Consider the following 288358-nt stretch of genomic DNA (forward strand, 5'->3'; position numbering starts at 1 on the left):
TGGCCGGAGGCATTACGTTTTCGGGTCGTCCGTACGTCCGTCCCGTTTTGTTTTGTCGAAATCTCAAGAACCGTGGAGTGGTTTTACATCAAACTTGGTATGAGGGTATATCCTGGGGGGATAATACTTTGTTTTGATTTTATGGTCACGGGTGAAAGGTCACAGAGGTCGTTATATACCTTAAAATGTCCTGTTCTTGTGATAACTTAACCATTGGAGCTAATAACTTCAAACTTGGTACATTCTTTATATACATACTAGAGGGAGAATGATCTGATTGGATTTTGGGGTCACATGGTCAAAGGTCACAGAGGTCAGTATGCCTTAATATATCTTGTTCTTGTGTAACTAAAGGAATGTTAGAGGAAGTAACTCCAAACTTGGTACATATATGCTTGATATAGGGGGGGGGGGTAATTTGGGGGGGTTGCAGGGCCAAGTTCAAAGGTCATAAAGGTCATATACCTACAACTTTTTTATCCATTTAGTAATTTTCTTGTGTTTTATGAATACTAAAAATTATTTTCATATATCAAGTTTGATTGTAGGTCAGTGTATGCATGAAATTGTTCTTGTGATAAACCAAAGACTTCGATAGATCAATTTCAAATATGGACAATGCAACCATTATGACATTGACTTGAGAAGTTCAAAGGTCTAAGAGTTCATGTCTCTTGTCACAATTGCTTGTAGATTCAATATTAATGGTTCTTGGATGCATATATGAGAGTGATCAATATGATAATAGAAAATATCAATCAAGGTTTTCCGTTGGGTAGATTTAATTTTATTGAATAATTTTTGCCTTATCCAAATATAAGTGAACACCAAATGTTCAGGCCAGCTATGGTAGGAATCGAACTCACGATCTCCTGGTTACTAGACAGGCGTCATACAACTAGACCACCAGGAATTAAGCCCGATGGCTATTGGCTGCTATTATGTGATATATCAACACAGTACTGTACCTGCTGCTATTATGTGAATCAAACCAGCTACCAGCCATCGGGCTTCTCGGTGGTCAAGTGGTATGATGCCTGCTGATAACCAGAAGGTCGTGGGTTCGATTCCTACCCGAGCCGGCCTGTAAAATTTTTTCTTAGCAGCTCAAACATGCACTGAACATTCAGTGTTTATTTATGTTGGGATAAGGCATAAATTATTTAATATAAAAAGAATAGAACAAATTTGAAGATTTATGGGAAATTACCTGTGCAACATATTTCTGATCTAGTGGCAATGGCGGAGGCATACATTTCGACTGTGTGCAGTCGAGAATCCATCTAGTTATTTTCTTTTGTTTTTTGTATAAAGTCTTTCTAACATGTCTTCTTGGCCAAATCAGTTATATGAAATCAGCAGTAATAAAACAGTTTTCAGGAGTACATGTATACATTCATTACTTAGTTTAGCTTGCCATATCTGTGCTAACTGTTTGTGTGAAAAGTACAAAATTTATAAAGAATGTATTAAAATTTATGTGGGTTCTTTTATAGATATGTATTCAAACCTGCCATGTATAAAGACTTGCCTCTTTTGTCAGCTAACTTGGGTAATGTTTCCAGAGATGTACATGTAGTACTGTATTAGATGTGTTTGACTTTATTTTTATTAAAAGTTTTCATTGCGTTGTTCTTAACACTGATTTGCATTTTGTCCCTTTTTAGGTCATTGTGTGATCACTCACTGATTGATACAATAAGTGGCGATGTGTAGTGTGGAATATGACCTCTGTCATATTATCTGTCTGACTGACCTACAATTTTAAATGTAATTTCTTATTATACCATCACCAATGTGGCTCTTTGATGATGTAGCCGAATGTGTACATTGTAACTGTATTTTAATTGACTCTTTTCTTTCGCTGATACACTAGAAACTCAATACCCAGAAGGAAAAACCAGTAAGACCAGTAAATTTTTTTACTGGTTTCTAGTAGAATTTTACTGGTTTCCAGTATATTTTTACTGGGCCAGTTGATTTTTAACTGGACCAGTAAATATCAACTGGAGACCAGTTCCAACAATTGCATTCCAGTTGAAGCAATTAGTAATACCAGTTAAATTGTTTTTCATCAAACTGGTGTTTCTGGTCCAATAAATGGTTTCCAGTAGATTTTTACTGGTTTCCATTTTATGTTTACTGGACCAGTTGATTTTTAACTGGACCAGTAAAAATTAACTGGAAACCAGTTCAAACAATTGCATTCCAGTTGAAGCAAAGTAGTAATACCAGTTAAATTGTTTTTCATCAAACTGGTGTTACTGGTCCAATAAATAATGACTTTATTTCAAGTCAGATCATTTGACGAATTATGGAAAATGAATCTTGCAATTTAGAGAAAGTTATTATCGTTATCATTGTTATCATCATTCTTCTTATAATTATCATAATTATTATTATTATGATTATTATGATCATTGTTGTTATTACTGTTATCATTGTTATTGATATTGTAATTATTATTATTAATATCATAATTATCAAGTATTAACATTATCATTAAAATAATTATTTCCTTTATGATTAAGATCAAAGCAAGATATATTCCTCTGATATAGTCAACTGGTCTAAAGTAATTCATTGTTTGAAATTGAACTGGTCAAGACCAGTAATACCAGTAATTCTGATCATGTGGTTTACCTCATTAGCATAATACCTATTTTAAAAAGAAAAATCAGGATTTAGAATGGAATATCCTTGCAATGGCACTCATTGTTGTTTAAAAACTTTCCAAATAAGTGTGTGAACTAATTCACAATGAAAATATGTAATTTCATATATTACATTTAAAATAACAGCAGAAAGATTAATTTACTAACCATCTTTTCCATCACATTTCACTGACCATGGTATATAACAAACCACATGCATGTAATAAATTGATCCAGTAAGACCCGTACGAGGACCAGTTCGAGGACCAGTCAGACCAGTAGAAAATACCAATAAAGACCAGCTTGAATTGGATACCAGTATGAAGACCAGTGAGACCAGTAACAACCACCAGAAACAAGACCAGTATAAAATTCCAGTAATTCAAGACCAGTAAAATTTAACTGGACCAGTTAGACCAGTAAACCGATGTTCCAATTTCCAGAGTTACCAGTTAGTCTAACTGGTCCAGTGGAACTGGTTTTTCCTTCTGGGTATACAGAGATTCCCAATATAACAGTCAAATTTGCTGGTCCAAGGTCCTTTTGTTATCGCTGTTTCTGTTTTTAAATCATTGTTTCACCTTTTCTTAACCATAGTAAAGACACTTTGAAACGATGGATTTACCACAATAAAAACAAGGTTGTAACCACGGTTAAACCATGGTAGCCATGGTTTATCTACAATGAAACCATCGATTAACTGTGGCACATAATGGTTAAACCGTGGTATACAATGGTTAAACCATGGTTAGACAGTACTTTGACATGGTTTAACCATCATCATACAATATTGCACTAATGGTTAAAAGGTGGTTTTACCATATGATTGATCATGGTTTTACCGTGATTTGGGTTGTAATTATGTGGTTTGGCTGCTGTAAAACAATGGTTTCACCGTTTTCTAACCATGGTTTCACCTTCGCTTTACCATGGTTTTACCTACCCTTTACCATGGTTTTATACTTTCTTAACCATAGTTTCACCTTTTCTTAACCGTGGTTATAGTACGGTAAAAACACAGTTGTGACCATGGTTATGCCATGGTAATGTCATGGTAAGTGCGTTCCAATTTAACACCTTTTAACCATGGTTACCATGGTTTACCCATGCTAAACCTATAGTTTAACCGTGGTACACCATAGTTAAACCATGGCTAGACAGTACTTTGACATGGTTCAACCATCATCATACAATATTGCACTATGGTTAAAAGGTGGGTTTACCATACAATTTATTATGGTTTTACCGTGATTTGGGTTGTAATTATATGTGGTTTGGCAGCTGTAAAACAATGGTTTCACCTTTTTCTAACCATGGTTTCACCTTCTCTTTACCATGGTTTTATACTTTCTTAACCATGGTTAAACTATGGTAAAAACATAATTGTGACCATGGTTATGCCATAGTAATGTCATGGTAAGTGCGTTCCAATTTAACACCTTTTAACCATGGTTACCATGGTTTACCCATGCTAAACCTATAGTTTAACCGTGGTAAACCATGGTTAAACCATGGCTAGACAGTACTTTGACATGGTTTAACCATCATCATACAATATTGCACTATGGTCAAAAGGTGGGTCTACCATACAATTGATTATGGTTTTACCGTGATTCGGGTTGTAATTATGTGGTTTGGCAGCTGTAAAACAATGGTTTCACCTTTTTCTAACCATGGTTTCACCTTCTCTTTACCATGGTTTTATACTTTCTTAACCATTGTTAAAATATGGTAAAAACACAGTTGTGACCATGGTTATGCCATAGTAATGTCATGGTAAGTGCGTTCCAATTTAACACCATTTAACCATGGTTACCATGGTTTACCCATGCTAATATGAGGCGCCGAATGTACCAATATTATATAGAACAATTATTTGTTATATAATCATTATTTATTAAATAATAACTATTATTTATATATAATTTACATTTTATTTGTAAATAACTACTATTATATAAAATATCATTTCTAATTATTTATATATAATTCCAAGTAATACTTCATTATTTGTAAATAATAATAGTTCGACATTCCATTATTTATAAATAATGATTATTTGTTTTTCATTATTTATAAATAATGATTATTTGTTTTTCATTATTTACAAATAATGATTATTTGTTTTTCATTATTTATAAATAATGATTATTTGTTTTTCATTATTTACAAATAATGATTATTTGTTTTTCATTATTTATAAATAATGATTATTTGTTTTTCATTATTTATAAATAATGATTATTTGTTTTTCATTATTTATAAATAATTTGTTGAGTTTTCCATTATTTATAAATAATGATTATTTGTTAAATAATGAAAACGTCTACTTCATTATTTATAAATAATCATTACTTATATACAAATAACCATTATTTATTAAATAATGCCATTATTTATTATATAATGCCATTATTTATTATATAATGCCATTATTTATTATATAATGCCATTATTTATTAAATAATGGAAAACTCGCTATAACATGCAAATGTGGGACCGCCCATGATATGAATATTCATGATGCGATTTCCTTTTTCGTGATTTTTCTTCACAAATTTTTGTCCATTTCCTCTTCATAATGACATTTCTTGAAGCAATTTTCTAGGGATATGGTCTGATTGTAATATTCTTTATTTTCTATATAACTTCGTCTTCGTAGAAATATCAAAAAGTGTAATTTTATACGATTTTTCCTACAGTTCACAATCCCCATAGGCGCGCGTGTATCGTAGGGACAACCGGTGAATCGACGGAGTGCTCTTCATCGAAATACTACGTTGGTTGGTCCCCGGCAGTGGCGGGCGGAATTTAGCCTGAATCCTCGATGGAAGTCGATCAAGTGCATATGAGCTGAGAGAGTGAAATATCAGTGTACTTGTACAGGCCCTTCTACTTTTTATAAATATTTCTTGTTGCTTTTTTTGTTAAGTTAATTTTTCCTGGTGTAGAGATAAGTTTCAGTTCTAATAATGCACTTCAAATACATTTTGGAGTGTCTGATTGAGGCGTTTGGGGCGATTTCACCCTGGCCCCAAAATGCTCGCAACGACAATACGGGGGCATGATGACCCCTAAATTTTTTAAAACTTATTTTTCTATTGAAAATTATCACAAAATTCACCAAAAGTGTGCACGAAAGCCTTCGTATTTCACTTTTAAAACTCCAAAAAGTGCCCAAATGACAAGCTTGGTCGCTTCGCTGTGTCGCTTTCAAAGAACGTTTACGCGTCTGCTTCCCCCCCCCCCCCCTCCTCCGAAAGAAATTCTGTATACGGCCATGCTCTAAAGAGCCTGGCACATTGATTTATGTATACTTTCATTTTCATTATTTTTATCTCATTATCAACATGGCCTTACGCAGAATTTTTTCCGGGGGGGGGGGGGGGTGGGGGGAGCAGGACGCGCGTAAACTTTCTCATAAAAATCTTGAAAAAGCGAAGCGACCAAGCTTATCATTTGAGCTTGGTCGCGTCGCTGTTTCGCTTTCAAGATTTTTTTGAGAAACTTTACGCGCGTCCTAGCTGCTCCCCCCCCCCCCCCGGTAAAAATTCTGTGTAAGGCCATGATGATAATGTGATAAAAATAATGAAAATGAAAAGTACATATAAATCAATGTGCCATATATGCTCTTTTGAGCATGGCCGTTCACAGAATTTCTTTCGGGGGGTGGGCCGGGCAGACGCGCGTAAACGTTCTCAAGTTGAAAGCGAGACAGCGAAGCGACCAAGCTTGTCATTTGGGCTTGGTCCCGTGGCTGTCTCGCTTTCAAGATTTTTTTGAGAAAGTTTACGCGCGTCATGCTCCGGCCCCGGCCCCCCTGGAAAAAATTCTGCGTAAGGCCATGTTGATAATGAGATAAAAATAATGAAAATGAAAGTATACATAAATCAATGTGCCAGGCTCTTTAGAGCATGGCCGTATACAGAATTTCTTTCGGAGGAGGGGGGGGGGGGGGGAAGCAGACGCGTAAACGTTCTCAAGTTGAAAGCGACACAGCGAAGCGACCAAGCTTGTCATTTGGGCACTTTTTTGAGTTTTAAAAGTGAAATACGAAGGCTTTCGTGCACACTTTTGGTGAATTTTGTGATAATTTTCAATAGAAAAATAAGTTTTAAAAAATTTAGGGGTCATCATGCCCCCGTATTGTCGTTGCGAGCATTTTGGGGCCAGGGTGAAATCGCCCCAAACGCCTCAAACAGACACTCCAAAATGTATTTGAAGTGCATTATTAGAACTGAAACTTATCTCTACACCAGGAAAAATTAACTTAACAAAAAAAGCAACAAGAAATATTTATAAAAAGTAGAAGGGCCTGTACAAGTACACTGATATTTCACTCTCTCAGCTCATATGCACTTGATCGACTTCCATCGAGGATTCAGGCTAAATTCCGCCCGCCACTGCCGGGGACCAACCAACGTAGTATTTCGATGGAGAGCACTCCGTCGATTCACCGGTTGTCCCTACGATACACGCGCGCCTATGGGGATTGTGAACTGTAGGAAAAATCGTATAAAATTACACTTTTTGATATTTCTACGAAGACGAAGTTATATAGAAAATAAAGAATATTACAATCAGACCATATCCCTAGAAAATTGCTTCAAGAAATGTCATTATGAAGAGGAAATGGACAAAAATTTGTGAAGAAAAATCACGAAAAAGGAAATCGCATCATGAATATTCATATCATGGGCGGTCCCACATTTGCATGTTATAGCGAGTTTTCCATTATTTAATAAATAATGGCATTATATAATAAATAATGGCATTATATAATAAATAATGGCATTATATAATAAATAATGGCATTATTTAATAAATAATGGTTATTTGTATATAAGTAATGATTATTTATAAATAATGAAGTAGACGTTTTCATTATTTAACAAATAATCATTATTTATAAATAATGGAAAACTCAACAAATTATTTATAAATAATGAAAAACAAATAATCATTATTTATAAATAATGAAAAACAAATAATCATTATTTATAAATAATGAAAAACAAATAATCATTATTTGTAAATAATGAAAAACAAATAATCATTATTTATATATAATGAAAAACAAATAATCATTATTTATAAATAATGAAAAACAAATAATCATTATTTATAAATAATGAAAAACAAATAATCATTATTTATAAATAATGGAATGTCGAACTATTATTATTTAAAAATATGAAGTATTACTTGGAATTATATATAAATAATTAGAAATGATATTTTATATAATAGTAGTTATTTACAAATAAAATGTAAATTATATATAAATAATAGTTATTATTTAATAAATAATGATTATATAACAAATAATTGTTCTATATAATATTGGTACATTCGGCGCCTCATATGCTAAAGCTATAGTTTAACTATGGTTAAACACTAGTGCACCATGATTTCACCATAATTAAACCATATCTTACTATGGTTAAACTATGAAATTACTGTACGATGAATCCAATGCAAAACCATGGTTTTACCTTAACATCAAACCATGGTTTTTTTTTACAAGGGACCTCCTTCTGCGCCGTAGATCGGACATAAAAGTCACATAATCCATATACTATTTTAATCATCATCATCATCGTGCATCATTCATCATGGTGGATCCAGGGGGGGGGGGTGCACATCCGGCCCGTGCCGCCTCGAGATGCATAATCAAAATTTGTAATGTAAATTTCCGTTTTAATACAAGTGTGCCCCCTTTTGAAAACAAGAACTTTTTTTTTTGGGTCAAATTTGCCATGGACGAAATGACCATAAATTTTAGGTCAATTTTTCTGTCAACTTTTCCTCTGGAAAATGTGCTGGGCCCCCCTCGATCCTTTTGGAAACTCCTGCATCCGCCGGCCCCTGATGACCATCATTGTCATCACCCCACTGTATCATCATTCATCACCATAATCATCATCACCACGGGCACCATCATTATCATCATATCCACCACTAACGTACCCATGTACCAGGGAGCTCCCTGGGTTAATCCACCACCAGCGATACCAGCATCACCACCACAGTCATTATCATCATCTCCATATTAACCATCATCATCGTCGTCGTCGTCGTCATCGTCATCATCATCATCATCATCATCATCATCATCATCATCATCATCAAAACAGCACCACCATCACAAAGCCCATGGGCCGGGCGGGCCGCCGCATCGGCTTAATTTATTAAGCTTATTGAAATATTTGTAACGTTTGAAATCTGTGGCGGGAGATGGTGTCTGCCTAGATCGACTGAACGATAATTTGTTCTATTCGTTCTATTACAATCTTCGAAATTACAAATTTAAGGTAAGAAGAATCTCTTCCTTTATTATTATTATTACTATTATTATATTATTATTATTATTATTATTTTTTTTTTTTTTGGGGGGGGGGGGGGGGAGAGTGATCGAGTGGAACTCTCATCTTATTCTATCTGCCTGTCATGCCTGTGTGTGACTGTTTCTTATTTATGAAGTCTTTCAAAACAACACACAGTATTCTGTATGTGGGGACGCGAATACTGATTTAGTCTACTCTCTGTTCTTCAAATTCTTCTGAACTTGGTTCCACTACTGCTAGAGCCTAGACTCTAGAAGATTTTCAGAATTTTAAATGACCCCCAAAACACATACATTCCTGCCTAAATAAGTTGGATCTAATGCCAAATAATGACTACCATACATTAGGATGGGGGGTCGGGTGTCCGGACACTTTATATTTTTGAAGCCTTCTTTTTTGTCTTTGGATTACACTAAAAATATGAATTCAATAGTTGTAATCATCTCCCATTTTGTTCTCTATAATATTTCCTTACATTTTGTACTAAAAATTGATGAAACCTCGCTTGTAAATTTTTCCAAATGACTTTCTAAAATTGATCGTCCGGACACACAACCTGTCCGGACACACAACAACTGCATGGGTATACAGGGTCAGGGTGCTGCTCACGTCACCTGCTGCAGCTGCAGCGAGTGCAGGAGGTCAATGAAAATTTCTTCACAATATTGTAACAACATTTGTCGTTAGCCAAAAGCTTCGGTCTCTGTTAATGTTGGGTGTTCCGCTGAGCTCTGTTGGCTCCACTCAGCAATTACAGAGATCGAAGTTCTAACTTGATCTGTACAGGGACTCAATGGGCCATAAATTCGGATAAACCAGCATGACCAGGGAAGTGGTAGTTGCGCGACAGCCGAAGCATGGAAGTAAGTCGCTGTTTTTTTTTTTGTGCATTTCAGACCAAAAAGAATTTAACATTCTTTATTTTGCCATTTTTTGTCTAGTTCTTTTAAGATATTTTTTGAAATGACAAAAATCGATGAGCATCGTACCGTCGGGGAGGGGGGGGGGGATTTTGCATTGATAACCCCCTAATGGCGGCTGCACAAAGCATGCATACATACTAAAGCGTGTATTGTTGCATCGGGTGTCCCCCAGGGGACTGTCCTCGGCCCCACACTCTTTCCGCTGTATGTTAATGATCTTTTCCAACAAGTCTCATCTGCAACCCGGCTCTTTGCCGATGATTGCATGTTGTATCGAGAAATCTCAAGTAGTTCTGATGCTTGGATGTTACAGAAAGATCTTGATGCACTCTAGAAGTGCTAATGTCATTCAACCTTGTAAACTGCTTTTTTCTGAGGTTCTGCCCTTCTCGGTCTTCAGTGAACTACAGTTATGGCAAGTTCCCCCAAGTCTGCGCAGTCCCCCTTGTCTGCGCACATGCGTATCTGCGCGATTCTAGTAAAAGAAGATACGCAACAAGCACAAACTCTACACATGCAATACATAGACGGGTATTCATAAAAAAATTGAACTCAAAATGATGGAAAAATAATGAATTTAGGGCATTTCATGTGACGGCCTCAAAATGCAGCCTTTCTCATCAAAATCCCTGAATCGTGTGCAAAGTGAATGAGTGCGCAGACATGGGGTACCATTTTTTTTTCAATCTGAAAATGACAGTCTGAGGTTTTTTCAAGAAAATCCTATATTTTCTTTCATTTTTTTAATGAGAAATTTGGTACACTTACTAATAATAATATAAGGAGCATTATTAACTGAAAGATTTTGTGAAATAAGAAGAAATCCATGTTAAATCTTAACTTAAATTGTTAGGTGCGCAGACTTGGGGCCCACCATCATACTACATCCACAACACTGCTCTTCAATTTTGCAAGAGTGGAAAATATCTCGGAATTGCCCTATCCAACGACTTCAAATGGTCAACCCCCCGGGGGTCACTGTCCACATGACCTGCTATATGCACCCGCGTCCAGAAAAAGCGTCAAAAAGGGTCCCGTTTCAGGCACTCAGGCGGCGTCGACGTCTTTGGCAAAAAGGGTTGCATTTCAGGACCATTCGCTCGTAAATCGCCGTTTAGGGTAGCCTTTTCTCTCTCTATCACGCCATTTAGGGTTGCTAATTTGGTTATGAAGATTACACCATTGAGGGTTCTAAATATGAATAGATCTACGCCATTTAGGGTTGCAAATTTGAGAAGATTCGGGAGCAGACCTAAGCCATAAACACCATGAAGGGTGTGATTTTAAGGGATACAAAATAAACCTCGCACACACCGGCCAGCGCATCACTTATGAGAGAATATCCCTGTACAGTATAGTCTCTAGTCTTACACCCGGCTCTATACTAGGCAGCATGCCTAGGGTTTAGGCCTTTAGTCTATCATTTTGTTTGATTCATACCGGGGATTTTTATATTGATTGGTTTTTTTTTATCAATTAAAAAAAAGAACTACAGGTTTAATTAATGTATGTATTTTATAACACATTAACTGGTATGGATTTCATTTTTTCAAGTTTTGATGAAATTGGTGAAACGAATGGTAAGTGATGCATCAGTCAGTCAAGGCAAGCAACATCTTTCACTTGCATTTATTAATTTAGGCTAAAAGATATGGCTATTCAAAGTGGCTAAGAGAGGTGTCATTTAGCAAATTATGCTGGATTTACTTGCAATAACTTAAAAATAATGCCGGAAATTTATACCTGTTGTATGTAACATCAATTTAACATCAGAAATCAGTATGGTATCAAATTAATCGATTTCGATATGTTTACGCCACTTAGGGTATCGAATTAGGGGTTTTCCCCTGTTAACGCCACTTAGGATGGCTTTTCTCATGGGTTACGCCATTTAGGGTTGCAAATTTAGTTAATGTAGTTACGCCGTTTAGGGTGCATGTCTGAGGTTGTCGGACACAGGTGGGTAGCAGTCCATGTGGAGAGTGACCCCCCGGGTCAACCCATATATCTCACTGATCTGCAAGAAAGCTACCCAACAGCTACCTTGGGCGAAGTTTGGGCAGGCTCCACTGTGGAGCGTGGTGTAGCGGTAGTGAAGTGGAGCCTGCACGAACTTCGCCCGAGGTACCCAACAGCTATGCTTTGTTAGGCGTAATACAAGGTTTCTGCCCCAATCATTCAGAGAGGCAGCATACAAGTTCCTATATGCCCTCACTTAGAGTACTGCTGCAGTGTTTGGGATCCTCACTCTATCATGGATACACAGAATTTGGAAAGAATCCAAAGGCAAGCAGCTCGCTAAGTTTTAGCTGATTACCGTAGAACCAGCAGCGTAACCAGCATGCTCACCATGGGCAGAAATCCCAAGGGGGACGTGTCCCCCCTACTCAAAATTGTAGGGGGGACACAAAATCAAATGTCCCCCTACTAGTACTATTTTTGTCTTTGATGATGGTAAGAAATATATCACTCAAAATGGAAATAAAACATGCATTTTGGGACGAGATGACCTTTTTTTTGCTTGTCAAATTTATTTTCGTCGAAATGACCTTAAATTTGGGGTGATAAACTTTTTTTTTTTTTTTGCTTGTCAAATTTTCCACACCCTTGTCCCCCCTACCTTTTGGGAGAGATTTCCGCCCCTGATGCTCGCCAAGCTGAAGTGGCCTAGTTTGTCTTCTCGACGCACTGTAAGCAGACTACGCATGGTGTATAGGCTTGTGAATGACCTTGCTGCAATACCCCAAGACAAATTTTTTTCCTCAAGCACCACTGTCACTAGGAAAAATAACAAGAGTTTTCAGACATATCGTCCAAGAGGCAATATTGACAAATTTGCCTTTGCCCAACGATCTGTACCTGAATGGAATAAACTCCCTCTTCAAATAGTTAATGCAGTTTCGCTTGACAGCTTCCAAAAGCTTCTGCAAAATCACCTTGAAAATATCCCTCACACCTCTTCATAACGTGCGTCCAAGTTAAATTTCATCTTCGAGATAGGCTGCAGAGCCCTTTGAAGATTACAGCAGATGATGATGATGATGATGATGATGACAATAGCGAGCCGTCTGTGTACGAGGAGAATTTTTTTAAAAAATGTTTAAAAACTCCTCGAAACAGACAGCTGCCAGCTGTCTACATTAACGTTAGATTTATTATATATCAGGGGGCCGTTGCAGAAAAAGTTGCAATCAATTGCAACTCTAAAAATCATGCGCAACTTGATTTTCAACAGCGTGCATTTGGGACTTGCGATTGATTTTTTGACTTGCATTTAAACGCAACTCTTTCTGCAACAATCCCAAGATCTACTAGAGCTAATTGCATTTATTGCATAATTGGTCCTTTGAACCATCCAGCTCTAAATATTGGTCCAATAAAGCCAAACACAAAATATTAGGGTCTACCTGTCTTATAATTGTGGGGGGGGGGGGGGATGAGGGCATGCAGGTAGACTCTAACGTAACATAGAAACTATCCATGACCATTTGATGCCCCTCTAATTAGTGATGCCCCTCTAATTAGTGATACCCTGAATTAGATCTTAGATCTAGTCGAAGTTACCCCCATTAACTTATCTCATTTGATCTTTTTAAACCAGTGAAATATTTTTAGGATAAAAAAAACCCATATTCAATATCTCCATGGAATCCCCGGGGGGGGGGGGGGGGTGGTACTCAGTATGAATGTATGATACATATGTGCCATGGTTGAGACCACCTTTTTCAGCCTAAGTTTCTGTTCCAGATCATCACCAATTCAGGCAGCCATAGAGCCCTATCGTGTCCATTATGCCATGCCTTTAAATCAGATTCTTTAATTCTTGAGCATACTATGCTTTATCTCTCTCCAAATAACAAAGTTCTTCAAACAATTTCCGCGCTACAAAACCGTAACTGCCACTAAGGCTCAAATAACAATATTCTTCCAACAATTTCCACACTGCATAACCGTATAACTGCCACTAAGGCTCTGCACAAAACAGATCCTGTATTGACCTGATCATGACCTTTCTAAATCTACTCCTAATCAAATACCAACACATTTACTTAATATCCAAATACCTTTAACATTATTAAACATCATTCTGAACCATTTCCTTATGTGCTAAAGTAGACGCACTCGCTCTATGATAATTAACTGAAAATATGCGCCTATAATTGTTCTCAAAATCCAATCACGTTCATTGTCTCAATTCCTTACGTCACCAGTCTTTGATGAATAGTTCATACTCCGAAGAAGAATCAATGCTTTAAATCGACAAAGTCGAAGTCCTACTGTCGCCCACCTCGCCAAACAGCACCCCATCAGCGTCTCAGTCATGTACGTCGAAGTTAAGGATGGGAAGGGTGTGCATCCTGCCCCAGACTACGTGCCATCTAAAATTAAACAACGGCCAGAAAAACACTACTATACGGTTCAAATTCTATGAATAGTTATTCATATAAAAATTTAAAGCATTAAAGCACCTTACTAGATATTTAATAGATAATTCAGCATCTATTACATCCTTCCATATACAGGGGCCGTGGAACCGGGGGGGCTGGGGGGGCTTCAGCCCCCCCCCACCACTTTTTTCCAAAACCGTGTACAAAAACGTAAAAATGACCATATGATTGTGATTTTTAGCATGGTCAGCCCCCCCACTTTTGGCTCAGCCCACCCACTTTGAAAACCGTTCCGCGGCCCCTGATATATACTTCATATTTATAGGGAAGTCCAACGACTTCCCCACCACCAATGTCACAAAAAGCATTCTCTATTTTACCTCTCTCTTAATCTGTATCATTTTAAGATACGCACAAGTAAATGCAATTCTAAATCCACTGTGACAACGGTTGATACAGGACGCATGACAAAATGTTGAAATACTGGACGTCTTGTAACCCTGCCTCAACCCCTTTAGGTTCCTCGCCTGCAATAGAAAAGGATAAATTTTGCTTGTTGAATACTTGCAGAAACATGTGTGGTTAGTATTTTATAGTATGTTTCTTGGATTGGAAGCCATATATGTGTGAAAAAAGGGATATTTGAAAAGTTAATCAAATTTGAAATTGGATGACAATGCAGTCTAGTATAAGCTTTTCATTGAGGATAGGGGGTGCATTTTCAAAAAGTTAGTTCTCATTGACAAAATATGTTTGACTGATCTTTGAGATTGAATGCCTGGATTTCAAAAAAAATGTCAGGGGGGGGGGAGGGTATACCCTTGGTTATAGCCCTGCAAAATCATGAAGGATTCACTCTGAAAAAATAACATATTACTACAAAAATGTGTTGTCAGTTTTTGGTTAAAAAGTAATACAGTTTGGATAGCCAACATACTTTTGATGTTATAGACTAAACTTGCTAATTGTAAACATTAGAAATTATTGTATTAATAAGAAATCACTGGTTCTGAATGAAGTTCTTCTTTAACACCACAGCTATTTTTGTTTTTATTTATAGGTGAAAAGAGTTCAAAACTACAAGCATGGAAAAGTATGCTACATGTCTCCAAAAATTGTTGAAGACGCAATCCGGCTTCAGAGGTCAGAATTGCATTTCTGTCAGCACCTTGCTTCGACCCGTCATCCCTAGAAGTCATCAGCAGATCCATTCAGGAAGGATGCTCTCTCCAAGCTTACTGCATTGTAGGTCATGTTGCACAGTGACTAAATTCCAAAGAGGAAGGATCAGATCTCAATCTTTCAGAAAAACGTCCACCTCCTCATCATTATATTCTACGTCTGCTGATCCATCTTTGGCACCATCAATAGTAACACAGGCGTCAAAGGTCTCCAGACCTGGAAGTCGTCAAAAGCTTGTCATACTAGGCACTGGATGGGGTAGCTACAGTGTCTTGAAGAACATTGACAAGTCGCTATATGATGTAGTGGTTGTTAGTCCCAGGAACCACTTTCTCTTTACCCCTCTTTTAGCGAGCACAACAGTTGGAACCTTAGAATTCAGGTTTGTGTTACTCTGCTTCAGTGCATCATTGATGCCTACTGTTCCCTTTCTGCAGTATTTCATCCTTTTTTATAAAGATACTGAATGTTTTATGAAAGATACTCTTTTTACCAAAATCGCATTTATATAATACCCCTGCCTATTGGAGAAAGTTGAAAATTCTCTTTTTAGACCTTTAAATTTTCATCACTAAAATTAGCACAACACTTTTTAGGGTTTTAGCACCCTGGTGTTTTCTTATTTTTCAAAAGATGATGCACACCTCTATCCCTTTCCCTCTATCCCTTTGCTCCTGCTTCAGCTCTACATGAGTAATGACATTCCTCTCTCTCATCAAGGAGGTAAAATACTTTCTTGATCTCATCCTTCTTCAAAATCTTCTGTTGGGTGTCCCAGAAAAAAACCAAAATGTATATTTAATAGGGTCTTACAATATTGTTGAATTTGGATGAAGTAATTTTTTTTTTCAGCAACTAACAGTTCTTCAAATTGACCATCCTGCCTTTTATTTGGGACACCTGATAATCTTTTTTTTTTTTGGGGGGGCCTTTCATCCTCTTCCAAGTGCCCTCTCAAAATTCATAATTTCCTACTCTTTCTTCGTTACTCACCTACTTCTCTTATTCATCCTTTTGCTAGAGCTCCTCTCGTCCCTCCTTTCTCTGTTAATACATCCCATAGTATCATTGTACTCTCCTTCCTTTGCCGCCTCAAATTTCTCCTAAATCATCATCAATCTCTGCCTGCCACTACCCTGAGCTTCCACCTTTCATTTCTTCTCTCCAGCTCCCTTTTCTCCTTATTTTCAACTCTTTCCCCTTTTCCTCTCCCCCACTTCATGTCATCCTTTCCCTCTCTTCTTCCTCCTGTTTTGCACCTCTTCCTACCCATTCCGTCCTTTTCCCCTTCCTCCTCTTCTCCCTCCTCCCCTTCCCTTTTCTATTTCCTCTTTTCCCTCTTCCTTTTTTGGCTTTTTCCCTTCTCTTTCCTCTCCTCCTCTTTCTCCTCTCCCTGTCTCTTCTTTCTCTACCGCATCTTATTCTTTCTATTCTTCTGTCTCTTCCTATTCCTCTCCTCCCTTCTCAATGTCATCCTCATATTTTCTATTCTTGGACAACTTAGACTTGTTTGTATTAAAAGTAAACATTTAATAGTCTAATTGTAATTGAATTTATATATATTTTCTTTGTTGGTGTTTTAAGCTTCGAAATAGAACTAAAATTGTAAGATTTCCTTTGTGCTTTATTTCTAAAGGAGTATCATTGAGCCAGTAAGGAACACAGGATTTCGTCAGAGTGACCATTTTCATCTTGCGGAGGCTGTTAAATTGGATACAACGAAGAAGGTACTGTAGTTTCAGTCAGTGGCGTAAATCCATGACGTCGTACTATTCAAGAGGAGGGAATGACAAAATAGTTCATCCCCCCTGTACAATAAGTTCACTTCTTGGATTTACGCCAATGGTTTCAGTCATATTTCATTGGAAGGGGAGGGATTTATTTTATCAATTATTTGAATCAGGTTTTGGGGAGAGCTCACAGCCACAGTGAGCCTTCGACGCGCGATACCCTCCAAATGGCATCGCTCTCAATCAAAATCCGAACTTTAGGGGCGACGTGGGCACCACATCGAGATAGTTGGAGGGGGCCTTAATTTCTGCAACCCAGGTGTTCTGCACCAGGCTACCTTGACAGGGTGTTCAGAGAGCTACCTAAAGGATATGCTGTGGCCGTGGGTATCCACCCAAAACAGGTTTGGCTAAAGATATAATTTTGAGGCATTGCTATTAGCTCTTGCTAACGTGAGGGTCAGGGGCATATCGGAGGAATGCCTTGACTTGTCAATGGATGATTCTAAGGGGGAGGGGGAGCTCTTTCAGCAATTCTTTGGGCTCTCCACAAAAAGACTCCTGGTCCTCTGAGTGGTCAGTGGCTCTCGACCAGGCAACGAGCGGTCTGTCCATAAAGCCCAGCGCACACTGATAATTACGATTGCACTAGGATCCGATTGCCACAAGTTATCAAATTCCCTCTCAGTGCAATCATATCGCAGGCCAGTGCACACATTGCAACAGCCCTGCAGCGAGCAGCTGCATTTCATGGCGCCTTTTCTTTTGCACATATGTTGTCTGCACTGTAGAAATGCAGCAAATTGGCCATGACATCATCTAGGACAAATCTAATTGGCTGAAATTAGCAAAATCGCAGAAAACTTGCAGAAAGATTTGACAAGTAAAATGTCTTGAGATTTGGTCTGCAATCCTACTACAACAAAGCGGGTCGCAGTTGCAGCGCGCTGTAGTTTGGTGCACTTTGTTGCAATCTGATCTTGGTGCAGTCGCATCGCATAGTGTGCGCTGGGATGCCATCTGTTGGCAATGTCCAGTCACCCAGCGGTGATTGTTTTATGGGCTTGCCGGACATTGTCGACAAGTGGACGTCCGCATTTCTTCATGTATATTTTAGAATTACCGGCAACGCCTATATTATTGTGGAGTGGGTGCTCAGCGGAAGAGCCTGGGCAACCATTCCATACTAGACAGACGCCCCTTTGTAATTTCTTTCTAATGGAGTATCATTGAATCAGTAAGGAACCCAGGCTTTTGTTGCTTTCACTTTCTGTCTGCTGTCTTTAATGGGTAATTCATTTTTCAATACATGTTTATTCATATTTCTTTCAACGTTTGAATATTCACCCAAATTATTTGTATCTTTAGTGTTTATTTATAAACTATATTATTGTGTATGTACTGCCAGTGGAGTACTAATTTCTACGTTTATAATATGGAACAATAAAATAAATCTGAAACTGCAATCTTGGTATTTTTATGACATTGATATCATAAATGTTTATTTTTATGTGTAAATGATAATGATGATTCACATTATCTCTATAGCACTATTTTCCCTTTTGATACGAGTTCTTGTTGTTATAATGAACAAACATTTGAATGAGAGATAACAAGATAATTCAATTCACTTGGTAATAACAAAGAGTGAGAGGGGGCATTTGAGGTTTAATTGAGGAATTTGCGATGATTAACACATCCATTCTTGGCATGTCATGGAGGACACAATAACTCCTTACAATCTAAGATCCCACCATTTATTATTATTTTGTTTTGTAATTTGCATTGCATTTAGTGAAGTAAGCAAGGCATAAACAAAAGCATTCCAGTCTATTGTTTAACATGCAGTTTGCTGTTTTAACTTGCAAAATGAAGACGAGAGCACAGGTCAAATTCATTTTTTTTTCTTGGAAATGACTTGGAACTACCTGTACAACAGGCTCTAGATGAAAGGGACTTAATATTGAAAATTCATTACATCTATAAACCCAAATGGATTTTATGACGAATTATTTTTTTAAAGTGAATCTAGACATTTGTCTTCAGTATATGGCTCCATGTGTAGTTTGTGCTCCTGGTTTGAATGCTTATCACTTTCCACCACACTGATGAAATGCTGCAAACCTTCCTTCAGCTTCTATTGATTGATTTATGTCTGTCTCCAAGGCAACAGGCATATCACCATCCCCTATGTGTAAAAAAAAAGCAAAAGGGGTAAAAATTGAGTGTCTAATTATATAATGTTTCATATGACAGTTGCATATTTCATATGGTTTTATTGATGTCGATTTAAATAAATAGGTGCACACATTGGTAGCAACAGCATTTCATTTGATCATTTGATGTATGATAAATAGAACCTTGTAGGTGAGATGCCTTGCTCACAGGCATAAAATGCCTTGCTAGGATAGCACTTCAGACTTTCATTTACTAGTGAAGTCAGGCACCCTAGTCCACATTGCCATGGCATGCATGGCAGACACTAATGGTGATCATGGTAATTCAGCTCCTAACAACCGCGTAGCCAGGATTCCATTTTGGAGGGGGCGGTAAATGCACCCGAAGCGTGCCAACACTTACAGAGTGCGCGAAGCGCGCTCCCAAGGGGCTTGGTGCAGGGAGGGGGAGTTTCCCCCTCCCGCGCGAAGCGCGAAGCTTTCGGTGTTTCTTAAATTAAAATGAAAAAGGAGCCGTGTCTCTAGTACCTATATCAGCTCCAATTCAGTTGACTATATTGTGATTTTGAACCTTGTTTTTAAGAGTGATTGTGAATGCACAAAAAGGGATAAAATGGAGGAAATTAAGATAATATTTTCCCCGCGGAAGCTAAAGCGTTTTATCAAGTTTTTTCTAAAGAAAAGGGTCCCGAGATAAGGGTATTCCCGAAGTTATACTGAATGCTTCCCTTGGAAAGATCAGATTTGATAACAAACAATTTTGCGACAGTGCATACCTTTAATTCGCAAAACAATTAAGGATATATGCCGGGAGGAAGATATTTCTCCCCGTGCAGAGCAATGAAACTCTGAAATTTCAAAGGGTGGACGTTTTATCAAATGCAGATATCTCTACCCCATCAGCTCTAATTCAATTGATTTTCTAAGGTTATTGAACTTCATTACAAGGAAAATGGTGCGCAAAAAGTTGAAACTTCTGTGATTTATTAAAATTATATAAAAAAGGATGATGTATAATTTCTTTGATTTATCCTGAAGCGCTTAATTTTGAATGATAAAGAAACTTAGGTGTCATTCAAAATTTCTAACTGAGGGCGCAAAACAAGACAGGAGGTGAATGTGCAGGAAAATTTTAATAGAATTTGATTTATAAAATATTGTACTTTTTTTATTCAATACGACACAAATTTTATACCTTCCTCTTTTTAAATAAGGAACCCGTTTGCCCCCAAATTATGGTTGTTTAGTAATGAGCTGAAAAGCGGGAGAAGTTGCCTATATGGAGGTGACGGTAGAAATTGATGTAAAGATTTTACCCGCCCGGAGTCGACCCGACCAGAAGTTGCGCGATCAATTTGAAAAAAAAGATAACTTCATATACTTCGGCCTATTACTCTTATTCCATGCCCTAATGTATGCAGTAAACTTTAACTGGCAAGAAACACATAGCTGACGTGGAAAAACAGGGTTAGAGAAAGGGTTAGGAAAACAAAGGAGAACTGCAATATTGTCATTTAACCGCGCGCAGCGCGGCAGCAAAATTCATATATATAAATTCAGAGCAATTAAGAGTGAAGGAGTTTCTCTTTTGAGAAAAAAATAAAGAATAAAAAGAGCTACCTTTCTTCCCTTTCCTTCCTTCGCTTTTCCTTTTCTCCTTTCTTTTTTCTCTTCTTCTTTTTTTCTTTTTGGGGACGTTTTTTTTTTTTTTTTTTTTTGGGGGGGGGGCGACCGCCCCCACCGCCCCCCTGGCTACGCGCCTTGCTCCTAATTGTTTGATCTTAACATGAAAAGACACGTTTTCTTTCATATTGTGGTTGGACAGTCTGACTTAAAATGGAGTTAACACTGACATTATGTTGGTTATAATAGAAAAATGAGAGAAGTATCATCAATTTGTGAAGCAAAAAAATATCAAATATCCATCAGAATTCAGAATAATTCCACAAAGTGCTTTTTTTTCTCTTAAGAATTCCATATTATATGTACCCGTATTTTCGTTGTATTACCATATCTCATACATTTATGCTTCTATGCCAGCAAGTACAGTGAACCACCATAGCCCCAACAAGGGGCAATTAATGATATTAATTGAGGATTTTTGTTCTCATTATTTTATGTGATGTCAGAAAATTGCTACTTTTAAAAGTTCTGCCTCTGTTCTTGTTTTCCAACAATTTCCATTAGTATGTTTGTCTAATTCGAGAAAAGAAACAACTTGGCATCAGAATGAAATTTTCTTTCATTCTTTTGTCTCTGACTTACCTGTGGGCGTATCACAGTTGAGTGAGTTCTTGCGCTCAGTCACGCCACGACGACGGGCCTTATATATACGATGGTGGGAGCCAGGGAAAGTTGACTCTTGAAATAGAGAATGAAATATATACCATTTTGGGGCCATTTCTATATAAAAACTGGTTTTATGATCTTGTACGAAGCCTACAGATTACTGAATTCATTTATAAATTTAGTAAGACCTACAAAAATAATTTTCATTTAGCTTAAGAGAAGGAAAAAGGGCAGAACTACAGTAATAATGATTTTTTCCTTATCAAGATAACAGATCGAACAGATAAGGGAAGAAAAAAATTAGGTTGGACATACGTCATCCACATATTGTGACCCAGCATGGATAGGGCAGATATATTGTATGGTATACATGTTCGTGTATATGCTATGCTTATTTAGGAAATAGACCCAACATATGGCTTGAATCACAAGTCTTTTCCTAATTTCTAAGCAATAACAAAATTTCTTCCGAAACGCTTTGGCAAAAAAAAATATATATATTTATGCAAACAGAAATTTAGGTGGTCATTGACTTATTTTATTGGATTCTGTGCGAACTCATTTTGAAATCGTTACCATAACTGGCATTTCATTTTAAGATGATTCTTATTTTGTTTTTAAATTGCATCTCACCCTCTATAAATCAATCATTCAAAAAAAAACTTGAAAACTCATGTGTCTCCTAATGTCGTGGTCTAGTGGTTACAACTCTCATCTTTCAATCAGAGGGACGTGGGTTCGAATCCCAGCTATGGCATGTTTTCCTTCAGCAGGGAATTTACCCACATTGTGCTGCACTTGTCCCAGGTGAGGTGAATGGGTACCCAATATAATTTATTCCTTGAATGCTTTAGCACTTTACGGCGGCTCAGCTACAGCCAGGGTAATAATATACCAAGTATCAAGCGCAGTAGAGTATAGTAGCTGCACTATACAAATGGAACATACAGGGGAACATATCATATTATTGTACGCTAGTAACTCCTTATCTCTATGAATTGCAGTGTAATTTTCTTTATGTATGATTACATTTGTTGTACCATACTGTTCACTATGTTGAATTGTTAGGCACATTGAGTATTCCTTGAAGTGGATATTATTATTTGAGGTGGTGTTTATGACTAGATTCTGATTATTCAAAACTTCAATCAGTCATGCAGACCTATCTTTGTGACATATGTTATGTTAATTGGTAAAAATCAAGAATCAATATTTGGAATGTGTTCTATGTACAAAGTGGGAATGACTTCAGTCTATGGAAGACGTGTAGCAAGATGTAGTCAGCTCAAACAGAGCCAGAAACTTTTAGTCTGTTTAAAGCATGATGATACTAGCGTGCATATTTGATGATTTTGATAGGAAAAGACTACTAGCGCCCTCTTTGTTATTAGGTGGTCTGTCAACGACAGATCACCTATTGATTTCGCCAGAATTTGTATTTCTTCCGTACACTTTTTTGTACACACGTTCACTCGAAATCGACATGGTCAATTTCCTTCAAATTTCTGTCAGTCATCAAGCCCTATGATTTCAAGTAAAATCAACTTTTTCAAGGTCATCAGGTCATGATGACGTCATCCAGGCGCCATTTTGTAAAATCACATTGTCGATCATATCTCCATTATCAATTATCAAAAATCAATCAAATTAACATCACATCAACTTCAGGTCAAGGGTCAACAGGTCATGTCATCAAATGTCACCTGGAGGTCACGACGCGCGCGTACGCGCTCGTCAAAATTTTAAAATGCTCAAAATCACTTTTTGACCAAAGTAAAGTACGTTTCAGGTCATTTTAAGCATTTCAAAAATTTGCGCACGCACAGGTATGCGCGCGCGTTTCCGCGCGTAACGCCTTCAACGCAACGCAGAAACGCCGTTTTTTTATATCATTGCATTGATAATATAATTCTGAGCAATTTGATACCTTGATCAACCTTCTACGACCATTAATAACGAAATTAACACCCGTTAAAGTTTGCAGCACGTGTGCGCGCGAGCTCTTACTATAGGCCATATATGGGCAAAAACATGCCTATTAAAAATTCACTGTAGTTCTTTAAATAGTCCGTTGACCCCCAATTTTTTTTTATATATCGATAGAGTATGAGTTGTAGATTTGATTTCATGTCACCATTGTCCCTCAATTTGATCATGACATCATCAAAATGGCGTCGGAAGTTAAAATATCCATTTTCCTTGTTATGACGTCATAACAATTATGCAAATTAGGCTCTAACTCCGTGAATATTGGTCAATTTTCGCCCATTTTTCGATATGTTGTAGCTTAAGTCTTACTCTTTCTGAATAATTGCCTTTAATTTTCATTTTAATAAACGGATCATCCTCAAAAATTGCAAATAATAAAGACATGTCATTTTTCCTCATTTTGCGTGCAATCTCTATGGGACATGACTTTTTCTCAAAACTAGATTCGACATTCCTCTATTTCGTGAGCCATATCTGCATTTGTTCTTGTCAGTTTTTCCTGAGCTTTTAGTATGTTGTAGCTGAGATTCTAAGCTTTCGAAAATGTCAACCTATCTTTTCGATCAGATGCCGGGATCATGCCCGTATTTCACTTGCAAAATTGGATTGGATATTCTCGTATTTTCCTTACGTGTAAAGTCTATGGGAAATACTCTAGCTCAATTCTTTCTTCTTTATTAGGTGGTCTGTCAACGACAGATCACCTATTGATTTCGCCAGAATTTGTATTTCTTCCGTACACTTTTTTGTACACACGTTCACTCGAAATCGACATGGTCAATTTCCTTCAAATTTCTGTCAGTCATCAAGCCCTATGATTTCAAGTAAAATCAACTTTTTCAAGGTCATCAGGTCATGATGACGTCATCCAGGCGCCATTTTGTAAAATCACATTGTCGATCATATCTCCATTATCAATTATCAAAAATCAATCAAATTAACATCACATCAACTTCAGGTCAAGGGTCAACAGGTCATGTCATCAAAGGTCACCTGGAGGTCACGACGCGCGCGTACGCGCTCGTCAAAATTTTAAAATGCTCAAAATCACTTTTTGACCAAAGTAAAGTACGTTTTAGGTCATTTTAAGCATTTCAAAAATTTGCGCACGCACAGGTATGCGCGCGCGTTTCCGCGCGTAACGCCTTCAACGCAACGCAGAAACGCCGTTTTTTTATATCATTGCATTGATAATATAATTCTGAGCAATTTGATACCTTGATCAACCTTCTACGACCATTAATAACGAAATTAACACCCGTTAAAGTTTGCAGCACGTGTGCGCGCGAGCTCTTACTATAGGCCATATATGGGCAAAAACATGCCTATTAAAAATTCACTGTAGTTCTTTAAATAGTCCGTTGACCCCCAATTTTTTTTTTATATATCGATAGAGTATGAGTTGTAGATTTGATTTCATGTCACCATTGTCCCTCAATTTGATCATGACATCATCAAAATGGCGTCGGAAGTTAAAATATCCATTTTCCTTGTTATGACGTCATAACAATTATGCAAATTAGGCTCTAACTCCGTGAATATTGGTCAATTTTCGCCCATTTTTCGATATGTTGTAGCTTAAGTCTTACTCTTTCTGAATAATTGCCTTTAATTTTCATTTTAATAAACGGATCATCCTCAAAAATTGCAAATAATAAAGACATGTCATTTTTCCTCATTTTGCGTGCAATCTCTATGGGACATGACTTTTTCTCAAAACTAGATTCGACATTCCTCTATTTCGTGAGCCATATCTGCATTTGTTCTTGTCAGTTTTTCCTGAGCTTTTAGTATGTTGTAGCTGAGATTCTAAGCTTTCGAAAATGTCAACCTATCTTTTCGATCAGATGCCGGGATCATGCCCGTATTTCACTTGCAAAATTGGATTGGATATTCTCGTATTTTCCTTACGTGTAAAGTCTATGGGAAATACTCTAGCTCAATTCTTTCTTCTTTATTAGGTGGTCTGTCAACGACAGATCACCTATTGATTTCGCCAGAATTTGTATTTCTTCCGTACACTTTTTTGTACACACGTTCACTCGAAATCGACATGGTCAATTTCCTTCAAATTTCTGTCAGTCATCAAGCCCTATGATTTCAAGTAAAATCAACTTTTTCAAGGTCATCAGGTCATGATGACGTCATCCAGGCGCCATTTTGTAAAATCACATTGTCGATCATATCTCCATTATCAATTATCAAAAATCAATCAAATTAACATCACATCAACTTCAGGTCAAGGGTCAACAGGTCATGTCATCAAAGGTCACCTGGAGGTCACGACGCGCGCGTACGCGCTCGTCAAAATTTTAAAATGCTCAAAATCACTTTTTGACCAAAGTAAAGTACGTTTCAGGTCATTTTAAGCATTTCAAAAATTTGCGCACGCACAGGTATGCGCGCGCGTTTCCGCGCGTAACGCCTTCAACGCAACGCAGAAACGCCGTTTTTTTATATCATTGCATTGATAATATAATTCTGAGCAATTTGATACCTTGATCAACCTTCTACGACCATTAATAACGAAATTAACACCCGTTAAAGTTTGCAGCACGTGTGCGCGCGAGCTCTTACTATAGGCCATATATGGGCAAAAACATGCCTATTAAAAATTCACTGTAGTTCTTTAAATAGTCTGTTGACCCCCAATTTTTTTTTATATATCGATAGAGTATGAGTTGTAGATTTGATTTCATGTCACCATTGTCCCTCAATTTGATCATGACATCATCAAAATGGCGTCGGAAGTTAAAATATCCATTTTCCTTGTTATGACGTCATAACAATTATGCAAATTAGGCTCTAACTCCGTGAATATTGGTCAATTTTCGCCCATTTTTCGATATGTTGTAGCTTAAGTCTTACTCTTTCTGAATAATTGCCTTTAATTTTCATTTTAATAAACGGATCATCCTCAAAAATTGCAAATAATAAAGACATGTCATTTTTCCTCATTTTGCGTGCAATCTCTATGGGACATGACTTTTTCTCAAAACTAGATTCGACATTCCTCTATTTCGTGAGCCATATCTGCATTTGTTCTTGTCAGTTTTTCCTGAGCTTTTAGTATGTTGTAGCTGAGATTCTAAGCTTTCGAAAATGTCAACCTATCTTTTCGATCAGATGCCGGGATCATGCCCGTATTTCACTTGCAAAATTGGATTGGATATTCTCGTATTTTCCTTACGTGTAAAGTCTATGGGAAATACTCTAGCTCAATTCTTTCTTCTTTATTAGGTGGTCTGTCAACGACAGATCACCTATTGATTTCGCCAGAATTTGTATTTCTTCCGTACACTTTTTTGTACACACGTTCACTCGAAATCGACATGGTCAATTTCCTTCAAATTTCTGTCAGTCATCAAGCCCTATGATTTCAAGTAAAATCAACTTTTTCAAGGTCATCAGGTCATGATGACGTCATCCAGGCGCCATTTTGTAAAATCACATTGTCGATCATATCTCCATTATCAATTATCAAAAATCAATCAAATTAACATCACATCAACTTCAGGTCAAGGGTCAACAGGTCATGTCATCAAAGGTCACCTGGAGGTCACGACGCGCGCGTAAGCGCTCGTCAAAATTTTAAAATGCTCAAAATCACTTTTTGACCAAAGTAAAGTACGTTTCAGGTCATTTTAAGCATTTCAAAAATTTGCGCACGCACAGGTATGCGCGCGCGTTTCCGCGCGTAACGCCTTCAACGCAACGCAGAAACGCCGTTTTTTTATATCATTGCATTGATAATATAATTCTGAGCAATTTGATACCTTGATCAACCTTCTACGACCATTAATAACGAAATTAACACCCGTTAAAGTTTGCAGCACGTGTGCGCGCGAGCTCTTACTATAGGCCATATATGGGCAAAAACATGCCTATTAAAAATTCACTGTAGTTCTTTAAATAGTCCGTTGACCCCCAATTTTTTTTTTATATATCGATAGAGTATGAGTTGTAGATTTGATTTCATGTCACCATTGTCCCTCAATTTGATCATGACATCATCAAAATGGCGTCGGAAGTTAAAATATCCATTTTCCTTGTTATGACGTCATAACAATTATGCAAATTAGGCTCTAACTCCGTGAATATTGGTCAATTTTCGCCCATTTTTCGATATGTTGTAGCTTAAGTCTTACTCTTTCTGAATAATTGCCTTTAATTTTCATTTTAATAAACGGATCATCCTCAAAAATTGCAAATAATAAAGACATGTCATTTTTCCTCATTTTGCGTGCAATCTCTATGGGACATGACTTTTTCTCAAAACTAGATTCGACATTCCTCTATTTCGTGAGCCATATCTGCATTTGTTCTTGTCAGTTTTTCCTGAGCTTTTAGTATGTTGTAGCTGAGATTCTAAGCTTTCGAAAATGTCAACCTATCTTTTCGATCAGATGCCGGGATCATGCCCGTATTTCACTTGCAAAATTGGATTGGATATTCTCGTATTTTCCTTACGTGTAAAGTCTATGGGAAATACTCTAGCTCAATTCTTTCTTCTTTATTAGGTGGTCTGTCAACGACAGATCACCTATTGATTTCGCCAGAATTTGTATTTCTTCCGTACACTTTTTTGTACACACGTTCACTCGAAATCGACATGGTCAATTTCCTTCAAATTTCTGTCAGTCATCAAGCCCTATGATTTCAAGTAAAATCAACTTTTTCAAGGTCATCAGGTCATGATGACGTCATCCAGGCGCCATTTTGTAAAATCACATTGTCGATCATATCTCCATTATCAATTATCAAAAATCAATCAAATTAACATCACATCAACTTCAGGTCAAGGGTCAACAGGTCATGTCATCAAAGGTCACCTGGAGGTCACGACGCGCGCGTACGCGCTCGTCAAAATTTTAAAATGCTCAAAATCACTTTTTGACCAAAGTAAAGTACGTTTCAGGTCATTTTAAGCATTTCAAAAATTTGCGCACGCACAGGTATGCGCGCGCGTTTCCGCGCGTAACGCCTTCAACGCAACGCAGAAACGCCGTTTTTTTATATCGTTGCATTGATAATATAATTCTGAGCAATTTGATACCTTGATCAACCTTCTACGACCATTAATAACGAAATTAACACCCGTTAAAGTTTGCAGCACGTGTGCGCGCGAGCTCTTACTACAGGCCATATATGGGCAAAAACATGCCTATTAAAAATTCACTGTAGCTCTTTAAATAGTCCGTTGACCCCCAATTTTTTTTCATATATCGATAGAGTATGAGTTGTTAATTTGATTTCATGTCACCATTGTCCCTCAATTTGATCATGACGTCATCAAAATTGCGCCTAAACTGAAAATTTCATTTTTTCAAAAATGACGTCATCAAATTTATGCAAATTTGATCATAACTCCGTGAATATTGATCATTTGTCGCCCAGATTTCGATATGTTGTAGTTTAGAATGTACTCTTTCTCGTCAGTAACCATAAATTTTCATTTTGAAAAACGCATCATGGTGTAAAATTGCGATGAAAAGAGGCATGTCATTTTTCCTCATTTTACGTGTAATCTCTATAGGACATGACTTTTTCTCAAAACTAGATTCTACATTCCTCTATTTCGTGAGCTATATCTCCCTTTTTTCTTGTTGGTTATCCCTGAGCTTTTGATATGATGTAGCTGAGATTCTAAGCTTTCGGAAATGTGCCCTCCATTTTTCGATCAGATGCCAGGATCATGCCCGTTTTTCGCTTGCAAAATTGGATTTGCAATTCTCAAATTTGCTTACGTGTAATCTCTATGGGGAATATCGTGGCTCAATGGATAACGCACTTGACTTGAGTTCTCGGGGGCGCAGGTTCGAGTCCTGGGGGTGAACAAGATGATTTTTTTTTTCATTTTTTTTTCTTTTTACCACCTCGTACATGATCCTTTATGATAATTAAAAGGTATGAAAGTTAAAATTTAGCAAGATTAAACAGATTATAATTACTTTTTTCATATCACATGTATTTTCATATATCAAAGAGACCCTTTTCACAGTTCTTTATCATCTCCCGTCTTTCACAAGTATTCCATCCATAATGAACATTCCGTTGTCGTCATGAAGATCATATTGATCTGCATGAACATGGTATTAGTGATCATGATGGCGAGAATAAGGACAGACCACCTAATTCGTCTGCATGACGAATTAAAATCTAGTTATAATTACTATTTCCCCAGGGTTTCATGAGCCTGATTACAACAGGAAGGCTAAAGATATTCTTCGTTCGACCCAAACCATTCGAATCTTTTTTCAATTTGATATTGCTGATTGACAAAAGTGTATGAATATAATTGAAAATCTAACACCGATTCTAGAAATGGTAACTACTGAACTTCCTTTGCCCAAATTGAGAAGATATCAATGACTTTGGAACTATTTTTTGACTGGCGGAAGAATTAGGGCTATTTTAATGTTTCAATTGATAAATTTGATCCCATCATAGCTATCTTCATAAATGGCGATTTATTTTTAAAATGAGCTGGCTACGATACCCTTCTCTGGTCAGATATGGAATGTCAGATATATATCCTATCCAATGGTAGTAAACATTCGACCCTCTAATTTCACGTTTATTATTTAGGAATTAAAAAAAAAGTGCAATTTTAACACACAAGTCTGTGGGGGAATGTTTTATGCGCGTGACACCCCAAGAATCCAAAGTCATTTTTTTACGGTAATTATTGATTTTGCAATCACAAACATAATCACAAATTCACAATATTTATATATGATTGGTATAATGAAAAAAAAAAAACAAGGTAATAACAGCAGTAGTAATGACAAGCATGAAAACAAAATAAAAAAGGAAGTGACAAGAAGAACATATATTTCGAGCCAAAGAAAGGAAAAGGATCAGCCAGACACCGCAGATTATCTAGCAGAGAAACAAAATCCTCCTTAAAGGACAAGTCCACCCCAATGAATTGTTGATATGAATTAAAAGAGAAAAATCCAACAAGCATAAAACTGAAAATTTCATCAAAATCAGATGTAACATAAGAAAGTTATAACATCTTAAAATTTTGCTTAATGTCACAAACAGTTATGTGCACATCCTGGTCGATATGCAAATGAGGAGACTGATGACGTAATCAACTCGCCATTTCTTTTGTTTTTCCTCATTATCAAGTGAACAACAATTCCTCCCTGAACACGTGGAATTAGCATCGTTTGATATTATATGGTTTAGTCAAGTTGGTCCTTATGGTCTAATATGAAAAAAAAATGTATAATTCAAACAATAAAAAACAAAAGAAATAGTGAGTGAAGGACATTATCGACTGTCTCATTTGCATATTTTCCTGAATTGTGCATATCACTGTTTTGTGAGAAAGAAGTGAAACTTTAAAATGTCATAACTTTCCTATTTTACATCCGATTTGATGAATTTTTCAGCGTTATGCTCATTTGATTTTTCGCTTTGTATTCAAATCAACATTTTTCTGGGGTGGACTTTACCTTTAAGATTTAAACACCAAACACTGGCGCCATCCTGCAATCAATCAAGACCCTAGACTTTAAATTTGTTCAAAGTTGATGTAAAGACCAGCTTCATTACAATCACGGTGAATTAAAGGCAGACAATTGACGAATTTGTCAAGGTTCCTTCCTTTTGAAAAATGTCTACTTTGTGCGTCCAAAGATTGAATAATGTCAATAAATCTTTGAAAGGAAGATCGGCGAACTGAAACCAAATAACCTGTAGCACAACAATGAATGGTAATCTGGTGGCAGTTTCATAAAGCTGTTCTCAAAGTTAAATACGCTTGACTTTGAGCAGGGAGTTGTAGGCGAGCGGCGAGAGGTCAAAATTTGGGACTTTAATCCCCCCGACTGGATCAAAGCAAAAACATGCATCATTTTAAAGGAAATTTTCTGAATTTTTCAGAACTGAAAATTAAAAGTGTCGCAAAGTGTAGCTTCACCATGGAAACCAGCCTTGAATAGGCCACGCCCATTTTTGTGATAAATGCAAAGCAGTAACTTACTATTTATATTTGTTAATCAATTACACTAATTTATATATAAATATAGACTTTACAAGGATAAAATCACTATAGATTGAATGATATGATAACGCCTAGCAACCAAATATATATTTCATACATATTTGATTTAAAAACTGTTGCATAGCAACATTATTTTCCCTAGCAACCATATTCACTTTTCAATATTCTCTCTTTTTTTACCAGATTAATTCATTTTATATAATTTTTTTTAATTTGTAAAAACTAATAAAGAAGGTGAATTTTGATGAAAAATGAATAAAAGAGGAAGACTAGGATGTATAATGCATTTATGATCATGAAAAATTACATTATTGCCATGTTTGATTAACCCCTGCATGTAACGGATATCACTATTTTTGTGTGTATTTAGGACTATACGCATCAGCATGGTCTATTATCATTGAATGTGTTTTATAATATTGTTATAAATCATTCTTAGATACCCTGCTGTGTCATGTTATCTGTTCAAATCTAAATAATTGAGTATTAATATATTTTTCTGTTACCTATGGAAACCATTATGTTGCCTAGCAACAGCATTTTCCCTAGCAACCATATTTTGTTTGGCGATATTTCAAGCCTGTACCTCCCCAAAATTCCCTTTTTTTGGTCCTCAAAATGCATCTTATACTATTCTAAGCATTTATCGTGGTGATGGCAATTAATTTCAGCCATCTGGCCAGGCAGTCGGCATATTGAGAGATGGCATGGCTGTATGCACAAAATTTTTCCTTGGGGTGGCAAGACGACTAAAAAATCTCCATGAAACAAAGCGAGGGAGCGAAGCGACTGAGTTTGACAAGGGGCACTTTTTCATAGTAAATTGAAGGATATCATGTACACCTTTGGTGAATTTTGTGAAAATTTTCAGTTTAACAATTGTAATTTTTTGCTGCGTACGGAAATGGGAGAGGAAATTGGTGTTTTTAACAATATCATTTAGTTTTTTATTTGGAACATTTTATCATATAACATTTTAGGAAGGTTAATACATATCTAAGACCAACCAATATTAGTCTTTAAGTGTCTGCAATGGGAAACGAATATGGCAAATATAATTCCTAAACTGTAGTGATCATGTGAACTCAAAAGCTAATTACTGAATGGGGTACCTACTAAAATATGAAAATCACAATGAAAATCACAATTCTGGAAATTTTACTGTGTTATTGCAAGTTTTTTTTTTAAATTATTATACCAATGCATGGGCAATGGGGCCGTTAACACAATAATCTACTTGCAGACCTTCAAGCAGAATTGCTGGTTTATCTGGACAACTTGGTGAAAAATGCTTTTTAATGATCATCTGCCGTGATTTAAACACAAATCAAGAGATCCACAGTATATGTCGTACATAATCAAGTAGACAACAAAAATTACTATAATCTGAGCCTGTTGCTCACTAAAACCGGTTAGTCCCTGTACATTCTATATTATTGATTCCAGCAGTTAATTAGCAGGTCAAATATCTGTTTAAGAAGAATTTATTAGGAGTATAGGCCCTAATATTGTCTCATCAAGCTAAAGGGCAAAGTACTAACCATTGAACTTATGAGCATTTCTTTAATTTCTTTCTATAAACCTTCTAACCAATCTTTCTCCCTTCCTCGAGAAGCCCCCTTCGATCGAGGAAATGTAATTATTGGGGATTTCAATAGTCACAGCATTATCTGGGGGTATGAAGAAACCAACGAGATGGAGAACTTGTGGAGAGCTGGTCAGATGCAAATCAGATTGCATCAACCAACAAACGGTGAGAAGGTTGTGCTTGACCCTTGACCCGCCCACTCAACATCGACCTATTGGGCTGAAGGTGAATGCAACCATCACTCCACGCACAGTTCCCTTTCACAGACGTTTCACCCTGAAGAAAACAACCTGGGAGCAGTTTGTTATAGATCTGGATACCTATCCACAGGATCCTCCAGCACTCCCTACTCATTTGGAAAGCTGTTGAAGAAATCATCACAGAAGAATATTCCAAGAGGATGCCGTACAAACTATGTCCGGGCTTGACGGATGACGAAGCTGCTGTACAATAAATATTTCAGGAGCTTTGAGAATTACCCATTTGGTGCCGATACACTTGAATGTGGGAGAAAATTGACAACTGCCATTCTGGATAGTAAAAAGAAAGTGACAGTAAATTTAATAAATCAATGGATATGACTCAAAACAGCAGAAAAGACGGGGAAAGCAATTCGGATCCTTGAAAACGACTATGCGAGTCTCAAACTACACCCCTAGTGACCACCGACCAAGTGGCCCACTATATCTTCTTGTGTACAGTAAAGGTAACCCTTACTATTGCCCGCGAAGGGCAAACCTCCCTAAAAGTGCAGAGACAGCCTCCCAACTGAGAGTCATTTGAATACACATGACCATTCACCATGAACGTCTTGTCTGTTTTGCTATGCTCTCAAAGAAAATAATGAAGAGCAACAAGGCACCTGGATTAGATATGAGGTCCTCTGTGAGCAGATCACACTTCTTGGACCTGTTGTAGCCCAAGGGCTGCTGACATGTTAAGGGTTGGGGGTAGTTGCCTAACTCGAGCCAGGCAAAGACCCAATCAGCCCAAAGAGTAACAGAACAATCTCTCTACTCTGTCACACATACAAGCCCTTTGAAAGGCTCCTGCTTAACCGCAATGAGTTTCTCATTCCAGTAGGCAAGATTCAAGCCAGGAAAGTCCTTTACTTATCAAGTACTCAATCTGACTCAGTACATCAGATGGTTTGAGGAAGGTCTGAAAACTGGAGCAGCCTTTGTTGACTTCTCTGCAGCTTATGAAACATTTAATCATAGGGCATGCCTATTTACGAGGAAAGTCATTGTGATGACAAAGGACGTCAAGTTGACAAGGCTAATTCAGAACATGCCCTCAAACCGGTTGTTTGTGAATCTCAGTGGTTCCAGCAGCAAATGGTGGAGGCAGAAAAATGGTCTCCCACAAATAAGTGTCCTTGCCCAACTCCTATTTAACATCTACACAAACGACCAACTAATCCACCCAAACACCAAGAGCTACCTCTGCTGACGAACTGTGCATTGCCTCACAGAAGCAGTCATTTGAAGAGGTGGGAAAATATTCAGCGATGCTCTGGCATATCTGGCTCTTTACTATCCAGAGGAAACCCAACTTAGCGTCTTCCACCTTAACAATAGAGATGTAGACCGGAAACTGATGGTCAGATGGTGTTGAAAGTGAATGAAGCACACCAGCAAGCCTCTGCCATATTTACCTCTGCCATTTTTACCTGGCACCGTGTGGCACAGTCCCCCATACATAGAGGTATCAGCCCGGGTGGAAAAACAAGCAAAACCCTTTAATTATGAACCTGCTAAAAAGAGACTCGAATCAAGACAGTTTCCTACACTTGACTGAATCCCTTGATGGCTATGCACACAGTCAAAGGATCCCCTAGGTCAGACCACCTCCAGTCTGTGACGCAAAAGCATTCCATGTGACCTAGCGAATCAAGCCCCCAGGTTCAAGAGACGAATGACCATCCTGGCTATGTCTTAATCGCCTATGGTCTGGAACAGGAAGATGCAAAGTCCTTAATATGCAGTTCGGGGCTACACTGAGCAGGGATGCAGACACTATCTACGACTGAGGGGAGGATCAGACAGTGCATCACCTTTTGGTCTGCCCCCCCTGTCTTGCCAGAGCCGTGCGCTGCCAAATATCTGGAGTCGTTCAACCCAAAAGTCAGATCTTGCTTGAACCCTCTACTACACAGGACATGTGTAGTGACCCGAGAAGATGGGCACAGAATAAATATTGCCCTTTAAAATAATTCACTATACTATGACCAAATTGGAGCCTAGGTGTGCAGGAGTTTGTCTCTCCAAAAGATGGCCTTTTAAGGGGGGGGGGTATGTAGATATGGGGTAAGATTGTTAGCATCAAATATCTTTGCTCTTCCACTGGCAAATTGTAATTGTCACCTTAAAACACTAACAATCAGAATATAGGCACCGTTTTCAGCAACGTTTTAACTTAACCGACATCCCCATTAGGGAACCAAGCCCCCTCCCCCATCCAACAACCCATTAGCAAATAATCATTTTTTCCCCCAAATGTCAGATTACCATAAATAGGTGACGTCTTCTACCAGTCAGATAATTAATGACAAACTTCTTCTTAGGTCATTAAAGATGTCGTGTCCTGTTAATGGTACAAAAGCTACATGTAGGTTTCCTGTGAAAAGACACTAGTGTAGTGGCAGTTCATAGCTCTGGTAGGAGGGGGCAGACACAAAAGTGTTGTATCCTATGATCATCCTTACAGTTGCAGGTAGTTTCTCCATTCCTATTGTAGACCTATAGGCGATTCAAACAAGATCAGGTAGGCCATTCTTCACTTGGACCTGGAGAGTGATGTACTAAGTCCATAGGTGAGATTGTGCATCACAGACTGGAGATTGTTAGACCAGAGGGGGGTGACGTTTTCATCCGTGCAGAGTCATCAAGGGATTCTGTTGAGCGGAGAAAACTGTATGTAGATTTGAGTCTCTTGGCAGGTTCATGGTTGACGAGTGGAATATTATATCTTCTTGATTGTTTTTCTTTCATCTGTGCTGATGACTTCTCTTCTGACGTATGGTGGGGCAATATTACAGAGTAGGTAAAGATTATTCGCTTCTGTTAGTCGCAAACAGCAAACAGCTCTGCAAGCTCCATTCAAGACTTGGGGGTCAATATAGCGCCAAGGGCTGCGTACTCAGCAGTGGAGAAGCATAGAGCAAGAGCTGTGGTACAGATAGATTTGGTATCTGTCAATTTCCCATCTGTTTCCCAGCTTCTTCAGAATGATGTTCCTTGCTCCAAATTTGCATTTGTTTTGGCAGCATGTTCTTTCTATGAAAGAGAACGGTCTAGAATGACGCCAATGTAGGTTGGCTTGTTACCATCTGACCCTCAGTTTTTGATCTGCTCTCTGTTTTTAAGGTGGAATACACTAACCTGGGGTCTTTCTGGATTGGCTCAGAGATGATTTATAGCACAGTAAGGAGTTACACTTGCCAGAGCATCACTGAGTCCGTTTTGGCACACTGAGGAGTGATTATTACTTAAGAGATTATTGCACAATTCAATGTTTTTCCACTCCATTCAAGCAGTGATACAAAATTATGCCTTTAGATGTTCCAGCCTTATTATTTGAACAAATCATCATTACAAATGCAGATTAGTATATTTTACCAATACTGTAGGGGTATCATCCCAATTACATCAGTTTTATATATTTTCTCAGACATATTATTTCTTATACCATGGATGTCTTTAAAGACTTACATTGATCTAAATCTCCATGGAACGAACAGTAGCGTTAGTGTACGCCCTACAATAGTGGCATGTGTACCTGTTTTCCGAAGCTTTACCTTTGTCAATGTCCTTTACATAATTATGTTTGCATGTTGAGAGGAATCCTTGTCTTTTCTTTCAGACATATTTTATTAAACTGAGTATTTAAGGCATCAGTTTTTAACGGCCGGAGTCACTGACACTATCGGTGTGGCAGAAAATACCTGAAGGACAACATCGGACAACTTAAGCTGATATGCCTCCTATCTATATTCTGGGACTTTTATCATGTTTATTGTATGCCCCGTCCTCCCTGGTTATCTATTCAGCAGATGTGTGCAAACCTCATGACATATTACATAATGACACTTAGACATAGACAACATCTCCCAATTTAATAAGCCTTACTATCACTGGCGTACCTATAGGATTTTCCAGAAGGGGGGCAATTTTTTGGAGGATATTTCGTCCGCGAAAAAATTTGACAAGCAAAAAAAAAAAGGTCTTCAACCAAAAAAAAAAGGATTTCTTACCACAAAAAATAATTGACAAGCAAAAAAAAAGGTCTTCAGGTTCAAAAGAGGGGGTCCCCTGTATCAGTTGTGACTCGTCAGGGGGCCGGGGGCAGGGATACGTCCCCTGCATGAGTTGTGACTCGTCAGGGGGGGCAGTCTGTCCCCCCTTAGGTACGCTAGTGCTTACTATCCTTAATGGTTTTCTTGTTCTTTTCTTAGCCTAATCAGGAATGATAGCTCAGTCGGTAGAGAGGGGGTTTCGGATTCCGGTGACCTGGATTTGATTCCCACTCGGTGCATTAGTGCTCATTTGTAAGGCGCATCCTCATTACCAGGTCCTCTGGTTGTTTGCTTCCAAGCATTCGTGCTTTCTTAGCAATCAGGTAAACAACAACCATATTAAGGCTTAAGATCCCAAGTTTGCATGCTTTCATCCTTCTGATTTCCTGACAGTTATCAGATTGAAAGTGAGATCATAAGTTCCCTGTGACAAAACTAATTCTGACATTTATTAATAGTATTAACGTCTCAACAGAAACATATCGAACTCACAGCTTTGGCATCTTTGGGCTACAGCCTCCACACAGACACAACCTTGGAAGTTGGACATGCATGGGTGATTAGGTATTTGACAAGACAGATCCATTTGTTAACTATTCCATATTCACTCGAGGAAAGTAATCTGAATATGCAGCCAAAAGCCTCTGCCAATGACTTAATTGAGTATAGGAGGTCCCTGAAATTGAAAAAAAAATTATCTGTACAAGCCTTAGGTAAAGACCCACTTTATGATCAAAATTTTAATCAGGGACTGTGCCTGAAAAGTAGTGTTGTTCATTCTATTATGTTATCAATACTACATCTAATGTAGCAAACTAAAAATAAAATGTTAACTACCCAGCTATGAATCCAAGCCATATTATTCTCTTTTTATCTGCAACATTTAAATTTCTCTTTTTCATATGATAAAGTTTAAATACCATGCTCATCGTACTGTTTAGAATTGGTAGACAAACAAAATGATTTTTTTTAAAGAAATAAAAGAAATGAAGTGTTGTCCTTTAATTTACCATTGCCAGTATGCATGTAGGAATATTATTGAACAAATGGCACTGTACACTTAAAAGTGGATTATTTTCCTCAAGATTTGTTAAGGGGAAAATATATCGTTGCTAAGGTAAATAATGTTGCTAGGAGATGGAATTGTGTCAGTAGATAATGGTACAACTCCGGAATGCTGTTTGCCTATTGATAACAAACTATCATATGTTAATTTTCTCAATAATTTTACTCTAAAGCACAACTTCCTCAGCACATTTGGCCGAGATGAAGAGTGCTAACATAGCCGTTGCTAGGGAATATTGTTTCTAGGCAACACATTTGTCTCCATGGAAGCTATAAAATAGTCAGTTTGTTGAATGATTTTTGAAAACGAGGTTGTATGCATCTATATGATAATTGTGTCAGTATTATTGCTCATAATGGACTATTTTCCACAGATTTGTCCAGGGAAGAGAGTGTTGACATAGTCGTTGCTATGGAAAATAGTCGTTGCTAGGCAACAAATTGGTATCCATGGGTAATATGAAATGGTAATTTTGTTGTTGTTCTATTGAGGACAAGATACTGCATGTTAATTGATCAGGTATTATTAACTCAATCAACTTTTTCACCACAAAATAGTATAAAGTATTTGACTTGTACGTACGTGTAGCAATGTAGTCAAAATTAACAATAATATGGCGATTTGTACGATGTGAAGGGCTATGTCAGGTAGAGCTTAGCAAATTTATTTGAGGATCGTAAGAGTTAAAATGGTGGTTTTCAGTTCTTTTTATTATTTTTCAATAATATTTTATATGATTTAATTGGTGTAATTTATTTGGTTTAATTTACCCTAGTTAAAACGTTAATAGTTAGGTTTGAAATGGAAAAATAAGTGGTTTACTTAAGGAGGTAAATGGTTGCTAAGGAAAGTTATGTTGCTAGGCAACAATTTCTGAGAAAATGTTCATAAAATTCATGCTAAGTTGTTTTTCAGTAATTCTTCTTACAATATATTGTGGATCTATCCTTTGAAAGTAAAAAAAAATACCTGATAATTTGAATTAATGAGTAAAAAATCAGAATTCACGATAAATATTGAGTAAGTTTTCAAAATGGGCGTGGCTTATTCAAGGCTGGTTTCCATGGTGATGCTACACATTACGGCCATTTTAATGACCAATTCTCAAAAATTCAGAAAATTTCCTTTAATTTGATGTATGATTTTGCTTTGATCCAGCCGGGGGGATTAAAGTCAAGAAATAAGGCACTTTTTGGCTTCTGGCCGCTCACCTATTGGGAGATGCTTTGAGCGCGTATACTGAAACATGTTCTTAGGTGGTAAGTCAGTTACATAGGGATAGATTTTACTTACAACAAGAAAGGATCACCAGTCGTAAATTACGAACATCTTTATGAAACACCCACCAGGTTTGTTTTTTGGAGGGGGGGGGGGATGCCTCATAATTATCTACAACAACTTGGTAATGTATCATGCATGCTATATCTAATAACACATCCTTCTGTCTTAAAGGGGTATTCGAGGCTGAAAATAATATGATTTGAATAGATTATGAAAAATCAGACAAACAAAACGCTGAAAATTTTATCAATATCGGACATGGAATAACAAAGTTATGACATTTTAAAGATTTGCATTATTCCGGTGAAACAGTTCTTGGCATATCTTCATGAATATTCAGTGAGCAAACTGATGTCATATCCCCACTTGTTCTTTTGTATTTTATTATATGAAATTAGGTTTATTCATTTTTTTGTCCTCAAGAATAACAAATATTGGAATAATTTATGATTAAGTGCATTAGATATTCATTGCGGCAAATTATTTCATTATAAGGGAGACATATCATTCACACATGCATGAGAAAATGAAATTATGATTTCATATAAATAACATAAGAAAAGGGAAAGTGGGGACGTAACATCTAATAAATATTCATGACGACGTGCATATAACTGTCAATAACTTCGCTAATATCAGATTTTGCCGAAATTAAATTGAAATCTCGTTTCCCTTTTCCGTCTCGAAATCACAAACAGGAACTATCTGATCGTACCGCCGTCAAGGTACGATTAGATAATTCCTTTTCCTTTGGCCAAACGGAATATTGAAGACCCGAAGCTTTTGCGAAAGGGGCGGAGCCAGAACTAACCACCTATGACTGGCCATGTTGATGTTAACAATTTTGTACTTTCCACATTGGTTTTAAACTATGGCTCGAAAAAAAAAAATCACAGTTGCAACTGACTTTCTGTACATAGGCTATATGCGGTACCAATTTGCACGTGTAGCACCAACTGAATATTTTAGACCCACCCCAGAGTACAATTGTTTGCATTATCATTCCATCATCCTAGGTAAAGGAGTGTGCGTTTATAAGGCATAAACCATTTTTGCAGAGCCATAATTTAAAATCAAGGTGGATAGTTATAGTATCAAGGTATGACATGGCCAGCCAGCCATAGTGCTTAGTTCTGGCTCCGCCCCTTTTGCAAAAGCTTCAGCAGTCTTCAATATTCCGTAAAGGAAAAGGAATGATCTAATTGTACCTTGACGGCGCGCCTCGGCGGTACGATAAGATAACTCGTGTTTCTGATTTCAAAACGGAAAAAGGAAACGAGATTTTTTGGTTTCGTGAACGCAAAACAGTAAAAGGAAACGGAGAGTTTCGCCCGGGAGTTTCGATTCAATTTTCTGTTTCGTGAACGCGAAACAGAAAAAGCAAACGAGAATTTCAATTTTGTGATTTTCAAAGGAAAAATTGAAATGTGTAAAAACGGAAAAATGAACCGTTTTCTGTTTTCACGTTTTTACATGTTTCATTCTTGAATCAAAATAATGAAAAGTGACGTTTTTCTGAATAGAATCAATTTTCACTCAATAGTTCGTTTTTGCTTTTTCCGTTTCGAAATCAGAAAAAGAATTATGAATGACGCGTTTAACAGAGATTGAGGCTCGACAGTTGAGTTGATATGTAAAATAATGCCAGCCACTCACAAAAATTTAGCAGGGGATAGGTTTGGATAGGAAGGTTTTGTAGAATAGAAATCGCAAGAATGAATTATGTATTTTTTTATATAGTTAACCTTTGAACTTCGGTTACCTTTTTAGAAACACTCTGTATACACATGATCACAGCCGAGGCAACTCATTATTATTATTATTCAATTCATTATATAAGAAAAAGGTTAACTAAATAACTATAACCCGAACGTCTTTTGTGACTTCACAAAATTTATATATCAATATACATACACACAAACAAACATCCACCTATACGAATAACTCTCACCTGTTTTAGTTGGATATTCGGCCATTAGAATAAATGCAACCAGAACAAGAACCAGAAGACCCTTCATTTTTCTTGAAGATTATGAGATAGATGCTGCAATGAAGTGAGTCTCTATATATAAAGAAATGCAAAGGTAATATTCAAGGGGCATGATGTGGGAAATGTCTCGACAAATATTTCTCAGATTTTTTTTTTCTCTTTGCAGCCCATCAATAGAAGCACTGGGGCTCATCGGGGCTCTTGCTGTGAGATTATTACATTTCATTTGAACTGATTATAATTATCTATGCAGATGAAAAGTTTGATGCAAGGACAGGTTTATCGCATTTCTACTATACGGCAATAAGACATTACGCAATTCAATGATTTGCTTGAAATGTGCGTATCACTATATAGGCTGATTTCGATTCATGTATTAGTGATTCTTTGTTCACGTTCTTCAATGAAAGCCTTTTTATTGTTCACTGCAACATTCCCACACTGTCCCTTCTGTACATACCTTAATCATGATAACTACAGAAGAGCCCATGAAGTCAAGTATTTTACTGCCCCCACCCTATTGTCATCCAAATTATCGGCATTTTATCCCTTATTTTAATCAAATTAACAGAAGCGTCAAATTGGAATTTATGAATTCATTGTTAAAATTCAAACCAAACATAATTAAGCGATTGGCGCAAATAAATAAGCAATTTTTGTTCTCCAATGAGCCATAACTCTCTTCAACAAGTTTTACATTGAGGGAGTTATCCATTTACGAATAACCTGCATTGAAAAAGAGACCTCTACCAATCTTTATTTTTATGTCGTACGACTACTCTCTTTACCGTATATTGTTCTGCGCTGTTTAACAGACTGGTTGAGGACCCTTTTTTCTCTCTCTTATTCTTTAAACAACAATACACTAGTTCGTAGTTCCACTCTGCACATGATCAGAAGATTCTGTTCATGATCAGAGGAAGGTTATTGGTACTAAAGTGACATGGTGGTTTTTTAATGAGACGAGCACCAACTTTGATGATTTGATTATTCATTTTCTTTTGAATTGTGTTTTTCATTTACATAAAAATAAAACAAAAACAGCAATGCGTCCACGAACGACTGGTATTTCACATGCAGTTTGCCAAGTACATTGTACAACTTGCATTTTGTGCATTCATAGTAGAAATGCACAAAATACCTCCATAGGGTGTTCATTAATGTGCTATTGTAGTCACCTGGTCTATTCAATTTCTTCACCCTGCTATATAAGGCATGCTTAGGTAATACCTTGCTTTGAAATCTGCCCATCATAATGAAATGAATGAAAGGTCGCTTGAAAAACTTTGTCCATGAAGTAAATACAATGATGGGTCTTGATCAGCCCTTTTCTTTTAAAAATGAATCAGCTACTTTTGTATGGAAAATTGCTTTAATTTTGTATATTGCCTTATTTACTGATTTTGTCTTGTTTTGATTATTATTGTTCTTATTTTGCCTTTGTTTTGAAACAATCTCGTAAAAATAAAGAGCTGCTATATATGATAATTAATTTTGTCAAAAGGTGAAAGAAATAATTATATTGCCTGTTTTGATCTTAAGATATTCTTAGATCTTTCTTCATTAATTTATTTGAAATAAACCACTTCATGTTTATTCATGAATGGTTTATTTTCATCTTATTTCGTAAAAAAAATATTTATCGGAATTTTCTGGAATCAGCCAGTCTAAATAAGTTTTTTTTTTTTTCCATTGTATCATTTGGGTGGTTCGAGCTGTGCTCTGCTGCCCATCCATCATTGACCAAGATAGATCTTCAGACATGCCAAGTTGCAAACCGTTTCCTTTTTAGAGTATTTGTTCCTTCTTTTTTGCTACGAATATGCCAATACCTTTTTTGTATGATTTGTTAATTATAAAAAAAAAAATCCGACATTGGAGTATGTGTAAAACAGCGCGCGACACCAGCATCGGTCCGACGGTCCCAGACCCTTATAAATCACTGTCGAGCCAGTAACTTGTTGCATGAAAAGAGCAAGTAAATTCTTGCCAAAGAGCACATGCATGTTTGAAATGGTGAATTATCAAGTTTTCAAGTAGAGTAATTTCACATGTTTTTTCACCAATCTCACTACGCTGGCGGTTGTTACGTTGAGACAATTTAAAAAAAATACTCTTTATTTTTGTTTTCCGTCTAAGAATACTTTTTGTTTGTTGTAGAAGGTTGGCAGGTCTGGGTCATATTGATTTTGTATTTGTATGTTATGTTAGAATAGACCAGTTCGGAGTAACCTCATGGGCATTTTGGTCAAATGACCTTTCATTTTTTTTCATTATGATAGGCAGACTTCAAAGCAAGATGATATGTAAGCATGCTTTACATAGCACGATGCAGCAATTGCATTGACCAGGTGACTAGAATAGCTCACCAATGAACACTCAATGAAGGTATTTGTTGCATTTCTACTTTGACTGTATTGTTATAACAATGTACTTGGTCAACTGTGAAAGACCAGTCGCTAGTGGGGACGCACTGGTGTTGTTTTGTGTGGATCTAATGAAAAATACAAGCGAAACATGGCTATATGCATAATTCTCCAGATAATTTACTATATATAGAATTATAAATAAGAGCAGACCGTAATTGGAGTAGGGGTGGCGGTGTTGCTTTATATATTTCACAAAATCTTACATTCGAAATTCGTAATGATATCAAACTATCACATGCAGAGTCTTAGTTGAAAGAGATTGAAAATTCTAGTTCCAAAAATGTCATAGGATTAATTTATCGACCACCTGACTCAAATACCGATTTTTTTCACGATGAAATAAGATTTTTTTTCTTAAAATAGTTAATGAAAACAATCAAATGTTTCCTTGCCCTCAACTGACAATAGCATTTCAACGAATTTCATGAAATTGCATGGTGTATTCATTTGGATTTGTTTGTTTCATTAATTAACAAACCCACCAGGATAGGCTTATGGTAATTTGACTGTCGAGGTTTGCCTATTTTCAACATGATACTCGGGATGCATAGCATGCGTTCAAGCTCATAATTTAAATAAACGAATTATATTATGACATGTGTCTTGATTATATTCATACTGTTAATTTACCCCCTCCCCCTTTTTCTTGTCTCGCCTGCATAGCAGAACAAGACTACAGGCGCCGCTTTTCCGACGGTGGCGGCGTCAACATCAAATCTTAACCCAAGGTTAAGTTTTACTATGACATCATAACTTAAAAAGTATATGGACCTAGTTCATAAAACTTGGACATAAGGATCATGAAGTAATACTGAACATGCTGCCTTGGTTTCAGGCCACATTACCAAGGTCAATGAACTTAGACCATGTCGGGGAATCAATATCGAAATCTTAACCTAAGGTTAGTTTTTGAAATGTCATCATAACTTAGAAAGTATATGGACCTATAGTTAATGAAACTCGCACATAAGGGTAATGAGGTATTACTGAACATCCTGCCCGAGTTTCAGGTCACATGACCAAGGTCAAATGTCATTTAGGGTCAATGAACTTTGGGCATGTTAGGGGTATTTGTTGAATTTCCATCGTAAATTTTATAAATATGGTTCATGAAACTTGGACATAAAAGTAATCAAGCATCAGTGAACATCCTGCATGAGTTTCAGGTCACATGAACAAGGTCAATGAACTTAGGCCTTGTTGAGGGTATTTTTTTAATTAAATTGCCATCATAACTGTGAATGTTTATGGATCTAGTTCATGAAATGTGGACATTGGCCGGTATTCTCAAAGGAGGTTTAGTTAGTCCATGGACTAAATCGGTGGTTTAAACCTCCGATTTAGTCCATGGACTAAATTTTGGTATTCTCAAAGGTTATTTAGTCGGGGGTTAAGTTAGTCCGTGGTCTAAACGCGTCGTTTTACGTCATCAATTTTAGTCAGCTGTCGTGGGTGGTTTAAAAAATTTAGTCCATGGACTAAATTTCGTGCGCATGCGTAGTTGCTTAATCGTCTGCAATTTTTTTTCACCCTTTTTTCCCGCTCAAAATTCATCGGAGACAGATCAGAGACCGATTTAGATTCGGGTTCACTGAACCAGTTTTTGGTAATTTTCGCCGAAAACGTAAGTATTTTGTTGCCTCTTTATTAAGGAGTGCGATTCTGTACTACAAATTACTATTCTATAGTATAAACGATGATTAACCAAGATGATGTTTCTCGCTATCGAATGTTTATTTTTATCGCACGAACAGTTCGCCTACAGTCCCATTCGAACGTTTACGTGTTGGAAGATTTCTGATAATGGGGGGGGGGGGGGGGGGGGGGGTTCGGCTAGCCTAGGCCCTGGCCGGCTTAGCAAAGTTATAGCTAAAGTACACTGGCGGATCCAGGGGGGCCCAAGGGCCAAGTAAGAAAAGAGCCTAAGTAAGACTAAGACTTGTCAAATTTTTTTTGGTATGAATGATAACTACGAAATATCCTTAATTTGTGGTTGAAAATTTTTTTTTTCGCATAGGGCCTAATTTGTCAAAAAATTTGAAAAATCTTGGATCTGCCCCTGCTTAGCCTTTATTAGCCAGGCCCAGCTAACCAATTTTCTTTGTCATGGAATCTGGATGCGAAGATCACATGTTCACATCACTTATGCAATTACAATTTGCAAGGACAAGGTTAATAAAACCTTGTCTTCGGTCACCCAAGGGTTCATTACCGTATGGGCACTAGTAGTATTCAACCCGGCAAAATTCAAAGATTTTGACATATTCCCCCAAATATTTAGAAATAGGGAATTTATCTTAATTTCATACCTTTGTTATTTCCAGGATAATCTGTTGTCGGTATTTTCTTTATCAATCTGTCGACTGTAAGCGCGGAGGATCGAATTGTGCGGCGATGGCCTTTTGCACTGAATGCCACTAGTATTCAACCTAGTGAGGATAGATAGCGAATCTCAAAAGGGTTTAGATTGCTGAATATTAGATCTAGATCTATGTAAGTCTTTGGCTTTGATTAATTCCCTGTTTGGTCTCATCTCAAATGGTCTAGTCCATAGTCGGATGGGACAAGGGCAGATTGAGTGACAGCTCGGGCCATCTTTCATCGCTATATAGGTTGAATACTAGTGCCGACGGATTGAATACTAGTGCCAAAAACCATCGCCGTATAATTCGATCCTCCGCGCTTACAGTCGACTGGTTGAAGAAAAAAATAAAGGAAAAAGAATAACCAGCATTTGCTCTTGGAAATAAGATGGGTGTAAAATTAAGGTAAATTCAATATTTCTATATATTTGAGGAAACTGTCCAAACAGGTTGAATACTATATAGTGCCCTTACGGTACATGCTGCCGCGCACAGAAAAATCAAGCCATGTATAAGTCGCGTGTTGTGGACACCAGCAGAAGTGGGATCCCAGCACGCGCAACCCACTAACGTTAGTTAGAAATCCACTGCCAAACGCGGTTCATGGTGTGACTGTGAGGACTGAGGTTAGTATATAACTAACCTCACAAGGTTAGTATACTAACCTCGCAATATGTGTGAGTGTCCTCAGTTATATTCCCCTGTGACACATGATCTAGATCTAGACTTCTATTCTAAATCAGGAAGATTGTCAACTGTATTAACAACACAACACTTAGATCCAGTTAGACGAGATCTAACAAAAAGTTTACTAACTTTAGATCTAACTTAGATAACTTTTATCTAACTTTAGATCCAATTTAGATCTAGACGAGTACTATTTAAGGTTAGGCCTACATGTAGATCTAGCTTAGGCTAGATTCTAGTGTAGATCTGGATCAAGATCTAGGCATTAGCGTACCTAGGGGGGGGGGTGTCCCTTAAGAGTCACAACCCATGAAAGGGACGTATCCCTGCCCCCCCCCCCCCCCCCTGATGAGCCGCTCCTTTGTACTTGCAGATTTTTTTTTTTTTTTTTTTTGCTTGTCAAATTTTTTTCTGGTACGAAATCCTTCATTTTTGGTTAAAGACCCTTTTTTTTCTTTAAAATAAGATTATCTTACAAATATCAGAATGCTACAGACAAAGATATCAATCCAGAAATTTTCAGCTCATTTCATTCTTTGAAATACTGTAGATTGTACCGGTATATTGCAGAGATTAAATAGTTTATATATTGTATTTTAATCAGGTACATAATGGAAAGTTTTTTAAGTATTTTTAAAGCAATAAATTTTGAATTTTTTGTAAAAAATAATAGCAAAGATTGAATAATGTTAGAAATATTGTAATGGATGAAACTGGATTTTAAACCCAGTTTGTAACTTTGTTGATGATAGATTTTTTTTTTAAATCACCATTTCAACTCTTGTTGCAATTAAAATTGCAAACCTTTAGGTCAGACAGGAATCACTTAAGCTTTATATTCAAATATCAAGATATTGATGATAAAAAGTTCATGTCTCAGTGTACCATAATACCATGAAAAATTCTTCTTGTTGGGTTGGCTTTTCTCTCTGTGTGTTTCAAGTTACTGCTCCAGTCCACACACAGGTTCTGCCTGCTTGGTGGTATCGGGCATGGCATACGGCAAACGTCTATTTGTTGCTTTGTTCTGGAGAGTTTTATTTCATCTAAAACTCCCATGTATTGTTGAATGTACTCTTGAAAAAGATATGCAATACCCTGTACCTCTTATTCTGTCAGAAGCGAATTTTCCTAATTTTGACAATGTTTATCCATCCTTTAAAGAGACCATATCACTAGTAATCATGAGTGCTGTGACATTTTCCTTTTCTCTTTTTTTTTCCTTAAGGAGTCACGACTAAGCTGGTTACCTTTTGTATCTTGGCCCTGACAGGGGCAGCATCCACCAGCGTTTTCCCTGCCATCAACATATATGCAATCACTTCTACAGTAGTGCAGGTTGTCTCCAACACAGCAGCTGTGCAAAAGACTACTTCCCCTTAAGCAGTAAGTTATTTATTGATAACTTCAAACAGAATTCACCAAAAATTGTCTCCAATAAGTCTCATGTTTTGTTGAATATACTCTATTATACTCTATATACCATTCTGTCAGTTAGCAAATTTGTCTAATTTCAACAATGTTTATCCATACTTTAACCCTAAATAGACTGGGCTATTTCGATGCCTAGGAAGACAAGGGGGATGGGGCTGATTAAGCCCCCCCCCCCCCTTATGATCTTTGTTGTTGATCATGCGATCACGACAAAAATTGGCGTGTGTGTTACCCATGGCATAATCTACAAGACTCTAAGGTCAAAATCTCATTGCTAATCAATTATGCTAATTTATGCATAAAATCAAAAGTTTGCTATAATTTACTAAATAATGCCTCTAAAATAATAATTTTGAGTGAGCCCCCCCCCCTCATCTTGTTAGGGTTAAAGGAGACCATATCACTAGTAATCATGAATGCTGTGACATTTTCCTTTTTTTCTGAAGGAGTCACGACTAAGCTGGTTACCTTTTGTATCTTGGCCCTGACAGGGGCAGCATCCACTGGCGTTTTCCCTGCCATCAACACAATCACTGCTACATTCATTTTTGGACTGAGAATATGGCAAATTTCTACCGCCTTCGTCAGCTTGACAGGGTCAGAGAGGTACGTTCTTAAGGTTTTTCTGTTTTAAGATTCAAAACAAGTTGTAACAATTTAAAAAAGAGTATGTTCAGAATCCAATAAATTGACAACCAAAGTGTCTGTATGAATGAAAATTATTTTCCAAAGAATTCTGGAAGAAATTTCAAATTTCTGAGAGATGAACAAAATAAGCACTGTATTCCAGCCAGATGTCATGTATTCTAGCAATATTAATTCACTGTCCCATGGCAATTTACAGTTGGATAGTGTTTCAGCTTAGATTTATAAAGTTAAGTTGATGGAGCTTGTCCTAGATCTAAATCTAAATGATATTGATCTTGGTACAGCCTTTCTTGAGAAATCAATGGTCACTCTAACTACAGTGTACTTTAATTTTTCTTCAAACTGGAAGTTGAGGAATTTGACAGTTACATGTATATCTATCATGAGATGTCATTATTATTCATTGACATGATACTGTGCAAGATTAGCTACACTGACAATTGCTAAATCGTCTTTCATATTTGATTTTTTTTCTCTCGTGTAATTATTGCTTGTACAGGCGGAAATGAGGCCAGAGAGGGGACTCACAGATCACAAGAATCCATTTGAATTGTATGACGATCGTGATTTCAAGATTCGATACAGATTTACAAAACACACAGCACTCTACCTCATCAACATGCTTGAAGGAGATCTCAGTAGGAACACAGATCGAAATAATCCACTACCTGTTGTGGTACAAGTCATGACTGCTCTGCGTTTTTATGCCGTAGGTTAGTATCACGTCTTTTTCCTAATTTTAAACAGAATCTTCCTCCTTAATCTATTTTAATTATTTGCTCAGATGTATGATATGGTAAACATTACTTCTACATTAAAGTTTACGTGCAAGGCTCTTATGACAAGTGTTATTCCATACCAGTCATTTCATAATGAAGTTTCGATACAATTCTGTTGCGTGCTCTCGCAAATCATAATATTTATGGTTATTTTCATAAGTGGGCTAGACACAAAATAGCTTTTGCCTTGTTCTCTTTGATTCGAATCAACTTTTTGTTCTGCTTGACTGCCCTTTAACATAATACAGGCCAAACATTCCAATTCTTTTGATGAATAAAAAAATACGTCTTCATTTGAAACAGTGTATTGAACATTTTTAGCCTTTTCTGATTTATATACAAGAATTAAACAAATAAGCATGCTATATTTAAAAAAATGACTCTTCGATTTCTACTATTCCATGTTTAATTGAAGGTTCATTCCAAATTATGCATGGTGATGAGGCATCAATATCTCAGCCATCTGTGAGCCGAGTCATCAAGAAGGTTTCAGAAGCTATTGCAAGAAGGAAACGGGAATTCATGAGATTTCCAACGAGAGACGAACTTGAAACAACGCAGCAGCAATTCTATGAGTACTGCGGCTTTCCCGGGGTCATCGGTGCTATAGATGGGACCCATGTCTACATCAGGAGTCCTGGTGGGGAACAAGCCCTGTTTTTCCTTAACAGGAAAAACAGGTATTCAGTTAATGTACAGGTTAGAATGATTGTATTTTTAACAGTTATCTCAAATTGTTTATCTAAAAAGCCATGTTTTTTTAGTCTTGGGATGGATTGATATGCTTATTTATTTCATTTTGGAAATGGGAAATTCTTCGACATAAGTAGTATTCATTTAGGAAAAATACTATATTCATTATTGTTAGATTGCAGATGACTTGCAATTTGATTTTTGTTACCCCCCCCACCCTTGACACCTTTCTCGATAAATCTCTAACACTAAAAGATTGCACAACTTTTAATACCAAATTTTCTAGGGTACGCAATTCCAAAGTTACGTACATGTGACCTGTTGTAAGTTCACAACTGACCATGAATTTGCTCAAACACAAAATTTTTGTACACATCCAATGCAAATTCTGTATGTAGCCAAACTTTGTAAGTTCCTAAAAACAATTTAATTCATGTTATTTATGACTGAATAGTATCACCAACAATTTCCATCGAAAAAATACTGAAAAAGCAAACTAAAAAAGATTAAAAATGCATATAGCTCTTTAAAAAATAAAATACATAAGGAAAAGTTTTTGATATTTTTTGTGTGTCTCACTTGCATAGCAAAGCGAGACTATTACAGGCGCCATTTTACTGATGGCAATGGTGTTGTCAACATTGAAATCTTAACCAAGGTTAAGTTTTTGAAAATGTCATTGGGTCAATTCACCCAAAGGGCTAAATTATACTGTCTCCAAATTTGCTCATATTCAGTTTATAGGGTAATTGATTTTCTAACAAAATGGGCGTGACCTCCCATTTTTCTAATGGCCCTTGCACGGTAACTGGCAGTCTGAATTTCATGCAAGTGGTATCATTTGAAACGGAATAAGATGAACTATCTAAATTACACATTATTTTTTTACATAGGAGCTAGTTTGAATACAATGACCTTTAAGCCCAGAGATCCGGGGGGGGGGGGGGGGGGGCTAAATATTGTTTATTCTTGACCATTCTATTTTGAACATTTTATTTCTCTTCGAATCATGAATAGGTTGTCTGTGATCATGCTGGGAAAATGACAAGTATCGTGGCAAGGTGGCCTGGCAGCACTCACGATTCAAGGATTTTCTCTGAGAGTTCGCTGAAACAACAGCTGGAGGCAAGGGCAGAAGGTACTGGGTGGCTACTTGGAGATAGTGGGTAAGGAGATTTTTTATGTGATTATATACATTTTATAAAGGCGTCAACATTGAAATCTTAATAGAGGTTAAGTTTTTGAAATCTCATCATAACTTAAGAAGTATGTGGACCTAGATCATGAAACATAGAAATGAGGGTAACCAAGTATCACTGATCAACCTGCATGAGTTTCAGGTCAGATTGTGAAGGTCAAAGTTAATTGGCTGAAAATGCTATTTATAAAAAGAAAAGGGAAATAAATTTAGAATCTAATATATTTTTTTGGTTCTTGGAATATCTCATGTATTTTTTTTAGATTTTTAGTATTTTTCATAAATGTAATGTCTAATAAAAATTGGTTGAAATATAACTGTTTTTCTTCATTTTTCAGGTACCCCTGCCTCCCGTTCCTGATGACCCCCATCCTACATCCTCATCCAGGGCCACAGATGCGCTACAATAATGCCCATAAAAGAGGACGGTGCGTTATTGAGCGCACCTTTGGCCGTTGGAAGAGGAGGTTCCCTTGCCTCAATGATCTGCGCGTGAAGGTGGACACTACCTTTACTATTATAGTGGCATGCTCGGTTCTTTGGAATATCTCTCTCACTCGTGGAGAGCAAGATATTCAAGAACTTGAGCCAATTGATGATGCAATGCCACCTGACCACCTTCCTCCTGGCCTCCGTGATGCTGTCGCTGGTAGGCTCAGGAGAGAACAGATTATTGAGGACCATTTTACCCACCCTTAGAATCTCCAGAGTAGCCACTCGGTACCATCTGCTCAGGCAACAGTTGTTCTTTCAGTTACTCCAGTGAAATTCCAAGAATTATGATGCTGTCAAGGTACTTGTTATATTTCCAGCTAGCAGGGTTTCACGCAGCTACATTTTATTATGTAATAGGGCTTCATAAATGAAAGTGGTTGCAGTTAACACTGATTTTTACGAGAAAGTCTGCAAACCAAACTTAATTGTCACTATAACATTGTGGATCTAGGTCTGGTACAGTTACATAAACTAAAGTTTGTGACACTCTGAATCTAAGCTGAAAAATGAAAAATCACACTCAAGATCAGCAACTCAGATAAGCACATGTGGGACAGTATTTATTATTGTTTTGAAAAATGCCCAACAATTGACCTGAATCCCGTGCTCGTTTTGCTAATTTCTTTGTAATTTCACAATTTCTTCCAGAATCCTTTGGCACATATTTTTATGCCCCCGCAGACGAAGTCCGCATTAAGCGTTGCCTCTATCCGTCCGTCCGACCCCTCACTTGGTTTTTGCGCAATAACTTGAAAAATATTTCATAGATTTTTAAAAATGTGGGTGTGCAGGTAGATGACACCAAAATACAGGCAAAGTTCGAATTTGAAGTCTGCAGGTCAAAGCTTATTAAATGAGCGAGTTGGTTTCACCATGATAACTTAAGAAATATTCAACAGATTTTTTATAAATTGTGGAGTGTAGGTAGACGACACCAAAATGCAGGCTAAGTTTGATTGCGGAGTCCGCAGGTCAAAGGTCATAGCTCATATATACAAGTTGGTTTTTGCGTAGTAACCTAGCGTTAAGTGGGGGCATCTGTGTCCTTTGGACACCTCAAATTTTTAGTTTATTCATACCAGCAGACACCATGGTGTTCATTTTATTTGATTCTGTAAAAAGTCATTTTGAGGTCGTTCCCACAGCTGGAATTTATCTTTAAATCTTATTTTGTTTTATCTCAATCTGTAAATATCAAATCTTTTACCCGATATTATTTCATAATCAACCAAGCAGGTAATAGTTAGTGGAATATGATCTTTATCTAGTTTTTCCTTTTGTCAGCTGCATCATGGTCATGATGAGCAAATATCCAGTAATCATACTCAAATTTACATGGAATGTGATAAGATAGTAGCTGCATGAAACCCTGCTCACGAACAGCTTATACATTAATTGGCATTTATTGTTTCCCACCATTCACTCCTGATGTAAACATATCTCATATGTACACCAAGCACACCTGGTTAGCCGTAGCATTCATAGAATTGTTGGTTTTTTCAGTCTTCTTTCAATGTTGTAAACTCTTGAATGTAACTTTCCTTTTTGCTTTAGTTTCAAAACCATCTTGAATGACTCGAGCAAACGGTGACCGATAATTTTGCCTTGTCACCATTGCATACAATTGCCTTTTTTTTATACTCCACGAGGCCTTTGACTAGTTTACGACAAGTAGTGGATCAATCTATTGTGTGTTTCTCCTGATTTCTTCAAGCATGTTGATGAAGTGTATTCCATAACATATGATTATTGCTCAAATTGAATTTTTTTCCAGAATAAAATATGCAAAAGATGTATTGTTTTCATCTTTTAAACATTTTTTACTATAAAAGAGATTTCTGGTCAAATTATTGAATTCAGCAGATTTATTTGTAGTCACCAATATATGAAATTTAAAGAATGGAAACGTAGTTTGCATAACTATGTGAACAAATTTGTTTATTTTGTCATATAGAATATAAATTTCATTCCTTCAATCTGATATATACATATATTTCATTCTTCCAATACGGTATATACAAATTCTATACAAATATAGATGAATATAGATTATTTCTGCTCATACTCTCATCTTCAAATTGCAAAGAGTAACTATGTGAACAAAAAGTGTATATCATATTCCATTCCTCCGATGTGCAAATTAAATGCACAAACATTTATCATTTGAAAAATGTAGATTATTTGTACTCATATTATAAACTTTTGAGTTCAATTGGAATGAGTAATTATGAACAAAGTAGTGTATTTTATTGTTGTATAGAATATACTATATTTCATTCTTCCAATGTGGAATATACAAATTCACTACAAATATTTATCATTCAATAAATATATATTATTTCTGCTCATACCCGATGTGATATATACAAATTTGATACACAAACAATTATCATTGAGAAATACAGATTATTCCTTCTCATATGATAAACTCTAGAGTTCAAATTGCAATGAGTAACTATGTATTTTATTGTTGTATAGAATATATTATATTTCATTCTTCCAATGCGGTATATACAAATTCACTACAAATATTTATCATTCAATAAAATATTATTTCTGCTCATACCCGATGTGATATATACAAATTTGATACACAAACAATTATTGAGAAATACAGATTATTCCTACGCATATGATAAACTCTAGAGTTCAAATTGCAATGAGTAAACTATGTATTTTATTGTATAGAATATATTATATTTCATTCTTCCAATGCGGTATATACAAATTCAATACAAATATTTATCATTCAATAAATATATATTATTCCTGCTCATACTTTTGTGTTCAAATTGCAAAGAATAACCATGTGAACAAAAAAAGTGTATATCATATTCTATTCCCTCAATGTGATATATACAAATTCAATACACAACCATCATTTGAGAATTATAGATTATTCCTACGCATATGATAAACTCTAGAGTTCAAATTGCAATGAGTAAACTATGTATTTTATTGTATAGAATATATTATATTTCATTCTTCCGATGTGGTATATACAAATTCAATACACAAACATTTGTCAATTGATAAATATAGATAAATGCTGCTCATACAATGTACTCTATTGAAATTGCAAAAAGTAGATAAGAACAACTATCATGTCATGGTTGCATTGCAATAGTGTATCATGAGAAGAGACCAGAGGCTCTCTGGAATCAGACACTTCCTCTACTCAATTCATTGTAGATGAGAAGGAAAAAATAATTATACTCTAGTTAACTTCAATCAAAGGGTTTTTTTTTACAAAGATTCAATGAACAGTAGTAGTAGTAGACAAGTAGATAAGCTAAGAATGTTATGGTATGCATAGTTAAATACACATTTATATTATTCCAAATTATTAATTTGTAATATATGAAATAGATAGTTTAAGGATCTGAATTCAAATTAGCATTGACCTTGTTAAGTGATCTACGAGCTTCCTCTTCCTTGTATTGTGCAGTTTGTATTTCTAGCTGAAGGATTTCAACTCTTAATTCATGCTCACGTTTGAGCCATGCATGCTCTTCTCTTGCCAATTCAATCATTACTTCTTGTGCTGGACTGAGACTTTTTTTCTTTGTGTTTGGTTCCAGCTGTTCTAGATAATGCAAGCTTCTCTTGGCAGATGGTCTGGTTCCTGTATTCCTATAATTTAATTAGAATAAAAACATTTAATGTGTTTTTCCTACAAGGTTTTGGGCTTTCAAGTTCTCATCCCAATATATCCTGGACTATTTAAATAATATGAAACCCAATATCTCTGTCTTTTGTGCTATGGAGCATGCATTTCAATCACAACCCAATTTTACAAAATTAGTTTCCCCATACTATTTCATTGTTGAATAAGGAAGATGCTTGCTTTTGAAGTACATTGGTGCATTGTTCAATTTCAAGTTACAGTTATATTTCATTTTATAAAGTATTTAATTATTTGTTTATTATATATATTTCATATTGTTTATTGTATTCATGTGTAATTCATTGTACGGTATCACAATTTTTCTTAGAACTGGGCTAATGATGAATTTCTTTATGTGTTTATAAATGTACATGTATTTTCCACTATCTAAATTGTCACATAAATTTTGTCATATATTTGCAAGAAGGCAAATTCACATGAAAAAGTTTTCAAAATCAATTCATTTATATGATGGACTTTAAAGTATTTGAATAAAATTACAATACCTTGAGGGGTTTGTTGGTTGCAGAGTAGATCCAGGTCCAGTAGGCTTGGTAATTTTTCTTGGAAGAATAGGTGGAATTGAAGTCCCCCTATTTGAATTAAGAGTGCAATATAAGTTGTTTAAAGAGTGAATAGGGTGAATTCAAGAATAGAATTCCTGCAATTTATTTTTATTTTGATGTAGATGAATTCAAGATAAATTAAAATAACATTAAATTATGCTTTTATGCATGTTAACATATTGTGGTCTACAACCATGGACCTGTTGACTGGTAACTACCATGGTAAAAACCTACAGCCAATCAAATTAAGGGATTCCAAGATACTATTGTTTGATGATTTTATTTACATACCAACTACTGTTTGAATTCTGGTCTGTAAATGTTGAATTCATATTAAAATTTCAGAATATTACAAGCTTTGTAGCAATTGTTTTTTTTTTAATAAATGTGACCTGAGTTTCATTCAACATTAAATTAAAATGTTTGTCATACTCTGGTAAACTATTGTTTGATCAACTTGGATTGGTTATGAAGATTGTGAGAGGATGTAATTTCATTTATTAACTATCCTTTATTCATATTTGCTTCAGGTAGTTAGCAGATGAAGAAGATGACAGTTGGTGAATGGTGTATGAGTCAGGCTTAGGAATCTCCATCCCTCCCCATTTACTTTGTTATGCTCAGTTATTGAAATAACCTGAAGTGATTAATTTAATTATTTTCAATTAACATTTTAATTCAAACTTCAGTTTATCTGATTGTTTGATTTTTCTGCTTTCAGACAAAGGTTAGATTTTCCTTTAATTGCCATCACAGCTCACTTGATATAATTAATAAAATATATGAAACAATGAATTTGAAATGAATAAATACCTTGTTCCAGAGGTTGACGGTGTTAAGTCAGTTAGGGAAGATGGGACATTATGTTGCTGGTTGCTGAGTAAGGAATAGTAATGTATGGCTGATAGTTATAAATTAATCATTTATTATCCTGTTATTTCTACATGCATTTATATATCTTTACGGAAAGAAGACAAATTAATACATTCATCATATCAATTTTCATACATATGTGTTCCAAAGTGTTGAAACTGATTCACATACCCCCCCCCCCCACACCATCAAGATAGAAAGAAAGAATGAGTAAATAAAATATTGAAATAAAATGAACAAATTTTAAGTAAGTGATATAAAAAGTTAATTTTCATCTCCACTTATTGAATATATTTAATAGATCAATGAATAGGAATCCTTAATCCTTTAGAAAAATACCTTGTTCCAGAAGTTGATGGTTGATGGTTGACGGTTAAGTCTTGGGAAGCCAAATTCGTAGATTGGACGGTCTGTTGGTGGTAGCTGAGTAAGGAATAGTAACGTATGGTTGGTTAGAAATAGAGCATTTATTAACATGTTATTTCTACATGCATTCCTATATTATTATCGAAAGAAAAAAAAAGATTCATCTGATTAATTCTAATGTTTTCATGCATAAAAATTGTTCCATAGTGTTGACATTGGTTCACATACCCACCCCCCCCCACACCATCAAGATAGAAAGAAAGAATGATTAAATCAAATATTGAAATAAAATGAACAAATTTTAAGTAAGTGATATAAAAAGTTAATTTTCATCTCTCAGTTAATTGAATATATTTAATGAATAGGAGTTCTTATTCCTTTTAAAAATACCTTGCTCCAGAGGTTGATGGTTGATGGTTGACGGTTAAGTCCAGCGATGCAAAATTTGCAGATTGGACATTCTTTTGCTGGTAGCTGAGTAGAGTAAAGAATAGTAATGTATGGGCTGGTAATTAGAAAAACAACATGCATATTTCAGAATGGAAAAATGTAATTAATTGAAACCCTAAGAAACCCTAACAAATATTTCCTCATAAATGTTCATGTTTATTAATGCCAGTCAATTTTTAATACTAAATTAGTACCAAGGACTCTCTTTTGGAAACATTCTAACAAGTTCCATGGACAAGTACTTTCATGACGAGCTGCTCTGCGGGCCGACCACCTATTTTTGAATACCTACCACATACCTTTCTGGTCAATTTTGGGTCCACTATATGTTCCGACTAAATCATGCTTAAGCCCATGATTATATGTACATATTCTGTATCCAATCCAACAGTTATTCCAATCGCATAAATTTCAGGATGGTATTGGAATAGCAAAATACTTTTAATTCTGAATACCAGTAGAGCATTCGAAACATTCAGTTTTCATGTTTCCATGAAAAGAGGATAGACATAGTTATCAAGAAATTCACGGAGATTGTTGATAATACATTTTTAAGTTACCTCAATTCACCATCCTCTAGATCTGTGGAGCAATCGACTTCCAGGGGCATGAGGGGAGTACATGATCGTTGTGGGGGTGTGCAGGACCTTGGTTTGAAAGGAAAAAGAATTCAAAATTTTTAAATTTTTAAATGCAATGATGAATTTTAATTAGCAAATGAAATGAAATTGAAAGCGCTGCCGTACAGATGCGACCGTGGACCAACCCAAAATTTTCAAGACCATGAAAAAAAATAAAAAGACTAAAAATATGATATGACTATCAAAAAATTTGTTTTTTTAATGTAAAATAAGGGACAGCATTTTTACTTGTTCGCCTTACTCGTTTGCAACTTTTTAGATTTTTTAAAAACCAATCCCCTCAAAATTTTGAATTTTGACACAACGCTTCTGATGAAAAGCCCATGTTTCAGTCATGAATCTGGGAGTGGAGGCTTTCAACCATTATTTTTACTTTTTGCCCGTTTCGACGAATGAGCCCCCTTTTCAACAGATGATCCTCTAATTTCTGACAGAGCTTATAAGGAAATCCAACAGGGAAATGCAGAGAAGCGTGTGATTTGTATGTTTTCTTCATAACTTTTTTTTAATTGTTATTTTTTAATGTTATTTTATTTATTATTTATTTTTTAAGGGGGGGGGGGGTTCAGATCAAAGAAGCAAAAATTCTCCCCATATGTACGAAACTGTCCATGTAGGCCTACCTGAGGGGATAATTGTGCTATATTTTACAGGCATATAGATTGCGGGGGGGGGGGGGGCAAAAAAGGGAGTAAGGGAAAAAGGAAAAGGGGGAAACAGAAAATTGGGTTGTCATAATAAAATGTTAACGCTTCCCCCCACCCACAACTTTTATTCAGTGGTGGCGCCAAGGGGGGCATTTGCCTCCCCAGTCAGGACCGTAGCCCCCTCCCCCTGAATAAAATATTAAAAAAAAATGTATGGTAAATACAAGCAAAAAAAAATGTATGCAAGGGGGGGGGGGGTACATTAACCGAAATTTAGACAACTTCCTGTTTTTACTGAAAATTTTCATAAATTCACAAAAAAGTGTGCACGATCGGATCCTTCGAACAGTTTCTCAAATGCAAAAGTGTCCCATGACTATAGCTTGGTTGCTTTGTTCCCTCGCTTTCGAGATTCTCCGAAATATTTACGCACGTATATTAACCCCGACCCCAGAAAAAAAATGCTTACGGTGCTTTCTGCCCCCCCCCCCAAAAAAAAAAAAATCTTTCGCACACCCCCCATTTAAAAAATCCTGGTGCTGCCACTGATTTTAAGAAATTTTTCTCGAAACCATGTTTGTTTCCCTCAAAATTTTGGGCTTATCATGCCTCGCGGCGCGGCCTATGCTACTTTTAATCAATAAAATCAAATCCACATCTGTAGTTTTTTCAAAGTTTCAGGAAGGGTATGAGAGGGAGTACCGTATATTGAGGGAGGGATGTAGATCTATGTTTAATCGAGTCAACTGAGTAAATCCAGTCATCCAGTTGGTTATACGCCGATAAAATTAATGGCAACAATTTATCATGAACAAACATCAAATAAATTGATCAATCATACCGGAAAATTAAGCATTTCATATCTAACGTAGATGTGGCATTTTCAGATTTTGTTTCCCCCTCACAATCCAATTTAACAATGTAGAAGACCAAATAAATGGGAAATTCTTTGTGAAAGAATATAAAGGAAAAGTCTTGACTTTTGTGCGCGGAGCTAGACAGTCTGATTGATGACTCTTGAACTCTCTCAATAAAAAATTAAAGCAGTCTGCGCCAGGTCATCGGTCATCCCATATATAGCGCCCATTTTGAACTCGATTTTAAACGAAATCGAATCAGATCTAGAGTCTACACCACTTGTTATTGACGGAAATTGAGTAAACGAAATCATTACTTCCTACGTGAATTGCTAAGGATCAATGCCACAAATTCGTGGGCTGAAATAAGATTGAGTTTGTACCAATTAAGGTAATGACAATTCTTAAACTTTGATGTAGATCTAGATTACCATTTTTGTCAAGTTCAACTAACTTCAAGTTTTGGCAACGTAATCGTCAGGACACAAGTTTGCTTGTACGGGACTATTCACTTCAGCGCTGCGGATCTGTTTGAACTTGGGAAACATGATTTTGGTTAAGACTTCTCAATGCTTCAGTGTTATGTACTGTCTATCCAGTGTGCTCTTTAATATTGGGTAGAGTTTTTTATAATTTTTTTTGGGGGGAGATTATTGTATCACCTTAATATGCTTCATAGATTTAAGGCAGGAAAAGTGACACTTTTCGGTTTCTAAAAGTGAACTTGAGTTGAGTACCGGTAAATGAGAAATTTAATTATCGATCGTCTGCTCACCCGCGATCACGACCGACGATGAACTCCAACGCCGATATCGCGTCATTGTCCTGATCGGCGTCGTCATCGAAGGGATTGAATAATTGCGTGAAATCATGTGGACAAATGTCCTTGATTAATTCAGTCATCTGGGAGGGGGTCTTTGGTGGAGGCCCACCCCCAGTTTTCCTCATATCTCTGGCGTATGCCCCATACTCCTTTTTCGCAGTAACCCTGCACCTTTTCCACTGATCTTTCATTTGAGTCATGCTCCACTTCTGTCCATACTTAGTAACAAATAGTTGATATATCTCTTTCCATGCATTTATTTTCCTTGAATTTGTTGTGTGATTTGTAGCCTTATTATTGATTATATGAATCCTATCTGCAATTAATTCAATCAAATAGTTCTTCTCACAATTCTGCCAATTTTGTTTCCTGTCCCTCTTATTAATTCCCGTATCCTCCATGATTATTTATTAATTAATTAATATGCAACAAAAGTTTGCACTGAGCATGCTCAGAAATCATCCTGTAACTGAGCATGCTCAGTGACCATGGTTTAAATTTTAGTCCATGGACTAAAATTTAAACCATGGTTTAGTTAGTCCACCGTTGGTGAATACCACCGAGGTTTAAACCATGGACTAAAATTTAGCCCGGGCTAATTAGTCCATGGTTTAAATTTTAACCCGGGCTAACTAAACCTCCTTTGAGAATACCGGCCATTAAGGGTAATCTATCACTGAACGTCTTGCACAAGTCTTTGGTCACACGATCAAGATCAAATGTCATTTAGGATCAGTGAACATAGTATTTTATCATCATGAATTTTGTTTTGTGTGTGTGAATGATTATTCTATAGTCGTTTTCAAAGTCAGCACTGCTACTATATTGAATCGCGTAATGCAGCCGAGACTGCCAGAGGCGCTCCACTTGTTTTTAATAGAAAAAGTCCCAGAACGCATTTGTTATTTCACTTATTTTTTTAGCACTATTTGAGGAAATGGATGAGGCCATTTTGCGGCATAACTTATACTGAAAGGCTGGAACTTAAAAGAAAGGAGGGTGTTTTTCATGAATTAAAAGCCATGAAAACCAAGGATCTTTGAAGTCAATAAACAAAATAATCCTGGTCGTACATCGAGTTTTCAATATTATATTTGATTTAAACATGTTCATGAATTTAAAAAATTGCTCAGTTAAAAAATTTCAGCTCGCATTATTTGGTTTTGGGAATTAAGTGCCTTTTCTCTTCATTGATTCTTACATAAAAATCCTGAAAATATCCTTTTTTAGATCTGATCATCAAAACAGATCAGCTCTCACTGCGCGCTCGCATCTTGGTTTGTGAGAGTATCCGCTTCATGAATATTCTTACAGTCATATAAAAAAAAACACTCTGTAACATGTACCATTTTCAGGTCAGTATAAAAATTTCAGCATGCGCTACGCGCTCGCATGAATATATTATAGATATCTTGTTCACGATTACAGAAAGTGCTTAGAGTGTTCCGTTGAGGTGTCAGTACATGAAATGTTTAACAAAATATGAGTTCGGCTTTCGCGCTCGAATTATTTATGCCGTATAAGATACAATTTTTTTAAAGTGGCCCAAACGTGGAGCAGCGTGTGTGCAGCGCTTTGTAACTGAAAGAAAAAGGCGCGCTATACATTATATATGAAATGACTATTTGATTGGATTGGATGGATTTGAATGAAGAGAGAAAAATCAAACAAGTTTACCACAAAATTTCATCAAAATTTATGTAAAATAAGAAAGCAATGATATTTAATGATATTTAAGGTTTTGCTTATTTGCAAAATAGTTACATGCACATGCTGGTCGTAATGCAAAATAGGTGACCCAGGGCTGATCCAGGATATTCCGAGGAGGGCACTGCCGGGATCCGCGACTGAGGGGACCTAACTGATGGAATCACTCACTACTTCTTTGGTATTTATGACATATGAAGTATTTGAATTCTCTCCTCATTTTCATGTGAAACAAAGTTTATTTCCATTGTTTTAACATTTTTAATGGTTCAATCAAGTTCCTTATTTTCAAATCGGCAAAAAATTCAGACAATAAAAAAGAAGAAATGGCGGCTGATTGACACCATCGATTCTCCCATTTGTATAATACCGAGTTGTGCAAAAATTTTAAATGTCATAACTTTCTTGTTTTACGTCCGATTTTTGATGAAAGTTTAAGCGTTATGCTCTTTTGATTTGTTTGTGTTATCGAAATAATACTGATCGGTCTGCTGGTCGTTTTGGTTGGTGTGATTGTTGTAGCATAGAGAAGAGTCATAATGAAGAGAATACTACGTGATTTGCTTTCTGAAAGTTTTATTTGTATTTACTATAGGTATATCATTTCTTTTCAGATGCTCGAGAATAGTGATAAAACACCACAAAGAATTTCGAAATGTCTTTTTTGTTTTACATTATGCTATGAAATACTAGTTAAAATGACATCAAAATAACTTCCTTACAAAAAAAAATTCAAAGCTAACAATATCACGATCACGATCATCCTGATTTACGAGGAAGATCTCAATTAAGCACATATTTGCATTTCCTGATAGGGAAATTATAATCCTGCATTATTATACGCTACTTCATCTAACAAACATTGACTTTGACGTTATTTACATGTGATTAAATGCAGCGTTGCCAATTGGAATTGATCTCCTTCAAATTTTCAGAGACCTTTTCTTCCTCGGTGATAATAACTTTAACGCAGAAAGTATGAAATATATATTTTTTCATGAACATTTTATCCCTGAGGAAGGGGATGTCCTTGAAAAATCTCAGGAACTATATTCCCTTCGACATGAATACATTGATGAATCAGTATTGCTTCAAATATGAATGTTTATTAATTTTTATGCAAATACATGCCAGATAGATTAAGTTTCATTCAGAACATGAATGAAAACAATTTTCAAATTAAAGAAAATATCATCATGCTGTAGTACAAGTGTGGAGCATTGTACAACTGATTTTTTAAAAAATATAATCGAAGTTCTGGTGGTTACATGGCATAGAAAAGTTGTTCGGTCCATCCAAGTGAAGTATTCAATCATTCATCTCAATACTGACAATCCTCTCCCCCATAGAAATATCTGGGAAATGTAAATAGAAATCGACACATATTTTATAATTAGGTAAATGTATGCTAGCTCTTCTTTTTTTTAACTACGTGTATATCCAATGCTGTCCAAAATAATCTTAATACAATATTATAATTACACAGAAGTGATATAGATACCTTATCTTTGTTATATTCGTTCGACCTAGTTGGATCAAAATTAAAATCGAAGAGGTATGTATATGAGGGGAAGTGCTTCTTACTAGTCAAAATTTTCTAACCTTTTGTTTATGTTTATTAACATTTTTGCTTTTTTGAGTGTATGATACTGACCCAAATAATTTTATAATCGGCCATAATATGCACATCACTTTTTTCTGACAAAATGTCAGACTTTAAATTGACCGTTTGTACATTTTCGGTGTTATACTTGTTTAACATGTTCTCTGTTCAATCGGTGCAACCCAATGACGGGGACATGTATCTTCATTTTGACGAAGGCGGAGGAGGATGAGCCAGATTACGATTTCTTAATGCACCTGCAGATTTCAGTGGGAATCATATAGAAATATATATATATGTCGTTCCTTAGATTTCTGAACAGATTGACAAAAATTCTCTTATTAGACCACTGGTCCCTATAAGGTTCAAAATTATTCATTTTCACACTAGTTTGATTAAGTAACAAAGGAAATAAAATAGAATACTGTTTAATCATGAGACTCATTATGACAGTGCAATATTTGAAATTATTTTTATTTTGAAATATAAATGCAATTAAGATGATCGATATCATAACATTAAAAACCATAAAAAAATGATATAACAGCGAAGAAGCTGAACTCCGGGGCTGAACTGCAGCCTCCGCCTATATTTTAGGCTATCTCCGACATAAATACCAATTGACACCCGTGAAAGTTGTTTCCTGTATCTAATCATCTCTCTGCCAATACTATTTTCGCCACTATTGCACCCATACAAAAAACAAAAACACAAACAATTGTTTTGCAGTATACCTCAGATTAGGGAAAAATAGATTTAGATTGAAGCCTTGTTGATTTAAATATAAATCTAAAAGATTTGAATTTAGATCTATTGATATTTAAAAGTTAATCCTTACGATGTAAAATAAATTAAAAAGTCGGCTGGTCACTATTCACAGCCGATCAATTTGAGATCCTTGGAATTTAGAGAGCGAGATATATTATGTATTGATTCCCTATAAATAGCGTGCCATATATTATATATATACACGCACACATAAAAAAAATAGATTTTAGCTTCGCGAAAATTTTACCTTTTTGTCGTGTGCGTGTGTGAACACTACAAGTTCAACAGTTACTCTTTATTGAACAACCTATATATTTATATGTTGTTACTTGTTACAAGGACTCGGCTGTCATGTCAACAAGATTCTAGTTCAGTTTATAACAATAACTTACCCCTCGAGCTTCTTTTATTTATAACATGTGCTGGAGGAGGCGCTACTTTATGATGTCCTGTATAGAATCACAGGGATCGTAATTTGAATGAGTATCATAGTAAGAAAGGAAGTATAAAGGATTAAAATCCATCAAATTTAGAAATATTAGTATAAGGTCTCTTATCAATCCCTGTAATGTTTTGGTAAATCCAAAGCTCATTCGTTTTCAAATTTTGAATTCAATGAAAGAGAAAGATAAATATACTCTAAAGCACAGATCTATGAACAGTACGATATTAATTAAATCCAATATAGTTTGGCTGAATTAACAATCGATTTGTCATTAAGTAATCACTCAAACACAGATATATGAAATGTACGATATTAAATCTAATATAGTTTGCTTGAATTTACAATCGATTTTTCATTAAATAAAAAACAAATATGTTGCCGTTAGTTGATTATATTTTTTGTCCTGCAAATTTGGAAGCATGAAATTAAATGAATGTCTCAGGATGCCATCCGATAATCAATTTTGTGAAATACATGTCGAATGGCCTTGAGAGGCTACTTAACCATATATGTTATCTTTCTAATTCAGTTTTCTTCTTATTCTTCTGCTTCTTCCTCCTCTTCTTCTTTTCCTTATTATTATTATCATTATTGTTATCATTTGACAAAATTATGTCAAATATACAATGTCTCAGTCAATAACACATTTATATAATGAACAAATAATTGTACGGAGGTAGTAGGAACATGGTTCCCATAGTGACGCCAAAATGATTCTAGTTCACTTTATAACAATAACTTACCCCTCGAGCTTCTTTTACTTATAACATGTGCTGGAGGAGGAGGGGCTTCATGACGATGTCCTGCAGAATCTAGGATCATAATTTGAATCAGTATCAGAGTATGAAAAGAAGTATAAAGGATTAAAATCCATCAAATTCAGAATTATTGATATTTAAAAAAAAAGGTCTCTTATCAGTCCCTGTAAATTTTCGGTAAATCCAAAGTTTATTCGTTTACAAATTTTGAATCAATGAAAGAGAAAGAAAAATATGCAAAAACACAGGTATGATTATTTACGATATTAAATCTAATATAGTAGTTTGGCTGAATTAACAATCGATTTGTCATTAAGAATCACTCTCAAACACAGTTATATGAAATGTACGATATTAAATCTAATATACTGTAGTTTGGTTGAATTTACAATAAATGTCGCCGGTAGTGGAATTTTTTTGTCGTGTAAAATAAATTTCAAACATGGAATCAAATGAATTTCTCGGGATCCCTTCTGATATTCAATAACTTTGTAAGATAAATGTTCAAATTGCCTTTATAGGTTGCTTAACGTTCAAATTCAATTTATTACTATTGTTATCATTTTGACGAATGTCATATACAATGTCCCAATTATTAAAAAATATTATATAAAAGTAACTATATATATGAAATCTTTTGAAGATGTTATTTCATGTTTGCAAGATCTGAATGTGATAGTGACCGACCATGCATTATATGCATTTTAAAAAATGTTTTAGAAATAAACCTTACAGTACAATTTAATGTTTAAGAACTAAACATTACAGTAATTCATTTAAATTTTCAATAACTAAACGTTACAGTTTATACAGGATTTTTTTTGGTCAAAGTTTTGATTTGTGTACCTTGTCATTAATGTTATTTTTTTGTGGTTGATATAATGTCCCCGTCTTATGTCAGAACATAGAATTTTGTATGTCTTACAGTACCTTTTGGAAGCTCACTGAAAACTAAAATTCTAGACATAGCTCTCGGTAATTCTGAAGTGATTTTTTGCTATCCAATTTGATATTTGAGGCGATTCCATGCTTTTGGTTTCTTCTCTCTTTTTTTCTGTTATTTTCTGATATTATTTTTCATTTTAATCTCTTTCCCCTACTGGTACTCCCTAAGGATCTCCATCAATCAAGAAAATATTTTTTTTTCATTTTTATGTAAAAAAAATATATGTTGTCAAATGTTCCGTATGACGCAGCATGGAATCGTTCTTTGGATGGATATGACTTTCATTGACCGTTTAGAAAATCAACTTACCTCTTGCACTTCTTATATGTGATGGTGGACGAGCTGCATGGCGATGTCTAGAAGAAGCAAGTTTAGCATCTAAGGATGACAATAAGAGTCAAATGTGAAGAAGATGATCTTGTATTTCTCAACAGAACTCTCATATCCAAGAACTAAAAGTGGGCCTATATACCCCTGTCCTGTTGTTATTGGTATTGTCTAGATCATAAATTTTTGGTTCCTATCATGCTTTATATCTCTTAAATCTGTGCCTTTCAGCTTGTCCAGTAAATCCATTGACATTTAACCCCTAAATTTAAAGTATTCAAATTAAATCCAGATCAGTTGTAAATAGTGTCGAATATTTGATTTATTTTTATTTTCCAAAAAAAAATTACATTTCAAAGCTTTATATTCAAAGGTCAAGTCCACCCCAGAAAAAAAGTTGATTTAAATAAATAGAGAAAAATCAATCATGAAAAATGCTGAAAACTTCATCAAAATCGGATGTGAAATAAGAAAGTTATGACAATTTAAAGTTTCGCTTATTTTTCACAAAACGGTTCTATGCTCAACTCAGTGATATGCAAATGAGAGTCGATGATGTCACTCACTCAATATTTTTTTTTTGAATTATACAATATTTCGATATTTACGAATTTGACCATTAGGGTCTCCTTGCTTGAACCACAAAATGTTAAAATAATGGAATTCCACGTGTTCAGGGAGAAATGAAACTTTGTTTCACATGACAATGACGAGAAAATCAAAATATTTCATATAATAAAATACAAAAGAAATAGTGAGTGGGTGGTGTCAACGGTCCCCTCATTTGCATACCGAACAGGTTGGCATATAACTGTTTTGTGAAATTAAGTGAAACTTTAAAATGTTATAACTTTCTTATTTTGCATCCGATTTTGAAGAAATTTTCAGTTATACTTGTTTGAATTTACTCTTTCTATTCAAATCAGCTTTTGTTGATGTGGACTTGTTCTTTGTTCTGAGTAAGTTTACATTCATTTTCAATTTGTTTGACCATTTCAGTTCTTCATCTATCAAAACTCCTAAGCATTTGGTGAATTGAACTCTATTTATCAAATCACCGTTTAACGAAATCGTGAAAGAATCTATTTTCCTGAGAACCTATTATCATGACACAAGTTTTTTTCAGTGTTGAGGACGAGCTGATTATCTTTAATCCATGCCATGACCTTGTTTAATGCAACAGTTAATTTTTCTTCCAAAACTGTCGCATCATTCGCACTGACGGTAAGTGTCGTGTCGTCAGCGTACATATCTATGATACCTTCATGAATATATTCAGGTAAACTATTATTAACATATATTGAAAATAAAAGGGGACCTAGAATAGACCCTTGTGGCATGCCTAATTTGACGATTGAAGGGTGCGATTTGGCTCCTTTGAATTGTGTCACTTGTTGTCGATCAAATAAATGTGATTTGAACCAAGTGACAGTCCAATTACTACAACCAATGCAAGCTAAATTCTTTAAAAGCAGCTCATGGTCCACGGTATCAAAGGCCTTCCGAAGATCTATGAACGCAACTCCAGAAATTAAATTGTTATCAATGTTTAACGACCACTGATTTACAAGTTTTGCAAGGGCAGTAGTTGTTGAATGCATAGGCCGAAAACCAGATTGATTTGGGTGTAATAAATCATTCACGTCCAAGAATTCACTTAGCTGTTGGTGTACAGCCCTTTCTAAAATTTTACTCACGATTGGTAATATAGAAATGGGGCGGTAATTATTCAACGAAGACATCACCAGATTTAAATATTGGTACTACCCGAGCCTTTTTCCATTCACGAGGAACAACTCCAGTAGAAAGGGATTTGTTAATAATATCACAAAGGGACTCTGCGATAACATTTTTTGTCATCTTTAAAAGTTTGCAGTTGACATGATCTTCCCCAGTTGATTATCTATACTCAGATTATCAATCTGTTTCAAAACAAAATCTCTAGTAATCAACTTTAGCTCAAATTGAGAGTGAATTGAACCAACATTTGTATCATCTTCTACTTGAACTCTCTGTTGAGACGTATCCCTTTGCAGGTCCTTAGTAATATTAGTAGCATTTGAAATGAAAAATTCATTAAATGCTTCAGCAATATTTGCATTGCCCAATACATCTGTTCCATCTACCTTTATGGTGTTGGGAGAAATAGGTAATGACTTGGGCACAAGTTCTTTCAAACATCTCCACATTTTCTTACTATTGTTATGATTTTGTGAAATCTGGTTTGCATTATATTCTTTTTTACTTTTTCTCACGAGATGAATAACTTTATTTTTCAGAAATTTGTATGTGTCCCAAATATTATTTTTGTTAGCTTTAGCTGTTTTTAGAACCTTATCTTAATACAGGGCCAGTATATTTTTTTCGACAGTTAAAACAAAACTTAAAGTCAGGAAACAATCATTGAAGTCCCTGAACCGCATTTGGGGCTATGATAGAAACATCCGAAGGAAAAGATTACCCTTAAATTTTCCTGTATGTTAAAAGCCTTCCCTAAATTATTGTATTCCACTTAAAATGCGAACGGCAATAAGGACCATTTTGATGTCCGCCTTCGAAGCCGCCACTTTCAATGAAGAAATCCGAGGGGTGAAATTTTACGAATATTCATTTGTATAAATTTTTCATGTTTCATATTAGTAAACAAACTGAAGTTTGAATGCATGACAAAACATCAATAACCAAGCACTATTACCACGAGATATTTGCCCATATTATATCAATTAACCCTTATTAGTGAAAAAAGAAAGAATTTGACCGTTATTGAAACCAGATTTTAACACTTTTCCGATCGTTTGCGGCGAATGAAAATTTCAAGTGTGGTCGGTGGAATATTGTTATTCATTACTGTGCCAGATGAGTGCCCGCACATGCCCAGTCGAGCACATTTGAGTCATATTTCAGGACATTTTGCATAGTTTATTTTCGCATGCCTCCGAATTATGTACTACACAATATAACCAGACCAAGATGCGGCGAAAAAGTAATTATCATCACAAAAGCATATTTCCCTTTATGTATGACCTATAGCTGCGGAGTCATGCGGGAATCATTTGTCTACACAATTGCAAGAGATGTTGAGCAAAGTGCATGCCTGACATACTTTCTGCTGGCGGTTCTTAACCTTGTTCAAAGAGATTTTATATGCTGTTATTCCATCTCATTTGAAACCTCCTTGCTTTGACCAATCAGAGGACAGGATTATTTGACATTCTTGAAAGAGATGTTAATAATCAATGCTAATGCCTGCTAGTATGCACCTTCAATCATGGTGCAGTTCGGGTAGGATCACAAACCCCCAAATTAGCCTGCTCGGCGACCGGGTGACGAGTTTTTTTTAGCCAATATCGCCCGGACACCGACCGGCGGTCGTCCGGGCAAAACTGGTTTTTTGGGGGGCATCGCTCAGTCGCCGCTCAAGATTTAGCGCAGAGTTAAAATTCCGGCGGCGCCTGCTCACTTTTCACTCGGTGCCCGGTTGGTCGCCGTCGACCGATTTAGGTAAAAAATTGGACTCGTTGGATCAAAGGCTGTCGAGCGGTCACCGGCCAGTTGCCGGCCGCTCAGAGATCGGTTGATGATCTTGCGGCGAATTCAAGATCTGCCGGGCGATTACTTAAAAATTGGCCGGTGGCTGATGGGAGACCGCCTTGGAATTGGTGGGGCGTCAGCCGATCACTGCTCGGACGCCAAACAGAAAAGTTCCCCGATTTGACCCAGATATCGACAAGGCACTGCTCGGCCACCGATAAGTCTACTGTCTTTTACAGCCCGCTCGACTTCTACAAGAATCGTTGGGCGATGCCTAAATTCCAACGGCTCTACTTATCGGTCGATCGCCGCTCTGAATTGTAACTGAAGCCTTAGCTTCCTAGATATAGCGATGAATCCAGCGATGAAGATGGAAAATGCATCTTTTTATGGTGAAAGTATTGACCGTACTGACAAAGTTATCATTCTTTTTTGGGGTTACACTTCGTAATTCCGAAGATTCGTAATTCCGAAGGTTCTTTATTCCGAAAGTGTTCTGGTGCAAACTTAAACTTTTTTTCTTCGTTTGTAATGTATGTCTTTTCTAGTATACGACCCTATAATTATAGTCTTATGCCTTTCTTAATAATAATATCCTAAATTTTAAAATCTTAAAGTAATGTGATTATAAATCATTGTTTTGTCTTGTCAGGTTTGATTGATCTTTAAAGGCATTAAATACTACATTGTGATTTTATACCAGCTTTATCACTTGTTTATAGTCGTGGGAAGTTTCTTGAATTAATAAATTATCATGTTCATCGCGAGTATGGATTTTAATCTTAATGTTTTTGAATAATTATGTAATAATTAAAAAATGTACTGATCATGAAACTAGCTAACATGCAAAAGAATACGAAATTAAATGCATGAGTAATTTTGAATTTGAGTATACCGTCATTTGCAAAAGTTTGAGATCACCTGAAAATGTTTGTGCATGGCACATGTATATGATTGTCATATACTGTAATGGTTTCATTGAAACTGCCTATATTTGCTAGAGTGTATTCCGTGTTTGATTTGAATGGTTTTTTAATTTGAATTTATTTATTACCAAATATCACTGTCAGGTACAATTACAAGGAATAGTACATCACATATAAACAAAACATTTGGTAATTGGAGCTTACATAATAGCAAGATGCTAATCGAGGTTAGCCCCAAGTAATGTCATTATCATAGTTTAAAACAATAATTTTAACAAAATCTCACTATTGTACATAAAATTCATTACTAATTCTACTTATTATTGTTGCAGAAAATTTCGATCATTTTTAGTGAACATATTTACACTATTTACAAGAAAAAAATATCTTAATTATTCACAAAACCTTTATATAATCTTTATAACATTTGGTTAAAGCCAAAGGTATTGTTTAAAGAAATTGTCCAATAGCTTGACTAATACTTTTGAAAACAAAAGGATTTGTCCAGCAATTTGACAATTTCATTGAACTATTCCTCTTTAACTATTCATACCAAACACAGAATCAACACCATCAAAAATTATAAAAGACCAGTTTATAATGAAACTTACATTAATTACAATTATTATACACAACAATAATGGTCTTAAACTTTTGCAAATCATTGTAAATCAAAGTTAGGTGAGTTTTTTTTTTGTCAAACACACAAACTGACATTCTTTGCTTACCACTGTGTATCTCATGTACTTCTGACCCCCCCCCCCTCTGTCTCTTTCTCTGTCTCTCTGTTTGAGAATCTTCGGTGCACGTTTATTTTTCGTACTCGTGTATGTAGAATTTCGTAGGTCAAATAGAGTACCGAAATGATGACGTCACAAAAACTTTTTATTTTTTAAATATTTTTTAAAAGCATTTCAGCGTGTTTGATACCATATTTTGGTAGAGCATGATGAAAAACCCCCACTACCAAAATTTGGTGGGAATCGGTGCATGGGGGCCTTATGCCTCATGAATACATAATTAGCCCCATTAAAGTCAGTGTATTATTGGCCTGGTTCTAAATGTTAGGAACCAGACCAATAATACATTGACATCAATCGGGCTGATTATCCATGAGGTCATATCTTGGGGCCCCATAGCCTCTTGTCGAGGCCCTGTCGGCTGCTTTCCGAGCGAACATGGCTAAGCAAGGGAGAGAGCGAAGCAGAGCGAAGCAGAGCGCCGCGAGACAGGGCCTCTTGACATCTGGGCCGAATTTCACCGACTTTCTTTTGTTTTTTTATTGTTTTTACCAATAATATTCCGACCAAGAACTGGTCGGTGAAAATCATCCAATGAGAGCGCGGGCCGCTATGACGTCATATTGAATATTCATGAGCTCATCTTGAATGGCGACCCGTGGATTCTTGGCGAAGAGTGACGACGAAATATCAAAAAGCATTGAATATGCCTCTAAACAAAATGCTGAATACTGAACGATTTAAGGATTTGCAAGTCGATGAAATTAAATCTGCACTGAAAGGACGAGATGTTTTTGTAAATCTACCCACAGGATATGGAAAAAATGTAATATTTCATGCGATTCCACTATGCGTCGATTATCGATCTCCGCTGTGCAGTGAGCAAATGCTGTAGTGAAGCTTCCCCTTGACTCGATTCTGACCAGCGGCTGACCAGTATCTCCCGGGAAGTTTCGGGGCGGTGATGGGTCTGCATGTTACGGCCAGTACTAGTAGTAGCAGAAGTAGTACCACTAATTGTAGCATTTTGCTGTTTATATCCCCTTTAGTGTCCCGCAATTAAATGAATCCCCTGCAGAATAGTGGACTACTATAGTATTCCGAACCCCGGACGAAACATCTTTGACATTTCATTGGTTTACTAGGTGACCGGTAATATCATGACTCATGTATATTCATTAGGAAGACGTTCCTCATCAATATATAATTCAGCTCAGATGTCAAGAGGCCTTGGCTCGCGCCAGGCCTAATTCGCTTCGCGAATTAGGAAATCCCTCGCTTCGCTCGGGGAGCAGCCGCCAGGGCCTCGACAAGAGGCTAGGGGCCCCATGGACCGAATCCCACCAATATTGGGTTGTTGGGGTTTTTCATCATGTTTTACCAAAATATTGTATCAAAAACGCTGATATGCAAAAAAAAGTGAAAATTGATGACGTCACACGTCGGTATACTCTATTAGCAGTGATATTGTCAGCCCGGTTCAGCAAAGAAGGTACAGAAATACTTGAAGCAGCACTGTATACACTCTTACACATGTTATATTTATCAAACACAGTTTAGTGAATCGAATAAATACAGACACTGCGCAGTATAGTCAGTAATAGTTCCCAATTCCAAAAGTTAAATTTATTATTACAGTTATGCATTTTCACGTCTTTAAATTTCCCAGCAGTTACAGAAATAAGTACATTATCCGTGCATGCGTTTATCAATAATTAGTGGAATAGTTTGATAATTATGATAGTAAGATATAGTTTAGAGAAGCGTGCAAATCACGTTTCTAAATATTTTTCTTTAAAATATTGATATTTAAATGCGTTAAAGGCTTCTATATCAGATCAGATGACACCAAGTTGACACATTTTTGTTCATAGTCATACTCCATACTTTCATCAAGTTGTAAAAAGTGACTTGCACCAAAAGGAAACAAATTGACGTAATGGAAGCAAGCAGTCTTTGGTCCTCAGAGCGCACTTGTGAGAACGTAAAAGATCAACTCTTGCTTTTCGTAACTTTGATTTTTTTTAAGTAGTAAAAAATGTGTTTCCTTGGTAGGCGTTATCTCTTTCAAACTTGTGGTTGAAAGGGATCACCTCGCATCAGTGAGCTTCTACATGGGAAACTCAAGAGGTGGGCATTTGTGTTAAACCGGTTATACATAAAGGCATAACATTAAACACTACTAATTCTCACTCTTCGAAGCAGAGCTACAAATTTGGTTCTAACTTAACACTGATCATCTTACTAATATTTGAAAGCATAGAGAGCCATAGCATTGTGTTACGAATATTACACCTCAGCACTTCAACTGGCCATTAAGAAAGCATTTCCTTTTTGTACCTCTGAGATACAATCGTAGCTAGTATTCCCTTGACTATAAACCTTAAAAGTTTCAGCCAGTGCATATCAAGTAATGATGATGAATAGTTTTGTCTCTATGGTCTTTGAAGTGGAGATATGTAATGTTCGCAACCTATTGAACTGCCCATTAACCATTGAAAAGGTGTTCTATGCCAACGTATTTCTTGAGTATGATTTATGAAGATGTTATTCCTCATGATAACGTCCATTCAGGCCATGGTAATTCTCCTCGATCTTGGCTCTGTTCTCATGGTTGACAGCCACAGCCTCCTGCACTATTGAATGAAATAGAGAGATAGTAGTATTAGGTTTGTTGCTTAGACGAATAAGAGAGGGTTTCTGTTGCCTTAATTAAACATTCTTCATTATCGGTACTGTAGAAATATGTTTAGAATAAAAGAGAATGAAAATTGAAATAAATAAACTTGGACAGAATAATGGAAAATATATGTGATAATGGGATTTTTTAATGATACTTAACAAATAATAATGAATAATGGAATAAATAATGTTGATCTTTAAGATGAAACAAAAATAATGCGTTGAATAAGTGCACATACGACACACGACACAGGATCTATCATGGCACTGGGATTGGCAATATTTCTCTAGAAGAGAAATGAATAGTGTTATTTTCTTACCAGGTCTGGTTAATGGGATAAAGTTAGAAAAGAATCGAAGAATCAATAAATCAATACTTTTTTATTATTATTGTTATTATTATTATAACAAGAGGAATGCTCCTGACGGTTTCGCCTGCGTAATGCAGTAGAAATAGTATTAACTTTGTGACATTGATATAAAATATTTTCTCTTTCTCATTACTCCTTTGAATGAAAGTAGATAATTATGATAATTTACTAATGAAAATGTGACAAAATATAGATTTTCATCCTTATAAACAAGCTTCATAATATGAAAACAATTTTGATAAATAATTTCTCAAAATTACAGAAGAAAATCATTTATTCGATAATAATACCGAAATTCAGACTCCAAGGACATTTGACATTGAAATGGACACATGCTATTCATTAAATATAATTCATCATATCAAATAACCACCCCACACAAGTTTAACTGCATTTTGTTTTTAATAGTAATGAATAACATATTTTGATCTGAAATGACCCTTGACATTGATCCAGTGACCTAAGCTCTCAGTATACTTATGTACATTATAATACGTGGTAGCCATTGATTCCAAGTTCAATATAAAAGAGACTCATATGATTTCGAAATCATTTGGAAATTTAATTTGTTTTTCGGTTTCTAGTGATTCTTTATGTTCTGCATGCATATAGGAGAGTGAGATTGCAGGCCCCTCTTTCCGCCGATGGCGCGGGGTTGTCAACATCGAAATCTGAATAGTGGTTCAGTTTTTGAAATGTCATCGAACCTATTCATGAAACTTTGACCTAATATCAGGTCACTAGATAAAGGTGATTTGGGTAAGGACTTTGATTTTAAGAAATAATTTGTAATTAACATCTTGTAAATTATTATGTAAACAAATAGTGATATAAATGAAAAACAAGTTTCTTAGTCAAGGTCAAAGGCCATTTAAGGTCAACATATTTAGGATATAATTATCAGTTGATGGGGTGGTTCTCATTAAAACGATCATTCATCTTACATAGTTGTTTACCAAGTCAGCACTGCTGCTATGTTATATAAGCATCCTATAGTAGCGTAATACAGGCGAGAGTGCCAGAGGCATTCCACAAGTAATCGATAGCAATATTTTGACCTCAAATGACCTTTGACCTCTGCCTAGTGGCCTTGAATTACAGCTATTCATTTGTCGATACTCGTTAACGGTCATGTAAGTTTCATGTAGTAAAGACTTATATTTTCAAAATTTATTATGAAAAATTTATCGTATTAACCTTGGTTTTATATATATATACGCAACAAAAAAAGTAAGTCCCCCTTAAACAAACATCAATAATTTCCGAACCAATGCGAGTTTATAACATATTTTTACATGAGCGTGTAGGTAATGGTATAAGCTACCCTCGGAGTAAATGTTATGGATGTATTTTACGTCATGCCTCAGTGAGCACCGCCAGAAGGCAAAAATGTCACTTTTCAAAAGTCACAAGCCAAATATCATGACTTTGATTCCACTTTATTGGAACGAATTCCACATTCTCATCATGAAAAATAGTCAGGAGGCTTGTAAAAGGTACTTTCTAAAAGACGATACAACTTGGCTAAATTTCACGGTTGAATAAACACAAGTCCAAATTTGCTATAAATGGAATTTTTACACATTTCTATCGATAAAAATGATCGAATATGATGACAATTATTTTTGGGAAGAGTATCTTCAACAATAGTCATCATTTCACGGTTCAATGAACATTTATTGAAAACAAAAATACGATTTTCAAATATCATAGGAAAGTTATTGTTTCATTTTGGTAACTGAAAATGATCTTTTCTCAATTTTTTCGTGATGTTCAGGACCAATTAACATGCTTCAACGATTCAACGCGTTTAATTAAATATTCACGCTTGAATGAATATGTGGAATGTGATTAGCTCTTTTTTACGTTATTGGAAAAAATGCAATGAATTGCTAACTATGGATATCTGTCACAAACCTCCTTGCATAGTTCACTTGATTTGATTTTTATTAAATTCCCGATGTCTAATGCATCAGTGAGCACACAATATTCGAAAATTATGCAAATGAGAAGAAAGTTCAAGGCCTTGGCCCCACTTTGTGCCGTATCGGATGGTTATTTTGGTGTGCGCGTCTTTTGGATAGTGTTACTCTGAAGCCATGTGCGAAGTTTCATGAAATAACTGTTGGCAGAAGTAACAAAAACCGTCCATGAAACAAACCCTCATTTCACCTTTGTTAAAATTTTGACTTCCTCTCTCATAGACATTGTGTACATTATGGGTGCATATGTTTAAGAATAAGGAACCCCTTAATCAATAAGGTGGAACTTTTTTTCAAGGCTGTCATTGGCAATGTCATTTGGCAGTAATGTTTATCAACCTATGGGCAGAATTCTGTGCAAAAATGAAATCGATTAGTTTATTTATGGACGAGTGAGCACGCATCAAAGTTGGAAAAGGGGTATTTTCAATGTCACAGACTCATTTTAAAGGGTAATAAAGTAAATATTGGGGGCAAATTCGGTTTCAAATGTGACTTAATTGCTGTTGTTTTTATCATCCATCGTTTCTATCACCACACACTTTCCGAACCTTTGACATTTTCATGGTTGAGCGAGCATATTCGAAAACTTGGGAATGAATACTCTTTATACTGCATAATGTATTATTTTCCTAACAATTTCTCAGGATCAGTTGACTTTATGGACAAATCAGTGGTGGATCGAGAATTTAAAATGGGGGAGGGTCTCTATAATCGGGGGAGCCACCAACATTTTCAAATTTTACCATGTTCTTACAAGTTGTAGAGGATACTACCATAAACCCCTATGATGATATGTCACAATACATTGTGCTCACTCAACCATAAACATACGATATCAAAATTGTGTGTGGAGTGGCTAAATGATGGATAGTAAAACAGCATTAACACCATAATTCACCTAAAAACAATTTTTGCACAACTTTGTATTTACATAATCTGACAAACGACTCTTTTGACTTAAAAAAAAAAAAATCGTCATTTTTAATTCAATCTTTAATTACTCATGCATGACTCAATCGATCAATCTCATTTTTGCCCAGGATTTGCCTAATGAGTGTAGAAAACCACCTACGAAATGTCATATCTCAAAATAATTCCGTTCAAAAGTTAAAGCAATTTGATTAAGGGGGGACTTACTTTTTTGTTATGTATATATACACATATAATATAATGATATTCCACCATGGTCAAAGTTCATTGACCCAAAATTACCTTTGAACTTGACCATGTGACCTGAAACTCATGTCAGATGATCAGTCACACTTGATTATCCTTACTTGTAAGTTTCATGAAATAATTCCATTTACTTCTTCAATCATGATGACATTTCAAAACAGGCGATTTGGAAATGGTCTGAATATATTTGTCAAAATAATAATCAGTAGTTCAAAGATATTAAGTTAAAGAGGAAAACCATCAAAATTATCCTATTTCGACAGGTTCACTTTCTTGAATGAAAAAGGAAATATAATTATTGATTGACCATCATTCGAGTTTGGGTAGTCAGGTACTGATTATTGAATATCAATTCAACCCAGTGCACAATACAGTTAACAAGGGTCCCATAATTACGTAAAGTATTATCACGTATTATAAAGTCATGTTTTTCCAAAATTTTGAAATATTCTAGAAAAACATGTCTTTATGATGCTGCCCATCATCGCATCTTATAGCTCAAACTTAACGTTTTATAATTATCCAAGTCTATTTTTTTCATGTAAAATATGATTAAGATTTACCGCTTTACATGGTTTTTTGCTCGCCTGAATAGCAGAGCGAGACTATAGGCATGATAGGCGCCGATATTCCGACGGCGGCTGCGTCGTCAACATTGACAAATATTTGAAATGTCATACTTGAAAAAGTGTATGGACCTATTTCATGAAACTTCGACATAAGGAAATCAAGTGCCACTGATCGTCTTGCACGAGTTTCAGCTCTCCATATTGAGGGTATCAACATTGAAATCCTTTTGTAATTCCTGAAACTTGTACATAAAGTGAAGCACACACCGGTGTTTTGGCTCAGTTGGTAGAGCGTCTGTCACTCTACCGGGAGGTCGGGAGTTCAAACCTCAGCCACATCAGACCAAAGACGTTAAAAGATAAGAGTTTCTGCTACCATGTTTGGCGCTCAATAATACAAGGGATACGACGTCGATCTGCGCCGCACAGTGGCAAAACTAATTTTCGGAGGATTTATGTTTCGAACAACAAAATATTGTTTCAAATACTTTCAATTTTATTTTTTTTCTATTTTTTCGGACAGTCAAGTATCACCGATTATTTTGCACGAGTTTCAGGTGGCATGATCAGGGTCAAATGTCATTTAGGTTCAATGTATTGCCAGAGGCGTTCCACTCGTTTTTTATTCAAAAGAAAATGTTTGATTTCATATGAATCTCATAATACAGAATATGCGACCGCCAGGGGTGTTCCAATTGATATTAAGCAGACTCCTGCACTGTTTTTCTGATACTATCAAAGAATGAGTAAAGTGACGAATAGGATATCTTACCAAACGCACTCCTTTTATTAACGTCCTTTACCACCGCATGTAAACTAGGATAATAACCACGACGACGGCGATTTCGCTGACCATCTGCAGATATCAATGTGAATCAGCATTAAAGTAGATAATCATTGTATTTCCAAAAGAAGAATAAATTATCATTAGTTTTCCATATTAGTCAGAATTGTAAAGAGCTATGAAAATTCGATTAAGTTTTTGGGTCTTGTCAAGAGATCAATTGTCCTAAAGTTTGAATCCACTGTTGGAACGGAAAATTATTTCATGACATTATTGAAAACTTACGGCTTTGATATATATTTCGCTATGTGTTTGATATCTTGTTTTGTGACGTAATAAAATAGGAATATTCTCAATTATCTATTTTCAACACAAACATGACGAATCACTTTTCAGTTTTCCCATGATTTTGCGGCATCACACGTCGCCATTAAAGGCTACAGTGCACATGTGTATTACTATTTTACTTCTTTCGAAAGGAGAAGCTCCATGAATCAATTTACTACCGTTCGTTTAGCTGTGACTCCATTCTTATCAACCTTTCTAAAGCGTGGACCCTTGACTACGAATGGACTGAGAGCTAGAGTGAATGAAGGCAGGCGACAGTACCCTCACCCTCACCTCACCAGGCTGAGTTCATGATGTGGCCCTCAGCTAGCATTTTGTCTTGTCATTAATGGCAGATCCATCCCAAGATTTGCACCGGACGAAAAATGCAAATAAAAAATTGTGTCGTTGCTCAGAGTCAAGAGTTCTTACTTTACACAAAGTTTCACTTCTTTTCCATGCTTCTATCAGTCTCAAAATTGATGATTTAGAGCCAACATGAAGTTCCTCACACGTTTAAATATTAATGCGCTGCCGACTTCAAAACATCGCATGCGGGAGGTACCGGGGGGGCGTTTCATGAAAGGACTTGTCGGACGTTTTATCCGACAAGTCCCATTTTATCCGACAGTTACCATAGTAACAGTACCTCTCAGCCAATCAACATCAGAGAAAGATGTCAGATCTGACAACTTGTCGGATGAAAATGTTGATGAAACACTCCCCTGGTCTGGTACGGTCCGAGCTCGGACCCTCGCGCGCATGCGATGTTCTGAAATCGGCAGCGAATTATTACGTGTGAGGAACTTCATGTTGGCTCTAAATCATCAATTTTTAGACTGATAGAAGCATGGAAAAGAAGTGAAACTTTGTGTAAAGTAAGAATATTAGTTGTACTTGTTTTTAAAGTTCGTGATGTTGCATGAATTTTGTATTTTCTTCCCATAAAATCCCACCTTTTGTCACTCGGAATATCCGATCGAGTTCATGGTCTCGAAGTTCGGGTTGGTGGAGCATAGTGTAGCGGTAGTGAAGTGGAGTGGAGCCTGCACGAACTTCGCTCGAGGTAACTCTACTCTAGACTGTCTAGAGTCTAGACTCTAGTCCTAGATCTAAAACAATAAGTTAAGAGGTCGACGTCTTTATTCTAACTTTAAGTAAGGGAATTATTTTTAACTTTTGAGAGTAGTCTTGGGTCTAACATTAGGCCTATAGTTAGATCTAGCCTAGGCCCAATTGTTTGGAGGAGAATTGAACATTGTTTTGACTGTTTTACTTTCCTGAAGGCTGAAGCAAAACGTGTCTACGACTACGATACGTACCAGTCTAGTGAGTTAGTGGAGCAACCGAGACTGAACTGAAGATACATATTGGTCTAGGCCTAGAACAACATTCAGGACTTAGGCTGACTTAGCTTAGGGACAGGGATAGATATAGATTATTATTCTAACCTTAGATATAAAAAAGTTAGTGGAATACGAATAGATCTGATTGTCTTAGACAAAAAGCTTTGAACAGTCTCTGGGTCTGGGTCTGGGACAGATATAGATTATTCTAACCTTAGATCTAGTGGAATAGATCTGATACTCTTAGACAAAAAGCTTTGAACAGTCTCTGTATTGGTTGCTCGCTGAACTATGACAGTCTATGTTGGCCTCTCTCACCAAGGCAATGTGATACGACAGTAAAATGTCTGAATTTTTAAAATAAATCCCCAGAAACAACGGTTATTCCTGTCTGCAGTGTTAGATCCGACTATCGCTGCATTGCTTGCTAAGTAACTAGGCCTGGCTAAATTTAGAATTAGTCCTAGACATCTATCTACTCCTGTTTTAGGTCCATATCTGTTTCTTTGAAGAGTTTTTTATTTAAACGTTTTTTTGGGGACTCGTTTAGGTTTCCAGATCCAGGACTAGAAAACAGGCCTAAACCTAGACCAACAGCTCATTCTTGACTAGACTAGGCCTGGCCTAGATTTATGTGAGAATTTAGATCTTGGCCTAACGTTTGTCTGTGCTATCTATTCTTTCTAGATTCTATTTCTAGCCTAGCCGGTAGCCCTAACATTAGGAATGGCTGATCTACTGTATGATCTAGAATGTCTAACGCTGGCCTAGATCTAGTTGACTAAATAACTTAGACTAAAAGTTAGACCCTATCTAGACCTAGAACTAGATCTATATCAGTCTAGGTCTACATGTAATAGGTCTAGATCTAGAGGTTTGTAGACTCTCAACATGCTCAATGTAGATTCTAAATAAAATAAAAAAAGTAAATGTAGGCTAGTCTACAGTAGATCTACTCATCTAACTTTAGGCCTTTAAAGGAAGTAGGCTACACTACAGATCTGTTGGATTATTTCTATTACTAGATCTAAAGGATCTAGATCTAGGCCTAGATCTAAAGCTAGGGACTGTAGTTCGAGATCTAGAGGTCTAGCACTCCCTTAAAATAGTACTAAGCCTACAGCTACATGTACTATGTAGTTCTCTGTGTAGCCAAACAACAGTTAGCATTGTCGTAATCTTATTTTGGTGTGTGTGGTTACCATACAAACACATATTTTGATGAATGAGAAAATGTGCCTTGCAGATTATTTTACCTCAAGTCAAAACCTAGTGTTCTAAATTTCATGAGCATAGGCCTATGTCACAAAATGAAGAAGTAGTTCAATCCATTAGATGTGATTACACATTTATTGATTTAATATGCTGTCACCATGGCAACACAGTTTCCAACACATGTATACAAATATATGTCTTGCAGATCTATACCTCAAAACCAATGTGTGAGCTAACTTTTATAAGAATTGGTTGAAAACTAATGAAGGAGTTCAGATTTTCACCTAATTTCTATATGTAATATGTTGTTACCATGGCAGTATGATTTCTGATACATACAAAAATATGTCTTGCACATCTTCAACTCAAGACTAATTTGTGTGCCAAATTTTATGAGCATTGGTTGAAAAAAGATGAAGGAGTTCGAACTACCAAATTTTCACCTCATTTTTGTTATTTAATATGCTGTGACCATGGCAACACGATTTCTGATACAGACAAAAATATATCTTAAACATCTTCACCTCAACATTAATGTCTGTGCCAAATTTTTAAGGGAATTGACCACTTGGAAACTGATTAAATAGGTCAAATCACTAGATTTTCATCTAACTTTGATATTTGATTTGTTACCACGGCAACATGATTTTTTTTATCTTCATTTAATCTTTATGCCTCCTGAACGTTAATGAAAAAAGAAGCTGATTTAACATTCAGCAAAAGCGCCCATATTACAGAAGGGGCGATATTAAGAGGACATTCTAAATAGACTAATAGAGTCAAAGAAAAGTGATGGGGCTACTTTGACAAGCAACGTAAATAGTAAAGGGTACAGGCTTCAATGTACCAGGACGTCTTTGTCTTTTTTTTCTTCAAAAGATCAGAGGAAATGATAGCGATAATTTCGAATAAAAATTATATAACTCTTAATATTGAGAAAGGGGTGGGGAGTACCTTCGAGAGGCTCTTAATGGGGTTAGGCTTTTGTTTCCAGAAAGTCATTGCATGTAACATGCATAGAATTTTTTTTATTTTTTTCCATAAATTGACAAAATAATGTTTCATTGATAATAATAATATAAATACAAAGTAGGAACTGAGCATAAACAAGAAAATGTTTGAAGTGCAGAGTTACTTAAATAACATCATATGTTAGTAACTCGTTTGACAAAAACATGGCTCAAAATAAGCATTCACAGAAACCTTTTCTGTCTTTCTCTAATTTTTCCAGGAGCAGAAGAGGTTTCATATTAAAATATAAAATTTGTTTTGCTAAATGTGGCATCGCAGCGTTTAGGAAACCCTTAAAGTTTCAGACTGTGAACTCTAAAAGTTTCTTTAACTGTGGGACCAACGTTTATAAATATAATCCCCTTGTATATGTTAGAAGAGAATCAATTTAGTTGATACAAGCAATTAAATAAAACACAGTCTTGAACTATATAATTATACCAATTGTAATTAGCATAATATTATTAATATATGTGTATTTACTTTTTTTTATTTATTAGATTTAGATCATTCAAAATCACACAAAAGCTTAATATAGTACTAATTTGCATCATTTATGCAAATTATGCACTAAAAATATCACAAACAAATGAATTTATTTCAAATATTGAATATTAAAAAGAAATCGTTTTCTCATGTACAGTTTCTTTTCCTTTGATCATGATTAGATTTTCCCGAGTAAGACATGTTTTACTATTAAGGCGGTTTTTCTAATGTTCAAAGCATTTTGCAGTTTTATGCATAAATTACGGTAATTTGGGATTATTTGCATATTTCAAAAAGTTTGTTGGTCCAATGTCTTTCCCAAACCCTAAGACACATTCCTACCATTTATTATTTACATACCACATTTATTGATAGTTTTATTGTCTCACCTGCATAGCAGAGTGAGACTATAGGCGCCGCTTTTCCGACGGCGGCGGCGGCGTCAACACCAAATCTTAACCGAAGGTTAAGTTTTTGAAATGACAGCATAACTTAGAAAGTATATGGTCCTAGTTCATGAAACTTGGCCATGAGGTTAATCAAGTATTACTGAACATCCTGCCTGAGTTTCATGTCACGTGACCAAGGTTAAAGGTCATTTAGGGTCAATGAACTTTTAGACCATGTTGGGGGAATCAACATCAAAATCTTAACCTAAGGTTAAGTTTTTGAAATGTCATCATAAGTAACTTAGAAAATATATGGACCTAGTTCATTAAACTTGGGCATAAGGTCAATCAAGTATTACTGAACATCCTGCATGAGTTTTACGTCACATGACCAAGGTCAAATGTCATTTAGGGTCAATGAACTTTGGCCAAATTGGGGGTATTTGTTGAATTACCATCATAACTTTGAAAGTATATTGGTCTAGTTCATAAAACGTGGACATAAGAGTAATCGAGTATCACTGAACATCCTGTGCACATTTCAGGTCACATGACCAAGGTCAAAGGTCAATGAACTTTGGCCATAATGGGGGTATCTGTTGAATTACCATCATAACTTTGAAAGTTTATGGATCTGACTCATGAATCTTGGTGGACATAAGAGTAATCGAATATCACTTAACTTAACATCCTGTGCGAGTTTCAGGTCACATGATCAAGGTCAAAGGTCATGTAAGGTCAATGAACTTTGACCATGTTGGGGGTATTTGTTGAATTACCATCATAATTATCTCTGTAAGTGTATTGGTCTAGTTCATAAAATGTGGACATAAGAGTAACCAAGTATCACTTAACATCTTGTGCAAGTTTCAGGTCACATGACCAAGGTCAAAGGTCATTGAACTTTGGCCATTTTAGAGGTAATTATTAGATTGCTGTCATAACTTTCAAAGTTTATCTACATAGTGTATAAAATGTGGATATAGGGGTAATCAAGTATCACTGACAAGTTTTAGGTCACATGATCAAGGTAAAATGTCAATGAACGTAGTAATGTATCATATGAATGGTGTTTTTTGTGAATAATTATTTTATAGTAGTTTTCAAAGTCAGCACTGCTGCTATATTGAATCACGTGATGCAGGTGAGACCGCCAGAGGCATTCCACTTGTTTAATTTAGATTATCCAAAATCATTTGAAAAAGGGACACTTTTCATTGAAAATGTGTATAATTTATGCAAATTAGGTAATGAAAAGTATGGTTACCGCATTCTTTTTTCATTAGTTTTTTATGCTACTTCCACAAACCCTTTGCATCAAATTTGACATTTCTATGAAGTCGCTTTACATTTTTACAAGTGTTTTTAGTAAATTACTCATTTTAGAGGCTAATTTCCATAATTTATGCTAATTAGGGTTAATTTGCATAGAAACAGAGTGTCTCTTTATTTCCAATGGGTTCAAGGAATATACATGCCAAGAGGCACATTTGTACTAAAAAATGCAGCGTTTACCCCTTTTTTTGCAGTTAACAAGTCTACTATGAAACAGAATAATGAAACTCGAATCGCAAGCAGAATAATTTGTGCACATATGAATTTCATGGTTCAGTTAAGCGATCACCCGTCAGCGCCGCCCAAACTCACAATTATCATAACGTTACGCCTATGGGAAAAATCGTGAATTAGTCGCTTACTATTGCGATAATATAATATCATGTATGAAAATCGCTTTGGCAGAACCAGATCTAAAATTCCCAACATTTTCTCATCCCCATAATATATTTTTTAATTAATTTTGAAATAACTAAATTTCGTTAATTTTCACATTTCTAAAGTAACATTTTGCTCTATTTCCCCCTTTTTTGTGCGTGATATTTTTTAAAAATTCGCTTGTTTTGAGTACCCGTCTAGTCTGGGCCGGGAGCACTTACGAAGTTACAGTGCGTGTGAAAGAATGTGAGGAATGTGAAAGAATGTATCTGGACTGTGACAGTGACACTCCATGCACTGGATTGTCCCGTACATAATCAGTAATGTTTACACACGGCAAAACACCCCCTTTTTGTTATATAATGGAAGCGTCTGCCCAACTCTTCGCCTTTGCTCGCCAACATTATTCGTTACGATGTCTGACAAACATATATCGGACAAGTTTTAGGTTCGTCTTTTTTATGGCAATCTATGTCCAACTCATCGCCGGGTCGAGACTAGTCCACGTCCTGGACGATTTTTATTGATTGGGCAATCCAAAGGGGCAAACCCTATCGGACCGTACCGATACCCCCGCGCGCACACATAAGGTCTCACGCGCGTAAAACATTCCCCATAGACTTGTGTGTTAAAATGGCACTTAAGAAAAATTCATAAAAAATAAATGTGAAATTAGAGGGTCGAATGTTTACTACCTTTGGATAGGATATATATCTGACATTCCATATCTGACCAGAGAAGGGTATCGTAGCCAGCTCATTTTAAAAATAAATCGCCATTTATAAAGATAACTATGATGGGATCAAATTCATCAACTGAAACAGTAAAATAGCACCAATTCTTCCGCCAGTCAGAAAATAGTTCCAAATCATTGATATATCTTCCCAATTTGGGCAAAGGAAGTTCAGTAGTTACCATTTCTAGAATCAGTGTTAGATTTTGAATCATATTCATACACTTTTGTCAATCAGCAATATCAAATTTAAAAAATTTGAATGGGTTGGGTCGAACGAATATCTTTAGCCCTCCTGATGTAATTAGGCTCATGGCACCTATATTATATGACCTATGAATTTTATTTTTTTTAATAGCTACTTTGCTATTCTTTTATATCTGTACACTCACACTAGCACAAAGAAATGCATTGAAAATGCCTATTTTCTAGGCAATGACCCATTTTAATGTGTTACTCATACATGTTATATTCACTATATGGATGTCTACATATCCTACCTGCATATAGCCCAATGAGTGAATGCAATGACAATATATATAGGCCCCTATTCTCCTTGTAATATAAAGGTGTATGTAAAAATATCAGGATACCAGAACTGCCCCAAACATAATTACCAGATATACATGAAATTGAATGAGGAAACAATAAAAGAATGAGAACATATTACTTTAGTACATTTGCACTTGACCTATTATATCAAAATCTTCCTAGGGCTATTGCCTATCAGATGTAAGAAGGAAGAGATACATAAATAGATAGAAAGAGAGAGAGAGAGAGAGAGGGAAAGAAAGAAAGAAAGATAATTGTATAGATGGCATGGCTTATAAAGAGGGGGGGGGGGCTAGACTAAGATTGGAGCACACATCCATCCCCCCCTCCCTCCTTAGTTGAGCACTATTAGATACCTTACCTTACTCTGTGCCTTTTTCTAAATACCTTCTTGAAGGTACCACTCTAGTTCTCTTCAGTAAAGTTCACAAAGTTCTATTTCCTCTCTACCCCATTCCAAAGAACAATTTTAACATGAGCAATTTGTAAAGGTCTTTCTAACATTAAGTAGGTGATCATACACTAGCACAAACCAATGATGAATCAAAACATAAAGAGGCCTAGACTCTCATTGACCAGTCTATATGCATTCCTAGGCTTACATACACATACCTACTAACTTTACCTGATACATAGCCTTGCTAAGCCATTAAATCCATTTTTTGCACCACTTGATGACTATACATATTGATATCAGTTAGAAATTGTTTGCTACTGAGGAGTTTGGGCAGGTATTCCATCCACTATAGCTTCGCCTGTACTACCTATATATAGGTCTCACGCGCGTAAAACATTCCCCATAGACTTGTGTGTTAAAATAGCACTTAAGAAAAATTCATAAAAAATAAATGTGAAATTAGAGGGTCGAATGTTTACTACCTTTGGATAGGATATATATCTGACATTCCATATCTGACCAGAGAAGGGTATCGTAGCCAGCTCATTTTAAAAATAAATCGCCATTTATGAAGATAACTATGATGGGATCAAATTCATCAACTGAAACAGTCAAATAGCCCCAATTCTTCCGCCAGTCAGAAAATAGTTCCAAATCATTGATATATCTTCCCAATTTGGGCAAAGGAAGTTCAGTAGTTACCATTTCTAGAATCAGTGTTAGATTTTGAATCATATTCATACACTTTTGTCAATCAGCAATATCAAATTTAAAAAATTCGAATGGGTTGGGTCGAACGAATATTTTTAGCCCTCCTGATGTAATTAGGCTCATGGCACCATAACCAACACACACACGCCCTCCACTGATTCACTTACCCCCAGTGATTCGCCTATTAAACCAAGGAGAACCCACTGATTCACTTTCCCCGAATGTGACTATTCAGGGGGTGTGTGTATGCGTGTTCTGGGGATGTAGTGTGTTATGTGTTTGGTAGTCGAATCGTACCAAATAACAACAGTCGGAGTCCAGGAGGTGGACTAGGTCGAGACCCCGACTGTCATTATTAGATAAAAAGTCATGCTCTTGCGTGCTCCCTCCATTTCTATTTAGTCCATTGCGAGGGTATTTTGGAAATAAAACGACAATGCTAATGGATAAAAGCAGACAATTTGGTGGTATTAAATAATATTTTTGAGTTTTAGGACATCTTTGCACGCCAAACACTTTTCCTGTAATACTGTGCTTTTCATGATAAAACTAATAGACCAAAATTATCTATTTCAGAACACAACTGCATATCGATTTATTATGATTTTAGTGATTTATCATTTTCCGTGCATTTATGAAACAAGAGTATATCTCAGTTTATTGACGGCTGACCTCTTGAGATCAAAGAAACATGCATGAAATGTAATTAAAAACGACATTTACAAAGCCATGTTAAATAAAATAAAAGGCGAATGTCCATCGATAAAAACAGGGAACTCCCTGCTTTTATATTTATTCTCACCTGTTTCACCCAGGAATTCAGCCAGGAGAATAAATGAAACAAGAGCAAACACCAAGAAACGCTTCATTTTGTTTCAATAGTAGATCAATGCAGTGAATAAAGAACTAAAGAACCAACGTTTGTCTATAACTCGTCTAACATCAGGCTCACAAGAACTAGTCGTCGATGATATTTTTCACCTGTTTATAAACATTTTTATATGATACGAATACTGCCATGCAGTCTATTCAGATTATTTAATAGAGCATTAATACCTCGGTCACGTTTGCTCTCCGGCGGCCGTATGCTGCGAATACAAAACGGCCGTTTTTATTTTTATTCAAACTACCTGTCAAAACGGCTGTTTTCGACTCGCCGTAGAGCAAATGTGACGGAGGTATTACCTTTTCAACATCATTGGTACCATTTACGTCACACATTCTTAAGATGTATTATTCCTATATTATTTTGGCACTGTCAATATTATGTACAATGAAACCATACAAATAATACAATAAATAAAGATATTTTATTGACCCTACTCACCCAACCAAGTAGCCTGAGTTCATATGTATGTAGGTGAACTTGCACTTCCCTCCCACACCCGATTGGATGAACAAAGATCTTTCGTTACGTACAATACAGATACAAAATTGAATAATATAAAAGTATTTAACAGGGAGGTAAAAAAAAATAGATGGTTAAAGGTCATGTCCACCCCATAAAAAAAATTGATTTTGATAATTAAAGAAAAATCAAACTAGCATTTTATCGAAATCGATTGTAAAATAAGAAAGTTTTGACATTTTATAGTTTCACTTAGTTTTCACAAAACAGTTATAATTATGCACAATTCAGTGACATGGAAATGAGTCAGTCGATGTCCTCCACTCACTATTTCTTTTGTTTGTTTATTGTTTGAATTATACAATATTTCACTTTTTTACATATTTGACAATAAGGACCAACTTGACTGAACCATATGTAACAATAATGCTAATAGCACATGTTTAGGGAGGACAATTAGTCGTTGTTTCACTTGACAATGAGGAGAAAATTAGAATATTTCACATTTTTATGTAATAAAATACAAAAAGAAATAGTGAGTGAATGACGTGTCTCTTTATTTGCGTACCGACCAGGTGCATATAACTGTTTTGTGAATTTAAGCAAAACTTGTCATAAAATATCATAACTTTCTAATTTTACATCCGATTTTGATGAAATGTTCAGTGTTATATGCTTGTTGGATTTTTCTCTTTTTATTCAATTGACCATAAAAAAACCGCATGAGATTAAAGATAACGAAATCGAAGAATTGGATATCAGTTATAGAAACACGAAAAATTGTTGTAAATCTATATTTCAGATTTTCGAATATATTTATCTACTTGTTGTAATGATATTTAGTCAAGATGTAAAAAAAGGACATGATGAATGTGCATGTGTACACACCCAAGTCGGATATTTCCATGTCATGACCTAAATTTTTGTGACACGTACCCCTGGCCCCATTTTTCCGACACCAATTATTACCATTAACGTTTGTACAGGCAGCAAAAATTCTCTCTTGTAAATATGTATTCTTATTTTTTTCGTTATGGGAGAGCCGCTGGGCCCACTATCAATTGGGAAAAATGAATTTTCGGAATATCTCTATTTCGAACAATAAAATATAGAATTTCATTTTTGTCTCGCCTGCGTAGCGGAGCGAGACACAGGTATCACTATTTCCGGCGTCGGCGTCGGTGTCGGCGTCGTCGTCGTCGTCAACAATTGTGTTGTACACCCAATAACTTTCTATAGCTTCGAGGTGGGATCACCAAATTCATACCAGAGGTCCATCTCCTGAAGGCACAGGTCAAGTTCGAATATGAGTCAAATTGGAATAAGGTCAAAGGTCAATGAACTTTCCATGACTGGCACTGTGCTGTGTTGTACACATAATAACTTTGTACACCCAATAACTTTCTATATCTTCGAGGTGGGATCACCAAATTCATACCAGAGGTCCATCTCCTGAAGGCACAGGTCAAGTTCGAATATGAGTCGAATTTGAATAAGGTCAAAGGTCAAAGGTCAATGAACTTTCCATGACTGGCACTGTGCTGTGTTGTACACATAATAACTTTCTATATCTTCGAGGTGGGATCACCAAATTCATACCAGAGGTCCATCTCCTGAAAGCACAGGTCAAGTTTGAATATGAGTCGAATTTGAATAAGGTCAAAGGTCAATGAACTTTCCATGACTGGCACTGTGCTGTGTTGTACACATAATAACTTTGTACACCCAATAACTTTCTATAGCTTCAAGGTGGGATCACCAAATTCATAACAGAGGTCCATCTCCTGAAGGCACAGGTCAAGTTCGAATATGAGTCGAATTTGAATAAGGTCAAAGGTCAATGAACTTTCCATGACTGGCACTGCTGTGTTGTACACATAATAACTTTCTATATCTTCGAGGTGGGATCACCAAATTCATACCAGAGGTCCATCTCCTGAAGGCACAGGTCAAGTTTGAAAATGAGTCGAATTTAAATAAGGTCAAAGGTCAAAGGTCAATGAACTTTCCATGACTGGCACTGTGCTGTGTTGTACACATAATAACTTTCTATATCTTCGAGGTGGGATCACCAAATTCATACCAGAGGTCCATCTCCTGAAGGCATAGGTCAAGTTCGAATATGAGTCGTATTTGAATAAGGTCAAAGGTCAAAGGTCAATGAACTTTCCATGACTGGCACTGTGCTGTGTTGTACACATAATAACTTTCTATATCTTCGAGGTGGGATCACCAAATTCATACCAGAGGTCCATCTCCTGAAGGCACAGGTCAAGGTCGAATATGAGTCGAATTTGAATAAGGTCAAAGGTCAGAGGTCAATGAACTTTCCATGACCGGCACTGTGCTGTGTTGTACACACATTAACTTTCTATAGCTTCGAGGTGAGATCGCCAAATTCATAACAGACGTCCATCTCTTGAAGGTACAGGTCAAGTTCGAATATGAGTCGAATTTGAATAAGGTCAAAGGTCAATGAACTTTCCATGACTGGCACTGTGCTGTGCTGTACACACAATAACTTTCTATAGCTTCGAGGTGAGATCGCCAAATTCATAACAGACGTCCATCTCTTGAAGGTATAGGTCAAGTTCGAATATGAGTCGAATTTGAATAAGGTCAAAGGTCAATTAACTTTCCATGACTGGCACTGTGCTGTGCTGTACACACAATAACTTTCTATAGCTTCGAGGTGAGATCGCCAAATTCATTCAAGAGGTCCATCTCTTGAAGGTGCAGGCCAAGTTCAAATGTGAGCCGAATTTGAATAAGGTCAAAGGTCAATGAACTTTCCATGACTGGCACTGGCTGTGCTGTACACACAATACTTTCTATATCTTCGAGTTAGGATTGCCAAATTCATACAAGAGGTCCATCTTTTGAAGGTGCAGGTCAAGTTCAAATGTGAGTTGAATTTGATTAAGGTCAAAGGTAAATGAACTTTCCATGATTGGCACTGCTGTGTTGTACACACAATAACTTTCTATAGCTTCGAGGTGGGATCGCCAAACTCGTAACAGAGGTCCATCTAAGTCATATAGCATACATGTAGTTTTGACATGCAGTCTCTTCATGACTGCAATATGCAGGCGAGACAACGCTTGGCGTTTGCCTTGTTTTTTTAAACATATGATACTGATTATTTACTCTGGCTGCGAATTTGATTCCATTATAATAAAAACAATTTATCCATTGGACATTGTATCAAAAATTGTCTATTTCTCATGTATAAGCTTGTAGAAAAGGTTACCCTTTTCCTTGTAAACAAAGCATTCTAATTGACAAAACGTTTTCATGTTTTAGCTTATCGACGAGGCTATTCTGTGCCCTGTGATGTGATTTTATTTCTAAGATTTACAATTTTGAGACTTACTCTGTGCTATGTTTATATTCCTAATTAGTCTTTTTAGATTTACGATTTGACAATAGAAGGAACCTATAACATATACTACATTCTAATTATTATTTCGTAGTAAAGTGATATACATTGTGAAAAATAGAAAAGAACAAGAAACAATGTAGGTTCTGAAAACTTCTGATTACGATGAAACGAATAATACGCGATCTTTATTGAAAAAAATATCATATTTTCCATTGAATTAAAACAAATTTGACAGATAAGAACAACTTTTTCCTTGTACACAAAACAAATGATTGACAGATACGCTCCAAGTTATGCAATTATATTATATATAGAGCTTTGTATTTAACATTTTGCAAAGTATCAGGGGCAATAGTAACATGGCGTTAAAGCCCCCCCCCCCCCCTCCGAGGAGGTAGGCCACTTTTGGAAAAAATATTTTTCGATTTTAGCATGGGTATTCGTCGTTGAAATGTTAGCCAAAAATAATACAGTACTAAGAAAGTATTTTCTAAATCGCCATTAAGAAAGCATTTCTATTTTGTAACTCTGAGATACAATCGTAGCTAGTACACCCTTGTTTGTTTTATTTCCGTCATTAAAACTACATAACAAAATATACGTGTAAAGAAACACAATGAGTAACATACATAATGAAATAAATTCTAAACATTGATTTAATTAAAGATATGCTTTAAACATGCTCAGGTAGTTAAAAGACAAAAGACAGTTGGATAACCCATATTCAGCTGCACAAATTATAATTATGTGCAGCTGGTCTTCCATGGGGATCAAATAAGAGAGAGAGAGTCATAGGGAGAGGAACATGAGAACAGAAAAGAGAGACAAAAAAAGGGAAAGGAAGAAAGAAAAGAAAAGGTAGAAAATAAAGAAATAAAGAAAGAGAAGAACAAAAAACAAAAAAAAAAAAATCAGTTTGCTTACTCCCAACCAAGCACCCCTCCCCCAGAAAAAAATCAAGGTCTCAAAATAATGTGACAACACTGAATTTAAGGTCATACAATTACGAATATTATCTGGGATACTGTTAAACCAAGGAGATATCACCTTATCTTAAGTCCCCCTATCAGTCTATAGAAAACTGTGCGTTTGCAATAGTTCGTACTGGGTTTGGGGTGGCACAAATTATTATTTCGAAAATGGTAAGGTCTTGACTGTGCATTGTCTTTATGATCTTTGAAGTGGAAATGTGCAATGTCTTACATTAAATTGCCCATGCACAAACCATTGAAAAGGCGTTCCCTGTCTAAAGTATCTGATATAGGACATTTTCACACGTGAATCATGATTATTGCAATTCGCCTTTAGAAACATCGGACCTTTCACAAGGAAAATTCTTACCTGATTTGAGAGGAACTTAACTGGAATTCACCTCCGGAGTAATTCATGATTGTGATTAGCGTTGGTGACTCTAGTTTGGTTTCACCATGGTTTCACACGTGCCAAAAAATCGTCATTTGCCTTATTTTCACTGGAATAATGGAATCATCATTCAAATTACGATTTTGTTTTACCGTATGAAAAGCGGATAGTATATTTGTTGTTTATTAAGATGATTTAGGAACATTTAAATGACGTTATTCCTCATGATAACGTCCATTCAGGCCATGGTAATTCTCCTCGATCTTGGCTCTGTTCTCATGGTTGGCAGCCACAGTCTCCTCTACTATAGAATGAAATAAAGAGATAGCAGTAGGCCTATTGATTAATGAAACCTTCCTCACTATATATATATAATTGGACAGAACAATAGAGAACATCCATGGTAATGGGATTAAAAGTATGAATACTAAAATAATAATGAATTATGAAGTATACTTTCTTACTTTCATACTTTCATCTTGAAGATGAAAACAAAACAACGTGTGGACTCTAGAATGGGTGCACAAACGACACATGGTATAGGGTCGATCATGGCACATGGCGTGGCAATATTTCTCTATAATAAAAATTAATTATGTTATTTTCTTACCAAGTCTGATAAGTGGGACAAAGTTAGAAAAGAATCGAAGAATGGAGGGGTTTTCCCATTAATTATTAATAAATCACCACTTTTTATTATTATCATAACAAGGGGAATGCTCCTGGCAGTTTCGCCTGCATTATGCAATTTAACGTACCAAAAGTACTGACTGTGTGGCGCTGATATCAAACATTTCCTCTTTTCTATTACTCCATTAAATGAATGTAAATAATTATGTCCATTTACTGATGAAAGTGTGGCAAAAATATAATACGAAAACAAATTTTGATAAAATACTGATTTTGTCAAAATTACACAAAAAATTAACACCGAAGTTTATAGACCTCCATGGACATTTGACATTGAATTGGAAATATGCTATTTAATTAATATCGTTCATAATATTAAATAACCACCCCACAAGTTCAGTTTTATTTTGTTTTTAATATTTAGTAATGAACAAAATATTTTGATTTGAAATGACCTTTGACATTGTTCCAGCAACTTAAGCTTATAGTATGCTCATGTAAATTATTATTCTTGGTAGCCATTAATTCGAATTTCAATGTATTAGAGACTCATAATTTCAAAATCATCTTGAAATATTGTAAAGGTATCGGCAATGTGTGAATGTTATTTCAGGTCACTAGATAAAGGTCAAATGTAATTTTAGGTAACGATTTAGATTTTGTAAAATAATTGTCAAATTATCGGTGAGTTTTATGTTAAATGTGGATATGGTAGTTGTAGGCTTAGCGACACTCTTGTTTCATCCTGCCTTTGTCAGGGCAGGGCATTCATCTGGGCTTTATTGTTGGTTCAGGGTGGTAGCCTGCTCATAAACATGAATATCTCAATTAAATTAAATAACCATCCAAATCATAACTGATGTTTTTTTCAATTTTCGTTCTTGACAGATTCTTACTTGTCAAAGTGCTGTGGATTACAGTTCTCGTTATGATCTGAGTTATGATAAGCTTGTCATTGGTGTAGGGGCTATCAGTAATACCTTTGGGGTCCCAGGAGTGTCTGAACATGCCTTCTTTCTAAAGGTAATATATGTCAATGGTAGTGTACTAAACTGAGAGTGTTCTATAATTGGAATTTTGTATTATAATATCAAATTTATATCAAAATAATATTTGTGTATTTTTCCCTTTTAATAATGATAATAATAGTTACATTCCATGGCCCTGGGAAGCCGTGGTGCTGGGGGTGCTGAATAACCCACTGAAATTCTTGTAGGTGTGGCAAGGTGGAGAAATGTAACCAAAATGACCTACACTTTTGATTGAAACCTTTTTTTTGTTTGTCAAATTTCTCAGGACCAAAATGGCCTCCATTCTCTGTAGTGACACTTTTTTTTCTTTTTGAATTTACATCAGCACCCCCTGAAAAAAAAGGTTCCAGGGCCCTGTTAGTACTTTGTGTTTTTAAGCTCTTACAAATCCCTTTTTATATAAAACCTCTACCCAAATATGGAAAAAGATATCATTTCTATTAATAAATTTTCAGTATTTATGTAGTTGGTGCAAAAGGAAGCAACAAGTAAACAATAAGAATAAAAAGAATTTGCCACTCAGTTAAACTGGCATGTCAATGGACCAAATGTACAACAACATATGCTTTTTGAAGTTGGAAAATTTTGAAGAAAAAAATCTATAGTTTTATAGATTAACAGAGGTACAATAATAAAATTATGATTTACATTGACCACTTCCGAACGTGCTTTTTTGTCTCGCCTGCATAGCAGAGCGAGACTATAGGCGCCGCTTTTCCGACGGCGGCGGCGTCAACATCAAATCTTAACCTAAGGTTAAGCTTTTGAAATGTCATCATAACTTAGAAAGTATATGGACCTAGTTCATTCAATTTTTGGCATAAGGTTAATCAAGTATTAGTAAACATCCTGCTTCAGTTTCAGGTCACATGACCAAGGTCAAAGGTCATTTAGGGTAAATGAACTTTGGTCAAGTTAGGGGTATAGTCCAGGATAGGCCCCATAGAAAATTGACCAAACCTTGTTTTTTCATATATACAATATTTTTTATGGTTTCTTGTCAATTCGAGGGTGCTGATTACGAATCTGAATGATGCCACTCGTGTAACCTCGAGCATTTTCCGCAAATTGGCAAAAGCCAATATGGCCACCAAAATATGCAAATTACCCATGAAAATCATAAAATTGCCCGCACATTTGTTATAAAATGTATGTATTTGTGTTGCAGGAGTGAAATACTCTCTGAAAAAACGATTTTTGACAAAAAATTATTATCTAGATATTCAAAATGGCCACCATAGATCCCTGTATTCTATATTATGTACAATATGAATGGGGAAAACTAAATTTTACAAAAGACAAGTGAGCACTAAATGCAAGTAATTGTGATTTTCATTGAAATAATGGATGAAAACATGATTTCTAACGAATTATATCATTTGTTATGTCATGTATGTAGCATTTTAATACTCAAAAAGCAACCAATTGCCCTGACAGTATTATGTACAATGTTAATTGGGACAAAAGAACTAGAGTGAGTACTAAAATGCATATTACTGTAGTATTAAGATAAGCGAGTGGAATACTGGCTAAAAACACAATTTTTAACGAAATATATATTCAATTTATGTGATAAATGCTGTATTTTGACATTCAAAATGGCCGCCATAGGCCTATTATACATTATGTACAATGCTCTTGGAGAAATTAATTTTCACAAGAGTAAAAGGCATGTAATTGTGATCACCGAGTAAAATAATGTCTGAAAACATGTTTTCTATCGAGACATATCACTTCTTGCCATGCATGAGATAAATGGTGTATCGTGAAATTCAAAATGGCCCATATAGGCCATAACAGTATTATCTACAATGTAAATGGGGACATGTAATTTTTGTAAGAATTTGGATTTACTTGACTATGAAATCCATAAAATCATGTTGTATGATAAAACATTATTTGAAAACATGATTTTTATGAAATATAGCATTTCTTCTGCCATGTTAGTGATAAATACTGTATTTTGACATTCAAAATAGCTGATACAAGCCCTAACTAAATTATGTTACATGCGTATAGGGAATCTACTTTTTACAAGAGTGAGAATCATAAAATGCATGTAACTGTGATGTATGAGTAAAAATATTGTCTTAAACATGATTTCTAAATAAATACATCAAATATTGGTCATGGAGGTAATAAATGCTGTACTTTGAAATTCAAAATGGATGCCATAGGTCCTAAAAGTATTATGTACATTGTAATTTGGGACATATAATTTTGACAGAATTTGGCTTTGCTTGACTATAAGTATTGCATATAATTGTGATGTAAGAGTGAAATATTACCAAAACCATGGTTCCTAACGAGGTGTATCATATCTGGATAAATGCTGCATTCTGAAATGGAAAAATGGCCGCCATGGACCCTTATTGTATTATGTACAATTTGAATGAGGACAGATAATTTTCACAAAAGGGCATATGGCGGCCATTTTGAATTTTGTAATATAACATTTACGACCTAAATTTGAGATGATATGATATATTTCGTTAGTAATCATGTTTTCAGACAATATTTTACTCATACAACGCCATTTAGTCAAGCAAAGCCAAAATTAGTTAAAATCATTTGTCCCCATTCGCATTGCACATAATACTGTTGGGGCCTGTAGCGGCCATTTTACTTTCAAAATACAGTATTTATCACCTACCTGGCAGAAGAACTGATATATCTTGTTAGAAATTATGCTTTCAGACAATATTTTATTCATAAATCACAATTACGTGCATTTATGGTGCTCACTCGTGTGAAAATTTATTTCCTAGTTCGCATTGTACGTAATACAATCAATGTCTATGGCGGCCATTTTGAAAGTCAAAATACAGTATTAAACACAAACTTTAAACCTGAATGATATTTCGTTAAAAATTATGTTTTTTAAACAGTATCCCATTTATTCATCACAAATAAATGCATTTCAGTGCTCACTCTTGTGATTTCTTTGGTCCTCTTTTTCATTGTACATAATGCTGTTAGGGCCTTTGGCGGCCACTTTGAATATCAAAATACAGCATTTATCATATGCATGGCATATTGAATGATATATTTCGTTAGCAATTGTGTTTTTAGTCAGTATTCCACTCGTTTCTCTTAATAATATGCATTTTAGTGCTCACTCTTGCGATTTTAGTTGGCCCCTTTGCCGAAGAAAATAATACTATATGGGCCAGTGGCAGCTATTTTGAATATTAAATACAACATTTTTTCCATACATGACATAGTAACTGATATCATGTTAGCATTGATGATTTTTATATATTACTTCGTCCATAGCTTGCAGTTTAGTGATCATTTTTGTGAAAAATTAATTTTCCCAATTCATATTGTACATAATAGGGTATACAGAGGTCCGTGGTGGCCATTTTGAATATCAAGAAATAAATATTTTGTCAAAAAATGTTTTTTCAGAGAGTATTTCACTCCTGCAACACAATTACATACATTTTATAGCCAATTTGCTGGCAATTTTATGATTTTCATGGGTAATATGCATATTTTGGCGGCCATATTGGATTTTGCCAATCTGCGGAAAATGCTCAAGGTTACACGAGTGGAATCAATCAGATTCGTAATCAGCACCCTCGAATTGACAAAAAACCATCAAAAAATATTGTATATATGAAAAAACAAGGTTATGCCACTTCTATCCTGGACTAGTATTTGTTGAATTACTATCATAACATTGTAAATTTATGGATCTAGTTCATGAAACTTGGACATAAGATTAATCAAGTATTAGTGAACATCCTGCCTGAGTTTCAGGTCACATGACCAAGGTCAAAGGTCATTTAGGGTCAATGAACTTTGGCAAAGTTGGGGGTATTTGTTGAATTACCATCATAACTTTGAAAATTTATGGATCTAGTTCATGAAACTTTGACATTAGGTTAATCAAGTACCACTGAATATCCTGTGCGAGTTTCAGGTCACATGACCATGGTCAATGGTCATTTAAGGTCAATGAACTTTGGCCGTGTTGGGGTAATTGTTGAATTGCCATTATAACTCTGAAAGTTTATGGATAGAGTGAATGAAATGTGGACATGGATGTAGTTGACAAGTCTTAAGTCTCCGTTCAAATGTCATTTATGGTCAATGAACGTGGTATTATGTCATTATATGAATGGTGTTTTTGTGAATGTTTTCAAAGTTAGCACTGCTGCTATATTAAATCGCGTAATGCAGGCGAGACTGCCAGAGGCGTTCCACTTGTTTTCTGCAAGCATTGATGGCACACCCTTCAAAAAGCTTATAAAACATGAAAGACTTGTTTTTTCTACTTTGTATCCATTCCATTGCAGGAAGTTGCTGATGCTAGGGCCATCAGGAATTGTATTCTCAGTAACTTTGAATTGGCACTCCATCCAAACATGACAGAACAGGATAAGAGACGACTTCTTCACATTGTTATTGTTGGTGGTGGACCAACTGGAGTTGAGTTTGGTGCAGAGCTCCATGACTTCGTTAGAGAGGTATGTTTGCCTTCAGGGGGCACTGCCACTTTAACTACATTATAATGGTGAAGCTTAGGGGGCAGCTCCTCCCTTGAATATGAATTTATTCCATTGAAACTACGTATCATAATTAAAAGGGTATAAGGAATGCATTCAACATATTATGCATTCTCATTGATTGCCATTTGACCCCATAAGGAGAAAACACACAAAAAAGTTAAATTAAGTATAGCTAGACAACTGATCAATAATTCAAATATATTTTTTTGTATAATATGATGAAAAACAAGGCAGCAGGACGTAGCAAGTAAGTTCACTCACCTTTATTGCAGCCGAGGCCGCGGAACCAGGGGGGGGGTGCTGGGGGTTTAGCCAGCCGCCCCTCCCCCACTTTTTTTCCAAATCGTATACAAGACGCAAAAGTGACCCTCTGATTGTGATTTTTTGCATGGTCAGCCCCCCCCCCCCACTTTCAGAATTGTTTCGCGGCCCCTGTGCTAAGCCACTTTGTTTTACTGCATAAATGGTCTTCTTCGGGGCTTGACACATAAAGATAAGAACACGTATAATAAAAAAGTAATAATGAAAATAATAAAAAGAAACAAGCATGCAACAAAACGAAAGCATGCAGTGAAGTTTAACGGAAAAGAAAAATCAAAACAGTATTTACAAATTAAATTTATTGTGGCAGGAGTAAGAGGGGATTATTTGAATTTGTTGAATGGTAGACTCTGGTGTAATGTGTTAAATGAATTCACTGAGGGGTAAGGTTTTGGAGGAGGTGGAAGAGGCAATGTCTATTGGTAGGCAGTGGGGTGTGGAGGTGATTTTTGAGCCCCAAACTTATTAAAGGCATCAAGGATGGGGATTGGGTGGGTTTGTAAAATTGTACATGTTTAGAATCACAAAATAGTAAAGATATGATTGAAAGATGAAAATACACATGAAGCATTTATTAATAATCCCAGTTTCCTTTTTCTGGGACGCACTGTCCCAGAAAAAGGAAACTGGGATTCCCATGTCTTTATTCTTCAAAGCAAACGATTTATGATATTTCATTTACATAATCATATAATTCAATTATTCTTCTTTATTTCGATACCTGATATGAGACAAACACTTCACGCATTGATGAGCAAGACGAGTTCGAAATTTTCATGTCAGAACCAGGTTGTGCAGAAAACTAAGACAAAATTGGTTTTTGATACGACGATTGTGCTTATTCAACGACTGGCTCATTAGCATATCTTTTGCATTCTTTGTTAAGATTCTCTCACTGATCCTTGAAATAAGATATTCAGATGCACGCGTGAGTTTCTGTGCAAATTGTATCTGATATGTCTCAATTTTTATTGTTTGTTATCTGCCATGAGTGAACGATTTGCTAAGCTGCAGGTTTCAAATTAGAGATGAGATCCCAATCTTGCCATGAGTATCAAATGTATAGTAAAAACATGATATGTAATAATTGTAAAATCTATCTCTGAAAAAGGGTTCGATTTTTTGTGGGATGCACTGCATGTGCTGATACATGAATATGTACATATAAAATTGTTGACTATAATAGAGATACTGGAAAGAACAATTGTTTGACATTAAGTTCCTTGGTATATGTTAAGACAAATCACAATGTAGGTGTAGCAACATTTTCATAAAAAGCTGGTGAATAGACCAGCTTGTCTTTAGGGGCGTGTTGCTGAGTAAAATGTGAATGCATAAAATGTAATACCATGCTGAATCAGCAGTCTATCGATCTCTCAAGTTGCATTCTATAATATTACTTCAAAATGCTTAATACCAAATGTTTAATAAAATTCCTAGTCTTAAACTGGAATAGCAATCATGAATTACAAATCAAAACACAAACTAACAGACAAAAGATGGTAAGAGTGGACTATCGTTTGCAGGGTACTGGCATTATACACAAGTTTGTATTTTTTTATATTTTGTCCAGGATGTTTCCAGACTTTACAAGGAAGAACAGAAGTTGGTCCAGGTTTCCCTAATAGAAGGTCGGAAGGTACTGGGTGCTTTCAATCAGAAGCTACAGCAGTATGCCGTCAAGAAGATAAAAGCTAGGAAACAGATGGAATTATTACAGGCCAATGTCAATAGTAAGTCATATAGAGAAATGTGATGATTTAACTGTCCTTCATCACAGTTTAGTTATTAAGCATGCATAAATTCCAAATTCCAAGAGGGGCTATCGTTTAGAACCAGTTACTATGGTAATGAACAACAGTGACATCAAGCTTCTTTTCTATATCAAGATGCAAAAACGTATGATTCGTCTTCGGATGATGAGTCTCTTTGATCTTATTTGATTATTATTGCAACATAGTGGGTGATTTCAAGTTTGGTGTTATTGTTCGTGGCAATTCAGTACCATATGTGAAATAACTCAATGGGTCATTAGATTTGGGATTATACACATTCACATATATTGAAATAAATGAAGTGTTTTGCTTTTATTATAGAGATACCAGAAAGTTTATAATCCAAACATCAGGAAGAACAAATTATTTATAAAAGTTATATTTCTTGATAACAATAAGGAGCATTGTATTTTACTTCCAAAATTTTATTTTCATCAAGCTTAATAGTTCTCTCCATGAAGAACGCAAAGGACGTAAGTAAGAGTTTCATGCAATAAAGCTTACAGAGAAATTTATTTTTTATTTGATTATCTTTCATTAAAGAAGTGGAAGCTGATGGCGTGACCTTGTCTGATGGTAGATTTCTTCCTTGTGGTCTAGTGGTATGGTCAACTGGTCTTGCTCCACGGTCAGTATATAGATAAATGTGCATGCAATGCCTACATTCATTAACTTTTTCAGCTGATGAGTCTCGGGAGATGCATGCTGTTTGTATTAATGGACCTCAAAGCAAATGAAGTGCCAAATTCAGAATTTCATAGTATTTCTTTGAGGATGGAAATTAGAGATAGAATAGAGTGGCAAAGTGAGGGAACATTATGAGCATGTTTTTCAGATTCAAGTTGTGATTGAATATGAACTCAGAAAAAGACTAAAGCCAAAAAGTGTTACCTAAGATATTTTACAAACAGAGACTTTTAGAATGTATTGTCACTGGAAGAAAACAAGAACAATAAAAAAAGTTTTAGAGAATTGAATGTGAGATTGGTTCAGCTATTCACTATTAATTCCGTATTGCAATTTTAGACACTTTCAGCTATTTTTTTGTGTGGGTGTGTGTGATAAATTCTAGGATCAACATTTGAATTGTGTTCTTTTAATTTTGAACAGTTGAGAATGCAACAGATAATAATCTTTTTTGTACATGCAATAACCTTTTGTGTTCTCTTCAAAGACCCTTCACAGAATCCCTTGATCTTCCGAAGAATGCACAAGGTCAGTTAGTAACGGATGAGAGGTTAAGAATAGCAATAGTAGATGACAGCAGTGTCTATGCATTAGGAGACTGTGCTGATATAGTAGGCAATCCTCTTCCATGCACAGGCCAGGTGAGTATATACAAAATGTATATTGAGAGCCTGGTTGGAAATACCTGGATTCCGTCTTACAAAGAGTTGCGATTGATCTGATCAACCTCAACTATATAGAATTCCATCTTTGTCATGATATTTCCTACAAGAAAGGTGCACAGTGTCCTTTGTAAACCAAGAGGAGCACACTGGATTGTCAAGACAACAGTGACTATACGTAGAAAACATCTTGAACAAAAATGCAGTCTAGATGTTGACATTGCTGGTTTTCTTAATTGTTATTAACTGGATCAATTGCAACTCTTTGTATGCTGCCAACAATAATGGCTCATATCACCTTAAATACGTGCACCCTGTACATTCTGTGTTCATGTTGCAAATAGTTTCTGTCAATAAAAGATTGTGACATCATATGTGACCCTCCATATCTTCATGTACATGTATGAGCCATCTTTGCTTGAAGCCTTTGAAAAGATAGACTTATTACCTTCGGCAATTTTGATTGTTTATTATCTTGCTGGTGATGTCAGCTTACCATGATTTGTATCAATGATAATAGAGCAGCAGAATATGGTTTCAACAATTGTTTTAGTGTTGCATAGTTATATCTCCAGAGGCATTTTTATGGTAATAATTATTAATGGAGCTCAGTTTATCAGTCAGATTCTTACTGTCAACCCAATCATGACACCAAGAGCATTCTTGAAATCTGGTGTAATCGACAGTCATGATCATGACTGGAGGATTGCCTGTCTACACTGTCTCCCCATGAGCCTATTGAAGCTTATAGTAGCTTACCATGGTCCTGATTCTATTTCCAGGTGGCAGAAAAGCAAGGTCGTTACCTAGCTAATCTGTTGGCCCACCCCGGACCTGTTGAAGACATCCCTCCTTATGTCTACAAAGGCTTTGGAATGTTGGCCTATTTAGGAGATTACAAGGCCCTGACTGAGACACCTGCCCTCAAGACACAAGGTAAGCTGCACTGATTGAATCATGTCCTAAAAGAAGAATGAAACCTTGAGGGGAAATCAATTTAAAATGCCCCTAATTGTAATCAGAAATTCATATTCTTTCCATCTTCTTGTTTTCTTAAAAGCTCAGTATGTGCTGAATCAAGTAAATTTCCCAAGATGTACTGCGAATTGAAGAGACAATTAACACCTTGATGGAGATGGACACATTAAGAGTCAGACTTTAATTTCCCCAATTTCTCTTCTTTAATCAGGATTTAGTTCATGGCTTTTGTGGCGATCAGCATACCTGACACGTCTTGGCAGCTGGCGGCTTCGTATGCAGGTCCCTGTTGATTGGACCAAGACTCTTCTATTCGGCAGAGACATTTCAAGGTTCTAGATCAGTCATAAGACCCAGAGAAGACTGTCTGAGTGAGCATTAGATCTACCAATGGAATTGGCCCTTCTGACATGGAGAGGCATTGTCATATGTGTCTGACAGCTTGGGAAACAGACTTTGATCAACTCTGGGGTTAGTTGCAAGAAACTTGCAACCAATTTCAAATCAATTTTAGGTCTTAAAATTCACAAGTAGTCTTCCAATGGGTTGATAGCTTTTTCTTCCACATATCTATTGCATATGTGTAAAATTGCAATTAGAGGATCAGTAGCAACTATAGTCAATCAATGTTTTCTTTCTGCTGCAAGATATAGGCTAGCAATTGCAAAGTTTGATTAATTGCAATGCTCATGATTAATTATAGGAATTACATTTTAATTGCATTGATTGCAAGTCTTTTACAATGCTCTCTTATGGAGTTAGGTCTTATAGTTTTTGCATTGCCTTGCTGTTATAGTTTTGCAGATGGCTTTGATGGTGGTTTGATGGTTTACATTGATTTGCATCGTGAGAATAATTATATCATATGGATTTAAAATTCGTCTATTAGTGATTACAGTATCAATCTTATGACTGTCTGTGCATAATAACTTTGCCAGATTTCTTTTCTATTTATTCCACCCCTTTTTTCCCATGCACTAAGCTCTTCTTCAATTGAAGTGCATATAACAAAACTACATCTGTTATTTCTTGACTAAATAAATTGGTTTTATTCCTTAATTTACCATAGTGTAGGTCATTTTACTACATAAGTGAGAAGTATAGTAGCCATGTACATTCCCAATACCCGAACTTGTAAAGCTAGTCTTTTATTCCCAAAGATGTTGTATATGGACCAGTAAGTTGGCAGTTGGGTGTATAACCATATTAGTCCAGGATAGGCCCCATAGACAAGGGGTCGAACCTTGTTTTTTTAGATATACAATGTTTTTTGATGGTTTTTTGTCAATTCGAGGGTGCTGATTCCGAATCTGAATGATGCCACTCTTGTAACCTTGAGCATTTTCCGCAAATTGGCAAAATCCAATATGGCCGCCAAAATACCCATGAAAATCATAAAATTGCCAACACATTAGCTATAAAATGCATGTAGTTGTTGTGCAGAAGTGAAATACCAATTGGAAAAGCGATATTTGACAAAATATTTATTTCATTGATATTCAAAATGGCCGCCATAACCCCTGTATACTTTATTATGTAGAATATGAATGGGGAAAATATTTTTTTCAAACAAGAGCACTATTATTGCATGTGATTGTGACCTGCGAGTGGACTACTGTCTGAAAACATGACTATTAACAAAACTATGTCATTTGTATACTATCTAATGTGATAAATGCTGTATTATGATATTCAAAATGGCTGTCATAGACCCCTTATACTGTGTACAATATATAAAAGGGGACAAATAATTTTCACAACCTTTGAATTTGTTTGACTTTAAAATGCCAATAACTGCGAAATATTGGTGTAACACTGTCTGACAACAAGGATTTCTAACGAAACATATCATTTCCCTTGCAATTTCGGTAATTATGCTGCATGTTGACATTCAAAATGGCTGCCATAGGCCCTATCTGTATTATGAACAAAGCGAATGAAGAAACTTATTTTCACAAGAGTAAAAACAATAAAATGAATGTAATTGTAATCTATACGAGTGAAATATTGTCTAAACACATGATTTCTGGCGAAACATATCATTTCATTTTTCATGCATGAGATAAATGCTGTATTGTAAAATTCAAAATGGCCCCTATGGGCCCTTACAGTATTATCTACAATGTAAATGGGGACAAATACTTTTAAAAGAATTAGGATTTGCCTGACTATGAAATCCATATAATTCTGTTGTATAAGGAAAATATTGTTTGAAAACGTGATTTTTTAAATGAAATATAAAATTTCCTCTCCCATAGGTGATAAATACTGTATTTTGACTTTCAAAACGGCCGCACAAGCCCCTACAAATTCTGTAACATGCGTATAGGGAAACTAATCATCACCAGAATGAGAACCAAAAACGCACGTAACTATGTGATGTATAGGTAAAATTTGGTATTGAACATGATTTCTGACTAAATACATCACATAATGGTTGAGAAGGTAATAAAGGCCTTACTTTGAAATTCAAAATTGCTGCCATAGCCCAAAGTAGTATGTACATTGTAACTGGGGACAGATAATTTTGACAAAATTTTTACTATGAAAATGGCTTAATTTTGATGTAAGTGTTAAGTATTGTCTAAACCCAATGATTTCTAACGAAATATATCATAGCTTGTGTCATAAAGGTGATGAATGCAGCCTTTTAAAAATGAAAAAATGGCCGCCATAGTCCCTTATCTTAATATGTAAATTTGAATGGGGAAATATAATTTCCACAAAGAAACATATTGCAGCCATTTTGAAATTTAAATATAGCATTTATCACCTAAATAACATAAGAAATGATCTATTTGGTTACAAAAATCATATTTTCAGACGATATTTCACTCATACATGCAACGCCATTTAGTCAAGCAAAGCCAAATTCTGTTAAAATCATATGTTCCCATTCACAAAGTACATAATAGGCCTACCGTTAGGGCCTGTAGCGGCCATTTTGACTTTCAAAATACATTATTTATCACCTACCTGGCAGAATGAATGATATATCTTGTTAGGAATTATGTTTTCAGACAATATTTTACTCTTAAATCACAATTATATGCATGTTATGGTGCTGACTCATGTGAAAATTGGTTTCCCAGATCGATTGTACATAATACAGTCAATTTCTTTTGGCGGCCATTTTGAAAGTCAAAATACAATATTTAACACAAATATGAAACCCGAATAATATATTTCGTTGCAAATTATATTTGAAGACAGTATTCCACTAATTTACCACAAAAAAATATGTTTTAGTGCTCACCTTGTGATTGTTTTTGTCCTCTCTCACATCGTAGATCATAGTTAGGGCCTTTGGCGGTCATATTAAATATCAAAATACAGGGTTTATCACATACATGGCATGTTAAATAATAAATTTCGTTAACAATAATGTTTTTAGTCAGTATTCCACTCGTTTATCTCAACAAAATGCATTTTAGTGCTCACTCTTGTGATTTTTTTGTGTCACCATTCACATTGTACATAATAGTGTTAGGGCTTTTGAAGGCCATTTTGAATATCAAAATACAGGATTTATCACATAACTGACATAACAAATGATATATATCGTTAGCAATCATGTTTACAGACATTGCTTCACTCATAGATCATAATTACTTGCATTTCAGTGCTCAATTTTGTAAAAATTAATTTTCCCCATTCATATTGTACAGGGGTCTATGATGGCGGCCATTTTGATATCAAGAAAATAAATATTTTGACAAAAATCATTTTTTCAGATATTATTTCACTCCGGCAGCACAATTGCATGTACTTTAAAGCCAATGTGTGGACAATTTTATGATTTTCATGGGTAATTTGAATATTTTGGCGGCCATATTGGATTTTGCCAATTTGCAGAAAATGCTCAAGGTTACACGAGTGGCATCATTCAGATTCGGAATCGGCACCCTCGAATTGACAAGAAACCATAAAAAAACATTGTATATATAAAAAAACATGGTTTGACCCCTTCTATCCTGGACTATATGATCTAGCTCTATGGGGGCCTAGTCACGGTATTCTTTTATTCCCATGGACCAGTGAGTGGGCATGCAGTGTGGTGTATAACCGTATGATCTAGCTCTATGGGGGCCTATTCAGGGTATTATTTTATTCCCATGGACCAGTGAGTTGGCATGCAGTTGGGTGTATAACCGTGTGATCTAGCTCTATGGGGGCCTAGTCAGGGTATTCTTTTATTCCCATGGACCAGTGAGTTGGCATGCAGTTGGGTGTATAACCGTGTGATCTAGCTCTATGGGGGCCTAGTCAGGGTATTCTTTTATTCCCATGGACCAGTGAGTTGGCATGCAGTTGGGTGTATAACCGTGTGATCTAGCTCTATGGGGGCCTAGTCAGGGTATTCTTTTATTCCCATGGACCAGTGAGTTGGCATGCAGTTGGGTGTATAACCGTATGATCTAGCTCTATGGGGGCCTATTCAGGGTATTCTTTTATTCCCATGGACCAGTGAGTTGGCATGCAGTTGGGTGTATAACCGTATGATCTAGCTCTATGGGGGCCTATTCAGGGTATTCTTTTATTCCCATGGACCAGTGAGTTGGCATGCAGTTGGGTGTATAACCGTATGATCTAGCTCTATGGGGGCATATTCAGGGTATTCTTTTATTCCCATGGACCAGTGAGTGGGCATGCAGTGTGGTGTATAACCGTATGATCTAGCTCTATGGGGGCCTATTCAGGGTATTCTTTTATTCCCATGGACCAGTGAGTGGGCATGCAGTTGGGTGTATAACCGTGTGATCTAGCTCTATGGGGGCCTAGTCAGGGTATTTTTTTATTCCCATGGACCAGTGAGTAGGCATGCAGTTGGGTGTATAACGGTAGGATCTAGGTCTATGGGGGCCTATTCAGGGTATTATTCTTGATTTCATTTTGTTTGGCAATCTGTCACAATAAGCCTGTTCACGGTTGTAAACTGCGCACGAGCAGAAAAAGGTCATTTGAGACAACCATGAAGGTGGCTTTCAAATTCACTGACATAGGCATTTGTGATTTGATGATTATTCATGTATTCCTTTCAAAATATTTATCACATCCAAGCTGAAGAGTAATAAATAGAGCCTTCATAATCACTGGTATTTGACAGTAGCCTAAACAATAGTCAAATGTGCCAAAGGCAGACAATAAAACAGATTTCCAAACTTTATCCCTGATGTACTATTCTAGTCACCTGGTCTAGTATACAATGCATTTTGTTCTTAGAATTTGAATACTCTATACCGGTAAAGCTTACGCAACATCTACATTTGAAAATGATAGTGCTTATCCTAATGAAAAATCACAAAGGTCATTTGAGAAAAGTTGATCATGAGCTAACCGTGAACTGGCTTATTCACGATACATTCATACATTTGAATGATGTTTTGTCTCCAACCCCCCTCCCCCATTTCATTATGATGCAATCACTGGAGGGGGAATGAATTAACAAATAAATAACTTGTGGACAAGTGATATTTTATATTACATAATTAATTTGCAGTCTGTAATATAGTGGTCTTCTGTCATGTTTTGACTTAACACCTATTTCTTTATGTATGGAAATCATTGTTTAATTGCAATACAGGATACACGATTCATATTCATTTGTTGTATCAACAGTTAATTTCAACACGAGTGAAAGAAAATGAATATATGAGATAGAGAATTAAAGTGCATAAATCAATTTAGATTTCAAGAGATTGATTAAGAACAATGCTTTTATAGAATTAGTCTCAATAAGGACCTCCTTTATATTCATCACTCCTTTTCTCACTTCACAGTGACCAGGCAATATGGGGCCAGTCTATTTAAGTACCAATCATCTTTTTGAAATACATAGTACATCAGTATCAGTGAAACTGACTTCGGATACTATTTTGATTCCTACTGAATAGCTTCTGAAATTAGGGAGACAGTAAGCATGTGCACTCAGTAATGTTATTACTGTGGTTGTTCGTTTTTTTTTTTCATCTGTAGCATTCATATTTGTGTGTGTGAAGTAGAACTGCGGTAGTGCAATGTATAATATGCAACTCAGGAAAAGGGGTGTAGGTACTGGGTAGTACCTAGTACACTGGATTTCTGTTGAGCGGCATGATTTCAAATCATGAACTCTTGAATATAACCATACAGCAAGTACTAGTAGATAAATTGTATGTAACACCTGAATTAAAATATCGCCATCTTGTGTTGATGCTTCATAAGATTTCAAAATTGTCAATTGCTCATATGTCTCTCGATAGAGTTTGATAAAATCTTATCTCATCTCAGACACCAAATTATTTATCTGATTGACTATTTTTTGAAAACTCTCCTTAGATTAATGTAATGACATATTCTCCTTTGCATCCTATATTATATCATTATGTTCCTTCTTTAATCATGCCCTTTTCAATAGTTGTATTAACCCAGAGAGCTCTGGCACGTGAAGCGTGGGCCAGAGCTCTCTGTGTTACAGTTGTATGAGATAGATGCCACTTCATTAAGTGCATTGATTATACCATGATAGTGCAATATATATGCCGTGATACACCCAAATAACAAAGTTATCACTTTCGAATTATCAAAAAACAATTTTAGTTGCGTATATCCATCATGGTGAGTTTCAAGATCCAGACGTCTGTGCCCTGAGAAGAAAGTCATCAGATGGCGCTCTTTCATTTAGGTCTTTCAGGTACTTGAAGGGATAGAGTGTGTACCCATAGATTACTCATGAATAGTTTTTTTCAGATTTTATAACTTTGAATCATGCCAAGTGCGTTGTGATTGTTACCAGTATATATATTAGATTTTTATGTTATTTAGGAAAAATTGTTTGGATTCTGCTTTATAGTAATACTACTTTTCTACTATATATTTGTTAATCTAATTCATTATTTAAAATAACTCTTAATTTGAAAAAATTATGAATCATGTAATATACTGTCAAATTGCCAAATATATTGTATTTAATAAATAGCCTTGAAACAAGTAAATGTGTGCTGTGTGTATGAATTTTTTTCAAGGGGAGGGTGGGGAGGGGGGTGTTCCAGAAACAGTCAGTGGTAGGACAGGTGAATTGAAAAATATGCAGAGGAACAAACCAACACACTAACAAAAGATGGGGATGGAAATGGGAGAGGTAATTTGCCCATTTGTACTGCCAACTCATCCACTCACCACATGATCTACTTTCATTTAGTCTAATGCCATTCCATCCATCAACCATTGCATTTTCATCCATTTTGTACAATTAACACTTAGTCCAATTAGACCAAATGGACTAAATGGCTATTGGACCAACTGGTTATTAGACAAAATTGTGAGTGGACGAATTGGCAGTTAGACCATATGGATAGTGGACGAACTGATGGTAGACCAAATGATAGAAGACGAGTTGGCAATTGGACAAATTGGCACAAGACGAATTAGAAATAAACTAAAGGAGAGAAAGAGGAAAGTAGGAAGAAATATAATGATTGAGGATATGGAGTGAAAGCGGGTTAGAAAGATAACATTACAAAATTTCACTAGGGGGGGGGGGTGGAAGACAAAGAAAAGAATTGGATGGGTAAAAGCAAAATGGTACCCATGGGGGATCAAAGAGAGAGAGATGACCACATTAATAGACAGCAAAAGAGAGAAAAGATATGTTGAGAAAGGGTTGGGATGAATGCATTAATAGGATTTGATTGATAAGATATATATTCAGGTTTTATTTTCGCGAGCAAGCGGTTTGGAAAAAAATCAAATCTGAAGTTGTTAAGCTCGCTTTTTGGTCAATTTATTATGGACCTAATTACTGTTTAAAGGGCATCCTTGTGAGATATTGCGAGCGAATCACGAGCTCAAACTTTGGAAATTTCATGTAGGCCTAATAAGACATAATAATAATAATGATATTGTTATTATCTACCAAGGGAAGCCACTTTAGTTCTGAAAACTGTTCTCCCAGCGGGCCCTAGTTACCCCGGCTTTAGCTGGGCTGCCTAGGCGCACAAAGGAAGGCATTTAATTAATTTCTTCCTACCGGGTACCCATTCACCTCAACTCTTATTAAAAATGACATCCCCTCCAGTACAAATCCTATTATCTGGAGGTTACTCGCACGCGACCAACACACTTAATCCCCTGCATCTTTAAACCATTTGCTTGGGCAGCAATTGCTCAGATAAAATCAAAATTAAGCGTATGCTTGATCCGGCCGCCTATTCTTATTGCAATACATGCTTTCGCCACAACACACACATGTATCATCGTTCGTTATTTCATGATTGCTTAATATCATGTTATATTGTAAGGGCAACACCGTTCTTGTTACCAAAATGAATTAATTTCATTTACGGAAATACAAACCTTATTTAATTTTCGGATTAACGAACCTTATTTCGTTTTTGGACTAACGAACCTTCTGAATTACGAACCTCATTTCGTTTTCGGATTAACGAACCTTCGGAATTACGAACCTCATTTCGTTTTCGGATTAACGAACTTTCGGAATGACGAACCTCATTTCGTTTTCGGACTAACGAACCTTCGGAATTACGAACCTCATTTCGTTTTCAGATTAACGAACCTTCGGCATATCGAAGCTTCGGAATTACGAATGTATGCGACAAGAACTAGTCGTCGATGAATACTGCCAGTCTATTCAGATTATTTAATAGAGCATTAATACATCGGTCACGTTTGCTCTACGGCGGCCGTATACGGCAAATACAAAACGGTCGTTTTTTATTTTTATTCAAACTACCTGTCAAAACGGCTGTTTTCGACTCGCCGTATGTGACTGAGGTATTACCTATTCAACATCATTGGTACCATTTACGTCACACATTCTGTAGATGTATTATTGTATCCCACGAAAATAGTTCGGAGAATACTATGGATTTGGCCTCGTCGCGCCGCCGCCGCGTCCGCCGCAGAGATTTCCTTGTGAGCGCTCTACCAGCTGCATTTCTTCTCCGATCATCTTCAAATGTGGCATGAAGGTTAAGTCTGGTATAGCGAAGAAGCCTATCGATTTTGGTGTGGGTGGAGACATCGTTGCCATGGTAACAAGAGTTTTTGTGGAAATAGCAGAGATGTCCTTGTGAGCGATCTACCAGCTGCATTTCTTCTCCGATCATCTTCAAATGTGGCATGAAGGTTGAGTGTGGTATAGTGAAGCCACCTATCGATTTTGGTGTGGGCGGAGACATCGTTGCCATGGTAACGAGTTTTCGTGGAAATAGCAGAGATGTCCTTGTGAGCACTCTACCAGCTGATTTCTTCTCTGATCATCTTCAAATGTGGCATGAAGGTCCATTATGGTAAAGCAAAGCCGCCTATTGATTTTGGTGTGGGTGGAGACATCGTTGCCATGGTAACAAGAGTTTTAGTGGAAATAGCAGAGATTTCCTTGTGAGTGCTCTACTGGCTGCATTTCTTCTCCAATTATCTTCTGATTTGTCATGAAGGTCCATTATGGTGAAGAAGGCCGCCTAATGATTTTGGAGTGGGTGGGGACATAATTGCCATGGTAGCCATATTTTTGTGGAAAATTTGGCAAAACCTGTAACTTCTGCTTGGTACACAGAAGCAATATTAGAAGGTGAAGCGAAGATGCCTATCATTTTGTCGGGGTCTTAGGGTTAGATTTATAAAATATATCCAGATTACTCTATAATTGTATTCCCCAACAGGTGATACTTGACAATATTTTAGGTTCTGCAGAGTCATGCTGCTACGTCATATTATTGTCATCAAATTTGGTACCCACAGGCAAAATGTGGGCAGGGTCATTGTCGCCATGACAAATGTATTTATTTGTCAAATATCTGTGTGAGCTCTATCGCAATGACGGATGACGCGGTGGGTTCGGGGGATACATGTGCTCGGCCGCGCGACCCGCCGAGCATCTCTAGTTCCTATATTATTTTGGCACTGTCAATAGTATGTACAATTAATGAAACCATAAAAATAATACAATTATTAAAAATATTTTATTGACCCTTCTCACCCAACTAAGTAGCCTGAGTTCATGTATGTAGGTGAACTTGCACTTCCCTCCCACACCCGATTGGATGAACAAAGATCTTTCGTTACGTACAATACAGATACAAAATGGAATAATATTAAAGTATTTAACAGGGAGGTTACACAAAAAATAGATGGTTAAAGTCCACCCCAGAAAAATGTTGATTTGGATAAATAAAGAAAATCAAACTAGCATTTAATCGAAATCGGTTGTTAAATAAGGAAGTTTTGACATTTTAAAGTTTTGCTTATTTTTCACAAAACAGTGATATGCACAATTCAGTGACATGCAAATGAGTCAGTCGATGATGTCCTGCACCCACTATTTCTTGTTTTTTTTATTGTTTGAATTATACAACATTTCACTTTTTTTTTACATATTTGACAATAAGGACCAACTTGACTGAACCATATAGTAGCAACAATGCTAGTAACACATGTTCAGGGAGGAATTAGTCGTTGTTTCACTTGATGATGAGGAGAAAATTAGAATATACACAACAACAAAAGTAAGTCCCCCCTTAAACAAACATCAATAATTTCCGAACCAATGCGAGTTTTTGATATATTTTTACATGAGCGTGTAGGTAATTTTATAGGCTACCCTCTGAGTAAATGTTATGGACGTAGTTTACGTCATGCTTCAGTGAGCACCGTCAGAAGGCAAAAATGTCACTTTTCAAAAGTCACAAGCCAAATATCACGACTTTGATTCCATTTTTATTGGAACTAATTCCACATTCTCATCATAAAAAATAGTCAGAAGGCTTGTAAAAGGTACTTTCTAAAAGACGATACAATTTTTCTGGCTAGATTTCACGGTTGAATGAACACAAGTCCAAATTTGCTATAATTGGATTTTTTACACATTTCTATCAATAAAAATGATAGAATATGATGACAGTTAGTTTTGGGAAGAGTATCTTCAACCAGTGGCGTACCGTGGGTCACGGCATTGGGGGGGCACCTGCAACAATTTTGAGTCACTTAGTGAGCGCGCGAAGCGCTCTCAGTTGCCAGGTATACTGACCCAATAGAGACACTGATTTTAAGGACAATGCCATTGAACAGATATATGTATCTCACTGGCCAAATAATGCGAGCGCGAAGCGCGAGCTGAAAATTTTTGATATTCAGACCTAATAAGGGACATTATAGTCAAATTTTTGTAATCATAATACGTATATCTGTCTCGCTAAACAATGCGAGCGCGAAGCGCGAGCTGAATTTTTTTATATATTGACCCCAAACGGAGATTTTAAGGACTATATTTTAGGAATCCATTAAGAGTACACCCATCTCACCATAGTCATCTAATGTGAGTGCCAAGCGCTTGCTGAAGTTTGTTGGAATAACATCTAAACACATGAAGCACTTTTTTGTAGTCATTGTAATCATGATTATCATACGCATCTCACTAATCAAATATTGCGAGCGCGAAGCGCGAGCTGAAAATTTAGATAATTCAGATCAGAAGTGGGAGCATTCTAAGGCTTGCTTGTAGGAATTCAGACCATACGTATTTCACTAACCAATCGATGCGAGCGCGAAGCGCGAGTCGAAAATTTTTGATATTCAGATGAGAAAAAGGGACATTTTAAGGACTGATTTTAGGAATTCATGAAGGGCAGACATATCTCACCAATCCACTAATGCGAACGTAATCACGGACAGGAAATATTTTTTTTTATTAAGACCTTAACATGGGGCAATCACTTTAAGCAGTCATGAAAAAGAAGCATATGTCACTACATTAAACAATAACTCGAAGTGCGAGGAAATATATTTGGTGTATATTGACTTGAAAACGGGGGGTTTTAGTACAATAGGATTATATATCTCGTTAAGCAGACAATGCGAGCACCAGGAACAATGAAGACATAGGCCCTGAGCAAATTATGTTTCATAAAGTTATGATAAAAATGTCTGTTATGTAATGTAACATAACATAATTATAATATAATATAACATTATAATGAATAATAATGTCTTCTTTCCTACTACGTTTCTCTTCTTTTCTCCCTCTTTTTCTCCTTTTCCCCGTTTTTTTTTTTTTTTTTTTTTTGGTCAGCCGATTGGGGGGGCACGTGCCCCCCCATGCCCCCCCCCCCCCGTAGTTACGCCACTGTCTTCAACAATATTCATTGTTTCACGGTTCAATGAACATTTATTGAAAACAAAAGATACGATTTTCAAATATCATAGGCAAGTATTGTTTCATTTTGGTAACTGAAAATGATCTTTTCTCAACTTTTTCGTTATGTTCATGACCAATTAACATGCTTCAATGATTCAAAGGCGTTTGATTAAACATTCACGCTTGAATGAACATGTGGAATGTGATTAGCTCTTTTTTACGTTATTGGAAAAAATGCAATTTGTAACTATGGATATCTATCACAAACCTTGCATGGTTCATTTGATTTGATTTTTATGAAAATCCCGATGTTTAATGCATCAGTGAGCACACAATATTCGAAAATTATGCAAATGAGAAGAAAGTTCAAGGCCCTGGCCCTACTCTGTGCCGTATCAAATGGTTATTTTGGTGTGCGCACATTTTGGATAGTGTTACACTGAAGCCATGTGCGTAGTTTCATGAAATAACTGTTGGCAGAAGTAACAAAAACCGTCCATGAAACAAACCCTCATTTCATATTTGTTAAAATGTTGACTTCCTCTCTCATAGACTTGTGTACATTATGGGTGCATATGTTTAAGAATAAGTAACCCCCAATTCAATGTGGTGGAACTTTTTTTCAAGGCTGTCTTTAGCAATGTCATTTGGCAGTAATATTTATCAACCTATGGGCAGAATTCTGTGCAAAAAATGAAATCGATTTGTTTATTTATGGATGAGTGAGCACACATCAAAGTGGGAAATTTGGTATTCTCAATGTCACAGACCCATTTTAAATGGTAATAAAGTGAATATTGGGGGCAAATTCGGTTTCAAATGTGACTTTAATTGCTGTGTTTTTATCATCCATCATTTCTATCACCACACACTTTCCGAAGTTTTAAAATTTTCATGGTTGAGCGAGCACATTCGAAAACTTAGGAATGAATACTCTTTATACTGCATAAATGTATTTTTTCTTACAAATTCTCATGATCAGTTTAATTTATGGACAAATCAGTGGTGGATCCAGAATTTTAAAATGGGGGAGGGGCCTATAATCGGGGGAGCCACCAACATTTTCAAATTTTAACATGATCTAACAAGTTGTAGAGGATACTACCGTACACCCCTTTGATGATACGTCACTATACAGGGGCCGCGGAACGGTTTTCAAAGTGGGGGGGGGGGGGGGCTGACCATGCAAAAAATCACAATCGTATGGTCATTTTTACATTTTTGTACATGCTTTTGGAAAAAAGTGGGGGGCTGAGCCCCCCCCCCCCCCCGCGGCCCCTGCATTATTGTGCTCACTCAACCATGAACATACGATATCAAAATTGTGTGTGGAGTGGCTAAATGATGGATAGTAAAACAGCATAACACCATAAAATTCACCTAAAGACAACATTTGCCCAACTTTGTATTTGCACAATCTGAAAAACAACTCTTGTGACTTTTAAAAATTGTCATTTTTAATTCAATCTTTAATTACTCATGCATGACTCAACCGATCAATCTCATTTTTCCCCAGGAGTTGCTTAATGAGTGTAGAAAACCACCTACGGAATATCATATCTCAAAATAATTTCGTTCAAAAGTTACAGCAATTCGATTTAGGGGGGACTTACTTTTTTTGTTGTGTATATTTCCAAAAGAAGAATAAATGATCATTAGTTTTCCATATTAGTCAGAATTGTAAAGAGCTATGAAAATTGTTTTGTGACGTAATAAAATAGGAATATTGTCAATTATCTATTTTCAACACAAATATGACGAATCACTTTTCAGTTTTCCCATGATTTTGCAGCATCACACGCCCGGGGGGCCACTTAAATTGCCCCGTGGATACCATGCGCCCTACACTGTAAAAAAAATACCGCCCCATTTATTTAATTGAATTATGATAAGAAACTGCCTTAATTTGTTCGAGTATTTATGATTTTGGCAGTTTTAAGTAAAATTAATTTGCATCCATTTTACTCAAGAAAATTAAGTTACAATAACTTAATTCAATTAAGTAAAACAATCACTAAAATATTTAAAAAAAATTAAAAGGGGGAGTGGACTTTCGGGATTCCGCTCCCCCATCGTCCCACTTTTGGTGGCATCATTTTCATCTTAGACATGTTATATCCAAATATTAGACTTTGTGCATTGTCACTTACCTGTACATGTACAGGTACTGACATTGATATTTATATGCGATCGTTTCATTCTTACAAATAAAACAGTGAGAATAATATAAGCATCGAAAATTTTCTGCTAAATGACTTTTAATGTTGCTCTTTCTTTGATTTAACAAAATAATAAAATAGTTAGCACACCCTTATCCAAAACAATTTCAAACACAAATAGATATGACAATTATTAACCCAAAAACAACATTCACTTGCTCTAATGAATATTCATGCATCATTTAAATATGGCGTTAATTGAAAAATATAAGTACATTCAACTTGATTTTATAAGTAATACTCATCTTTGCCCAATTGAGTTAGATTTACTCAATCAAAGCAAGCTATCAATACGCGAATTTTCTTAAAGTATACACCCGAAGAATCAAAAGTATTTTATAATGACTTTATGTGTTCATCATTGTAAAGGGGAAGTATTACTAATCAGATATATAACTTCACTTTTCAAAATAGTGATCAGAGTTTGCAGAAATCAGCTCTCAAAAATGATTTATTTTCATGCCATATTTCTGCCTTCCACCGGTCATCTTGCGAGCTCCAGCTGAGTGACGTCACACAATGAGCAGTGAGCAGCTGAACTGACAGCAGCCCATTGGAGACGATCTTTCCAATCAGCGTTTTTTGCTCTTAGAATTGTTTATTCCTCTTAAGATTGGTCTTGTTATATAGATAAAAGTTTGAATTTACTGAACAGTGAAAAAAAGTGCACATTTAACGTATTTTGGTAACCGATATTTAGCTTAGAAATTTTTTTTTTCAAGAAATATATGTGAATAAACAAAGCATATTTTCACGTAGAAATCACACTTGCGTCACATTAATATTATAATCAATATAAAGCATAGACATTCTTCTTTATGACTTAACAAAAATTATGAAATTTCATTAAGTAGCAAAGTCAGGAACCACAAAAAAAAAACACGGCAATATCCATCGCGAAATGACTGAAATTGCAGTTGAATTGCCGAAGCATTATATAGAAATTAATTATGTTATTTTCTTACCAAGTCTGATAAATGGGACAAAGTTAGAAAAGAATCGAAGAATGGAGGGGTTTTCCCATTCATTATTAATAAATCACCACTTTTTATTATTATCATAACAAGTGGAATGCTCCTGGCAGTTTCGCCTGCATTATGCAATTTAATGTACCAAAAGTATTGACTGTGTGGCGCTGATATCAAACATTTCCTCTTATCTATTACTCCATTAAATGAATGTAAATAATTATGTCCATTTACTGATGAAAATGTGGCAAAAATATAATACGAAAACAAATTTCGATTAAATACTGATTTTGTCAAAATTACACAAAAAATTAACACCGAAGTTTATAAACCTCCATAGACATTTGACATTGAATTGGAAATATGCTATTTAATTAATATCGTTCATAATATTAAATAACCACTCCACAAGTTCAACTTTATTTTGTTTTTAATATTTAGTAATGAACAAAATATTTTTATCTGAAATGACCTTTGACATTGTTCCAGCAACTAAAGCTTACAGTATGCTCATGTAAATTATTATTCTTGGTAGCCATTAATTCGAATTTCAATGTACTATTAGACACTCATAATTTCAAAATCATCTGGAAATTTTGTAATCGTTATCAGGTATCGGCAATGTGTGAATGTTATTTCAGGTCACTAGATAAGGGTCAAAGGTAATTTTAGGTAACGATTTAGATTTTGTGAAATAAATGTGAAATTATCGGTAAGTTTTATGTTAATAATGTGGATATGGTAGTTGTTAGAAATCACAAATTAGAGGAGTATAAGTTCAGGTTATAGTCTAGGAGATAGGGGGCTTTATTCAGAATTTTTAGTTGGGAAGGTTTGACAGGCTTATCCGGGGTAAAATTGTGTGCTGATTCCAAAAATGTCGGTCTTATTGACCGTACTCACGACATTTTAGCCATTTTGGCAAAATTTTGACCAAAAATGACCAATTTGACCACTCGTTGGAAAATGGTCCCTTAACAGAATGCTTTTGTAACCACATCCAATTAAAAGGGTCTGTCCTGAGTAAAAATGCCCCCAGATTCCAGATAAAGTAGTTTTATTTGCCAAATCACATAAAAAGTGGTCATTTTGGCCACGTTTTGACCAAAAATGACAATTTTCATGATTTTTTTGGCCGAAATGTGTTTCAAATATTGATCAGAACAAAGATTGGATGTCTTTAGAATTCCACATTTATTTTTAAAATGTGCGCTGGATCATAACGATCATCCTCATATAATTTATTCTGTCAGTTTTGACCTATGACGGTCATTTTGGGTACTTAAGACATAAACTGACCATTCGCGCAGTAGTGCATTATAAACTGTTTAACAGGCAGGAGATTGAGGACTTAAGCATGTATTATCTTTTTCCCTTATTAAATTGTAATGCATTTAAAGGTCCTACTTGTGTAGAATTTTATGCTGATTCCAAATATATCAGTCTTAATGACCCTATTCAAAAGCTTATTGGTCATTTTGATCATTTATGTCCCTCAAAATGACCAATAATACAAGTTAAATTTATTCAAAAATACTTCGAATGTTACCAGAATCGTTACAAGGGTGTGCTGTGACACTTAAAATTAGTGTATTAATCCTTAAATTGAACATCTCAAAATTATTTTGGCCTCATGTAACTTATTCCATCAGTTTTGACCTATGAAGGTCATTTTGGGTACTTTAGACATATCTGACCATTCGCGCAATTCTGCATAATAAACTGTGCAAATCGACAGGAATTTGAGGTCTTCACCATGTATCTTCTAAATGGGATTGCATTAAAGGTCTATCCTGTGTAGAATTTTATGCTGATTCCAAATATATCACTCTTAATGACCCTATTCAAAAGATTATGGTCATTTTGGCCACCTATGGCGGCCCTCAAAATGACCAATAACATCAGTTCAATTTATCAAAATATATGTCGAATGTTACCAGAAATCGTTACAAGGGTGTGCTGTGACACCAAGCATTGGTTTATTATATCTTTAAGTTGAGCATCATGAGATTATTTTTACCTCATGTAACTTATTCCATCAGTTTTGACCTATGAGGGCCATTTTGGGCACTTTAGACATAACTGACCAGTCGCGCAGTTTTACAGTCATGAACTGTGCAAATACGTAAGCACTTAAGGTCTCCAGCGTGTTTTATCTCTTTTCCCTTATAAAATGGGAATGCATTCAAAGGTCCATTTTGTGTAGAACTTTATGCTAATTCCAATTGTATCACTGTAAATGACCCTTTTAAACAGCTTATGGTAATTTTGGCCACTTATGGCCCTCAAAATGACCAATAATATCAGTTTTATTTATCCATAAATACTTCGAATATTACCAGAATTGTTACAAGGGTATGCTGTGACATCAAATATTGGTGTATTAATTATTTAAATTGAACATCTCAAAAGCTGAGTATTTTGACGTCATGTAACTTATCCCATCAGTTTTGACCTATGAGGGTCATTTTTAGTACTTTAGACATTACTGACCATTCGCGCGGTTTTGCATAATAAACTATTCAAATAGGCAGGAATTTGAGGTCTTCAGTGTGTATTATTTTCTTCCCTTATAAGATGGGAATGCATTTAAGGTCTATCTTGTGTAGAATTTTATAGTTATTAAAAATAAATCAGTCTTATTGACCCTATTTAAAATCTTTTGGTCATTTTGGCCTCTTTTTGGCCCCAAAGTGACTAATAGGCCTAACATAATTTATCCAATAATACTTCGAATGTTACCAGAATCATTACAAGGGTGTGCTGTGACACATAACACTGGTGTATGAATCCTTGAAACTGAGCATCCCCAAAGTATTTTGACTACCTTGGTCATTTTGTCCACCTTGACCCCCGGGCTTGACCCCTGCCCAATGTGTATGTTATTTCACCCTATAGCGAACATGGTGAGGATAGACTTAGGATTGTGTTAATATTATCATCAGTGATTATTAAATGGGAAAAGTTTGAAAGCTTTTGAATGAAAATCAATACAATGATTTCATATAGTCCAGTGTTACTGGTCAAAAAGACCACAGGGTCCAATAGTTCGGCCAATAACACTGGACTATATGAAATCATTGTATTGATTTTCACCCGAAAGCTTTCAAACTTTCCCCATTTAACAATAACTGATGCTAATATTAACGCAATCCTGAATCTATCCTCACCATGTTCGCTATAGGGTAAATTAACACATTGGGCAGGGGTCAAGCCCGGGGGTCAAGGTGGACAAAACGACCCATCTTATAAGGGAAGAAAATAATACACACTGAAGGCCTCAAATTCCTGCCTATTTGAATAGTTTATTATGCAAAACTGTGCGAATGGTCAGTAATGTCTAAAGTACTCAAAATGACCCTCATAGGTCAAAACTGATGGGATAAGTTACATGAGGTCAAAATACTCAGCTCTTGAGATGTTCAATTTAAAGATTTAATACACCAATATATGGTGTCACAGCACACCCTTGTAACGATTCTGGTAACATTCGAAGTATTTTTGGATAAATTAAACTGATGTTATTGGTCATTTTGAGGGCAATAAGTGGCCAAAATGACCATAAGCTGTAAATAGGGTCATTTACATTGATACATTTGGAATCAGCATAAAATTCTACACAAAATGGACCTTTGAATGCATTCCCATTTTATAAGGGAAAGAAGATAAAACACGCTGGAGACCTTAAGTTCTTACGTATTTGCAAAATACATGAATGTAAAACTGCGCGACTAGTCAGTTATGTCTAAAGTGCCCAAAATGGCCCTCATATGTCGAAATTGATGGAATAAGTTACATGAGGTCAAAATACTCTCATGATGTTCAATTTAAAGATATAATAAACCAATGCTTGGTGTCACAGCACACCCTTGTAACGATTCTAGTAACATTTGACATATATTTTGATAAATTGAACTGATGTTATTGGTCACTTTGAGGGCCATTGGTGGCCAAAATGACCATAATCTTTTGAATAGGATCATTAAGAGTGATATATTTAGAATCAGCATAAAATTCTACACAGGATAGACCTGTAAATACAATCCCATTTAGAAGATACACGGTGAAGACCTCAAATTCCTGTCGATTTGCACAGTTTATTAAGCAGAATTGCGCGAATGGTCAGTTATATCTAAAGTACCAAAAATGACCTTCATAGGTCAAAACTGATGAAACAAGTTACATGAGGTCAAAATAATTTTGAGATGTTCAATTTAAGGATTAATACATCAATGTTAGGTGTCACAGCACACCCTTGTAACGATTCTGGAAACATTCGAAGTATTTTTAGATAAATTTAACTTGTATTATTGGTCATTTTGAGGGACATAAATGACCAAAATGACCATAAGCTTTTGAATAGGGTCAATAACACTGATATATTTGGAATCAACATAAAATTCTACACAAGAATGACCTTTGAATGCATTACCATTTTAATAATACATGCTTAAGGCCTCAATTTCCTGCCTATTTGAACAGTTTATAATGCATAACTGCGCGAATGGTCAGTTTATGTCTTAAGTACCCAAAATGACCGTCATAGGTCAAAACTGACATGATAAATTATATGAGGTTAATTGTTATGATCCCGCGCACATTTTAAAAATAAATGTGGATTTCTAAAGACATCCAATCTTTGTTCTGATCAATGTTTGTAACACATTTCGGACAAAAAAATCATGAAAATTGTCATTTTTGGTCAAAACATGGCCAAAATGACCACTTCTAGTGTGATTTGGAAAATGAAACCACTTTATTTTGGATCTGGGTGCATTTTTGCTTAGGATAGAACCTTTTAATTGGATGGGTTACAAAAGCATTCTGTTGAGGGACCATTTTCCAACGAGTGGTCAAATTTGTCATTTTTGGTCAAAATTTGGCCAAAATGGCTAAAATGTCGTGAGTACGGTCAATAAGACTGACATTTTTGGAATCAGCACACAATTTTACAGCGGATAAGCCTGTCAAACCTTCCCCACCAAAAATTCTGAATAAAGCCCCCTATCTCCTAGACTATTACTGGGTCAAGGTCAAAGATTGTTTCAGATTATTGATGTAGATAAGAATTGATATTTTGTTCATTATTATCTGTAAAAAAAATTGTGATATAACATGAAAAACAAGTTACTTACTCACAAACGAAGGCCATTTGAGGTCAACAAACTTAATGATATATACTCAATGATTTTCCCTTTAAATTTCATGAAAATATTCATTGAAATATGACATTTCAAAACTTAACGTTGGTTAACATTATTTGAATGTTGATGACTCCAACTGTCATCGGAAAAGCGGTGCTTGTGTCTCGCTTCTGCTTTACAGGTTAGACCGAAACGGTTTGGTAATTAAGTGTCTCGCCTCCATAGCAGAGCGAGACTATGGTATAGACGCCGCTTTTCCGACGGCTGCAGCAGCGTCAACATTTAAATCTTAACCTAAGGTTAAGTTTTTGAAATGACAACATAACTTAGAAAGTATATGGACCTAGTTTATGAAACTTGGACACGATGATAATGAAGTATTGCTGAACATCCTGCCCAAATTTAAGGTCACATGGCTGGCTACGGTCAATGAACTTTGGGCATGTTAGAGGTATTTGTTGAATTACCATTATAAAACTTGGACATAAGAGTATGTATCGCTTAAAATCCGATACAAGTTTCAGGTCACATGACTAAAGTCAAAGGTCATTTATTAAGGTCAATGAACTTTGGCAATTTTAGGTGTAATTGTAAAATTCCAATAATAACTTTGAAAATTTATAGATATCTATTACATTAATACTCTAAGCCCGAAGGGAGGTGATCGGTTGAACCGTATCTCCTCCCAGGATCCGCCACGCCCGGGCTCCAAAATCACACCGAGTTTCGAGCCTGCCACTCTTCACGGACTCGCCGCACTCCCAGCCCATCACGACCTCGCACGACGAAGTCGTCGTCGTCCGATTCTTCCACCGAAAATCCCCGGAGACGTGTTGTAGCCCGACGTTCGACCATTACAGACGACAGACGCGTCACGTGGGTCGTCTCGCTCCGAACGCCGCGTTCTGATTGGTCAACAGCGGCGCACAGACTTACAACATTTTATATGGCATTAAAAACCCGAAGGTATTGTGAAAGCGATCTGTGGCGATATACGTAAGTACATGTATAACGTTTTGACGAGTGCAGGGACCCTGGACCGAACCCGCCGGAATGTTTTTTTTTTTTCGGGGGGTGGTGTGGATATATTTTTGCTTTTTCTTTAAATCATATTCCTTCCCCGTTCCTACCCAGCTTTATTCTCTTTTTACTTTCATGTGAATTTCTATTTAGGTCTGTATTATTAAATCATGGAGCTATTAATAACTATGATTAAATCTTACTTCTTAATCACTTTTGATTATCAAGTTCTTGATTACACTTATTTGGGCAGTGGTGGGAAGGGAGGTGAGTTAAAGGTCAAGTGCACATCGACAAAAAATCTTTGAATTAATAGAGAAATTTCCCTTTTTTAACACAAAACAGTTACATACACAAAACAATGGTATGCAAATAGAGTTGATTATGTCACTCACATAACATTACTTTCTAAATTTTGGTTGCATTTTATTATATCAATTTTAGCAAATTTGATATAAAAACTCTTCATCGAATCACAATATGTTACATTTATGGAAACTACGAATGTTAATGGAGGAATTAAATTTGTAAAAGAAAATGAGAAAATCAAAATAAAATATACATGTCATATACATGTATCAAACAAAAAATACACAAGAAATTAGAGTGTGTGTGCGTGACATAATCGGTTTTGTAATTTACACATTGACCAAGATGAGCATACGGTTTTGTAAAATCAGGCAAATTTCTCAATGTCAAAATAGTAATTTTTTAAATTTTGAATCATAGTTTTTATGAAATTTTCTGCAATGCTTTGTGTTTCCTTAAATTCAAATTAATGTTTTCGTGGGGTGGACTTCTTCATTACTCTTTGCATGGAATGTAAGGAATGCACATATGCAAATCAGTAATTGGACACATGTTCACTTTCCTTTCATCCAGGCCACTCCCTCACATCCACCAGGTTTACAGTCTTGTAACAAAATGATGAATTAATTAGAATACCATCACACCATAGCTCCATGATCACACAACATTCACACAGTGCTTCACAACAAATAGTTCACTTCTGTTCATACATGCAATAATTAGTTTTGAAAACAAAAACAAGGCGTAACCACATTCGAATACCGTTTAAAAGGAAAAATATATAAAACATGGCGAGATCTTTGATTTGAATCATGTGTAGAATTTAAAGTGAACGTGAAATGAGATTTTGGCCTTCTGTCACAACTGAAATGCACTTTCGCACCTGGCGATTTTCGCCAATTAATTTTGGCACAATATAATAATGTTATTCCCAAATGTCTAATCAATCCATAACCTGAATTTCAGCCGAACTCGACGCCTTCGTTTGAATTCTCAGTTGGACTTCGCCTTCGCCGTAGTTGCGATATGGACTAGATTTAGCGATCATAATAACGTGAACCTGCCTCGCAAAGGATAGGGCAGTTTGCGCCGCGCCACCTGTGTGTCCGCGCGGCAGGTTCATATCATTATGATCGCTAAATTCAGTCCATATCGCAACTACGGCTTCTTTGTTTTTTCCCCATTGCTTTCATACTTTTTTATTTTTCTTCTTATTTTACATTTTTTTCCCTTTGTCTCCTTTCATTTTGTTTTTTCTTTTTTTCCTTTTATTTATCCTTTCTTTACTTTTCACTTCTTCTTTCTTTTCTTTCGTCCTTCCTTTCCTTTATACTTCCTTATTATTTTCTTTCTTTAATCTTTTTTTTTGTGATAAAGGGGACAAAAAAAATAATAATAAATTAAAAAAAATAACTTGCGTCATTTTAAAATGTTTTCTTTCTTCTTTACTTTTTGGGACCAATATAAATAAAAAACAGTAAAAAAAAAAAAAAAAAAAAAAAAAAAAAAAAAAGTGGGGGCGATAAAATGAATATCAGCCAATGCAATGAAATACGTTGAACAAGTAAATAAAAGGGTTAATGTAAATCCTCCAAAACCAAATACTTTTTAAACTTCCCTTTTTATAGTTAAAATGAGGGGCAACATTTTTAAACGCTACTTTAACTAAATATCATATTCGTCCAACTTCAATAGCATTTTAATTTTCTTATCTGTATTTGTTCTATTAACCATAATCCTATACTCTTTATCACTTTTTACTTTCTCACTATTATCTTTAATCAATCATATATTTTTCAAAACAAATTACGACTTCAAATAAAAACCTAACTTTCACATTCCTTTCAAACCACAACCTTCTCTTAAAAAATTCAAATGTTTATTTCTACAACAAATTCTATTTAACGTAATCACACCCCCAAAACCCGTGGAATTTCCACGGGCTCTGCTAGTCTTATACATGAATACTCTAAACCCGAAGGGGGTGATCGGTTGAGCCGTATCTCCTCCCAGGATCCGCCACGCCCGGGCTTCAAAATCGCACCGCGTGTCGGGCCTTCCACTCTTCACGGACTCGCCACACTAGCCCATTTCGACATCGCACAACGAAGTCGTCGTCCGATTCTTCCACCAAAAATCGCCGTACACTTGCGTGTTCTAGCCCGACATTCAACCATTACAGACGACAGACGCGTCACGTGGGTCGTCTCGCTCCGAACGCCGCGTTCTGATTGGTCAGCCAGCAGCCACGCGGCCAGCGGCCGGGTACGTGATATGATTTCGGTATTGGCGTGGGTTTGTTGGATCTGAGTTTGATGTACGTGTTTATGTAACGTGTACACTTACGGAGAGGTTGCTAAGCAAGAAGTAAGAAGACGTAAAAAGTAAGGTAAGATTGCATTTTATTTTATTGAAAATATGGCAACGGTACATGACTACATCAGTTATTCAATGTGCATTTATAAAGAAGTCAACTTCATTGAATTTGCACAGAAATGTCAGTAGGACACTCGCTAAAAAAAAAAACATGGCGAGATCTTTGATTATATTTGAATCATGTGTAGAATTGAAAGTGAACGTGAAATGAGATTTTGGCATTCTGTCACAACTGAAAGCACTTTCGCACCGGGCGATTTTCGCAAATTAATTTTGGCACAATATAATAATTTTGTCAAGATTTATCAATCCATAACCTAAATTTCAGCCACATCGAGCATCGGCAACGAGTGTATTTCGGCTTCGATCTCGACGCCTTCGTTTGAATTCTCAGTTGGACTTCGCCTTCGCCGTAATTGCGATATGGACTGAAGTTAGCGATCGTAATAATGTCCTTCTTTGATTCTTTTGTTCTTTGTTTTCTCCCCATTGCTTTCATACTTTTTTTCTGTTTACATTTTTTCCCTTTGACTCCTTTCACTTTGTTCTTTCTTTTATCCCTTTTTTTTTATCCTTTCTACCTTTCACTTCTTCATCTTTCTTTTCTTTCGTCCTTCCTTTCCTTTATACTTCCTTATTATATTGTGCCCAAATTATTGGCGAAAATAAGGCCTTCCTCTTCTTTTATGAATATTCTGTCTTTCGTTCTTTCTATCTTAATTTGCTTGCTTCATCATTCCTTCTTTGATTCTTTTGTTCTTTGTTTTTTTCCCCATTGCTTTCATACTTTTTTCTTTTTCTTTTTATTTTACACTTTTCTCCCTTTGACTCCTGTCACTTTGTTCTTTCTTTTTTCCCTTTTATTTATCCTTTCTTTACCTTTCACTTCTTCTTCTTTCTTTTCTTTCGTCCTTCCTTTCCTTTATACTTCCTTATTATTTTCTTTGTTTAATCCTTTTTTTAGTAATAAAGGGGACAAAAAAATAAAAAATATAAAAATAAATAAACTTGCGGTTTTTTTTTATGTTTTCTTCCTTCTTTACTTTTTGGGACCAATAGAGAAAAAAAACAGTAAACAAAATTTAAAAAAAATAAAAGGCGGGGGCGATAAAATGAATATCAGCTAATGCAATGAAATACGTTGAACAAGTAAATAAAAGGGTTAATGTAGATCCTCCAAAACCAAATATTTTTGAAACTTCCCTTTTTATATTTAAAATGAGGTGCAATATTTTTAAACCCTATACTTTAACTAAATATCATATTCGTCCAACTTCACTAGCATTTTAATTCTCTTATCTGTAGTTCTTTTATTAACCAAAATCCTTAACTCTTTATCACTTTTTACTTTATCACTATTACCTTTAATCAATCATATATTTTTCAAAACAAATTATGACTTCAAATAAGAACCTAACTTTCACATTCCTTTAAAACCACAACCACAACGTTCTAAAATGTTCTCTTAAAAAAATCAAATGTTTATTTCTTTCCCTATCTTGAATAAACCTGTCAATCTACACCGAATTCTATTTAACGTAATCACACCCCCCAAACCCGTGGAATTTCCACGGGCTCTGCTAGTAGTTCATGAAACGTGGACATATTATCACTGATCGTTTTGCACAAGTCGTATGTCACATGATCAAGGTCAACTGTCATTTAGAGTCAATGAACGTAGTATAATATATGAATGGTGTTTTTTGTAAATATTTTTTTTACTGTCATTTTTAAAGTCAGCACTGCTGCTATATTCAATCGCGTAATGTAGACGAGACTGCCAGAGGCGCTTCACTTGTTATGTTCTTTAATTATAAAGAAAATCATTATTGAATCTTTATTGCTTAACGATCATTCAAGTTCAGGCACTGATTATTGAGTATATTCAATCTAGTGCACGATACAGATGAAGGTGTACTCTGGGCTGAAAACAATTATATCTAAATTAAAATAAAAAGTGTAAAATTCATCGAGCAAAATGCAGAAAATTTTATCAAATCGGATAATAGCGAAGTTATTGAGTTTTAAAGTTATAGCAATAGGCCTATTATGTGAAAACGGTTATGTACATTGTCATGAATATTCATTATGTGGGCTGAGGATGTCACATCCCCATTGTCCTCTTTCTTATTATGTCATTACATGAAATCCTAAACATTTTATATTTTCATACATGTGTGTATGATATATTTCCCTAAGATAATTATAATGAAGTACGTTGCAGCAGTGAATATCTAATTATTGGCATTAAATCAATTGCCAATCTATTTTTTTTTTTTTTGAGGAAAAAAGATCAAATAAACCTGATTTCATGTAAATTGTCTAATAAGACACAAAAATAAGTCAGTTTGCTAATTGAATATTCATGAAGACATGCACAGAACTGTTTCCCCGAAATAATGCAAATCTTTAAAATGTCATAACTTCGTTATTGCTTGTCCGATTTTGATGAAATTTTCAGACTGTGGCGTTTGTCTGATTTTTTTTTCTGTTCGAATCATATTACATGTATTTTTTGGCCTGGAGCTCAGGTACCCCTTAAACAGAGGATCTAGTTTACTTTATCTCATATTGCATAAAGTATTATAGCATATTGTATCAAGTAATGTTTTCCTGAACATTTCAATGCTGCCAACTATTGCACCTTTTAGCTCAAACTTAACGTACACTGTAAAGTTAAGCGCTGCTATTCCGACGGCAGCGTCGTTAATATCATAACTGAAAAAAGTATATGGACCCATTTCATGAAACTTGGATATAAGGGGAATAAAGTATCAGTGATCTTGCACGAGTCTCAGCTCGCATGAATTGATCATTTTGGGATATATATTAACATTGGAATCTCTTTGAAATATCATGTAATTCATGAAACTTGTACATAAGGGCAGTCAAGTATTTCTTATTATTTTGCACGAGTTTCAGATGGCATGATAAAGGGTCAAAGGTTATTTAGGGTCAATTTAATTATCATCATCTTTGTTAGCACTACTGCTGTATTGAATCACGTATTGCAGACGAGATGCATGGGCGTTCAAATTATTGATATTGTGGAGACTCCTCGTTTATTAATTTATTCTGAAACTATCAAAGTATGAGTAAAGTGATGAATAGGATTTCTTACCAAACACACTTCTTTTATTAAGGTCCTTTACCGCATGTATAGCAGGAACACGACGACGTCGATGACGTCTCTGACCATCTGCAGATACTTTTTTTATCAATTTAAATCAGTATAAAAGTAGATAATGATCCAAAACAAGAATAAACGATTAGCTTCCTATATTGGTTAGAATTATAAAGAGCCATGAAAATTATATTAGGTTTTTGGTCAGTCTTGCAAGAAATTATTCCTGAAGTTTGAATCCATTGTTAGAACGGAAAGTCATTAATTCATCAAACTTTAAAACACTTACGGCTTTGATGTATATTTCGTCTTGTTTTGTGATGTAATAAAATAGGAATATCCTCAATTATCTATTTTCAACACATCACTTTTCAGTTTTCAAATGATTTTGCGACATCACACGTCGCCATCAATCCAGGCTAGAGATGTTTATATCTCAATAAATAGAGTAAAATTCACAATGCAAAATGCTGAAAATTTGATCAAAATTGGATAATAAATAACGAAGTTATTAAAATTCAAAGATTTGCATTATTCCGGCGAAACAGTTCTAGGCATGTCTTTATGAATATTCATTAGATGGGCTGATGATGTCATATCCCCACTTGTTCTTTTGTATTTCATTATATGAAATTAGGTTAATTCAAAATTGTTCTACCAAGAACTAAAACAATTGGATTGACAACTGTGCATTAGTTATTATTGCCGCAACTTATTTTATCACAATGGAGACACATCACTTACACATGTATGAAAAATGAAACATTTATGATTTCATGTAGTGACATTAGAAAAAGGAAAGTGGGGATGTGACATCATCAGCCCACCTAATGAATATTCATGATGTGCATAACTTCTCAAAATATTGATAAACTTAAAAAAAAATTCAATAACTTCGTTACTTCTTATCCGACTTTGATTAATTTTCAGCATTTTGCTTTGTGAATTTTACTCTATATATTAAGATATAAATATACCCAGCCCGGAGCATCCCTTTAAAGGCTACAGTGAGCATGCGATTTGTTTTTATACTTCTTGCATGAGAAAGGGGAAGTAAGCTCCATGAATCAATAGACCAGTTCGTAGTTACTTCATGGAAAATTTTGGTCAAATGACCTTTAATTTCTTTCATTATGATAGACAGATTTCAAAGCAAGATATTACGTAAGCTTGTATTACATAGCAGGATGGAGAAATTGAATAGACCAGGTGACTAGAATAGCACACCAATGAACACTTTATGAAGGTATTTGTTGCATTCCTACTTTGAATGCATATCATAGCATGTTGCACAATGTAGGTCCATGGGGCTCATGTTGTAACCTCATTTCATTCTCATAATAGGGCATTATCGTAATAACCCAGGTAACAATACAGCGTTGGACCAACGTTGGATCAACGTTGGGAATTTTTTTCCCAACGTTGCCTCAACGTTGGCAGGCAAACGTTGCATCATCGATAGAAGTGCACGCGCATACATCGTCAGACCAACAACATTTCCAACGTCAGTTCAACGTTGTCCAGCAACAATGTTCCAACGTTGTCTGGCAACGTTGATCCAATGTTGGCTAAATAGTCAAATACAACATTGCTACAACGTTGGTAAGCAACGTTGCATCATCGATAGAAGTGCACGTCCATACATCGTCAGACCAACAACATTTCCAACGTCAGTTCAACGTTGTCCACCATCAATGCTCCAACGTTGGTATAATGTCGGCTGAGTCATCAATAACAGCGTTGCTGCAACGTTGATGGGCAACGTTGAATCAGCGATGGACGTGCACGTGCATACATCGTCAGTCCAACTATGTTTACAACGTTGGTTCAACGCTGTCCAGCAACAATGCTCCAACGTTGTCTGGCAACATTGCTCCAACATTGTTACAACGTTGTCACAACGTTGCTCCAACATTGCTCCAACGTTATTCCAACGTATGGCAGTAATTAACAAAACATTAATTGGTTTCAAGGTGAAGTCCACCATTACAACTCTACACTCTAATCTTTAACATCATGTCTTATCCTATCCTAAAATCCTACATCCTAATCCTATTCCTATCATCCTACACCTATCCACTGAATCCTGTCATTGACTCCTATATATAGAGCAACTTTGCTATACTTGGCAGAATACAGTTAATATCATTTTCCACACTTAACTTTGAAAATTTCACTTAGAATAATATGTTTTGATTATAAATGATATGGTAATGGAGCCACATACTTTTCTAAAACTTTTCATGGTGGAAATATTGAATAAACATAAATACTTTAATTATTATAGCAATATTACCTAAAATTTTTGTCATTTACTGATGTAATGAATATTCATGAGTGCATAATCATTATGTCCAGATGAGGCAGGTATGGCAGCGTTGGTCCAATGTTGGTCCAACGTTGGGTGACGTTGATCCAACGTTGGTCTAATGTTGGTCCAATGTTGGCGTAAACGTTGATTCAATGTTTGTCTAATATCGGTTAAATGTTATTGTAACGTTGATTCTTTGTTGGTCTAATTTTAAACAAATCCAACGATGCGCCATCTCCATCAAACAGTTTTCAACACTGTGCCATCATCATCTGTAACCTGTTCATGATTCTGTCAAAAAACATTACAACTATTATTACAGCTATTCATTTCTTTTCATTCTTTCTTTTACAAGTCTCTTCACATAATTAAGAGGAATCAAGAGAATTACGTGTGATATTTATTGAGGCCTTTGTAGCATTCAAACTTTTTTGACATCCTCTTTTTCTCAAACAAGACTAATACCAAAAAAACATATGCATATGTAATAAGAATTAAGATGTATTACATTTTCTTGCGAGTTGCAATCTATGCTTCTGTCTACAACTGTTTAATGACCTGGTATGCAATGCCAATTGCAACGTCAGTAATCATCACAAAAAACTCACATGTGTAATTGCAGTCTCTCAGGAGGTCGCGTAACTTGGCCTCACTCAGAGTAACGTAGCTACTGCCTACTGTAACTAAAGAGCGCCTCTTTTTGATTAAGATAGAAGTCAACTGATATCTCAATATGCATGGCCATGGCCTAGTCTCGCTCATGCCATAACTCTTAAATGATATTTCAGCGTCAAGTGTAAGCATGCCTCACGTAGCAACTACAGGTTTGACTGCAGTTGGAAAACACTCGGTCCAGGCAGGACCGACCAGGTCAATTCAAGGCAGCGTACAATAACTAAGGCAGGAATGCCAGGTAGCAAGTCATTGGGTTATTTCAAGTACGGTGCACGGTGTTGAGAACGCGAAAGGGCTGCTGAACTGAGCTCCAACACCAAGCGTAATATTATTTTTCATTGAAATGTATTAAAACTCTAATGATTTGCTCTCATCTTAAATGTAAAAGATAATTTTATGGAGATGGTTTGTCGTGTTCGCCCCCTGTTCGTGAGCTACAGTTCATCAACACCAACACTGAACTTTAAATCACGATTCTCCCAATCGATCCCTGGGGGTCGGTGTCGCTGAATGGGGAAATTGCACGTAGATCATCAACACCATGCAGCCGCAGTGCAGTGTTGGGTTCAGCAGATGACAATCAACACCAGCCTTCAACACAAACTGCCGGAAATACACAATATTTTCCGAGGTCAATCTCAACACCAGCCTGATTCAAGTACGGTGTTGTCACAACACCAACACCAGATTTCAACACTGTACTTGAAATTATTGAAATCACCCAATGACTGTTGTCTTGCCCTTGGTATCGCATACTCGTTTCCACTCACACGTATTGCGAGGTTAGTATTCGTCACTCACACAAGTACGAGGTAATATGTTATAATATATATACTGAGCAGTGACTGTTAAGTACTTACACGAAAATCCTAGCGTCGGACAGTACGCGCACAGAAGCTGACTCCGGGATCTTTCGGAGGGGATCAACGGTTGCAGTTACCGATTATCTGCAAGTGCAAAGAAAATTCCACTGTAGATTGTAGGTCCTAAATATGCAGCTTATAAGTACTGTTCCAGATCACTAGATATTCAGGAATTTAATTGTCTATATCCAACCAGATTCTGCCAGATTCTTCAAGTTCAAAATTGAAGGAAGCAGACTACATAGAAGGAGTCCGACGTCGCGACTAATTCTGCGCTGCGCATCTTCTTCTTCTTCTTATGTTGGTTTGAGTGGCAATTAGTCAAATAGTATGGTATTTTTAAATAGGCACATTTTGATGCTTGTATTTCCTTCAATTTCTTCTAGTTTCGTGACGGTAGGCCTATATATATCTCGTACTTACTGTGAGAGGCCTAGCCAGCTGCAAAGGACGAGGGCGTTTCTGGAAATTCTGGTCTTGAACTACATTTATTTTCTTGTTTTTCTCCTTTATTTTCTATATTAAAGGACAAGTCCACCCCAACAAAAAATTGATTTGAATAAGCAGAGAAAAATCAAACTAGCATAACACTGGAAATGTCACCAAAATCGGATGTGAAATAAGAAAGTTATGGCATTTTAAAGTTTCGCTTATTTTTCACAAAACAGTGATATGCACAACTCAGTGACATGTAAATGAGTCAGTCGATGATGTCTATCAACACTCACTATTTATTTTGTATTTTATTGTTTGAATTATAAAATATTTAATTTTTTACAGACTTGCATATAGGGACCGACTTGACTGAACCATAAAGTATTAAACAATGCTAATTCCACATGTTCAGGGAGGAATTAATCACTGTTTCACTTGACAATGAGGAGAAAATTAGAATATTTCATATCTCATATAATACAAAAGAAATAGTGAGTGGATGACATCATCAGTCTCCTCATTTGCATACCGACCAGGATGTGCATATAACTGTTTTGTGAAATTAAGCGAAACTTTAAAATGTCATAACTTCATTATTTTACATCCGATTTTGATGAAATTTTCAATGTTATGCCTGTTGGATTATTCTCTTTTTATTCAAATCAATTTTTGTTGGGGTGGACTTGTCCTTTAATCGACACATTTGCATCCCCCGGTGCATGCAGCCTCTCTATTCTACCCCATCTTTATTTTTGTTTTCCCCTTAGTTTTAGTTCCTCTTTCCCTTCCCATTATTTTCCTTCTCTCTCGATTTATTTTCCCCTTATTGCTAGGGGATACCAAGGGTGACAAGGATAGACAAGCAAACTTACTTGATCGACCCCCCCCCCCCCTTGGCCCCATTGGAAATTATGCGAGTAGTCGTCTGTATATCAATTCTCCAATGAACCAGTTTCTCATGTTCTCAACACTGTGTATAATATGCCAGGATATCATGTTGACTGTCAAACAAATATCCAACAAACTATAGTTTCCAACATTGTGTCAATGTTAACTGTCAACAATTCTCCAATAAACTATTCCAATTACGCTGTCCACGTTGTGCCATTGTCCGTTGTTCAACAACTCTCCATCAAACTAGTTTCCAACTTTGTCAACGTTGTGCCATTGTCGACTGTCTAACAAATCTCTAAGAAAATAGTTTCCAACGTTGTTCCGTTGTCGGTTGTTCAGCAACTCTCCATCGCACTAGTTTCCGACGTAGTCAACGCTGTGCCTTTGTTGGCTGATGTTCAACAACTATCCAATCAAACACGTTTCCAACGTTGTGACGTTGTTGGCTGTCCAACAAATCTCCAACACACTAGTTTCCAATGTTGTGCCATTGTCTGTTGTTCAACAACTTTCCAACGTTGCCAACGTTGTGTCATCGTCGACTATCCTACTGATCTCCAACCTACCAGTTTACAACGTTGTGCCAGTGTCAGTTGTTCAACAACTTTCCATCTAACTAGTTTCCAGCTTTATCAACGTTGTGTCATGGTCTACTATCTAACTAATCTCCAATCTACCAGTTTCCAACGTTGTGCCATCGTCGACTTTCCAACAAATCTCCATCGAACTAGTTTCTAGCTTTGACAACGTTGTGCCATAGTTGGTTGTTCAACAACTTTCCATCGAACTAGTTTCCAACGTTGCCAACCTTGTGTCATCGTCGACTATCCAACTAATCTCCAACCTACTAGTTTCCAACGTTTTGCCATTGTCGACCGTCCAACAAATTTCCAACAAACTAGTTTCCAACTTTGTCAACGTTGTCTCATTGTCGGTTGATCAACAACTTTCCATCGAACTGGTTTCCAACGTTGCCAACGTTGTGTAATTGTTGGCTGTTCAGCAACTATCCAATTAAACATGTTTCCATCGTTGTGCCATTGTCGACTGTCCAACAACTCTCCAACTAACAAGTTTCCAACGTTGCCAACGTCGTGTCATTGTTGATTGTTCAACAACTTTCCAGCGAACTAGTTTCCAACGTTGCCAACGTTGTGCCTTTGCTGGCTGTTCAACAACTATCCAATCAAACGGGTCTCCAACGTTGTGACATTGTCGACTGTCCAACAACTCTCCAACTTACTAGTTTCCAACGTTGTGCCATTGTCGACCGTCCAACAAATCTCCAACAAACTAGTTTCCAACTTTGTCAGCGTTGTGCCATTGTCGGTTGTTCAACAACTTTCCAGCGAACTAGTTTCCAACGTTGCCAACGTTGTGCCTTTGCTGGCTGTTCAACAACTATCCAATCAAACGTGTTTCCAACGTTGTCACATTGTCGACCATCCAACAACTCTCCAACTAACAAGTTTCCAACGTTGCCAACGTCGTGTCATTGTTGATTGTCCATCATCTTTCCATCAAACTAGTTTCCAACATCGATTCAACGTTAATCCATCAAGTTTTTCCAACGTCCAACGACTTTCAAGTTTCCAACGTGGAGCCAACGTTGGCTTGTTACCTGGGAATGTATTCAATATCCTTGCTATTATGATATCACATTATGGAATATTCTTGCAATATAATTCGTTACGATGCACCTATGAGATATTAAGTTTGTCTTTATTGCAACCTCTGTTCAAGAAGATAAATAACGTTCATAATGTTCTTTTTCGTATGGTTCATTGGGTGCCAGGTAAAAATGGCAGAGGTAATAATGGCAGAGGTAAAAATGGCAGAGGTGAAAATGGCAGAGGTAAAAATGGCAGAAGTAAAAATGGCAGAGGTAATAATGGCAGAGGTAAAAATGGCAGAGGTAAAATTGGCAGAGGTAAAAATGGCAGAGGTAAAAGTGGCAGAGGTAAAAATGGCAGAGGTAATAATGGCAGAGGTAAAAATGGCAAAGTTAAAAATGGCAAAGGTGAAAATGGCAGAGGGATAAATGGCAGAAGTAAAAATGGCAGAGATAATAATGGCAGAGGTAAAAATGGCAGAGGTAAAAAATGGCAGAGGTAATAATGGCAGAGGTAAAAATGGCAGAGGTAATAATGGCAGAGGTAATAATGGCAGAGGTAAAAACGGCAGAGGTAAAAAGAGCAGAGGCATAAATGACAAAAGGTAAAAATGGAAGATGTGATAATGGCAGGGGTAAAAGTGGCCGAGGTACACTATTAGAAAAAACAGTAGATTCTACAAAAGAAAAATTAAAAAACAGGTTTTACAGAAAAAAAACAAATAATTTTGTAAATTATAATAACAGGAGGATTTTCCACAATTTTTCTACAATTTTACAAAACAGATGTTTTAAAAAAGGGGAAAACAGTTTTATTACAATAAATTTGTAAGGGTACACGCACAAAATACCAATTTTCTGTAATCTTACACAAATGCATGTAAGATTAAACAGTGCAGTAAGATTACAGGTGTTCTCCAGACTCTGTTGCAGGAATTTTTTTTATTTTTAAGTGTAAATTTCCTAACAGTGTAAAAAATGGCGGAGTTGAAAATGGCAAAGGTAAAGATGGAAGAGGCAAAAATGAAAGAGATATGGGGTGCTGGTTTGTTAAAAAGCCGAGAAAAAAAAGTTTTCACTCCAAAATGAAAGGGGATTTGGTTAAGGGGGAAGATGACTCAAAACATTATTTTAACTAAATGAAGTTCTTTTAGGTCAGAAAAAGAATTACAATAAAAATAATAACAATTAGATAATAAACAATGTTTTTCTTCTGTTTGAAAAATAACAGAGATTTGTATCAAATCTCTACATTTGAACATTCCAAGCTAATTACCAAGAGGGTGCTGCTTATGGTGTACAAAATACCCAACAGCACTTCCGCGTCCAAGGGTTATGACCATCAAGGCATTTATATCATATTGGATGCAGTGGTAAAGGCTCATGGTCTTCTTTTATGCAAAGAATCTGAACCAGACGGCCCCCCTCGATCGACCCCAAATTGGTTTACCAGTCAAAACAAGATTATTATTGATTTTCATAATCAGTTACATATTCAGTGCCAAGCCTGGGAACGCATGCTTATTGTCATTCAAATATTAAACAAAAATAGTACAGACGACATTACAAATAAGGACATAATATTTAACCACAATCATTCGTGACAATTTCAACGTCTAAGCTTTCCCCGCTACGGTTCTCTATGTTTTTCCCCGCCCCCTAACCCTCTCTGTCGCTCCACCTCTCTCATGTCTACTCTTCCTCCTTTTTGCATCGGTAAACCTGGCAAAACTTTAGATCTAAAAAAACCAGCCAGACAAAAAGGAATGTTATAAAATGGTGAATGAGAATAGTGCAGTTTCATTTTGCTCCTGATAAATTGAATGAAAAAATATCTGTCGTTTGATTTCTTTTTAAAAAAGCGTTCACGGTACACCTCCAACGAATTCGTAAATAGCATTGTTAGGCCGATGAAGACATAATGATGATGAAATACCTAACCGTGACATGCACTTCTTATTTAATGTATGTACATAATACCCCTACCCGGAACTAATTGCAACAAATAATTTTTCAACGGCTTTTTGTACTATTTGGCCTCAGGAATAACATACTAAAAATCTACCAAAATCCGCATCCGGGAAAGTGGTTTTTTTCAAGATGGCCGCCATTCACTGAAAATGACTCATTATCCACCCTAGAATCCTATTTCGATTCATATTCCATGGTCTAGGGGTCAAATTTTTTTATACAAGCTAGAGTGAATTATAAACCCTCCAGGGTACCTGGCAAATCCAAGATGGCGCCCAAAATGGCTGCCGTAGGCTGAAAATCCACAATTCATCTAAGTGGTAATAATTTGGTTTTTATTCATTGGTTTACGGGTGAAGTAGTACATAGGAACAAGTTACAAGGACACCATTGATCTGGTGTGTCCAAAAATCTTAGATGGTGTCCAAAAATCCAAAATGGCTTCCAAAAATGGAATTTAAAATGACTGTTGATAATTAAAATGGACATAGTTAATTTCATATCCACCTGGGACATAATGATTTTGGTGTCTTGACCATGTTTCCAATGGTCAAATAAGTCATTGGGTCAAGTTACAAGGACAGTCAGTGGTCCATTATGTTCAAAAATCCAAGATGGCTTCAAAAAATGGAGTCTAAAATTGTTGTTGCTATTTAAAAAAAAACCGACATAGTTTGCTCAATATCCAGAAATATGATTGTGTCTATACCATGGTTAAATGGGTGAAATAATACATTGGGGCAAGTTACAAGGAAAGTCAGTGGCTTGGTATGTCCAAAAATCGAAGATGGCTTCCAAAAATTGATCTTAAAAATAAGCTGCTGATACTTAAAGCGGACATAGCTCATTTCATATCGGCCTCGGAGATGTGATTTCGGTGTCCAAACAACTGATTTCAAGGGTCAATTAATACATTTGGACAAGTTACAAGGACAGTCAGAGGCCTGGTATTTCAAATGATCTATGTTGGCTTCCAAAAATTGATTCTACATTGACTGCTGTTACTTAAAGTGGCATACATGTAGCTCATTTTATACCCGCCTGTGAGATGCGATTTTGGCGTCTAAACCACTGTCTTCAAGGGTCAAAATGATACATTAGGGCAGGTTTTAAGGACAGTCAGTGGTCTGGTATGACCCAAAATCCAATATGGCTTCCGAAAATTGATTCTAAAATGGCTGCTGATACATAAAAAGTGGCATACATGTAGCTCATTTTATACCCGCCTGTGAGATATGATTTCGGTGCCTAAAATATGGTTTCAAGGGTCAAATGATATATAAGGACAAGTTACAATGACAGTCAGTGGACTAGTATGTCAGAAATTCCAAGATGGCTTCCAAAAAAGGAGTAAAAAGTCTGATGTTACTTATAAAATGACATAGTTTGTTCAATATCTGTCTGAAAAATATGAGTTTGGTGTGTAAACCATGGTTTAAAGGGTCAGGTAATACACTAGGGTAAGTTACAAGATCAGTTGTCTGTATGTTTAAAAAATCCAATGTGACTTAAAAAATGGGGTGTAAATTGACAGTCGTTACTTGAAAGTATACATAGTTTATTAGAAATGCACCTTGAAGGTATGATTTTGGTGTATACACTAGAGTTTAAAGGGTCAAGTAATATATTGGGTTAAGTTGAAAGGACAGTCTGGTGTCAAGTGTGTCCAAGAATCGAAGATAGCTTTAAAAATTGGGGTTTTAAATAAATGTTGTTACTTGGGGATAGTATTTTGGTGTCTACATTTGGTTTCAAGGGTCAAACAATACTTTGGGACTGGATACCATGATATGCAGTTATCTGTTTTGCTTTAAAATCCAAGTTGGCTTTAAAAAATTGTTTCCAAAGTGAGTGCTGTTACTTAAAAATGGACATAGTTCAAACATTATAGACCTGTGAGAAATAATCTTGATGCCTACACTTAGTTTTCATATTGTTTCACGAGTTGGTATCAGCACCCATTTTGATGAAATTTCAGAATCCACTATGGATTTTTTTTTTGACAAAATGTAATACTAACCATCTTTGTTACTTGTCCGAATGTATTATTTGACCCTTCATACCACAATTTAGACACCAACATTATTTCTTACAGAAAGAAATTGTAGAACTCGGACCATTATTGAGTGATATGAGTCGTTTTAGATGCCTTTTTTGAAAACCCTCTTGGATTTTTAGGAAAACTGGACAACTACATATCAATGTAACCGGTACAAACGTCTTATTTTAACCATGAAACCATAGTGTTGACACCGAAATTACATCTCCTTGGTGGATTTTGAATGAACTATGTCCATTTTCAAAGTAACAGCAGTCATTTTAGACTCCGTTTTTTGGAAGCCATCTTGGATTTTCGACATACTGGGCTACTGACTGTCCTCGTTACTAATTCTCTGACTTTTAAAACCATGGTATAGACATCAAAATCATATGCCCTTGACGGATATTACATGAACTTTGTCCATTTTTAAATACCAGTGGCTAATTTATACTATTTTTTAAGCCACCGTGGACTTTTGGACATACTTCACCACCCATCGTCCTTGTTACTTATCCCAATGTATTATTTGACCCATTTAACCATGGTATAGACACGAAAATCATATTCCCGGATATTGAACAAACTATGTTGGGGTTTTTTTTAGTAGCAAGAGCATTTTCTTCTCCATTTTTGGGAGCCATCTTGGATTTTTGAACATACCGGACCACTGACTGTCCTTGTAACTTGTTCCAATGTATTATTTGACCATTTAAACCATGGTCTAGACACCAAAATCATACCTCCCAAGGGGATATGATATGAGCTATGTCCATTTTAAGTATTGACAGCCATATATAACTCAATTTTTGGAAGCCGTCTTGGATTTTTGGACACACCAAACCACTGGCTGTCCTTGTAACTTGTCCCGATGTACTACTTCACCATTCAAACCATTGAATAGAAACCAAATTAAAGCCACCTAAGAAAGTAATAGATGAATTGTGGATTTTTTAGCCTACGGCAGCCATTTTGGGCGCCATCTTGGATGATCCTGGTACCCCGGAGCGCTAATATTCACTCTGACTCGTATCAATAAATTCTTTTACCCACTCGACCATGGAATATGAACAGAATTAGGATTTTCGGGTGAATAATGACTGAGTTATATCAATTTTCAGTGAATGGCGGCCATCTTGGACGCCATCTTGAAAATAACTACTTTCCCGTATGCGGATTTTGATAGATTTTTAGTATGTTATTCCTGAGGTCAAATACTACCAGAAACAGTTGAAAAATCATTTGTTGCAATTTGTTCCGGGTCAAACCATATATTGACCCGTCTATATTGCCATTTCACATTATTCAATTCAATTCACACGATTCAATCCATTTTCTCATGATTCAATTACTTACATTTCGCACGATTCAATTCATTTTCTTATGATTCAATATCATTTCCATTTCAGATGATTCAATTCATTTTGTCATTCAATTTCATTTCCATTTCACATGATTCAATTCCATTTTCATTTCACATGATTGGATTCAATTTTAATCTCACATATTCAATTCCATTTGCCTTTTACGTGATTCAGTTTATTTTGAATAATGTAAAACCATTTCCATTTTCATCTCTTATATTCACATCATTCAATCCATTCCAACTTTATTCTAGTGTATATTGAAAATGGCACTACAAACAGCACACTTCAAAGGAAACAAATCACAAATTTACTACAAGTGGTATTTAATCTATTGTTTTAATGATCTTCAAACGGGTTTGAAGAAACCATCACTTGTATTGACATGGAAATTCATGTACCACGCGATATCGTAATACTTTTAGTACGTCTTGGTCATGTTGTTTGGTAGTGCATCGAAGAGAAGTTTACCTTCTTTCTCCATCTTGAGAGCATCTATTTCTTGGTTAATGACCATAATGTCCTCCTCTGTAGATTCATCTGTAAGGAGCAAATAATGTTTTCTGCTTAAATGCAAGAAAGTGATTTTTTTATCTGAACATAAATGTCTACTATCCTCCCTACTTTGGTAAAAAAAAATATATATCATCCATGCTTACAGGTCAAGTCCACCCCAGGAAATGATGATTTGATTTAATAAAGATAAATCAAACAAGCATAATGCTGAAAATTTCATCAAAATTGGATGACTAAGTTTTGACATTTTAAAGTTTCACTTATTTTTCACAAAACAGTTATATTCACAACTCAGTGATATGCAAAGAGTCAATGATATCTCTCACTCACTATTTTTAATTGTTTGAATTACTAGTAAACGATACTTCGATTTTTACAGATTTGACAATAACGACCAACTTGACAGAACTACAAAATGCCAAGACACTATTAAATCCACATGTTCAGGGAGAATACTACTGTGTTTCACATTACAATGAGGAGAAAATTAATATTTCATAGTAAGTCGGTGTTGTCATCGGTCCCCTTATTTGCATACCGACCGGGATGTGCATATTACTGTTTTGTGAAGTTAGGCAAAACTTTTAGAATGTCATAACTTTCGTATTTTACATCCGATTTTGATGAAAATGTTAGTGTTACGCTTGTTTAATTTTTCTCTTTTATTCAAATCAACTTTTTGTTGTGGTTGACATGTCCTTCAAGCTGATGATCTCTATTACATTGCATAATCGAGATTGGCACAAGACAGTGCACAATTTTTACAGAAAATTGAAGTACAATCTGGTTACAGAAATAAGTACATACTGTCAAATAGCAGTGATTATGAAGACTTTGTTACTCTTCAGCTTGGATGTGATGAAACGAACATTTTAAAAGGAATACATCATCAAATCACAAATGCCAATGTCATTGAATTTGAAAACCACCTATGACATTTTACTGTTCGTGCGCAGTTGTGAACAGGTTTATTAATTGCAGATTACAATAATACTGAGGCAGTTCAGAAACAATTTGGGAACAGACTTTTTTGAGAATCCAATTCCATTCTCATTTTGAGATTAGTTCAAAAATATGGTGTCATCATGTTCTTACGCTTGGCGGCAATGGCTGTATCATATTCTAAGCAATGTTGTTTTAGGTATTGCAATGTCAGTGTATCTTTTTTTGTTTATCTATGCGTGAGACTTTCATATCAGGCATCAAAATATTATATAAAAAAATGATAGCAAGATAGAGAATCAAATCTAAAATTTAATGATGGTTTAAATGAAATCCCATAAATCATGTGATAATTTTGGAAGAATTAATCGTGAATCCTGGTGTCCTTGTCTTAAAGGTTGCACTGTATATTGTGTGCGACTTTATGTGCACATACCAGACTTATATCTCCTCCTTGTAGATTGTGGCCTACGACGAGTTGAAGTCGTGTCAGAACGTCGAGTTGTCATGGGTTCACGTCGACGATTGAGAGAGGTGGGACGACGACGGTTGGTTGTGGCATCTGTGGAATATAGTATTTTTTCAAATAATGATCTGAGTAAATTTTTGAAATCCCCATGAATTATACCAACATTTGCAGCCTGCAACCACTTTTACTGTGCCGAGTCCATGCACACTCCAAAAGTCTTCATTTAAGATTGTGGAAATTGGGAAATGGAAACGAACAAATAACATTGAAAATAATTTAAAGTTACTGGGTCTATAAAGGCAAGCATTTATGCAAAGAATAAAAAGAAATTTTTATTTTTTTAACAAAATTTTCAAATGTTTAGAATTATGTCACCACAGTGGGGTAACTGACTAAGGACAAGGCTTTATCATAATCTTGTATGTTAGATGTGTAGAGCAATATGATTTGAAATAATAATGTAATCAGATTTCACATCATTAAGCCTTATGGCTATGATGAGTGCATACGTAGTGATTAAAACTTTTAATTGACAACTTTTTTCTTTTTACCGATTTTCCAATTAAAACCAATTTTTGATTGGTTTATTCAGATATCAAGCAAATCAAATTGAGTCGGTCTTATCGCGAGATTTGCAATTCATTACTAATAATTGCACTATGCTGTTGTAAGCAATTCTGCTCATGTGCATTTTGAATTTGTTATAAAATGTGTTCTTTAAGATTTGTATATTCACAGATAATGGCGCAATGAGTAAGATTGTGATAAAAGTGCTTTATAAATATTACGATGTCTTGTGTGTCATTAGTAATTCTGATAAAGGCCATTATGCACACCTTAAGTTTCTGTTACAGTCACCTCTGCGGGTACGACTCCAAATCAATCGACAAAAGCTATTCACTTGATTTAGAGTCGGTTAGTGGGTTCCATGACATTTGCTCCGGCGACCATTGCTCCGCTGCAAATTCAACACATTAATGGATTGACCAACTTCAACCCGGCCTGGAATTAGTATACCCTATCCTAAACCTAACATAAAACCCTATTGCATTAACCCTCACCTTATATCTTAGATTAAATAAAGCCTGGAGCAATTGTCAACGGAGCAAATGTCGTGTCATTCGGTTGATGTGGCTGTGGCATGAATTAATCTTGATAACATTTATTTTGGTTTTCTAGTAGTATGTGATTTTAGAAGGAAAGAAACTCAACGATGAAAAATTAGATGAGAGTCTGAAACTGATCAACCATTTTTTTTAATAAGTCTATTATCGATGTACTACTAACCTGCATCATCTAGCAAAGCAGCCACTAAAATCAATGCAACCAGAGCAAGTCCCATAAGACGCTTCATTCTGCTTGAAGATTTTGTTGTAGTATGCGGCCTTATCGTCATCCGGACACGGAGACACACCTCAAATATCAGCAATCTTTAAATGGAATCCACGGTTGGAAGATTTTCAAAAGAAATCTATTGTTCGCGATGCGAAACGGTGCGAAGCTTCTCACTGAACGGGGACTTTCTTCCACCCATGGACCTATGAAGAGATGGACATCAGGTGACTGTAATTGTCCCCGGGGGGGGGGGGTACTCGACCAAAAAAGTGTTAGGGGTGTGCCGCGGGCGAGACAAAAAACGGGGGCCTAGGAGCGGGCTTATTGTAAAAAGGAGGGTCCTCGGAACGGGCTTCGGAACTACAAATGTTTGTGAAAACGGGGGTCCTTGGAACGGATCGCCAGCGTGTGAGTGCGTATGCATCCCTATGGAACGGGCATGCGTGCATGATGCAGCTAGCCCGGCGGCACGGCACCGGGTGCGCTCGTGCAGAGGCGATGGTCGGACAGCGCTCTGCGGCCGCTTTTCACCAAAATTGCAGCTCATTGTAGCAGATCAATGCGACCGGAACGGCGTAACAAAAAAATGCTATGCTTTGGAGCGGCTTTCTTTGTTCTTTTTCTCAATAAGACAAAAATGCTATGCTTTGGAACGGAAATTTGAGTGTAAAAATGGGGGTCCCCTCCGCGGCACATACCCACTATGCATTATATACTGAGTGCCCCCCCCCCCCGGGTAATTGTCATCTGAATAACACTCTCTTCATACTAGTCTTCTTTGGTCCTATGATCGTCACCGTGAGAAGGGACTGAAGCAGTTCTTGATTAAACATTTATATTCCACAAATTATATGCGCAATAGATAACAAATCAATTAAATCATGGAAAATCGATGTGCAGTTCTTGTTTACCTTTGGTAATCTTAGTTCCATGTGTTTTATTTGGGGAAATGTCCGCATATTTTAATATAGATGCAATATTGTGATTGATGGTTTACCATTTTAAATTTAATTTTCCCAAGTTTTTCCATAATACTCCGGATATACGTGGTACATAACATGTATAGATCGTGTATCTCTCAATGTTATTGAGGTCCTTATGTGTGACTCATCAATCTCTTCTGGTTTACAGTCCTTTTCAGGACTACATTCAAGAAAGATTACTCTACTCTCAAATTTCCACTTTCTCGCCTATCCGTTTCTTTTTCTTCTTCTACCCTTTGTTTCTATAATACTCCACATGGTGTACCGTAAACCACATCAGCGATTGTACATGCCACCATGCAAACCTTCAAACAACATCTGAATAATATCATATTTTATATCATTAAAATCGTCTGCTTCTCAAGTTTGCTGCTCCAAATATGAAGCATGTTGACTGAAAGGCACATCAGCCAACAAAAATCAAGACCGAGAAACTGTTCCGTCTTTGGGTGATCAGATACGCCTTGGTAGTCATGGTAATTGCTATTGTTACAACGCCTGTATGTTCTCATTAAGATGCGCATAACCAGGCGACGGTGACTATCAACGAACGTAGAGGGCAGCAACACACAAGCTTCAGAGTTATCATTGGACCAAAGAAACGTCACGTTAATCGTCCATCTCTTCATAATTCCATGTTTTACCACACGTTTTCCCATTGACACAATAACAACTTACTCGGATACTTTTTTCTCCTGTGGCTGTATATTTTTCCAAGTTGATGAAACAATGATCAAAAACAGTAAATAAAACAAAATTAATCACACTGAAAACACTATTTAACTGTATGACTTTATCCTAGTCCCCTCCTATGGAAAATTGGCAGTCTCAACACTGGAAGGGGACTCGGATCACGAGGAGCTATAAGACAGTTACATAGTGTTTTTAATAAGATTTTCATTGATTTTAATGATTCTAATGGAAAATATTCATTTATCATCTCTAGCAAACTGTCTAAAGTGGCAGAGTGGTTTTGAAGAGGAGGGAAATGAGGGGCAGATGAATATCAACGGTTTAATTGCCGTTTTTTTTAGGAGAGGGGACTTGGATTACGAGTAATAGTACTCCTCGTTATCCAAGTCCCCTCCTATGAGAAACTGGACAGTCTTAACACGGGACATGCGGGAAGGGGACTTGGATCACGAGGAGTAATTAGACAGTTAAGTAGGTTTTTTAATGTGATTTTCATTGATTTTAATGATTCCAATTGTCACGTGGGAGTGACTCTTTTTTATTATTTACCTACTGCTGCTTGACACCAAGTAAGAAATAAGTAAAACTGATAAATACAGTTATTAAAAGATTTAATCAAATCTTTTAAATCATAATGTCGTTTCCTTTTTATTTGTTTTACAATAATTGTACATGAAAATATACACGAATATTGATAACAAAATATAACTTAACTTAACAATAAAGGTTGACTTGAGCCCCCAACATCTATTCTGGCTTGACATGCCCCACTCGGCCCTGGTGGTCGGTCCAGTTCCTGGCCTCCGCAGCTTCCGATGTCTCTTCCACTCGGCCTCCGCAGACAGTTGCCCCTTGATGAGTAGCCCCCAGGTCAGAGAGATGTGGCTTCAACGAATTAGTGGACGAGATCGAGCCCCCAACGATGACATGAATTTTGACGAATCATGTCGGTGGAGAACCGGCGGCAGCTGGGGTCGTCACCGACGTAGTCCCTCAGTTTTAACTTCGACTGCCTATATACTAACATCTGTAGTCTATTCTAGCTTAGGTGGTTCTCCCTGAATTACTTAAATTAACCTCCTAATATGCCTTTGCGTTACTCGGACTAACTGTAAAATTTCTAAAAAGTAATTCAAAGAATTTCAATAACAGATGAGTGCATAAAGCAACACATTCTTATTAATAAAAGACACTTCCTGTGCATCTGTACACCTACATTCATCAATGCTAGAGCACTGTATTGGCTATTTATGACACCTGTATGAAAATATGACATCAACCTGGTACACTCTAGGGGGGGATATCAAACGTTTCCAACGCTTGCTTTTGAAATATTCTAAACATAATGTACATGCTTGTCTATAAGCCTACCCTAACCTGGACCAAGTAAATATGTAAAACACATATTTAAACTTTAACTGAAACATTCTATAATTAAATTTCTTTCCTGACACTTATCAAAAATATTCATTTATCATCTCTAGGAAACTGGTTTTGAAGAGGAGGGAATTGAGGGGTAGATGTATTTTTAGGAGAGGGGACTTGGTTCACGAGTAATAGTACTCCTAGTTATCCAAGTCCCCTCCTATGGGAAATTTGACACGGGAAGGGGACTCGGATCACGAGGAGTTATTAGACAGTTAAATAGTGTTTTTAATGTGATTTTCTTAGATTTTAATGATTCTTTTTATCGAAAATATCCATTCATCATCTCTAGGAAACTGTCTAAAAGTGGCAGAGTGGTTTTGAAGAGGAGGGAAATGAGGGGTAGATGAATATCAACGGGTTAATTGCCGTTTTGTATTTTTAGGAGGGGACTTGGATCACGAGTAATAGTACTCAAGTCCCCTCCTATGGGAAATTTGACACGGGAAGGGGACTCGGATCACGAGGAGTAATTAGACAGTTGAATAGTGTTTTTCTTAGATTTTAATGATTCTTTTTATCGAAAATATCCATTTATCATCTCTAGGAAAATGTCTAAAAGTGGCAGAGTGGTGTTAAAGAGGAGGGAAATGAGGGGTAGATGAATGTCAACGGGTTAATTGCCGTTTTATTTTAGAGGGGGACTTGGATCACGAGGAGTAGTTTATAGTGTTGTAATGCAATTCTATTCATATTATCGAAAATAGGAAACTGTCTAAGAGTGACACAGTGATTTAATTCGGATCAAGGGGAACATGAATCACGAGGATCTAATTAATTATGCAGACTTTACTTGACGGAAAAAAGCAATGGAGACTGTTAAGAGGGACTGCAATTTGAATTATTTAGTAAAAGACGTGATAGACGAAATAAAGCATAATTGTGAGAACCATATATGAAAAGAGATTTATTTAGCATATACAGTATAGTAGACGACGAAATAAAGCAATAAGGACTGAAAAGAAGTAGATGCTATTCTGATTTATTTAGTTAATTAGGAATCGACGAAAATGGAGACTGAAGAGGAATAGGGCTAGATGTAATTTTGAAGTTTATGCAGTAAAAACGTATAGACGAAATAACTAACGAAATTTACTATTAAAAGTAGGCCTAGTAGTTTACGAAATAAAGCAATAGAGACAAAAAGAAGTAGATGCAATTCTGATTTATTTAGTAAATTAAGAACCGACGAAATAAAGCAATGGAGACTGAAGAGGGATAGGGTCTTTCGATTTATTTAGTAAAAACGTCATAAACGAAATAAAGCAAACTTTTAATTGTCATGCAGATTTAGATTTTTGGACATACCTGACACCTGACTGTCCTTTCAACTTAACCCAATGTATTGCTTGACCCTGTAAACCTTAGTATAGACAGCAAAATCATACCTCCAAGGTGTATCTATAATAAACTATGCATACTTTTAAACAGCAACAGTAAATTTACACCCCATTTTTTAAAGTAATCTTTGATTTTTAACATACAGACAACTGACTGGTCTTGTAACTTACCCTAGTGTTTTACTTGACCCTTTTAAACCATGCTTTCAACACCAAACTCATATTCCCCAGACAGATATTAAACAAACTATGTCCTTATATAAGTAACATCAGACATTTTTTACTCCATTTTTGGAAGCCATCTTGTAATTTTTGACATACTAAGCCACTGACTGCCATTGTCTTGTCCTAATGTATAATTCGACCCTTGAAACCATAGTTTAGACACCGAAATCATATCTCACAGGCAGATTTAAAACGAGCTATGACACTTTTAAGTATCAACGGCCATTATAGAAACAAGTTTTGGAAGCCATATCAGATTTTTGGTCATACCAGACCACTGACTGGCCTTAAAACATGTCCTAATGTATCATTTTGGCCCTTAAACCAGTGGTTTAGACACCAAAATCGCATCTCCCATGCCGATATAAAATAAGCTATGTCCGTTTTAAGTATCAGCAGCATATTTTTAAGACCAATTTTTGGACGCCATCTTCGATTTTTGGACATACCGGACCATTTACTGTCCTTGTAACTTATCCTAATATATTATTTGACCCTTGAAACCAGTGGTTTAGACATCAAAATCACATATCCCAGGCCAAAATGAAATGAGCTATGTCCGCTTTAGTATTAGCAGCCATTTCAGAATCAATTTTAAAAATCCATCGAGGATTTTTACACATACCACCACACTGACTTTCCTTGTATTTTGTCCCAATGTATTATTTGACCCATTTAACCATGGTATAAAAAAAAACATATTTCTGGACATTGAGCAAACTATGTCGGTTTTTTAAGTAGCAACAGCAATTTTCGACTCCATTTTTGGAAGCCATCTTGGATTTTTGAACATACTGGACCACTGACTGTCCTTGTAACTTGTCCCGATGTCTTATTTGACCATTGAAATCATGGTCTAGACACCAAAATCATTATGTCCCAGGCGGATATGAAATGAACTATGTCCATTTTAATTATCAACAGCCATTTTAAACTCCATTTTTGGAAGCCATCTTGGATTTTTGGACACACCAGACCACTGGCTGTCCTTGTAACTTGTTTCATTGTACTATTTCACTCTTAAAACCATTGAATAAAAAACAAATTTAGATGAATTGTGGATTTTCAGCCCACGGCAGCCATTTTGGGCGCCATCTTGGATTTGCCTGGTGCACTGCAGGGCTTATAATTCTTTCTAGCCTAAATCAATTTTTGTACCCCCAGACCATGGAATATGGACCGAAATAGGATCCTAGGGTGGATAATGTGTCAGTTGTATCCATGTTCGGTGAATGGCGGCCATCTTGGACGCCATCTTGAAAATAACCACTTTCCCGGATGCGGATTTTAGGAGATTTTTAGTATGTTATTCCTTAGGTCAAATAGTACAAAATACCGTTGAAAAATCATTTGTTGTAATTTGTTCCGGGTAAGGCTATTTTTGGTCGTATATTGACCCGTCTAAAATGTAATGAAGAATGGAGATGATTTTCTGCTCTGCTCTATTGACCATGTTTATCTGCTATTTACAAAGATCATTTCAGCCCCATCTCAATCCGGGATCTTATACCTCGGTCACATTTGCTCTACGGCGGCCGTACGGCGAGTCGAAAACAGCCGTTTTAACATTTTTTGTACCAGCTACATAATAAGTGGTTTGAATAAAAATGAATAAAACGGCTGTTTTCGACTCGCCTTACCCCCGCCGTAGAGCAAATGTGACCGAGTATTAATAGACCATTTCGTAGTTAACCTACAATTTTGGTCAAATGACCCTTCATTTATTGATGGGCAAGTTTCAAAGCAAGATAATATATAAGTATTCCTGATATAACAGGCTGCAGAAAATGCATAGAACAGGTGACTGGAATAGCTGCACACCAATGAACACTCGTTGCATCTCTTCTTTGAATACAATGAGCACGTTATATAACAAAGTACTTGACCAACTGCTAAATACCAGTCATGAGTGGACGCATTGATGTTTTTTATGCATCTAATGAAAACACCAATTCAAAAGAATATATAAATAATGAAGACATAAAAGTTGGTGCAGCTCCATGGTTGGTGCTTATCTCATTGAATATAAAACCCCCATGTAATTTTAGTGCAAATGACCTTCTTCTGATCACGCGCAGAAGAATGGAACTACGACATGGCTTCAGGCTTATAGACCAATATCATCTTAACAGCAAGATCGTCTGTCAGGGCTCTGATTGGGGTGCAGTTGTTAGTCTACCCAGTGGCGGATCCAGGGGGGCAAAGCCGGCCCGCCCCCCCCCCCTTTGAGAGGCACAAGATTAAAATTTGTAATGTAAAAATGCCGTTAAAACAGAAGTGCCCCCTCCCCCCCCCCCCATTTGGAAAATCCTGGATCCCCCTGAGTCTACCCAACTTCCACCCTCGTTATAGCAGATCAAAACTTCAAAATCCTTCCTGTCGTTTTCCTCCTATAACTGTCCTAATAGAAAGGGGATGATTTTTTTTATACGCCCTTCTTGACGGGACGTATTATGGTATCACACTCGGTGTCCGTCCCTCTGTCCGTCGATCCGTCCCTCAACTTTTTCTTGTAAACCCGATAACTTTAGTTTAACTTAACCTGGGCTCATATAATGTGGTGTGTATGATACTAGCATGGATCTCAGGTCACAGTCAAGGTCACGTACAATGACATGTTTTCATCTTACCCTTCTGAAGTCCATGTAAACGCGATAACTTCAGTTTAACTTAAAGAAGAATCCAAGCCTTGGCCATAAAATGTTGTGTTGGGAAGGAGAAAAATAAATTAAACAGAATGGTGAAAGTTTGAAAGAAATCGGACAAACAATAAGAAAGTTATAGCTGCTTTAAAATTGGGATCACTAATAGTATGTAGATTTTAAATTGGCAACTGGGTAAGTAAATTATGACAAGGGGCAAGGACAACTTTCCCATAGGGTTTGCGAAGTTGCGATGGGTTCAAGCCCTTACGAAGGGTTAGCGATGCATAAAAAACGTTAGTGAAATCGAGCCCAGGTAGTATATTGTTTTATGTCCTCATGAAAGAAAAATATAATTTGAAATAAAACTGTTGGGGAAAATGACATTTTAGCCATAATATGTATTGGAGTACATGGAAGAGTAGTCCTTGCCTTACATCACTATGACATCACATATGCGGCCAATTTGAAGCCTCCATGGGTATAGTGATTACCAATATTTACAACTTTTAAAAATTCATAACTTTCTTGTTGTTTGTCCAATATTGTTCAAACTTTCACTTATCTAGTTGTCTGATTTTTCTTTTTCTTATAAAAACAAGTTTTTATTTGGGTTGGATTCCCCTTTAACTTAGGCTCATACAATGTGGTCACTAGCGTACCTACGGGGGTGGGGCAGTCTGCCCCCCCCCCCCTGACGAGCTTGAAAGACCCTTTTTGCCCCCCTGACGAGCTTGAAGACCTTTATTGCCCCCCTTGACGAGCTTGAAGACCTTTTTTTTTTTTTTTTTTTTGCTTCTCAATTTTTTTTCTGGTACAAAATCCTTTATTTGTGATTGAAGACCTTTTTTTTTGTGTGTGTTTTTTTGCTTGTCAATTTTTTTGGCGGACGGTTTTGCCCCCCTGTGGAAACTTCAGTTTAACTACACCTTGGCTGATATGATACTAGCATGGATCCCAGGAAGCCTATTGATTTTGAGGTCAAAAGTCAAGATCACAGTGAAATGTTTTCATCTTACACTTCTGAAGTCCTTGTAAACGCGATAACTTCAGTTTAACTTAACCTAGGCTCATATAATTTGGTGTGTATGATACTAGCATGGATCTCAGGTCACAGTCAAGGTCACAATGACATGTTTTCATCTTACCCTTCTGAAGTCCTTGTAAACGCGATTACTTCAGTTTAACTTAACCTTGGCTCATATGATTGTGTGTTTGATACTAGCATGGATCCCAGGAAGCCTGTTGATTTTGAGGTCAAAGGTCAAGGTCAGTAGGTCACACTGACATATGTTTTCAGTTATCCTTCTGAAGTCCTTGTGTAAACGCGATAACTTTAGTTTAACTTAAACCTAGGCTCGTATAATTTGGTGTGTATGATACTAGCATAGATCTCGGGAATTCTATTGATTTTGAGGTCAGAGAGTCAAAGGTGAAGTCACCACCTTCCACTTTTTTTGCTTGACCAATTATTAAATTTTCCGCTTTACAGGCGGGCTGCTTGCTCACCTTAGCGACACTCTTGTTTCATCCTGCCTTTGTCAGGGCAGGGCAGTCGTCTGGGCTTTATTCCCGACCTTTCGTTGGAGAACGCGAACGCTTATTTGCGACGGTAGTTGATTTTGGAAGAGACTTTTGGGCCCGTCGTAATGGTCGTAAAACTCTGTCCTGCAATGCAAATTGTGTGACATGAGATTTTTTTCGTTTCGCATCTGGAACAGAAACATTCAATCTGCGTTTCGTGTGCAAAATTCTGGTTGCTACTATGGTAACAGCGATATATCCGATTTAGGCCGACTTTCCAAAGCCACATTTGGTTCCTCCCAGAGCTCGAGAGGCCGCCCGGGGGCCCACTTCAATTGAAGAGTGGATACCAGGCGCGACCACGCGTATAAAGGGAAAGAGTTGGCAAGTACGTTACGTATAGGCCTATTTAACTTTATAAGGGTGTCAAAGGCGATGTTTAAAATACTAAAAAGAAGGATATGTTTTCAATACTTGTATAGGGTTTCACAAGCTAAATACTTGTTAAGAGATGTATTTTCATAATCTGGAAAAGCCTTGCTTCCCTTGTTTATGGTGCTTTTCGAAACCGCATGGTCGTGCCTGGTATCCACTCATCAATGGAAGTGGTCCCCCCGGGAATTCGAATCTAATCCCCATTTCTGGGGAAAGTAAAACATAATGCCCATTACATTGTGTGCTAGAGGCATATCGTTTGTCTAGGAGTAAACAAAATAAATTTCGGCTGGTACGTGTTCAGACCAAGGTAACTCCTTGTTCAGACGTATACTTGCTGTGTACATAATCAACGCATGCGAAATGGTTTCTGCTGGAGAGGTGATTTGACCAATGGAATCAATTGCCTGAGATCCACCAATAATCCACATTAAATGCAATATCAATTCGATGGACTGTAATGATCTATATCTAAGCATTAATTCAGTAACTTTTTCCTCACTCAATATGTAATCGATTTGTTTGAAAAACCACTTTCTTATCCATGTCATAATCTATTGTAGGTCCTACATTTCGAATATCTCCAGCCATCAGTCGTAATGTACATGCATGTATGGTGCGGGTGTCGCGGGAAAGAATTTTGCACACGAAAAGCAGATCTGTAGGGCCTGTAACCCCCCTGTAACACAAAGCTTAGCAGTTTTCTACGTTTGATTTTATTGACTATAATGTACAATAAATCTCAAAAAATCAAGTGTATGATTAGGCGTTCACTTTTGTGTTAGGGGACCCTAATATTAGCGTCCGTGAGGTTTGCGAAAGGTCCCAAGTGTTGGTTCAGGGTGGTAGCTAGCTCATAAACATGAATATCTCAATCAAATTAAATAACCATCCAAATCATAACTGATGTTTTTCAATTTTCGTTCTTGACAGATTCTTACTTGTCAAAGTGCTGTGGATTACAGTTCTCGTTATGATCTGATTTATGATAAGCTTGTCATTGGTGTAGGGGCTATCAGTAGTACCTTTGGGGTTCCAGGAGTGTCTGAACATGCCTTCTTTCTAAAGGTAATATATGTCAATCATGTCAATGGTAGTATACTAAACTGAATGTGTATACAGTTTTTATGCAGAGGGCATCAAATGAGAGTGTTCTATAGGAGGAATTTTGTATTATATTATCAAATTTATATCAAAATAATATTTTAGAAAGTCAAAAAGGGGCCTAAGCTTTCGATCCTAGCAGAATCTTCGTCGGAGGCAAAATGACAAACATATAAAGTGGAACAATTATAATATAGACCACAAACAAGCTACAGCAACACTAGAATATATTTGTGTATTTTTCCCTTTTAATAATGATAATAATAGTTACATTCCATGGCCCTGGGAAGCCGTGGTGCTGGGGGTGCTGAATAACCCACTGAAATTCTTGTAGGTGTGGCAAGGTGGAGAAATGTAACCAAAATTACCTACACTTTTGATTGAAACCTTTTTTTTGCTTGTCCAATTTTTTCAGGACCAAAATGGCCTCCATTCTCTGTAGTGACACTTTTTTTTCTTTTTGAATTTACATCAGCACCCCCTGAAAAAAAAGGTTCCAGGGCCCTGTTAGTACTTTGTGTTTTTAAGCTCTTACAAATCCCTTTTTATATAAAACCTCTACCCAAATATGGAAAAAGATATCATTTCTATTAATAAAATTTTCAGTATTTATGTAGTTGGTGCAAAAGGAAGCAACAAGTAAACAATAAGAATAAAAAGAATTTGCCACTCAGTTAAATTGGCATGTCAATGGACCAAATGTACAACAACATATGCTTTTTGAAGTTGGAAAATTTAGAAGAAAAAAATTATAGTTTTATAGATTAACAGAGGTACAGTAATAAAATTATGATTTAAATTGACCACATCCGAACGTGCTTTTTTGTCTCGCCTGCATAGCAGAACGAGACTATAGGCGCCGCTTTTCCGACGGCGGCTGCGGCGACGGCGGCGGCGGCGTCAACATCAAATCTTAAACTAAGGTTAAGTTTGTGAAATGACATCATAACTTAAAAAGTATATGAACCTAGTTCATGAAACTTGTACATAAGGTTAATCAAGTATTACTGGACATCCTGCTCAAGTTTCAGGTCACATGACCAAGGTCAAAGGTCATTTAGGGTCAATGAACTTAGACCATGTTGGGAGAATTATTTTCAAAATCTTAACCGAAGGTTAAGTTTTTGAAATGACATCATAACTTAGAAAGTATATAGACCTAGTTCATGAAACTTATATATAAGGTTAATCAAGTATCAGTAAACATCCTGATTGAGTTTCAGGTCACATGACCAAGGTCAAAGGTCATGTAGGGTCAAGTTGGAGGTATTTGTTGAAATACCATCATAACTTTGAAAATTTATGGATAGAGTGAATGAAATGTGGACATGGGTGTAGTTGACAGGTCTTAAGTCACCGTTCAAATGTCATTTATGGTCAATGAACGTGGTATTATGTCATTATATGAATGGTGTTTTTGTGAATGATTATTTTAAAGTAGTTTTCAAAGTTAGCACTGCTGCTATATTAAATCACGTAATACAGGCGAGACTGCCAGAGGCGTTCCACTTGTTTTCTGCAAGCATTGATGGCACACCCTTCAAAAAGCTTATAAAACACGAAAGACTTCTTTTTTCTGCTATGTATCCATTCCATTGCAGGAAGTTGCTGATGCTAGGGCCATCAGGAATTGTATTCTCAGTAACTTTGAATTGGCACTCCATCCAAACATGACAGAGCAGGATAAGAGACGACTTCTTCACATTGTTATTGTTGGTGGTGGACCAACTGGAGTTGAGTTTGGTGCAGCTTAGGGGGCAGCTCCTCCCTTGAATATGAATTTATTCCATTGAAACTACATATCATAATTAAAAGGGTATAAGGAATGCATTCAACATATTATGCATACTCATTGTCATGATTGCCATTTGACCCCATAAAGAAAAAACACCCACAAAAGTTAAATTAAGTATAGCTAGACAACTGATCAATGATTCAAATATATTTTTTTTGTATAATATGATGAAAAACATGGCAGCAGGACGTAGCAAGTAAGTTCACTCACCTTTATTGCAGCCGAGGCCGCGGAACCAGGGGGGGAGGTGCTGGGGGCTTAGCCAGCCGCCCCTCCCCCACTTTTTTTCCAAATCGTATACAAGACGCAAAAATTACCCTCTGATTGTGATTTTTTGCATGGTCAGCCACCCCCCCCCCCCCACTTTCAGAACTGTTTCGCGGCCCCTGTGCTAAGCCACTTTGTTTTACTGCATAAATGGTCTTCTTCGGGGCTTGACACATAAAGATAAGAACAAAAATAATAAAAAAGTAATAATGAAAAATAATAAAAAGAAACAAGCATGCAAAAAAAAAGCATGCAGTGAAGTATAACGGAAAAGGAAAATCAAAACAGTATTTACAAATTTAAATTTATTGTGGCAGGAATAAGAGATGATTCTTTGAATTTGTTGAATGGTTGCCTCTGGTGTAGTGTGTTAAATGAATTCACTGAGGGGTAAGGTTTTGGAGGAGGTGGAAGAGGCAATGTCTATTGGTAGTCAGTGGGGTGTGGAGGTGATTTTTGAGCCCCAAACTTATTAAAGGCATCAAGGATGGGGATTGGATGGGTTTGTAAAATTGTACATGTTTAGAATCACAAAATAGTAAAGATATGATTGACAGATGAAAATACACATGAAGCATTTATTAATATACAGTGCGTCCCAGAAAAAGGAAACTGGGATTCCCATGTCTTTATTCTTCAAAGGCAAACAATTTATGATATTTCATTTTACATAATCATATAATTCAATTATTCTTCTTTATTTTCATACCTGATATGAGACAAACACTTCACGCATTGATGAGCAAGACGAGTTTGAAATTTTCATGTCAGAACCAGGTTGTGCAGAAAACTTAGACAAAATTGGTTTGTGATACGACGATTGTGCTTATTCAACGATTGGCTCATTAGCATATCTTTTGTATTCTTTGTTAAGATTATGTCACTGATCCTTGAAATGAGATATTCAGATGTTGACTATAATAGAGATACTGGAAAGAATAATTGTTTGACATTAAGTTCCTTGGTATATGCTAAGACAAATCACAATGTAGGTGTAGCAACATTTTCATAAAAAGCTGGTGAATAGAACAGCTTGTCTTTAGGGGCTTGTTGCTGAGTGAAATGTGAATGCATAAAATGTAATACCATGCTGAATCAGTAGTCTATTGATCTCTAAAGGTGCATTCTATGATATTACTTCAAAATGCTTAATACCAAATGTTTAATAAAATTCCTAGTCTTAATCATGAATTACAAATCAAAACACAAACCAACAGACAAAAGATGGTAAGAGTGGACTATTGTTTGCAGGGTACTGGCATTATACACAAGTTTGTATTTTTTAACATTTTGTCCAGGATGTTTCCAGACTTTACAAGGAAGAACAGAAGTTGGTCCTGGTTTCCCTAATAGAAGGTCGGAAGGTACTGGGTGCTTTCAATCAGAAGCTACAACAGTATGCCGTCAAGAAGATTAAAGCTAGGAAACAGATGGAATTATTACAGGCCAATATCAATAGTAAGTCATATAGAGAAATGTGATGATTTAACTGTCCTTCATCACAGTTTAGTTATTAAGCATGCATAAATTCCAAATTCCAAGAGGGGCTATCGTTTAGAACCAGTTACTATGGTGATGAATAACGGTGACATCAAGCTTCTGTTCTCTATCAAGATGCAAAAACGTATGATTCGTCTTCGGATGATGAGTCTCATTGATCTTATTTGATTATTATTGCAACATAGTGGGTGATTTCAAGTTTGGTGTTATTGTTCGTGGCAATTCAGTACCATAAGTGAAATAACTCAATGGGTCATTAGATTTGGGATTATACACATTCACATATATTGAAATAAATGAAGTGTTTTGCTTTTATTATACAGATACCAGAAAAGCTTATAATCCAAACATCAGGAAGAACAAATTATTTATAAAAGTTATATTTCTTGATAACAATAAGAAGCATTGTATTTTACTTCCACAATTTTATTTTCATCAAGCTTAATAGTTCTCTCCATGAAGAACGCAAAGGACGTAAGTAAGAGTTTCATGCAATAAAGCTTACAGAGAAATTTATTATTTATTTTATTATCTTTCATTAAAGAAGTGGAAGCTGATGGCGTGACCTTGTCTGATGGTAGATTTCTTCCTTGTGGTCTAGTGGTATGGTCAACTGGTCTTGCTCCACGGTCAGTATATAGATAAATGTGCATTCAATGCCTACATTCATTAACTTTTTCAGCTGATGAGTCACATGAGATGCATGCTGTTTTATATTAATGGACCTCGAAGCAAATGAAGAGCCAAATTCAGAATTTCATAGAGTATTGTATTTCTTTGAGGATGGAAATTAGTGATAGAATTTATTTATTTATTTATTTTATTTATTTATTTATTTATTTATTTATTTATTTATTTATTTATTTATTTATTTATTTATTTATTTATTTATTTATTTATTTATTTATTTATTTATTTATTTATTTATTTATTTATTTATTTATTCATGTATGTTCACAATGTACAATGTAAAAGAATACACAGATAATATATAAATATATATATCAAACACAAGTAAATAATGAACATACAAAGGTGTTGCAACATAAGCTAAAAACTTGATTGGTTGAAGCACCTTTAAACTGGTTTTGCATCCAAGCAAACAAAATAAAAATGTAAGAATAAGGAAGAGAGGAAAGAAAGAGAAGAATATAAAAGTGATATACTGCCGAGATATAACAATTAAGTTTCAAATTGTTATAAATATATGGTAATACTAATTCAACAAAGATAAATTCTTAATCTTCAGTTACGAAGAAAAGAAAGAAAGGAAACAAAATTACTTACATGTATACGTTACTAGCACTTTATAGATTCTGTAATTTTGAAAGGAGATTGTGCTTTACAGCCAATTTAAAAGAATGTGAGGTTTTCAAATTTCGAATATTATGTGGAAGAGAATTCCAAAAATCTGAACCACGGTGTCTGATAGATTTATGAGCTAATGCATTGCGGGGATTAACCAAATGTATGTTCGATGACTGTCTTGTGCTATATGAATGGACAGTGCTGTTAGGCTGAAACATTGAAGAAAATTAGTCAGGCAGCATATTGGCATTAAAACGAAACATAAATAAGGCAGTTTGCAAAAAATGTATATATTCTACCTTCAAGCACTTCAGCTTTACAAATAAGGGATTTGTATGGTCTCTGTAACTAGACACAGTACATATGCGAACTGATTCCTTTTGCAGGAGAAATATATTGGTAGTTGACACTTTAAATGTAGCCCAAAGAACATTGCAATATGAAATATGTGGCAGTACAAGAGTATTGAATATCATCAGTTATATCCTATCATTAAAAAAATGTTTTTACCCTATACAATACGCCAATATTTCTAGAAATTTTGGGAACAATATGAGTGACATGATCACTCCAGACTAGATTATGATTAACATACACACCTAGAAACTGTGTACACTGCCTTTTGTTCTATTTCAACTCCATCTACTTTAATGCTTATTTGTTTGTTACCAGTAGATTTCCTCCCCTGAAAATGAACAAATTTTGTTTTTCCTAAATTCAGGGATAATAGGTTACTCCTGAACCATAATGTCAGCTTCGGAAGTTATGAATTCATTTTGTGCTCTAGAACATTTACATCACGATGTGAGGTGAAAACATTAGTATCATCTGCAAATAAAGTGTAATGCAAAGCAGCTGAAACATCACAAATATCATTAATGTAAATGAGAAATAGTAGTGGGCCTAGAATAGACCCCTGTTGGACACCACATGTTAAAGAACAAACATCTGAGTCAGTACCCTTGTAATGAGTATATTGTCTTCTAAGAGATAAATAACTTGAAAGCCATTGTTGTGCGACACCTCGTATTCCATAGTGGTCCAATTTACAAAGTAGAATCGAGTGATCAAGTGTATCAAAAGCTTTGCTGAGATCCATGAATACACCAATAACATGCTCGCGAGCTGCTAAGGCAGTTGAAACACGATCATAAAACTTCAATAGTGCAAGGTCAGTGGAATTGGATCGTCTAAATCCATATTGTTCAGAATTCAAATACTTATGATCATCCAGAAATTTATAAAGCCTGTTATAAACAATTCTCTCTAAAACTTTGGATAAACTGGGTAGTATTGAGATTGGTCTATAATTAGATACGGTCGCTGTATTGTCTTTTTTGTGAATTGGAACCACTTTGGCAAGTTTGAAACTAGAGGGAAATACTCCTGTTGACAAAGATAGATTACAGATGTGTACCACCAGGGTTATAATTAAACCGATAATCTGCTTTAACAAGGACGTGCTTAATTCATCATAACCACAAGAGTAACTATTCGTAAGAGTACGCACTATATTCAGAATTTCAAGATAATCAGTTGGCTTAAAGAAGATGGAAGATTGTGACAAGTTGTGCAGGTATTTCCTAAAATTGGTACCATGTGTATCTATTGTCTTAGCTTGATTTGGACCAACATTTGCAAAATAGTTGTTAAATGTATTTGCAATTGCACCTGCTGAGGTACATTCCTTTCCATCATGAATAAACTTGTTTGGGGTATTTAGATTATTTCGCTTACCTAATATATCTTTCACAGTTTTCCAAGTAGAGGAAATATTTCCCCTTTCTCGTTCAAACTGTGAGGAATAATGTGACTTATGAGAGCAACGTATGATTGTTGTCAATTTGTTCCTATATTTCTTGTATTTATTTATTATTTCATCCATTTTATCCTTAATACTTCGCTTATAAAGAACAGTTCTCCTCTTTATTGACTGCATAATGTCCCTGGTTATCCATGGGTGATATCCTCTTTTCTTATTGATTGATTTTTCATAAGGAAAATGTTTATTGAAAAAGAAGTGGAATCTGGTCCAGAAATTGTCATAAGCTCTATTAACATCACAAGTGGTGAGAACGTCCTCCCAATCTATTGAAAGCAAGGTCGTTACCTAGCTAATCTGTTGGCCCACCCTGGACCTGAAGACATCCCTCCTTATGTCTACAAAGGCTTTGGAATATTGGCCTATGTAGGAGATTGGTCTCAAGGCCCTGACTGAGACACCTGCCCTCAAGACACAATGTAAGCTGCACTGATTAAATCATGTCCTAAAAGAAGAATGAAACCTTGAGGGGAAATCAATTTAAAATGCCCCTAATTGTAATCAGAAATTCATATTCTTTCCATCTTCTTGTTTTCTTAAAAGCTCAGTATGTGCTGAATCAAGTAAATTTCTCAAGATGTACTGCGAATTGAAGAGACAATTAACACCTTGATGGAGATGGACACATTAAGAGTCAGACTTTAATTTCCCTAATTTCTCTTCTTTAATCAGGATTTAGTTCATGGATTTGTGGCGATCAGCATACCTGACACGTCTTGGCAGCTGGCGACTTCGTATGCAGGTCCCTGTTGATTGGACCTAGACTCTTCTATTCGGCAGAGACATTTCAAGGTTCTAGACCAGTCATAAGATCCAGAGAAGACTGTCTGAGTGAGCATTAGATCTACCAATGGACTTGGCCCTTCTGACATGGAGAGGCATTGACATATGTGTCTGACAGCTTGGGAAACAGACCTTGATCAACTCTGGGGTTAGTTGCAAGAAACTTGCAACCAATTTCAAATCAATTTTAGGTCTTAAAATCCATAAGTAGTCTTCTAATGGGTTGATAGCTTGTTTCTTCCACAGATCTATTGCATATGTGTAAAATTGCAATTAGAGGATCAGTAGCAACTATAGTCAATCAATGTTTTCTTTCTGCTGCAGGATATAGGCTAGCAATTGCAAAGTTTGATTAATTGCAATGCTCATGATCAATTATAGAAATTACATTTTAATTGCATTGATTGCAAGTCTTTTACAATGCTCTTTTAAGGAGTTAGGTCTTATAGTTTTTGCATTGCCTTGCTGTTATAGTTTTGCAGATGGCTTTGATGGTGGTTTGATGGTTTACATTGATTTGCATCGTGAGAATAATTATATCTTATGGATTTACAATTCCTCTATTAGTGATTACAGTAACATCCTTATGACTGTCTGTGCATAATAACTTTGCCAGATTTCTTTTCTATTTGTTCCACCCCTTTTTTTCCCATGCACTAAGCGGCTTCTTCAATTGAAGAGCATATACCAAAACTCTGTTATTTCTTGACTAAATAAATTGGTTTTATTCCTCAATTTACCATGTAGTGTAGGTAATTTTACTACATAAGTGAGAAGTATAGTAGCCATGTACATTCCAAATACCCAAACTTGTAAAGCTAGAATTGTATTCCCATAGATGTTGTATATGGACCAGTGAGTTGGCAGTTGGGTGTATAACCATATGATCTAGCTTTATGGGGGCCTATTCAGGGTATTCTTTTATTCCCATGCATGGACCAGTGAGTGGGCATGCAGTTGGGTGTATAATGGTATGATCTAGGTCTATCATGTCTATGGGGGCCTATTCGGAGTATTCTTTTATTCCCATGGACCAGTGAGTGGGTATGCAGTTGGGTGTATAACGGTATGATCTAGGTCTATGGGGGCCTATTCAGGGTATTATTCTTGATTTCATTTTGTTTGGCAATCTGTCACAATTCACGATACATTCATACATTTGAATGATGTTTTGTCTCCAACCCCCCTCCCCCCTTTCATTGTGATGCAATCACTGGAGGGGGAATGAATTAACAAATAAATAATATGTGGACAAGTGATATTTTATATTACATAATTCATTTGCAGTCTGTAATATAGTGGTGTTCTGTCATGTTTTGACTTAGCACATATTTCTTTATGTATGGAAATCATTGTTTAATTGCAATACAGGATACACAATTCATATTCATTTGTTGTATCAACAGTTAATTTCAACACGAGTGAAAGAAAATGAATATATGAGATTTATTTATTTATTTATTTCTGATATTTTGACAGGGTAGCCCATTCACAAATAAGTAGTGGTCTTCAATGGGGCCCTGAATAACAATAAACATATTTACAAAATGCATAACGTATGTACAGAATGTTACGGCATTAAGATTCACATTAGCATTTGAATGTAAAACGAAACATTAACAAACTTAGCAGCAAACAAAACGCAGACGGTCACTCGTTTGACGTATAATCAAATATTAATTAATCAAATTAACTAAGAACGACATCTTGAAAATACTGATAATATACACCAAATCATCAAGGTCATGCTAACACAAAATACGCACAACAGTGGGTGTTACGCAAGTTATTTATAAATTACAAGTTCTAATAAACATTATCTTAAATGAAATGACAGAAGGAGCCGTTCTAATTGAATTATCAAGCTTATTCCATTCAAATATTGAAGATACAATTGGACTACACTTATAACAATCAGTGCGAAACTTGGGCACGCGTAAATATCCACTTTCTCTCTGGTCTGGTCTGGTATGATTTTCATGTACATCATTTGGATTGGTCAAGTTTACCCGAAGGTAAGAAGGTGCTAAATTATGAACACATAATATCATCAAAACGCGACTGAGCTCAAATCGCTTGTCTAGTGTAATCCATATTTAAGACTTGCGGACAAATCAGCCGACGGTTTGTGCACTCATAGAAATAGAGAATTAAAGTGCATAAATCAATTTAGCCACAGGCTCCTCCACTATAAATGAAATAGAGAGATAGCAGTAGGCCTATTGATTAATTAAACTTTCCTCACTATATAAACTCCTCAAAAAAAGTTTGGAAATCTGACTTTGATCGATTACTCCTCCGCGATTTTAGTAAATGTCAATGTGTAATTAATATCAATGAATAGAGCATTTAATTTTCTTTAGAATGACACCCTACATGATATGATTATGGTTCACATGGAGGTGCAGTCCCTTGAAATGTGGGGCAAGGTCAAAATTCAAAAGTTGCAAAATGACACAATATTGAAAGTCACTGTTCTTTTTCCGTGGTGATGAGTGAGTTTTTCAGCGATTTCTTTTGACTTTGATCGATAATTTCACATCAGTTTTAGTAAATGTCAATGTGTAATTAATATCAATGAACAGATCATTTAATTTTCTTTAAAATGATACCCTACGTGATGTGATTATGGTTCAAATGGAGGTGCAGTGCCTTAAAAAGGGCCGCAAGGTCAAAATTTAAGAGTTGCAAAATTACACAATATTGAATGTCACTGTTCTTTTTTTCAGTGGTGATGAGTAAGTTTCTCAGCGGTTTCTTTTAATTATTCTCATGCACCTTAACATCAACATTAACATGTAATCAAACACACCTTTGCACAATCAAACGCATAACAAACAAACAAACATGCATGGGTATTTCAAACCACGACTCAAACCATGTTATCTCACAAAACCAAAACTACAGAAGCAGGGGCTTGATTTAAATGGATTTTCATCTGTATTGACACAGACAAAAGAATCATGTTCTGTATTGACCCTTCATGACTATTTCTGCTCGTTTTGCAGCTTTTCAGTTCTGACCTCATCCTACACTTTTAATCTTGCTCTTTTCGTGATGGCATGATCTTAACAAGCATGGTATCATTTTAAAGAGAATAAAATGATCTTTTGAATGATATAAAATATGCATTGTGTAAAATTGGGAGTTGGGAGAAATTAATGGCCAAAGTCAGATTTCCAAACTTTTTTTGCTCGTTTTGCAGCTTTTCAATTCAGACCTCATCCAACACTTTTGAATCCTACTCTTTTTGTGATGGCATGATCGTAACAAGCATGGTATCATTTTAAAGAAAATAAAATGATCTTTTGAATGATGTCAAATGTGCATTGTGTAAAATTGGTAGTTGGGAGAAATTAATGGTCAAACTCAGTTTTCCAAACGTTTTTTGAGGGGTTTATATAAAATTGGAAAGAACAATAGCGAACATCCATGATAATAGGATTATAAGAATGAATACTAAAATAATAATGAATTATGAAGTATACTGTTTTAATCTGTAAGATGAAAACAAAACAACGTGTGGACTCTAAAATGAGTGCACAAACGATACACGGTATAGGGTCGATCATGGCACATGGCCTGGCAATATTTCTCTATAATAGAAATTAATAATGTTATTTTCTTACCAAGTCTGATAAGTGGGACAAAGTTAGAAAAGAATCGAAGAATGGAGGGGTTTTCCCATTCATTATTAATAAATCACCACTTTTTATTATAATCATAACAAGTGGAATGCTCCTGGCAGTTTCGCCTGCATTATGCAATTTAATGTACCAAAAATATTGACTGTGTGGCGCTGATATCAAACATTTCCTCTTTTCTATTACTCCATTAAATGAATGTAAATAATTATGTCCATTTACTGATGAAAATGTGGCAAAAATATAATACGAAAACAAATTTCGATAAAATACCGATTTTGTCAAAATTACACAAAAAATTTACACCGAAGTTTATAGACCTCCATAGACATTTGACATTGAATTGGAAATATGCTATTTAATTAATATCGTTCATAATATTAAATAACCACCCCACAAGTTCAACTTTATTTTGTTTTTAATATTTAGTAATGAACAAAATATTTTGATCTGAAATGACCTTTGACATTGTTCCAGCAACTAAAGCTTACCGTATGCTCATGTAAATTATTATTCTTGGTAGCCATTAATTCGAATTTCAATGTACTATTAGACACTCATAATTTCAAAATCATCTTGAAATTTTGTAATCGTTATCAGGTATCGGCAATGTGTGAATGTTATTTCAGGTCACTAGATAAAGGTCAAAGGTAATTTTAGGTAACGATTTAGATTTTGTAAAATAATTGTGAAATTATCGGTTAGTTTTACGTTAAATGTGGATATGGTAGTTGCTAGAAACCACAAACTAGAGGAGTATAAGTTCAGGTTACTGGGTCAAGGTCAAAGATTGTTTCAGATTATTGATGTAGATAAGAATTGATATTTTGTTCATTATTATCTGTAAAAAAATTGTGATATAACATGAAAAACAAGTTACTTAGTCACAAACAAAGGCCATTTGAGGTCAACAAACTTAATGATATATACTCAATGATTTTCCCTTTAAATTTCATGAAAATATTCATTGAAATATGACATTTCAAAACTTAACGTTGGTTAACATTATTTGAATGTTGATGACTCCAACTGTCATCGGAAAAGCGGTGCTTGTGTCTCGCTTCTGCTTTACAGGTTAGACCGAAACGGTTTGGTAATTAAGTGTCTCGCCTCCTTAGCAGAGCGAGACTATCGTATAGACGCCGCTTTTCCGACGGCTGCAGCAGCGTCAACATTGAAATCTTAATCTAAGGTTAAGTTTTTGAAATGACAACATAACTTAGAAAGTATATAGACCTAGTTCATGAACCTTGGACACGATGATAATGAAGTATTGCTGAACATCCTGCCCAAATTTAAGGTCACATGGCTGGCTACGGTCAATGAACTTTGGGCATGTTAGAGGTATTTGTTGAATTACCATTATAACTTTGAAAATTTATTGATCTAGGTCTTAAAACTTGGACATAAGAGTATGTATCACTTAAAATCCCATACAGGTTTCAGGTCACATGACTAAAGTCAAAGGTCATTTATTAAGGTCAATGAACCTTGGCAATTTTAGGTGTAATTGTAAAATTCCAATAATAACTTTGAAAGTTTATAGATATCTATTACATGAATACTCTTAGCCCGAAGGGGGGGGGGGTGATCGGTTGAACCGTATCTCCTCCCAGGATCCGCCACGCCCGGGCTCCAAAATCGCACCGCGTGTCGGGCCTGCCACTCTTCACGGACTCGCCGCACTCCCAGCCCATCACGACCTCGCACGACGAAGTCGTCGTCCGATTCTTCCACCGAAAATCCCCGTAGACTTGCGTGTTGTAGCCCGACGTTCGACCATTACAGACGACAGACGCGTCACGTGGATCGTCTCGCTCCGAACGCCGCGTTCTGATTGGTCAACAGCGGCGCACAGACTTACAACATTTTATATGGTATTAAAAACCCGATGGTATTGTGAAAGCGATCTGTGGCGATTTACGTAAGCATAACGTTTGTACGAGTGCAGGGACCCTGGACCGAACCCGCCGGAATGTTTTTTTTTTTTTTTTTTTTCGGGGGATGGTGTGGATATATTTTTGCTTTTTCTTTAAATCATATTCCTTCCCCGTTCCTACCCAGCTTTATTCTCTTTTTACTTTCAAGTTCTTGATTACACTTATTTGGGCAGGGGTGGGAAGGGAAGTGAGTTAAAAGTCAAGTGCACATCGACAAAAAATCTTTGAATTAATAGAGAAATTTCCCTTTTTTAACACAAAACAGTTATATACACAAAACAATGGTATGCAAATAGAGTTGATTATGTCACTCACATCACATTACTTTCTAAATTTTGGTTGCATTTTATTATATCAATTTTAGCAAATTTGATATAAAAACTCTTCATCGAATCACAATATGTTACATTTATGGAAACTACGAATGTTAATGGAGGAATTAAATATCCCTCTCAAAATTTGTTAAAGAAAATGAGAAAATTAAAATAAAATATACATGTCATGTACATTTATCAAACAAAAAATACACAAGAAATTAGAGTGTGTGTGTGACGTAATCGATTCTGTAATTTGCACATTGACCAAGATGAGCATATAATTGTTTTGTAAAATTAGGCAAATTTCTCAATGTCAAAATAGTAATTTTTTAAATTTTGAATCATAGTTTTTATGAAATTTTCTGCAATACTTGATTTTTCCTTAAATTCAAATTAATGTTTTCGTGGGGTGGACTTCTTCTTTACTCTTTGCATGGAATGTAGGGAATGCACATATGCAAATCAGTAATTGGACACATGTTCACTTTCCTTTCATCCAGGCCACTCCCTCACATCCACCAGGTTTACAGTCTTATAACAAAATGATGAATTAATTAGAATACCATCACACCATAGCTCCATGATCACACAACATTCACACAGTGCTTAACAAATATTTCACTTCTGTTCATACATGCAATAATTACTGTGGAAAACAAAAACAAGGCGTAACCACATTCGAATACCGTTTAAAAGGAAAAATATATAAAACATGGTGAGATATTTTATTTGAATCATGTGTAGAATTTAAAGTGAACGTGAAATGAGATTTTGGCCTTCTGTCACAACTGAAATGCACTTTCGCACCGGGCGATTTTCGCCAATTAATTTTGGCACAATATAATAATTTTGTCCAGATTTATCAATCCATAACCTAAATTTCAGCCACATCGAGCATCGGCAACGAGTGTATTTCGGCTTCGATCTCGACGCCTTCGTTTTAATTCTCAGTTGGACTTCGCCTTCGCCGTAATTGCGATATGGACTGAAGTTAGCGATCATAATAATGTCCTTATTTGATTCTTTTGTTCTTTGTTTTCTCCCCATTGCTTTCATACTTTTTTTCTTTTTACATTTTTCCCCTTTGACTCCTTTCACTTTGTTCTTTCTTTTATCCCTTTTATTTATCCTTTCTTTACCTTTCACTTCTTCTTCTTTCTTTTCTTTCGTCCTTCCTTTCCTTTATACTTCCTTATTATATTGTGCCCAAATTATTGGCGAAAATAAGGCCTTCCTCTTCTTTTATGAATTTTCTGTCTTTCGTTCTTTTTATCTAAATTTGCTTGCTTCATCATTCCTTCTTTGATTCTTTTGTTCTTTGTTTTTTCCCCATTGCTTTCATACTTTTTTCTTTTTTCTTTTTATTTTACACTTTTCTCCCTTTGACTCCTGTCACTTTGTTCTTCCTTTTTTCCCTTTTATTTATCCTTTTTTTACCTTTCACTTCTTCTTCTTTCTTTTCTTTCGTCCTTCCTTTCCTTTATACTTCCTTATTATTTTCTTTGTTTAATCCATTTTTTAGTAATAAAGGAGACCAAAAAAATAAAAAATATAAAAATAAATAAACTTGCGTCTTTTCAAAATGTTTTCTTCCTTCTTTACTTTTTGGGACCAATAGAGAAAAAAAAACAGTAAAAAAAAATAAAAGGCGGGGGCGATAAAATGAATATCAGTTATGCAATGAAATACGTTGAACAAGTAAATAAAAGGGTTAATGTAAATCCTCCGAAACCAAATACTTTTTAAACTTCCCTTTTTATAGTTAAAATGAGGTGCAATATTTTTAAACCTTACTTTAACTCAATATCATATTCGTCCAACTTCACTAGCATTTTAATTCTCTTATCTGTATTTCTTTTATTAACCAAAATCCTAAACTCTATTTCACTTTTTACTTTCTCACTATTATCTTTAATCAATCATATATTTTTCAAAACAAATTATGACTTCAAATAAGAACCTAACTTTCACATTCCTTTAAAACCACAACCACAACCTTCTAAAATGTTCTCTTAAAAAAATCAAATGTTTATTTCTTTCCCTATCTTGAATAAACCTGTCAATCTACAACAAATTCTATTTAACTTAATCACACCCCCAAAACCCGTGGAATTTCCACGGGCTCTGCTAGTAGTTCATGAAACGTGGACATATTATCACTGATCGTTTTGCACAAGTCGTATGTCACATGATCAAGGTCAACTGTCATTTAGAGTCAATGAACGTAGTATAATATATGAATGGTGTTTTTTGTAAATATTTTTTTTACTGTCATTTTTGTCTCACCTGCATAGCAGAGTGAGACTATAGGCGCCGCTTTTCCGACGGCGGCGGCGGCGGCGGCGACGGCGACGGCGGCGGCGGCGTCAACACCAAATCTTAACCTGAGGTTAAGTTTTTGAAATGACAGCATAACTTAGAAAGTATATGGACCTAGTTCATGAAACTTGGCCATAAGGTTAATCAAGTATTACTGAACATCCTGCCTGAGTTTCATGTCACATGACCAAGGTCAAAGGTCATTTAGGGTCAATGAACTTAGACCATGTTGGGGGAATCAACATCAAAATCTTAACCTAAGGTTAAGTTTTTGAAATGTCATCATAACTTAGAAAATATATGGACCTAGTTCATGAAACTTATACATAAGGTTAATCAAGTATCACTGAACATCCTGCATGAGTTTCACATCACATGACCAAGGTCAAAGGTCATTTAGGGTCAATGAACTTTGGCCGAATTGGGGTATTTGTTGAATTACAGCCATAAATTTGAAAGTGTGTTGGTCTAGTTCATAAAACTTGGACATAATAGTAATCAAGTATCACTGAACATCCTGTGCGAGTTTCAGGTCACATGATCAAGGTCAAAGAACTTTGGCCACGTTGGGGGTATTTGTTGAATTGCCATCATATCTCTATAAGTGTATTGGTCTAGTTCATAAAACGTGGAAATAAGAGTAACCAAGTATCACTGAACATCTTGTGCGAGTTATAGTAGTTTTCAAAATCAGCACTGCTGCTATATTGAATCGCGTGATGCAGGTGAGACGGTCAGAGGCATTCCACTTGTTTAAGTCAGCACTGCTGCTATATTCAATCGCGTAATGTAGGCGAGACTGCCAGAGGCGCTTCACTTGTTATGTTCTTTAATTATAAAGAAAATCATTATTGAATCTTTATTGCTTAACGATCATTCAAGTTCAGGCACTGATTATTGAGTATATTTAATCTAGTGCACGATACAGATGAAGGTGTACTCTGGGCTGAAAACAATTATATCTAAATTAAAATAAAAAGTGTAAAATTCATCGAGCAAAATGCAGAAAATTTTATCAAATCGGATAATAGCGAAGTTATTGAGTTTTAAAGTTTAGCAATAGGCCTATTATGTGAAAACGGTTATGTACATTGTCATGAATATTAATTATGTGGGCTGATGATGTCACATCCCCATTGTCCTCTTTCTTATTATGTCATTACATGAAATCCTAAACATTTTATATTTTCATGCATGTGTGTATGATATATCTCCCTAATATAATTATATTGAAGTACGTTGCAGCAGTGAATATCTAATGCATTAAATCAATTGCCAATATATCAAATAAACCTGATTTCATGTAAATTGTCTAATAAGACACAAAAATAAGTCAGTTTGCTAATTGAATATTCATGAAGACATGCACAGAACTGTTTCCCCGAAATAATGCAAATCTTTAAAATGTCATAACTTCGTTATTCCTTGTCCGATTTTGATGAAATTTTCAGACTGTGGCGTTTGTCTGATTTTTTTTATCTGTTCGAATCATATTACATGTATTTTTTGGCCTGGAGCTCGAGTACCCCTTAAAGAGAGGATCTAGTTTACTTTATCTCATATTGCATAAAGTATTATAGCATATTGTATCAAGTAATGTTTTCCTGAACATTTCAATGCTGCCAACTATTGCACCTTTTAGCTCAAACTTAACGTACACTGTAAAGTTAAGCGCTGCTATTCCGACGGCAGCGTCGTTAATATCATAACTGAAAAAAAAGTATATGGACCCATTTCATGAAACTTGGATATAAGGGGAATAAAGTATCAGTGATCTTGCACGAGTCTCAGCTCGCATGAATTGATCATTTGGGGATATATTAACATTGGAATCTCTTTGAAATATCATGTAATTCATGAAACTTGTACATAAGGGCAGTCCAGTATTTCTTATTATTTTGCACGAGTTTCAGATGACATGATAACGGGTCAAAGGTTATTTAGGGTCAATTTAATTATCATCATCTTTGTTAGCACTACTGCTGTATTGAATCACGTATTGCAGACGAGATGCAGGGGCGTTCAAATTATTGATATTGTGGAGACTCCTCGTTTATTAATTTATTCTGAAACTATCAAAGTATGAGTAAAGTGATGAATAGGATTTCTTACCAAACACACTTCTTTTATTAAGGTCCTTTACCGCATGTATAGCAGGAACACGACGATGTCGAAGACGTCTCTGACCATCTGCAGATAATTTTTTTATCAATGTAAATCAGAATGAAAGTAGATAATGATCCAAAACAAGAATAAACGATTAGCTTCCTATATTGGTCAGAATTATAAAGAGCCATGAAAATTCTATTAGGTTTTTTGGTCAGTCTTGCAAGAAATTATTCCTGAAGTTTGAATCCATTGTTAGAACGGAAAGTCATTAATTCATCAAACTTTAAAACACTTACGGCTTTGATGTATATTTCGTCTTGTTTTGTGATGTAATAAAATATGAATATCCTCAATTATCTATTTTCAACACATCACTTTTCAGTTTTCAAATGATTTTGCGACATCACACGTCGCCATCAATCCAGGCTAGAGGTGTTTATATCTCAATAATTAGAGTAAAATTCACAATGCAAAATGCTGAAAATTTGATCAAAATTGGATAACAAATAACGAAGTTATTGAAATTTAAAGATTTGCATTATTCCGGCGAAACAGTTCTAGGCATGTCTTTATGAATATTCATTAGATGTGCTGATGATGTCATATCCCCACTTGTTCTTTTGTATTTTATTATATGAAATTAGGTTAATTCAAAATTGTTCTACCAAGAACTAAAACAATTGGATTGACAACTGTGCATTAGTTATTATTGCCGCAACTTATTTTATCACAATGGAGATACATCACTTACACATGTATGAAAAAACGAAACATTTATGATTTCATGTAATGACATAAGAAAAAGGAAAGTGGGGATGTGACATCATCAGCCCACCTAATGAATATTCATGATGATGTGCATAACTTCTCAAAATATTGATAAACTTCAAAAAAAATTCAATAACTTCGTTACTTCTTATCCGATTTTGATTAATTTTCAGCATTTTGCTTTGTGAATTTTACTCTATATATTTAGATATAAATATCTCCAGCCCGGAGCATCCCTTTAAAGGCTACAGTGAGCATGCGATTTGTTTTTATACTTCTTGCATGAGAAAGGGGAAGTAATCCTCATGAATCAATAGACCAGTTCGTAGTTACTTCATGGACAATTTTGGTCAAATGACCTTTCATTTCTTTCATTATGATAGGCAGATTTCAAAGCAAGATATTACGTAAGCTTGTATTACATAGCAGGATGGAGAAATTGAATAGACCAGGTGACTAGAATAGCACACCAATGAACACTTTATGAAGGTATTTGTTGCATTCCTACTTTGAATGCATATCATAGCATGTTGCACAATGTAGGTCCATGGGGCTCATGTTGTAACCTCATTTCATTCTCATAATAGGGCATTATCGTAATAATGTATTCAATATCCTTGCTATTATGAAATCACATTATGGAATATTCTCGCAATATAATTCGTTACGATGCACCTATGAGATATTAAGTTTGTCTTTATTGCAACCTCTGTTCAAGAAGATAAATAACGTTCATAATGTTCATTTTCGTATGGTTCATTGGGTGCCAGGTAAAAATGGCAGAGGTAATAATGGCAGAGGTAAAAATGGCAGAGGTGAAAATGGCAGAGGTAAAAATGGCAGAAGTAAAAATGGCAGAGGTAATAATGGCAGAGGTAAAAATGGCAGAGGTAAAATTGGCAGAGGTAAAAATGGCAGAGGTAAAAGTGGCAGAGGTAAAAATGGCAGAGGTAATAATGGCAGAGGTAAAAATGGCAAAGTTAAAAATGGCAAAGGTGAAAATGGCAGAGGGATAAATGGCAGAAGTAAAAATGGCAGAGATAATAATGGCAGAGGTAAAAATGGCAGAGGTCAAAAATGGCAGAGGTAATAATGGCAGAGGTAAAAATGGCAGAGGTAATAATGGCAGAGGTAAAAATGGCAGAGGTAAAAACGGCAGAGGTAAAAAGAGCAGAGGCATAAATGACAAAAGGTAAAAATTGAAGATGTGATAATGGCAGGGGTAAAAGTGGCCGAGGTACACTATTAGAAAAAACAGTAGATTCTACAAAAGAAAAATTAAAAAACAGGTTTTACTGAAAAAAACAAATAATTTTGTAAATTATAATAACAGGAGGATTTTCCACAATTTTTCTACAATTTTACAGAACAGATGTTTTAAAAAAGGGGAAAACGGTTTTATTACAATAAATTTGTAAGGGTACACGCACAAAATACCAATTTTCTGTAATTTTACACAAATGCATGTAAGATTAAACAGTGCAGTAAGATTACAGGTGTTCTCCAGACTCTGTTGCAGGAATTTTTTTTATTTTTAAGTGTAAATTTTCTAACAGTGTAAAAAATGGCGGAGTTGAAAATGGCAAAGGTAAAGATGGAAGAGGCAAAAATGAAAGAGATATGGGGTGCTGGTTTGTTAAAAAGCCGAGAAAAAAAAGTTTTCACTCCAAAATGAAAGGGGATTTGGTTAAGGGGGAAGATGACTCAAAACATTATTTTAACTAAATGAAGTTCTTTTAGGTCAGAAAAAAAATTACAATAAAAATAATAACAATTAGATAATAAACAATGTTTTTCTTCTGTTTGAAAAATAACAGAGATTTGTATCAAATCTCTACATTTGAGCATTCCAAGCTAATTACCAAGAGGGTGCTGCTTATGGTGTACAAAATACCCAACAGCACTTCCGCTTCCAAGGGTTATGACCATCAAGGCATTTATATCATATTGGATGCAGTGGTAAAGGCTCATGGTCTTCTTTTATGCAAAGAATCTGAACCAGACGGCCCCCCCTCGATCGACCCCAAATTGGTTTACCAGTCAAAACAAGATTATTATTGATTTTCATAATCAGTTACATATTCAGTGCCAAGCCTGGGAACGCATGCTTATTGTCATTCAAATATTTAAAAAAAATAGTACAGACGACATTACAAATAAGGACATAATATTTAACCACAATCATTCGTGACAATTTCAACGTCTAAGCTTTCCCCGCTACGATTCTCTATGTTTTTCCCCGCCCCCTAACCCTCTCTGTCGCTCCACCTCTCTCATGTCTACTCTTCCTCCTTTTTGCATCGGTAAACCTGGCAAAACTTTAGATCTAAAAAAACCAGCCAGACAAAAAGGAATGTTATAAAATGATGAATGATAATAGTGCAGTTTCATTTTGCTCCTGATAAATTGAATGAAAAAATATCTGTCGTTTGATTTCTTTTTAAAAAAGCGTTCACGGTACACCTCCAACGATTTCGTAAATAGCATTGTTAGGCCGATGAAGACATAATGATGATGAAATACCTAACCGTGACATGCACTTCTTATTTAATGTATGTACATAATACCCCTACCCGGAACTAATTGCAACAAATGATTTTTCAACGGCTTTTTGTACTATTTGGCCTCAGGAATAACATACTAAAAATCTACCAAAATCCGCATCTGGGAAAGTGGTTTTTTTTTCAAGATGGCCGCCATTCACTGAAAATGACTCATTATCCACCCTAGAATCCTATTTCGATTCATATTCCATGGTCTAGGGGTCAAATTTTTTTATACAAGCTAGAGTGAATTATAAACCCTCCAGGGTACCTGGCAAATCCAAGATGGCGCCCAAAATGGCTGCCGTAGGCTGAAAATCCACAATTCATCTAAGTGGTAATAATTTGGTTTTTATTCATTGGTTTACGGGTGAAGTAGTACATAGGAACAAGTTACAAGGACACCATTGATCTGGTGTGTCCAAAAATCTTAGATGGTGTCCAAAAATCCAAAATGGCTTCCAAAAATGGAATTTAAAATGACTGTTGATAATTAAAATGGACATAGTTAATTTCATATCCACCTGGGACATAATGATTTTGGTGTCTTGACCATGTTTTCAATGGTCAAATAAGTCATTGGGTCAAGTTACAAGGACAGTCAGTGGTCCATTATGTTCAAAAATCCAAGATGGCTTCCAAAAATGGAGTCTAAAATTGTTGTTGCTATTTAAAAAAAAACCGACATAGTTTGCTCAATATCCAGAAATATGATTGTGTCTATACCATGGTTAAATGGGTGAAATAATACATTGGGGCAAGTTACAAGGAAAGTCAGTGGCTTGGTATGTGCAAAAATCCGCGATGGATTCCAAAAAATTGACTCTGAAATGGCTGCTAATACTTAAAGTGGACATAGCTCATTTCATTTTGGCCTGGGAGATGTGAATTTGATGTCTAAACCACTGGTTTTAAGGGTCGAATAATATATTAGGATAAGTTACCAAGACAGTCAGTGGTCTGGTATGTCCAAAAATCGAAGATGGCTTCCAAAAATTGATCTTAAAAATAAGCTGCTGATACTTAAAGCGGACATAGCTCATTTCATATCGGCCTCGGAGATGTGATTTTGGTGTCCAAACAACTGGTTTCAAGGGTCAATTAATACATTTGGACAAGTTACAAGGACAGTCAGAGGCCTGGTATTTCAAATGATCTATGTTGGCTTCCAAAAATTGATTCTACATTGACTGCTGTTACTTAAAGTGGACATAGTTTATTTCATATCAGCCTGGGAGATGCGATTTTGGCGTCTAAACCACTGGCTTCAAGGGTCAAAATGATACATTAGGGCAGGTTTTAAGGACAGTCAGTGGTCTGGTATGACCCAAAATCCAATATGGCTTCCGAAAATTGATTCTAAAATGGCTGCTGATACATAAAAAGTGGCATACATGTAGCTCATTTTATACTCGCCTGTGAGATATGATTTCGGTGCCTAAAATATGGTTTCAAGGGTCAAATGATATATAAGGACAAGTTACAATGACAGTCAGTGGACTAGTATGTCAGAAATTCCAAGATGGCTTCCAAAAAAGGAGTAAAAAGTCTGATGTTACTTATAAAATGACATAGTTTGTTCAATATCTGTCTGAAAAATATGAGTTTGGTGTGTAAACCATGGTTTAAAGGGTCAGGTAATACACTAGGGTAAGTTACAAGATCAGTTGTCTGTATGTTTAAAAAATCCAAGGTGACTTAAAAAATGGGGTGTAAATTGACAGTCGTTACTTGAAAGTATACATAGTTTATTAGAAATGCACCTTGAAGGTATGATTTTGGTGTATACACTAGAGTTTAAAGGGTCAAGTAATATATTGGGTTAAGTTGAAAGGACAGTCTGGTGTCAAGTGTGTCCAAGAATCGAAGATAGCTTTAAAAATTGGGGTTTTAAATAAATGTTGTTACTTGGGGATAGTATTTTGGTGTCTACATTTGGTTTCAAGGGTCAAACAATACTTTGGGACTGGATACCATGATATGCAGTTATCTGTTTTGCCTTAAAATCCAAGTTGGCTTAAAAAAATTGTTTCCAAAGTGAGTGCTGTTACTTAAAAATGGACATAGTTCAAACATTATAGACCTGTGAGAAATAATCTTGATGCCTACACTTAGTTTTCATATTGTTTCATGAGTTGGTATCAGCACCCATTTTGATGAAATTTCAGAATCCACTATGGATTTTTTTTTGACAAAATGTAATACTAACCATCTTTGTTACTTGTCCGAATGTATTATTTGACCCTTCATACCACAAGTTAGACACCAACATTATTTCTTACAGAAAGAAATTGTAGAACTCGGACCATTATTGAGTGATATGAGTCGTTTTAGATGCCTTTTTTGAAAACCCTCTTGGATTTTTAGGAAAACTGGACAACTACATATCAATGTAACCGGTGCAAACGTCTTATTTTAACCATGAAACCATAGTGTTGACACCGAAATTACATCTCCTTGGTGGATTTTGAATGAACTATGTCCATTTTCAAAGTAACAGCAGTCATTTTAGACTCCGTTTTTTGGAAGCCATCTTGGATTTTCGACATACTGGGCTACTGACTGTCCTTGTTACTAATTCTCTGACTTTTAAAACCATGGTATAGACATCAAAATCATATGCCCTTGACGGATATTACATGAACTTTGTCCATTTTTAAATACCAGTGGCTAATTTATACTATTTTTTAAGCCACCGTGGACTTTTGGACATACTTCACCACCCATCGTCCTTGTTACTTATCCCAATGTATTATTTGACCCATTTAACCATGGTATAGACACGAAAATCATATTCCCGGATATTGAACAAACTATGTTGGGGTTTTTTTTAGTAGCAAGAGCATTTTCTTCTCCATTTTTGGGAGCCATCTTGGATTTTTGAACATACCGGACCACTGACTGTCCTTGTAACTTGTTCCAATGTATTATTTGACCATTTAAACCATGGTCTAGACACCAAAATCATACCTCCCAAGGGGATATGATATGAGCTATGTCCATTTTAAGTATTGACAGCCATATATAACTCAATTTTTGGAAGCCGTCTTGGATTTTTGGACACACCAAACCACTGGCTGTCCTTGTAACTTGTCCCGATGTACTACTTCACCATTCAAACCATTGAATAGAAACCAAATTAAAGCCACCTAAGAAAGTAATAGATGAATTGTGGATTTTTTAGCCTACGGCAGCCATTTTGGGCGCCATCTTGGATTTTCCTGGTACCCCGGAGCGCTAATATTCACTCTGACTCGTATCAATAAATTCTTTTACCCACTCGACCATGGAATATGAACAGAATTAGGATTTTCGGGTGAATAATGACTGAGTTATATCAATTTTCAGTGAATGGCGGCCATCTTGGACGCCATCTTGAAAATAACTACTTTCCCGTATGCGGATTTTGATAGATTTTTAGTATGTTATTCCTGAAGTCAAATACTACCAGAAACAGTTGAAAAATCATTTGTTGCAATTTGTTCCGGGTCAAACCATATATTGACCCGTCTATATTGCCATTTCACATTATTCAATTCAATTCACACGATTCAATCCATTTTCTCATGATTCAATTACTTACATTTCGCACGATTCAATTCATTTTCTTATGATTCAATATCATTTCCATTTCAGATGATTCAATTCATTTTGTCATTCAATTTCATTTCCATTTCACATGATTCAATTCCATTTTCATTTCACATGATTGGATTCAATTTTAATCTCACATATTCAATTCCATTTGCCTTTTACGTGATTCAGTTTATTTTGAATAATGTAAAACCATTTCCATTTTCATCTCTTATATTCACATCATTCAATCCATTCCAACTTTATTCTAGTGTATATTGAAAATGGCACTACAAACAGCACACATAAACTTCAAAGAAAACAAATCACAAATTTACTACAAGTGGTATTTAATCTATTGTTTTAATGATCTTCAAACGGGTTTGAAGAAACCATCACTTGTATTGACATGGAAATTCATGTACCACGCGATATCGTAATACTTTTAGTACGTCTTGGTCATGTTGTTTGGTAGTGCATCGAAGAGAAGTTTACCTTCTTTCTCCATCTTGAGAGCATCTATTTCTTGGTTAATGACCATAATGTCCTCCTCTGTAGATTCATCTGTAAGGAGCAAATAATGTTTTCTGCTTAAATGCAAGAAAGTGATTTTTTTATCTGAACATAAATGTCTACTATCCTCCCTACTTTGGTAAAAAAAAATATATATCATTCATGCTTACAGGTCAAGTCCACCCCAGGAAATGATGATTTGATTTAATAAAGATAAATCAAACAAGCATAATGCTGAAAATTTCATCAAAATTGGATGACTAAGTTTTGACATTTTAAAGTTTCACTTATTTTTCACAAAACAGTTATATTCACAACTCAGTGATATGCAAAGAGTCAATGATATATCTCACTCACTATTTTTAATTGTTTGAATTACTAGTAAACAATACTTCGATTTTTACAGACTTGACAATAACGACCAACTTGACAGAACTACAAAATGCCAAGACACTATTAAATCCACATGTTCAGGGAGAATACTACTGTGTTTCACATTACAATGAGGAGAAAATTAATATTTCATAGTAAGTCGGTGTTTTCATCAGTCCCCTTATTTGCATACCGACCGGGATGTGCATATTACTGTTTTGTGAAGTTAAGCAAAACTTTTAGAATGTCATAACTTTCGTATTTTACATCCGATTTTGATGAAAATGTTAGTGTTACGCTTGTTTAATTTTTCTCTTTTATTCAAATCAACCTTTTGTTGTGGTTGACATGTCCTTCAAGCTGATGATCTCTATTACATTGCATAATCGAGATTGGCACAAGATAGTGCACAATTTTTACAGAAAATTGAAGTACAATCTGGTTACAGAAATAAGTACATACTGTCAAATAGCAGTGATTATGAAGACTTTGTTACTCTTCAGCTTGGATGTGATGAAACGAACATTTTAAAAGGAATACATCATCAAATCACAAATGCCAATGTCATTGAATTTGAAAACCACCTATGACATTTTACTGTTCGTGCGCAGTTGTGAACAGGCTTATTAATTGCAGATTACAATAATACTGAGGCAGTTCAGAAACAATTTGGGAACAGACTTTTTTGAGAATCCAATTCCATTCTCATTTTGAGATTAGTTCAAAAATATGGTGTCATCATGTTCTTACGCTTGGCGGCAATGGCTGTATCATATTCTAAGCAATGTTGTTTTAGGTATTGCAATGTCAGTGTATCTTTTTTTGTTTATCTATGCGTGAGACTTTCATATCAGGCATCAAAATATTATATAAAAAAATGATAGCAAGATAGAGAATCAAATCTAAAATTTAATGATGGTTTAAATGAAATCCCATAAATCATGTGATAATTTTGGAAGAATTAATCGTAAATCCTGGTGTCCTTGTCTTAAAGGTTGCACTGTATATTGTGTGCGACTTTATGTGCACATACCAGACTTATATCTCCTCCTTGTAGATTGTGGCCTACGACGAGTTGAAGTCGTGTCAGAACGTCGAGTTGTCATGGGTTCACGTCGACGATTGAGAGAGGTGGGACGACGACGGTTGGTTGTGGCATCTGTGGAATATAGTATTTTTTCAAATAATGATCTGAGTAAATTTTTGAAATCCCCATGAATTATACCAACATTTGCAGCCTGCAACCACTTTTACTGTGCCGAGTCCATGCACACTCCAAAAGTCTTCATTTAAGATTGTGGAAATTGGGAAATGGAAACGAACAAATAACATTGAAAATAATTTAAAGTTACTGGGTCTATAAAGGCAAGCATTTATGCAAAGAATAAAAAGGAATTATTATTTTTTTAACAAAATTTTCAAATGTTTAGAATTATGTCACCACAGTGGGGTAACTGACTAAGGACAAGGCTTTATCATAATCTTGTATGTTAGATGTGTAGAGCAATATGATTTGAAATAATAATGTAGTCAGATTTCACATCATTAAGCCTTATGGCTATGATGAGTGCATACGTAGTGATTAAAACTTTTAATTGACAACTTTTTTCTTTTTACCGATTTTCCAATCAAAACCAATTTTTGATTGGTTTATTCAGATATCAAGCAAAGCAAATTGAGTCGGTCTTATCGCGAGATTTGCAATTCATTACTAACAATTGCACTATGCTGTTGTAAGCAATTCTGCTCATGTGCATTTTGAATTTGTTATAAAATGTGTTCTTTAAGATTTGTATATTCACAGATAATGGCGCAATGAGTAAGATTGTGATAAAAGTGCTTTATAAATATTACGATGTCTTGTGTGTCATTAGTAATTCTGATAAAGGCCATTATGCACACCTTAAGTTTCTATTACAGTCACCTCTGCGGGTACGACTCCAAATCAATCGACAAAAGCTATTCACTTGATTTAGAGTCGGTTAGTGGGTTCCATGACATTTGCTCCGGCGACCATTGCTCCGCTGCAAATTCAACACATTAATGGATTGACCAACTTCAACCCGGCCTGGAATTAGTATACCCTATCCTAAACCTAACATAAAACCCTATTGCATTAACCCTCACCTTATATCTTAGATGAAATAAAGCCTGGAGCAATTGTCAACGGAGCAAATGTCGTGTCATTCGGTTGATGTGGCTGTGGCATGAATTAATCTTGATAACATTTATTTTGGTTTTCTAGTAGTATGTGATTTTAGAAGGAAAGAAACTCAACGATGAAAAATTAGATGAGAGTCTGAAACTGATCAACCATTTTTTTTAATAAGTCTATTATCGATGTACTACTAACCTGCATCATCTAGCAAAGCAGCCACTAAAATCAATGCAACCAGAGCAAGTCCCATAAGACGCTTCATTCTGCTTGAAGATTTTGTTGTAGTATGCGGCCTTATCGTCATCCGGACACGGAGACACACCTCAAATATCAGTAATCTTTAAATGGAATCCACGGTTGGAAGATTTTCAAAAGAAATCTATTGTTCGCGATGCGAAACGGTGCGAAGCTTCTCACTGAACGGGGACTTTCTTCCACCCATGGACCTATGAAGAGATGGACATCAGGGGCCGATTGCACGAAAGGGTCTTTCCAAGGACCGTCTTTCGTGTCGCCCATCTTTTATGATACGCCATGTGAAACGCATTTCAAATAAATTATCTGCAAATATATTTTATTTGTCCATTAAAATAAACAAAATATTTGTTTATAAAATGATGTGACATCTCATGAAATTGTATAAAATTTGATTTAAAATCAAGCTCACGAATTTTATTTGTTTATCATAAATTTCAGAAACACCCCGCTTATAGCGCATCATAAAAGATGGGCGACACGAAAGACGGTCCTTGGAAAGACCCTTTCGTGCAATCGGCCCCAGGTGACTGTAATTGTCCCCGGGGGGGGGGGGGTACTCGACCAAAAAAGTGTTAGGGGTGTGCCGCGGGCGAGACAAAAAACGGGGGCCTAGGAGCGGGCTTATTGTAAAAAGGAGGGTCCTCGGAACGGGCTTCGGAACTACAAATGTTTGTGAAAACGGGGGTCCTTGGAACGGATCGCCAGCGTGTGAGTGCGTATGCATCCCTATGGAACGGGCATGCGTGCATGATGCAGCTAGCCCGGCGGCACGGCCCCGGGTGCGCTCGTGCAGAGGCGATGGTCGGACAGCGCTCTGCGGCCGCTTTTCACCAAAATTGCAGCTCATTGTAGCAGATCAATGCGACCGGAACGGCGTAACGAAAAATATGCGAAGCTTTGGAGCGGATTTCTTTCTTCTTTTTCTCGATAAGAAGAAAATGCTATGCTTTGGAGCGGCTTTCTTTGTTCTTTTTCTCAATAAGACAAAAATACTATGCTTTGGAACGGAAATTTGAGTGTAAAAATGGGGGTCCCCTCCGCGGCACATACCTACTATGCATTATATACTGAGTGCCCCCCCCCCCCCCGGGTAATTGTCATCTGAATAACACTCTCTTCATACTAGTCTTCTTTGGTCCTATGATCGTCACCGTGAGAAGGGACTGAAGCAGTTCTTGTTTACCTTTGGTAATCTTAGTTCCATGTGTTTTATTAGGGGAAATGTCCGCATATTTTAACATAGATGCAATATTGTGATTGATGGTTTACCATTTTAAATTTAATTTTCCCAAGTTTCTCCATAATACTCCGGATATACGTGGTACATAACATGTATAGATCGTGTATCTCTCAATGTTATTGAGGTCCTTATGTGTGACTCATCAATCTCTTCTGGTTTACAGTCCTTTTCAGGACTACATTCAAGAAAGATTACTCCACTCTCAAATGTCCACTTTCTCGCCTATCCATTTCTTTTTCTTCTTCTACCCATTGTTTCTATAATACTCCACATGGTGTACCGTAAACCACATCAGCGATTGTACATGCCACCATGCAAACCTTCAAACAACATCTGAATAATATCATATTTTATATCATTAAAATCGTCTGCTTCTCAAGTTTGCTGCTCCAAATATGAAGCATGTTGACTGAAAGGCACATCAGCCAACAAAAATCAAGACCGAGAAACTGTTCCGTCTTAAGCTTTGGCCTTGGGTGATCAGATACGCCTTGGTAGTCATGGTAATTGCTATTGTTACAACGCCTGTATGTTCTCATTAAGATGCGCATAACCAGGCGACGGTGACTATCAACGAACGTAGAGGGCAGCAACACACAAGCTTCAAGGCCCTATATAAACATTTCATGACTAGAAAATCACATGTGGACGTTGAAATGGGTACCCCCAGGACATCGAATTTTAATAGTTTACGAAAGTAAACCATAACGGTTTTCTTTGTAAAATGATGATAAGTATACGCCCTTTTACGATTCCAAACGTCATCAAAATATAGTTTAAAAAAAAAAATCTTTGAAACTGAAACATATACGATTTTACAAATTTTATGCATAAATTAGAGATAGAATTTATCCAAATGTAAATAGGGGTCTGAAAACGACAAATACCAGTCCAGTTATGGATGGCCTGACGTTTTAGAATCTTCATCGATTAAATCATTTTACTATTGTGGCGTTTTACCAACAGTTTTTATAGTTTCTTTTTATTAGAATTATCATTGAATGCATTATCCCACTCGTTTTGTGATGTAATTTCAACCTCTATGATTGATTACGTAAGATTATTATTTTCAAATTTCTAGGCACTTTTGCTTGTCATAGTCTACCCACATGATGCCACTACGTCATTAAGAAAGAAGTTATGACAGGTTCGGAGGTGTCATAAATATTTAGTGAGGTTGTTGTACTCGATCTTGGTTAAGAGGGCTTCGTGAAACGGTTAGCGGACAAGTAGCTCACTATCTCCGATTTAGTCAAGAAGTTAGACTTTTGACGGTTTTGAGAAACGGGCCCCTGGCAGCTGTTTCGAGGAGTTTTTTAACATTTTTATTAATTTATTTTATTTCTCCTCTTACACGGACGGCTCGCTATCGTGCAGTCACCATTAGGGGGTTAAAAATGCAAAATCCCACGACGTTGCTCATCGATGTTTGTCTTTATTTCATAAATATATATAAAAAGAAATGTACCAAAATAAAAAAATATATCATTCCGTTTTGGCCTGAAATGACCAAAATGGGGAAAAATAAATTTAAAAGATGCTCTCGGAATTTTACAAACTATCCTGGAATTTTCAGAATGTTCTCCAATCTTCCATAAGGTATAATTACACACACACACACACACAAAATGAAATATAGGGCCCAGTGCCGTAATTGAGCCAAAAAAAAATGAGGGGGCGAAACATGATATAATAGGCAAAGTTTATAAGAGTTGCGAGTGAGCGAGCAAAAAAAATATTTTAAAAAATCAAATAGGATCAAATTTTGTGATAGATTTTGACATAATATATTCAGAAAATAATAACTTCCTGGAATTTTTCACTTCCTGGAATGATCCTGAAAAATAGCAAAACTTCCTGGTATTTCCTGGATTCCAGGAAGAGTGGAAGCACTGTGTCATGTACACCTGCATGCATTGAGCTATATGGGGGGATATAGCAAAGACACCAGTATAAGCTGGTAGTCTGCAGGCACAGACCCTGATTGAAACTTTGATCAACAAGTGTGCCTCCACGCAAACACTAGCTCACTGACAAAAACTTGCTGTTTCTGAGCGAGAGGGCCTTCAGTACACAAGGCATGAGTAGGCTGCACATTCAGACCCCTAACTCGAATGAAGGGTTTGCACAGCAGACTAATATGCTAGCGCTCGTACAGGGTATACTGCAATTTGATTGGATGTACGTGTATTTTCATCGGCTTTACCTTTTACAAAATGAAAGAAGTAGAATTACAAACTTAACCTTCTTGTTACCGCTTTCCTCAGTTATCGCGGTTTTACAAATATATCGTATGCATTGAATTTCAAATAATTTAAGTAGGCCTATGGTTGCCATTTTGTTTACTTCGTAAAGACTTCCTGAAGTGTTATTGAGTTGAAATGCCCCCCCCCCCAAAAAAAAAAAAAAAATAATAATAATAATAATAATAATAACTCTACATAGAGAGATTCTGTTACCATAAACTATCACTATAATGTGTCTTTAAAAGTTGAGGAAGTTTATTATTGTTCAACCTAATCCAAGAATCAAATGGATCTCAAGTAAATCCGGTTGGAGCACCACTTTTGGTCCACATCGCTACCACCACGAATATTACACACACATATACAAAGGTTACCTTAATCTCATAAGGCCTGGGTAATCATAAAATTAGATCATTGATTTCTAAGTAGATGATTCTTTCTCTTTTTCATCATCATCATCATCACCACCACCATCACCATCATCACCACCATCACCATCATCATCATCACATTTACCATCACCACCACCACCATCACCATCATCACCACCACCACCATCATCATCATCATCATACCACCATCAGCATACCAATATCATCACATGTACCATCATCATCATCACCACCACCACCACCATCATCATCATCATCACCACCACCACAATCATCATCATCATCACCACCACCACCATCATCATCATCATCACCACCACCATCATCATTGCCACCCACCATCATCACAATAATCATCACCATACTCATCATCACCATCAGCATACCAATATCATCACATTTACCACCACCACCACCATCATCATCATCATCATCATCATCACCACCACCACCACCATCATCACGATCACCATCATCATCATCACACTGAGATAATATGTCTGAAACAAAGTTGGATAGACAATATTTTATTTTTCTATCATTCAAAACTAATGCTAAGGAACAATACTTGATTACGCTGAGTTTTTGATGAAATACAAGTCATGTAAATAATATGTAAATGTATGTATTATATGAATATTTTCCAGTCTTATTAAGTTGTTGAAAAGTTAGTTTAACAGCGAGTATTACTTTTCTTTCTTATCATCTAACTTCTCTCTCTTTAAATACAATTTAAAAAAATTATAAAATCATTCAATGCTTTATTCAATTCCAATAAAACAAGCAAAATATCTTAAAATCGTGCTTACAATGTATAATTTTTTTGTCTTAAAACAGATATTAAAACAGAATCGATGGGTAAACAAATTTTCAAAACAACGTTTTGTTTATTTGGAAATACAATTGGTTACAGGATATCAATGAATTTACTGAGATAATGTTAAAGAGTACATTATATGATAAATAAAAGGTTTTACTAAGAGGTTAAGAATTAAAGGACTGTTGTCATATCTGAGAAAAGTACTTGTTCCGGTAGGTCATAATACCTTTATGTATCTTCAAGATTTAAATCCCGGAACAAAGATACTCCCATGCCTGATTAGAAATTACGCCATCTACGGCGAATGACTGGTGAAACTTAACTCAGACGACTGAGACGACAGCACAATCATTAATGAATATTTTTAATAAATTTGACATATTATCCAAATTGTCCATGAATATTTTCATTCTTACTCATTCTTTCAGTTTGTACTCAGACAAAACATAATATTTACACGTTCTTTCTTAAGTGATAGGCCCCATGATAAGCTAATATCAGGTTTGCATATAAATTGATAAAAAATGTAATTTTATCAGCCCTGTTTCTTCGACATTATAAAGCCATGCCTTGGATAAAATATCGTTCTATGGCATGTAACACTCAGTACAGTTAGTCACACACGTCATCCCTGGAAGCATCCCTTCAGGACATAGCTGAGTATTTGGAGGGCAGGTACATTTGCGATCGCAGGACGTGATGCAAGAATCAATGGTGACACCACAGCGGGCCGGTCCACAGGGCGAAGCGCAATCATGGAAATACATGTTGTTCTCACATTCGATTGCTGTTTGGATTAAAAGAGAAAAAAGGTGGAATAAATCATTTGTTAATCAAGTACTTTGTTAATTCATCAATGAATTTGTTCAATCATTATCAAGTCAATGTTGATTCTTTAAATGATTGTATTCGCCTTCCGATGATTTTGGGGATCATTTAGTATGAGTTTTAGGGCTCGACAATATTTAGCCAATAACTCAATGTCTATAAATACATGCATCAAAATGAAAGGCTCGACGTTTTCGACAAACCCTTTTTTAAATAAAGGTGAAATATTTTCATGAAAACTTTCATGACAGTTCATTACCTTATTAAAAATGGTATACTTTAAATCTTCTTTTGGGAGTGTCAGTTTTGTAAAACACACAAAAAATGAAAAGTAACATTGGGGGGAGAATAATAGTTATAAGACTAGTAAAATACAATTCTCTCCTCTTACATCCTTTTTAAAGCAAATACAAAATTTATAGAAAATACTATCACATATATATTATTTTACCCTTTTCCTTTCCACAAATTCGCGGAACTTTCGAAAATGGGTGATTGCCCCCAAGATGCCCGATAGAGTTAGAGTATCAATCAATTACCACTAAGCAGGCCGAATTCCATGAATTGGATAAAACTTATGAAATATGATAAGACCGTTATGGGTGCCGAAATATGTCAGAAAATAATGAAATGACTGAGAGCGAGGGAGCAGACTGAATAAATGGGTTCTTGTGCATATTAAAAAACGGGCAAATTCAATCATTTTAAACTGCTTTCAATGGTATTACAGTAATAAGAAATATTCTTTCTTAGAAATAGGTGAGGTTGTAAAGACATGGAACTCCGGGTGGAGGGGTTGCGTCTTCGTGCCTAGTGGAGGTAGAAAAGGAAAGAGAAAAGGGTATTACGAATGTCGCAGTTATCTCCGGTGAATGCACCTACACAATAGCATTCATAGGATTCACCATCGACACCACATTCACCATTGTTCTGACATGGGTTGGGGGAGCAAGGGTCCTCTGAAAAGGTCAGAAAAATAGAATAAGTAAATATCATTTGACGCCCATCATGAAGAAAATAATCAATGAAATTACAAAACTGAAACGACAAATCTCAATGCTTGGCAAATCACATGAAAATATTGTCATTATAGCCATATAACTGAATAATGATCCCTGGATATGCCTAATAATTATGGGACGCATTTTAGTTTTGAGGTAATCAATCGAACAGGAAAAATGTGTTTATATGTTTTCTCCAATCCAATATGTCTTATTCAGGTAACAATGATGAACCTTTTATCACTTCCGAGATATACAAACTTTTTGATTTACTAGGACTAGTATTGCACCTTCAAAAGAAAATTATGTGATTGTTTTAAAAGAAAAAAATCTTACTAGTTTCGCAGTTGTCACCACTGTATCCCTCTGGGCATTCACATCTGTAACCATTGTCCATGTCAATGCAATCCTTTCCTTCTTCACATGGAGAAGAGAAACATGGGGTTTCTGCAACTAAAAATAATAAATTAAGATATCATTTTGAAATATTAATCTTTTCATTTCTGATGAAAAAGAAGAAATAAAAGATGAAAATCCATATTTTATAGTTCGAAATAGACATGAAATCAAATGCTCCGAAAATATTACATGATGTAAGTTGTAAATTATCACATGTCTTGAAATAGTATAAACAGTGGCGCACCGTGGGTCACGGCATTTGGGGGCACCTGCAATTTTGTTATCACTTAATGGGCGCGCAAAGCGCGCTCAATTGCCAGGTATACTGACCTAATAGAGACATCAAAACGATTATGTATCTTACTGATCGACTAATGCGAACTGAAAATGTTTGATATTCAGACCTAAAGTTTGGGCATTACAAACAAATTTTTGAAATTTTGCATCTAGATTCATTCATTGAAGTAATGTTCATAACTATAACTATAGTTTTCCTTCTTCGATTCGGTTAAAAAAATCAACGGCTTGTTTTGTAAATGATCATTAACATAATGTTGCTGGAGGTAAAGATAAACTTGTTTAAATCATTCGCGTGAATCATTTCATCTCTTCTCTGATTTGGAAGTATATACGAAATTTGAAATATGCCTGATAATAGCCTGATATAAAATTGAAATTCGGTGAAGGGAAGGTGCCACCGGAGGGGGGGGGGCAATGTTCACACACAGAACCAGGTGATGTCTGTGTGGGCACAATCATGACAGCATAAAGACTATTAAAATTGTCAAAATTAAAAGGAGGGTATATAGGTCTGTATAGAGTTAGTCTGATATATATGTTAATGGAATTGCATGATTGAACGCATTAAGCAGGGTATGGAAAACATTGATTTCGGTCCCCTGGAATCGAATGATGACTGTTGTTTAGGGTCCGTTTTGAAATTCCATCAGCGAGTGTGGTGTAAACGTTTTAACACCGGCGTACAGATAGGGAGGTTGGGGACCTTGGACCCTCAAACTTTTTTATGACCTAAGGGGAAAAAAGCAGAAGTTACAGGTTTTACCAAATTTTCCACAAAATATGGTTACCATGGCAACCATGTCTCCACCCACTCCAAAATCATTAGGCGGTTTCGCTTTACCATAATGGAACTTAATGCAACATTTGAAGATAATTGGAGAAGAAATGCAGCTAGAAGAGCGCTCACAAGGACATATCTGCTATTCCACAAAAACTCTTGTTACCATGGCAACGATGTCTCCACCAAAACCAAAATCAATAGGCGTCTTTGCATTACCATAATGGACCTTCATGCCACATTTGAAGATGATCAGAGAAGAAATGCAGCTAGTAGAGCACTCGCAAGGACATCACTGCTACTTCACAAAAACTCTTGTTAGCATGGCAACGATGTCTCCGCCCACAGCAAAATCAATAGGCGGCTTTGCTTTATCATAATGGACCTTCATGCCACCTTCAAAGATGATCGGAGAAGAAATGCAGCTGGTAGAGCGCTCACAAGGACATCTCCGCTATTCCACGAAAAGTATTGTTACCATGGCAACAATGTCTCTGCTCACACCAAAATCAATAGGCGACTTTGCTATACCATTCTCGACCTTCATGCCAAATTTGAAGATGATCGGAGAAGAAATGCATCTGATAGAGCGCTCACAAGGAAATCTCTGCGGCGGTGGCGACGAGGCCAAACCCATATATCCTCCAAACTAGACAGCTGGGGCCCGATTCTCAACACCTGGACAAGTTAGTCATATCTCCACCAACCACGGAGATAGTTCCAATCTTACTAAACCTGTTTCTCGAAAGGCTTCCTTACTAGAACACCTTGATATCGATACTATCGGTAAAAAGAGCAGACGAGGCGTAGCATTAGTCACAAAATAGCATAATTTTCAAAAAGAAAAATTATGACAAATTTGCAAATATTGTGATGAATTGGGACATACATATTTTCAAAGTAATAGCACATGTAAGTTATGCATCATACGTACTTAGACCATGAAGATTGGAGCATTCAATTGCTGAGAAAATTAAATTACGAATAAATCATTTCATGACTAGAAAATCACATGTGGACGTTGAAATGGGTACCCCCAGGACATCGAATTTTAATAGATTACGAAAGTAAACCATAACGGTTTTCTTTGTAAAATGATGATAAGTATACGCCCTTTTACGATTCCAAACGTCATCAAAATGTAATTTTTTAAAAACCAAAAATAAATCTTTGAAACTGAAACATATACGATTTTACAAATTTTATGCATAAATTAGAGATAGAATTTATCCAAATGTAAATAGGGGTCTGAAAACGACAAATACGAGTCCAGTTATGGATGGCCTGACGTTTTAGAATCTTCATCGATTAAATCATTTTACTATTTCAAACTGAATGATTTTGTGGCGTTTTACCAACAGTTTTTATAGTTTCTTTTTATTAGAATTATCATTGAATGCATTATCCCACTCGTTTTGTGATGTAATTTCAACCTCTATGATTGATTACGTAAGATTATTATTTTCAAATATCTAGGCACTTTTGCTTGTCATAGTCTACCCACGTGATGCCACTACGTCATTAAGAAAGAAGTTATGACAGGTTCGGAGGTGTCATAAATATTTAGTGAGGTTGTTGTACTCGATCTTGGTTAAGAGGGCTTCGTGAAACGGTTAGCGGACAAGTAGCTCACTATCTCCGATTTAGTCAAGAAGTTAGACTTTTGACGGTTTTGAGAAACGGGCCCCTGGCAGCTGTTTCGAGGAGTTTTTTAACATTTTTATTTATTTATTTTATTTCTCCTCTTACACGGACGGCTCGCTATCGTGCAGTCACCATTAGGGGGTTAAAAATGCAAAATCCCACGACGTTGCTCATCGATGTTTGTCTTTATTTCATAAATATATATAAAAAGAAATGTACCAAAATAAAAAAATATATCATTCCGTTTTGGCCTGAAATTACCAAAATGGGGAAAAATAAATTTAAAAGATGCTCTCGGAATTTTACAAACTATCCTGGAATTTTCATAATGTTCTCCACTCTTCCATAAGGTATAATTACACACACACACACACACAAAATGAAATATAGGGCCCAGTGCCGTAATTGAGCCAAAAAAAATTGAGGGGGCGAAGCATGATATAATAGGCAAAGTTTATAAGAGTTGCTAGTGAGCGAGCAAAAAAATATTTTAAAAAATCAAATAGGATCAAATTTTGTGATAGATTTTGACATAATATATTCAGAAAATAATAACTTCCTGGAATTTTTCACTTCCTGGAATGATCCTGAAAAATAGCAAAACTTCCTGGTATTTCCGGGATTCCAGGAAGAGTGGAAGCACTGTGTTATGTACACCTGCATGCATTGAGCTATATGGGGGGATATAGCAAAGACACCAGTATAAGCTGGTAGTCTGCAGGCACAGACCCTGATTGAAACTTTGATCAACAAGTGTGCCTCCACGCAAACACTAGCTCACTGACAAAAACTTGCTGTTTCTGAGCGAGAGGGCCTTCAGTACACAAGGCATGAGTAGGCTGCACATTCAGACCCCTAACTCGAATGAAGGGTTTGCACAGCAGACTATTAAATATGCTAGCGCTCGTACAGGGTATACTGCAATTTGATTGGATGTACGTGTATTTTCATCGGCTTTACCTTTTACAAAATGAAAGAAGTAGAATTACAAACTTAACCTTCTTGTTACCGCTTTCCTCAGTTATCGCGGTTTTACAAATATATCGTATGCATTGAATTTCAAATAATTTAAGTAGGCCTATGGTTGCCATTTTGTTTACTTCGTAAAGACTTCCTGAAGTGTTATTGAGTTGAAATGCCCCCCCCCCCAAAAAAAAAAAAATAATAATAATAAATAATAATAATAATAATAATAATAATAATAACTCTACATAGAGAGATTCTGTTACCATAAACTATCACTATAATGTGTCTTTAAAAGTTGAGGAAGTTTATTATTGTTCAACCTAATCCAAGAATCAAATGGATCTCAAGTAAATCCGGTTGGAGCACCACTTTTGATCCACATCGCTACCACCACGAATATTACACACACATACAAAGGTTACCTTAATCTCATAAGGCCTGGGTAATCATAAAATTAGATCATTGATTTCTAAGTAGATGATTCTTTCTCTTTTTCATCATCATCATCATCACCACCACCATCACCATCATCACCACCATCATCATCATCACATTTACCATCACCACCACCACCATCACCATCATCACCACCACCACCATCATCATCATCATCATACCACCATCAGCATACCAATATCATCACATGTACCATCATCATCATCACCACCACCACCACCATCATCATCATCATCACCACCACCACAATCATCATCATCATCACCACCACCACCATCATCATCACAATCATCATCATCACCACCACCATCATCATTGCCACCCACCATCATCACAATAATCATCACCATACTCATCATCACCATCAGCATACCAATATCATCACATTTACCACCACCACCACCACCACCACCACCATCATCATCATCATCATCATCATCATCACCATCACCACCACCATCATCACGATCACCATCATCATCATCACACTGAGATAATATGTCTGAAACAAAGTTGGATAGACAATATTTTATTTTTCTATCATTCAAAACTAATGCTAAGGAACAATACTTGATTACGCTGAGTTTTTGATGAAATACAAGTCATGTAAATAATATGTAAATGTATGTATTATATGAATATTTTCCAGTCTTATTAAGTTGTTGAAAAGTTAGTTTAACAGCGAGTATTACTTTTCTTTCTTATCATCTAACTTCTCTCTCTTTAAATACAATTTAAAAAAATTATAAAATCATTCAATGCTTTATTCAATTCCAATAAAACAAGCAAAATATCTTAAAATCGTGCTTACAATGTATAATTTTTTTGTCTTAAAACAGATATTAAAACAGAATCGATGGGTAAACAAATTTTCAAAACAACGTTTTGTTTATTTGGAAATACAATTGGTTACAGAATATCAATGAATTTACTGAGAGAATGTTAAAGAGTACATTATATGATAAATAAAAGGTTTTACTAGGTTAAGAATTAAAGGACTGTTGTCATATCTGAGAAAAATACTTGTTCCGGTAGGTCATAATACCTTTATGTATCTTCAAGATTTAAATCCCGGAACAAAGATACTCCCATGCCTGATTAGAAATTACGCCATCTACGGCGAATGACTGGTGAAACTTAACTCAGACGACTGAGACGACAGCACAATCATTAATGAATATTTTTAATAAATTTGACATATTATCCAAATTGTCCATGAATATTTTCATTCTTACTCATTCTTTCAGTTTGTACTCAGACAAAACATAATATTTACACGTTCTTTTTAAGTGATAGGCCCCATGATAAGCTAATATCAGGTTTGCATATAAATTGATAAAAAATGTAATTTTATCAGCCCTGTTTCTTCGACATTATAAAGCCATGCCTTGGATAAAATATCGTTCTATGGCATGTAACACTCAGTACAGTTAGTCACACACGTCATCCCTGGAAGCATCCCTTCAGGACATAGCTGAGTATTTGGAGGGCAGGTACATTTGCGATCGCAGGACGTGATGCAAGAATCAATGGTGACACCACAGCGGGCCGGTCCACAGGGCGAAGCGCAATCACGGAAATACATGTTGTTCTCACATTCGATTGCTGTTTGGATTAAAAGAGAAAAAAGGTGGAATAAATCATTTGTTAATCAAGTACTTTGTTAATTTATCAATGAATTTGTTCAATCATTATTAAGTCAATGTTGATTCTTTAAATGATTGTATTCGCCTTCCGATGATTTTGGGGATCATTTAGTATGAGTTTTAAGGCTCGACAATATTTAGCCAATAACTCAATGTCTATAAATACATGCATCAAAATGAAAGGCTGGACGTTTTCGACAAACCCTTTTTTAAATAAAGGTGAAATATTTTCATGAAAACTTTCATGACAGTTCATTACCTTATTAAAAATGGTATACTTTAAATCTTCTTTTGGGAGTGTCAGTTTTGTAAAAACACACAAAAAAATGAAAAGAAACATTGGGGGAAGAATAATAGTTATAAGACTAGTAAAATACAATTCTCTCCTCTTACATCCTTTTTAAAGCAAATACAAAATTTATAGAAAATACTATCACATATATATTATTTTACCCTTTTCCTTTCCACAAATTCGCGGAACTTTCGAAAATGGGTGATTGCCCCCAAGATGCCCGATAGAGTTAGAGTATCAATCAATTACCACTAAGCAGGCCGAATTCCATGAATTGGATAAAACTTATGAAATATGATAAGACCGTTATGGGTGCCGAAATATGTCAGAAAATAATGAAATGACTGAGAGCGAGGGAGCAGACTGAATAAATGGGTTCTTGTGCATATTAAAAAACGGGCAAATTCAATCATTTTAAACTGCTTTCAATGGTATTACAGTAATAAGAAATATTCTTTCTTGGAAATAGGTGAGGTTGTAAAGACATGGAACTCCGGGTGGAGGGGTTACGTCTTCGTGCCTAGTGGAGGTAGAAAAGGAAAGAGAAAAGGGTATTACGAATGTCGCAGTTATCTCCGGTGAATGCACCTTCACAGTAGCATTCATAGGATTCACCATCGATACCACATTCACCATTGTTCTGACATGGGTTGGGGGAGCAAGGGTCCTCTGAAAAGGTCAGAAAAATAGAATAAGTAAATATCATTTGACGCCCATCATGAAGAAAATAATCAATGAAATTACAAAACTGAAACGACAAATCTCAATGCTTGGCAAATCACATGAAAATATTGTCATTATAGCCATATAACTGAATAATGATCCCTGGATATGCCTAATAATTATGGGACGCATTTTAGTTTTGAGGTAATCAATCGAACAGGAAAAATGTGTTTATATGATTTCTCCAATCCAATATGTCTTATTCAGGTAACAATGATGAACCTTTTATCACTTCCGAGATATACAAACTTTTTGATTTACTAGGACTAGTATTGCACCTTCTAAAGAAAATTCTGTGATTGTTTTAAAAGAAAAAATCTTACTAGTTTCGCAGTTGTCACCACTGTATCCCTCTGGGCATTCACATCTGTAACCATTGTCCATGTCAATGCAATCCTTTCCTTTTTCACATGGAGAAGAGAAACATGGGGTTTCGGCAACTAAAAATAATAAATTAAGATATCATTTTGAAATATTAATCTTTTCATTTCTGATGAAAAAGAAGAAATAAAAGATGAAAATCCATATTTTATAGTTCGAAATAGACATGAAATCAAATGCTCCGAAAATATTAAAATGATGTAAGTTGTAAATTATCACATGTCTTGAAATAGTATAAACAGTGGCGCACCGTGGGTCACGGCATTTGGGGGCACCTGCAATTTTGTTATCACTTAATGGGCGCGCAAAGCGCGCTCAATTGCCAGGTATACTGACCGAATAGAGACATTTTAAGGACTGTGCCATCAAAACGATTATGTATCTCACTGATCGACTAATGCGAACTGAAAATGTTTGATATTCAGACCTAAAGTTTGGGCATTACAAACAAATTTTTGAAATCATGAGACGTACCAGTCTCACTACAGAAACAATGCGAGCGCGAAGCCCGAGCTGAAATTTTGGCATATTTTTAAGAGACTATTTTTTAAGCATTCATGAAGAGCATACCTATCTCACATATATAGTCATCAAATGCTTAGCGCCAAGCGCTTGCTTATTTTGTAAGAATTACACCTAAACACACGAAGCACTTTTTGTAGTCATTGTAATCATGGACATGATACGTATGTCACTATTCAAATATTACGAGCGTGAAGCGAGAGCTGAACATTTTTGAAATTCAGATTTATTATAAATGTTTGTATGGATAAAATAAGACCATACGCATTTCACTAATCAAATGATGCGAGTGCGAAACGCGAGCTGAAAATTTAGGATATTCAGACTAGAATAGGAGATATTTTAACAACTGTTCTTAGGAATTCATGAAGAGCAAACATATCTCACCAATCCACTAATGCGAACCTAAGTACAGACTGGAGATGTTTTATATTCAGACATTCAAAGGGGGCAATTACTCATGAAAAAGAAGCATAATATTATGTCACTACATAAAACAATCTAACTTGAAGAGTGAGGAAATTAGTTATTTAAACTGCAACCTTTTAGGAATTGATCATTCTTCTCAGGTCTCCAAGTTATAATTTTTATTTGGATAACTCAAGTTCATTAATTGATATCATGTTCTACAAAGAGTGAAACTATTGTAGAATTTGGTTGTGTTCACACATCATTGAGTGATCATTATCTCGTGTATGCTTTACGAAGGTGTAATCAATACAAAACACATTCTAATAGGGCAATCAACATGATCAAATTTTGTTCTATTATTCTAAAGAACGATTGGATCTGATGATTTTCTTCAGAAAGTCCGGGATTCACCCTGGTCTGATCTTGAAGTTATCTCTAACGTCAACATGTATTGGAATAAATGGAAAGACATTTTTGTTTCAACCATGATAATACACTGGTTTGATAATGAAATAAATGAGGTCTATATATTCCTGCCGATGTTGCAATTTTCCCCAGTGAAACCTGGCTCACAATCACATAGATATCCCTCATCACCCTGAGGTGTGCAGGCTCCGAACAGACACGGGGAGGATGAACATGCCGTTTCTGAAAAAAAGCATACTATTATATAAAGATCTATACAAAATATCTCTAAATTCAACAGGGTTCGTAAAACAAACTGGCTTCGGTATATGCGACTGATTTTCGTATACAATCTGTTTTTACCAGGGGCGTAACAGGGGTTGGTGGCCGGGGGGGGGGGGGCAGCGGCGTAACAACTGGGGGTCGGTGTCCAGGGGGGCAAGAGCCAAAAAATTCCCGACTATATCGTGGTATGAACAGGCTTAATGGTGTGATGAGGCGACTATTTTGAGAGGGCCAGATATTGCGTATCGGGCAGAACTTATCTTGAAAAAAAAGTTGCGAGCGAGCAAAAATTTTGACCTTTTTAATACAAAAATCCAATGTTGTGATAGATTTTGACATTATATAAAAAAATATATATATTTCACTCTTTTCGATCTTTTCATTCCCTTTTTTATGGTCTGTACGCCACTGTGAACAGGATTCTTTGCGGCAGTAGCGTGAAGAGTAAAAAAAAAAGGTGCAGTATGACACATGTGCTAAAAAGCTGCTTAATATAAGTCCCGAGCGAGCGAAGCGAGCGAGAAAAATCACCTTTTCATGAGAATCTAACGTTTAGATATTTTTGAAATTATATTCAGTAAATAAAATGATATCCTACACTTTTCCTTTGCTTTTCTTTCCTCCTTTTTGTTCTTGTTTGTAGAACTTTTGGGGGCCAATGGCCCAAACCTTCCATTCTCATATACGGCAGTGCTGTGCGGTTGGGGTCCGGGGCAGAGCCCCCGGAACTTCTTGATATCAAAGCCATTTAAACCTCGGCTGAACATGGCGTTGACAAGCAACATACAGTTGTGCTAAAAAGTTAGTGAACCCTACCACAAAATGCACTCCTTCATGCCGAGTGTTGAATGTAGACAACAACGCCACAATGTTCGACGAGACCATAGAGACAAATTTTTCTATCACCTGACTTAACAATATCTAAAACATGACAGCGGATGAACTTGTTCATTTCTGGTTGGGTTCACTAGCTATTGAACACCACTGTAGCGCACATCAATTGCCAAATGGGTAATAGGCTGCTTGGTTGTTGTTTAGTTATTGCTATAGATTGATTACCTATTTCACAGTTTGTTCCAGTATATCCGGGAGGACATACGCATGCGTAGTGGTCCATCTCATCATCGAAACATTCCGCCCCTTGTTGACACGGTTCGCTGCTACATGGGGTAGCTGCAAAGAGAACGAATAGTTTGATAATTTTTAATCGAATGAGAGACTTTGAATATTTATATTTTTTTTAAGAAAGGAATATGTATACAACTTTCTTTGTGTTTGTATCTATTTTAAGTCAGGTAATATGCATTTTGAAGTTTATAGAATATCTATTATGTAAACATTTTTGTAACAGTTCAGAATTCCTGACTGTGATCTATTATTTATTATTTGTTTTGTACTCTGTACAGAATTCATTTTGTAATTGTTTTAGACAATTCTGGGAATAAATATCATATTTCATTCAAGAAGAAATGTAAATGTTTACTTGAACTGAAGTTGATGAAATGAATATAATTTAATAATATTTCTAACTGCTTTTGAGATTTCGATGAATAAATACCATTCAATTCATGGAGAAAATAAAGTTGAATTGAAGTTGTTGAATTGTATTGAATTTAGTTTGTAGATTCTCTTGAGAATTCGATGAATAATACGATTATTATTATTATTACTGTAATTGTCATTACATCTGCATTATTCCCCCTCATTAACACATATCTCCCTTACATATTTCCTCTTATCTGTCTGTATATACCTATCTCTCCTTCTAAGGTGGTGGATCCAGGGAGGGGGGGTGGTCCTCCCTAATTTATTGGACTCGCCAAGGCCTGGACCAAAGAGAACCCTTTCCATATTATTTTACTTGCCAATATATTATGTTGGGGGTGGACAGAGACAAATTAAGTAATTTTGAAGTGATAGAACCCCTATTCGTTCTGTTTGTCAAGGTTTGGTTTACAATATTTCTTGTCAACAACGACCGAGACCTCATTCTCAAAATTTTTCCTCTCTACCCCTTTCAAATAAACTACAATATATATTTTATCACCTTTTCTGCCCCCTTTGATTTTTGATTCGATTTATTTTTTCTTTTGCATTCATAACAATGATATACAATACAATTTTCATTGCGTAACAAACATAAATATATCAGTAATTGATTTTGGTATTAATCATACAGAAAAAAATACAAAATAAAAAAGTCATTCTAAACAAATATGATCAACTACCAACAAAGAGAATTTAACATTTACAGTTTGCAGGAGAAGGATTGTCATTATAAGCAGATTGCTTGAAAAAAGTGACAACCCCTTAATAAAACTCATTAAATTAATACATACATCTATAAAGCAGAATGGAAATGTTATTTTGTTCATAATTTTATAAAGATGAAGATGGAGATGAATGAGGATGATGGTGATAATGGTGAAAATGAAGGCCATGATGGAGATGGAGTTGATGATGATGATGATGATGATGATAATGATGATGATGATGATGATGATGGTCATGGAAGAGTGTTAGGTGACGATTAAATCACAGGAAAAGTGATTTAATGATAACTGAAATACTGACACAGAAAACTTACTTTAGATATTCTAATAATATCATGGATTTAATATTTGCCTTGAATGAGTGAAGAGATCAACATTTTTTAATAGACTCTGGTAGAGAGTTCCATAAATCGGGACCGTGGTGTCTTATGGATCTCTGTGTAATGATCAATTTTTGGTTGATTAAGTGAAAATATGAAGAGTTCCGTGTAGGGTATGAATGAATAAATGTGTTCATTGTATAAAAATTGTGAAATGAAGATGGAAGCATGTTATTTGTGTACTTGAACATCAGCATTAAACTTTGAAGTGAATTTATGTCAAAAACTGTTAGAGTCTTTAGTTAATGGAATAATGGGTTTGTGTGTACTAAATACTGTGAATCAGTACAAATTCGAATAGCTTTTTTCTGTAATAAATATATTGTATTAATTTTAGTTTTTGCACAGGTTGCCCAAACTATATTGCAGTACGATATATAGGGTAAAATTAATGAATTATATAGTGTAACGAGGGTAGTTTGTGGAATAATGTTTTTCATTTTGTAAAGTACACCAACGTTTCTCGAGATACTATATATGCAACGGATGTGTTCGTTCCAATTTAAATTTTCATCTATTGTAACACCTAAAAATTCTGTATCCTTTTTTTCTTTTCAGAGGAGTATTGTCTATGATTATATTGTAAGGAAATTCAACAATATGTGAATTTGTATGTTTGAAATACATAAAGTTTGTTTTATCTATATTAAGTGAAAGCTTATTACACTTAAACCATATAGATAGTTTTGGCAATTCACGATTTATTGTATCTACTAAAGTTTCTAAACTATTATGTGAGCAAAACATGTTTGTGTCATCTACAAATAATACAAATGATAATAAAGGTGTTACATAAGTCAAATCATTAATATATATTAAGAAAAGCAAGGGGCCCAATATTGACCCTTGTGGAACTCCACACAGTATTGATTGAAGGTTAGAAGAAATATTATTGTGAATTACATATTGTTTTCTATCTGATCAATAACTCTTAAACCATGATAATGCAATTCCTCTTACTCCATAATTTTCAAGTTTTTAAAGTAAAATTTGGTGGTCGAGAGTATCAAAGGCTTTGCTTAGGTCCATAAATACTCCTATTATATGTTCTTTATTTGCCATTGCATTTGTAATTTTATCGTATATATGTACTAAAGCCTGGTCTGTTGAATGTCCTTTCCTGAATCCAAATTGGTTTTAATTTAGATAATGAAATCCATCCAGGAATGTGTAAAGTCTGCTGTAAATAATTTTCTAATATTTTGGATATGCTGGGAAGAATAGATATTGGCCTGCAATTAGCTATTTCATGTGGATTGTCTTTTTTAAAAACAGGATTTACCTTTGCAATTTTTAGGGAATGAGGACATTGGCCGGTGCTGATCGATAGATTAAAAATGTGACTCAAAGGAGATGCAATATAATGTACGATGTGTTTAAGAAGGAAAGCGCTTATTCTATCATGCCCTTGAGATTTACTGGATTTGAGATGTTTAGTTATTTCAATTATTTCCTAAAAATTTGTGGGTTTAAAGAATAACGAAGAATCTGTGGGTGTTGGAAGAAACTTTGTATAATTTTGATTAGGTCTGTAAAGTTGGTTTGCCAATGAGGGTCCTATGTTAACAAAAAAATGAGTTAAAAGTGTCAGCTACATCTTCCGAATTTATTGCAACATCATGAATCGTGAAATTATCTTTAGGTAATGTTTTGGGTTTTTTTTCCTATTAAATCATTTATAATCTCCCATGTGGCTTCCATATTTGATTTAACTCTAATGAGTTTCTCGGAATAAAAAGATTTGCGAGCAGCTCGAATTATATTCGTTAGTCTATTTCTATAAGTTTTATATTTATTTTTGTTTTCAATAGAAGGGTTCTTTAGGAATGCTTTGTATAGCTTATTTCGGGCATTAATGGATCGTAGAATCGTATTCGTAATCCATGGCATTTTAGGATATCCTTTTTTTGACAGGTGATACCAGAGGGAAATTTTTTTCGTAATATGTCTGTAATTTTTTGTTTAAATTTATGAATGCTGTATTTGAATTAGACTCGTGAAAAACGTCCAACCATTCCTCACTTGCAATATCACTTTTAAATGATTTAATGTTATTAGGTGATTCTTTTATATACATCATCAAATTCGGTGTATTATCTTTTACAATATCGTTTTCGCATAACAGAAAGACCGGTAAATGATCAGATATGTCGGATACTATCAATCCACTGGTAGTATTTCTGTTTAATATGTTTGAAAAAATGTTGTCAATAAGTGTTGAGGAATGACGATCAATTCTGGTCGGTTTATCTATATGGGGATAATATCCAAATGAATGCATATTGTGTAGGAATATATCATGTTCATTAATTTGAGATAATAGGTCAATATTGAAATCACCCATTAAATATATTTGTTTCTCTTCTTTTGTGATAGTATGGAGGTATGTTTCGAGGTCTTCGCAAAATAAATTTATTTTACCATGAGGGGGTCTATAAATTAACCCAATAATTACATTTTTTCCTTTAGGATTCATGATTTCTAAGAATAAAGATTCACTTTGTTTTAATCATATTTATTTTCTTATTTTGGTCTGCAAATGATCGCTGAAGTAAAATGCTAAACCTCCTCCTCTTTGTTCTTCACGATCTCGCCTAATAACATTATAGTTTTGCAAATTGAAAATGTTTGGTGAAGTATTATGAAGCCAGGTTTCAGTGACACCAATAATAGAAAATTTGAAATTATTTAGGGTAAGAAGTAATGATTCAATTGATTCAAAATTTTTGTTTAAACTTCGAGAATTTATGTGGAGTAAACTGAAATTGTGTTCCATGTCTTTGAACTTAGACGTAAATTCTACAGTTGAGTAATAGTTATTATCAGATGATGTATTGTTTGTATTGAAAATAGAAAAAATATCAATGTCACTATTAAAGAGTATATTGTGATATTGATATGTATATAAATTTTCTGTATCATATTTGTATGATGTTGGTGGTAAATGTAATGAGATGAACAGAGAGTGAAATTTTGAAAAACTAATAAAGGATCAACCTGGAGTAGATGTTGGTGTAGAAGGTGACATTGATGATGGTGGTGATGATGATGATGGTGATGATGATGACGATGATGATGTTGATAGTACCGGTATTGATTCATCGGAGATGAATTATGAAATTGAATAACGGAATTTCAAAGAACACTCAAAGTATTGAGTATCACAACCATGATTTTTATGTAACTAAACTAAGGGAACCCTTTAAAACATCCGTTAAAACATCCGTTAAATCATCCTTCTTTAATAGTAATTAATCCTTCTCCAACTTGAGAAGAAGAAAACCTTATTTTCCCTAAATCAGCCTACCTTGAGGTCGAAATAGATGCAGGCATTGTAGAGAGGGGGCTATCATTCCCAACGAAATCAAAACAGAGATGGTTGACCGGAGATGCATGATGACGATGTTGAATTACCCAAAAATCCTAAAACTGTTCTCCCATTGGACCCTGCTATTATTATTACCCGGCTTTAGCTCGTCTATCTAGGCGCTCAAGTATTCGAGGAATAGGCACCCATTCACCTAACCTGGGGAGCGTTTCATCAATATTTTCGTCCGACAAGTTGTCAGGTCTGACAACTTTCCTTCATTATGATTGGCTGAGAGGCAAGGTTACCATAGCAACTGTCGGATATAACGGGACTTGTCGGATAAAACGTCTGACATGTGTTTCATGAAACGCTCCCCTGGGTTGAGTGCAGCACAATGTGGGTAAATCAAATGCTGAAGGAAAACGCGCGAAGGATCGGAATCGAACCCATGTCCTTCCCATTATAAAGACGAAAGTCATAACCACTGGACCACGACGCTCTCCCATACGAATATTAAGCACTCTTGAACCCTTTTTTATAATGTCAAGTGTTTTGATGTAATCTTTTAGGGTGCAAGCGAGCAGTTCTTGGTGCAAATAATAATAAAAAGGTGCATTGTGGGAACCTTTGTGTGTGTTTTTTAAACCTTTTTTCACTTAGGGTGCAAGATTACCCCAAAAGATTGGTATGGGATTTGCGTTTAATTTAAAGTTCAAAACTTTCTTAGTATGAGCCATAGTATGACGGTATCAGGTAACTATGCTTATAATGACACTCCCTCTGCAACTTGGAAATGTTAGAATTATTTGGTATACTATTTAAAAAAAAACTGATTTTACAGAAAAAAGGAGACAATTTTGCAGAAAGCAATAACAGAATCATTCACAAAACAGGAATCTGTCTGCAATTTAACAGAAAAGGTATGTTTAAAAAGGGAAAGGAAAAGGGTGTTTTATTAAAGGAAATTTGTAAGGTTTCATACACCAAATACAAATTTCCTGTTAGATTACGCAATCTGGTAAGATTACAGGTGTTCTCGAGACTCTGCTGCAGGAATTTATTTTAAGGATAAATTTTTTAACAGTGTAATATGGAATGACATTTTATGTAGTCATTTTTTGTTCTTTATGATGATTCCCCAAAACCCAATAACCAATATATTATGTTAGTTATGTAATGAAAAATGTATTTACATGACTGTTATGAAAGCAGAAAACGAGAAATCAAATCAAAATCAAATACATTACTTTAGTCACCCATCTATTGAACATCTTGCCATGAATAAGAATCTGCTTCCTTCACCGAGAGGCGTTAGCTAACGTGTTTTCCCTACGTATATACGTAATTATAGGCTTATGGTTCGCTAGTTTAATACTCAATAATGATTTTATAATTTACTTCCATTGTAATAATTTGGAATGATCAGGCTTCCAGCTCCAAAGAAATTAATGATAATTGGCATTGAAACCATCGACAAAAAAATCATTTACGACAAATTACGAGCAAACGTAGCGAGAAAAAAAATAGGGCCCAAATCTCGAGAGCAAAAACTCATTCTCAAGTTTTATTTTGTTGTTGCAAACTCGAGATCATTGTACAAAAGCCAAGACATCATTTTTTTTTGGGGGGTGGGCATGGCTTGACGCACTTGGGGTGTATTCCCCTGCACCCTTGGGTAAGCATTCATCTGATGTAATTTAAAAGGTGTACGTAAATATAGTTTTCACCTTACAAAATAAACGTTTCAAAATCCTTTAAGAAAGTTATAATACTTTTAGGCTAATATTACACCGAATAGCGCGATTGTGTGGATTTACTGGGCAATTCACATCTAGGCAAATATCAAGCTGTCTTAACTTTGATTGATTTTTTGAGGTGTGATAAAATGTTTGCATTAATCACCTTCATTTATTTTCTTTTGGGTTCGAAATTTTTCTAAACCAATAGTGATTTTGCTGGGAGCTAGGGGATATAGCTTCTTTCAAATATTATACCATGTCAATGTGACCTATAAATTTTACGAAATCAGCATGAAGGTCATCCTTGACTTAAATAAATTTATTTTAGAGTTTCTTGTATATTCACACAAAATGCCCCTGTATATATATACTCAAGGAAAGATATTTCATATAAACGATTACCGAATGAAAGGAAATCTACAAGATAATACCGACTTACGTTTGACATGATTGGGTCGTGGATTGCTCAAACTGAATTAAAGGGGTACTCCAGGATGAAATTAATCATTATCTAACTAATTAAATAAAAATTCCATCAGCAAAACCCCGGAAATTTTCAGCAAAATTTTATGAAAAATAATCAAGTTTCGAGTATTTTCATAATTTCATATATTTATTATGTGCGTAGAACAAGTAACAAATCAAGTTTCGTCAGCGCTTATCTATTATTATCCGAGCAGTAGTCCGGTTTTTATAGTGTTGCTGGACAAAATTTGAATGAATCTCATGTCATAAGATGCAATGCAAAAATAAGTAGGGATAGTTATCACCGGCTCACTCATTGCCGCTGATATTCATCAAGAATGTGGAGCGTTCTGGGTCAGTGGATTATAGTCTCCGGACTTTGAAACAGAGGGTCGTGGGTTCAAATCCCAGCCATGGCGTAATTTACTTCAGCAAGGAATTGATCCACAGTGTGCTGCACTTGACCCAGGTGAGGTAAATGGGTACTGGCAGGAATTAATTCCTCAAAAAGCCGTGTGCACCTAAATAGGTAGCCTAGCTTAGCCGGGTAAGATAGCAGGACCCGCTGGGAGAACAGTTTTCGGAACTGAAGTGGCTACCCTAAATATACCGTTATTATTATTATCATTATTATCATCATTAAGACTAAAGCATGGATCTGTTTTATCGAAATAAAATGCAAAAGTATGAAATATCATATTTTTTAAAATTCCAATCTAATGTTGTTTAATGTTCAGTCTTACATGTGTATGATTTTTTTTCAAGACATACATGTTTAAATGATATAATTTGAGTATCACTTTAAAGCTGCATTTTATTCTACATTGCCCTGTGATCAAGGTAGTGGCGTAGATACGGGGGGGGGCTGGGGGCACTTGCCCCCCTGAGACTTGGTGTGCCCCCAGGTGCCCCCCTAAAAAAATTGGCAGAGCAAAAAAAAGAAGAAAAGAAAAAAAGGTAAAGAAGAAGAAAGACAGAAGAAGAAAAAAAGAGGAAAATAAGAGGAAGAAGACGAGTGAATGAAATAATGTGAGGGGTAGACTTGCAAAAAAAATCTTTCATGTTACAATATAAAATTTTTGCTTATGAGATTCATATCTTGCTTAATAGGCTAATATAGAGCAAGTTTTGAAGTCAATATACAAAATATATTTTAGCTCGAACATCGAGCTTTCATTATTTGTTTTCATTTACAAGTTTGAATGCTCTGTAAAATGTCCGTTTTATGGTCTCCATATCAGCATTTTAAGCTCACGCTGCGTGGTCACATTGTTTGATTTGCCAAGTTCCCACTGTCTACGTGTATTCAATAATGTTCCATTCAACAAATGTATTTAGAATGCCCAGATTTTAGATCTAAATCTAAAACATGCGCGATAGCCTGCATGCTCTTTATTTAAAGTGTACTTAAATTATCAAGTTTCACATCAGAATATCAATTATTATTCATGACTATATCCTTTTTATGATTTACAAAATATGAATAGAGTGTCCCGCTTTTAGGTATAAAATCTCAATTTTCTTCCTCTCGCGCTTCGCGCTCGCATTTACTGTTTAGTTACATACCTAACCCATTTATTAATACAAAAAGTGCTTAGAATGACCATTCTGTTTAGGTCGGAATGTAAAAAAAAATTTGCTCGCGCTTCGCGCTCGCATTATTGAAATATATACCATCTTCATGGGTAACTGTTAGCAGTCCTTAACAGGTCCCTTTTCGATAATGCTAGAACAGTTAATAAAAATTTATGCTCGCACTTGGCGTTCGCAGTAACAATCTAGTTTAATACATACGAATCTTGTTCAGGGTCACACGTAACATTGCCCGGAATATTAAATTTTCAGAACAAAATACATGAAAGTCAACAAAAAAAATCGCTCGCGCTTTTTATAAGGCTTATGAGATTATTTCATGTTTGTTGTTTTATAAGAATAAAATTAAGAAGTGACTGATCGGGGAAAATATAGGTGAAGATAATTTCGGGCCCCGTCCCCTATTAGCGAAAGTCGGATCCGCCCTTGTGACACAGACACACACCCCAGAAAAAATGGTGCCCCCTGAAAAAGCAAGGACCCCCCAGGAAAAAAATCCTAGCTACGCCACTGGATCAAGGAGATCGCAAAGTTACTATTGCAACAATCCAGTTTGGAACTCGAGTATTTGGGACAAAGTTCTGTTGGTTGTGTATAAACTAAGTGTTGATCGGGTCAACGTGAGTTTGATAGAAGTATGTTTACAAGCTAGCAACGTCAACCCGATGTAAAAAAAAATTAACATAGGTCAGCCTGAAATTCGGATAGGACCTAGAGCCGAAATGTCAATTTTGCCACCCACATCACATGTTAATTCGGTCAGAATAAGTATAAAAGACCGTGTAGATTGAGATTGGCGCGGCGTCGAAAACTGCGTCGAAACATGCATTGCATCTTCATGTACATGTATAAACGTCATAATATAATAATAATGGTATTTATTAGGCATCAAAATATTCTTGGCAGCCAATGGCTGAATTGTAAATGTTTGTACATAGTAAAAAGATTTACATACAAATTTAACAGAACAGTATACAAAATACAGAATATATATCTCAAATATGATTAATTAATATACACAAGAAAGGGCGGACTCCATCCAACCTTGCAAAAATAACTCGAAAAAAGGGAAATGTTTGGCTTCAGTCCCCCACTTTTTTCCAAAACCGTGTACAAAAACGTAAAATTGACCATATGATTGTGATTTTTAACATGGTCAGCCCTCCACTTTTGGCTCAGCGCCCCCCCCCCCCCCCCCCACTTTGAAAACCGTTCCGCTGCCCCTGCAGTGCCTCCATACATGACTCCTAAATTGATGCACATTGAATATTGATTTGAAAAACAATTCAGGGCAACCTACAGGTTAAATTGCCCTCAAGTGTTTTTTTTTTTAAATTGATATTCAATATGCATCAATTTACCCATCATCAACTAAATATTTATAGCCTTAACATACTGACTTTCATCCTCCCCTCCGATTTCCGGTAGTTAACAACCCCTCGCTGAAGTGTTTTAACCAACAACTTTTCTTTCAATCTTACTAGTCAATGTACTTTGTGTTCTTGACTTTCCCATTTATGTGTACTGTAGAAGATGACTGTTCTTTTTCCTTCTTTTTCAAGACCTTCAACAGTTGATCTTGTCAATTTCACAAAACAGTTATATTCACATCCTTGTCGGTATGCAAATGAGGAGACTGATGACATCACTCACTCACTATTTATTTTGTATTTTATTATGTGAAATATGAAATATTCAATTTTTTGCCTATTGTCTTGTGAAACAACGATTTATTCCTCCCTGAATATGTGCGATTGGCATTGTTTAATACTATATGGTTCAATCAGGTTGGTCCGTACTGTCAAATCTGTAAAAATGAAATATTGTATAATTCAAACAATTAAAAAAAAGAAATATTGAGTGAGGGACATCATCGACTGTCTCATTTGCATGTCACTGAGTTGTGCATATCACTGTTTTGTGAAAAATAAGCGAAAATTTAATATGTCTTATTTTACATCCGATTTTGATGAAATTTCAGTATAAAGCTTCCTTGAATTCTCTTTATTTATTCAAATCAACATTTTTCTGGGTGGACTTGACCTTTAAAGAAAACAATCACGTGATGCAACAAAAAAATATACACAAAGTACAAATAATAACAAGAGTACATAATAAAAATCACTGTGTACATAAGAAATCAATTATCCCCTTACTTGTACAAAAGCAAAATACCTAGTTTTTACCATGATTTTTTGTAGCTGGTTTTAGTTAAGATATATTGGTATATTTGGAGTAAAAAACAATGAAAATGAATTAATTTGGAATAACAGCAATATAGCTTTTAATAAACGTATGTTAGTATTTAAGAAATAGAAGCATGCAAGTATAATTAGGGTAAAAGATGTTATAAGAAATCGTCAGCGGTTAGCACCAAATCTTTTGTATAAATCTGTCTATTCTTCTCAGCCTTTTTTGATTTAGAATATGCTAAATTAAGAAAGTCTTTTGCTGTTTATTGGTTGAATAAGTTGTTTAAGGAAAATTATCTATACTCGAATAAAAAAAAGTGAACGAATTTTAATTTCATTAAAAAGTGGAGTACAAATAACTTTAGAATCTTTACCAACAAGAAATATACATTCTTTAATATGTTCGGATGTATCGGAAGAACCAGGCATTGTATCTTTTTGGTCTAATCTTTCCTCGTTACCAGTTTCCTTTAATTGGAACCATGTATTTTATTTCAAGTTGCATTTAATTGTTGATATCAGAATTAGACAATTAAGTTTTACATTTTTTAACAAGATTTTACCCTCAAGAGACAATTTATTTAAGTGGCATGTAGTAGGAAATAACACGTGTAACATTTTGGGAGAAGTTGATACCACTTTTCATTTTATTGTAAATATGTTCGATTATTTGGAAAATTATAGAAAGGTTTGTATTTTATATTTTCAAGATTACTATTTCTATAGATGAAAAAACATTAGGTTATGATCTGCAAAATTCCAGCAATGTTATGTGTAATCTATTTTCTGTTATTGCTCAATTTGTTATTTATCGATATTATATAAAAAGCTTATTCAAAGAAAAAAGATATGATGCGAATTCTTTATGGATTGAATTCAAGCTTACTATGATTATTTATTTAGAAAGTTTATGTAAACAAAAAAGCAAGTTCGGAATTTTGAAAAAATGTGATATTCAAAAAATTATTGCATTAATGAAGTAAATTGATTTCTTTTTAATTGTTTGTAATATATGTACATGTTATTGTGAATAAATACCTCGATTAAGAGGATAAAAGAAAAAAATCCCCTTACTTTGTGTAATGAATTAATTACATGAATGTTGCGTAGAGGGTGGACGAATATTTTAAGAAAGCATTGGTATTGAAGGAGCAGTGTTTGTACAGCCTGTTTTTGAAGGAATCAACAAAGGTTGCCGAAACATCATATCCACTGGCGTAAATCCGTGTTGAGGGGTGGGGGGGATGACTGAAATATTTTGGCTTTTTTTTTTGTTATCATGTTTTTAGATATGCAAGGAATTGTAATTGATATGTCCACAGTGGCATACCGTGGGTCACGGCATTGTGGGGGCACCAGCAAAATTTTCGAATCACTGAGTGAGCGCGCGAAGCGCGCTCGGTTGCTAGTTATTCTGACCTAATAGAGACATTTTAAGGACAATATCATTGAACGGATATGTATCTCACCCGGGGGGGGGCCACTTCCATTGACGAGTGGATACCATGCGCGACCATGGGGTCTCGAAAAGCACCCTAAACACGTATTTTCCATATTCTGAAACTGATCAAATAATGCGAGCGCGAAGCGCGAGCTGAATTTTTTATATTCACACCTAAGAAGGGACATTATAATCAAATTTGTGTAATCATGATAGGTACCTGTCTCGCTAAACAATGCGAGCGCGAAGCGCGAGCTGAAATTTTCGTATATTTTGACCCCAAACAGCGAGATTTTAAGGAATATATTTTAGGAATCCATTAAGAGTATGCATATCTCACCATAGTCATCTAATGCAAGTGCCAAGCGCTTGCTGATTTTATTAGAATTACATCTGAACACATGAAACACTTTTTGTACTCATTGCAATCATGATTATCATACGCATCTCACTAATCAAATATTGCGAGCGTGAAGCGCGAGCTGAAAATTTAGATAATTTAGATAATTAAGACCTGAAGTGGGGCATTCTAAGGTTTCTTTGTAGGAATTAACTAGGACCATACGTATTTCATTAACCAAATGATGCGAGCGCGAAGCGCGAGCTGAAAATTTTTGATATTCAGATCAGAAGAAGTGACATTTCAAGGACTGATTTTAGGAATTCATGAAGAGCAGACATATCTCACCAATCCACTAATGCGAACGTAATCACGGAAGGAAATGTTTTTATATATACGAAGACCTTAACATTGGGCAATCACCTTTTTAATCATGTAAAAGAAGCTCATGTCACTACATAAAACAATGATAACTCAAGTGCTAGGAAATATATTTAGTTTATATTGACTTGAAAACGGGATGTTTTACTACAACAGGATTATATATCTCGTTGAACAGACAATGCGAGCACCAGGAACTATGAAGACGTAGGCCCTGGGCAAATTATGTTTCATGAAGTTATGATAAAAATATTTCTTATGTAATGTAACATAACATAATTATAATACAACATTATAATGAATAATATTTTCTTCTTTCCCACTACGTTTCTCTTCCTTTCTCCCTCTTTTCTATTTTTCCCCATTTCCCCGTTTTTGTTTTGGTCAGCCGATGGGGGGGGGGGAGCATGTGCCCCCCATGCCCCCCCCCCCCCCCCGTAGTTACGCCACTGTATGTCCATATGGCAAATACCCCTCCAATATTATTATCTTTTTACCCCATGATGGTTTAATTATTTATTAGAGATTACATTGAAAAAAAATTGACATTCCATCTTAATCCCCTCCCAAAGACCCCAACATTGATGAATTGGAAGAAACAGGGATTTCTCTTCAATGTTATAATAAGGACATAAGTATTTCGTTTGGAAATGGTGAACTGGCTCTTTATTTGCATTTTATGATTCAATAATATTGTTTTATTTGTTAAGCGGTATTTTAGGAAGAATTTTCACCAATAAAACAATTATCTCTTGTGATTTTTTTTTTATTTCTTTCGTAAAAAGTGGGGGGGGGATGTTTGTACAGGCCATCCCCCCCTCCTCGAAAAGTGGGGGGGATATATCCCCCCCATCCCCCCCGGGATTTACGCCAGTGAATTCATATCCCTTTCTCTTCTCTTTCTCTTTCCTTCTTTCTTTTCCCCTCTTCCTTTACTTCATTTTACTTCTCATGTCATCTCCTTTCCGTTCATTTCTCCCTTCTATCTCTCTCTCTCTATCTCTCTTTGTGGGGGGGGGGCAATGCCCCTTCGACCCCTCACACCTTCGACCTCCTCCTCCCCTCCTCTGGATATCGACGAAAAAATCTGCACTCCCCAGGGACCGCAAAAGCGCGCGGGGGTGCTTAGGTGCTTCAGTCACCCACTTTTTTTTTCAAAACCGTGTACAAAAACTGAAAAATTACCATATAATTGTGATTTTAGAAGCACGATCACCCCCCCCCCACTTTTGGCTCATCACCTCCCCCCCCCCCCCCCCCCACCTCTTTGAACTTGTTCCGCGGCCCCTGCTCCCGTCGGAAAAAATAATGTACAAAAGAAAAGGAGAGGAAAGAAGGGGGAAAGTGGAAAGAAAAAAGGAAAAAAGAGGATGAGGGAACAAGAGTGAGAAAGAAAAAAAGGGGGAGGAGAAAGAAGAAAAGGAATGAGAAAAGGTGACGGTGTATAGGTGAATTAAGTTTTGAGGAAATCTGAACATATGCGCAGGATTGTCGGGTCAAACAGGGCTGTCCCTATTGCTTCATGTATACCGTGTTTTTACTCAATCTCTGAGTTCTATCAAATCTTTGCCGGTAAAATAATATCAAATAGCACTCTTCTAATGTTGTCCTGATAGTTATGGTCGCAATTAAAACGATAAGAGCTCTCTGTATCGACAGTGAATAGAATGTCCAGGTTTTTGTTCTAAATCGCCCCCCCCCCCCAAACAAAACAAAAAAAAATATGCTCGCACTTCGCGCTCACATAGTTAATTCAGTGAGTGAGTTTCATATAAAAAATTCCCTCCATGTTGTAAAGTGCTTAAAAAGATACAATTTTCATGATTTTGGGTCAGTATACACAAAATATCTGCTCGCGCTCGTATTGTTTCTTGAGATACACAACTTGCTCTCAGTGTTAGATTGTCCAGTAAAAATTTCAAAGGTATTTAGCTCTCGTTTCGCACTAAAATCATTTATTGGGCATGACAAGCTTTCTTTTCATAATTAAAAAAAGTATAAAATGTCTTGTTTTAGGTAAAAATCTAAGAAAAATTCAGATCGCGCTTCGCTACCGCAATAATTGTTTGTTATTCTTTATCAAGCAAAAGCGTGTTAAGAATGTCAGGTCGGAATGTCAAAATTATTATCTCGTGATTCCAGATCACACCAATAATTAGTGAGATAAGAGTCGCTGACCTTAGTCCAGGATAGGCCCCATAGAAACTTGACCAAACCTTGTTTTTTATATATACAACATTTTTTTATGGTTTCTTGTCAATTCGAGGGTGCTGATAACGATTCTGGATGATGCCACTCGTGTAACCTTGAGCATTTCTGCAAATTGGCAAAATCCAATGTGGCCGCCAAAATATGCAAATTACCCATGAACATCATAAAATTGTCTGCACATTGGCTATGAAATGCATGAAATCGCGTGGCAGGATTTGATTTGATTTTATTTTATTTTATTTCAGCATTTTTCCAACAGAAATAATTAACAAACATAATGTACAACATATAGAAAAAAATAGTGATACATTTCTTTTTACAAAAAAAAAATACAAATAATCATTCATTTGCAAAATGTATATAGATAGTATTAGTTTGCAATATTATAAGTTGTACTTTGTTGAGTAGACCAAAAAAAATGCTGGAGACCGCTACCATAAGCAGTGCTTGACTAGGGTAGCGGCCTCAAAACGTATTAACGAAATAGACAAAAAAGAACGAAGTACAAATCAAGCATTGACTTAAATTAATTATAAACAGATATTATTAATACGATATTTACATGCAAGAACCTTGTATGCCTGATATTATGTGCACATTTGACGTATTTACATGTGTTTGTGCATGTGCAAACGTGTGCGCGTGTGCAAATGTATATTTAAAATTGTATGTGTATGTATAAGTGTGTGTGTGTGTTGAGAGTTGGTGTGCGTGTATGTGTGTCGGTATAGGAGGGTGTGGGGGTAGTATTAATTAGGAATTATTGAATGGTTCCAGGATACAGCTTGAAATGATAGAAAAGTTTGATACTATGACTTAACTTTTTTCATTTTCTGATGTAACAGTTTATAAGATCAGATAGAAATTAAAAATTTACCAAGAAAATTGAAAATTGACCAAGACCCGTAGAACACTTTTATATATATGCATAAATTATTCAGAATTGTATTTGCGTGTCATAAATTTTTTAAAGGATGAGTTGAATGAGTTAAGAGAGGGACATTGTTTTAAGTATTGTGGTAAGGAATTCCAGGTATCTGGTCCATGATGGCGAACTGATTTTTGAGTAAGAATAAGTTTGGGGTTGTGTAGATGATAATCAGAAGAGTGGCGAGTTGGATATGCATGTATATTTGAATTTAAATTGAATAGATTTTGGAATAATGATGGAAGATTATTGTAAGTGTATCTAAACATAAATATACCTGTTTGTAGAGTGTGAATATCCTGTATTTTAAGTGCATTTAAACGCTGAAATAGAGGTTCTGTGTGGGAAATATAATGCGAATGAGTAACGTTACGAATTGCTCGTTTTTGGAGAAGTAGAAGAGAGTTTAGTTTCGTTATACTACAGTTACCCCATACAATATTGCAATACATCATATGTGAAAGTACTAGGGAGTTGTATAGAACCAATAATGATTTTTCAGAAAGAAAGTCTTTTAATTTGTAAATTATTCCTATGTTTCTTGATATAGATGTATGTACATTGTGTATGTGTTCATTCCACGTTAGATTGGAGTCAATTGTTACTCCCAAGAATTTGGTAGAGTGCTTTTCAGTAAGAGGTAAACCGTCAATTGATAAATTGGGAGCTGGTAAGTGTGGATTAGCTTCTCGAAAGTGTATAAAATTGGTTTTGCTTATGTTAAGTGAAAGTTTGTTTGTTTTAAACCATTGGGATATTTTAGAGAGTTCTGAATTAAGAATATGAGTTAGAGTATCTAAATTAGCATGGGAATAGAAAATACTGGTATCGTCGGCAAAAATTATGAAATTTAGAATTGGGGATGAATTTATGATATCATTAATATAGATAATAAAAAGTAGGGGTCCCAGAATTGAACCCTGTGGTACGCCGCACTTGATATTTTGTTTTTGTGAGTTTTGAGATTGGAAATGTACGTATTGTTGTCGATTATGTAAATAGTCTTCAAACCAGGATAGTGCTTGTCCCCTTATTCCATATGACTTTAATTTATGAATTAATATTTTGTGGTCGATTGTATCGAAAGCTTTCGAAAGATCCATGTAAATTCCAATCGAATGTTCCTTTCTGGTGAAAGCTTCAATAATTTTGTCGTACATATATAATAAGGCATAATCTGTTGAGTGTCCTTCTCTAAAACCGAACTGATTAGGAATAAAAATATCATTGTTTTTCAGAAAAGTAAAGAGTCGTTTATAAATAATTTTTTCAATAATTTTAGATATTGATGGTAGTAAAGATATGGGCCTGTAATTGCTGATTAAGGAGGAATCTTCTTTTTTTATAAATTGGTATTACTTTTGCGAGTTTCAGGGAATCCGGGCATTTGCCTGTTGAAAGAGAGAGATTAAATATATTGGATAGTGGATGAGCAATGTAATGAATAATTTGTTTAAGCAAATAAACACTAATTCCGTCATGCCCACAAGACTTGCTAGATTTCAGTTGTTGAAAAATACTAATTATTTCAAGTTCATTAGTTGGTCTTAAAAAGAGTGAGTTTTCACATGCTGGAGATAGGAATTTAGTGAAATGTGAATCATTTACATGAATGTTTGAGGCCAGATTGGGACCTACATTAGTGAAATAATCATTGAATGCATTTGAAATTGTTTCTGGGTTAGCAATTTCTTGACCATCAACATTAAAACTATTTGCAATATCATGTTTTTTCTTACCTAAGAGATCGTTGACAGTTTTCCATAAAAAAGTAACATTATTTGCGTTTTCCTCTATATTTTTTTAATAGTACAGTTTTCGAGATAGACGAATAATGGATGTCAATTTATTTCTATATTTTTTGTATTTGTCAAATTTTACCTTACATTGAGTTTTTAGAGCTTGCTTATAGAGTTTATTCCGTGTTGATATTGATCGTTTAATGCCCTTTGTGATCCATGGTTGTTTATTCTTTTTAAGGACCTTATCTTTTACAAGAGGTATGTTTTTGTTATAATAATGTAAGAGTTTTTGAATAAATATTTCATAAGCAACATCGGCGTTAGTTTCGTTCAATACTTCATTCCAATCTTCTTCAGCTAAATCAGTTTTTAGTGCATCGATGTTGCGTTGGGTTTCTTTTCTGTGCATTTCTTTTTTGTTTTTATTTGTATGTTGTTGAATTTTAGCTTGATTAGAAATAACAAATATAGGTAAATGGTCCGAAATGTCAGAATAAATTATGCCATTTATGAAGTTTTTGTCAGTTACATTTGAAATGATATTGTCAATGAGGGTTTTAGACGTACTTGATATTCGTGTCGGATTGCTAATATGCGGGTGGAAAGAGTATGAAAGCAATGAGCTAATAAATTTTAGAGTGTAATTATTTTCAGTATTAATAAGATTAATGTTATAATCTCCCATTATGTAAATGTCTTTATTTTCCCGAGAAATAAAACTAAGACATTGATCGAGCTTATCTAAAAACAAATCAATGTCACCATTTGGGGGTCTGTACACATTACCTACGATTATGTTTTTATTTTTACTGTTTAAAATTTCAATGAAAATATCCTCCGTGCCTTGGATATGTATATCTGCCCTTACTTTAAAATGTATATCATTGCGCGTGTACAAGGCAACGCCACCCCCTTTACCATGCTCACGGTCAGAACGAATCATTTGAAAATTATCAATGTTAAATAGAGGTGGTGAGTTTTTGTGCAGCCAAGTTTCTGATATACCGATAATAGAGAAGGGGTAATTGTTAATATTGGAAAGGAGTAATTCAATCGAATCAAATGATTTATTTAAACTTCTGGCGTTGATGTGCAAAAAACCTAAAGAATGACTAGACAAAATATGATTTTGGTCACTAGCAATGCTGTTAAAAGATGTGTTGGTTTCGGTTGTAGTAACAGAATCATTCGGTGAAACGTTGAATTTATTATTAAAATCTTCTATTGTGAAATATTTACTTTCTGAGTCTATCATGTCTTGGTCATGCATGCTTTCGTCACGGGGTATCATTTAGACTTTTTGAATGAAACCGTATTGTGGATGAAGAACTGTGTTGTAAACTGAGGGTAGGTGTGTGTGAGTGTGTGTTTTTGTGCGCGCGCGCGCGCGCACGCGTGTATGTGTATATGTTGTGGTTGGTAGATTGTGACGGGTTGTGCGAGTGCGGGAGTGAATGTGTGTGCGCACGGGTAATAACAGGGGAACATACTTGCATGGAGTGATATGATGCATGACATGAAAAACAAGCGGCTTGGGCACGATAGAATACCATGTCCAACTGAGATGCTCCTTAAGTGACTTTTTGTAACTTGCGATAGGAAAAAAAACAAAAAACTCTACTTAGCTTAGAAATACAAATTGTTAAGGACGGTTGTAAGCACCGAGTGACAGTGGCGGACCGCGACCCGGAGGAGACAAAGCACCGGAGGGGCACAGCATTGTTCACAAACAATACAGTGCCCCTCCAATGCCCCGTCCCCTCCGGGTCAGGGTCCGCCACTGCCGAGTGAATTAATTCAAATAAGTATGATAAAATTTATGTTTACGACAGTCTATCCTCTCCGCCAATGTGTATCGTGTTTTTGTTGGAATATGGAAAAAAAAAAGTAAAAAAAAAAAAGTTACCAGGCATTTTTATTTTTGTATAGGTTTGGTTTCAGAATATATACATATTAAGCATATAACATGGTCAAAGAGGATTTGGTGGAGAAGTTAGAATTGATAAAACTCTGGAATTGTTTCCTTTGGCTAGTATTCGTTTAGAGACTCATGTAACAATACGAGAACACGCTCGAAACGCTTAAGAACATGAAACATTTGATGTGGTTATGCCTCTTAAAACGAAAAATGATCGTTACTGTAAATACAAAGAACAGTCTTGGTAGGGCTTGTGTTATAATACATCTCCACATGGATGGAATACCGGAGCCTGCATAAAGCACTGAACGCTAAATTACTAAATTAAGTGTCTCCACTCTGATAAGCAGAAAGAATGGAAAGCGTTTCACACCTCATGGCAATCTTGCTGATTTGTGAAAGGGTATACAGAGCATGTCTTTATCAAATGGCTAGTACTGATCTGGCTAAGTTTGTTTAACAAGGTATTATCCCTATTTTGAATAAAGTAAATATCCCAATTGTTGATTACATTTATACTTGTAGTTATGCGACACTAGTTAACAAATGCAAGTAATTGTGAGATTAATAGGGTTTCTTATAGCCATCGTTCTGTATTTAGTATTAGCATGTCACATATCTTCTTTTTTTTGGGGGGGGGTGCTCCATAAATATAAGTATCAGCTTCTTCTCTCCTGTAAGCGGATAGACACTTAAAAGAGTATATTATGTTATGAAATATGGCTTTATGATATAATATATATAGAATTTGGTTATAGGTTTGTTTTATACCGGTGTATAACCGGGATCAGGTATAAACGAAAATCATTTCAGGTAAGTATACATGATGCATAAATCCATTCACAAATCCGTGATTCATAAATTCATTTTTGCACATGTAGATGAATGTGATACTGAAAAAAAAAAAAAGTATTTTGTAGCTCAATGAATTTAAATAAAACAATCCATACATCACTTGTAATGATATTTAAGATATTTATGTGAATTTATGGCAGTGATTAATCTTCTTTTTTTTGCCAGTTGATATTACGAACCAAAGATTACCAATGTTCTTCCAGTACATATGAATCTGACAATGACATGTTTAAAAGGACATATTGAATGGAGTTAGGGATTGAATTGTGTGCAATCGGTTGCTGTTTAACATGGGGCCAGACAAGCGATTGTTTACAACTCGGTTTCTCTGCTAATATCGATTAAATGAGATTATAAAACACGTGGAGTATAAGGCGATAGGCCTACTGAGTAGAAACTGAGAAGACATTAGTAATCTTTTGTTTACATTTCCTGTACAGTTGGGTAAGCAAATGATTGAATAAGCATCACAGGATTTCCGTTTCTCTTATTGAACGAATTTAAGGCAAAACAGAATTGCCTATCAGACAATGGAAATCAGCATTGAAACGCTATAAAGCATAGTATTGTTGTACAACAATTTGGAGTGGAATTCACGTTCATTTAGTTGGTTGCCTGATTTAATTGGTCCAGTATAGAAAACAGAATTGCATATCACAACAATGTAAAACATCGAAACGCTATAAAGCACAGTATTGTTGTACAATAATTTGGAGCGGAATTCACGGTGGTTGCATGATTAATGTTAGATTGAAGTTACGGACTAGTACATCTGTCCGTATATCTAATCGTTAGTCATGCTGGAAAGAAGGGAGAAAATGCCATGTTTTAGCGTATACTTTCCAGTGCATAATCACATACAATACCGGGCGTTTCAATCACATTTGAATGCAATATATAGTTTGTCATGATCCAACCACAATGAGAAAACAAATGGTATAGCATACACAATCTGGAGTAGATATGAAGTAAATACAAAGTGTTCACGAATAAGTACAGCGGTGGGTATTCAATCATTTTCAAGTTCAATGCGCAAAATGTTTATTTTTTGGACTCATTTCCATTCAAACTGAGATTGATGACGCGTATCATTGGCAGGTTGGAATTCACTGATTTCTCATTGTGGCTTTTTCATAGATTGTTGGTATAGGCTTTACGTGCATGAGCGTCCACAAATGAAATTCCACAATATTAGCAATTCATTAGTGATTCAAATACTCTACTGGATAGTATACTAGATAGTATTAAATAGGAACAATACAAGCATTAGGACACGACTTATTTAAAGGTATGCTGCAGTTCAAAATAAGCAAGGTAGCCCTACCATGACACAATCTGATATAGACCTTAATACTCTGATATTTCCTCATTAAGTTGAACTTTTAGCAAAGCCCTTGCCTAATTATTCATAAATTAAGAAAAGTTCATGATTTTATTTTAACCAGAATATGAATGTGAATAGGTTGCATAAAGAATTTTTTATAATGGTGCCTACATGTAATTTCCAGCAAAATAGAGAAACCAAATTCAGATTGTGCCTGGGACGACAAGTAGTACAGCAAGAGTAGGAAATTTTATTTAAAAAATAAATAAATAAATAAATTTTAAATTTGTTTAGGAATCATATGATATTTAGCAATGAAATTCCATTGTGACCAGTTAACCATGTAGTCAGTGATCTGTCGATCACATTACACAAGTAGAATTGAAGTTGTTTAAATAAAGAATAAATAAATATAGAATTATAATTTGTGAACATTTCAGCTCAAGTGTACATTAATTTACTACATGAAAGAGAGAAAAATCTCATAGTTTTTTTTTTAATAAATTATATTGCCTGTAAAGTGAAAAGTATTATTTCTTGTATTCAAGCAGATTGTGTTTGCATATATACATGAATTTTGCTGTATGAAAAAAAATATAAAATAAAAGAAAATTACCTTAGTATGTTTTGCAATTAAATAAGCTGAATACAAAGAAATATTCCTTTCTGGTGTTCAAACTGATTTTGTTATGGTACTATTATGAAAAAGCTTGTTTCATAAATAGAGGGAGGATATGTCATTTTTCTTATTAGTTTACCAATTATGATAAATATATTGAATTATAATCATTTTCTTTTTATTTTATTGGGGGTGGGGGTAAACATAAAGGGCCAATATGTACCAAATGGTACACATCCAAATTAATAAGTTAATACAATATGACTATGTTGTATAAACAAAATCAAATACATTACATGGGTGCTCTTGGATGAAGATTACTCGGACCAATTAGCCCAACGATCTGGCGTGCCTCCATTCTTTACAGGTTTGAGTGAAATACTCTCTGAAAAAAAAAATTTGACAAAATATTTATTTTCCTGATATTCAAAATGACCACCAGAGGCCATTGTATACTCTATTATGTACAATTTTAATAGGGAAAACTAATTTTCACAAAAACGAGCCCTAAACCGCAAAAAATTGCGATGTATGAACGAAGTAATAATGCAAATCATCATTACTAACGAGATATATCATTTATTCTACCATACATGGAAACATTGCTGTATTTTGATATCTAAAATTATCGCCACTGGCCCAAAGAGTATTATGTAAAATGGCAATGGCCGGGGTCAAAAAATGACAAGAGTGAGCTCTAAAATGCATATCATAAGATTAACGAGTGGAATATAGTCTAAAAACATCATTGTTAATATGCCATTTATGTGATAAATGCTGTATTTTTACATTCAAAATGGCCGCCATAGGCCCTATATTTATCATGTACAATGCGAATGGAGAAACTAATATTCACACGAGTCACAAACATAAAATGCATGTAATTGTGATCTACGAGTAAAATATTGTCTGACAACATGTTTTATAGCGAGATATATCATTTCTTTTGTCATGCACGGGATAAATGCTGTATTATGAAATTCAAAATGGTCCCTATATAGGTCCTAACAATATTATCTACAATGTGAATGGGGACATATAATTTTGTAAGAATTTTGATTTACTTGACTATGAAATCCATAATGTCCTGTTGTATGATAAAACATTATTAGAAAACATGATATTCATGACAAATATAGCATTTCTTCTGCCATATAGGTGATAAATACTGTATTTTGACATTCATAATAACCTCTACAAGCCCTAACTAAATTATGTAACATGCGAATAGGGAAACTAATTTTCACAACAGTGAGAATCATAAAATGCATATAACTGTGATGTACGAGTAAAAATATTGTTTTAAACATGATCTCTAAAACTAAATACATCACATATTGGTCGTGGAGGTAATATAAAATGCTATACTTTGAAATCCAAAATGGCTGCCATAGGTTCTACAAGTATTGTGTACATTGTAATATGGGACATATCATTTTGACAGAATTTGGCTTTGCTTGACTCTAAATATGGCATATAATTGTGAATTGTGATGTAAGAGTGATTGTCTAAAACCATGGTTTCTAACGAGATATATCATAATGTGTAATTAAGGTGATAAATGCTGCATTTTTTAATTGAAAATGACCACCATAGGCCCTTATCGTATAATATACAATTTGAGTGGAGACAAATAATGTTCACAAAAGGGCATATGGCAGCCATTTTGAATGTTGAAATACAGTATTTATCACCTAAATTACATAAGATATGATATATTGTGTTATAAATCATGTTTTCAGACAATATTTCACGCATACATCACCGTTTGGCCAAGCAAAGCCAAATTCTGTTGAAATAATTTGTTCCCATTCACATTTTGCATAATACCGTATGGGCCTGTAGCGGCCATTTTGACTTTCAAATAACAGTATTTATCACCTAACTGGCAGAATAAATGATATATCTTAATAGAAATTATGCTTTCAGACAATATTTTACTCATAGATCACTATTACGTGCATTTATGGTGCTCACTCCTGTAAATATTGGTTTCCAACTTTGCATTGTACATAATACTGTTATTGTCTATGGCGGCCATTTTGAACGCAAAAATGCAGTATTTAACACAAAATAGAAACCTGAATGATGTATTTTGTTAGAAAATACGTTTTTAGACAGCATCCCATTAATTCATCACATATATAAGCATTTTAGTGCTCACTCTTGTGATTTCTTTGCTCCTCTTTCTCATTGTGCATAATACTTTTAGGGTATTTGGCAGCCATTTTGAATATCAAAATACATCATTCATCACATACATGGCATATTAATAATATATTTCGTTAACAATTGTGGTTCTAGTCAGTATTCCACTCGTTTAATCTTAATAATATGCATTTTAGTGATAACTCTTGTGATTTTTTTGGCCCCCATTGCCATTCTACATAATACTGTTTGGGCCAGTGGTGGCTGTTTTCGGTATCAAAATACAGCAATGTTCCCATATACATGTATGACATAATAAATGATATTATCTCCTTAGTAATGATGATTTGCATATATTATTTCGTTCATACATCGAGATTTTTTGCAGTTATAGTGCACATTTGTTTGAAAATTAGTTTTCCCTGTTCATATTGTACATAATAGAGTATACAAGGGCCTATGGTGGCCATTTAGAATATTAGAAAAATAAATATTTTGTAAAAAATTATTTTTTTCAGAGAGTATTTCACTCCTGTCACACGATTTCATGCATTTCATAGCCAATGTGCGGACAATTTTATGATTTTCATGGGTAATTTGCATATTTTGGCGGCCATATTGGATTTTGCCAATTTGCGGAAAATGCTCAAGGTTACACGAGTGGCATCATCCAGATTCGTAATCAGCACCCTCGAATTGACAAGAAACCATAAAAAATATTGTATACATAAAAAAAACAAGGTTATGCCTCTTCTATCCTGGACTACCTCCATGGGAATACGATGACTACCTCATAGTCGTCGGACGTGGGGGGTAATTGGTACCGATACCTGTCGGTAATCAAGGGTCTCCATCCCACCCCTGGAAATGGTCTAGCGACGCCCCTGATACTACCTCTGTTGTTCACATCTTACCCTCCCCATTTAAGATACCGGCACTGCCCAGTTTTCAAATTGCGTAGTCTAAAAGTTTAAACTTTTATAGAAAGTAGGAGGCAAATCGGGAAATGCATGATAATAAATATATTTGAATTACCGAATTTTTATCCAACAAATTCATCTCATTGCATCTAAACTTTGTATTTTTAGTAATAATAATGACAATCATGATAATATTAATAAATCACAATGATAATGACAATAATTGATTATGCATGATATACCGCTCAAATTGGGTTTTGGGGTATTAAGACTAAGCTATTTTAAAGTGGACTATTTAACCTATCATTACAAAGCAGTATTACAGTGAGCTATAGAAAGACAATGTTATACAATACAAGATATTTAAGCTACTTAAGAAAGACTTCCCTTAAGTCAATGGAATTTATGTAGTTCAGTGGTTATGGTCAAAGGTGGGGGACCAGGTCCTGGTATCGTATAAATACGAACCCCAATTCAATTCTCTTCACAATTTTGTCATATGATCGGTGAGTGAACTTCCGTTTTATTCTTTAGGGCCTATATACATATACCGATATGCTTTAAATTAAATACAATGTTGTTCTATAGTATGCTTGTGTGTGTGTGTTAATTAAGATGCGTATTGATTAAAAAGTCACACTGTATTCTAATTCTTCAAGGATTGTAGTGACATTTTGTTGGCGTCATTTTGAATCGGGCATTGTGGCGCCATTATGAGGCGCCATGTTTAGATACAATTTAGTTCTATAGTAGGCCTATGTGTGTGTGTGTGTGTAATACTTAAGATGTCACACCTTATTCTATTTTCTTTAAGGATTGTGTTGACATCTTTGTGGCGTCATTTTGAATCGGATGTGTTGCCATCATTATGACGCCATTTCGAGGCACCAATTTTAAATATATATAATATAGTTATATAGTATATGCGTGTATTAATAAGATTTCAACCTTTAGAATGAGCATGGCAAATGTTTACATGGATGTGTGTAGTATGTTTTTATCGATAACAAGGACTTTTAACTATGTGTACAATTAACTGTACGTCTAAATTGATTCTGAAACTTTATGCTTTTAGATAATGTTAATGCTATTTTGTGTGATTTCAGGTGGGATTCGCTGATGGCGCAGTCACATTTCCCCTACTGCAGCCATACGGCGAGTCGAAAACATCGTTTTTATTTCAAAGCACCTATAATTTAGCTGGTTATTCCACTCGCCTTACGGCCGCCTTAGGAAAATGTGACTGCGCCTTTAGTGACTGTGTATGTGTGTAACCAATAACCATTATAATGTGCATGGCTAAACGTGTATAAGAAAGTAACCATGTATGTTTCGATAATTATTAAACTTTGTGCTTATCGGTTTCAACGGATTTTTATGATGTCATGTTTATGTGATTGTCATTTACGTCGTGCCGTAATGTATAAAGACGGCTTCCATAATAGCGTTAAAAATGGCGCCTTTACCAAGGAAAAAAAAATCGTCGTTTTGAATGGTGTACGTACAGGACCACATGAGTCGTTGATATTTTTTTAATGTCAATATGAGTTTAATACCGATGGGTTTTATATGTTTATTTTTTTTTATAGTTTATACTTTTGAGAAACGCATCATAAAATGAAATGGGTTTTGTTATCTAAGAAATTAAGATGGAATGCTATTGGGTATTATTTGAACAACCTGCAAAAGGAAAGATATTGTGAAATAAGCGTTTACTTCTCAAAATTGAGAGTATCCGGCATGGTAGGGCCAACAATTATTGTCTCATTTCAATTTATTTTTTTCAATTTTAAGCCCGTGCATGTCTATTATTAGCAATCAGTATGCAATATTTTTTCTAATCAGAATGATCAAAAAGCTACTGTTTAAAACCTTGAATTCACAAAAGCTAATGACATTTTGATTTTCTCGTGACTATTATGTCTAAACATACATGTCTGGCCTCTCTAAATCAAGCAATTTGGCGCACACTATTATGACTTAATTATTTATGACTTTTTTGTCTGTATGGGCACTTGTATGTAGACATTATGCTACAAACTTAGAATTCTCTCTGAACCCCCATCTTTTCCAGTTAGTACACTTTTCAATGTTTCCAAACATATTCTGTCCAAAAGCGTCTTCTCTCTCTCAACCCCCCCCCCCACAAGTTATTGCCAGTAGGCCTATATGTAATAAAGAATTGAATCCCGATAAAAATATCTGGAAGACCTTGCGCCCCATTATTATATTTTTTGTCTTAACTTTAATACGCTTTACATAAATATTAAGGGAAAATAATATTTTAGTGGATTTAGCTCCTTTAGAATAAAAATGTTTTAGATTAAGCTCCTTTCGGAATAAAACTCAAATTTGCAATTTGCAAAATCAATTTTTACCAACCACCTCTTTTTGTGCAATGTGGTGCAATTTTGATCAAAAGTGGATTTAGCCCCTTATGGAATCAAGCTCTTCAAATACACAATTTCCCTAAATGTAGGATTTTGGAAGTTGGAATATCGGGTCAAATGCATAAAAAGTAGCAATTAGTTTGATAGGCTTTTGCTTGAGTCCGTAATTATGCATAAAATATGCGACCAAATGCTATTGCTAGTTGTATGTTGTTTTTTTTAGCTCCGTCAGAGCAGCTTGAGCATTTACTTGATCAGGCCGTTGATGTTTCATAACCTTGTTCATGCACCTGGAAGTGAACATCAAGGTGTACCATAACCGAACATATTAATTTGAAACAAGTTAAAGGAATGCTCTTTCGAATTCCGCCTTTGTTCTGCGAGTCATGTTCGCACCAGCGTGACGTGACGTTGTTATTTTTCAAACCGATTGTTTTCTGAAGGCAAGAAAAGGGTTTAAGCACAATGAAATAAAGCTAAGATATGACCTTTCGATTGACTAGTAATTGCTTGTGCTTGAAAAAACTACTACTTTGTATACATCTGACCCACAGGGCCATGGAAGTAATTTTTTAACAAGGGGTGCTGATGTAAATTTGACAACCCCCCCCCCCCCCCCAAAAAAAAAAAGGGGGGTTGCGCTACAAAATTTTGAAAATCAAATAAAAAAAAATGAAAATCCATATTTTACTGTTCGAAAAGACATGAAATGAAATACTCGGTTTCCTTCAACCAAAGATTTATTTCGTCACTGTGCCTCTCATCCATGAATAAAAAAATACAAGCAATTACTATTTCATGCATTCGGTCCAATGAATTTTGTTTTGACTAAATTTCCATTATGTTTTTATCAACTACATGTTTGAATTTTTCTTATACTGTAGAGTACATGTACAAAATACATGTATGGTCAAGAAGAAACTGTAGCAATATTTTGTTGTAGCTAACTCTGCCATTTTGTATTTGCCATCGATCGACAAAATATTTTATTTTGGAATGAATTACTTTGATCTGGGGCTTTTCCTTGGATTTATCGAACAGTGGAAAAAAAGATGAGATGTCTTTAGGCCGTTTAACTCAACGTCTTATTAAAAAATGCAATTCATTTTTAGTGAAATTTCTGGTGGAATCTGGTGGACTTGTGTTCTCTTTTTGGTCTTAACCAAGTTTTAATCTCTTTAAAAGGAGTTCCATCAATCCTGTATCATTTTGCTGGCAAGAGCATAAAAATATTTTCAAAATCTTCATCATACCTCCAAAGTAGGCCTATGACTTTGCCACTTACTTTTCGTCTTCTAAAGTCCAGGGGGGTACTCCGGGGGGATACTGCTATTAACACAATTAAAACATAATGGCGTAATGAGGAAAACGTTTGAGGTAACCAGGCATGGCGTATTTACATGACGAAAAAAATGAAAATGTGTGAGCTAAGCGAACATGGCGAATGAGCCAAAAATACCCTTTTAATACACAAACATGTTTGTTAAAATATCACATGTCATCCCTCCCACTCTTCTCCCCCCTCCCCCCCCCCCCTCCTCCTCCTTGGTCAGAAAGAATTGAGGGTCCAAAGTCCCCAAACCCATTTTGTACGGTAGTGTCAAAACTGATGGAATTTCAAAACCATGCTCGTACACTGTTAAAGGGATGGTCCAGGCTAGAGATATTTATATTTCAAGAAATAGAGTAAAATTCATAATTGAAAATTCTGAAAATTTGATCAAAATCGGATAACAAGTAACAAAGTTATTGAATTTTAAAGACTTGAATTATTCTAATGAAACAGTTCCAGGCGTGTTTTTATGAATATTCATTAGGTGGGCTGATGATGTAACATCCCCACTTGTTCTTTTGTATTTTATTATATGAAATTAGGTTAATTCCAAAATGTTCTTCCAAGAACTAAAACAATTGGATTAACAACTGATTAAGTGCATTAGATATTTATTGCCGCAACTTATTTTCTCATAATGGAGACACATCATTTACACATGTATGAAAAAATGAAACATTGCTGATTTCATGTAATAACATAAGAAAAAAAGGAAAGTGGGGATGTGACAGTGTTTCTTTATTTTCAATTTCAGGTTACTTCATTGATTATCGCTTCCAAAGTAAGTAAAAGTGATTTACCGGGATAATCAACATCATCATCATCACCATCATCATCACTATCATCACCATCATCATCATCATCATCATCACCATCATCATTATCATCACTATCATCACCATCACCATCATCATCATCACTATCATCACCATCATCATCATCACTATCATCATTATCCTCATCATTGTCATCATCATCATCATCATCGTCATCATCATCGTCATCATCATCATCATCACCATCATTATTGTCATCATCATCATCACTATCATCATCATCATCGTCATCATCATCATCAAGCCAGTATCATTTTGTTGGCACAAGCATGATCAATTTTAAATTCTTCATCATACCTCTAAAAGTATGATTTTGGCACTTTGACGGGTTTTTAACAATTAATTTTGTTTACACAGGGGACTGCCCCCCTATCAGTAGATTGGCCCGACTAGGGGGCAGCTATTATTGAAATGTTGATACCATGCTCGTGCACTAATGCACCTTCAAAATAGACCCAAAATTAATCATCAGTCGATCTTGAAGTACCTTCAACATGTATTTTCACTGTAATTAACATCTCAATTATATTTCAATTACTATGTATACATAATATATATATATATATACATAGTATAGTAATAGGGTGGAGCGAGTTGCTTAGATTTTAGTTGTACAGACTGTTTCCCCCTGATAGTTCATCAGCAACTCAGGGGGAAACAGTCTGTACAACTAAAATCTAAGCAACTCGCTCCAGGATTTTCCACAAGGGGGGGGGGGACATTTTGGTATAAAACAAATTAACAGCCCCCATGAATAATTCGACCAGCAAAAAGAATGCTGATATATGAATGACATATTCCCTTACAAATATATGCCCCTGTCTGGATCCACCACTAGTTGTTGTAGTAGTTATCATTAATGTTTATCATTACCATTAATGTCATTATTTTTTGTTTAAAAAGAGAGACTTTCTGGTCATTATATGAAATTAAGACTGTCCTGTTGATACTGATTTACTCAAGAGGATCACATGATGCTTAAAATATCCCGTTTTCAAATCAGTTTGCACAAAACATTTTTCTCGCGATCCGAGTTTTCACTATGTATTTATATACATGTATCTAAATATACCCCTTCTTGATATTGCTAATTCTGATACCCTTTTCATATAAAAATGCATAGTGTTTCTTTATTTCCACTTCATTTTCAGGTTTTATTGTATTCAATACACAGTTGGTGTTACGTGTAAGTAAAAAGGATCATTATTATTATTGTCATTATCATTATTATTATCATCATTATCATTACTGTTATTATTATTTGAAAATATAGAGATTTCTGGTCATATTGCATGAAATAGGTTATGTATCTACACATATACCCTCACGCACACACATATATATGTATAGTTAATAGAATATAATTCTAATTCCAGTATACAGATTGTATTTTTCTTTATGTCAATCAAGGCTTTGAAAGTATGTCCCATCTTGATATTTGTATTTTGTTACGCATTTTGCAATGAAAGTGCCCAAATCACCCAAACTGAGAAACAAAACTTGTTCCTGTTTTATTAGAACGAGCATGGTGTCAAATGTAGTTTCCCAATAGGAAAAATAGTACATGCTAAATTCATATAAAAATGCATAGCTTTTCTTTATTTTCTTTTTCAGGTTTGAGAACTGTACTTTCTCTACAAAAGTAAGTTAAGATTCAACACATAATCATTTTCATGTTTTGAATGAGTTTGTATTCACCGATCATTGACGAGATAAGAAGGCGAAGAAGGGGTGCAACAGTGAAGAAGAAAAAGTGAATTTAAAGTAACCTTTAACCTATAATAACCTATAGTAACCTATAATCTAGACCATTGGCGTATCGTGGGTCACGGCATGTGGTGGTGGGGGGGGGGCAGCACAAATTTTGAGTCACTTACTCACTTAGTGGGTGTGCGAAAGTATAGTGATCTGACAATATGGGCCATTAAAATGATATGTTTCTCAGTGGTCGAATAACTCGAGCGCGAAGCGCGAGCTGATTTTGTTTATATTCAGACCTAAAAAGGGGACATATGCATTTTTTAAAATCATGATAATGTACCTGTCTCATTAAACAAACAAAACGAGGGCGAATCACAAGCTGAAATTCGTGTATATATTAACCCCCAAACAAGGATATTTTAGTGTATTTTTAAAGAATTAATGAAGAGCATTCATATCTTACCGTAGTCATCTAATGCGAGTGGCAAGCGCGTCCGGATTAGAATTAGGACTACAACAAAACGCATGAAGCCCTTTTATGTATGAATTGTAATCAATAACATGATACGTATTTCATTAATCAAACATTGCAAGTGCGAAGCGCGAGTTAAAAAATGATATTCAGACCTGAAGAGGGCATTTCAAGGCTTGATTGTAGAAATTCATTAAAACAATGCATATGTCACCAAACAATTGATAGAACGTTTTTTATTCAGACCAGAAAAAGGGGAAAAATTAGGACTGTCTTTTGGAATTCATGAAGAGAAGACATATCTCACCAACCCACTAATGCGAACAAAGGCACGGACTGGAAATGTTTTATATTCATACCTAAAATGGGGCAATCACTTCAGTCATGAAAAAGAAGCATATGTTACTGTGTACATAAAATGATAAAAGCTGAAGTGCGAACCTATATTTGGTGTATATTGACTTAAACGGGATGTTAACTCCCTTGAAAAGGATAATGCGAACAGCAGGAGTGATGAACACATAGGCCCTCATCAATTCATGTTTTATAAAGTTATGAAAAGAGTATTTATGTAATATAATATATTATATGAAATATATATATGAATGTAAATTAATCTATGTACTATTCTAGTTGTAATTAACATTGTTTTATTTTTCAATTTTCTAACTTGTTTATGTTGATGCTACTTTATATTCAATTATATTTTAATGGGATACAAGCTTGTACATGTTTTTCAAAATGGTTGTTTGTTTCCCTTGACATGTTTAAGTTGTATGTTTTACTTGTCTAAATGAATACAAACAATATAACATAACAATTTCTTCTCCTTCTCCTTCCTACTTGAATATGGTATCAAATTATTTGAGAGAACATACATGTACTATTTTATGCCATATACTGTATAACAATGATGCGTTCATGACACATTTCCTTCAATTTGGGATTCATTCGTGAGGTGTCAAGATGTTTTTTTTCAAACGGTAGTTTAAATTTAAACTAGAAAATGAGCACTCGTAGTGCAGTCACTATACAAGCACTGTAACTGCTAAAATAGCGCTTCATTTTTACAGTGTAGTAGAAATAGTAGCAGCAGCAGCAGCAGTAGTTACAATAGTACTAGTAGTAGTAGTAGTAGTAGTAGAAGTAGTAGTAGTAGTAGTAGAAGTAGTAGTAGTAGTAGTAGTACACTGTAAAAAAATGAAGTGCTAATTAAGCACTTACAGTGCTTGCATTGTGACTGCACCACGAGTGCTGATTTTCTAGTTCAAATTTAAACCAGAAAATCAGCACTCGTAGTGCAGTCACTATACAAGCACTGTAAGTGCTAAATTAGCACTTCATATTTACAGTGTAGTTTATTGTAATAGTAAAATAGTCGTAATAGTATAGTAGTAGTAGTAGTAGTAGTAGTAGTAATAGTGGTGGGGGTAGTAGTAGTGGTAGTGGTAAGAGCGGTGGTGGTGGTAGTAGAAGTAGTAGTAGTAGAAGTAGTAGTAGTAGTAGTAATAATAATAGTAGTATAGTAGTAGTAGTAGTAGTAGTAGTAGTAGTAGTAGTAGTATAGTAGTAGTAGTAGTAGTAGTGGCAGTATAATAGTAGTAATAGTAGTAGTAGTAGTAGTAGTAGTAGTAGTAGTAGTAGTAGTAGTAGTAGTAGTATAGTAGTAGTAGTGTAGAAGTAATAATAGTAGTAGTAGTAGTAGTAGTAGTAGTAGTAGTAGTAGTAGTAGTAGTAGTAGTAGTGTAGTAGTAGTAGTAGTAGTAGTGGCAGTATAATAGTAGTAATAGTAGTAGTAGTAGTAGTAGTAGTAGTAGTAGTAGTAGTAGTAGTAGTAGTAGTAGTAGTGTAGTAGTAGTAGTAGTGGCAGTATAATAGTAGTAATAGTAGTAGTAGTAGTAGTAGTAGTAGTAGTAGTTTAGTAGTAGTAATAGTAGTAGTAGTAGTAGTAGTAGTAGTAGTAGTAGTAGTAGTAGTAGTAGTAGTAGTGTAGAAGTAGTAGTAGTAGTAGTAGTAGTAGTAGTAGTAGTGGTAGTATAATAGTAGTAGTAGTAGTAGTAGTAGTATAGTAGTAGTAATAGTAGTAGTAGTAGAAGTAGTAGTAGTAGTAGTAGTAGTAGTAGTAGTGGCAGTATAATAGTAGTAATAGTAGTAGTAGTAGTAGTAGTAGTAGTAGTAGTAGTAGTAGTATAGTAGTAGTAGTAGTAGTGGCAGTATAATAGTAGTAGTAGTAGTAGTAGTAGTAGTAGTAGTAGTAGTAGTAGTAGTAGTAGTTTAGTAGTAGTAATAGTAGTAGTAGTAGTAGTAGTAGTAGTAGTGTAGAAGTAATAGTAGTAGTAGTAGTAGTAGTAGTAGTAGTAGTAGTAGTAGTAGTAGTAGTAGTAGTAGTATAGTAGTAGTAATAGTAGTAGTAGTAGTAGTAGTAGTGTAGGAGTAGTAGTAGTAGTAGTAGTAGTAGTAGTAGTAGTAGTAGTGTAGTAGTAGTAGTAGCAGTAGTAGTAGTAGCAGTAGTAGTAGTAGTAGTAGTAGTAGTAGTAGTAGTAGTAGTGGTTGTGGTGTTTGTTGTAGCTGAATTTGTTTTATATAGGACCCTGATCTAAAAAGGAATGTTTTAAGCTCTCTTTGACTTGTTTAAGAAAGATAATGAAGAATATACGTACATGTCAGTAAACTCATTATGCGAGTGGAAATCGCAAGCTTGAAACTTTGGAGATAAAGACTCTAAAAACCTGACATTTTACGAATGTTTGCACTCATATACAGAAGGTTTATCTTACTACATGTATATAATTTTGCATTGTTTGTATATAATATGAGCGCGAAGTGCAAGATAAGATTTATCATAATCTAGCTATAAGGACATGCTACTCGTTGTTTGATGACAATTCAGGAAAAATGTAACTACAAGATTTCTGTACATCCAGTTAATGTTTTTTTTTGCCAATCAAAATGTTTACTCAAATTTACTAAAAATTTCGACGTTCTTAGGAGTGAAATAAAAGATAGGATTAAAGAGGATGATAAAATTGAATATAGTTTTAATAGATAAGTATAATAATACAATGAGTACAAAAAGTGCTTCATGTGTTTAGGTGTGATTGTAACAAAATGAAGAAGAAGTGACAAAGCAATACCCATCGTTAATTTTAAGTGAGGTGACTTCATGTTTTCACCTCCCACAGTCTATCCAGGAGCAGGGCTTCATGAAGTTCATATCGAAAAGAAAAGATTTATATACAATGGTCTTGGTGATGAAAAACCTGTATTCTTTCTGTATTGTAGATCAACATCAAAGTTCATGACTTATTGGCATCTGGTGACCTTTACACATTAAATATTTCAGGGGCAGTGGAAAATATTTTTGTTCGCCATGCCCCCTCCCCCACAAAAGGAGGGAGAAAGAAAGGAAAAGGGGAAGAAAAGGAGAAAAGGAAAAGAAGAAAAGGAAAGGGAAAGGGAAAAGCGAAAAGAAAACGAAGAAAATACATCTTTTTTAAATGGAAAAGGAATCAGGAAAGCGGGAAAATGTACTAAAGAAGAATACTTGTGAAAGAACAAATCATTCCGAGATAGGCATATGTAATGCAATAGCACGGTGGGAAATGAATTAAAAGATGACAAATTGGCAAATAATAGCGGGAAACGAAGGTAGAATAGAATTTAGTCAAAAGCTAAATTGGAAAACAAAGAAAAGGGACAAGAAAAAAAAACTATTAACACAACTGGGCTGCCGATGATTGAAATTAAAGGGAGAATTTGAGGGAGAAAATGCTTCCTCCCCCGTTTCCGCCCCTTTATAGATTTTATGAATACTTGCAAGTATGAAGAACTCGAACCATTTCAAATGGTCATGTTGAATGTATTGGTAAAAAATGCAAAGTTCGTAAAGCGGTTACAGCTATCAAAGCTTCATTTTCTACTTCCGGCTGGACATGTGGACGTGGTCAAAAAGTATACATGGATATTTTCCATCAATTTCTTTTTGCTAAGAACATTAATATTCTGATTTTTTATCAAGGCCTGTTCTACATTGATTCGTTTTTTTAATCTGCTTTATGTTGTTTTATATTACGAAAAGTCTATTTTGCTCTGTGATATGGTTAAAGGTATCGGCTCATGACCTTTTGACCTTTGATGGCCTTGATGCACATACATTTTAAACTAAACACTTGCACAAACTGTAGAACTCATCTAAACTGAAAATTTGAGTTGCCGTATATAGACCTATAGATACGTTGGGGCAGAGTTGAAAAGATGAAACAGTTTGAACCATCCATAGTTCTAATTTTGTTCTTCCAGTAGAAAAAGTGGGCGTGGTCAAAAAGTCCCTGGGGAGTAACTTCCATCCCATTTTTTTTTTTGGCAACATCATTTTTCTGAAGTGTTAGATCAAGGGCTAAAAGAAAATACCCATTTCGGTAAGTCACGTGGGGGGTGCACCATGACCCCCCTCTAGCCCATGGCCGACATGATTTAAGTTTATTCCTTGAACATGTTGAAGACATGTTTGGGGAAAATATGGAGAAACAATATGAAATGAAGTATTACACCGCATGGATAATTTCATACATCATAAGATTTATAGCTATATCATTAGATCCAGCTTTCACAAACCAAAAAATAGAATTTCCTAGGGTTAAAATCTTTGTTAGCAACGTCATTGTGATGTATCAGATTTAGTTTCATGGACTAAAGTAGAATTATGAAAACGCTCGTCATGCCCTCTCTTCTAGTTCAAAGCGTGAAAAAAAAATCAGCATTTGTGTGCAATTCAATTTCTGCTAGTTTTAGAAAAGGTGGTAGTGCTCACTAAAGAGTAATATTGGGTGATTTCAAGTCCAGTGTTCGCATTGTTGATTGCTTCCCCTAGCTCCAAAACCTATTCTGAGTTTGTAAAACTAATCTAACTCAACACCTAGTAAGTGACTTTTAGGACCATTTTAATTGTATGTTTGGTGTTATACTGGTGTAAAAATTATCCTAACACCAACACCAAAAGGTCAACATTGAACTTGAAATTACCCATTGTGATAAATAACACATTGCAGCCTGGTTACAAGAGACCCAAGCCCAAGAACATGTGAAAAAAAATTGTTGACTGCCTGGATTTTTACAAAACTCTTTATTTTTAATTCAATTTTCTTACTTTTTAAAGAAAGACTTTAATCAATAATTCCTCCACATATCATATAATAGAAAATGCATTTCCTACATAATACATATCATACATTCATTGAATAACAAATATAGTATTAAAAAGTTTGATGTGCCTGGATCGATCAATATCTACATTCTTGCATAGTGATATCTTAATGATGAAAACGATGAAATTTGATTACCTTTGAAACATCCAGTTGAAAACTTTTAATAGATACGACTATCGACATGTATTTTTTCCCCTACAAAATGATTTGTGGAGGATTGTTTATCTTTTTCTGTTTCTTGATGTAGATGGTCAGGCAACGACCCGAACGCGAATATGGCGACATCTCTCGCAAATGCAAGGCCCAAACAGGGGCCCACCGTCGAAATACGCGATGTAAAAACAAAACGACTCATCTAAGCCACGTTTGCTGGTTACACTTGAAGGAGCTTACGGATTTGGAGTAAGTATCCCTATTCCCACATTTTCCTTTGATTTCATGACTTGGATTTTATGTATTGTTTTTTCAATGTATGGACCGTAGAGATATGTACTTATTGTTCTAAAAATTATTTCATGTTTTATTAGGAAATCAATATCAAATCACAAAATTTACAATTAGTCTGATTGGCGAATGTTAAAGTTACAAAATCAAAGAATTATTTAAAAAGCAGCACCATGAGACCAGATATGAACAATGTTTACATGTCTAAATAGGCGGCGGAAGCATGTGGGGTGGGGCGGGAGGACGCGTCCCCCCTAAATTTCAAATTGGAGGACAGTCCCCCCCCCCTAATAAAGAAAGTGAGGGGAAAAAGGAATAAAGAAAAAAAGAAAAGCGGAAAGGAAAAGGATAAAAGATAACGAGTGCAGGCCTACTGAACAGCTAAAACAAGAAAAAAATTGAAACCTATCATAGAATAGCGAGAAATACAAAATATAAATGATTATAATTATAGACATTATAGAATTCGGGAATTTGTTTATTACCCTTCATAATGCAATGTTATTATGAATATAACGAATAGTAGTGAACAGACTGGAAACACAAAAATATTGAAAGAAATAGATTAGGTTCTGAAAATGCGCGCAACATTCCATGCTCACTCTTTGCGCTAGGCTAAACTCGCATTTCCTCACTTTTCCTTAAACCCCTCCACCCATTTCCCACATTAAAATTCAATTCGGTTTATTGCATTAAAATTTCACAGAATATAGAAAAATACATGAAATGAATAGATAGACCAACTTGCGAATTAATAAAATGTCATCGAATAAGAACTATCAAAACTATTACAGAACAAGATTAAAGGGACGGTCCTGGCTGAAAATCTTTATATATGGATTAATAGAGTGAAATTCACAGAGCAAAATGCCAAAAATCTCATCAAAATCGGATAACAAATAACGAAGTTATTGAATTTTAAAGATTATCAATATTTTGTGAAAACAGTTATAATATGCACATCATCATGAATATTCATTAGGTGGGCTGATGATGTCACATCAACTCTTTCCCTTTTCTTATGCTATTACAAGAACTCATATTGTTTCATTTTTCATACATGACCTTGTGTAAATGATGTGTCGCCAATATGATGAAATAAGTTGCGGCAATAAATAAATAATGCACTTAATCAGTTGCCAATCCAATTGGTGTAGTTCTTTGTAGAAAAATCTTGAATAAACCTAATTTCATATTATAGAATACAAAAGAACAAGGGGTGACAGGACATCATCAGCCCATCTAATAAATATTCGTAAAGACATGCCTAAAACTGTTTCCCAGGAAAAAATGCAAATCCTTGAAATTCAATAACTTATTTGTTAACCGAATTTAATGAAATTTTCAGCATTTTGCTCTGTGAATTTATTTGTTAACCGATTTTAATGAAATTTTCAGCATTTTGCTCTGTGAATTTTACTCTGTTTATTGAGATATAAATATCTCCAGCCTGGACAGTGGCGTACCTAGGATTTTCCACAGGGGGGGGCAAAAAAATTTGACAAGCAAAAAAAAAAGGCAAAAAAGTTCTTCAACCTCGTCAGGGGCGGCAAAAAAAGTTTTTCAAGCTCGTCAGGGGGGGGGGGCATGTATACGTTTTTTGCATTGGTTGTGACTCGTCAGGGGGGGCAGGCTGCCCCCCGGCCCCCCGTAGGTACGCTAGTGAGCCTGGACCATCCCTTTAATTATTGCACTTTAGGTTTATATAGCACATCATCAGTGATAAATATTTTTTTAATTTTATATATATCTAAAAGAAAAAAAACATGGTTATTTGTTGTTGCCTGGGTCCTGTAACACAAAGGTTAGCGATTAGTTGTACGCTTGATTTTCACAATTGATTTTACATTGTAGTCAATGCAATCAATCGTAGAAAAATGTTCTACGACCATTGCTAAAGCCCCAGTCACATATAGACCCCGGGAGAGATCCGAGTTGGCGCATTGGGCATCCTTGGAGGTCCGTGTTGGTCCTTGAACGTCCGGGAGGCCAACACGTCAGTTTTGGACTGTCAAAAACATCCGGCGTCATCCGTGGACTGCCGGGTAGACAAGCGATCCGTGTAGCTGACATGTTGGTCCCTGTAGCTGACGTGTTGGTCCCTGTAGCTGACGTGTTGGTCCGTGCTGCTGACGTGTAGGTCCGTGTAGTTGCCGTGTAGGTCCGTGCAGCTGCCTGGAGTATATTTAGCAGTCCGTGTTTTTTTCCCGTCAATGTTATACACTGTTTACTTATGAACTTTTCAGTAGCTGTTAAACCCCGGTGTTAAACAGTTGACATTAACATATACGCTTAATTTATTTAAAATTATTCAAAATTGAATGTGTTGTTTAAGATTTCAAGAACTTAACAACTACTGTGTTGTTTAACAAATAAAACAGCGTTTTTAAGTTTTGAGTTTATACATATATTTCTTTTTTGTAATTCACTCAGAAAACATTTACGATGTTGCGAAGGGATTGCGAAAAGGATGAGAAAATGAATGAAATGAAGAAAACAAAAATCAGCACATTTTTAATGAGCAGATTTTCATTTGCCGTGCTGGTCAATAGGCCTATAGCTGACGTGTTGGTCCGTGTTGCTGACGTGTTGGTCCGAGTAGCTGACGTGTTGGTCCGTGTAGCTGACGTGTTGGTCCGTGTAGCCGACGTGTTGGTCCGTGTTGCTGACGCGTGTTGGTCCGTGTTGCTGCATGACGTGTTGGTTCGTGTAGATCCTTGTGAAGATGCCGTGTGTGCTATCATCAACGCTCGTCGACACTTAATCCGGGGTAAAACGATCCCGGATCATGCCGGCATTGCCGTGTTGATCCGTGCCTATATGTTACCGGGGCTTTAGCTTTGTGTTACGGGCCCCTGGTCTTATATATAAAATATCAGAATTCTGAAGCTGCCAGGTGCTTAGTTCCCTGGACCCGACCCACAGTGGGCTTCGCGCTATGCGAAGAATAAAAAAAAATGGAAAAAAAAGAGAGAAAAATTAGATATTGAACTAGCTGTGTGCCCGGGGGGGGGCACTCAGTATATAATGCATAGTGGGTATGTGCCGCGGAGGGGACCCCCATTTTCACACTCAAATTTCCGTTCCGAGGCATAGCATTTTTGTCTTATTGACACAAAAAACAAAGAAGGCCGCTCCAAGGCATAGCAATTTGTTCTTATCGAGAAAAAAAAAAAAGAAAGAGATCCGCTCCAAAGCTTCGCATATTTTTCGTTACGCCGTTCCGGTCGCATTGATCCGCTGCAATTTTGGTGAAAAGCGGCCGCCGAGCGCTGTCCGACCATCGTCTCTGCGCTAGCGCACCCGGCGAAGGCCGCGCTGGATGCATCATGCACGCATGCCCGTTCCATAGGGGTACATACGCACGTACTCGCACGCTGGCGATCCGTTCCAAGGACCCCCGTTTTCAAAAAATTGTAGTTCCGAATTCCGTTCCGAGGACCCTCCTTTTTACAATAAGCCCGCTCCAAGGCCCCCGTTTTTTGTCTCGCCCGCGGCACACCCCTACCACTTTTTTGGTCGAGTGCCCCCCCCGGGGCTGTGTGTATCGATGTAATTTTAGATTGAACGAATTTACCATGTATATATGCCGTTTGAAAAAATAAATGAATTTAAAAGTCTTTAACAAGAAAACGCTATCAGGCGCTTATCCAAGGATGCGGGTGCACACCGTAAATCCCTTCCTCGAAAGGATTTCCTACATTTTTCCCCTCTCTTGGGGGGGGGGGGGGATTCTGTATATTTGGCCCTCCAGAGGAGAAAAACGAAAATGAATGAAAAAAGAGGGAAATATATTGCAAAATAAAAGGTAAACGATAATCAAATTTAGGGCCAAAATATGCAGATTAAAAAAATGTTCCTCATAAAGGGCACATTATTTTCATTTGGAAAAGGAACTTTTTTCCAATGGGAAATTGTGGGAGGCAAGTGCCCCATTCCTGTGGTTTTGCTTTCCTGGCAAAAAAGGAGCTGATAATTGCAAATAAAAATTACTTGAACAGACGGAACATTTTAGACACACTAGATCAAACGGGGAACTTGATCAGAGGTGAAAGGAATACACTGTAAAAGAGAAATTTCATTTTTAAAATGAGCTAAAGTAGTGCTATTAAAAAAAAATGAAACCGATTATCCAACTGCTAGATACATTTCCAGAAGGTATAACAGAATGCTAAAAAGGAAAACTGATGCTGATCAGACATGAACTTAAGAGCGAAATAAGAAGGGTCGCTTATCTCATACAAGAAAAAGAAGAAAGGGGCACTCGTTAACTCATGAAAGAGCATGGACCTAGGAAGCGGGGGTGCTGGTAGCCTCTTGTCGAGGGATTTCCTAATTCGCGAGGCGGCGCTCTGCTTCGCTCTCTCCCTTGCTACGCCATGTTCGCTCGGAAAGCAGCCGACAGGGCCTCGAAAAGAGCTAGGCTAGGGTGCTGGGGGGAAAAGCACCCCCAGAAATTTTCCTGGGGTGCTGCGTGTATTATTTTCCATAGGCAGCACCTCCACGAAATCAGATTCCCCCTGTATTTCTAAAAATATGTTATATTGTAAATAATTATCACATCCGACAATCACAAATCTTTTACATATATTCCAATAACATATATCCCTCCTAACGCGACTCAATCTAGCCTCTCAGTTGTCGAGGCCCTGGCTGCTTCCCGAGCGAAGCTAGGGATCCTAATTCGCGAAGCGAGGATCCCTCGCTTCGCTTGGGAAGCAGCCAGGGCCTCCTCAACAAGCTCCAGCTTTCCGATACAGACGTGGCCGCGCGCGATACGTGATAATCATACACGTTACTCGATTGCGGGGAGGGACATGGGTGCAGGATGGAGATATCTCTAATGGACTTGAAAACTTCCAGGTTTTATGTCGAATCGACAACCGCGTAGCCAGGATTTCATTTTGGAGGGGGCGGTAAATGCACGCGAAGCGTGCCAACACTTAAATCGAGAAGCTAAAACATGAGAAAGTTTTGTCAATCAAAATGATTTGTTTACAAGGAAAATTGTAGCCTTTTCTATAAGCTCAGACATGAGAAAAAATAATTCAGAATTATCCAATATGGATTGATCACACACTGTTAGAAAATTCCTACTTAAAAGACAAGAATTCCTGCACCAGAGGCTCGAGAACTGTAATCTTAATGAGCTATGCACTCTCAGTCCACATAACAATTGATTAAAACAAATTTCCAACTTTGGGTAGTTTTCAAACAATGCTGTATATTTTTCACCCAAAGCACACATTATTGGTTTAAAGCTACCCAGAAATAAAGTTTTAATCAATTGTTGTGTGGACAGTATGTTGCCCATCATTTTTAAAAGTGTGTAATCGTACATGCATTTGTGTAAAAATTATTGAAAATTGGTATTTGCTGAATTTAAAGGAAAATTGTGCACCCCAATAAAAAGTTGATTTGAATAAAAATAGAAAAATCCAACAAGCATAACACTGAAAATTTCATAAAATCGGATGTAAAAAAGTTATGACATTTTAAAGTTTCGCTTAATTTCACAAAACATGCAAATGCAAATAAGGAGACTAATGATGTCATCCACTCACTATTTCTTTTGTATTTTATTATAATAATGAAATATTCTAAATTTCTCCTCATTGTCAAGTGATACAACGATTAATTCCTCCCTGATCATGTGGAATTAGCATTGTGTAATACTATCTTGTTCAGTCAAAATGGTCCTTATTATCAAGTCTGTAAAAATGAAATATTGTATAATTCAAATAATAAAAAAACAAAAGAAATAGTGAGTGATGGACATCTCCCACTGACTCACCTAGTTGTGCATATCACTGTTTTGTGAAAAATAATCTAAACTTTAAAATGTCATAACTTTTTTATTTTACATCCGATTTTGATAGATTTTTCAGCACTCTGCTAGTTTGATTTTTCTCTATTTATTCAAATCAACATTTTCCTGGGGTGGACTTGACCTTTAATCATACAAATTTATTGTAATAAAATTGTTTCCCCTGCCCCCTTTTTTAACAGACATGTTCTTTAAAATTGTAGAAAAATATAGAAAATGTTTCCTGTTATAACAATTTGGACATAATGAATTGGTTATTTCTTTCTGTATTTCTTTTTTAATTCTGTAAAATCTTCTGTTTTTTTATTCATAATTCATTTATTTAAAAAACAGGGAAGCCCATTCAACAATGTGTTGGTCTCCCATGGGGCCCTGTGACAATGTACATAGCATAACAAAACGGTTATAACAATTCATTTACATAGCAACATCATAAGAGAGGCATAAACATGATGAATAAATTAGTAAGTACATGTGAAGGAAATAAGGAAACATACAATTGACAATAAAAGTACAAATATTTAAAAAGCAGATGACGTGAAAGTAATAAGACGTGTATTGTTACAATTACAATTAGCCACAAAAATTAACAGTGTATTTATTATAATGAAATCAAACTCGCAGCGAAAGGCTGAATTACATGATTTTACAGGGTAAAAATTCAATATATCTAATACAAAAATACAAGAACAAAAATGTCTAATACCCCTGTAGGTATTGATATATATTTTTATTACCTAGGATATACAGAGAGGGTAAATTTAAAGGGAGGACATGTCTTTTGTTCAAAACGATTTCTGAATAAAACAGTATTCCGGATTTGATATGTACTGTTTGTGAAGAGAGATTGTGTCGGAAAAAGTGTTTTTCTTTAGACAAAGCGGTCATTTCACCTAAGACTTATATCACTTTATTAGGAAGAGGATACATTAAAGTTGAAAAGCACAATGTTGTAATGGTTTACCACAGTCATCCATTTAATGAGATGCTGGGTAGATTTACATACTATTTATTATTTTGAGTAGATACAGAACCCAAACAGAAATTGATTTACAGTTCTACAGTTAGGGTGAAGCCACAACAACCTTAAAAAGAAACAAAGCGTTCCCCCATAATAATACCAAGTGAAAAGCATAATGTAGAGTTAAGCATTGTCATGTTTTATTACATAAAAACGGTGTGTTAAAACAGACACCAGTTGGTGTTAATCGAGGACCACACACTAAAGTCTTAAAATTACACTCTAGAGATTGCATATAACATCAAATTCAACAACCAAAGGTGTTGATAACACATATAGGTTTTAAACTAACACTGTAAATTTAACATCGGTGTAAAATAAGTGGTGTGGAACTATATACAACGGTTAACACAACAGTTTTTGCTGTGATGGGACTAATGATGTTTGATATAAAATGTTAAAAAGCTTGCATCTGTCAAGTGCATAAACCTAGCTTGATAAAGAAAAACAATGTGTTTAAATAAAAAAATCGGAACGACGTCTCCAAGCGCTTTACAGAGTTACCCCGGTCATCGGATCCTTGCATGCCCGCATACAATGTATGCACCTTCTCCACTCCCTGGGGAGCATTCCAACAAGAGTTCCAAGACTCAATTGCTAGGCATACTTCATATAGGCTTTCACATCATACCGGGTACCCATTTAACACCTGGGTGGAGAGTGGCAAAGTGTGGATTAACGCCTTGCCAAAGGACGCTAGGCCATGGTGGGATATTTATTCGATATTTAGTTTCCCTTTCAGCTTTTATTTTCTATTATTAGTGTATCATATATTAATTTTTCCACTCTATTTTTAATTGCATTAAATTTCATTGCCGCCTCGTGTTTGTTTTATTTGTTTTAAAATAACATCCTTTTTGTGCCGTTCTGAGTTTAGATGATAGGCCCACTAATAGTACAGCACAGACAATTATATTACTGCGCCCACTGCTAGTATCATCCAATAAGCTGACCCAATACAGACGCTAATTATCATGCCTTGAAACTGGACATTTTAAGCACTTTTCTAATTATGAATCCTTATGAATACGACGCATGAGTTGATACAATGCGAGCGCAAATCTCGAGCTGAAATTTTTGATAGACTGTCATGAAATGGGGACTTAATTAAGTTTTTAAAAAGAACTAATATTGAGATATACTTAAAATCCACCAATCAAAACGCGACCGTGCAGCGCTAGCTGACACTTTTTGACAATCAGACCTGATTTTGAGAACTTTATGGAATACACAAAAATAATAGGTACCTGACAAATTAAATTTTCTAAGAGCGGAGCGCGAGCGGAAAATATTAATATTCAGACCATGAAACTGACATTTTTACAAAGCACTTTTAAAAAATCAATTTGTAGATCAAACAAAGTAATGAAAGTTCGATTTCCGGGCTGAAATATGTTTTAGTATATTGCAAGATATGTAAATCACCTAATAGGCTATGCGAGCGCGAAGCGCGACCGAAAATGTTATATAGTGACATGTTTTCCCCCCAAGTCTTCCCCTCATCTTATTTTCTTTCACTCGTCTTACTCCTCTTATTTTTCCTCTTTTTTTCTCTCCTCTCTTTTCCCTGCTTTTTCTTCTTTTTTCTTTCTTTTCCTTTTTTCTTTTTTTGCTCCGGCAATAGGGGGGGGGGGGGCCTAAATCTGCCTATGCAATACTATTCAATACTCCCTTTTTGTTGAAATTATCCCCGGAAATTAACTGAACATGAACATAATCAAGTCCTCATTATAATTTCCTTCATTATAGGATAAGGCGTTTAATACGCGAGAGAACGACAGGAAGACAAGCTCCTGCAGTTCATGCTCCAGCAGCAGCTCGGCCGGCCCCCGTAAGATGTGTAGCATTGACAAGAATGGGACAGCAATGCAAACGGAACGGCAAGCCAGAGGAAGATGGGATGTGCCGCCAACATTGTAAGTAGTCTTTTTATAATTCTATAGCTGCTGGACTGACAATAGACCATATTCACCCGGGGGAGGGGGACACCCAGCCATATTGCCTGAAAATGATTATATTTTCTTATGTCACCCACATGAAAAGGGTATACTATAGCATATAGGAAAAAAATCAAGTATACCCAGTGGTTGTGTGTCCGGACGGGTTGGGTGTCCGGACACATGACTTTTACTCTCAATTTTGAGAAAAGTTTACAAGCAATGTCTTTAATTCTTTTAGCACAGAATATAAGAAAATATTATAAAGAACAAATATTGATGGTGAAAAAAAACTATTCAACCTATATTTTTGGTTTATTCCTGAGATAAAAAACAAGGCTTCATTTCTGTTACGTGTCCGGACACCCAACCCCCCATCCTACTAGTATACTCAGTCTCAGTCTCAGTTGTTGTGTGTCCGGACAGGTTGTGTGTCCGGACCATCAGCTTTAGAAAGTCATTTGGAAAAATGTGGTACAAGCGAAGTTTCATAAATGTTTAGTACAAAATGTTAGGAAATATTATAGAGAACAAAATAGAAGATGATTACAACTATTGAATTCATATTTTTAGTGTAATCCAAAGACAAAAAAGAAGGCTTCAAAAATATAAAGTGTCCGGACACCCGACCCCCCATCCTACGGTAGGCCTAAACCATGTAAACAAATTTATGAGGAAAAATGTTTTGGGATTTTTATGATATTAAACAAATATCTAACAATTATAGCAATTATAATTTTGCTCAATTATTTACCTTTTTAAAATTTACATGAAACAGAGCACAAGGCAAACAAAAAGAACTTGTCTTACATACATACCTTGAAGAGCCAGTTCTGGTAAATCCAAAATTATGATCATCCGAAATAAATAGCTTGCAATGAGTTTAAATAAATTCCAGTTTTGGTAACGATCTCAAAATGACTTTACAGAATCTAAGATAATGAAAACCCAAGTGTCTGTTTGTATGAATAAAAAATATGTGCCAAAGGATTCTGGAAGAAATTGTGTAATTGCCAAGAAATAAACAAAATAAGCGCGGATTCGGTCACTTCTGTCGGGTCTTTATTCCAGCAATAATAATACATTGTCCCACGTGTGCCTATCTGTGTTGGTGATCTTCAGTGTGAACATTTTTCAGCGTAGATTTCAAGATTTCACAAAGTTCAGTTTATGTAAAAGTTCTGTAGGCTACTACCAGATCTAGATCCTCGATGATATACTGACAATTAAGCCTGGTTTTACAGACTTTCTCATGAAATCAGTGTTTACTGCAACTACTGGCATTTCTCTTTAAGTCCACAATGCTGGCGATGATGAAATTGATGTTGAAATGCGATGGATAATGGAGTCACTGTAATAACTACCCTACTTTGGCAAAAGGAAGCCCCGGACCCCACCCGGGACAGAAGCAAGTTATTAAAGTATTAAATGAGCAATGTATGTTCGTCATTTACATAACGTTAATGCAATTTAACAACATTATTTTCTTCAATATCTTTCCATATAGAACAATCATTTCTTCCCCAAAATTCACCTGAACGTGCAAAATACAAAGGGTGTTTCTGAAACAACAATAACTTGAATTTGACTGATGTGTCACTTAATTGCTTCCTTTTGCCAAAGTTGTGCAGATAAGTTGAATTGTCTGTAAACGAAGTTGATGATGATAGTCAATTTGTTGATGATAGTGAGGAGAAATGAGAATTTCTCTCTCAAAATAATTTCGAACAGTTCCTTGATGGTTTGCAAATAATTCCACAGAAGTTACTGTTGTATTCCACATAGAGGTGAACTATGGACTGATAAAGACTGGCTCTGACATCCTTGAAGCCTTTTCCAGCCTTTTCATATAGCCAGTTCATAGTTCCTTTCTGCGCATGATCAAAAGATTCTATGCATGATCAGAGGAAGGTCATTTGTACTAAAGTGACATGGTGGGGGTGGTATAAAATCTAATGAGATAAGCACCAACTTTGATGTCTTGATTATTCATATATTCTTTTGAATTGTGGTTTTCATTTACATCCACAAAAACAACAATGCGTCCACGAACGACTGGTATTTCACAGTTTGCCAAGTACATTGTGCAACATGCTATCATGATATGCATTCAAAGTAGGAATGCGACAAATACCTTCATAAAGTGTTCATTGGTGTGCTATTCTAGTCACCTGGTCTATTCAATCTATTCATCCTGCTATGTAAGACAAGCTTACGTATTATCTTGCTTTGAAATCTGCCTATCATAATGAAATAAATGAAAGGTCATTTGACCAAAATTGTCCATGAAGTAACTACTCTATACACTGGAAGTTTAGTAGTAGTATCTTATCTGCTCCTTTCTTGAACAGTCCAAGTTTACATGTTCTATAATAGTAGACTCTTAAATTACCTAAGTGAATTTAACAATTTAAAAAACGTAGCCAATCCTATTGTCTTTTTCTCGCCAGCAGTCTCCATTGTGTGTCAAGATCGTTTAAAAAAATACCAATCATTGTTCTGTCACGTGTCTTTTACATACCAAAGTTTATCTGAGACATTTTTCTGGGATATTCCTCAATCATATACTTACACATTAATTTTTCATTTTAGCATTATGACACATGTACAAATATAAATAAGCTTACAGTATGTGATATCCATGCCAGGTGGAGCCTCATTTATTTTCCTTTCCAAAATGATGATCATAACCTGTACAGCTATGTGAAATTGTTGGGAGAGGCAATCTGGTGCAAACTGATGTAGTATACTTTTCTGTAGCTCTAAACTCCAATCTCTGAAACTATCTTTTCTCTACCCCCTTTCATAAACTCCGAAAATAATTTCGCACTATTTTTTTACGAGCGCCCGACCTGAAAAAGGTGGATAATTGTCATGGCAACTGCACACATCCCCTCCGATGGGGTTGCGTTGGAAAAGGGTGACCTTGTGACCGCACCATGGCAATTATCCGCATTACTTTGGATGCGTTCATAAAGTAAAAATCTGGTCCCAATGCCGCTATATAATAATACAAAATAATGCGGATAACTCTGGTCCCTCTCCGATTTTATGACCAAATTATGCTGCTATAATTCGCATAATTGGGTTTATGAAAGGGGTAAAACTGCAATCTCTAACCGATCTGTAATAATCTTTTGGTTTAGAAGTGAACCCCTTTTATATTGGTCTGGTCTAGACTCTTCACAACCAAACAGGTGTTGGTCAACCTTGGACGCTTGACCAAAACAATCTGTACTCATAACTTTACTCTGAATTGGGGGAGTTGACCTTTAAGGGAGAACATGAAATGTAATGGATAAGAAACCCATAAAATGTTTAGCTGGAAGAAGAATGAGTAATATTTTCTAATGAAAGTTGGAATTGGTAAACATATAGGCCCGAATTCACAAAGGTGGTTTTGAAACCTACGGTTGAGTCCATGGTTTATGCAGATTTCCTGTATAAATTACGCTTAATTTACCGCGTATATTAAAATATGTCCAATGCTGATGCGCGCATTTGTCACAGTGCGCCAAATCGACGCCTGTTGCCGTGGTTATCCACGCTATTTTATTCATGAGTCCACTGTTTTTATTCATGAGTCTACTCTTCAAACAGTGGACTCATGAATAAAATAGCGTATCTAACCATGGTAACAGGCATCAATTTTGCGCACTGTGACAAAAGCGCGCATCATCATTGGACACATTTTATACATGCGCCCGATGCGCGCTAAATTAAGCGTAATTTATACAGGAATTCTGCATAAACCATGGTTCCAACCGTGGGTTTTCAAAACCACCTTTGTGAATTCAGGCCATAGTATCCTGGTATACTTCCTGTAGAAGTATTGATTAAGTATTGATTGTGTATTGATATATTATTGAATATGTGAGATATGTCTTATCATCACATAACATTTTATTGGCAAAATGAAAAGCAAGATGGTCTTATGATTCTAGATTAAGACAATGTACACTATCATTAATTTTGCTCTGCATTTTTTTATAATGATATGGATCTCTTAATTCGGTCTTATCACCAGTTTAAACCATGCAAACACATATGCATGAGTATACATGAGATAACTGTCAAGCATTATGAATATATTCTAACCAAGTGGGGGGGGGGGGTAAAAAGTGTGTCCCACGAAAAAAAAAAACCTGTTTTCTATGATAAATTTCACAACTGTTGAACATGTTTTGACTATAAATTTGATATTCCTGGCAATTGCGATGGAATCTCATCTCGAATCTGTATTCAATAGCTAAGCAAATCGTTCACGCATGCATTCTTGGCAGATTACCAACAATAAATATTGATGCATATACAATTACATGTTTCTAATTCTACAATAAGTTTCAATTTTTCAGAAACTAGTTATAGAAAAATTTCAGCAATAATTGTAAAAAAAAATGCAAAAGAGTATTTTCATTCCCTGGGTACAATGATTAACCACATATAGGCGGATCCAGGGGGCCCGAGGGGCCCGCCCCTCCCCCTATTGGCGGAGCAAAAAAAAGAAAAGAAAGGAAATAAAGAAAAAAGGGGGAAAGAGGAGGGAAAAGAGAGGGGAAAAAAGGAGAGGAGGAAGACGAGTGAATGAAATAAGATGAGGGGAAGACTTGGAAAGTAAAAAGAATCTTTCACGTCACTCTATAAAATTTTCGCTCGCGCTTCATGCTCTCATTGCCTTTTAGGTTACTTTCATATCGTGTTCAAAATAGAGTTTAAATATCAAGTTTGGAAGTCAATATACAAAACAGATTTCACTTCGGAAATCAAACTTTCATTATTTTGTGTGTTCAGTTTTATGGTCTGAATATTAACATTTTCTGCTCGTGCTGCGCGCTCACAAATTTTGATTTGTCAGGTACCTATTATTTTCGTGTATTCCATAAATATTCCCAAATATCCCTTTTCAGGTCTGATTGTGAAAACCTATCAGCTAGCGCTGCACGCTCGCATTTTGTTTGGAGAGTTATGTATGTCTTAATATTGATTAAACAAAACACTACTTAAAATCACCTTTTCATGACAGTTTATCAAAAATTTTGGCTCGCGATCTGCGCCATTAATGGTTGAAATAAATTAACTTGATGCATCATATTTATAATTACAAAAGTGCTTGAAATGTCCAGATTTCAGGCCATGATATCATTAGATTTCGCTCCCTTATTAGGCATTAATGAATAAGATATTAATTTAATGATTAAATTGTCCCTTTCGTTTCATCTCGCACTTAGCATGTTAAAACTCAAAGTAATAACAATTCAAAAATATATGCTCTTTATAAATTGCGATCCATATCAACCTCACAATTTTCCTACAAAGTGCTAAAAATATAGGGCTGAAATTGCTCTTTTTTTCACATCGGAATATCAAAAAGTTTAAGCTCGCGCTTCGCGCTCCCTTTGATTTTCATGATATAAGATGTATTTAGAATGCCTAGATTCTCGGTGTGAATATGAAACATGCGTGCATGTTTATTCAGATAGTCAACTTGTTCTCTATTTAAATCATTATCCAGTTTCGGACTACAATATGAAAAATTTTCTGATCACGCTTTGTGCTCGCATTATTAATGCAGGAAGATTCCCTATTACTCATTCTTTTCATGATTTACAAAACATAATAGAGTGTCCCGTTTTTGTCTCGCCTGCATAGCAGAGCGAGACTATAGGCGCCGCTTTTCCGACGGCGACGGCGGCGGCGTCAACATCAAATCTTAACCTAAGGTTAAGTTTTTGAAATGACATCATAACTTAGAAAGTATATGGACCTAGTTCATGAAACTTGGGCATAAGGTTAATCAAGTATTAGTGAACATCCTGCTTGAGTTTCAGGTCACATGACCAAGGTCAAAGGTCATTTAGGGTCAATGAACTTTGGTCAAGTTGGGGGTATTTGTTGAATTACCTTCATAACTTTGAAAATTTATGGATCTAGTTCATGAAACTTGGACATTAGGTTAATCAAGTACCACTGAATATCCTGTGCAAGTTTCAGGTCACATGACCATGGTCAATGGTCATTTAAGGTCAATGAACTTTAGCTGTGTTGGGAGTCTTTGTTAAATTACCATCCTAACTCTGAAGGTTTATGGATCTAGTTCATAAAACTTGGACATAAGAGTAATCGAGTATCACTGAACATCTTGTACGAGTTTCAGGTCACATGACCATGGTCAAAGGTCATTTAAGGTCAATGAACTTTGGCCGTGTTGGGGGTATTTGTTGAATTACCATCCTAACTCTGAAGTTTATGGATCTATTTCATAAAACTTGGGATATAAGAGTAATCAAGTATCACTAAACATCCCCTGTGAGTTTCAGGTCACAAAACCAAGGTCAAAGGTCAGTTAAGGTCAATAAACTTAGGCCATGTTGGGGTAATTGTTGAATTGCCATCATAACTTTGAAAGGTCATGGAGGGTAGCTAGGTTGAGGGGAGGGAAGCAGGCCGCGCTTCCTGGGCTGGGCTTAGATGGGATATGGAGGGGGGGGGTTACTCATTCATTTTACTCATTCAATTTAATTGCGTTGCTATAAAATTTTTGTTGTTGTTGTCTGTATTTTTTTTTTCTACAGACTAAGTATTTACTTTGTTGTAGATGACTCGAATGTTATATTCTGTATTTTTTGTATGTATAATTTTTTGTATTATGAACAATTATTTATTTGACTTTGTGAACAGTGTTTTGTTGATATTATATTACTTGTATGAATTTGAATTGAATGATTTTAATAAATACTATTACAAAAAAAAAAAAAAAATAACTTTGAAAGTTTATGGATAGAGTGAATGAAATGTGGACATGGGTGTATTTGACCATATGAATGGTGTTTTTGTGAATGATTATTTTATAGTAGTTTTCAAAGTTAGCACTGCTGCTATATTAAATTGCGTAATGCAGGCGAGACTGCCAGAGGCATTCCACTTGTTAGGTTTTAATCTCGATTTTTTCCGCTCGTGCTTCGCGCTCGCATTAATTGTTTAGTTATATACCTATCCTGTTTACGATTATAAAAATTGATTACAATTTTACATTCTTTATGTAGAAATATTGAAATTTTTCAGTTCGCGCTTCGTGCTCGCAATATTTGAATGTTGAAATATATAACGTCTTTATGGCTAAGTGCAAGCAGTCCATAACAGGTACGTTTTCGATCAGTTCAAAACGTATATAAAATTTTTCTGTTAGCGCTCTGCGCTCGCATTATTAATGTAAGGATAATCCCCACGTATTCATCCTTTTCATGATTTACAAAACTTGAATAGAGTGTCTCGTTCAGTAGGTCTAAATCTCGATTTTTTTTGGCCACGCTTCGCGCTCACATCAATTGTTTAGTTTTAAACCTTTTCTGTTTAAGTTACAAAAGTGCTTAGAATTTCCATTCCTTAGGTGAAAATGTCAAAAAAATTTCAGCTTGCACTTGGCGCTCGCATTATTTGATTTTTAAAATATGCAACGTCTTCATGGCTAACTGCAAGCAGTCTTTAACAGTATCTTTTCCATCAGTTCAATCCTGCTCGCGCTTCACGTTTGTAGTAATTATTCATTTGCATACACATCTTTTTCAGGATAACAAACAGTGCCCAGAATGCTCAAAATTATTGGAAAAATTACATATTTCCAAAAAATATTTAGCTTGCGCTTCGCGCTCGCATTATATAAATAAGGATTATGGTATTATATATTAATGTTTATTCATAAGAAAATAGCAAAGAAGTGGTTATTAGGATTACCCCTTCAAAGAAACCAAAAATCCCGGCAAAAATCATCTTCGAACAGCCGATCGGGGAAAATATGGCTGAAAAAAATTCTGGCCCCCCCCCCCTATTGGCGAAGGCTGGATCCGCCCCTGCCACACCTACATGAATTACAATGGATTGATACCAGAAGTGGACAGTGAAATCTTTAAAATAATGATTCCAATGATAAATAATAGAGGCCGGGTCCTCTGCAGGTTAATCAGTATGTACAAGGCCCTACAAGGCCTACCTATTTCACCAAGAACGGCGTATACAAAGTTATCAAGAATCAGAGTCTCTTTCTCCTATCTCACCAACTATTATGTCTTTGGTGAGAGGATCTTTTAGCATACTTTGAACATCAGGAGGAAGAGGCTGTGATTGTTGTACTCTTGAAAACTTGCTACTAATCACAATGTCACCTGTCACCATTAGTCTGTGGAATACATATATGAGAGTCATAAACCAAACAATCCTTGAAATGATAATATACACTTCCTTCTTGATCGATACTAACAATAATTTATGGCAAATTTAGAATGAGCCAAGAGATAAACGAATTCATACGTGTATGTGAAGTTACAAATCCTTTTTTTGGGGGGAAGGGATAAATACTTATAATGATAATGCAACTTATACATGTACAGAGCCCACGTATATCCCAGCTCTGTCCTATACACATTTTCATATTCTGTCAGAAAACTGCGTGAAACCTATCACATCCCTAGTCATGTGTTACAGCGATATACAGTAGCCCCTACTTGGTTAATGAACAACAAAACAAATTATTGATCTTCCCCGGGAATCTTACCTCAAGAATTAATCCTCTCAGGATGACAGCATATCAGATATGGAACACGGGATGTATAACAGTTTGGCATCAAAATGAATTATATAATAATACATGTGGAAGTGGAATGAAAGCTTGTCTATACGCATGCTGGTAACTCCATGGTTTAACGAAAATATTTTAGGCAGATACCAGTCACAAGAGCCAGACACTTGAGCCAGACACCCCCCCCCCCCCTCTCTCTGTTTGTTTAATATCACCCGCAACGTTTGGCACGCGCAAAATGGAACGATTTTTGTGATAAATACGGCAAACATGTGGTTGGAAAATTGGTTACATCTCCAGAAAATGCACGTATATGCAGCTAAATTTGGTATCAGTGTAAAGCATGAACTATAACAGAGACCGTCATGGTATTTACAGCGCAGCAATCAGCAGCAATTTGTAAAAGAAATGCTCATGAAAAAAAATTGCTAAATCCCCCCATTGTCAAATGGTTTCGTCAAAAATTATCTCTGAAGGGATTATTATTTTTATCTTCAATATCTTTGATCACTTAAAACAATCATTCATCAAAAAGCACCGTGAATTAGAAATAAATTAAGCTATCCGTGTTGTTAAAACAGTGAAATATCTAAAACGTGTCATTACACATGCGGTAGCCGTAAGTCATTTTCCGGTAATATTGAATAAAATGGGCAACTAATAATCAATTTCATGGAGAAATATTGTATGGAGACATTCTACAGGTTCTTATCTTTGCTTAGAACATGAAAAAAACAAAATTTGTTTCATGACCAAAAACCAGTTTTGGCGCACTTTTGCTCTCTCCTGGCCCACTGTGTGGCACGGTCCTAATGGTCTTTCAGTTTGAAGTTATCATTTTCGGGAATGATATTAGTTTCTGAATATTATGTCAATCTATCACAAAATTTGATTTTTAAAATTAAAATGTCATAATTTTTGCTCGCTCGCTTCGCTTGCTCGCAACTCTGTTCTCAACTCATCATACCAAGGTTTTTTACCTGACTGCTAATAAAGCATGAATGCCTGAAAGCAACAGGGGACCAATGGCTTAAGGTCCTCTCCGAGGGACCTGGTAATGAGAATAAATGCCTTACCAAAGGGCACGAGCACACCACTTGGGAATCAAACCCTGGTCACCAGAATCCAAACCCGGCCGCCCCGCTCTACCGACTGAGCTATCGTGCCTTTGCCCGTTCATGTTTCACCCTTATCAATTTTTGCCAAATTTTTGGCTCAATTCTGGGTTCTGCACAGGGGCAGATTCAGGATCATTTTCCAAAAGGGCGGGGGCAAACTTTTTTGAGAAAAACTTTGACAAAATAAGCAAAAAAAAGGGTCTTCAACCACAAATAAAGTATATTTCGTACCCGAACAAAATTGACAAGCAAAAAAAGAGGTGGCACTCCTCTGTTTTAAATTTTGCTTCTCAAAAGGGGGGGGGGGCACGTGCCTCCTGTCACCTGTGCCCCCCCCCCCCTTGGATCCGCGCCTGGCCCTATATCTGTATATGGGCCCTATATTTCATTTTTTTGTGTGAACAGAAGAGGATTTTAACTTTTGGAAGACTGGAAAACATTCGGAAATTCTTCTAGGATATTTTGTAAAATAGGGGTCAAATTCTAGGAACTTTCAGTGTCAGAGTAATATTCTATCAAGTTTCTTGTTTGAAAAGCGGAATTTGGTTTAGGGTGCGGTAATTGGAAGCACTGCACTTGTGACATTACTGTTCGTTGCACCAGTCAAGCTGGACTCCCCTGGAGATAATTGAACTCCAGTGTCACTTTTGAACCCAGATGGTGAGTTAACCACTAGATCTAATGTTAATAATATGATTTAGAGTACCAAAAACAGTGATATTGACTTCCTCGCACTTTAACGTGCTCAAATTAACAAAGACCCAAAGTAAGTTACAGCTTAACCCAGGGAGCGCGGGCCGGCGCCCAGGAGCTCACCGTGTATTTACCCATACTCACGGGACAAGGGTAGATTATGGTCAAAATATCTAGCAAGATAAATTGTGAAAACAGAAATTATGCACTTACCACGCTTATATGGATGAAGTTCTATCGGGTGGTAGAATCCTGACATCGAGGCATAGACTGGAACCTCAAAAACCGAAAAGTTCTCTCCTACCCCAGACTCGATCAGCCATTTTGTTATGATTCATAACAAAAATGGCCGATTGAGACTGGGGTGGAAGGAGAGAACTTTTCAAAAAACCGAAAAGTTCTCTCCTTCTACCCCAGTCTCGATCAGCCATTTTGTTATGATTGCTAGATATTTTTACCATAATCTACCCTTGTCCCGTGAGTATGGGTAAATACAAGGTGAGCTCCTGGGCGCCGGCCCGCTTCACGGGCCGGCGCTCCCTGGGTTAGTTACAGCTCAGACAGTCGGTCGTTGCCAGTTGCGCTGCCGCAGCTGTGCAGGCGCGGTCATGCCAGCAGTACTTCAATGCAGTCTATAGCGTTAACCACTCATTCAATGAACAAGGCCCGGGGGGGTCACTTCCATTGACGAGTGGATACCGTGCGCGACCATTGGGTCTCGAAAAGCACCCTAAACACGTATTTTCCATATTCTGAAAATGCACCCCTTAACAAGTATTGGCGTGTGAAACCCTACCCTTATCAAGTATTGGAAACAAAACGATACTCTTGGCAAGTATTTCCTGAAATGAACCCCTAAACAAGTACAGTGATATTTTATTGTTATTTCACGGGTCTGTCGGCCGTTGATTTTACCTTTAACTTTTACACATCATTTGGTTTAGTACGGCCCCACTTCCACAGCTCGTGCAAATCGAACTCTAAACACGTATAGTGTTGGGGCAAAAAGCACATCGTTTATAAAACTTTTTTATTTTGTTTTATCATCCCCGCAAATTTAACCCTAAACACGTAGCTTACTTAGCGAAATAGATACCCTTTTTTCATTATTTTGGTGTTTTCAACACCCTTATCACGTTACTTACGTAACATGCCCTATCTTGAAAAAGACATCCTTTTTACGTGTTTTTTGGGTCGCGCATGGTATCCACTCGTCAATGTAAGTGCCCCCCCCCCCTGGGAACAAGGTTATGATATAACCTTGCTCTCAGTTACATCTCCATGTGTAGCAAAATAAAGGGTGGCAATTTTGCTTGATTTTCTTTACACTGTTAGTTTCCAATACAGTTATTCATCATAACTTGGCTCTTATGTACATTTGATTCTTTAACTCATTCAGTGCCGTTGGCAGCTATATGTGCCCATAGCCCTATACTATCTATAGTGCCATTGGCAGCTATAGTTGCCCAAATAACTTGTTTTTGTTTAACCAATTTTACAGCCAGAAAATCAACACCATATGCTGTGTTTTTCATGTTGTTAGACTGGCAAGGAGTCCACAATTGATTTTATCAAAAATTAGTGGTTTACATTGACATTTTTTGAGTAAAATTGTATTTTTGTATCAGTATTTTGAGGAGTTGCTTTCGGATATTGCTGCGATCTGAATCAAGATTTCCCCCATAGACACATGTGATATAACGGTTGTGTGTATCAATACACGTACTTCTATGGGTAGAGCAAAGGCGACTGTGCGAAGGCATTTAGCTCGGACTTGACCAATGACAGAGCGGTACAGTGTCTCTCACCCAACGCTACTCGCCCATTTGCTATTGTTATATGAATATTCAAGAGCTTTCGATCGGGTCTTTTGCAGGCCGGTATGGTAGTATTCTTGTTTCAAGGCACTTTTCTGCCTGCAAATGTGCACGGTTAAGGGGAGATTTTTTTTGGGGGGGGGCGGGAGAGAGGTCTTATACTTTGGGGTTTTTTAGCATCCTCACAAAATTGTTCTCGTTTTAAGTACACTCATTATTTATCTATTCCTTTATTATTATTATTAGTATTATCATTATTAGTATTACTATTATAATCATTATTTTTTATTATTGTTATTTTTATTACTATTATTATTCTTCTCCTTCGCCTTCTTATTATTATTAATATCAAAGTTATTATCATCATCATCATTATGATTATTATTCAAAAATAATTGTTGTAATCATATCAATTGCATTTCTTCTGCAGCCAAACTCTCTTCATAAACTTAAGATCAGGTAAATAACAGTTCATATTCGTTTGTCTTTTTATAACCCAAACCATTTTTTTTTAAATGATTGACATTGTTATGCTTATCAGTATCATATTCAAACTTCTCACAAAAATATGAATCGTTCAATATTCTCCTCGAATGAAATAGGAAGAAGCAAAAAATGTAATTAAAATGGCCGATAATAAAACTTTATTCACCTAAAGATTTATCTCTTTTTTCAAAGTGGATGTTTTTCCTTTGCTAAATCCAACCATTGGTAATGAAAAATGTAAACGGAGAATGTACAGTAATATCAGATGTTTTAAGGAAAAGAAAGAAAGGGATACGGTGGGACAGCTGCCAGTTACATTAACAAAACCAATCAGACAGACCTGTTAGTTGCTGCATTGACTTCACTATCAAGGAGATTTTAAAACGACTTTAGAGAGTAGAAATGAAAATGATGACAATAACGGGTTGAATATTACATTTCTTATATATTGTATATTATGCTATCTGAACAATTTATTCGTTTTTTACCACGGATAGTGCTACGTGCTGGGGAGACCCTGGGCGGATGCAGGATTTTTGTGTAGGGGGGGCTAATTATTTTCTCTTTACCTGGGTCACCCACAACAAAGCAAAATGTAAAAAGAAATAAATATCGGAACCTTTGAAAGTATTGAATAGTCAAATCAAAAGATGCATGTGAGCCCCGATTTCTATAAACATCCTGTGCTAAATTGCTCTCCTAGATAATAGGACAGAAGGGAGCGCAGATTAGAGATTCCTCATGAAAGAGAGTCTGGGCATCTATTGTTCATGGCTTGGTGGCATGAACAGAAGAATGTAGTCACGTAGAATGTTAACTGGTGGCTACTTTGGTCAGACCAGTAATAAAGAACAAATAGGTCTATTTTTTTTTTTTAATTTGTATTGATTTTTTTTGTTTGTAACTCTGCATTTCCTCTTCTTTGATTCACGAAAAGTAAACATTTTTTTCTTACTTTTTTGTACTTTGCCAAGAACGCCCATATTATTTTGTGGGATTTTATACCCCAAACTTGTCAGTATTGAATCTGTCCGATCCCTCTTTATATTTTAATATATCATCTTTAATTTTATATTTTGTCTGCTTCTGACTGGCAATAACTTATTTTGAAGACTACATGAATTGGCCACACTTTGAAGATACAGGGTTCTATAATATAGTATTGTGCGTGTTTGCATGGGGGATCGCAGCTGTGCTGTGATTGGTCAATGCCCTTTTTTGGAATAGGTTGCTTTCAATTGCATGTGTATTCTTCAGAGGAAGCAACTTAAATAGCAAAATAGTATTTCGTTCAAAAGAGCATTATTTTTTGTTATTTCTGTTTGTTCAATTTCATCAATATCTACGTCATTTTAAAGAATAAACATTGAACTTTCATTTTATCTTCTTAATTTCTTGGTATCTCTACAATTCCTCAGGTTATTTGCTCTTTAAAGTGTTCATGAAATTATTATTTCTAGGTTTTACTTATTGAAAAAAAAAGAGTAAAATATTACATTTTTTCTCAATTTTTTCAAACGCGAATAAGAAAGATAATAACACGATCATATAGTCCATGAACCAGGCATCATTTCATGTGTAGAAGGTTTTATTATACAACGTATGGGTAAAGAGTTATGACCGTTTTAAAATCAGTCTCTGCTTATGTTTCGGTCAATTAAGGATTCCCTCGAATACCCCTGGAAGTCAAGGGGTATTCGTATTGGCACAGTAAGAGTTTAATAATTTTTTCTTATTAAAAATTTTCTTGCCATATTACTTTCCACCAATAGAGGGCATACACAAAAATATGCCAAAAACTCAAGTTTTTGAGCGCTCTGGTGAATACAAAAATTATTACCAAGTTACTAATGAAAAACAAATTGCAAATGTATGGAAATTAGTAATTTTGGTCACAAAAGTGATATTTTAATTATTTTTTAAAGTGTGTGCTATGTACAGCATTGGCATACCATACTAGTCCTACCTGTAGATTCCCCACAGGCAGGATGGTTGCAGTGTGAACAAGTGGCGTAACCCTATTTCAGTATAGACCAGACCATAGACCAGTATATACGGGGGGGGGGGGGGGGGGTAGCCAGGAGGCTTCTAGAGAGTAAAAATCATTTACAACGTACGCTTACTCTCAAGCCAGGTATTACTTCCCATTCATCTGCTCGAAGGGCCCCAAAACCTGAAACTTTCGCCCCTGAGCTTTCTACTTTCCTTCTAAAAGATCTAGCCCTAATCATTTCCGACATTTCTATGCTATCGATTTTATTTTTAAACAAGAATTCATCAAAAAAATGAGAAAAATATGAAAAGACGGAAGAAACTTGCCCGATGTTCACGCCGCCATCTTGTTTCCTATTGTTCTTTGCCAACGGTTGAGACGCATGCGTCTGTAACGTACTTGCCAACATAAGTAGCGCATCTAATTTTGTCTGAAGGAGAGCAGCAATAGACATTCTACTTTGATCGATGAACAGGCTTAGTCCTACAACATTGTTGGAGTAAACTAAACTAAACTAGGAAAGTAGAAATCTCGGGGGCGAAAGTTTCAGGTTTTGGGGCCCTTCGTGCAGATGAATGGGAAGGGATACCTGGCTTCATTGAGAGTAAGCGTAGACTGCGTACGTTAGTAAATGATTTTTACTCTCTAGAAGCCTCCTTGCTAGGGGGGTCCATTTGACCCCCCCCCCCTCAGATCTTGGCTGCTGATCGCTTGATCGCCATGAAAATTTGCACGCGCATAGAGCTGGATGTATAAGACTGTATAGTAAAATTTTCAAAAAATTAATTGTATCCCCCGAACAGAGTTCGTAGGAAACTATGGATTTGGCCTCGTCGCGCCGTCGCCGCGTCCGCCGCAGAGATTTCCTTGTGAGCGCTCTATCAGCTGCATTTCTTCTCCGATCGTCTTCAAATTTGGCATGAAGGTTGAGTATGGTATAGCAAAGAAGCCTATCGATTTTGGTATGGGCGGAGGTCACATGTTTAGGTCAAAGGTCATTTTCAGGTCAACATTAAAGTTTACATGCAAGACTCTCTTATGACACCTTACTCTGCAACCGTAAGTCACTTTTCAACCAAACTTGGATGATAGATGGACTTGGGGAACCTGCATGTTATGCTGCAGTCAGAGGTCACATGGTAAGGTCAAAGGTCATTTTCAGGTCAGTGTTAAAGTTTACATGCAAGACTCTCTTATGACACCTAACTCTGCAATCGTAAGTCACTTTTCAACCAAACTTGGATGGTAGATGGATTTGGGGTACCTGCATGTTATGCTGCAGTCGCAGGTAACATGGTATGGTCAAAGGTCATATTCAGGTCAACGTTAAAGTTTCCACGCAAGACTCTCTTATGACACCTTACTCTGCAACCGTAAGTCACTTTTCAACCAAACTTGGATGATAGATGGACTTGGGGAACCTGCATGTTATGCTGCAGTCAGAGGTCACATGGTAAGGTCAAAGGTCATTTTCAGGTCAGTGTTAAAGTTTACATGCAAGACTCTCTTATGACACCTAACTCTGCAATCGTAAGTCACTTTTCAACCAAACTTGGATGGTAGATGGATTTGGGGTACCTGCATGTTATGCTGCAGTCAGAGGTCACATGGTAAGGTCAAAGGTCATTTTCAGGTCAACGTTGAAGTTAACATGCAAGACTCTCTTTCTCCGCAACCATAAGTCACTTTTCAACCACACTTGGATGGTAGATGGACATTGGGGACCTGCATGCTAGGGTCATTGTCGCCATGATAATTGTATTTATTTGTCAAATTTCAGTGTGAGCTCTATATATCGCAATGATGGATGACGCGGTGGGTTCGGGGGATACATGTGCTCGGCTGCGCGACCCGCCGAGCATCTCTAGTTAATTATGCAAATAAGCATATGAAATTTGCCTCAAATATGTGTGTATGTTTTTACCTTTAATTCAATTTATGTAGCTAGTAAAATACTCATTTTTGATGGGATTGACAATTATTACATTTCTAACAAATACCTACAAAAAATTGCAAAAATATAATTGATTTCTTATGTAATTCCTTGTTTTTCAAACCTTTCTTTTTATTGTTTTTTTCCAATGAACTTTGTCAGGGACCCTTTTGCAATCATAAATAGCATGAAATAAATCCATTGAAACCAACAAAAGTAAAAATAAGCATATATGATTTTTGGTTGAAAAACACAATTCGCATTGACTTTGTACACGGAATCACGTTTTTGAGCAATTTTGGTCTGACATGCACTTATAAAATGTTGTGTAATTTTGGAACCGCGTCCCTGGGCGTCGCAAAGTTGGTCTCAAAAGATGCGCAAGATGTGAAAATAAAATTCAGCAAGCAGCGTTGTAAAAAAAAATTGAGCGACGGCGTAGTGACCAAATTTGTTGAGTATAAGGGTTAAGGCGACCTCGCATCTTACGATTGGTCCGCGACTCAATTTTTGAATAAAATGTAGTATAATGTGATGCTAATATTGAGACTTGGAATATCTTCTTGTGTAATGTTCGAAATCATCTTGCGAATACCTATGTTCAAATCTGTGACTATGCGATCATCTTTCTTAGAATAAAAGCAAATTTAATATCTAGTCATAATGATGTCCTAGCAGTCATACGATTGGCTACGATTTGAAATTCATTTGGCCTTTGCTCCAAAATAAAGGCTTGCAATCTTTAGAAATTATTATAGTATTCTTTCAATTAGTTTTAACCTCAAATAAAGTGATATGTTCCTTACACATTTTCAGAAAATGAGAAAAATGCAATTTGTTCCAAAATCGGATCGCGAGCAGTAGTAAGGTGTGCGGTGGCCTTGAGACACAAATTCATATTCTCCAAGTTACAACATCTTCACGTTAGCATTGTTAATTAGGCCTATTATCGTTAGTGCCTACTCTCCCCAGTTTGCAGCAATTCTCTCGATCATATACATGTACACACGGTAGATTCATGTTTAAATTTTTGTTTAGCTTGCCTTGAAGTTGATGTAGATCTAGCCTATGCTGTGTCTGTTTGGGGCCTGTTGTATGAAAGGGTCTTTCGTAGAACCGTTCTATGGTACGTAAGAACGAGATATTGCTCAACTGTTTCACAAAACCAATTTGGGTGATACGAAGAATGGTCCTTGGAAAGACACCTCCAGACATGTCCTATTTAGGCATGATTTTCTTCAAACACCGCTCGCCACCGTCGGCATTGAGAGAAAATGCGTTTACGGCATTTTTACGGCAAACCACACTGACAATTCACCTTTAAACATTTTTTGGGTCATTCAATTGCACTCAGATGCATTTTATGTTGGATGGGGCTTGGATGGCGCCAAGTCAAGTGGCTGGCATCAATTAAAAAACAGATGTCATTTTTCTTTAGCGTAAATAATCTAGGCCCAAATAATTTGTTTAAAATATGTTTTCTTTTATTTCCTCGCATTTACTCCAACTTTTCCCCACCCCTTTTCCTTAAAAAAACAAACAAACTGGAAATATCGAAATGGGCGGCAACCTCTCTGACCCCCCATGCTTTATCAGTAGATAAATATTATGAAAAAAAAAAAATTATGATACAAAACTAAGATGTTACTAAACATGCTAAATCATTTCTTTATTTTTATTCTATTTTCTTTATCATGATTATCTTTGCTTAGATTGAATTCAATCAATGAAAATTGTTGAATTGGTGAAAAGGTGATGAAAAAAAAATATGTCCGTAACAAAATAACTAATTGAATTAAAAATATTAGGCATATATAGTTTACGAATCTATCACAATCCTTACAGATGAAGTTAAGTTCATTGTACCTACATGTATGATAAACAGGGTTGTCGAAAGTCCATACGAAACAGCTCATTGTAATAGTAGGGTAGGCCCTGTGTCATGTTTAGGCAATAATGTCTCGACTCTTTAACTTTGAAATGTTGAAAATATATCTTTTTTATATTCTTGAAACTTATGTAAATATAAACTTCCATAAAGTTATTAACTTTAAAGATGACCAACATTTATAATCTTGTCATTTTTAGCATTGTTTCTGTATTACTATTTTTCCCTGTTGCGTTTTGATTTCTCATATTTCTCTATGTTATATTATTGTAATGCTAATTTACCTACTTGACATGTTTGCAGCAAGTTTCATATTTTGATTGTCCTCGGTTACTTAACTTAAATTTCATGCAAATGTATGTTTACACTCACATTTGTTTTTCTTCCATTATATTTGATGAATGAAAAAAATTTGATTTTCCACACGCAACCTCTCATATTTTCCTTTTTAGTCTCATAAAATCTGACACATTGATTTTTTTTACTCTATTCAAACCCTATTTTTGTCTCACCTGCAAAGCAAAGTGAGACTATATAGGCGCCGCTTTTCCGACGGCGGCGGCGTCAACACCAAATCTGAAACCGAAGGTTAAGTTTTTTAAATGACAGCATAACTTAAAAAGTATTTAGACCTAGTTAATGAAACTTGGCCATAACCATAAGGTTAATCAAGTATTACTGAACATCCTGCCTGAGTTTCATGTCACATGACCAAGGTCAAAGGTCATTTAGGGTCAATTAACTTAGACCATGTTGGGGGAATCAACATCAAAATCTTAACCTTAGGTTAAGTTTTTGAAATGTCTTTTCATTTTTTAGAAAATAGATGGACCTAGTTCATGAATCTTGGACATAAGGTTAATCAAGTATTACTGAATATCCTACATGAGTTTCACATCACATGACTAAGGTCAAAGGTCATTTAGGGTCAATGAACTTTGGCCAAATTGGGGGTATTTGTTGAATTACTATCGTGACTTTGAAAGTTTATGGATCTGATTCATGAAACTTGGACATAAAAGTAATCAAGTATCACTGAACATCCTGTGCAAGTTTCAGGTCACATGAATAAGGTCAAAGGTCATTTAGGATCAATGAACTTTGGCTGTGTTGGGGGTATTTGTTGAATTACCATCCTAACTCTGAAAGTTTATAGATCTAGTTCATAAAACTTGGGATATAAGAGTAATCAAGTATCACTCAACATCCCCTGTGAGTTTCAGGTCACAAAACCAAGGTCAGTTAAGGTCAATAAAATTAGGCCATGTTGGGGTAATTGTTGAATTGCCACCATAACTTTGAAAGTTTATGGATATGGTTTATGGAGTGAATGAAATGTGGACATGGGTGTTCAAATGTCATTCATGGTCAGTGAATGTGGTATTTTGTCATTATATGAATGGTATTTTTGTGAATGATTATTTATAGTAGTTTTCAAAGTTAGCACTGCTGCTATATTAAATCGCGTTATGCAGGCAAGACTGCCAGAGGCGTTCCACTTGTTTTAATGCAGGTCTGTTAGTAGTGTAGATGTGTGATACAATTTTTGATTTTTGTTTACAAGTATCAATGAAAAGTGAAATTTGACAGTTCTGATTAATGTTGCATGGATCTACTAAAAGTGTGTCTTTTTTCTAATTCACAAATACATGTACATGTAGTTCAGTTTCCGTTTAAGAGCTGGAGTTTACTTTTTTTGACAGCTTAAAAAAGAAATTAGCAAAGAGAATGATTACGGTAAAAAAATTATGAAGAAAATTGAAATCTGACAGATATGAAAAAGCATTGCTTGCACTGACAAGAATAGAAATCAATAAAACTGCATGGCTGCATTAGCTTTGGGGGAGGGGTAGCCTAGGGGGAGACCTTTATTCATTTTGCTTTTTTTGAGGGGAGGTGGGAAAAGGATTAAAAAGTCAATATAAAACTGATGAACATGTGTAAATGGGTGTATAGTCAGAAAAGTCCATATGTGTATTGCCAATGCAATATTAAATTACTATAGGAATAACATGTAGCTGCTACATGTAAGACCCCCCCCCCCCCCCCCCGAGTAAGTAAAACATACATTTCTTATCTTTTGATACCGTAAATTTAAAATGTGAAGTATTGTGAAACTTTAAGGATTTAAAAAAGCCTAAGTACCAAGAAAATCATGCCTTTGAAAATCATATACATATAGCACTGGTAAATGTTAATGTGAAATGTCAGTTACCAACAAGTAATAATAATAAAAATGTTCAAATCAAAGAAAAGGAAATAAGAAAAAGATTTGTTTTTCATTGAAATGTTCCTAGAAACTCGGGTATACTTCCACATCAAGCTCACTTTCATGTGACTTCCATGTATTATGTCAGTTACCAGCGAGGTCGTGGAAAAATTATCATAGCCCCCAAAACACAAAAACAAATTATTTAATATTTTGACAGATCTTAACCTAGTAACGGAGGTATACATATTCAAATTATTACTTTATCTACTCAAGGACATGAGATATTTCAATTTTACAGAACACCATGAAATTGCATGTCCTTTTTGCGTAACGTCAGTTACCAACACCTTTTTGCTTGCTGATATGTAAAAATTTGGTTACATCTAAACTTGACCAAATTTGGTACCCACAGGCAAATTGTGGGCATGGTCATTGTCGCCATGACAATTGTATTTGTCAATATCTGTGTGAGCTCTATATATCGCAATGACTGATGACGCGGTGGGTTCGGGGGATACATATGCTCAGCTGCGCGACTCGCCGAGCATGTCTAGTTTGTGTGTCTAATTTTGAAACAAAAAAGGAAACAAGAAGGCGCACTCAACTGTCTGTTTTATGCCGGGGGGGTGGGGGCACTCAACCAAAAAAGTGGTAGGGGTGTGCCGCGGGCGAGACAAAAAACGGGGGCCTTGAAGCGGGCTCATTGTAAAAAGGAGGGTCCTCGGAACGGGCTTCGGAACTACAAATTTTTGTGAAAACGGGGGTCCTTGGAATGGGTCGCCTGCGTGCGAGTGCGTATGCATCCCTATGGAACGTACTTGCAGCTAGCCCGGCGGCACGACCTGACGGGCCCGCTAGCGCAGAGGCGATGGTCGGACAGCGAGCTGCGGCCGCTTTTCACCAAAATTGCGACCGGAACGGCGTAACGGAAAATATGCGAAGCCCTGGAGCGGATTTTTTTCTTTTTTCTCGAGAAGAAGAAAATGCTATGCTCTGGAGCGGATTTCTTTGTTCTTTTTCTCAATAAGACAAAAATGCTATGCCTCGGAATGGAAATTTTAGTGTAAAAATGGGGGTCCCCTCCGCGGCACATACCCACTATGCATTATATACTGAGTGCCCCCCCCCCCCCCAGGGTTTTATGAAGGCTAAACAGGAGAAGGAAACAGATTTCGATCCAATTTTGTGTTTTTCAAAGGGAAAACTAAAAACTAAAAAACAAACCTTTTGCTGTTTTCACGTTTTTACATATTTAATTCTCGAATCAAAATATTGAAAAAATGACTGTTTTTCTGTTTTAAATCTTGAAAATAGAATCGATTTTCACTCAATATTTTGTTTTTGCTTTTTTCTGTTTCTAAATCTAACATTACCTTGATTGTTATGATCTCAATTATCAGTATCGGTTGAACTTGAAGTGAATCGATTCACACATTGATTGTGTTCTTAATTTTTTCATATTTTCTATTTCAATTCCTGAATATATGTATTATTCTTAGTATTTTTTTCTAAATGCTTTTAAATGTAAAGCACTTGTTAAATTTTGTGTATTTTTCATGTTTTATCTGGGTGATTTTGTTCAGCTTGGAACTGGTAACATTGTGATGTTGACTTTGTGCTCCTGTAATATGAGATTAATAATGATAATGATATCTATTCTGTTCTCTTCCAGATAACATGCAACAGCGTGCACGAGATGAAGGGGAAGGAGTGGACGAAAACATCGAGCAGATGGATCAGGTGGGAGGTGGGATGGGAGTGGTGGGGGAGGTGCTGGGGGAGCAGGGAGGGGAGGATCTGGGGGTAGAGGAGGTTGGGGTGGAGGAGGTGGTTGGGGAGGTGGGAGGTGAGGTGGTTGGAGTAGGTGGTGAGGGGGAGGTGGAGGTAGGGGGGGAGGAGTGGCAGGCGTGGGCAAGGGAGGTGGTGGGGTTTCGGGGGAGGACTCCGGCGCAGTTAGGATTTCAGATGTATGTTATTGCGGAAGAGGTGGAGGTCGAGGAGGTTGAGGTGGAGCAGGGGGTAGTGGAGGTTAGGGGGGTAGGCAATAATAGATTTTTTTTTATTCGTAGGGCAGTAGTGATGGTGGAGTGGGTGGGAGCGGGTATGAGGGGGATTTGGGGGTTTGTAGTTAATTTATTTTAATTAGACGTTTGTCAGGGTATCACCCATGTGAGCAATCTGTTTCTGGAGCATTTTTTTTGCCACTAATTTTATTATATTCTTTAGCATAAATTTTGGTACATTTAAAAATTTATTTATCACAAGCAAGTCATTGTGGTTATTTTTTGTTGATGGGCAATAGAACTGCATATGACAAAGTTTCATCCTACTAGGTTATAGGGTTCAAAGTAAACCACAGTGTTCTTCCTACCTACTGTAGGTCAAATAAGGGCCGTCTGCACCATCCCGAGTTTTCAAATTAGCGCGCTTTTTTTGATTCGGCAAATTATCCCGATCTGATCAATCTCAAGATTATTTGCAATGCAGACGCAATTATCGCGCTAGTTCGTAGGATTAATCTCGAGATTGCAATCCCAAGTCAACTTGGGATTATTTGCAAAATAGCACGCTATTTTACGAATTATCGTGCTAATTCGTAGGTGCAGACGCACTCGGGATTATTTATTCACGGCGTCAGACCATAATGCATCGATGCCTCGCTCGAGCAGGAATTGCTCTTCTTGCGATGGTGGAGACAGGGTTTCTTGAATCTCGAGATTAATCGCGAAGAGGGCCGATCGGGCTAAAATCTCGAGATTGGGCAAACTCGGGATGGTGAAGCACCGCCTCACAAGAACACTGTGGTTAATTTTGAAAGGGGTTACTACTGGATACCTTGCTTTTCATTCCAACCAATCTTTATAATTTAATAGTATAAATATATATCGGGCATATAATTTGTACATTTCACATTACACTTTTACCCTTTTTACACAGGATTTTCTTAGCCCCGGACTATCGCTAACCCCGTACTATTCTTAACCCCGTACTATTTTTTTTCCTTTTCACACATGCCAAATTGTTAGTGCTAACCCCGGATAAGGAATGCTTGCTTTTCACACACGAAACTCGCTAACCCCTGACTAGTGGTAGCTCATGAATATTCACAAGCAATTTAATAACATGATGGATGTTGATGAGGAAAGTATTAAAACATGAATTCCAACTCGCTGACTCATCGCCGTGTTCGCTGTTCATGAATATTCATATATTCAATATGCTTACCTCTGATTGGACAACAGGGCCGGCTCTGTTGCGGGGCATGAATGGGAGCGCTTAGCCCACTTTCGTTTTACACTCGCGATCTTAACCCCGTACTATCGCTCTTAGCACCGCAATTGCTGGGATAACCCTGCTTTTTTGCAGGGCCAAATAATCCCGTACTAAAGGTGGGGTTAGCCCACTTTGCAAAAATGCTGTGTAAAAAGAAAGTGGGCTAAGCTTAACCCCGTACTATAGGTGGGGCTAAATGGCAATTTAGCCCCACCTATAGTACGGGGTTAAGGAAATTTTAGCGTGTGTAAAAAGGGTATTTGATGTAATGCAAGCCAGATTTTTTATTGGGCACACAACTATTGGACAGGGCTTAAGGCCTCAAACTGGTCCCATGCCGACAGCCACAAAACATACTCATAATGGATACAGCGGACAAGCAAAATTTTGAGGTGGCTCTATCCCTTTTCGCCCACTCCAGACAATCGACAAAATGGGCGAACAATGAATCACAGTGGACGAATGCTCGATGGATATAGAGCGTATCAAACATGTACGCAAAGAGTACACGACAGATACATAACATTTTCCAATGGATGGCAGGATTCTTTTACGTTTTACATCCTTTCTGCATCCTCAAGTGCAGTGGGACCAAGCCTTTAACGATTGCAAGACCAATTAGCAAGGCATTGATGCATGTCAAAAAAGAGAAAGTGAGAAAAATGGTATAAATAATACTTAATAACAACTCTAATTTACATGAAATACAGGACTGAAATTTTTTTCTGTGTATCTACATGCAGCAGATCAGTGCTTGCGTGGACATACGTACATAATACATGTATCCATCGCCTATCTAATCATTCCTGCACAGATTTTTGTCATTAAAAAAAAAGAAATCCCTGTAAACATGCATTAGCTTATCGTGCAAGCACATTTGATTTTCATTTGGCAATGTCACTTCTTTGCCACATTCCTCCTGGCGGACTGGATTTTCATTGGTTGAGTGAGATGGTATAGAACAGCCTTTCTCATTGTATATTGCTTAAATAATAGGTGTGTCTTATAGAGATACATGTAAAATGAAGATAAACTAGTACTCAGAATACAAAGTCAGATATTTCAGAGAGATTTAAAGGGTATTTTATCTCACTGATTTTGATTAAATATTTTATTTCAACGGGTATAAAATGGATTTCACAATAGTACCCCAAGATTGTAATTTGAAATTCTGAACTCTTTATTTATTTTTGATAAGTTTATTGGTTTTGCCTTTAACTCACTTAAAGTGATTGGTTAACATTGGTTTGACTTTTAGAAAATCTGAGCCAGAAGGTCAAACTTGTCACCTGTGTCTGTGATATGTTACAAAAATGAAGCCCAGAAAAAATTGCGTTCGAAAATAATTATTTAGTGCTTCAAAAATTGAAATATAAAGTGACCGAAAACACCATCTTAATTTCATCCCATACACTTATGTGTACTATTTAGGCGTCTATAAGACGCCTATTTACAAAATCGGGGTTTGCCTTGTATTTTTAGCTTTTCATTCACAATAATGGTTGTTTTCAGGGTTTATTAGTTCTAATACATGCACTTGTACACATGTTTCATCTTGGTTTGAAATTTTTTTAAATCGGCTGCTCACAAAGTTAAACAATACCTTTAAACTACATGTAGCAGAATGCTATTTTGCTAAAAAAAAAAATTTCAATGTAACAATATCTATAAAAAATTCAAACATGATTTATTTCCTAATAGGTATTTAAGTGTTTTGTAAATCTATTATTTCCTTTTGTCTAAACTTTTAATTTTTAGCTAATCTGGCCCGAAGGGCGAGATGAGCTTATGCCGTTGCATGGTTTGCGTCGTCCAACAACAATTGCATAGTGCTTCTTCATCATTTCAAGTCCAATTTCAATTCTATTTGCTTTATGTGATAGTACTAGGTGGGGGATTCAACCCTTCTACACAGAATTTTGAAATTTTGATTAGAAATTTTTTAATGCTAATTCATGCATATTTTTCAAAATTTACTTAAAATGCTTCTTCATTTGTTGACAGATGTTGATTTTTTTCTTCCATGTGGTAGAACTTCATGAGGTTAACCAAACTTCACTGTATTTTGAAATTTTGAGAAGAAAATTATACACTAATTTATGTTAAATTTATTCATAAATCACAGAAAATGCCTCTTCTGTATTTGTTACCCGATTTTGAATTTTTATGCCCCCACAGACGAAATGTGGAGGGGGCATTAAGCGTTGCCCCTGTTTGTCCGTCCGCTCCCCCACTTGGTTTCTGTGCAATAACTCGAAAAATATTAAATGGATTTTAAAGATTTTGGGTGTGTAGGTAGATGACACCAAAATACAGGCCAAGTTCAAATTCAGAGTCCGCAGGTCAAAGGTCACAGTTCATAAAATATGCGATTTGGTTTCCGCGTGATAACTTTGGAAATATTCACCAGTTATTAAAAATGTTTGGTGTCTGGGTAGATGACACCCAAATACAGGCTACATTTAAAATCGGAGTCCACAGGTCATTATATATGCGAGTTGGCTTCCGCATGATAACTTAGGAAATATTCACCAGATATTAAAAATGTTTGGTGTCTTGGTAGATGACACGAAAATGCAGTCAGGTCAAATCGAATGACCTGACTGTCATATCTTCTGTCAGATATTATGGAAAGGGTGAGTCTTTAGGTCAAAGGTCTAAATTTTTTCATTATATATTGGTTTCTGCACGATATTAATTTCAATCATGTTGAATGAATTTCTGATGGCGTTAAGCGGGGGCATCCAAATTCTTTGTACACGTGAAATGTCTAGTGTTTTCTTCCATCTGGTAGAGCTACTTGAGGGTCACCAAATTTCCACACAGATTTTTGAAATTTTGACTAGAAATTTATTCATGCTAATTTATGAAAAATTTATTCATAAATCACTATTAATGCTTTTTCTCCTTCATTATTGATCGATTTCAATTTTGTTTGCTTTATATGATAGCTCTAGGTGGGGATACAAAACTTCTACACAGAATTTTGAAACTCATTGAATATGCTAATTTATGCATATTTTCTAAACTCAGAAGAACTGCTTATTTACTTGTTGACTGATTATGATTTTTTTTTTGTTCCAACTGAGAGCTACATGAGGTTCACCAAGGTTTTACACAGAATTTAGAAATTTTGACTAGAAAATTATGCTAATGTATACAATTTTTTTTCATAAATCACATATATCACTTCTCTGTCATTTCCTCATCAATTTAAATTCTGTTTTCTCAAATTATGTTACCAATATAATTCACGAAACTGTCAACTGGGCTGAAATTAAAAATTGTTTTAAATTTTGTTGCAAGATGCTGGATTAGCTCCTCATCATTGATTTTGGGTCTGACATGCACTTAGCAAATGGTGGTTACTCTCGGAACTGTGTACCTGGGCGTTGCAAAAGCAATTTTGGATCTGAAAAACCCTTAGCAAATGGTGGTTGCTCTCGGAACTGTATACCTGGGCGTTGCAAAAGCAATTTTGGGTCTGACAAGCCCTTAGCAAATGGTTGTTGCTCTCGGAAATGTGTACCTGGGCGTTGCAAAAGCAATTTTGGGTCTGACAAGCCCTTAGCAAATGGTGGTTGCTCTCGAAACTGTGTACCTGGGCGTTGCAAAAGCAATTTTGGGTCTGACAAGCCCTTAGCAAATGGTGGTTGCTCTCGGAACTGTGTACCTGGGCGTTGCAAATTGTGTCATAAAAAATTTGAAAAAATTCAGCTAATGGTGCACTGACAAAATATGGCCCCCTGTTACTGAATAGTAACCCTACGTAAACTGGGTTATTTCAGACCAGCTTTTTTTTTAGGGAAAGGGGTAAATTTGTCCCCCAATTCAGATCTCAGCCACTCTGATTTTGTGATCGCCTCAAAAATAATAAGATTTGTCATTATTAAAAAATATGTATGTTTTTCATAGTTTTTAATGGTGTAATTATTCAAATACGTTTTTTTTTGGGGGGGATGAATGTAACCCTCTTTAAGATCCTGGCTGCTGATCATGTTATCACCTTGAAAATTTTCACACCAATAGAGCTGGATTTAGACTGTATAAGTACAATTTTCAAAAATCATGCTGATAAATGTAGGACATGGTTTTTGTCTCGCCTGCATAGTATCTAGAGTGCGACATTAGGTGCTGCTTTTACGACGGCGGTGGCGTCGTCAACAACAAATCTTAACCAAAGGTTTAGTTTTTGTCTCGCCTGCATAGCAGAGCGAGACTATAGGCGCCGCTTTTCCGATGGCGACGGCGGCGGCGGCGGCGGCGTCAACATCAAATCTTAACCTAAGGTTAAGTTTTTGAAATGACATCATAACTTAGAAAGTATATGGACCTAGTTCATGAAACTTGGACATAAGGTTAATCAAGTATTACTGAACATCCTGCCTGAGTTTCAGGTCACATGACCAAGGTCAAAGGTCATTTAGGGTCAATGAACTTAGACCATGTTGGGAAAATTATTTTCAAAATCTTAACCAAAGGTTAAGTTTTTGAAATGACATCATAACTTAGAAAGTATATGGACCTAGTTCATGAAACTTGGGCATAAGGTTAATCAAGTATAAGTGAACATCCTGCTCGAGTTTCAGGTCACGTGACCAAGGTCAAAGGTCATTTAAAGTCAATTAACTTTGGTCAAGTTGGGGGTATTTGTTGAATTACTATCATAACTTTGAAAATTTATGGATCTAGTCCATGAAACTTGGACATAAGGTTAATCAAGTATTAGTGAACATCCTGCCTGAGTTTCAGGTCACATGACCAAGGTCAATGGTCATTTAGGGTCAATGAACTTTGGCCAAGTTGGGGGTATTTGTTGAATTACTATCATAACTTTGAAAATTTATGGATCTAGTCCATGAAACTTGGACATAAGGTTAATCAAGTATTAGTGAACATCCTGCCTGAGTTTCAGGTCACATGACCAAGGTCAATGGTCATTTAGGGTCAATGAACTTTGGCCAAGTTGGGGGTATTTGTTGAATTACCATCATAACTTTGAAAATTTATGGATTTAGTTCATGAAACTTGGACATTAGGTTAATCAAGTACCACTGAATATCCTGTGCGAGTTTCAGGTCACATGACCATGGTCAATGGTCATTTAAGGTCAATGAACTTTGGCCGTGTTGGGGGTATTTGTTGAATTACCATCCTAACTCTGAAGTTTATGGATCTAGTTAATAAAACTTGGGATATAAGAGTAATCAAGCATCACTGAACATCCCCTGTGAGTTTCAGGTCACAAAACCAAGTCAGAGGTCAGTTAAGGTCAATAAACTTAGGCCATGTTGGGGTAATTGTTGAAGTGCCATCATAACTTTGAAAGTTTATGGATAGAGTGAATGAAATGTGGACATGGGTGTAGTTGACAGTCTTAAGTCTCCGTTCAAATGTCATTTATGGTCAATGAACGTGGTATTATGTCATTATATGAATGATGTTTTTTTGAATGATTATTTTAGAGTAGTTTTCAAAGTTAGCACTGCTGCTATATTAAATTGCGTAATGCAGGCGAGACTGCCAGAGGCGTTCCACTTGTTGAAAAGTCATCATAACTTAGAAAGTACATGGGTCTTGTTCACGAAACTTGGACATAATAACCATGTATTACAGAAAATCCTTCGAGAGGTTGAGGTCACGTAACTCAGGTCAAAGGTCATTTAGAGTCAATTAACTTCTACCATGTTGGGGTAGTCAATTTCAAAATCTTAACCGAAGATTAAGTTTTTGAAATGTCACCATAACTTAGAAAGTATACAGACCTAGCTCATAAAATTTTGACATAAGGGTAATCAAGTATTACTGAACATCCTGCTTGAATTTCAGGTCACATGACTAAGGTCAAAGGTCATTTCGGGTCAATGAACTTTGGCCATGCTGGGGATATATGTTGATTTCCATCATAACTTTGAAAGTTTATGAACTTAATGAAAGTTGGACATAAGAGTAATTAAGCATCAGTGAACATCCTGCATGAGTTTCAGGTCACATGACCAAGGTCAATGAACTTTGGCAGTGTTAGGGGTATTTGTTGAATTGCCATGATAAATTTGAATGTTTATGGATCTAGTTCATGAAATGTGGACATAGGGTACACTGACTGTCTTGCACAAGTTTTCGGTCACACGATCAAGGTCAAATGTCATATAGGGTCAATGAACAGAGTATTTATCATCATGTGGATGGTGTTTTTTATGAATGATTATTCTATAGTCATTATCAAAGTCAGCACTTGCTGCTTTATTGAATGTGATGAGTATTGCAATTTGAAATAGGCGCTCCACTTGTATTATTATGTATTTTATCAATGAACTTGTGTTCATTTGTGTTGTAGTAACTTAAATATTCAAAGAAAACATATTATCGAAGACTGGTAAAAGTTCTTTGAAGAAAAAACAAAGAACATAACCTGATTTTCTATTGGATGGTTGTACTCAATAGCAGTGTATGATATTATTCACTGACGATAGGACACAACCCTGTTTCAAAGAAATTTTAATAACATTTGAGATGAACATTCTGACCAATTAGAAAATCACAGTTCAGAGTGGTGGTATATAGTACAAGACTTGAATCCTGTAGAAATATAAGCAAATTCAATTTTAAATCGTAAAAGTGTAATCATTGGCTGCTACATTTTATTGTTTCTAGCATAATGCCGAACTTCAAATTAAATAATTTTACTTCTTGGAAATGCAAAATTTGATTTATTAACATATCGCGTTGCATTGGATCACATAGTTGCGGTGGGCTTTAGTGAGTGAGGAAAATTTGTCATTGTTTTATAAATAAAGTTCAACTTGCTTTTAAAACATCTTCATTCCAAAAGATTGGGGCCAGGCATCCTGATTTTGTACTTGATGGTTGTACTAAATATAAGTCTACATGTATGATGCCATGAACTGACAAAAGGACACAACCCTATGAAATTATTTCTTACTAAGTGACAAAAATATGCCAATTGAAAAAAAAAAAGTTTCCTTAATAAGTCAGTGGAAGGCAGTTGGGATATTGACCTTTGCTGTTGGTGCAAATTCTTCCCCAGTATATGTTGATGCCTAGGCAGTGTTAATGTTCTGCACCTGGGGGGGGGGGGGTGGGCACTTCCATTGACCAGTGGATACCATGCATGACCATGGGCATTCAAAAAGCACCCTAAAGAAATAATTTCCATGTTCAGAAAATGCACCCCTGAACAAGTATTGGAAACAAAATGCTACCCTTGACAGGAATTCCCTGATTGGACCCCCTAAACAACTTGAAGTACAATGATATCTTAATTGTTATGGCACAGTCTCACGGACATGATCACAGATGTTGGCCTTACCTTTCCTTTCAATGGGTTTAGTACCACCCGACACACCTCGCTCAAATTCGACCTGAAACATGTAGTGTTGGGGCAAAGTGGACTGTAAACACGTAGGTTTCTTAGGAAATTATATACCCTTTTAAAATTATTTTCGTGTTTTTGACACCCTTATTACGTTACGTACATAATGTGCCCCATCTTTAAAAAGAGATTTATTTTATAATTTTTTTTGGTCACGCATGGTATCCACTCGTCAATGGCAGTGGCCCCCTGGGGCATTCTGCCCAGGGTGCACTCCTATAGGCTTTCTTCCTTCAGATTGTATCCCCTCACCTACATGCCATTTGTCAGTTGATTTAATCTTTCTTTTCTTGTGTTCTACTTTCAGGGGTATCTCCTGTGATCTCATGTGAAGATTGTACAGAATGAAGTCCGTATTTAGTGTCATCGATAGTTTCTCTGGATCCTGCTTGTCACCCAGAATGTGAGGACTCAAGCATCAGGTTCCGACACTGGATGGATGAGAAGCAGATTTCATTGGATCAGACTGGTAAGAAAGTCATGTGCATCAATTGTTATGGTCTTTCGGGGTTTGGGCCAAATTACAGAATCCACAATTTTCTGGTTGTTTCTTGCCTAAAGCATGAAACATTTTCCTTGGGCTTTTTTTTGGCGGAGTCACCCTCGTGCAAACCATGGGTGTTTTTTTTTGTAAATTATGTTGCAGGGAAACATAAAACAAAAGGGCTGTGTGGATTCTGTGTAGATGGATTGCATTTCTCTAAGAAGCATGAAACTGCCAAACATTGACATTTAATCTGATATCAAAATGTGGGTCTGTTCTAAAATCTTTCAGCCATTACTATTTGATTATTTACTAAGGTGATCAATCTCTCTTCTTTCCTTTTGAGAGATAGCTCCCCGAAGATAAGTGATCAATTGCAATGGTTGGAGATTTCCTAGAACAAGTTCATATATTATCAGATTATCTGCCAAAATTTTGGTGTTTCATTCTTCTTAAAGACCTTTTCAGAAGGGAACAGATGGTAAGTATGCATTTATTACTTGGACCCTGTTTTTATATTCTCTTTCGTCTACTGATTTGTTTTGTATGTTATAGAGTTTAACCAGTGACTTTTTTAGGGGGAGGGGAAAATTTGGGAGTGTTTTTTTTTTCAATTCTGACGGGGAAATGTTGAATTGTGAATGATGATCCTACCGGGCATAATTTTTAAAATGTGGGTGAATAGTACGGCCAATTAGATTTGTTGGGATGGTTGTGGGGGGGGGGGTCAGTTTGTTAGGTTCATTGCCAGGGGGAGGGGAAGGGTATTTATCAAATTATTTCAGTATTTAAAGTAAGTATCCATAACTGGGAGATGGGATGGTATTCAGTATGAAGTGTGATTCTTAGGTGAACGACATGCCCAGTGACTTTTATTTGGGGGGGAGGGGGGTGAGGGAGTGATTTTTTATTCCTGACTGGGAGATGGTGACCTGTGAATGATGTGCCTACCGGGCAAAGTTCCTTAAACTGTAGGCGAACGGCACGCCCAGTCAGCTTTTTGGGGATAGTTGTGGGGGGGGGGGGAGGGCAGGTTGTTTGGGTTGGTTGGCGGGGGATGGGGATTAGATTATTAGAGTATTTATTTAACTTTATTCATCAATAATGTTTTCTTTTTTCCTGATTGTGAGATGGTAACCTGCAAATGATGATTCTTCAATGAACAGCATGCCCAGTGACAATTCTTCTGAGGGTGGGGGGAGGGGTTGTAGGGGAGTGTTTATTTTCCTGACTGGCAGATGGTTACCTGTGAATGATAAGCTTACTTTTCATAATTACTTTTATTTCTTCCTAATGTAGCTGAATGCAACCCAGTCAGCTTCGCTTGGATGCGTGGGGGAGGGTGGGAGGTGGAGGGATTGAACTATTTTAGTAGTTTTTATTGATGATGTTTTCTCTATTCCTAACTGGAAGATGGAACCAGTGAATATGTATCTTAGGTGAACAAAATGCCCAGTGACTTGTGCTTTTTTGTGGGAGATGATAACCTGCGAATGATTGTTCAATGAATAGCATGTCCAGTGACATTTTCTTTTGGGGGGGTGGTGATTTTTTTTTCTGACTGGCTAGTGGTGACCTGTGAATAGTATGCCTACTTTTCATAGTTCCTTTAATCTTTCGTAATGTAGGTGAACACAGCACAGGCAGCTTTGCTAGGGGGGTGGAGGGATTGAGTTGTTCTGGTGTTTTTGTAAAAAATATTATTGTCTTTGTATTATTGTAGTGTTTTTATTCCTGACTGGGAGATGGTGACCTGTGAATGATGAGCCTACCGGGCCAAGTCCCTTAAATTGTAGGAGAACGGCATGCCCAGTCAGTTGATTCTAGGGTATCCGGGGGGGGGGGGGGGGGGGGAATGATTGGGCGGGGGATTAGATTATTTGAGTATTTAATTTACTTTATTTAACAATGTTTTCTTTATTCGTAACTGGGAGATGGTAATCTGCAAATAATGATTATTCATTGAACAGCAAGCCCAGTGCTTTTTTTTTGGGGGGGGGGGTGGAGTGTGGATGTTTTTTTTTCTGACTGGCAGATGGTGACCTCTGAATGATAAGCCTACTTTTCATAGTTCCTTTACTCCTCTATAATGTAAGTGAATGCAGCCCAGTTAGCTTTGCTTGGACGGATGGGGGGGGGGGGGGAGGTGGAGGGATTGAGTTATTTTATTAAGTTAATATTGACAATATTTTCTTTATTCCTAACTGGGAGATGGTAACCAGGGAATTTGTTTTTTAGGTGAAGAAAATGACAAGTGACTTGTGCTTTCTTGGGAGGGGGGAGGGTGGGGGTAGCGTTTTTATTCCTGACTGGGAGATGGTGACCTGTGAATGATGAGCCTACCGGGCCAAGTCCCTTAAATTGTAGGAGAACGGCATGCCCAGTCAGTTGATTCTAGGGTATCCGGGGGGGGGGGGGGAATGATTGGGTGGGGGATTAGATTATTTGAGTATTTAATTTACTTTATTTAACAATGTTTTCTTTATTCGTAACTGGGAGATGGTAATCTGCAAATAATGATTGTTCATTGAACAGCAAGCCCAGTGCTTTTTTGGGGGGGGGGGGTGGGTGTGGATTTTTTTTTTTCTGACTGGCAGATGGTGACCTCTGAATGATAAGCCTACTTTTCATAGTTCCTTTACTCCTCTATAATGTAAGTGAATGCAGCCCAGTTAGCTTTGCTTGGATGGATGGGGGGGGGGGGAGGTGGAGGGATTGAGTTATTTTATTAAGTTAATATTGACAATATTTTCTTTATTCCTAACTGGGAGATGGTAACCAGGGAATTTGTTTTTTAGGTGAAGAAAATGACAAGTGACTTGTGCTTTTTTGGGAGGGGGGAGGGTGGGGGTAGCGTTTTTATTCCTGACTGGGAGATGGTGACCTGTGAATGATGAGCCTACCGGGCCAAGTCCCTTAAATTTTAGGAGAACGGCATGCCCAGTCAGTTGATTCTAGGGGATCCGGGGGGGGGGGGGGGATGATTGGGTGGGGGATTAGATTATTTGAGTATTTAATTTACTTTATTTAACAATGTTTTCTTTATTCGTAACTGGGAGATGGTAACCAGTGAATTTGTTTTTTAGGTGAAGAAAATGACAAGTGACTTGTGCTTTCTTGGGAGGGGGGAGGGTGGGGGTAGCGTTTTTATTCCTGACTGGGAGATGGTGACCTGTGAATGATGAGCCTACTGGGCCAAGTCCCTTAAACTGTAGGAGAACGGCATGCCCAGTCAGTTGATTTTGGGGAAGGGGGGGGGGTTGGGGGCAGGAATGATCAAATTTTTAGAGTATTTCTTAAGTTATTCAATTTTAAGTATCAATATTTTTTTCCTAACTGCTGCTAGATAATAACCAGTAAATAATGATTCTTTGGTGAACAGCATGCCCAGTGACTTGTGTTTCATATATTTTTTGGGGGGAGGGGTTGGGGGAGTGACTTTTTTATTCCTGGCTGGGAGATGGTGACCTGTGAATGATAATCCTACCGGGCCAAGTCCCTTAAACTGTAGGAGACCGGCATGCCCAGCCAGTTGATTTTTGGGAAGGGGTTGGGGCAGTATTTATTAAGTTATTCAATATTGAGTATCAATAATATCTTTATTCCTAACTGCTGCTAGATAACAACCAGTAAATAATGATCATTCGGTGAACAGCATGCCCAGCGACTTGTGTTTAATATATTTTTTTTGGGGGGAGGGGGTTGGGGGAGTGATTTTTTTTTATTCCTGGCTGGGAGATGGTGACTTGTGAATGATGTGCCTACTGGGCAAAGTCCCTTAAACTATAGGTGATCCGCACACCCAGTCGGCTTTATTGAGATGGTTGCAAAGGTTGGGGGGTTAGATTATTTGAGTATTTAATTTAATTTACTTTATTCAACAATGTTTTCTTTATTTGTAACTGGGAGATGTTAAACTGCAAATAATGATTGTTCATTGAACAGCATGCCCAGTGATAATTTTTTTTTCTTGAGGGGGGGTGGGGTGTGGGTGAGTGTTTTTTTTTTCTGACTGGCAGATGGTGACCTGTGAATGATAAGCCTACTTTTCATAGTTACTTTACTCCTCTATAATGTAAGTGAACGTAGTAGCCCAGTTAGCTTTGCTTGGACGGATGAGGGGGGGGAGGTGGAGGGATTGAGTTATTTTATTAAGTTAATATTAACAATATTTTCATTATTCCTAACTGGAAGATGGTAACCAGTGAATATGTTTTTTAGGTGAAAAAAATGCCAACTGACTTGTGCTTATTTGGGGGGTGGGGTGGGATTATGTTTTTTATTCCTGACTGGGAGAAGGTGATATGTAAATAATGAGCCTACCCAGCCAAATCTCAATAAACTGTAGGTAAATGACATGCCCAGTCAGTTGATTTCTTGGGATCACTGTGGGGTAGGGGGGCAGGATTTATTAACTGCAAGATAACCAGTAAATACTGATCCTTTTGTGAACAGCATGCCGAGTGACTTGTGTTTGATTTTTGGAGGGGGGGTGGGGGTGGGGAAGTGATTTTTTTATGCCTGACTGGGAGATGGTGACCTGTGAATGATGCCTACAGGGCAAAGTCCCTGTAGAGAGATCATGACCTGTGAGTGATGGACCTGGGTTAGGAATCAAGGCAAACAGAATGCTCAGCCAGCTTTATAAATCTTATTTTGTCATCACTCACTTGTCTGATTGGCTTCTTATTGGGGGGCCTGGTGCCCTTTATTTGTTAGAGCTCCTGTGAGTAATGGGCTGACCGGGCTTGTCCCTTAAATTGTCGGTGAACGGAGCAGCAAGCATGAGGGCATAAGATCCCATGAGTATTAAGCCAGGAATTCCAGTGAATGATGAAAAATTATATTTGTGCTATTGTCTACATGGGAGCTGGAAAATCATGTTATTTTCAGTATATAATTTTATTCAAAGTAAACCCAGATTAGAAAAAAAAATGTATATATTGTACAAACACAAACCTTATCACTGTCAGTGGAGATTTTTTGTTTGGCAGGGGGGGTTGGGTGGGAAGTTGTCACGTACACTTTCAGTATCTGTCCATCTTTGGCTACTTATGCCATTCATCTACAACTCATGATAGATTAACCCAACCTGATCATCTGATTGGTTGCCAGAAGGGGGGGTATCAATCCTCCTTTAAATTCTGGTGTGAAATAGCCCAGTTGAAATAGAGCTAAATGCATATTTTTTCCTTTTTTTTTCATTTTCTTTGTGAGTATTCCATGTGCTACAAGCCTCCTTGTTGAATTGGGTTTTTTTAATCAGTATTATATATATGTTTTGGTTAAAAGGGTGATTGATCCCTTTTAGATT

General features: G+C 35.9%; 8 protein-coding genes and 2 long non-coding RNA genes across 12 annotated transcripts; 4 read left to right on the forward strand and 6 right to left on the reverse strand.

Moving 5' to 3' along the window:
- The first annotated feature begins 8517 nt into the window (after positions 1 to 8517).
- Positions 8518 to 18031, forward strand: LOC129275666 (uncharacterized). The gene is made up of 3 exons (XR_010295658.1): positions 8518 to 8968; positions 15373 to 15876; positions 17131 to 18031. It is a non-coding gene; the product is annotated as an uncharacterized LOC129275666 (long non-coding RNA).
- Positions 18032 to 18485: 454 nt separating this feature from the next.
- On the reverse strand, positions 18486 to 21764 carry LOC135156613 (uncharacterized). Its single transcript, XR_010295656.1, has 2 exons — positions 21667 to 21764; positions 18486 to 19412 (listed from the first exon to the last, which is right to left on the reverse strand). It is a non-coding gene; the product is annotated as an uncharacterized LOC135156613 (long non-coding RNA).
- Positions 21765 to 47749: 25985 nt separating this feature from the next.
- Positions 47750 to 52921, forward strand: LOC129278079 (putative nuclease HARBI1). Of its 2 annotated transcripts, none has more exons than XM_064109269.1 (6): positions 47750 to 48783; positions 49278 to 49437; positions 49979 to 50192; positions 50674 to 50957; positions 51969 to 52117; positions 52488 to 52921. In XM_064109269.1, the coding sequence occupies exons 2-6, from the start codon at positions 49393 to 49395 to the stop codon at positions 52846 to 52848; spliced, it is 1053 nt and encodes a 350-aa protein (XP_063965339.1). In that variant the 5' UTR covers positions 47750 to 48783; positions 49278 to 49392; the 3' UTR covers positions 52849 to 52921. The 2 variants fall into 2 exon arrangements, with proteins under 2 accessions (XP_063965339.1, XP_063965346.1); XM_064109276.1 differs by having other exon boundaries at positions 48702 to 48783; positions 49323 to 49437.
- A 1637-nt stretch (positions 52922 to 54558) lies between these two features.
- On the reverse strand, positions 54559 to 137838 carry LOC129275658 (uncharacterized). The gene is made up of 9 exons (XM_064109283.1): positions 137565 to 137838; positions 68071 to 68139; positions 66801 to 66869; positions 59127 to 59213; positions 58507 to 58590; positions 58090 to 58173; positions 57691 to 57753; positions 56818 to 56904; positions 54559 to 56277 (listed from the first exon to the last, which is right to left on the reverse strand). The coding sequence occupies exons 4-9, from the start codon at positions 59174 to 59176 to the stop codon at positions 56019 to 56021; spliced, it is 627 nt and encodes a 208-aa protein (XP_063965353.1). The 5' UTR covers positions 59177 to 59213; positions 66801 to 66869; positions 68071 to 68139; positions 137565 to 137838; the 3' UTR covers positions 54559 to 56018.
- On the forward strand, positions 96034 to 107729 carry LOC129254982 (uncharacterized). The gene is made up of 8 exons (XM_064106171.1): positions 96034 to 96072; positions 97343 to 97477; positions 101790 to 101960; positions 103897 to 104056; positions 104642 to 104726; positions 105273 to 105426; positions 106230 to 106383; positions 106637 to 107729. The coding sequence occupies exons 1-8, from the start codon at positions 96034 to 96036 to the stop codon at positions 106762 to 106764; spliced, it is 1026 nt and encodes a 341-aa protein (XP_063962241.1). The 3' UTR covers positions 106765 to 107729.
- Positions 137839 to 146201: 8363 nt separating the features above from the next.
- LOC135153264 (uncharacterized) lies at positions 146202 to 149268 on the reverse strand. Its single transcript, XM_064095750.1, has 3 exons — positions 149096 to 149268; positions 147776 to 147901; positions 146202 to 146421 (listed from the first exon to the last, which is right to left on the reverse strand). The coding sequence occupies exons 1-3, from the start codon at positions 149202 to 149204 to the stop codon at positions 146303 to 146305; spliced, it is 354 nt and encodes a 117-aa protein (XP_063951820.1). The 5' UTR covers positions 149205 to 149268; the 3' UTR covers positions 146202 to 146302.
- A 9505-nt stretch (positions 149269 to 158773) lies between these two features.
- LOC129257715 (uncharacterized) lies at positions 158774 to 168253 on the forward strand. Its single transcript, XM_064106178.1, has 6 exons — positions 158774 to 158791; positions 159344 to 159478; positions 161116 to 161247; positions 162875 to 163034; positions 163621 to 163705; positions 166879 to 168253. Exons 1-6 carry the CDS (start codon positions 158774 to 158776, stop codon positions 166883 to 166885), a joined length of 537 nt encoding a protein of 178 aa, XP_063962248.1. The 3' UTR covers positions 166886 to 168253.
- Positions 168254 to 184546: 16293 nt separating this feature from the next.
- On the reverse strand, positions 184547 to 187564 carry LOC129257561 (uncharacterized). The gene is made up of 3 exons (XM_054895958.2): positions 187441 to 187564; positions 186121 to 186246; positions 184547 to 184766 (listed from the first exon to the last, which is right to left on the reverse strand). Exons 1-3 carry the CDS (start codon positions 187547 to 187549, stop codon positions 184648 to 184650), a joined length of 354 nt encoding a protein of 117 aa, XP_054751933.1. The 5' UTR covers positions 187550 to 187564; the 3' UTR covers positions 184547 to 184647.
- Positions 187565 to 191946: 4382 nt separating this feature from the next.
- On the reverse strand, positions 191947 to 196144 carry LOC135155890 (delta-like protein C). Its single transcript, XM_064106189.1, has 4 exons — positions 196039 to 196144; positions 194367 to 194483; positions 193878 to 193988; positions 191947 to 192988 (listed from the first exon to the last, which is right to left on the reverse strand). Exons 1-4 carry the CDS (start codon positions 196142 to 196144, stop codon positions 192789 to 192791), a joined length of 534 nt encoding a protein of 177 aa, XP_063962259.1. The 3' UTR covers positions 191947 to 192788.
- Positions 196145 to 199088: 2944 nt separating this feature from the next.
- On the reverse strand, positions 199089 to 209317 carry LOC129254971 (fibropellin-1-like). 2 transcript variants are annotated; one of them, XM_064095751.1, is made up of 6 exons: positions 209199 to 209317; positions 204298 to 204411; positions 203086 to 203196; positions 201558 to 201674; positions 201070 to 201180; positions 199089 to 200178 (listed from the first exon to the last, which is right to left on the reverse strand). In XM_064095751.1, exons 1-6 carry the CDS (start codon positions 209284 to 209286, stop codon positions 199979 to 199981), a joined length of 741 nt encoding a protein of 246 aa, XP_063951821.1. In that variant the 5' UTR covers positions 209287 to 209317; the 3' UTR covers positions 199089 to 199978. The 2 variants fall into 2 exon arrangements, with proteins under 2 accessions (XP_063951821.1, XP_063951822.1); XM_064095752.1 differs by lacking the exon at positions 203086 to 203196.
- Between the last annotated feature and the right edge of the window lie 79041 nt (positions 209318 to 288358).

The sequence above is a fragment of the Lytechinus pictus genome, chromosome 2 (assembly GCF_037042905.1).
Source record: "Lytechinus pictus isolate F3 Inbred chromosome 2, Lp3.0, whole genome shotgun sequence".
NCBI lineage: Eukaryota > Metazoa > Echinodermata > Echinoidea > Temnopleuroida > Toxopneustidae > Lytechinus > Lytechinus pictus.

Excerpts from the sequence above, each read along its gene's own strand:
- LOC129278079 (XM_064109269.1), top strand. The coding sequence starts at position 49,393 with ATGGCAAATTTCTACCGCCTTCGTCAGCTTGACAGGGTCAGAGAG. Across the intron at positions 49,438-49,978 it reads AGCTTGACAGGGTCAGAGAG|GCGGAAATGAGGCCAGAGAG; the intron begins GTACGTTCTTAA and ends TTGCTTGTACAG. Across the intron at positions 50,193-50,673 it reads TCTGCGTTTTTATGCCGTAG|GTTCATTCCAAATTATGCAT; the intron begins GTTAGTATCACG and ends GTTTAATTGAAG.
- LOC129275658 (XM_064109283.1), bottom strand. The coding sequence starts at position 59,176 with ATGCCCCTGGAAGTCGATTGCTCCACAGATCTAGAGGATGGTGAATTG. Across the intron at positions 57,754-58,089 it reads CCATCAACTTCTGGAACAAG|CAACCAGCAACATAATGTCC; the intron begins GTATTTTTCTAA and ends TTCCTTACTCAG. Across the intron at positions 56,905-57,690 it reads CCGTCAACCTCTGGAACAAG|GGGGACTTCAATTCCACCTA; the intron begins GTATTTATTCAT and ends TAATTCAAATAG.
- LOC129254982 (XM_064106171.1), top strand. The coding sequence starts at position 96,034 with ATGACGTTATTCCTCATGATAACGTCCATTCAGGCCATG. Across the intron at positions 96,073-97,342 it reads TAACGTCCATTCAGGCCATG|ATTCTTACTTGTCAAAGTGC; the intron begins GTAATTCTCCTC and ends CGTTCTTGACAG. Across the intron at positions 101,961-103,896 it reads TCCATGACTTCGTTAGAGAG|GATGTTTCCAGACTTTACAA; the intron begins GTATGTTTGCCT and ends TATTTTGTCCAG.
- LOC135153264 (XM_064095750.1), bottom strand. The coding sequence starts at position 149,204 with ATGACGATAAGGCCGCATACTACAACAAAATCTTCAAGCAGAATGAAG. Across the intron at positions 147,902-149,095 it reads TGCTTTGCTAGATGATGCAG|ATGCCACAACCAACCGTCGT; the intron begins GTTAGTAGTACA and ends TATATTCCACAG. Across the intron at positions 146,422-147,775 it reads AAGGAGGAGATATAAGTCTG|ATGAATCTACAGAGGAGGAC; the intron begins GTATGTGCACAT and ends TGCTCCTTACAG.
- LOC129257715 (XM_064106178.1), top strand. Across the intron at positions 159,479-161,115 it reads AACATGCCTTCTTTCTAAAG|GAAGTTGCTGATGCTAGGGC; the intron begins GTAATATATGTC and ends ATTCCATTGCAG. Across the intron at positions 163,035-163,620 it reads ATTACAGGCCAATATCAATA|AAGTGGAAGCTGATGGCGTG; the intron begins GTAAGTCATATA and ends CTTTCATTAAAG.
- LOC129257561 (XM_054895958.2), bottom strand. The coding sequence starts at position 187,549 with ATGACGATAAGGCCGCATACTACAACAAAATCTTCAAGCAGAATGAAG. Across the intron at positions 186,247-187,440 it reads TGCTTTGCTAGATGATGCAG|ATGCCACAACCAACCGTCGT; the intron begins GTTAGTAGTACA and ends TATATTCCACAG. Across the intron at positions 184,767-186,120 it reads AAGGAGGAGATATAAGTCTG|ATGAATCTACAGAGGAGGAC; the intron begins GTATGTGCACAT and ends TGCTCCTTACAG.
- LOC135155890 (XM_064106189.1), bottom strand. The coding sequence starts at position 196,144 with ATGGGTTTGGCCTCGTCGCCACCGCCGCAGAGATTTCCTTGTGAGCGC. Across the intron at positions 194,484-196,038 it reads TGGCATGAAGGTCGAGAATG|TTGCAGAAACCCCATGTTTC; the intron begins GTATAGCAAAGT and ends TATTATTTTTAG. Across the intron at positions 193,989-194,366 it reads TGGTGACAACTGCGAAACTA|AGGACCCTTGCTCCCCCAAC; the intron begins GTAAGATTTTTT and ends TGACCTTTTCAG.
- LOC129254971 (XM_064095751.1), bottom strand. The coding sequence starts at position 209,286 with ATGCATCTCCGGTCAACCATCTCTGTTTTGATTTCGTTGGGAATGATA. Across the intron at positions 203,197-204,297 it reads TGGAACAAACTGTGAAATAG|AAACGGCATGTTCATCCTCC; the intron begins GTAATCAATCTA and ends GCTTTTTTTCAG. Across the intron at positions 201,181-201,557 it reads TGGTGACAACTGCGAAACTA|AGGACCCTTGCTCCCCCAAC; the intron begins GTAAGATTTTTT and ends TGACCTTTTCAG.